This window comes from Lissotriton helveticus, chromosome 2_2 (genome assembly GCF_964261635.1).
Source record: "Lissotriton helveticus chromosome 2_2, aLisHel1.1, whole genome shotgun sequence".
Taxonomy (NCBI): Eukaryota; Metazoa; Chordata; class Amphibia; order Caudata; family Salamandridae; genus Lissotriton; species Lissotriton helveticus.
In genome coordinates this window covers 213,682,628-213,970,985 of record NC_136060.1, presented here as the reverse complement: position 1 = coordinate 213,970,985, position 288,358 = coordinate 213,682,628, and the positions used below count along the sequence as shown (strand labels likewise).

Sequence of the window (288,358 nt, the reverse complement as noted above, 5' to 3'; positions counted from 1 at the left end):
TTTTCCTAAGGACCAATCAGCTCACAGGCCGTCAGAGACTCAGGAGCCAATCAGAATACAGCTTGTGACGTAGGTCACCCAATCCCAGCGCGGCTCTGTGACGTACACAGCAGCTGCGGTTTCTCGTTTCTCACTCCTGGCGCTTACCCCTCCTTCACAAAATCTTTTCACAGCGCCATTTTAAGAACACTTTTCAGTGTAAATTAATTCTTAACAATGACTTATAAAGACAACATCTGTTCGTTTCACTAATTAGGATAGTTTACACACATTCAAGTATCCACACTTCGGAATAGACGGCGTTATTCACACTAAGGATAATATTCAATTGTCAGTAGAGTAACCTTACCCCACCCTTCAAGCAAGTATAATTATGAACTCGCTTTGCTCTGAACCCACCGCGAAGTGAAAGTTCTAAGAGTTCCACTTGAACATAAAATACAACTCAAACTCGCACTTTTACACGGAAAATTCCCTGAATTCAAACACACATGAAATCCGTACAGGACTCTCACCTGTTTATAGAAATCATGCACCGTTAGCAAAATAACGACGTTATCCGTACAGGGCTCTCACCTGTTTATAGATATGAAACATGTACCCGTACAGGACTCTAACCTGTTTATAGATAATCATGCACCGACGTTAAATTTTACCCTTCACTCAAGCTCGGATATAACTAATACTCTCATCACAGTGAGTTTTATGGAAGGCGCTTTGTCCCTATTCTCATGCTGCTTTGATTTCTTAGAAAATCCTCACTATACAAGAATCAGACCTAGCCCTAAAACTGTGCTGCTCGGCGACAACACTATGGTACACGGCGATACCTCTTGTGATACTCGGCGATATCACTACAAACGAACAGATGGCTTGCGTGACTAATTTCTCGCCACACAATCTATACCGGTATAGCTTACAGATAGGCACGAAAAACGAACTTAACAAGTGTTAAAACATCAATCCTATTTGCATACCATGACGCAATCCTTAGCAACCAACATGTTACCTTGGTTACTCCTTAGCAACCATCAATTTCTGCTACCAGATAATTGATCCAGCGGGCTATAGAAAATATATCATAAACTACGCTACCCAATTTCATAACCTATAAACAAAATTCTATACTAAACATGGACCCATTTATGAACCTGATATATTTTGGGCCTACTGAATCAGGTGGTCAGAATAAATCTATATACACATTATTTACAAACTATAAACATATTTATACATTTGCAGAAAGAATATTGTCATTAGAATAAAACCCAACCATTTAAACGACCACCATAGGCGACGTGATCTAGCTAAAGGTAACCTATACTTCTAAATAACCAAGACCAGCTTGTTTGTCAAAAGTAAGATTTTATTTTCTAGATTATGGTATATAAGTTGTAAGTTTTATAAATGAAATTTATTTGCAATAAAGCAAGCATGATAGTAAGAAATATGGAAAAATACAATTTAAGCAATTGAATCAATTTAAAGAAATTATATAAAGTTTAGCATTTCTAAAACCTATTTCCCTAACTGAGCTAAATAGACAGAAATTAAAGTAAAGTTCTTTGAGGATTCTTACGTGCTCCACGCAAAGTCCAGCAGCACATCACCCTCATCGGAAAGTCAGAAAGCAGCAGCCAGCCCAACCCTAAGGGCATGACTTTTTATACCTTTCTACGCTAACTAAACTAGCAAAGGAAAGTTTTCAGAAATACTCGACGTCCCATTGGCTGAGAGTGACAAGTGACATGTCACCCGATTCTTAAAAAGTTCCACAAAATCATGTCTTACAAAGACCATTGTCTCTTCCATGTGAAGCCAGAGGCTTCCTGCGATTGCAACTTTGTTTTAAGTCATCCTCGCAGCTTCCATAGTCTTACAGTGCAACTTCCGCGGATGCCAAGTTAAGGACTGACAAAAAGTTCACTTTCGACCTTGGCCATGTCCGACAGAATGATGTCAGCTCATCAGTTTTTGCTTTGTGAATACAGCTTCAATAAACGTTTTAATTCAGAATGGGCGTCTCGTGACTTTCTGCAGAATTATAGTTCAGCTTTTATTTTGCGGCTCAAATAGCTAGGCCTCAAAAGCAAGCAACTTATGATTTCTAGTATAAAACAAACACAAGAAAAGTATTAATGTAAGAAATAAAGTATATTCTGTATCCACCCCATGGTTTACTAAATAATTAGCCCACCCGATTAATCAAAATGTTACCTAGCCATTGCAAACAAATAAAGCAGCGTTTATATTTACCAGTCTCCGTTTTTCTATGAGACCCATATGCACCTAGAATAGTAGAAATGACATCACACAGACAAGGAAAAGCAAAACAAGCACATGCTTATTTTAAATATGCAGCAGTTAGTAATGACAAAAACGAAAACAATAAATTATTTTATTATTTTGCACGAACAAAAAGATGCAACATTTATGCACGTTTATGAGCACACATGTTAGTCCCCCCACGTGTAAAGTTTAATCTAGGTTGTATTAGCACGACATATCACAAATCATTAATAATTTTATTCATGTTATGGAAATGTGACTTTGCGAGTTTAAACAAAATTTTGTTTTCTATCTCGCTCCATCAGTTGTCTCGGGCAGAAATCTTACCTTATGAACAAACTGGCTTTAGGAAGAGGGATGGTACCCTTGATAATTTGACCGCACTTCAAGTTTTAACGGAGAAATATGTTAAGGTTCGTGGAGGGCGAGTTTATGGCGCCTTTATCGATTTCTCCACAGCTTTTGATAAAGTGGATAGATCAGTACTGTGGGGAAAGCTATTCGATTTGGGGATGCCATCCTCCCTCATTAGATTGGTTTGTGCTTTGCATACGGATACTTGGTGTAGAGTGTTATTGGGGGGGAAAGAGGTCTGTCTAAAATTATTGCTACATCCAATGAGTTAAAGCAAGGTTGCCTGTTAGCTCCTTTATTGTTCTCCCTGTATGTAGCCGATTTACCCCAGGCTCTCTCTGCAAGTACCGGTATTGCTCCGAATTTGGGGGGTTCCCCAATTATATGTCTTATGTATGCTGATGACATTTTGATTCTTAATTTAACGCCTGAAGGGTTGAATAATCGACTGCATGCTTACACAAATATGCAGGAAAGCATCATTTGACAATAAATATAGCAAAAAGCAAAGTGAATGTGTCTATCGGGCAGGAAAAATCCCAAATATGTGAACTTTCATTGGACCGTGGGGGGCCAAAAATTGGAAACAGTAAAATCTTATACTTTCCTTGGCAAAATTGTTATGAGCAACTTAAGTGAAAAAGCTCACATAGCTAATAACATCCGGAAAGCTATTGTCCAAGGAAAAAGCTTGGTGTCCCTTTATAAAGCCACAGGCAGAAGACACCTATCGATATAACTGGAGGTATTTAGAGCAAAAATTCCTGCTTCCTTACTTTATGGGATGGAATTAATTGATATAAAAAGTTGGAGTTTTTTAAACTCCTCTGAAGGTAAAATCCTACGTAGCCTCTTTACTATCAATACAGCCAGTTCAACAGCAGCTTTAAGACAGGAACTTGGTCTACGTAGCAGTTGGGTTCAAGGTTTAGCGGGGAGTGTTCGCTGGGCTTCTAGCCTGGCTAAGGGTGAACCCGGCACGTTAAGATATCTTATTAAAACTGAGCGGCTGGGGAACCTTAATGATTACTCCTTGATTCTAAAAAACTTTAGATATGCTGTGAACCATTTACATTTAGATGAAGAAGTTTTATTCTCTTTATCATCATATCAGTTGAAATCCATTCTGAAGTCAGCATCTTGGGAATTAGGGTTTAGATTAGACAGAGAGTTTCGTATTCAGAATAGAGGCACCACTCCAGTCATTGATTCCTGTGTGATTAGGAAAGCGCAACCTTATGTCCATTGGAATATTCCACATGGAGTTAGGCGTATGGTGCTTCTATTAAGGCAGGATTTACTCCCTCTGAAATCACTCTTATCAAGATGGTATGGTTCATCAGCTACATGTGATTTTTGCAATATGAATAATCAGGATTAGACTCTTGTCATCTTTGTCTGCCCAGCTCTAATGTCGCACAGGCGCAAGTGGTTAAGACCGATTTGCCTCCAATTGAATATTTTATCTGCTACTGCTTTCATTGCGGCCATGAATAATCCCCCCTATGAATTGTTTTGTTTTAAACTGTTTAATTTTTTTTAAATGTTTCTTGAATTTGTATTAGGCGAATGTTTTGATGTTTAGTTTTATCATGTATATTTTTATATTTTTTTCCCCGATGTATATATAATTTTCCTTAATGAAGATTTTTTTTTTTTTGGAATGTATTATTTTGTCTTCTATGTGGATCTCATGTGAGACCCGTAATCATATAATAAATAAACTTGAAACTTTAATAGGTGTCTCCATTGGCAGTGCCTTTCTACTGTGTGATATACCCTACAATTATAAGGAGTGAGTAAACCTCTTTCTTGTGTTTTGCATTGACCAAGCAAAATGTCCCAGTTACTTCCTCTCTTTGTACCTTCTCAGTGTTTGGAGCTCATGTATCTGTGCAGCTTGATCCCAAGTCCTGGGTATATTCGAATGGACTCTCACACTTGCTGGGGATGGAATTCACAGTGGAACATGAACCAGGGACTGCCCATGCCAATGCAGAAAGACTTCTAGGTGTTTCCACTTAGCTGATGGGATCTACCAGGGTGTAGGTTAGTTACCACTCACAATTTCTTTTTTTGGGGGGGGGGGGAGCTGTGTGAGAAAGTCATCTTTTTTGACCTAATCACTCATTTTTTTACTGACACTGGTGGTAACTGACTCCGACTGAGCCCTGGACTGTACTTACCAGACCCAGGGTCAGTGCTCTAATTATACGATATATGGTAATTATGTTAATTACAATTGGTACTGAGAGTCTAGCAGTAAGTCCCTAGTATATAAAAGGGCAAGTAGGTTTTGATGTGAAGTAGCCTGTATGCACTTAAGTATGCACTATTGTGATGCCTGCTGTAATTTGAAATGCATCCCTGACTTTCATTGTACCTCTACATTCAAATGATATGCAAATTCGACTTTGAAATTAAAGGTACTCTCTAAGTCTCAAATAACCAATTTTTACATATAAGTCATCCCAATGCTCTCCCTTAGGTGCCCGATGGGTAAGGTGCCTCGTAACTTTAAGAAGGGACATTATAAAAGATGTTTTATATGGCCTGGGGAGGGAATAACTGACATGTTCGCTTTTTCTCCATTGTAGCCAATGGCTCCATAAGCTAACTTGGGAATACTTTATTAAGGTATAACTATTGAAAAAAAAGGAACTAAAATGTATTTGAATGTATCAATGATAGTTAGAATAAGTCCTACAACTTGGTACTGTTAGATGTATTATAACTATCATGGAAAATAAGTTCTACATCTTTCTTTTCTGTAAGGCATAATCCAGCTTTCCAGCAAGCTTTCTCTGAATGGTCAACCTCTGCCAGGCTAAGCCAGGCTGTCTTAATGATGTGGGAAGTGGCCTGACAAGAGACAAATGATTTCCTGTGGGAGAAAAACTGCACGCTACAGAGCAAAAGGCAGGATGGGGTGGAGTAGCCAAGCTTGTCATCAAAGAGGTATTAACCTATCATTCCTTCATTGCTGGTCTGTTGGTTTGGGAGAGAGTAGAACTCCCTCCACTGACCCATCTTATACATTTCAGGAGAGGAGGTATGTCACTGGCTCATTCTCCTCCTTTATTCCCTCATCTGTGTCCATCATGTCTGCCATGTCTTGGTGGGGTTTCAACCTATTGACATGCAGGACCCTGTGGGGGTTCCTGGGATTATTCAGGTAAGTAACATCACCTTTCTTCTCTAGGAATTAGATAGGGCCCAGTCCACATGTGCTAGAGGGCCCTGAGAACTCCAGGCTCCAACATCCACACCAGTTGACCTGGACTGTACTCAGGTAGCCTTTTGGTAATACTAGTGAAATGTGAGCTCCTGGCTGCCTTCCAGTTTCCTGTTTGCATTGTACATGTACTGGTCCGTGCAAAATCTCAGGCCTAGTACAAAATCCAGCACATTGCCCTTGGCCTCCCTAAGAGGCTTTTCCCTAGAGTCGCCAGACACAAACGCCCTCTTACAGAGTTACACAGCAACAATTCAAAAGGGCTAAAGCCAACCCCCTTTTGTGGGACCTCCCTGTAGCCAAACAGGTGTTAGAGGAGAATTTCCCATCTCCTACTGAGTTTGTCAGACAGCCCAATGATCATGCCTTTCAGGGTCGTATTGAACCTTTCCACCAAACACATAGCTTGGGGATGATATGGGGTGGTAAACTTGCAGGTAACACCACATTCTTCCCACATCGCCTTCAGATAGCTAGAAATGTGTGCCTCTATCTGAAACCAGCTCTTTTAGGAAACCCACTCTGGTGAACATGCCATGTAGGGCCTGTTAGAAATGGGGGTCACTAGTTGGCAATGAGTTTTACCTTCGTCTAACTAGGGAACCTTCTTCCTAGACATGGTAAGGGGGATGCTTTTCTAAAATAACTCCTATTCACCACCTTGGTAGCATGGCACAAGCAGACAAGCTTATCTCAGAGGCAGTGTGTAAAGCATGTGTGCACAGTGAAAACACTACAAATGGACACCACACCAGTTTAGAAAATAAGCAATTCCTTATCTAAACCAAAGAAGCCCAAATATGACAAAAATCCAACATACAACACTGTAAAAATAGTTACTTTGCAAGATAACTTTTAAATTGCAGAAATAGCTGAAAAACAGAGTTCTTCCGAATCAGTAGCTCCATCCGGAGCTACCATGATGCTGAAAACAACAGAGTCTAACAGTTCCAGCCGTCTACATCAGTACAGGCCAGCTTCAGCGTTGACGGAACAGTACCTTTTCTTGTTGTGGCCGACACGTTGGTGCAAGTGAGTCAGGGCAACAATTGCGGTGGGGTTGCAAAAATAGAAGCGGTACAGGGTGCAGTGCCCTCATGATGCAGTGCAGGCAGCGGCTCGGTATCGATCTTCCAGATGGCGTCGGTGAGACCAACGTTTACGGTGCGAAGTAAGACAGTGCTCGAAGCAATGTACTGGCAGGTTGTGGTGCAGGCAACAGAGCTTGTCTATGTTTGGGTCGAGCAGCAACGGTGTTTGTGACGTTCAGGCAGAAAGAGATGATGCGGTGCGGAGTGAGGTGCCCAGAGGACGTTGCGCAAGCAGCACCTCTGTGATGATTGTCCAGACATCATCGGTGAGACCAAGAATGTGGTACGAAGTGCGGAGATGCCTTCTGCGGGGCCTTTCAGGACACAGACAACTGCAATGGACTTTGTGACAGAGTGGGTTGTTCTTTTCTTCTGCGGCAACTGAAACCAGTGGTTCCAGAGACAGTGCCCCGAAAGATGGTGAGGTCTTTGCTGTTCTTGAGACCCCTTGAACATGGGGAAAGCCCCACTTACAATCCCTTGGAGATACTTTCTTAAGCAGGAAACACAGACAGTTCCTCTCCTTGGCAGAAACAGCTACTGTAGGCTAACCCCAGACAGCACACAGCAAAGGGACAGTACTCCTCCTCCAGTTTCTTAAAGCTCTTCTCCTTGGTAGTGGTTCCTCTTGAAGTCCAAAAGTGATCTTAAAGTCTGGGGCCTGGGCCCCACCTTTTATAGTTCAAAATCTTCTGTTCTCTGGTGGCAGAGAAGCTCTTTGCCCAGCCAAAACCAGTTCTGTCCTCTCTGGTGCAGCTTCCTGGCAGGTAGTGGAGACAGTATTGTCCAAAGCAGGCCAGGCCCATTCAGGTGTAAAAGAAATCTCCCCCCTACTCTGAATGCAACCCAGGTCTATTCAGAGCAGCCATGATTACCCATGGAGAGGCAGGACATACCTGAACCCCCCCAAGTGGCTGTCTGAACAGAATGCACATCAGCAGCCCCTGTCACTCCAAAGCCAGACAGTCAATACACAAACCTAGCAGAGGCACACAGGATGACTAAGCAAGAAAATACTTACTTTCTTTCGATGGCCCCTTCCTTGAGTATTCTGGCCTCAGTGTAGAGAACTCCATCGTCCTAGTAATCTCTATGTAATCCACTGTCATCCACCTAACCGGCTATAGGGCGATCTGCCTCTGGCTCACAAGGGTGGGATACTCTGCCCTGACAAACTCCTCTCTGGAGGGTCCGCTGGCTCCTGTCAGTTCTGCCAAATCTGACAGATCTTGCAGTAATTGAATCCCTACCTCAGAGGTCAGATCCTAGGCCATATTCATTCTGCATGTCTACAGATCGTTGTACTGGCTCACAAGACCCATTGCCCTTTCCCTTTTCATTGGAAACTTGTCCAGAATTTCCCTTCTGGGTAGCCTGGGAGCACATACACAATGAGGGAGTTCCAGCATCTTTGCATGCTGCATTCACTCAACCCCTGACCAGTCAGTCATACACTTTAATATCATTTCCCAGTAGACACTCTACTGGGAGTGCAGAAGACGCAACTACCTTCCTAGGGCCTGTCATACTTCCCATTGTAAACTCACGATTGCCGTGGAATAGAATTTGGCTCTGCTGTCTGCATAGGTTACCTGGAGATACATACTAGTAAAGATCAGCTCTGGAAAAACCAGTTTATCTGTGATCATAGTCATACTGGTTCCTGTATCTCACAGAGCCTCAAACTTAATGTTAGGCCTCTGCCTGTACCTATCCATGCTAGGAGGCAAGGGGGCCTGGGTTGCAATTTCCACCCAACCCAGGAACAGTGACAATTCCTTGGGACTAACCACCAGTAAGGGGCTTCTTTGTGTAGACACCATCTCTTCTTTTATGTCCTGGCTGATGGCAGTCATAACATGTTTCTGCCTTCTAAAGGTAAAGGAACTTTCATGCATTTGCAGGGCCAAAGGACTTCCCCTGACACCCCTCCCCTTGAAAGTGGATTGGCTCGGGCTCTGTCCCCGTGCAGTTTTATATGGATCTTGTGAGGGCTCCTTTGCTTTTTCAGCATTTTTTCATTGGGCTTTCCACTAGGAGGGGACCTGTCATCCAATCTCCTGATCACCTTCCCGGAGTTGATTAGAAACCTGGGTTTTCACCCACTCATCAGCTGTCTAATCACCTGGTACTAGACAGTTTAGAGTCCACTAGGTATTGGTGTAACATCTCTTGGAAAAAATGAGTCAGGATGTGCTATTTAGGAATTAAATTGTGCAATCCCTCATAAATAGTCATCTCGGTACCTTAATTCCAGCCATCTACTACCTTCAATAAGATTTTTACAAAGTCCAACCATGACTGTGTGTGTACCTTCTGGGGGTCCCTGAACCTCTCCCGGTACAGCTCCATGGTCATACCAAATTTCCTGACCAACATCTCTCCATATGTGTGGTAGGATTCTCCCTCATCCTCTACTAGGGTCAGAAGCCTATCCCTCCCAGCTACTGGGATCAACTCACACAGGCATGAACCCCAGCATTTGGAGTGGACCCTCTGCTACCTAAGAGCCCTGTTAAATGGAGTCAGCCATTTGTTTGTGTCATCCCCCTCTTTATACTTGGGCATTCTCCACTTGGGAAGCCTGGAGCCAAACTCACCACCGAGACATCTCAGCATCTTCCTCATTGTCGTGGCCATCATTTCTTATTTATTTTGACCTACTCCCACTTCTCTCTAGCTAGGTCATACTTACTCTCATCCAGAGCTATGGGAGCTAACTGAGCCTCCAGCTGTCTCACTGCAAGGGACAGCCTGAGTTTTCTGTGGGGGAGCTGATCCAGCGGCCTATAGAAAATATATCATAAACAACGCTACCCAATTTCATAACCTATAAACAAAATTCTATACTAAATATGGACCCATTTATAAACCTGATATATTTTGGGCCTACTGAATCAGGTGGTCAGATTAAATCTATATACACATTATCTATACACTATATACATTTTATACATCTACGAAAGGAATATTGTCATTAGAATAAAACCTAACCATTTAAACGACCACCATTGGCGACGTAATCTAGCTAATAGTAACCTACACTTCTGAATAACCAAGACCAGCTTGTTTGTCAAAAGTAAGATTTTATTTACTAAATTATGGTATATAAGTTGATAGTTTTATAAATGAATTTTATTTGTAATAAAGCAAGCATGATTGTAAAGAAATATGAGAAAATACAATATAAGCAAGTAAATCAAATTTAAAGTGAATATATAAAGTTTAGCATTTCTAAAACCTAATTCCCTAACTGAGCTAAATAGATAGAATTAAAAGTAAAGTTCTTTGAGGATTCTTACGTGCTCCACGCAAAGTCCAACAGCACATCACCCTCATCGGAAAGTCAGAAAGCAGCAGCCAGCCCATCCCTAAGGGCTTGACTTTTTATACCTTTCTACGCTAACTAAACTAGCAAAGGAAAGTTTTCAGAAATCTTCGACGTCCCATTGGCTGAGAGTGACAAGTGACATGTCACCCACTTTTCAAAAAGTTCCATTAAATCACGTTTCATAAAGACCATTGTCTCTTCCACGTGAAACCAGAAGCTTCCTGAGTTTGCAACAAATGTATTAAGTCATTCTCGCAGCGTCCATTGACTTTCAATTGACTTCCGCGGATGCCAAGTTAAGGACTGACAAAATGTTCTTTTTCGACCTTGGCCATGTCCGACAGAATGATGACAGCACATTAGTTTTTGCTTTGTGAACGCAGCTTTTGACGAATAATTTATTTCAGAATGGGCGTCTCGTGACTTTTGCAGAATTACAAGTCAGCTCTTTTCTGTGACTCAAGTGACTAGGCCCAAAAGCAGGCAACTTATGATTTCTAGTATAAAACAAACACAAGAAAAGTATTAATGTAAGAAATAATGTAGATTCTGTATCCACCCCAGGATTTACTAATTAATTAACCCACCCGATTAATCAAAATGTTACCTAGCCATTGCAAACAAATAAAGCAGCGTTTATATCTACCAGTCTCCGTTATTCCATGAGACTCATATGCACCTAGAATAGTAGAAATGACATCACACAGACAAGGAAAAGCAAAACAAGCACATGCTTCTTTTAAGTTTGCAGCAGTTAGTAATGACAAAAACGAAAACAATAAATTATTTTATTATTTTGCACGAACAAAAAGATGCAACAATTATGCACGTTTATGAGCACACATGTTAGTCCCCCCATGTGTAAAGTTTAATCTAAGTTGTATTAGCACGACATATCACAAATCATTAATATTATTATTCATGTTATGGAAATGTGACTTTGCGAGTTTAAACAAAATTTTGTTTTCAATCTCGCTCCATCAACTCCCTCATCTGGTGATTAACAAATCACCACACCAGCACTCAAAATTTTGATAATTTAAATTTCTAAGAAATCGATTCAAATTCATTTGTATCAGTAAACCTAAAAGTCTGTTTCTGCATAATCTTTGGAATTAACATAACGCTCTCTATGTAACTCCTGTAATTCGATCTCTCTTTCTTCTTCTTTTCTGAGTTTATAGATTCTTTTCTTTTCTTTCAACTGTTTCTTTCTTTTATGTAACAAACAACCTATTTTGGTCAAAATAAAAATGAATACTATTATAATCAAAGGTGCCAGAATCTTGCCAAGAATTGAACTTCCGATATTATGAAACCAGTTTTTAATTGCTTGAAACCTTTTTGAAAGTTTCCCAGTAAAATCATCTTCTTCTAAAGGAATTATCTCTGAATGCATTTGTGTAATATTCTTAATATACATTTCAATATTCTTACTTTCATCAGGTATATATGTACAACAATGTTGTACATGTAAAATGCCACAGACTCCTCCCTCTTTTGCTAGGAGTATGTCTAAAGCAAGGCGGTCTTGAATTACCATAGATCTAATTGCAATAACTTCAACATTCACTAATTGAAATCCATCAGCTGTGTCAGTTGATAATCTATCAACTATAGTGGACAATTTTCTGATTCTCCCTGCATTTAGGGTTATACCAACAAAAGGTATTACAGCTTGAAAAATATCTCCCAGAACTTCAGTAAAAGTTTCTCTTTTAGCTCTATTTACATAATTATGAATTTTAAACAATCCTTCTGAATCTCTGTCAACATGAAACACTTTAGGAAAAACAATTCCCACATAACAAGTTCCATACCAGTGGTCTGGAAGGTTGTAGTAGGCTTTGTCACCACAAACAAAATAAATCCCAGGAAAGATAGGATCTTTTCCACCTTTGAATCCCCAACCTCCCAAAATCTGATAAGTATCTTCACAGTTACTTGCACCTACAAAGTAATTATCAAAAAGTGTGTTATCTCTTCTAATGCAAAGCTTTCCACTAACAGGTTTGTCTATGTGAATTGCAATATTTTCAAGCATTTTGCCATTTAATTTCTCATCCTCTTTTTGCCAGAAAGCTGACTTAGTCTGCTTGACTAATTCATTCCTCTTATAAATTGCTCTTCTCTCCTCAACCATATTCAAAAATTTCTTTCCTTCAGCACTTAATTTACATGTTAGATTATTCTTGTAAGCATACTCGTAAGTGAGTTCATTAGTAACAAGGAAAAATTCTCTCATTTGTTTTGCTTTCTTATGCTTGTTTAAAACATTATCAATCTTAATATTTGCAAAAATTTCATCATAATTTGAATAGTAATATTCTAAACGTCCAGTTTGATAAAATAAACTAGTTAATACACTACATGTTACAGCATAAGTGAGAGGAAGCATATTATATGTTACTCCCTCAGAAACAGAAGCAGGTAACTTAACGCAGACATAGCAGTCTTTTGCATCCATTACCTTAACATATTCACTCAATAGCTTTGTGAATGTATTACTTGAAAAATCACCAATTGATTTATCTTGATGAATGTTAGGCTGATGATCAATAACTTTTGTAGACGCACTATGTTTAGTTTGACTAACCAGAGCTTTGCTAGTTATGTTAACTTTGTGTAATTCTCTATTCATCTCCAAAGGGATAATTACAGCTAGAACCAACCAGAGCAGAACTAAAATGAGCAGACATACCAGAGTCATCTTACAGCATCTTTTAAAAACAGAACACTTTGAAGTGCTCTCCTTAACATAAGGCATTCTTGGTTAATTTTAGCCTCAAAAATTAAAAACAAATTTTAAAATTTATATACACCCCCCTTTTAAAATTTCTTTTTTTTTTTTTTTTTTTTTTTTTTTAAAACCCTAAACAAGATTTCTTCGACCTTGTGTCATACATAAGTTTTCTTCAACTAAACAGTTTTTCTTCGACCTTGTGTCAACTAACAAATTTTCTTCAGCCTTTTGCCAATTTAATATTTTTGTACTTCAATCATTGTCACTAATTTCTTGGATTTCGTTTTCTTCTTCACTACTATCATATATGTCAATAACAGGTGGAATTACTAAGTAAGTCCACTCAGGAGACTTGTATTTTTGGTTTGGTCTTATTATTCTCTTTCCTTTTCTCGATATCACTTCAATTTTTCTTCCAACTCCAACTTCTTTTCCAGGACTCTTTTGACTACTGATTTCTTCAACTTGTTCTTTTGGCTTTTTGATCAATCTGACTCTCAATCTTCCACCTGGCCAGTAGTCTGCTTTTCTCACGTACTTCTTCTTTGGTTCAGAATTATTTGATTCTGACTTCCAAGTCCTTTTCTTTCTGTTTTCACTTTCACCTTCCACGTCACTTTCTTCAGTTTCGTAGTCTGAAATTTCAATTGACTCAGGAACTTCTCTATTCGGCAATTTCACTCCTTCAGGAACTTCACTTTGTCTTCCATCACTGGTACTCGGTAATTCGTTTTCCTCCTCTTCCTCAATTACCTCTAACTTCCCAGATTTCGGATATTTGTTCCTTACTTCAGAGTTTGTTCTCTGCCTTTCGATACTCTCCTGGTCTGAAACTTCTTTTTGTTCTGCTTCTTTGTCTTCAATGGAGACAACCGAATCCTCAGTTATCTTTCCTTTTAACAGATTCTCTTCACCTTCAGAATCTATTTCAATTATTTCCAAGTCTTTTCTTGTCAGATTTCCATTCACTGGCACATTCACTGGCACAGTTTCCAGATGTCGACTTTCTTGTCGATCTTCAGAATCTGGAATTATTTCACCTTCTGTTTTGCCTTCTGCCTCAGAATCAGAATCGTCTGTGGTATCACTTTCAACATCAGAACTTTCAGGAGTTGGTACTGGAATAGTATGACTAGGATGAATCCAACGTTTTAATCCTCTGCACTTTACAGCATTAGTAGTGATCAAGATTATCTGCCTAGGTTTCTGCCATCTAGGAGCTAGACAATTCCTTCTCCGATGCACTTTTGTTCTGACCCAATCGCCAGGTCTCAGATCATGTGTCAAAACCTTTTCATTTGATTGAGCTTCAGTTCCCACCTGATTAGACACAGAAGTTACCATATCAGATAACCTTTTACAGTAATCCAAAATTGCACTGTCATTTATGCTCAACAGTTTACCTACAGGTACAAAAGCTTGCCTCATAACTCTTCCCATTAAAATTTCATGAGGACTCAAACCTGTCTTTTTATCTGGTGTACTTCTTAATGACATCAAAACAAGTGGAAGAGCATCAGTCCACTTTATACCTGTTTCAAGACACATTTTTCCAATTCTGTTTTTAATTGTTCCATTTATTTGTTCAACTACTCCTGATGCCTCTGGTCTGTATGCACAGTGTATTTTCTGCTCAATGCTCAAAGCTTCGGAAATTAATTTCATCAGTTTGTTATCAAAATGGCTTCCTCCATCACTCTCAATAGTGACTGGAAAACCGTACCTTGGGATGATTTCTCTTAGCATTAGTTTTGCCACTGTAATTGAATCACAATGTCGTGTAGGGAAAGCCTCTACCCATCTTGAGAATAAGCATACAATTACAAGTACATATTTCAAACAATTGTGTAAGGGCATTTCAATGAAATCCATTTGTAACCTGGTAAAGGGACCACCTTCTCGACCAATTATTCCTGTCCCCACCACTGATTTTCTGTTTGGATTCATTTGTTGGCATGACAAACACCTTTGACAAAAAGATTCAGCAATAGTTCTAAATTTGGTATTGAACCATGTTTCTCTGAAAAGTCTAACCATAGAATCTCTTCCTAGATGTGCTGGACCATGATATAATCTGGCCATGTCAGCAATCAAACAATTTGGTAAGACTACTCTGCCATCTTTGTAAACCCACACTCCATCTTCTTCACGTGGTCTACAATCTGATCTTAACCATAAGTCTTTTTCATCATCTTCTGCTTCATCTTGTAAATCTCTAATCTCATGCCATGTTTCTACAACAGTTGTTAGCATTAATGAATTTGAATCAGTTTCTTTACTCCTCTCCCGATTGTATGAATAATTTTTCCTTGCGCAGTATTTAGCTGTTTCATCTGCGAAGGCATTTCCCTTGGAAATATAATCAGTTCCTCTAGTGTGCGTTGCACATTTAACAATGGCGATTTCTTTTGGCAATTGTATTGCTTCAATTAATCTCCTAATGAAAACTGCATTTTTAATTGGTGATCCTGCTGATGTCATGTATCCTCTCTGTGACCAGAGTTGTCCATAATCATGCACAACTCCGTACCCATACTGACTATCAGTAATGATGGTAACTCTTATATCCTTTGATATTTCACATGCACGAATTAAAGCAATCAATTCAGCCACTTGTGCTGAACGAACTCCTTCAAGACATGATGCTTCTTCAATATCTACGACTGTACAAACTGAATATGAAGCTTTTAAGACACCTCCTTCGGATCTTAAGCATGACCCATCTACGAAGTAGACAAAATCCGATTCAGACAAAGGTCTGTCTTTGATGTCTTTTCTTGGTTTAGTGCAGAATTCCATGACATCTAAACATTCATGTTCTGTTTCAATGTCATCAACAATTTCAGAATCAGGCAGTAATGTAGAAGGATTCAGATTTAAACATCTTGAAATCGAAACATTATCTGCTCCCAGTATGATTTTCTCATACTTTGTCAATCTGCTACTTGTTAGATGTTGAGTCTTACCTCTTGTCAGTAATATTTCAACTGAATGAGGCACAAAAACTTTTACAGGAAATCCCATAATGATCCCCTCACTTTGTTCGAGGCTGATACTTGTAGCTGCAACTGCTTTCAAACAACCTGGTAATGCTTTTGCAATTGGATCAAGAACTGCAGAGAAGTATGCAATAGGTTTCTTTAAATTTCCGTGTCTCTGAATTAACACAGATAATGCACATCCTTCTCTCTCACTGCAATACAGTTCAAAATCTTTTTCATAATTTGGCATACCTAAAGCAGGAGCTTGGCATAAGCTCTTTTTCAGGTTCTCAAAAGATTCCATCTCAGCAGCATTGAGAATAATTGGATCTTTTACATCTGACTTTGTCAGTCTTTGTAGTGGTTTTGCAATTACTGAAAATCCACTTATCCATTGTCGACAGTAACCAACCATTCCCAAGAACATTCTGACCTGTCTTTGTGTTCTTGGTGGTAACATTGCTTGAATCATTTTTATTCTCTCTATTGTTACTTGTCTTTTTCCCTTTGCAATTCTGTGACCAAGATATTTTACTTCTTGTTTGCAAAACTGTAGTTTTGCTGGGGACACTTTATGTCCTTCTTCTGCAAGGCGATTTAACAGAATTATTGTGTCTGTTACACAGTTTTCTCTTGTCTTTGCAGCTATTAACAAATCATCAATATACTGCACTAGCGTAGACCTACCAGGTAAGTCTAGGTCTTCTAATGATCTTTTTAACAATTCGTTAAAGATTGAAGGACTTTCTGTATAGCCCTGAGGGATTCTTGACCATCCGAGGGTCTTACCTTGGAATCTGAAAGCAAATATTTCATAACTGTCTGGATGTAAGGGAACAGTAAAGAATGCATTGCAAAGGTCAATGACTGTATACCATTCAGCATCATGTGGAATCTGAAATAGAATTACTGCTGGATTTGGAACCACAGGACAACATGGAACGACAATTTGATTAACCTTTCTCAAATCTTGTACGATTCTAAATGTTCCGTTAGACTTTTTAACTCCCATAATTGGTGAATTACAAGAGCTACTCTCCATTTCTTTTAATACACCTTGCTTAATTAATTTTTCAATTATAGGTGTAATACCTTCAATTGTTTCTGTTTTCATCTTATATTGTGGAGTGTTTGGAAATTCTATTCCCTGTTTCAATGTAATTTTTACTGGATCTACGTTTTTCATCAGACCCATCTCATTTCCAGTAAAATCCCATATTTCAGATTTCACTGTTCCTTTGAGTTCTTCAGGTAAATCTTTTTCTTCAAATGCAGGAAACAATTTTGTTTCTTCTGCTTCCATCATCATCATTGTCATTCTGTATAAACCATCTTCCTCCATTGTTTGTAACTCAACTCCATCAGGAGAACAATATATTCTACAATTCATTTTACATAGGATGTCTCTGCCCAATAGATTTACTGGACTACTATTACAAACCACAAATCTGTGTTTATCTCTGTAGTTTCCAATTTCAACTGGTACTGGATCAGTTAAGTCAGTTTTAATTTGCTGATTACTTACTCCGACAACTTGGATGGTATCCCCAGAGAGAGGTAGGTTTTCAATTTCCACTGATCTAACAGTAGAACGGGTAGCACCAGTGTCCACTAGAAAAGTGATGTCTACATCATTAACTTTCCCGTTTACAAAAGGACCAGACTGGTCAACCTCAAGAGTGGCTCCAACGACACACTCTTCCTCCTCTCTCGGGCACCGTCAGCAATAATCATCAGAATCGCTGTCTTGACTTTCTGCTAATAAGAATTGTTGTGAAGCATTTTGCATTTGAACCCTTTGTTGCTTTTGCTGTTTTTGTGGTTTTATTACCTGTTCACTTCCCTGAAATCCCACGTTTGGATTATATTTTTGAACTCCCCCACAATTCGGAAAAGGTGGTTGTGGCAATTGGTCTTGACGATTATTCACCTGTTGTTGTTGCTGTTGCTGTAACTGTCGCTGAATATTAAATTCGTTTAACCCCTGTTGCATCTGTAGCTGTCGCTGCAGGTCAACACCATTCTGCATCTGTGGATTTAATAAGGGATTCTTTAAGTTTTTAGGAGGATGAGGACACTTGTCTCTCCAATGTCCAATTTCGCCACAATTAAAACAAGGTAATCTTTGCTTTAACTCCTCAATCTTTGGGCTAAATTTCTTTGGGAAATTATTACCTTTAAACTTTCCTTGTATCTGGTTTGTATTTCCAGTTTGAACAAAATTAGTGTTCTTATTTCCCATGCTGGCAATCTGTTGCTCAGCCACCTTTACCTGAGCCCACATGGCTTTCTCCTTCAGCTTCTTCTGTTTTACTTCTATTTCATCACTGCAATACTTTGCTTTTCTTAGAATATCATCTACAGATAGTGATTGCCATCCGACAATACTATTTCTGATCATTTCTCCAATTTCAGGTTTTAGTCCATAAACAAATCTATAGACAAAATGGCTCATGTCTTTTTCATCTAATTTTTCATAACCACTGTATTGTTTAAAGATTAACAGTAGTCTTTCATAAAAAGAATGAACTGATTCTTTTGTTTCCTGTTCTGTTCTTTCTATTTTAACCCAATCGACTTCTTTGGGTGGAATTTTGTTTTTCATCCAAACAATTACTTTCTCATAAAAATCCATTACAAGCGGATTAGGAGCACCTGTTTCTTTGATTCGCTCAGGTTCTGTTTTTGGCCAACTAATCGATATTTTACATTCTGTCCAAAGATCAGATGGAACGACAATGTCAAAAAATCCATCTAAATCAATCCACAGAACTTTTGACACTTTGATAAATCTATCGACTTGCCTGTACCACTCAACTGGTTTTTCCCTCAATTTTGGAAAGTCATTTGTAAATAACAGAATGTCCTGTCTCGACCAAGGGACATGAACATATCCTCCACCTGCAATTTCTCTCATTGGAAATTGTTTTGACAATTTTTCCAATCTTTCATCTTCCTTCTTTTTCGTCCATTTTACTCTCCATTTGTTCAGTTCTCCTAGCTTTTTGATATAGACAATCAAATCTTTAATGTGAACTATTCTTCCCATTGAGTTTAAACTCTCAATGTCACTTTCTGAAAAGTCTAATCTGTAATGCTTTGCAAAATTCTTTTGTTTACTCACATCGATTTCAAGTTCTGCTGCTAGATCCTCTAGTTGATCATATTTGTTTTTCGTTTTCCACTGTATGCTTTTACAAATGAACAGTAGTTCATCATCTCGATAGTAATTTAAACTATCTGGACCAATTGTTCCAATTATTAATTCTTCGATATTCGCTTTTAATTTGGCCACATCAAGTTTTGGTGTGGTTACCCTGACTTCAGGACTCCCTATATCTGATATAGCACCCATTGGTGTTTTTGGAGATAAATCCTCATTAAAGGTTAAATCAGGCATTCTCGATTTAGAAGTGTTTATTTCAGATAAATCTGAATAAAATTTTTCAGCAGCCTTTTGAATTTCTGTATTTAAAGGAATAGTTAATCCAGCCTTGTTTGTTTCTCTTTGATCAAATACGGGCTGAACAGGACCAATTGTTACTGGAACTGTCACGGCTTCCATGCCTTTTGTCATTCTTTTTATTAATTCTTCTTTTGATCTTATATATTCATTATAATCAACATCTTCAACATTTCTTGCCTCTCTTGTATAATCTTTTGGAGGTTCTCTTGCTCTTGGAGCCATTGTAAAATGTCTACCTTCATTTCGAGCATTCTCGAATTCTGGTCTTCTAGGAGTTTCAATGATTTCACAATTATTTGGATAAAGTTTAGGAGCTTCATTAATTGGAGGTGCACTCGGTGAAGTTTCAGTAGAAACCACCGGAGTCGACCATGATCTAGGAGGTCTCAAAGGCTGATTCTTTCTAGCAGTTGTATATATTTCTTCCATAACTGCATCCTCAGATTCACTTTCCATAGATTTCCCTGTAGGAGAACCCATTACCATTTCATGAATTAAATACAATCCTTCACTCATGTTTCCCTGTCTCCACATTCGCAATCTATCTTCATGAGTTTCTCTTTTCCAAGATGGATTTTTAGAAGGTCTTTTAATTCCACTAGCTTCTCTTTGTAACTGATACATCTCGTCTTCCCACTCAACTAAAGCTTCAAATTGAGTTGGTCTCGGTTTTGGAACAAGAGCATTCATTTTCTCTCGTAAATTTCTTAAAACCTTTACATTAAATGAACCATCATCAGGCCAAGTTAAAACACCGTCGTTCTTAGTATATCGTTTCCAACTATCGAACCATAAGACAGTATGATATCCATATTCACCTTCCATATACGCTGCAGGTGTTTTATACTTATGAAGTAGTTTACCACCTCGCGTTTCGATTTTCTTGTCAGGTGAAAATAAATTCTTAAACTTCTGAAATAATGTTGGCTTTTTCTCAACATGTTTAAAATGATAACTCATTTTTAAGAGTTAAATCTAATTCACAAAATCGTTCGTAAAATATTTCCGGGATGTTCCGTAAAACAACCAATCCGTGCGCGAAACACACCAACAAGCCAATGACAGTTGAGCTACGTCACTTTTCTGCTCAACCAATAAATTTAGAGTTTTTCTGAAGGACCAATCAGCTCACAGGCCGTCAGAGACTCAAGAGCCAATCAGAATATAGCTTGTGACGTAGGTCACCCAATCCCAGCGCGGCTCTGTGACGTACACAGCAGCTGCGGTTTCTCTTTTCTCACTCCTGGCGCTTACCCCTCCTTCACAAAATCTTTTCACAGCGCCATTTTAAGAACACTTTTCAGTGTAAATTAATTCTTAACAATGACTATAAAGACAACATCTGTTCGTTTCACTATTTAGGATAGTTTACATACATTCAAGTATCCACACTTCGGAATAGACGGCGCTATTCACACTAAGGATAATATTCAATTGTCAGTAGAGTAACCTTACCCCACCCTTCTAACACGTATAATTATGAACTCGCTTTGCTCTGAACCCACCGCGAAGTGAAAGTTCTAAGAGTTCCACTTGAACATAAAATACAATTCAAACTCGCACTTTCACACTGAAATTTCCCTAATTTCAAACACACATGAAATCCGTACAGGACTCTCACCTGTTTATAGAAATCATGCACCGTTAGCAAAATAACGACGTTATCCGTACAGGGCTCTCACCTGTTTATAGATATGAAACATGTACCCGTACAGGACTTTAACCTGTTTATAGATATTCATGCACCGACGCTATTTTACCCTTCACTCAAGCTCGGATATAACTAATACTTTTATCACAGTGAGTTTTATGGAAGGCGCTTTGTCCCTATTCTCATGCTGCTTTAATTTCTTAGAAAACCCTCACTATACAAGATTCAGACCTAGCCCTAAAACTGTGCTGCTCGGCGACAACACTATGGTACACGGCGATACCTCTTGTGATACTCGGCGATATCACTACAAACAGAACAGATGGCTTGCGTGACTAATTTCTCGCCACACAATCTATACCGGTATAGCTTACAGATAGCACGAAAAACGAACTTAACATGTGTTAAAACATCGATCCTATTTCCATACCATAACACTTTAGTAACCCTTAGCAACCAACATATTACCTTGGTTACCCTTAGCAACCATCAATTTCTGCTACCAGAGAATTGATCCAGCGGCCTATAGAAAATATATCATAAACAACGCTACCCAATTTCATAACCTATAAACAAAATTCTATACTAAATATGGACCCATTTATAAACCTGATATATTTTGGGCCTACTGAATCAGGTGGTCAGATTAAATCTATATACACATTATCTATACACTATATACATTTTATACATCTACGAAAGGAATATTGTCATTAGAATAAAACCTAACCATTTAAACGACCACCATTGGCGACGTAATCTAGCTAATAGTAACCTACACTTCTGAATAACCAAGACCAGCTTGTTTGTCAAAAGTAAGATTTTATTTACTAAATTATGGTATATAAGTTGATAGTTTTATAAATGAATTTTATTTGTAATAAAGCAAGCATGATTGTAAAGAAATATGAGAAAATACAATATAAGCAAGTAAATCAAATTTAAAGTGAATATATAAAGTTTAGCATTTCTAAAACCTAATTCCCTAACTGAGCTAAATAGATAGAATTAAAAGTAAAGTTCTTTGAGGATTCTTACGTGCTCCACGCAAAGTCCAACAGCACATCACCCTCATCGGAAAGTCAGAAAGCAGCAGCCAGCCCATCCCTAAGGGCTTGACTTTTTATACCTTTCTACGCTAACTAAACTAGCAAAGGAAAGTTTTCAGAAATCTTCGACGTCCCATTGGCTGAGAGTGACAAGTGACATGTCACCCACTTTTCAAAAAGTTCCATTAAATCACGTTTCATAAAGACCATTGTCTCTTCCACGTGAAACCAGAAGCTTCCTGAGTTTGCAACAAATGTATTAAGTCATTCTCGCAGCGTCCATTGACTTTCAATTGACTTCCGCGGATGCCAAGTTAAGGACTGACAAAATGTTCTTTTTCGACCTTGGCCATGTCCGACAGAATGATGACAGCACATTAGTTTTTGCTTTGTGAACGCAGCTTTTGACGAATAATTTATTTCAGAATGGGCGTCTCGTGACTTTTGCAGAATTACAAGTCAGCTCTTTTCTGTGACTCAAGTGACTAGGCCCAAAAGCAGGCAACTTATGATTTCTAGTATAAAACAAACACAAGAAAAGTATTAATGTAAGAAATAATGTAGATTCTGTATCCACCCCAGGATTTACTAATTAATTAACCCACCCGATTAATCAAAATGTTACCTAGCCATTGCAAACAAATAAAGCAGCGTTTATATCTACCAGTCTCCGTTATTCCATGAGACTCATATGCACCTAGAATAGTAGAAATGACATCACACAGACAAGGAAAAGCAAAACAAGCACATGCTTCTTTTAAGTTTGCAGCAGTTAGTAATGACAAAAACGAAAACAATAAATTATTTTATTATTTTGCACGAACAAAAAGATGCAACAATTATGCACGTTTATGAGCACACATGTTAGTCCCCCCATGTGTAAAGTTTAATCTAAGTTGTATTAGCACGACATATCACAAATCATTAATATTATTATTCATGTTATGGAAATGTGACTTTGCGAGTTTAAACAAAATTTTGTTTTCAATCTCGCTCCATCAGAGCCTCTATTCCTTTCCCTAGCTGGAAGCTCCTTGGTATCCCTAGTTTTGGGTCACAAGATATTTGGCAACACAGAGATAGAACAATTTAGAAAAAAACTATTTTAGTCAAATTTCCACAAATTCCAAAAACAATTTGTGACCTAAGTCAATTGAGAAGATTTTTAAAGATCTTTACTGGATTATGTATAGTGTAGTCAAACAGAGGTACTTTTCCCACAGCTGCCACCAAACATTGGAAAGTGGTTTATTAGGAGTCGTAAGTAGTGTCATGTGTGTGAGTTAGGCCTGGTAGGAATTAGTGCTACATGAAATGTAAGCAGTTCGTTCCTAAAGTTACCTTCCCATTGTCACGCTGACTTTTGACACACATTTGCATTTATGACACTTAGGTTAAGTTTCTAAGAAACACCAACCTTGTTCACACAGAAGAACTTTGTGAGAGCACTATCATACTACCTTGGCATTATGTGCAAGGTCTTCACATGTGTGATACAAATGTATTTATTATTATGTCCATATGGCAAAGCAGCTATCAAAGGAATACAAAAAATAGGTAGTATGATCAGAATAATGGCCCTTTTCTATATATGTATTTTTGTTTCCAAATATAATCAGAGGAGACACTACTGCTGAATTTGAGGGGCCCCTGCATGCTGATGTTTTAGCCTAGCAGCTGACTGATATCTCTGTGAGGGATATCCAGTTCATGACCAAGACAGGGTCTTCCATTCTTACCAATCAGGTAAAGGAATTGGATCATCCAGAAGCTGGATTCTTGCAGACCATACATTCACACCCTTGACATATAGGTTAGGGTTTGCATCATAGGAGTACTCTAGAATGTTATAATTACCGTATATGTATGCATATCTAAGCTGTCTCAACAAGATGGTGGAACTCTTTGTTTTATTCACTGTTTTGACACTCATTATAACTTTTGTCTGCTTCTGTCCATTATTCACTGCAACAAATATATTCTATACAAGCATTGCTGTGGTTCATTAAATATTGAAAAACATCTATTCATGTATTCTTTGTATATTTCTCTGAGTGAAACATAGCATGATTCATGAGGATACAGGGTTGTCATGTTCAGTAGTTGCCAGAATGGTTTATTCTCTGCCTAAGCTTAGGCGGGCTAATAGTGTCACTGTGAGCTAGCTGGTCCAAGCTACAACATATTCTATGGGGGTTCATGGAATCAGTCTCACACCATCCTAAGTTTATGTTGTCCTCAAATGTGCAGTTCCTACTGATTAGTGGAAACTGCAGACCAGTAGGGACCTACGACTAGTAATAAGGGCACAAACACAATAAAAGGCTCAGTCAAAGTCTCAAATGATTTCCTTGCTCAAACCTTGGTAGCTGGCAATGAACAGGCAAGCTTAACTTAGGAGACAGGTGTGTAAAGCATTTAAATAGGATATATTTGTAGGAACACATAGACAATTTTACCTTTGCACTTGGTCATGTTTCTGGAGCTTTTTCTCTCAACATCAAGCGAGACTCCTTGTCAGGCCAGGTTTCAAGTCAATGACAGTGGCTTGGTTCAGTATGAGGCTCAGGTGGATTTATTCTAACTAATATTTTGATACTTAGAAGTATATTTCCAGCTTTTTACTTCAAATAGTTATACTTTAATCAAGCAATCCTATGATAGCCTATAAAGCCATGGACTACAATTGAGAAAAACGAATTTCACGGTTGTTCCCTGACCAGGGCATGTAAAACACATGTTATATTGTCGCTGCCTATAGTTGCAAGGTTCCCTACCCATGGGGCACCTAGGAGAGATCTTTGGGATGGCTTATATATAAAAAAAAAGTTTGGTACTTTGGAAGTACCTTTAATTGCAAAGTCAAATTTGCATATACTTTTAATGTAAAAGCAGGGCTACCTTTAAAATAACATCAGGATGCACAGTAGTGCACACTTAAGTGCATTAGGTCTACTGGGCCTCTAACCCTATTATATAATATGGACTTACTCCGAGGCTGTCAGTGACAAATGCAATTAAACTTAATTACCAAATACATTATAATCAGGGCACTGGCCCTGGGTCTGGTAAGCAGAGCCCAGGGCTCAGTCACAGTCAGTTACCACCAGTATGTATCGATCAAAAATTGAGGGTGATCAGGGCAAATAGGATAACTTTCTCACAGCCTCAAAGCTTTTTCTACCCTGATCTTTAACCTGTTCTGTATACTGGTCTTTTAATTGTAAATATCTGCAAATTGCATGCAGATTGCTATGAATGCTAAAGTGGACCAAAATGTTCACTGCTGGATGGATCTTTACAAAACATTACATTCTGAAATTTAGCCAAATAAACACGTTTTTCAAATTCCAAACAAGTTCAATAAATGAAGTCAAAGTAACAAGCATTCCAAAACAACTTTCAATCGAAAGTGATACTTTACCAGAACTACAGAGTTGTGATCCCCACTGTTCTAAACATATCAGGGACCTCAAAAGGTGGGAAAAAAAGCATGGGACAAATTGTGAAGAAAATAATAAAAAAGTGCAATTGCATTAAGTACATGATACACATGCAATAGATGTTGTCTAGGTTGGTAAAAATAAAATAATACGGAGAGTCATGTAGAGTCAAACAATTATGCTAGACAGAAATAGGAAGGGTATTGGTATAATGAATGACAAGGTCCAAATTACAGCGTAACTCCTAAAATAATTTATGTGCAGGTATTTTTAAAAGTGTGAACAGGAAGGAATGGAATGAGTGGACCAGTCTGGCTTCTTTTGGAATGTCTATGCCAGATCCTTGTGCATTTTGTGAAAACGAGGAGACAGCAAAGCTTTCTTTTTAAAGCAAAAACTGCTGAGCCAGAATGCTAAGCAATGGTTTCCTGAGATGAGTTTTTGAGAAAGGTGCGGTGCATTGAATTGCTTTTGGCATACACATTTCATTTACAAGTGAGGCATGCTATTTTTAAGCTATGGCATACATAAAGACAGATCAGTATGATGTCCTACACGACATCCATGATGCATTGTCTTTTAGAACATTCAGCTGCTGGTTTGATCATCAAACTTCTAAATTGACCCACATCACTCTACACCTGAGAAACCTCCCCTGGCTCCCCATCCAAAAAAGATGCCTGAACTTCCAACAACCATGCAGAAACCTTCGCTCTGCCTCCCTCATCATAGCATAGACACTGCATCCCCCGTAGCCACAGCAGAGGTCGCTCCTTCTCCCACCTCGCCGCCAAATCCTGGAATGCCTTCCCTCTCCAGCTCTGAACTTCACCCGCGCTGATAGACTTCAGTAAGAGACTCAAGACCTGACTTTTCAACTATGCCCAGTAGCCCAGTGCCTGGATACTCAAACGGGTGATAAGCTGGGCTATACAAGTACTGATTAATTGATTGAGTACCGGATTCTAACTGCCCCATGCAGCTTAGCATTTCACCTTTGTTTTCCTTCAACATTAGACTTATCTGCAGCACTGACAACAGTGCGCTATCTTCCCTGTACATGCAGTCAGTAACTTCGCCTCTCTGATTTCGTCACTTTCTTTGTCAAACTCTGATTCACACAATGCTTCCCCCTCTTATGCATCCACCTACATGGCATCTCCTTTTATTTATTTTGCTTTCTAGTTATGGTTTCTCAGCATGCATATTTATATTGGACATCATAATAAACTTTTGCCTGGCCCCACACACTGGTATATACAGAAGAGCACCACCAATCACTGTGTCCAAGTCATCATCAGTGCCTCCCCTCCACATGTATTCCTTCATCCATGGGACATTTCCCCAGAGCTTAATTTGTAAATAATGAAGTGCAGGTGCTAAAATATTTGTTGGAGGCAACACCTCCTTTTCTCTGGCTCCACCCACTCCCTCCACTGGCTCCACCCACTTACTATTTTAGCTCCACCTACATCTTCAACTGGCACTGCTAAAAGGGACCCTACTCCGCCGTCACATTCGGTATGGTTGGCACTTTACCTTCAGGCAATCTCAGGAATCTTCTAGCGAGGTGAGGTGGCCTCCCTCGAAAGGGGGAAAACTCACTTACCCAGAGAGGAAAAGCAGGCGTCAAGGGCACTTTTCAGGCAGCATGTAAGCCAGGCCTGTGTTGTTTAATGGTAAGAAGAGTGAAACAACTGCAAGCTAACCCACTCACGAGCCTATCCCAGAGATGCTGTGCTGGCAGGGATTCTTTGTTGAGCTTCCTGCAACAGCTGTGCGTTGTAGCTACTACTGGTGTAGAGAGGGATAACTGTACATCTATTGTCGGGCGTAAGCACCTGTGCAGACTTATTTAACACATCAAACTTACACATTTGAAAAATAAACTTCAATGTAATGATATTTGGGAGTAGGAATCCAAGGCCTAATGTATTATAGATAATTTGGACTAGAGTTTTGTTGCAGGCCACAGTAGAGCAATATTATTTCTATGCAGCAAAATAGAGCACCTTTTCACCACAACCTTGTTGTCAGTCCTAAAAATTACAAACATCGCTCAAAGTTGTTGAACAATCACAGATGTGTAATGACCTGTTTGGGAGCATAATAGCAGAGTACTCAGTATTCTTTCTCTCCCTTACTCCCTTCTATTTTTCTCTCTTACCCCCACCCCCGTCTACTTCTAACTCTGATTGTCTTTACGTTCGCTCTACCTGCTATCCCTCCTTCAACACCCTGTCTTTCTATATAACTTTCCTTCTCTCCTCACCCATCTCTTGCTATGTCATCTCTCTCTCTTGTTATCTGACCTCACGGCTCACCCCTCTTTACCTCGGTCTCTCTCTGCTGCCTACCCTTTCCTCCCTACCCTCTTCGAAGTTCCCTCATGAGTACATATCAGCCGGAAGACAATTTCCTACTGGGAACATGGCTACGTGCAATATAATCACTCACTGTCCTTGGTGGATATGTTTTTGGGAAGAGGTTGGATTGGAATCTTAGTTATACACTTCAGTGATTACAATTTAGACAGTGAAACTGTCTAACTGGCGCTGCTGAAAATGATGAAGGTAATTTGTTACAAATGAAACACACTGGTGGTGGTCAGGCATGAGAAGGGTGTGGAAAGGGACCAGTAAGTATGCGGCCTTAGGAAGAGTGGGAAAGAAATTAAACAGAGAAGATGGTCTTTTGAGGATATGCATGGTCCCAGAGAGTACTAGCACACAGCAACATTATGGTAGAAGAATTCTCTTTGGATGGTGTGCATTTGTCTTTCATGGCAAATGAGCGTATCTGCTGAATTTAAGAGAAACTGTGGTAAGCATCTAGGGGAAAAACCTGTGGTGCTAGAAGGATCCGTGATGGTGGATGATTTTATGTTGTGATGGGGCAGGAAAACACCCAATTGTGGTTTCCTGGTTGTCTAACTATTGTGAAGGTCTAACCAGCCCAGCAGGTGTGAGGGGAGCAAACAAATAAGACACTTCAGAAGGTGCAGGGGCAAGAGATTGAAAGGTATGAAAACTGTGTGTGGCCTGGTATAGGTGGATACATGGATGAAGTGGGAGTAGTGCTGATAGATGGTATAAGTTGCAGTTGGGGGAGGTTTGCAACACCACGAGTGTCAAGAGTTAATAATAAGAGCATTAATAAGAGCACAATTTGTGTAAGTGAAGTAGGGTATTTTGTTGTTGTGTTGGAGTTATTGTGTTACATTGCATACAGCAGACATCTACTAATAAGGCAGTCTTTACTCTTTATGTTATTTATTGATTTTGGTAATTTTCTGCTTCTCGTACGGTGCCTGGGCGTTCATCAGGATGTGCCTAAAGAGGAAGTTACCTGTTTGTCAATGACAGGCAGTAGTCTCTCTAAAATCACAGCAAGACTTAATCTGTCTTCCAATAAAAGACATCTTTCAGCTAGTGTTAAAGGTGTCACCTTGGGGGAAACAGGGGTCTAGTATAATTGCAAGTTGCAATTTGCCACGTGTGGTAACTTGTAACTGCACATATCAGAGGCAGGGCTAGGATTTGTGGGGATTTATTGTGACATCCGCATCGCCAGGCTACATTCCAGCCGGTAAAACGTAGAGCAGTTTATCGAGGAAGTATGCAAAGAAAATCCCAGGACCTGCAGATTTTGCCTGCACTAAATACCAAAATCGGAATGTAATGTAGTGCCCCAGTTTATGGGCAAAACTAGGCTATCATTGTTGCGCAAAATAAAATCCGACACACCTCTGTGTGTAATATATTTTGAGAATTATCGAGCAGGACATTGAGGCACACCCAACAATGGGCCTCTCGGTGTTGTGTTACAATAAATGAAATCTTCAGTGGCACTGCAGTGAGGAGTCTCTCACAGAAGTGCTCAAGACTGCAGCTGTATCGGGCATAGCGACGTGCTCAAGTGCCTCTCAAACGGAGTTAAAGATGTCTCGCCGCCAAGCTTTTGGGCCAGTGAGACCAAACTCCTCTTTAATAAAATTCTTTTGGAGCGCATGCCATGTGCTCGAGTCATTTATTTCAGTCAAGATTTATTTGTGACGCAGCACTCCTCAGAAGTTCGGATGGCTGACAAAGTGTTATTTTACAGGACTGACCGACCATTATCAGTAAATAATTTTAGAAACTCGTGGACGCATACATAATTGTTTTTGTACCCTGCTATTGGGGCGCCTGTAACTAAGTACTGTTCAACGAGCGCCTCAGAAAGGCGAGTGTTGCGCACGTTTACGAATGAACAGAAACAGCAGTGCAAATGTGCAATGTACCCTCAAATGAATTCCATCAAAAGGGAAGTTTTAAATGTTCACTGTTTCTGGTGCTGTATAACAACGAATATTCACAAAGGAAAACGGTGAGCTAAATAGCGGTGCTTGGGGAAGAAAACAAAGCTGGTTAGGTAAATGCCCTTCAATTATTACCCCTGTGTCTACTATTTGTCATGCTCTGGTAATTTAGCTGCGACATAAAAACTGTAAGGCCTTTATTCCCTGAAATCCCTTTCAGCGAGGATGGTGCTTCCAGAGTGGCTGTGATATGTTCACTGTCCCAAACCTTTCCTCGTAGGAATCTCACATTTTGCGTGCAAGGGTTAATTATGGGTGAGACTTCAGCTAACCCTTTATGTTCGGAGGGGGGAGTGAAACACTTACAAAGGCTGTCGCTGTAGTGCGTTTCAGAACTTTTTTCAAACTCCAGGCTCTTTTACCTTTGAGGATAAATATCTTCACCTCCTAAAACCGGACGACCGTAGGTCACCACGAGTCATCCTCGAGGACGTCAATGAAGTCAGCCCGATCCGACAGATGACGACGTTGGGCAGGCAGCCTCTGCAGGCATCGCTGCTTCGATCAGCCAGTAGTAAAATCACTCAGTACTGTGACTATCTGTGAAATAAATCTGCGCAGCCCCTGCCCTCTTCAGAAGAACCAAAATCCAGCCCGCCCAGATAAATCAGTGTCTGTGTGTCCCGCGGCCCGCCCACCGGCAAGTGAACAGTCAACTCAACACTGCACTGAACTAAGGGCCACAGCCCGGGGCAACATATATGTTAATTTATGAATCTTCTCTTGGCCTCCGGCAGCCTCACTGCCTCAGAGCAGGCTAAGCAGTTTGATTTACACTCAGAAGACGTTAACACGCTGCGGCTGTACAGAGTACAGCAGTACGGTAAATTTTAAAAGACAATAATGTGTGACGTGAGCAGCAGATGCATAGACCCGGCCCTGATAATTAAGTGCCGGTGCTTAGCACTGGCACAAATTAAGCACTGCATTTCCCCTCTACAAGGTGATTGCGATATGTGTCTCCATTTCATCCCCTATCTAACTTCGTGACTATGTGGCCCGGCAAAGGTGCTACATTCTCATTGATCACATTTGAGCTCATGCATGATATTCTTCTTGCTCTACAGGGCCGGACTGGCCGTAGCGGGCACCGGCCGTTTCCCCCGTGGGCCGCTAGGGTGGGGGACACATTTGGGCCCCTGGGGTCGTTTTTGTTGCCAGGGTCGGAAATATCTACCCCCTGTAACAAAGTCAGACGAAACCGGCCCTGACAAACTGCTCGGCTGCAATCCCCTCTCCCCAGGGGGTGCCAGCCGAGCAGTCTGCTAGGGCCGGTTTTGGTTCCCAGTCTGGCCTTGTTACGTCTCAGTTGACCAAAGTACCTTATTGATGTCTCCATATAAAGGAAAGCAGAAACTATTTAAGGCGCTTTGAATTTGTCAGGAGTGGGCAGCATCTCTCTTCTATTACAGAAATACTTTTCTCTAGCCCCTTATAGGGGTGTGAAAGTGTACATTAGCATGCATCACATTTTCCTTCCTCTATCTTGATGCCATCTAGATTATTCTTTATTCAAGCAGGGTGGTATCCCTTACATGAGGCACACATTTTCAGTTTTGTATGTGTAGTGTCATATATGATGTTGATGGTTTTACTTAGATCTCCTGGGATGAATCATAAATCATTCTTGACTGGCGCCATCTTGCGACCTTGGAGGCAAGTCTAAATGTATTTGGTGCAAACAACTTTTTGGGCCATATTATGAAAGAAGGTTTCTGAAAGTGGCAATATGTAACAACATTTTTATTTTTGCTGTGTTAGTGATGTGTTCTGTTTTAATTTCCAGCACTCACTTTATGTAACATCACCCCAGGTTATTTGATGTGCCCAAAACTGGGCCTGGTGAAGTCAGCCCTTACATTACAATACATGTTAAAGACTATTTTGACTCTCTACTCCCCATTCCTCTATCGTATTTAACTCTCTCCCTTTTCCCACCCTGCCACACAAAATTCCCAGACTCCCCACATTCCTCTATCTTACCAGGCAATCCCTTTTGTAATTTTTGCTTGAAGGACAAAGAATTGCGGATTTGCCTTCTTAAAAATATTGTTGTCCATTTCAAGATGGTTACCCACATGTGCAGAAGTGCATACATGCTTGTTGGATGACTTTCGTTTTTTTCTTCTATTCACATGTATTATTAAAACGCTTTTCATCATGGATGCATATGAATCCACCATGGCTTTTTTCAGTGTGATTTTTAAAAAGTATAATATAATTATTTCAAAGATGGCCACTGTGGTTGCGCATGTGATAAAGGCAGCCACATTTGGAAGGCATTTAAAAAAAAACATTTAAGGTTTTTAAAGATGGCTACAGTAGATGTCCACACATTCACAGTGGCCATCTATGATTACCAAATACAAAGACTGAGATCAATAGAATGTCCCACAGTTCATAAATTTTTTTCAGCTGCAGGATTGTGGTTTTGGAAACATAATAAAGATCGTGTTCAAAAGACCTCTGCGTCCACCACAGTGAGGAGCAAGAGGGAGCAACAAAAAGGCCAGATATTGCAAAGTAGGAACATACAGAACGGGCAGTGATGGCTAGTATGCAGAGAGTTTTTTCTCTACTTAAATATTTATCAATAATGCTTCCATTTTGAAAACAGAAACATCTTAATGAGAAATTGTAGGAAACAGCCTCTCTGTACAGTGTATTAAAATAAAGTAAACTACATAGAGAGTGCAAGAAATCCTAAAAGGCTGGTAGAGGTAAAAGTAGATAATACTAACTCTCTATTTGTGGCAGTGTGGGGGGGGCACTTAGTCTTATCAGATGGTAGTGTTAAGCATGTGTTGTACTCACAGAGGCAATAAACGAGACCCACACTCAAGAATAAATCCGAGAACAATTTGAAAAAATTGTGTACATTTTTGTATAGTTTTTAAGACCAGTTCTAAGGTAGGTACTTTCAGAGTTATGATTTTTCAAAGTTCGGAAAATATATTACGTCTGTGCTTAATTATGCACCATGGGAAACAATGGAGAACAAGTAGGAAAATGCATAGAAATTCAGACAATACTTTCACAAAATTCACCTTCTCATTTTAGGTTGATGTAGGGACCAGGTCCAAAGTTCCAGTAGGAGAAGTTTGGGAATATCATGGAATGGCCAGGAGAAGAGGTGCTGAGGTGTTTAAAGCTGATGTGCAAAGATGAAGGGGTCCACTTTAAAAAGCACTGCACGGATGGACTTACAGGTAAGTCCGGTGGGCCTCCTCAGAGGGAGAAGTTCGCAAGCACTTGGGTACCATGGGGATAGGTTGGTTAGTTGGTGCTGGGGCTATCGGGCTGGGTGCAGAGCAAACAGGTCAGCCAGGAGTCGTGTGTCATAAGTTCCTCACGGTCAGGCGCAGGCAACTTGGAGAGGCGATCTTGGGACAGTTGGGCCACTCTGGAAGTGGTCTTGGGTGCCTCAATATCCCTCGATCGGTGCTTGCTTCTTGTGTTTCCAAAGTCAGGAGTGGACTCTCCTTGTTGGTGTTTTCTGTTGGGGGTCTGGTACACCGGGTATTGTTACGCCGCAGTTCCTGTAGGTCCTGGTGCCTCCAAACTTGGTTGAGAGGCAGAACTGACTCTCTGGTGATCTTATATCTTTACTTACCCTTTAAAGTGTCTATGCCCTCTAGTGACCACTTCCTATGGGAAGAGGAACTGCCATCGCCCTGATAGGAGGTTTTCTCACCATTTCAAGATGGTGGAATTTCAGGAGAGTGTTTCACCTCACCTGCCCTGCTCTAGGGGTGGTGTAGGCTAAATGGGGATCCTCCTCCTAATCAATTTGATTTGCCCACCATTCCTGTCACCAAAAGTGGAGCAGGAAAGGGGCCCTGGGCTCCCCACTATCAGGAAGTTCCTGATTTGGATTCCAAAGGCGGCATTGCCTTTAAAACTTCCCACCCAGGAAGGACATTCTGTCCTGGAGGAGGTGTCATGCACCTCCACCCAGAGCATGTTTTATCTCAGTTCTGTGAGAGCACTGGATCTCACCCCATGAAGTCAGAAACATGTCTGTTATTGGCAGGCTGGTGAAAACATGTCAGGAACCACATCAGTGCTTGGTAGGTTTAGAGGGAACCCTCTAAAAGGGTCTCCTTTGTGAATTTATTAATAAAGCCAACACTGGCATCAGTGAGGATTTATTAAGACACAAACAGGTCTATTAGGATGGTTGGTGGATGGCTGCCGCTGGGCTGGCGGTGGCAACCGCCGGACCAGAAATGGACATCCGCCCACGATCGCAACCCGGAAAACCGCTGGTCCCATTAGCATGGCGGTGAAGACCGTGGCGGAGAGATTTTTCGCCCGCCACTTTTCCACTGGTAGAAGTCTGCACATCTGCCTAGCGGACGGAACTGGACTGCTAGAATGGTGCTGGTGCAGGGACAGGCTCCGTCGGTGGTAGCCAGCCTTTCCGCGGCAGTGGGACTGCCATGGAAAGGCATGCAGAGAATGTCTCTGGGGGACCATTGTGAGCTCCCAATGTGTTGGGGGAGTGTGTGGGAGCACTGCGGGGTACCCCCCTACATGTCCCTGTACCAGGTGGCAGGGACTGTGCAGTGCCTGCCAAGCAGTGCAGTGATATGCATGACATGCTCCTTTACACATCGCAATGGTGATGCTGGTAGCAGCAACCGCTGCAATGTAATGCCTGCTATTGTACCGCCATGGTCCGATTTCGACTGCTGAGCATACTAATCGGACCAGCGCTTATCCTAATAGAACCTAAAGTTTGGTACCAAACACCTTAGAAATCATTGAAGATATAATAGAGCTAAGAAACTTGTGTTGACAAGTATCCAACTCGGATCACTGACAGAACATCGACAACAGTAATATCGACCTACAGAAATATCGGGACATAAATATCGTTGTCAAAAATATTGACCTGTTATCTTCATAATGGAAAGTACAAAAATATCGGAAAAAAATGTTGTTAAAAATATTGAAGTACAAAATATATTTTTTATATGTATTATAAATATTGTAAAATGAATTAAATAATACATTTTTACTTAAAAAAATATTTAGATTTATTTGTAAATTATAACAATTATAAGTAATAAATGTAATTTAAAAATAAATTAAACATACATATATAAAAAGTAATAAATATAGTTACTTAGAAATAATTAATAAATAATATTTGACTTAATTATAAAATGTTAGAAATATAATAAAAAATAAAGATACATTCATATACACATACACCTGTCACACAAACATTAAAAAAATTATAATATAACTTAAAATATTAAAATATGTAATATTTTTTAAATCAACAGTTTACACTACATTTAGTGCAACAGTAAGAAGAGTGTTGGATAGCGGAGGTAAATTATTTACTATTCCCACTCCAGCCAGTGCAACAGTAGGGAAAGTGTTGGATAGCAGAGGGTAAAAAATTACTATTCCCACTCCAGTGAGTGCAACAGTAGGGAAAGTGTTGGATAGCAGAGGGTAAAAAATTACTATTCCCACTCCAGCGAGTGCAACAGTAGGGAAAGCGTTGGAAAGTGGAAGAGAATAATTTGCTATCCCCACTCCGGCGAGTGCAACAGTAGGAAGTGCTGGATAGCAGAGGGGAATAATTTATCATTCCCACTCCAATGAGTGCAGCAGTAGAGAAAGCTTTGGATAGCAGAAAGTAAAAAATTACTATTCCCACTCCATTAAGTGCAACAGTAGAGAAAGTGTTGGATAGCGGAGGGGAATAATTTACTATTCCCACTCCAACAAGTGCAACAGTAGGGAAAGTGTTGGATAGGAGAGAGGCAAAAATTACTATTACCACTCCATCAAGTGCAACAGTAGGGAAAGTGTTGGATAGCAAGGGGTATAAATTAGTATCCCCACAGAACACAATTCAAATTTAATAACAAAAAAATATCAACTACAATACAAAATATAATAAATAACCCAAAAACAAAACATATATAAAAATATAAAAACTAACAAAACATATACAAATATTTTAATGTAGCGAAAATATAAAATTTACAACACACATTTAAAGTAAACAAAAAAGTGTACTCCATAATTAACACAGCTATCACTTAAACAAATATTATTTAATTTTAAAACACATTTAAACATGTAAAAATGTATGTATAAACCAAATATTACAGCTTTTCAACCTAAATCCACAAACAAAATAAAAACTAAACAATTATCAAAAATATTTATCACTTACTAAATGATTATTAATGACCAAGTAATGACTAATTAATTTAAAATCAAGTACACCAACACACCAACACACACACCTAAACATATTTACATATTTTCCATAACTAATTTTAAATTAATACATTAATATTAATTAACAACAAATCATGAATTGATTTTAAAAAACTACTTCCCACTATTTACCACTATAAAACCCACAACTCATACATCAAAATGATTACACAATCGGCATTTTTACATATTAAATCAGTAATTAGCATTAATTAACAAATAATTATCTAAATATAAATAAATTACCTTCCACCATATTCCCCTATAATTGCCACCACCAATTTCTTAAAACACAATTAACATAATCAATTAATTAATAACAATTAACAAGCATTTATAAATAATTATTAATACTTTAATTCACACAATTAACACTATAAACTTAAATTATTAAATATTATATTAGCAATATTAATACATGTATGAAAATTAAATTATATTCCAACATACTCTCCTATCAACCTACAATACGCTGCTGAAATAATAACAGAATTAACATAATTACCAATTAATTGATCGTAATTAACAACCAATAATAAATTAATTCCCACAATTTACACTATAAAATATAAAATAAATAGATATTAATTATTAACAAATATTAATACATTATTTATAATTAAATTGCTTCCCACTCTATTCCTCTATAAACCCACTACCCACGCCTAAATAAATTACCCAATATATTTACCAATTAACTACTCAATACAAATTAACATCCACTTATTATTTAATTTATTATAAATTAATTCCCACAAGTAAAAATATAAAATCAAAAATAAATACATTCTAATAAGTAAATATTAATATTCAATTTATAATAATTAAATTACGCCCCACCCTACTCCCCTATAAACCCACAACCCGCTACGGAACTAAAACGCAAAATTTAATTAAAATAAAATGAATTGCTTCTAAAAATATAACACATATATTAAAATACAAATGCAATAGGTAGACAAAAAATAGAGCACATACATTTAACATAAAAAACTAAAATACATAACACAAACTAAAAAAACAATATTTTTTACAACTGTATTTCTGCAAACGATAGTAACAACATCGATATTATAGAAAACAATATTTCTTATCTGAAACTCGACATTCTTGACAACACTATTCTTGCAGTCGATATTTATGTATCTCAATATTTTTCACTTGATATTAGTGCAAATCGATATTTCCTACTCGATATTCTGACTCTTCACCATCCAGTCATTGTACTCTTTATGGCTTACGTGTGCACTTACAAAATCTCAGAATCGACTGGACAATGTGGGGGCATACCTGTTCAGGCTGATATGCCCACCCTTATTATATAGTGCTAAAGGGGCTAAATGCCTGCCGTAAGGGTGACTTACCTATATCCCATGAAGTGTATGGGAGGCATTGCACACAGGGTTGTATGCCATGTCGACTCTTCGGGTTTCTCTGCACCAAGGCACACAGCCTGCAATGGCTGAATGCAGAGCCTTGGTGAGGCATCCCAGGGGTGGCACAACCAGTGCTGTAGCCCTAGAGGACTCGCTTCAGTACCCATGCCCTAGGTACCAGGGGTACCACTTACTAGGGACTTACAAGGGTGATGTTGTTTGGGATGGAGATATGGCACTGGAAACATGGTTAGTGGGGACCCAGTGCACTTACAATTCTAAATTACATCAGACATCAGGCAAAATGTGAGGGCTAACCATGTCAAAACAAGCACTTTCCTGCAAAGTATCGTTTGAAAAAGAGAGAGAAACACAGTACACTGAATTATAAGCAGAAGGAGTCCATTGATTCACACACCTCTAGGAAGTTGGCAAATAACATGATTTCTTTATATTTTTTACACTAAAACCTAATGCTGAATATTTAAATAAAGGATTCTCCCATGTTACAAAACCCATTATTACCTAGGTCCTCAAGGTCTGTACATGTGCATACCTGTCAAGTGATTGAATATCTTCTGTGGTATCTTCATAGTTTTAATTTTTGTAAATTGTTTAGCCAACAGAACTTTGCATTGTGAATTTGCATTTCTGTGTCTTTACCGTTCCAAGTACAAAACGAGAAATCCCCACATATAAAGTGCTGTAGTTAAAAAATCTAGGACTTGCTAGAAGGTCACCCACTGCATGTGATCATTTCCCACCCTGCTGTAAATAATATTTATGCAGGGTATTCTCAATACATTAAGCTGACATATATGAAGGCTAATAAGGTATGCAGATTGCATTTCAGTTCCTTTTGCCCAAGTATTTCCCCTAGAGTAGTATTTTGTGAATTGGGTAATTTTCCTGCCTCACTGCATATGCCACAATTTTCACTCAAATTAAACTACTCTCTCTAAATTTTACAAGACATCAACAATCCAGCAGCAAGACAGTGCAGATGACTACTGAATTAAAATATTTCTGTATTTATCTCTCCACCAGGATATAGCTGCTGCTGTGGGCCAATATGAGATAGTTGTGGTACTTATGTCGGGACTATGATGCACACGAAGCTAATGGCTACATGGAAACATGTCAATAGACCCAAATCAGACAGCGGACTCCCGATGTTTTATTCCAAAAATGGCTTTATTTAGCTGTCGCCCATCAAAAATTGCCCTCTGCTTCAATAGAAGTCAAAGATGGAAAATACATTCCCTCGATGTCCTTATCATAATCTCCCACTTCCAAGTTCTAAAATGTTGGTATGTAGGTACATGGGTTTTAAAAGTGGAGGAAAAGGAAAGTGATAGGATGTTATGACAAGGAGGGGTTAAGGTTAGAAAAGTGGATTGTGCTTAACTCATGACTTACAATTAGGACATTGGAGCACAAAAAGACTTAAGAAAGCCTCGGATGTTGGACACACTTCTGATACCTGTGAGTTCCCTGTGGATTTTTGAAGTGCTCACTATAGCAGTTAGTGCTGGGTTGGCGTTTCAGTGATCTGGTGGAATGTTATAGGGCTTTATGAAGTTGTTTCATCCTACTGTAGAATGTGATGATGTTGGTTAAAGTAACAGCAATTGTCCAGTGAGCTGGGGCCATTACAGCGTGCTGCTGCGCACTCGTTGTATCTACAATACATTTACATCCAGTTTTACTTATATTTGTAGTCATCTTAGTACACATATTGTGGCGACATGTTGTCAGGAGACTGCTGAACCCAAAAACCTGCCTTGCAGCATCACTCTCTTCATTCCGTGGTTGATTTCCTTTACGTCCAGATTCCAGCACAACTCTAAACAAGAAGACCATTGGTGAGTCCAGCCTTCCGAAACACACAGGGTACCATCTTCAGTAATTAAAGGAGGAAGGTGGAAAAAGGAAGTCCCCATGGAAAAAGGAAGTCCCCAGGTCAGTGCACATGTGCATGAATTTTATGCAGCAGCACAGGCACACTGCATCTCAAGCCCAGTGGTCGACGCAGTATGTGACACCCAATTTGGAGGAACATTTGAGGCTAGTACTGCACGGCCCTCCAGCGTCTTAAGCTCTATACCACTTCAAGGGGCATGCCGGATGTCAATTGGATATGGTGAGCTGTTGACTAGTGGGGAGTGGCTTTATTTGAAGTGCGAGTTGTCATCTGTGTTTTCTCCGACAAAACACAGTGATACGCACAACTTTAGTTAATTTGAGTTTACAGCAGCTGCTGGGGGCACTGATTCAGCGAGGTGATGCACACACCATTCAAGTCAGCCTGGAAAGTGTTTTTTCCAACCGTTTTATTCAAAGCAGCTGTTGAGGCATGGTCTCAGCGTGGCCATGCACACCATTGCGAAGGGAAGCAGAGGTATCAAGTTCTTAGCATAATGTTTCTACTGGCACAGGACTGGCCACCCATGTTTTTTTTTTAAAGTGTCTATCTACTTTCATTCTAGGTAATATGCTGTGATGTACACACTACAATTAGTCAGCTTGTGTATAAACCTACATTTGTGAATCATCATCATCACTGGTACTCAGAAAAAAGTTGGAGCTTTAATTTTACGATGAGAAATACTATTAGTGTGAAATAAAGTCCTTCTTAAAGGTGGAATAGGTAGAAAAGGAAATCAGGAGACACTCAGAAGTCACTCAGTTCATTGTAAAATCTTCACTTAAAACATACAGTTCTTCGACAACTATAATAGAATTGTCCTAGGCAATGTCCAAATACTATAAGTTGAGACAAATTTCAATATGCAATCTATCATTCAACCGCCTCCTTACGTTGCATGGAAGAACTGGTTTGATTTGTTTGTTACATATTTAGGGGCAATTGGGGCATCAACGCTCCCTCCATCAACTCCTTGTGTTTGCTTTGTTTGGGTTATATGATTATACAACGCTAACAAGTACCACGCATGGCATTACCACGCGAATTTTACTTCGCAAGTGGCTTTACCACGCAGCATTTTAGAATGCAGGATTATACAACGCAAAAAAAGCGTTATGAAACATCTAACGCCCCATAATGATAGTGATAGTCAAAAATGCAGAACAAAGCAAAAGATCGATGTATAAAACAATCAAAAACAACAGATTACCTTACATTTAAAAAGGCATTTAACTTAAAGTGTGCTTAAATAATACTTTTTTGTTTAAAGATTAGTTTTCTTACCTGACACCTGCATGCCTTTCACCAGCAGCCCTTACTTCCACCAACCACGGAAACAAGCGTCCAAACACGTCTAGCAAAATTAAAAAAAGACTTCTATAATGACGTACACTACACGCCACGTCGTTGGGGAGGCTCTTTCCTTGAATGACAGAGGCACTGAAGAGCGTTTTGTATGTAAGTTTTCTTCTTTTTTTTCAAACCCGCTTGTTTTTTTGTTTTTTTGGGGGGAGGAAGACCCCCCCCCCCCAGCTACAAAGCCCCCTTTTTTTATTGGACCTTTAACTCACATTCCTTTACTACGTATTTCGTAGTAAAGGAATGCGTGGTAAAGGTTATAGTGGTAACCACGCATGCATTGTAAAGCATGCGTGGTTAGTCCATTCGTGGAAACGTCCGCGTTGTAGAGACTGTTTCACCTTTGTTATCCTTAAGTAGGCAGGGTATGCCCAGACATGGGTTCCTTGCTCACTTTGCCACTGGATTCAAGCTAGCCTGGCTGATAAGGGGTATTACCATGAAACCGGTCCCAGGATGCTTGTTTTTGGTCCAGGGAAGACCTGGGTTGACAGTTCAGGCTTGACTGTTGCAATGAGGAAAAGTGTCAAGACTGATTTACATATGGCTATGTCTGAACTGGGGTGGCGAAGTGAGCTAAAGAACGATGATGGATTCAACCCTGATCTAATAGTGACTTGAGTGAGTGTCTGAATAGTTTTAGTGCTTTGTTCATCATCTCTTTGGGTTTGCATCTCAATATAGAGCAGAAAAAAAGAAGTTTATTTTGCTCCATTCACTGGGGTTTGAAAGTAGGTCAGTGTTTAAACACATACTATCACTAGTGAGATTTAAAGGAGAGGAGGATGTAGAAAAGTATTGTAGTCAACAGACATAAGTTTTTCAAGAGAGAACAACGGTAAGGGAAGACGTGGATGCCTTTGTGTCAGCCCTCAGAAAGTTGAGGGTGGACTGTCAGTTTGAGGGTTTAACTGAACGACTGGTCAGAGATCAATATGATTGTAAATACTCAGACAAAACAATCCAACAGAAGTTATTGTCAAGGGGCAATCCTTCACTAGAAGAAAAAATTCACACAGCAAAGAGTATTGAACAGTCCAAAGCGTCAATAAAGAAACTAATGGGTAAGTCCGCTGAGACTATTGAGACGTTTATGGTTAAGGAGCTTAATCTAACACGTTTACATGAGTAGAGTACAGACCTTTTTTCAAGCAAGCCAACATTTGTTTTAGATGTGGTAATGCCACTCAGGCCAGAGGTAACCAAGAATACCCTGCAAATAGTGTCACATTCAGGCTTTGTGGAAAAGTAAGGCATTTTGCCAAAGCATGTCAAAATGGCAAATGTGTTGGGGGAAATGTTCAATGAAACAGAGCTAGTGTGAATAATACTGCCATTGCAAATGTGTCTAAAACTATATGATGATGTAGAAAATGTCTAGAAGTTTCAAGACCGTTTTAGGGATATGGTAGTGGGTGTCTCTTCAAGTGTTGATCCCTATGTTTAGGTCGGAATAGGAGACAAAAAGATACATTTCCTGCTGGACTCAGGCACCAGGATAACTATGATTGCTCAGGAGCTGTTCGAAGAGTGGCAGGTCGTTGGAACTCCCAGAAAGTGTGCATGTGTCTTTTAATTGTTGCAAGATAGAGCTGGCAAGATTTTCCGAAGACATTTCAGAATTCAAAGGCCTGAAAGTTTATGTCGCCATCAAGGGACTGCCAATTCTGGAGTGGTGTCCCCAAGGCTTATTTCAAATGGCCCTTGGCCAGGAACCAAGGAACACGTTTCACTGAAATCATCCTCAGATGGTTTCCCTCTTTATTTAGTGATCAGTTAGGAATGATTAAGGGCTTCTCTCACCAGATAAAGGTAAAAGATGGTGCTATGCCAGTCAAACACAGACTGAGAAGTGTACCTTTTAGAGTCAGAAATAGACTGGCAAGAGCTGAATGAGTTGTCTGCCAAGGGAATAATTGAGACAATTGAATCTTCTCTATGGCTTTCGCCTTGGTCATAGCAAGGAAACAAAATGGGGTTTTGCAAGTCTTTGTGGACTTAAGCAGCCTGAATAAACATATTTGGGTCAATTCCGATCCACTACTTAGAATATCTGAACTGTTGCCATCAGGTTATGTTGGATCATCATCGAAACACCTTATGGCATTGGTGTCCCCCATTGGAACTTATCAGAACTTCAGGATGCCGTTTGGGCTGGCCTGTCAAAGAATCATGTGGTAAATGGTAAAAGGTGTTGAAGGAGTTGCAGTGTTCCAGGTTGAAATGCTGATATATGGGGCAACTGTGGAATAAAATGATAACACATTAAGGCAGATCTGACAAGAGAAGAATGTTGTGCTGAAGAGTGAGAAGTGTACATTTCTAAAAGAAAAGGTGGAGTATTTGAGACATATAGTATAGGAACATGGAGTTGAGCTTATACCAGGGTCGGCAAAAGCCATTGTAGAACCCTCCACACCAGTTGATAAGGTTGGTCTAAAATCCTTCATTGACCTATGTGAAGTTTATTGTAGATTTGTACCAGACTATGCATCAAAAGTGAAGCCTCCGACTAATATGCTGAAAAAGAATGTTCCTTTTGAATTGGAGAAAGGGTGCAGGGTGTGTTGAAATGGATCAATTCCTGATTGGTTGGGTCCAAAATGTAAAAAACCTTTTGACCCCAGCGTCAAGTGAACAATTATTGTGAATGCTGGCAGTTTTGGGCTTGGGATGGTTCTCATCCAAACCAAGAATGGATTGAGAAACACATTTAGTTATGCCTTGAGGTTGTTAAGGGGTACTGAAATTAATTTCTCTGTGATTGAGAAAGAACTTTTCAGCTTAGCGTTGGCTGATCAGGAAGTTCCATCCTTATATCTGGGGCAATCATTTTGAATTCTAGTCTCTATTCTTTCAGGTGACAAAATCAAAGAGCATACTCCACATATTGCTAGGTTATCCACTAAGCTATTACAATATAATTTTATAGTTTCATGTTTACCTGACAACAAGACTAGCAGGACAAACTACCTATCCATATTTCCAATTGTTGAAACTGATATAGGTATGATTGAGGATAAAAAGAAGATAGCTGTTTTATTGAGTCCATTGATGTGAAAAGCATGTGTGCTAGGAGTGAGGTGGATTGTCAGAGAGAGTTATCCAGAGATGAGTTACTGATACATGTGATGTGGTTTGTGAGAATTTGGTGGCTGTAGGAAAGCAGGATCCGCTTTTATGGTTACCCCAACTTTTTGGCTGGTGTTATGCTGTTTCTGACTAGTCTAACTGGGATCCTGCTAATCAGGGCCCGAATCTCTGTGCTGTCTCCCTTAAATTGTTATGGTAAGTACCTAGGTAAATGCCAGATTGGTTACTGGGGTACCCTTGTTAGTCCCTAGTATATGGTACTAAGGTACCCAGGGCATAGTTACACCAGAGATCCCCATAGGCAGAAGCAGGTTTTATGCCACCTATGGGAGACCATTGAAACTGTCATTACCAGACTGCCAATGCACCCGGTGTAAGCTGGTGCTAACATCACTTACGACAGATACAGGTTCCCTATATCTAGGGACAGCAAGCCTTTACAATCCTGAAGGCAGGTTGCTAAGTTCTAAGTGTGAGGGTGCCCATGCATGAGCAGAACACCGCTACAGCCTTCGAGTCCATTCTCCTGAGTTGTAAGTGAGACAGCCATCTAATATATAGAGGGTCCCGCTTTGCTTTGGCTGCACTAACTGAGGCTCACCTGCTGCTTTTTTCCTGTCCGGGGGGCCCCAATGCTTGTCTTTGCTCCCGCCGGCCTGCATCTGCCAAACGGTCCAAGGGGACCGCAACAACCATCATCCCCCTTGTGGTGCACGGCCACCTACGTCATCTGTCTGCGCCAGGAAGCACTTCAAAAGCTTCCGACAGAGTCACTAGGACAGCAAAAAGAAAACTGGGGGCGTCCGTAAAAAAATCTAAGCTTGTGAAGGACTCTCAAGCAATTGATTGTGTAAATATAGCTCATAATGTAAATATGTTTCCACCAAAAAGTAGCTCTGTTAGTACACAAACTGACCCTGTTCTATTGCCTTACGCTTCAAGAGACACTAACACAAAGGGTGTTATGACTGAAACTGATGCTGCCTCTAATGAATCAGTTTTAGGTGTAGTGCTAACCCACGTCCAAGATCTGCTTGACAAAAACTTTGCCCAACTTTGGGATGAACTGAATCAATTGGACACTGACATAAAAAAATCTTAGAATATAATATGGTGGGTAGTAAAGTAAATGGACCAGAAAGGGAAGACTCAAGAAGGAAGGTGGATAGATGTCAACCCGCAGCTTATAATGGTAAAGCAAAGGGAGGCAATACGACCAACTCTACCTGTAATAGTATGGGAGATAGGTTTCAGGAGGCACCCAATGGCTCGAAATTTCCAGGCACAAAAAACAGTTGCACAACACGATCAGATGTAGGAAGGATCTCAAGTGTCCTGACCCCAAACCCAAGAGACAACCTAATTAATGATCCTTTGAATCCTAACATAGATATGAGTTTACCACCAGCTTCATGTCCCAAACCCTAATTCTGGCTGATGTTCGACGATTAGGGTTGACCAGAGTGAAAATTGGGATGACCAATGGAATAAAACCATGGATTGGCTGACAAAACGTAAAAGGTTCCATCATTCTGATACTCAGGAGATATTAATGGTCCCTAGAGTAGGTTGGTTAGGCCATTTTTCTAAGTATATGAAAGGTGACGGTATAGTTGTTAATTTCCATAGGCCACAGATGGTTCGCTATCTTTTAAATCACTGTGAGACAACCCATACCCCAATACTAGTATTTGTGACCTTCCTTTGGGGTATTTTTATAAACTGCAGTTTGGGCCTTTAAATAATAGGCCTACCTTAGTAACAATGTTAAATAGGTTTCAAGCATTGTCAGACTTGGATGCTCAAGACTGACAACTACTTATACCCCAACCAGCTAGGGCATTTCTAGTTGATTTATAGGCCTCTATACTTATGCCCTCTGCAAGTGACTATAAAGTAAAAGCGATTGCTGATAAAGCGGAAGCAGGAATTGTCTCTAGTAACTAACAAAAGGATGTAAGAAAACCACACTCGAATAATAGTTACCAGAACCAAATATGTACCTCTAAAGATAGGAAGAAGGCCACAATACACGATAGTGCTATTGACTTATCTTCACTCTTGTCTGAGGAGAATGGGCTGAATGTGGAGCCAGTCTACCTAATTCAGAACTATGGGAGGGATACCAGAAATAACAATCTAATCCACAACTTTGTAAATCTCTGTGAGGAAATGCCAAGAAAGAGAAATGAAGCAGAGGAAGTAGTTAACGAACAATATAAGGAAGAATGTCGAACAGAGATAAAACTGACTTCCTGGAATATTGCAGGGCTTAAAAGAAACCTGGGTGATGTAGTATGGCAGGAATATATCAGGCAAAGACATATAATCTTGCTACAAGATCCCACATAAAGTAGGTTTCAAAACCTTTAAAATAGATGCCATTCCTTCAGCTAGAGGGAGACCCTCAGGAGACCTTGCTATTTGGGTAAAAGTCACCTTAGGTATTGACATAAAGCTGGTAGAAACCCCAATGCAGGATATTTTGGGAATAACATTTCTTACACCTGAAAAAAAGAAAGTCTACATAATAAACATATACTGTAGACCAAATTCTGCATTAAGGAATCTGAGGTTATTGAACATTTAGATCAATTTTTAACCTTAGTTAAGCCAAGGGCTTTGATAATTCTGGGTGGCGATTTCAATCGCAAATTTTAACCTGTGGTTGGATTGGAAAATATCTTTGAAGAAGAAGATATGGCTAACAATATCCCCTTACTGGAAAGTACACCGGTACTATCCCGTACATCTGCTGTTACACAGCTAATAAGATTGGTTTCGGGGCATGGTTCACTGCCTTCTGACAGTCCAAATGCTCCCACATTTGGTAGGGTCAACTCGAACAGCTGTATAGACTATATACTAGTTTCTATTGCATTGTGGGCAGCGGTCATGACCTAGTAGTTGATGATAGATCTGAGAGTGATCACTATCCCCTATGTTTGACACTTGCTGCTCACCTCTTTCAGTTACCTGCTTTGAGTGTTAGAAATACTAATAGCAGTGCTATAGAGCCATTATTAAGCAACAATCGCTGAGCCTTAAAATGTCCCTCGATAGGGTGAAATGAATCAGCTATCAAGCAGATCTATGATATTTTTGTAAAGATGGTTTCTCCGTATGCAGATCTACCTGTCACAGAGATTCTACTTGTGGAAATTCATAATAGATTTGTAAAAGTTCTGACACCTATGCTAAGTAGGATTCCAGAGAAGTAAAAATGGGATAACAGAAGCGAGTAAGTTGGATAGCCCATGGTATAATAAAGAATGCCGTGAGGCAAAAAAGGAGCTAATTTTGGCATCTAGAGCCAAAAATATAGTAGCATTAAGGGACAAAAGGACTCAATATAAGAGACTACTAACCCAAATTAGAAAAGAATGGGACGACAATATTTGGACTGAATTACTTATTGCAGCTAAAGCAAAAGACCAATCGGGCTTTTGGCGCTTGTTACCTAAAGGTAACAAGAAGGGGAGATGTAGTAAAGGAATATGTGATGTTTTTCCACAAACAAATACCCAGCATTCCATCACTGCGCAATTATTACACCACAAATACAATCACCCTGCAAATTATCACAACGCAAACTTTTACAATGACTATGCCTTTACAACGCATGCCACTACAATGCAAATTCAATGGATTCACGGCGCATGCGCGAAGGATCAGTGCCTTTGGAGACGCCGAACGAGACGAGGATACTTCTGTCATCAGGAGTCAAGCACACAATTCAAACAATTCTTCAAAAACACGGTTGGGACGTCCTTCAACAGAGCCCCGGTGCTGTCTTAACACAGGAGTCAAGCACACAATTCAAACAATTCTTCAAAAACACGGTTGGGACGTCCTTCAACAGAGCCCCGGTGCTGTCTTAACACAGGCCACTTCCCCGGACCTCGTCTGTGCCCACTTGCTCGACCCTAAAGTGGAGAACAACTCTGTCTCCGACCCTGGGAGTCCGCTCAGACCGAGCGAGTGTGACCACGCCATTTCGAAAGCAGAGCACTACCGGCTGCGCCTATACTTTCTACACCCCTTAAGTGGCCTTGCAGACCAGTAGGATATTTCCTTTGGCCCTGATGAGAGTCCCTCCACTGTATAGGACTCGAAACGCGTAGGCCCCTGCACAAAGTGTTGCTCCCCTTAAATTCAAAAATCCAAAAAGTAACAACCTGTATGTGTTAATTTGAGTATATACAGTGTGTTCCATCATTTAAGCTGATTGCGATTAATTTCCTAGTGTATATATATATATGTGGTATATTACAGATGCTTATTGTTTGAGCAACCTTTGTCCTTTTTCTTCCCACCTTCACGTTTTTTTCCCCCTGGCAATTTTTTTCCTTCTTGTATTCTTTTGTTTTGTGTACATATGGATGTTTGATTTTGCATGATTGTGATATGGATGACTAGTCGAATGAGTTTTGTATGAAATAATGGTGTAGTATTGTATATAAAATGAAAAATTTCTTGTAAAAAATTATTTTCGAATTGAATGAATAAATCGCTATTTGTTAGCAACATCTCAGGTTGAAATGAGTTTTTCTACCTTATAGAGTAAAGTTTACTGTTCAATCTACATATCAGTTTAGGCATGTCTTTTTGGTTTAATGTGTATAAGTGCTCAGCCTAACTGATTAAGAGCCAACTCTTCGTTGTTTATACATACTACAATGCAAAAGCATGCATGTTAAAGGTATACTCATTGTAAAAGTTTTAAATGTAAGTGATAGTAACATACCCTACCCTACCCTACACCCTAATGTAGTACCCCTGCACAACCCACCCTCGACACACTGTCCTTTTCCTACATTTACACTACCCAGCACGACCCCCCAACACTACCATAAACCACTTTTCTTCCCTACACAAACACTACAACACTGCCTTAATACACTACCCCTGCACGACCCTACACTACACAAACACAACATCACTACCCTACACTACACAAACACTACAACACTACCCTAAACCCTAAAACACTACCCCCAGCATGACCCTACTCTACACAAACACTACAACACTACCCTAAACCCTAAAACACTACCCCCAGCATGACCCTACACTACACAAACACTACAACACTACCCTAAACCCTAAAACACTAACCCAGCATGACCCTACACTACACAAACACTACAAAACTACCCTAAACCCTAAAACATTACCCCCAGCATGACCCTACACTACAGAAACACTACCCTAAACCCTAAAACACTACCCCTGCATGACTCTACACTACACAAACACTACAATACTACCCTAAACCCTATAACACTACCCCCAGCACGACTCTACACTGCACAACCACACTACACTACACTACAAAATCAATACCCCAGCACGACCCCCCACCCCTAAAAAATTAACCCAAACCCCCTTACCTCTCTCTTGTCATGGTTCCACTCTCCTCCTGGTTCCATCTTCATGAATTCAGTTTTTTTTCACAACGCGAGTGCATTTACCATACATGCCTTTACAACGTAATTCGTTAGGCATGCGTAGTAAATGCACACGCGTTGTGAAAAAATGCGGAGTGATGGTATGCGGGGTCAAAGACCTCGCGGAGTAATGGTATGCGGACTCAAAGTCCATGGAAAAAAAGATTCGGAATGAACGTAGATTACCGTAGTAAAGACCTTTTCTTAGATGCAAATATTTGGGTAGAAAATTTTTCCCGCCTCTATTCTACATCTATGAATGACATTGATTACAGCCCTCAAGACTATGAAACAACTTTAAGTAGTGCCCCATTATCATTTAGTTTGGAAGAAACAATGGCAGCAATAGATGCGGTAAAACCAGGGAAGCGGTACAAAAGGAGGTAGTGATGGACGGAGCATCTGAACCAATCAAACACTCACACCCAGTTAAAACATCTGGGTTTAATCCATCACCATTCTATAGCCCACTCTGCCACCCCAGTTCAGACATGGCCATATGTAAATCAGTCTGACCCTGTGCCTCATGGGAACAGTCCAGCCCGAACTGCCAAGCCATGTCTTCCCTGGACCGGAAACAAGCTTCCTAGGACCGGTTTCTGGCATTTCAGCCATCTTCAGCCAGGCTTGCTTGAATCCAGTGGCAAAGTGAGCAAGGGACTCACGTCTGAGCATACCCTGCCAACTTATGGCGAACAAAGCGGTACAAAAGGGGGTGGTGATGGACGGAGCATCTGAACCAATCAAACACTCACACCCAGTCAAAATATCTGGGTTTAAACCATCACCGTTCTTTAGCCCACTCTGCCACCCCAGTTCAGACATGGCCATATGCAAATCAGTCTGACCCTGTGCCTCATGGGAGCAGTCCAGCCCGAACTGCCAAGCCATGCCTTCCCTAGACCGTGCTCTCCACACCACTGGAGTCAAGCTATCCTGGCTGATGACGGCTGATAGCCAGAAACCGGTCCTCGGATGCTTGATTCCGGTCCAGGGAAGAAATGGCTTGGCAGTTCGGGCTGGACTGTTCCCATGAGGCACAGGGTCAAGGCTGATTTGCATATGGCCATGTCTGAACTGGGGTGGTGTGGAGTGCAAAAAAAAGATGGACTTAGGCCCAGATCTCTGTACTGGGGTGAATGTATGACATTGTGCTGCATTCTCTCCATCAACTGTTGTTTTTGTAAAACCAGAGAAGGCACCTGGTCCCGACAAGATACCAAGAGACTTATGGAGACATGACAAAGAAGTTTGGGGCCCTTATATTAATTTTCTGTGTAACTTGGTCACCACAGGTGCACCCATATCGGAAACATGGAAAGGGGCTGAGATCACAACTATTTTTAAAAAGGGTAATCGCCATGACCGTTTCCACTATCAACCAATTAGTTTAATAGATGTTTTAGAGAAGATATATGCACAGCAATTTTTAAAAAAATTGACCGATTGGAATGAGGAGTTTAGTATTTTATCACAATATCAGGCGAGCTTTAGAGCCAACACTTGTACAATTGACCAGGTCTTTAGATTTCTTTACATAAGCTAGAAATACACAATATTTAAGAAGGGTCATTTGTACATCGCCTTTGTGGATCTAAAGGCAGCTTTTGACCTCATCCCTAGAAATCACCTCTGGAAATTCTTAAACGATCAAGGGGTACCAGGGGAAATCCTCTTGCTACTATTTAAGAGGGCATGAAGATAACTTTGCAAGGGTTAGAAGGGGTCCAATGGGCGTACTTACTGATCCTATCCGGGTAAACAGGGGCATAAGGCAGGGATGTGTGCTGGCCCCCACCCTATTTGCAATATATATTAATGATATCCCTCAATACCTTTTGGGCTGCAAACACGATTCTCCCAAATTAGGGGAATGCCTGTACCAGCACTCTTATTTGCCGATGATACGATTTTAATCTCCCAAACCCCTAAAGGCCTGCAAAGTTTAATAAATTCCTTTGGGATATATTGCGAAGCAAAGGACCTGGAAATAAATTCTAGTAAAACTAAATACATGGCAGTCAACCCACACAAATCTTTAAAAAAAATGTAACTGTCAATAAACAGAATATTTAATATGTGCATGATTTTAACTATTTAGGTACTACCCTGGGCACTAAAATGACTTGGAGACCACAGTTATAGAAAAGTAAAACTATATTACTCCAAAACTCTCTCCCAATAATAAGAATGAAAGGAGTCTGTCTAAAGGAGCATTGTCTGCCCTTGAGGTATATAAATATAGGGCACAATCGGCATCCTTATACGGGGCAGAACTGTGGGCCCCCTTGACGAATGATACTTTTAAGGTGGGTTCTGATTCGTCCACCACTAACACCAATTGCAATGAACCTAAACTTTCACTGTACAGATGATTAGGCAAACCTACAGCCATTATTGTTCTGGGTCCGCCTGTGGTCTACAGATGAACTCACCCACTATAGAGAAGGGCTTGAGGAAATCCTAAGGCTAAAAAATGGTGCTGGGTTGCCTTGGTTGAAGCGCGTCCATGACTGGTTTTACAAACTAAGACTTAAGCATTTTTGGGAGAACCCTTCTGGATTGTCCATGGCTTTAAAAAAGCTCTTGAAGCAAACTTTTTGGTCCATTACTCAAGATACTTTGTCCCATTGTTCAAACTTAGGAACATTAACAACACAGTTCCTCTTAATGAAACCAAATTGGAACTTTGAGACATTCTTGGACAAAATACAACCACAGTTAGCTAAATCTCCATATCTGAAATTTCGGTACGGTGTTTTACAGATAAATACAAACACAGTAAAATGGGTCCATAGGCATGGGGATGTGGGAAGATGCGTCTTTTGTGACACAGGTGCAAAAGAAAATGAATTGCACTTACTATTCTTCTGTCCTGCTTATATACAATACAGGAGGAAACGGATCAAACCTACTTGCCGTCTATTGGGTATTAGATCCTGCCATGAGGCAGAAAGAATATTGACATCAGATAGGCTTTTAGTGTTAGCAGGTACCTGTTTGGTGTAAGCTTAATAAGAAAAATGGAAGTCTTGAAATGCTAGGCAGTTATGCTTGAAATATAACGGGTTTGCTCACGCACTTTAGGACATAAATGAAACCTACATTTTGTTGTATACTAGTTTTGTACTATATTATGGAAAAAGTGTCTCTTTATACACTATATTAGATGCATGCCTTTAATTGTAAAGTATGAACCTCATGTTTTAGATGCCTGCAACTTAATACTCCTCAATGCATTTTAAACAAAATTGTTAAACTGTGAGATTTTATATATATTTATTTTTTTAATGTGCAAGAAAGATCTAGTACTGGGATGCTAATTCTCAAGAAGTGTGCACAGGTCTGGCGGCACCCTGTTTTTTTTAGCATGTTATGACATGATATGATGATTTCTATTGTAATGTACTTTTATTAATTGTAAACCTTTTATGGTCTTTTTGAAGCCAAGTAATGATCATTCATTAATTTATATAGAGGGGCACCGCATCATTATGTGAGGGTCATCGTGAAACTGCCTGTAACGAACCCTGTCATGTTTGAAAGGCTCTCAGTGCTCCTGGTACCAGTCTTCTTAACCCAGACAGCACAACATGGCTCCTGCCGACCAGAGAGACGATTTTGCCCTCCTGCTGCTGAGCCAAGCTCAAGCAGGGGAAGGCAGAACAATAGGTATCCTGTCACAGGGAGGTGTGACCACCTCCCAAACAGGGTTTAGTTTAACAGGGGCTGGGTGGGATTGCTTGCCAGCACCACTCAGTCTGCTTGAAGAGCACATTTGGTGCCCTCCTTGCATAGTCCTGTTCAAATCAGCCCAGGGAGCCATTGGCTCCAGCTCCGGCAAGAAACTGGACAAAGGACATGGGAATATCCTCCGAACTGTTCAACCCCTCTCCTGGGAGGCAACCCTGAATCGTCCCAACCCTTTCCTTAGGGTACTTAAGGGCTTACAACAGGGTGGGTCCCTAGATTTGGCGTGGGACACAATAAAATTCCGACATCACTTCAACTTTGACAGTCTGGGTACTCTGGATTTTGCTGGAGTTCACTCTGGGCATCAAGGCTGCAACCAGGAAGACTCCTGCTGCTCCTGAGTTGCGTGTCCATTTAGATATTGTATTTAGATTTCCCAATTCATGTCCTTATATAGGTACAATTCACATTGCCCTTATTTAGTCATAGAAATGCAGTCCTTATTTAGGCATTTCTCATGCTCACCAAATACAGGCATGGTCAACTACATCCAATCCTCTTCGTCACAACAAGTTCTTGGAAAACCAGACTCTTAAACCTTTAATACTTCCCTTGCTTGATATTGATTTCTCAAAGAACTCATTTATTATGCATGAACATCTATTTCTTAGGGGTTTATTCATGATGTTCTTATGCCCAACTTTTACGTCAATACTGGCATTCCTAAACACCTTCAAGGTATAAATATGCCTTCACTTGCTATGGCAAGGCACGGTGCGGTTCGACTACGTAATTGCGCGACGCGGCTCGCCATAGCAAGTCCCGAAGGAAGTCAAGTCCCCACCTGACGCACTGACCAGATGCTGTCATCCTCCTCACCGAGAATCCAGCTCTAGTGTTTCTGACTCCCCTTGCGGAGTGTTAGAGATTGAGTCCTGGGAAAGAGATACCAACCTCTCTCATTCTAATGTATGGAACTTAGAGAAACTTTTGGGAACTCTTGGCATAACTAAACCAGACTAAGACAGCACCTACTTCTTCCCTCGTACTTCAATTAGGTTAGGTACACTGGGGTAGGATTATTTAAGAACACCAGATGAGTATTTTAGCCTGTATTATTTATGTATTTATTTTAATGAATATAAGGCATAGCTACAAGACATGCTATTACAGTATTATTTTATCATACTGCTAATGCTGTACATTTTATACTTTCCATTCTGTCTTACGATTCTAGAATTTAAAAAAAAAACCTTCTTATTGAAACGCCCGTCTCTCTACTTCTATATATATATATATCCTCACCACATCACTTGCATATTGGGCCTGCTTCTTTGGTGAGCTGTTTGAGGTCCTCTTGTGACTTCAGTGCCTCTGGCTTGATGGTCCTATTGAGGCTCACCTTTGAATTCTTTGGGCTCCCCTGATTGCTCTGGCCTGCCCTAACTCACCAACTTGCTGGTCCCGACAGTGTACCTTCATCGCTGTCTACGTTGTTTGCTGTTGCCCAGGCTTGTGGGTGCTCCACCGACAGACTATGACCCCTCAACTCTTGACATCCGACGTGGGACAGCTTGTGAATGGCTCCTGGTGTTCTACAGTGTTGTCTGGACCACATAGCTGCAGCTCCAAGGTCTATTCTCCTACAGCACCCGACATCAGTAGGCATTCATCTTCCATGCTTCCTGGTGACTTCCAAGTAGCATAGATTCTGTCTCCTCTGCTTTCAGGCACATCTTGACTTGAATCCACCTTTATGTTCCACCGGACACATTCTATTTCTCCAGCAGTGGCATCTTCCTGATGTCCTCCATTAGGTTCAAAGGTGGTTTCCGACACCACTTCACACTTATGCACCCGGTTCCCCTGGGACAGGTATCCTGCTTCCTAAGGTATCAATGGGTGGGGTGGCTCTCCAACCTTCTGTCTTCCATGGGGTTTCCTCACGGTCCACTGAGAAGGGTCCTTTTTCTTTAAAATTGCAACAGCGATTTACTCCTTCATTTGTACGGAGAACGCTGTTGTGTTCCTACACTGCATACAACCTCCATGGGGCTCCTAGATACTAACCTTGGGTGGTTCTTTGGGTCCCCGACACATCTACGTCCTCTGAGTATTGTCTTGACTTGAGTCGTAGTTCGCAGACCACTATTTAAGTATATGGTTTGGTCTCCCCCACCACTGTATATTCCGAGCTACTTACCTGTTTCCATTAGAAAGTATTGTGTATATCTCTTGCTTGGAGATATTTGTATTTATTAGTGAGTGTCTTATATTTTTATAAATACACTGTAGGGTTCTTTTTCATTTCACCCATACCTAAAACTTTATGTTCAGGTAAAACAATCTGCTTTACACTCCTTCTGGACTAAGCCTGAAGGCTGCTCTCCACAGCTACCACTTAGAGAGCTTTCTGAAGTTATCTAACAACACTAAAATCTCCATAAGGGTTGTCTGGATCAGTGCAAGGTGGCCACCTACATAAGTGTCCATCATATACTGAGCCAGCCTCTCAAGGAGAAAAATGTTCCTCATCAGTTTCAACCCTTTGTTAAAGTTTCTTTGGAAATGTCTGTTGAAGGTGGTATCCTGATGTGTGGAGGTGAATTGTTACTTCCTGAAAGTTTAAGAATAAGAGTAATTTGTGGTGCCCATACAGGACTTTTGGATACGACTTTGACAAAATGTAGAATGCTTGGTGATTTCTGGTGGCCCCTTGTGGATAAAGGAGACGATGGATTTGTTGGTGATTGTGTGGTGTGTATGTGCAGCAGTGCAGGAAAGTGGTTGAAAGCTGACTCCACCCATGCAACCGATACAATACCCTACTAGACCATGGAAAAAGAGGTCATTGACTTGGTTGGTCCATTTAACTCTCTGTCCCCTGCATCCAGATTTGCTGTTGTGTCCATTGACTCCTATTCAAAGTGGCCTGAAGTCCGATTCATATACGAACCCACTCACAAAAGTATGATAGCTTTTTTAAAAGATGTGTTTCTAAGAGAGAGTTTTCCATTGTCCATTGTTTCTGACAATGGAGTACAGTTTGTCAGTCAAGAATTTCAAAAATTCCTTCAACAAGGGGGAATTGAGCATCTTAAAAGCTCATTGTATCAGCAACGGATGAATGGGCGTGTGGACATGTAAATAGAATCCTGGGCAATGGTGTTCACTGGGCCATTAACAGCAAGTGTGGGGTACAAAATGCTGAGTGCTCAATGCTTTAGTTCTATTGTATTACTCCACATGCTTATGCAAAGGTGTCTCCTTTTTAGTTGTTTTAGGGGGAGAAAACTATCATCTAAGATCTATCCTGGACAGATGTGAAAGTGGGTGAAAGTGAATGTTATTGAAGATGTCCAAGAACTTGCCAGACACAATGTTGCTAAAGCACAAGCCAATTAAAACATATGTTTTGATTCTAGAAAAAAAGTTGATCAACAGCAGGTTAAAGTTGGACATGTGGTGCTAATAAAAGTGCCTGTTCAAAAAAAGAAGAGTAACATGAACTATACTGAAACAATGGTAGTAGAGAAGGTCTATGTGAATTTTATCAGGGTGAATAACCAAAATTGCCAGAGTGATTAAGATCAGTAATTGTCCTGGGGTCAGTGTCGAAGACAACACTGTGAGGTTGGACAACCATATACATATTTCTGAACAAAGGAATGAAGCTCTCAGCACAGATGTCAGTGTTGACAGGGTACCGACAGAGATCCTCAGAGCAAACAACAGTGAACAGTTCCACTGAGGTATCGCTGGAGTAATCACATTGATGATTTCCTTGATGGTCTTGATTAATGAATTATTTGTTTAGTCTCACAATGATTATTTCTACTTTGCTCATGGTTTAATGATTACACGTTTTGCGGAAAATAAATATGGCCATGATTAGTGATCATATGTTTTTTTTGTGAAGTTTAAGGTGTATTTCTAGCGAAATCTATAATTATAGGATATGTTTTTTTAATGTACTAAAAGCTTGATAGTGTCTATCATTTTTTAGTGTTTACTAACCTGTTTAATAGTTTATGTTGTATGACATATTAGAGGGAGAGGATACTGTAGTAGTTAGTGCTGGATTGGTGTTTCAGTCATCTGGTGGTAAGTTATGGGGCTTTATGAGGTCATATCATTCCACTGTAGAATGTCATGATGTTTGTTGAAGTAACAGCAGTTGTCGTGTGAGCTGTGGCTGTTACAATGCTCTGCTGTACAGTCACTGTATCTACAATAAACTTACATCTGATTTACTCATATTTATGGTCAACTAACTATATTCACCCTGTGAGGGAAAGGAAGAAACTAGGGGCCAGATGTAGGTGGCCAAATACCGGTCGGTAACGGCCGATTTCGGGGGTTACCGACCGGTATTTGGAGTTTCAGATGTAGGGGGCCTTAAAAATGACCGAATCGGTAAATTTACCGAATTGGTAAATTTACAGAATCGGTAAATTTACAGATTCTGTAAATTACCGAATCGGTAATTTGAGATGTAGGTGACACTGAAAACAGTGCCACAGGGCCTTAAGGCTTCGCTATTTACCACCAACTATTAGTTGGTGGTAAATAAGAATACCTGTGTATATGCAAATCTGTGCATGTACACCTGTGCTATGTGACACACATACATGCCCTTAGGGCCTTGAGGCCCATAGGAATCAATGGCAATTACCAAATCGGTAAATACCGATACGGTAAAATTACCGAATAGTCAATGGTGGCAGGGTGTAACTTTGACACCCTGTAGCACCCCTGATTCAGGCTTGTGTTCCATGTGACACACATACATGCTCTTAGGTAAATTTACAGAATTGGTAAATTTACCGATTCTGTAAATTACCGAATCGGTAATTTGAGATGTAGGTAACACTGAAAACAGTGCCACAGGGCCTTAAGGATTTGTTATTTACCACCAACTATTAGTTGGTGGTAAATAACAAATACCTGTGTATATGCAAATATGTGCATGTACACCTGTGACATGTGACACACATACATGCCCTTAGGGCCTTGAGGCCCATAGGAATCAATGTCAATTACCAAATCGGTAAATACCGATACGGTAAAATTACCAAATAATCAATGGTGGCAGGGTGTCACTTTGACACCCTGTAGCACCCCTGATTCAGGCTTGTGTTCAATGTGACACACATACATGCCCTTAGGTAAATTTACAAAATCTGTAAATTTACCGATTCTGTAAATTACCGAATCGGTAATTTGAGATGTAGGTGGCACTGAAAACAGTGCCACAGGGCCATAAGTATTTGTTATTTACCACCAACTATTAGTTGGTGGTAAATAACGAATACCTGTGTATCTGCAAATCTGTGCATGTACACCTGTGCCAGGTGTACATGCACAGACAGGGCATGTATGTGTGAGAGTGCTGTGAGCTGACTACTGGTCTGTGGCTCTGGGGTATGCAGTCATTTTCTTTATTTGGTGGATTCTTACATGCTTCTTATTAAACTCTCATAATCAAATTCATAACACAGGATGAGCTGGGTCAGCTGAACGGTAAATGTGAGACAGTGTTTTAACCACCAGTGGTAGTCAATAAGAGCAACAAGATCTGTGCATACTTGGTCTCAGAGTTATGATCTGTTTTCTGTTTTGCACCTTCCTTATACTTCAGTTTCATGTCCCTTCCAGTCCAGCCTTAGATTCTTTTTCACACCACTAAAGCTTTTTGAATTGGATGTAGAACCAGAAGGCTCCAAGGTCTATTCTCCTACAACACGCGACATCGGGAGGCATTGATCTTCCATGCTTCCTGGTGACTTCCAAGTAGCATAGACTCTGTCCCCTCTGCTTACAGGCACATCTTGACTTGAATCCACCTTTATGTTCCACCGGACACGTTCTCTTTCTCCAGTAGTGGCATCTTCCTGATGTCCTCCATTGGATTCGAAGGTGGTTTCTGACACCACTTCACACAAGGCTAATGATGAAAACAGAACTGTTGCCATGGTGCTAGTGTGTATTTTGTTCCCAGGCCAGCTTCTGAAACCAGAGAATGATCTGGCTTTGGGCTGTGAAAGGCAACCTTCAGGTCGCTATACCTCAGATTTCTATCTAGAACTTAATGCTGCACTGGTAAGCTCTCATAGCACTCCAGTCTGTCTTGAAAGCAACGAAGAAAGTTCACATCACTGATGCTCCTGATTCTTGCATTAACAGAGAAATATTCATATATAGGCCAAACACTAAAAGGCGAACTGAGAGAGCTGCCACCCAGACTCTTAGAGACTTATTGACAAAGGTAAACGTTTGGTGTAAGTTTACTATGTTTCTGCTATTTACAAACTCCCAGTGTAGTTTTATGTGTAGTATATTTATGACTGCAGAGGGCTCCACACATAAAAGATAGGGCAGTCTCAGCAGTTGTAAAGATACTGTGCGTAAAACTACACTCAGAATTTGTAAATAGCAAATACATTGTAAACTTAGACCAAAAGTGTAAGTTTACATTTATGAATAACTCCCTGCATGTTGACCGGGGTCTGTCTGTAATATACCCCACAGAGGGCAGCGCATCAAATGACAGTTCCAGAGGCCTCTGATGACTCGTATCATAGTCAAAGTGATAGTGGGGGTTAAGAGTACTATCATGGTCAGCTCACTACTACAGATTCATTTTATTGAAATACTTACTGCTTCCCTTTCTACCTGGGGCAGCTTCACTAAATAGATTCTATAGATGTTCTTATTGTGGAACAACCTGAAGAACTGAAGACAAACCTAGCTGTTTGTGTTGTTGTTTGCCTTTCTGTAAGGCAGAGGTCTTCAAACTTTTTTGGTCAGAGCCCCCCCCCCCCCTGAGCAAAATGTTTTGAGGTCGGGCCCCCCTCCAAAACTTTACGGCACGGATTGGGAGAGCAGGACGGACATGGCTGCGTGCAGAAGGCGTATTTTTTCTATAGTTCATAAACCACACTAAATTTGAGACTTATAAAACAACAAATGCATCAAACAAAAATATGTATTGTCCCATAAACTGCTCCCCACAATTGGGTTTGTTTGTGACCCCCTCAAACCCTTAGTCCCCAATGCAACTATACCTACTGTACTAATGATAACTGCAGTCTTGAGTAGCAGGATATCAACTCTGCATCTTTCCCCTCGTCCCCATCATTCCTGACCATCACTCCAATCTTGAAATAGGCTCTTTGTCCTGTTTGAAAAAAAGAGCTCCTCTGTTGTATCCCTTTCTTCTGCAAGGGTGCCCTCGGTTGTAATGTTAGAAAGGAAAATAATCTCCCATGCCCCTTTTTTAAATGTAGACAATAATAACAGTGATGCAGTGGCCCCTCAAACCCCTGGGCCCCAGCCCTGCTGCATCTGCTTCATTAATGATAACCAACAGTGGCCCCTTACACACCTGGCAGCAGTACCTGCTGCACTGATGAACGGCCCTTTAAAAAAAAGGAAAAAGGCCACTTATATTGTCCCCTTCTTCGGGGTATCACTCTGAAGAAGCTGTCTCTGGCCATTTGTAAACATAAACATTAGTCCCCATACAGTGCTCTCTATTCTGGGCCAACTATTTGACAACATCCATGAATCTCACTCCTTTCCTCTTTCTCCTGGACCATTACTCTGAGGCCCCAGGGGTCAAGAGGATTAGGGCTCTGCATCTGAATGCAACCCAGCTGGCCTTCTACCTGCCTCCCCATGGACATAGCTATCACAATAAAAACTGTCCCTGAACAGTTAATGCTGACTTTGAGGTGCCTCTGCCTGAAAGTGAAGGGTGTGGTGGCAGTGCAGAAAGTTAGAGAAGAAACCAGCCTTAATTGATTGAGTCACTTAAAGCCAGGGTCACCAGAATTATGAGTTTCTGCAGCCGCAGCGTTTTCCACATAATTATGAGTGTGCCGCATCTGCTACATAATCCATCATGTTCTGCAAAATCTGCAGAATTTAGCCCAAAAAATTGATTCCAGCTCAAATGGAAGAAAAGTTACTTAAAACGTGACACAGTGTTCAGGAGCAGTGGAGCCTTTTGCAAAGATTGACTGGTAATCTTGTAGCTGCTTATTATGTATTGGGGTGTTAAACTGGTACTAACGAGGTGAAATATTGCTCCTAATAGCATAACCATGAGTTAAAATGTCAAAATAATGAAGTAATGCCAACCAAAAAATGTGCTGCATTGTGCCACATAATTTATCTTTTCTTGCTGCATAATTTATTAAACCATGCCACATAATGTGGTCCTCTCCTGCTGAATGATTCCAGTAGCTCTGCTTAAAGCTTCATGGTGGGAAATATTTATTCTGTTTGAGATGTCATGTTGAGGTGTTATCAGCTGAGTTCTGGAATAACGGAGACACATACAAATGTCTGCATTGAATATAGTCTGATTACTCATTACTAAAAACTATATTTTGTAAAAACGTGTTTTATCTCAAACACTGCATCAATTTGCAGCACCCTAGCTTAGACTATGTGAAGAATATGACGCTTTACAACGCACATGTTACAAGACGTGTCATTACAACACATTTTTTACATTACAAATCCATTACAGCGCATGTTGTTACAACGCATAATCCATTACAACGCAATTACTATTCTAACTCCGCTGTGGCGTTAATTTGGGGAATGCGTTGTAATGGATTGTGCGATGTAATGACATGCGTTGTAAAGGATTTTGTGATGTAGAAAATGCATTGTAATGACACACGTTGTAACACGTGCGTTGTAAACAATGTTTCCTCTATGTGAAATACTATTTTAAAATACTGACATACATATTTACAGAGGTTCCTGCCACAGACTGTGACCTCATAGCACTATAAACAGGGCCAGTGAAATTATGTGGCAGGAGAAGGCCATATTATACAGCAGGGTTACCAACATTTTGCAGCAAGCAAAGGCGAATTATGCTAAATAATGCTGAACATTTTGTGATAACTGCAAACACAACAATGATGGACAGAATGTGGATCAATGTCACACATTCACCCCAGTCCAAAGATCTGGGCCCAAATCCATCGTTTTTCCACTCCACACCACCCTGGGTTAGACAATGGCGATATGCAAATCAGCGCTGACCCTGTGCCCAATGGGAACAGTCCAGTCCGAACTACAAAAGCCATGTCCTTCCCAATTTTCACCCCGAGTGGGCTGGGTATGCTCAGACGTGAGTCCCAGGCTCTCCACACCACTGGAGTCAAGCTATCCAGGCTGATGAAGGCTGATAGCCAGAAACCGGTCCTTGGATGCATGATTCCGGTCTGGGAAAGACATGGCTTGGTAGTTCGGACTGGACTGTTCCCATGAGGCACAGGGTCAGAGCTGATTTGCATATAGCCAGTGTCTAACCCAGGGTAGTGTGGAGTGCAAAAAAACAATGGATTTAGGCCCAGATCCTTGTACTGGGGTGAATGTATGACATTGTTCTACATTCTGTCCATCAACTGTGTTTTTTGCAATTTTCACCCCGAGTGGGCTGGGTATGCTCAGACGTGAGTCCCAGGCTCTCCACACCACTGGAGTCAAGCTATCCAGGCTGATGTAGGCTGATAGCCATAAACCGGTCCTTGGATGCATGATTCCGGTCTGGGAAAGACATGGCTTGGTAGTTCGGACTGGACTGTTCCCATGAGGCACAGGGTCAGAGCTGATTTGCATATAGCCAGTGTCTAACCCAGGGTGGTGTGGAGTGCAAAAAAACGATGGATTTAGGCCCAGATCCTTGTACTGGGGTGAATGTATGACATTGTTCTACATTCTGTCCATCAACTGTGTTTTTTGCAATTTTCACCCCGAGTGGGCTGGGTATGCTCAGACGTGAGTCCCAGGCTCTCCACACCACTGGAGTCAAGCTATCCAGGCTGATGAAGGCTGATAGCCAGAAACCGGTCCTTGGATGCATGATTCCGGTCTGGGAAAGACATGGCTTGGTAGTTCGGACTGGACTGTTCCCATGAGGCACAGGGTCAGAGCTGATTTGCATATAGCCAGTGTCTAACCCAGGGTGGTGTGGAGTGCAAAAAAACGATGGATTTAGGCCCAGATCCTTGTACTGGGGTGAATGTATGACATTGTTCTACATTCTGTCCATCAACTGTGTTTTTTGCAATTTTCACCCCGAGTGGGCTGGGTATGCTCAGACGTGAGTCCCAGGCTCTCCACACCACTGGAGTCAAGCTATCCAGGCTGATGAAGGCTGATAGCCATAAACCGGTCCTTGGATGCATGATTCCGGTCTGGGAAAGACATGGCTTGGTAGTTCGGACTGGACTGTTCCCATGAGGCACAGGGTCAGAGCTGATTTGCATATAGCCAGTGTCTAACCCAGGGTGGTGTGGAGTGCAAAAAAACGATGGATTTAGGCCCAGATCCTTGTACTGGGGTGAATGTATGACATTGTTCTACATTCTGTCCATCAACTGTGTTTTTTGCAATTTTCACCCCGAGTGGGCTGGGTATGCTCAGACGTGAGTCCCAGGCTCTCCACACCACTGGAGTCAAGCTATCCAGGCTGATGAAGGCTGATAGCCAGAAACCGGTCCTTGAATGCATGATTCCGGTCTGGGAAAGACATGGCTTGGTAGTTCGGACTGGACTGTTCCCATGAGGCACAGGGTCAGAGCTGATTTGCATATAGCCAGTGTCTAACCCAGGGTGGTGTGGAGTGCAAAAAAACGAGGATTTAGGCCCAGATCCTTGTACTGGGTTGAATGTATGACATTGTTCTACATTCTGTCCATCAACTGTGTTTTTTGCAATTTTCACCCCGAGTGGGCTGGGTATGCTCAGACGTGAGTCCCAGGCTCTCCACACCACTGGAGTCAAGCTATCCAGGCTGATGAAGGCTGATAGCCAGAAACCGGTCCTTGGATGCATGATTCCGGGCTGGGAAAGACATGGCTTGGTAGTTCGGACTGGACTGTTCCCATGAGGCACAGGGTCAGAGCTGATTTGCATATAGCCAGTGTCTAACCCAGGGTGGTGTGGAGTGCAAAAAAACGATGGATTTAGGCCCAGATCCTTGTACTGGGGTGAATGTATGACATTGTTCTACATTCTGTCCATCAACTGTGTTTTTTGCAATTTTCACCCCGAGTGGGCTGGGTATGCTCAGACGTGAGTCCCAGGCTCTCCACACCACTGGAGTCAAGCTATCCAGGCTGATGAAGGCTGATAGCCAGAAACCGGTCCTTGGATGCATGATTCCGGTCTGGGAAAGACATGGCTTGGTAGTTCGGACTGGACTGTTCCCATGAGGCACAGGGTCAGAGCTGATTTGCATATAGCCAGTGTCTAACCCAGGGTGGTGTGGAGTGCAAAAAAACGATGGATTTAGGCCCAGATCCTTGTACTGGGGTGAATGTATGACATTGTTCTACATTCTGTCCATCAACTGTGTTTTTTGCAATTTTCACCCCGAGTGGGCTGGGTATGCTCAGACGTGAGTCCCAGGCTCTCCACACCACTGGAGTCAAGCTATCCAGGCTGATGAAGGCTGATAGCCAGAAACCGGTCCTTGGATGCATGATTCCGGTCTGGGAAAGACATGGCTTGGTAGTTCGGACTGGACTGTTCCCATGAGGCACAGGGTCAGAGCTGATTTGCATATAGCCAGTGTCTAACCCAGGGTGGTGTGGAGTGCAAAAAAACGATGGATTTAGGCCCAGATCCTTGTACTGGGGTGAATGTATGACATTGTTCTACATTCTGTCCATCAACTGTGTTTTTTGCAATTTTCACCCCGAGTGGGCTGGGTATGCTCAGACGTGAGTCCCAGGCTCTCCACACCACTGGAGTCAAGCTATCCAGGCTGATGAAGGCTGATAGCCAGAAACCGGTCCTTGGATGCATGATTCCGGTCTGGGAAAGACATGGCTTGGTAGTTCGGACTGGACTGTTCCCATGAGGCACAGGGTCAGAGCTGATTTGCATATAGCCAGTGTCTAACCCAGGGTGGTGTGGAGTGCAAAAAAACGATGGATTTAGGCCCAGATCCTTGTACTGGGGTGAATGTATGACATTGTTCTACATTCTGTCCATCAACTGTGTTTTTTGCAATTTTCACCCCGAGTGGGCTGGGTATGCTCAGACGTGAGTCCCAGGCTCTCCACACCACTGGAGTCAAGCTATCCAGGCTGATGAAGGCTGATAGCCATAAACCGGTCCTTGGATGCATGATTCCGGTCTGGGAAAGACATGGCTTGGTAGTTCGGACTGGACTGTTCCCATGAGGCACAGGGTCAGAGCTGATTTGCATATAGCCAGTGTCTAACCCAGGGTGGTGTGGAGTGCAAAAAAACGATGGATTTAGGCCCAGATCCTTGTACTGGGGTGAATGTATGACATTGTTCTACATTCTGTCCATCAACTGTGTTTTTTGCAATTTTCACCCCGAGTGGGCTGGGTATGCTCAGACGTGAGTCCCAGGCTCTCCACACCACTGGAGTCAAGCTATCCAGGCTGATGAAGGCTGATAGCCAGAAACCGGTCCTTGGATGCATGATTCCGGTCTGGGAAAGACATGGCTTGGTAGTTCGGACTGGACTGTTCCCATGAGACACAGGGTCAGAGCTGATTTGCATGTAGCCAGTGTCTAACCCAGGGTGGTGTGGAGTGCAAAAAAACGATGGATTTAGGCCCAGATCCTTGTACTGGGGTGAATGTATGACATTGTTCTACATTCTGTCCATCAACTGTGTTTTTTGCAATTTTCACCCCGAGTGGGCTGGGTATGCTCAGACGTGAGTCCCAGGCTCTCCACACCACTGGAGTCAAGCTATCCAGGCTGCTGAAGGCTGATAGCCATAAACCGGTCCTTGGATGCATGATTCCGGTCTGGGAAAGACATGGCTTGGTAGTTCGGACTGGACTGTTCCCATGAGGCACAGGGTCAGAGCTGATTTGCATATAGCCAGTGTCTAACCCAGGGTGGTGTGGAGTGCAAAAAAACGATGGATTTAGGCCCAGATCCTTGTACTGGGGTGAATGTATGACATTGTTCTACATTCTGTCCATCAACTGTGTTTTTTGCAATTTTCACCCCGAGTGGGCTGGGTATGCTCAGACGTGAGTCCCAGGCTCTCCACACCACTGGAGTCAAGCTATCCAGGCTGATGAAGGCTGATAGCCAGAAACCGGTCCTTGGATTCATGATTCCGGTCTGGGAAAGACATGGCTTGGTAGTTCGGACTGGACTGTTCCCATGAGGCACAGGGTCAGAGCTGATTTGCATATAGCCAGTGTCTAACCCAGGGTGGTGTGGAGTGCAAAAAAACGATGGATTTAGGCCCAGATCCTTGTACTGGGGTGAATGTATGACATTGTTCTACATTCTGTCCATCAACTGTGTTTTTTGCAATTTTCACCCCGAGTGGGCTGGGTATGCTCAGACGTGAGTCCCAGGCTCTACACACCTCTGGAGTCAAGCTATCCGGGCTGATGAAGGCTGATAGCCAGAAACCGGTCCTTGGATGCATGATTCCGGTCTGGGAAAGACATGGCTTGGTAGTTCGGACTGGACTGTTCCCATGAGGCACAGGGTCAGAGCTGATTTGCATATAGCCAGTGTCTAACCCAGGGTGGTGTGGAGTGCAAAAAAACGATGGATTTAGGCCCAGATCCTTGTACTGGGGTGAATGTATGACATTGTTCTACATTCTGTCCATCAACTGTGTTTTTTGCAATTTTCACCCCGAGTGGGCTGGGTATGCTCAGACGTGAGTCCCAGGCTCTCCACACCACTGGAGTCAAGCTATCCAGGCTGATGAAGGCTGATAGCCAGAAACCGGTCCTTGGATGCATGATTCCGGTCTGGGAAAGACATGGCTTGGTAGTTCGGACTGGACTGTTCCCATGAGGCACAGGGTCAGAGCTGATTTGCATATAGCCAGTGTCTAACCCAGGGTGGTGTGGAGTGCAAAAAAACGATGGATTTAGGCCCAGATCCTTGTACTGGGGTGAATGTATGACATTGTTCTACATTCTGTCCATCAACTGTGTTTTTTGCAATTTTCACCCCGAGTGGGCTGGGTATGCTCAGACGTGAGTCCCAGGCTCTCCACACCACTGGAGTCAAGCTATCCAGGCTGATGAAGGCTGATAGCCAGAAACCGGTCCTTGGATGCATGATTCCGGTCTGGGAAAGACATGGCTTGGTAGTTCGGACTGGACTGTTCCCATGAGGCACAGGGTCAGAGCTGATTTGCATATAGCCAGTGTCTAACCCAGGGTGGTGTGGAGTGCAAAAAAACGATGGATTTAGGCCCAGATCCTTGTACTGGGGTGAATGTATGACATTGTTCTACATTCTGTCCATCAACTGTGTTTTTTGCAATTTTCACCCCGAGTGGGCTGGGTATGCTCAGACGTGAGTCCCAGGCTCTCCACACCACTGGAGTCAAGCTATCCAGGCTGATGAAGGCTGATAGCCATAAACCGGTCCTTGGATGCATGATTCCGGTCTGGGAAAGACATGGCTTGGTAGTTCGGACTGGACTGTTCCCATGAGGCACAGGGTCAGAGCTGATTTGCATATAGCCAGTGTCTAACCCAGGGTGGTGTGGAGTGCAAAAAAACGATGGATTTAGGCCCAGATCCTTGTACTGGGGTGAATGTATGACATTGTTCTACATTCTGTCCATCAACTGTGTTTTTTGCAATTTTCACCCCGAGTGGGCTGGGTATGCTCAGACGTGAGTCCCAGGCTCTCCACACCACTGGAGTCAAGCTATCCAGGCTGATGAAGGCTGATAGCCAGAAACCGGTCCTTGAATGCATGATTCCGGTCTGGGAAAGACATGGCTTGGTAGTTCGGACTGGACTGTTCCCATGAGGCACAGGGTCAGAGCTGATTTGCATATAGCCAGTGTCTAACCCAGGGTGGTGTGGAGTGCAAAAAAACGAGGATTTAGGCCCAGATCCTTGTACTGGGTTGAATGTATGACATTGTTCTACATTCTGTCCATCAACTGTGTTTTTTGCAATTTTCACCCCGAGTGGGCTGGGTATGCTCAGACGTGAGTCCCAGGCTCTCCACACCACTGGAGTCAAGCTATCCAGGCTGATGAAGGCTGATAGCCAGAAACCGGTCCTTGGATGCATGATTCCGGGCTGGGAAAGACATGGCTTGGTAGTTCGGACTGGACTGTTCCCATGAGGCACAGGGTCAGAGCTGATTTGCATATAGCCAGTGTCTAACCCAGGGTGGTGTGGAGTGCAAAAAAACGATGGATTTAGGCCCAGATCCTTGTACTGGGGTGAATGTATGACATTGTTCTACATTCTGTCCATCAACTGTGTTTTTTGCAATTTTCACCCCGAGTGGGCTGGGTATGCTCAGACGTGAGTCCCAGGCTCTCCACACCACTGGAGTCAAGCTATCCAGGCTGATGAAGGCTGATAGCCAGAAACCGGTCCTTGGATGCATGATTCCGGTCTGGGAAAGACATGGCTTGGTAGTTCGGACTGGACTGTTCCCATGAGGCACAGGGTCAGAGCTGATTTGCATATAGCCAGTGTCTAACCCAGGGTGGTGTGGAGTGCAAAAAAACGATGGATTTAGGCCCAGATCCTTGTACTGGGGTGAATGTATGACATTGTTCTACATTCTGTCCATCAACTGTGTTTTTTGCAATTTTCACCCCGAGTGGGCTGGGTATGCTCAGACGTGAGTCCCAGGCTCTCCACACCACTGGAGTCAAGCTATCCAGGCTGATGAAGGCTGATAGCCAGAAACCGGTCCTTGGATGCATGATTCCGGTCTGGGAAAGACATGGCTTGGTAGTTCGGACTGGACTGTTCCCATGAGGCACAGGGTCAGAGCTGATTTGCATATAGCCAGTGTCTAACCCAGGGTGGTGTGGAGTGCAAAAAAACGATGGATTTAGGCCCAGATCCTTGTACTGGGGTGAATGTATGACATTGTTCTACATTCTGTCCATCAACTGTGTTTTTTGCAATTTTCACCCCGAGTGGGCTGGGTATGCTCAGACGTGAGTCCCAGGCTCTCCACACCACTGGAGTCAAGCTATCCAGGCTGATGAAGGCTGATAGCCAGAAACCGGTCCTTGGATGCATGATTCCGGTCTGGGAAAGACATGGCTTGGTAGTTCGGACTGGACTGTTCCCATGAGGCACAGGGTCAGAGCTGATTTGCATATAGCCAGTGTCTAACCCAGGGTGGTGTGGAGTGCAAAAAAACGATGGATTTAGGCCCAGATCCTTGTACTGGGGTGAATGTATGACATTGTTCTACATTCTGTCCATCAACTGTGTTTTTTGCAATTTTCACCCCGAGTGGGCTGGGTATGCTCAGACGTGAGTCCCAGGCTCTCCACACCACTGGAGTCAAGCTATCCAGGCTGATGAAGGCTGATAGCCATAAACCGGTCCTTGGATGCATGATTCCGGTCTGGGAAAGACATGGCTTGGTAGTTCGGACTGGACTGTTCCCATGAGGCACAGGGTCAGAGCTGATTTGCATATAGCCAGTGTCTAACCCAGGGTGGTGTGGAGTGCAAAAAAACGATGGATTTAGGCCCAGATCCTTGTACTGGGGTGAATGTATGACATTGTTCTACATTCTGTCCATCAACTGTGTTTTTTGCAATTTTCACCCCGAGTGGGCTGGGTATGCTCAGACGTGAGTCCCAGGCTCTCCACACCACTGGAGTCAAGCTATCCAGGCTGATGAAGGCTGATAGCCAGAAACCGGTCCTTGGATGCATGATTCCGGTCTGGGAAAGACATGGCTTGGTAGTTCGGACTGGACTGTTCCCATGAGACACAGGGTCAGAGCTGATTTGCATGTAGCCAGTGTCTAACCCAGGGTGGTGTGGAGTGCAAAAAAACGATGGATTTAGGCCCAGATCCTTGTACTGGGGTGAATGTATGACATTGTTCTACATTCTGTCCATCAACTGTGTTTTTTGCAATTTTCACCCCGAGTGGGCTGGGTATGCTCAGACGTGAGTCCCAGGCTCTCCACACCACTGGAGTCAAGCTATCCAGGCTGCTGAAGGCTGATAGCCATAAACCGGTCCTTGGATGCATGATTCCGGTCTGGGAAAGACATGGCTTGGTAGTTCGGACTGGACTGTTCCCATGAGGCACAGGGTCAGAGCTGATTTGCATATAGCCAGTGTCTAACCCAGGGTGGTGTGGAGTGCAAAAAAACGATGGATTTAGGCCCAGATCCTTGTACTGGGGTGAATGTATGACATTGTTCTACATTCTGTCCATCAACTGTGTTTTTTGCAATTTTCACCCCGAGTGGGCTGGGTATGCTCAGACGTGAGTCCCAGGCTCTCCACACCACTGGAGTCAAGCTATCCAGGCTGATGAAGGCTGATAGCCAGAAACCGGTCCTTGGATTCATGATTCCGGTCTGGGAAAGACATGGCTTGGTAGTTCGGACTGGACTGTTCCCATGAGGCACAGGGTCAGAGCTGATTTGCATATAGCCAGTGTCTAACCCAGGGTGGTGTGGAGTGCAAAAAAACGATGGATTTAGGCCCAGATCCTTGTACTGGGGTGAATGTATGACATTGTTCTACATTCTGTCCATCAACTGTGTTTTTTGCAATTTTCACCCCGAGTGGGCTGGGTATGCTCAGACGTGAGTCCCAGGCTCTACACACCTCTGGAGTCAAGCTATCCGGGCTGATGAAGGCTGATAGCCAGAAACCGGTCCTTGGATGCATGATTCCGGTCTGGGAAAGACATGGCTTGGTAGTTCGGACTGGACTGTTCCCATGAGGCACAGGGTCAGAGCTGATTTGCATATAGCCAGTGTCTAACCCAGGGTGGTGTGGAGTGCAAAAAAACGATGGATTTAGGCCCAGATCCTTGTACTGGGGTGAATGTATGACATTGTTCTACATTCTGTCCATCAACTGTGTTTTTTGCAATTTTCACCCCGAGTGGGCTGGGTATGCTCAGACGTGAGTCCCAGGCTCTCCACACCACTGGAGTCAAGCTATCCAGGCTGATGAAGGCTGATAGCCAGAAACCGGTCCTTGGATGCATGATTCCGGTCTGGGAAAGACATGGCTTGGTAGTTCGGACTGGACTGTTCCCATGAGGCACAGGGTCAGAGCTGATTTGCATATAGCCAGTGTCTAACCCAGGGTGGTGTGGAGTGCAAAAAAACGATGGATTTACGCCCAGATCCTTGTACTGGGGTGAATGTATGACATTGTTCTACATTCTGTCCATCAACTGTGTTTTTTGCAATTTTCACCCCGAGTGGGCTGGGTATGCTCAGACGTGAGTCCCAGGCTCTCCACACCACTGGAGTCAAGCTATCCAGGCTGATGAAGGCTGATAGCCAGAAACCGGTCCTTGGATGCATGATTCCGGTCTGGGAAAGACATGGCTTGGTAGTTCGGACTGGACTGTTCCCATGAGGCACAGGGTCAGAGCTGATTTGCATATAGCCAGTGTCTAACCCAGGGTGGTGTGGAGTGCAAAAAAACGATGGATTTAGGCCCAGATCCTTGTACTGGGGTGAATGTATGACATTGTTCTACATTCTGTCCATCAACTGTGTTTTTTGCAATTTTCACCCCGAGTGGGCTGGGTATGCTCAGACGTGAGTCCCAGGCTCTCCACACCACTGGAGTCAAGCTATCCAGGCTGATGAAGGCTGATAGCCAGAAACCGGTCCTTGGATGCATGATTCCGGTCTGGGAAAGACATGGCTTGGTAGTTCGGACTGGACTGTTCCCATGAGGCACAGGGTCAGAGCTGATTTGCATATAGCCAGTGTCTAACCCAGGGTGGTGTGGAGTGCAAAAAAACGATGGATTTAGGCCCAGATCCTTGTACTGGGGTGAATGTATGACATTGTTCTACATTCTGTCCATCAACTGTGATTTTTGCAATTTTCACCCCGAGTGGGCTGGGTATGCTCAGACGTGAGTCCCAGGCTCTCCACACCACTGGAGTCAAGCTATCCAGGCTGATGAAGGCTGATAGCCAGAAACCGGTCCTTGGATGCATGATTCCGGTCTGGGAAAGACATGGCTTGGTAGTTCGGACTGGACTGTTCCCATGAGGCACAGGGTCAGAGCTGATTTGCATATAGCCAGTGTCTAACCCAGGGTGGTGTGGAGTGCAAAAAAACGATGGATTTAGGCCCAGATCCTTGTACTGGGGTGAATGTATGACATTGTTCTACATTCTGTCCATCAACTGTGTTTTTTGCAATTTTCACCCCGAGTGGGCTGGGTATGCTCAGACGTGAGTCCCAGGCTCTCCACACCACTGGAGTCAAGCTATCCAGGCTGATGAAGGCTGATAGCCAGAAACCGGTCCTTGAATGCATGATTCCGGTCTGGGAAAGACATGGCTTGGTAGTTCGGACTGGACTGTTCCCATGAGGCACAGGGTCAGAGCTGATTTGCATATAGCCAGTGTCTAACCCAGGGTGGTGTGGAGTGCAAAAAAACGATGGATTTAGGCCCAGATCCTTGTACTGGGGTGAATGTATGACATTGTTCTACATTCTGTCCATCAACTGTGTTTTTTGCAATTTTCACCCCGAGTGGGCTGGGTATGCTCAGACGTGAGTCCCAGGCTCTCCACACCACTGGAGTCAAGCTATCCAGGCTGATGAAGGCTGATAGCCATAAACCGGTCCTTGGATGCATGATTCCGGTCTGGGAAAGACATGGCTTGGTAGTTCGGACTGGACTGTTCCCATGAGGCACAGGGTCAGAGCTGATTTGCATATAGCCAGTGTCTAACCCAGGGTGGTGTGGAGTGCAAAAAAACGATGGATTTAGGCCCAGATCCTTGTACTGGGGTGAATGTATGACATTGTTCTACATTCTGTCCATCAACTGTGTTTTTTGCAATTTTCACCCCGAGTGGGCTGGGTATGCTCAGACGTGAGTCCCAGGCTCTCCACACCACTGGAGTCAAGCTATCCAGGCTGATGAAGGCTGATAGCCAGAAACCGGTCCTTGGATGCATGATTCCGGTCTGGGAAAGACATGGCTTGGTAGTTCGGACTGGACTGTTCCCATGAGGCACAGGGTCAGAGCTGATTTGCATATAGCCAGTGTCTAACCCAGGGTGGTGTGGAGTGCAAAAAAACGATGGATTTAGGCCCAGATCCTTGTACTGGGGTGAATGTATGACATTGTTCTACATTCTGTCCATCAACTGTGTTTTTTGCAATTTTCACCCCAAGTGGGCTGGGTATGCTCAGATGTGAGTCCCAGGCTCTCCACACCACTGGAGTCAAGCTATCCAGGCTGCTGAAGGCTGATAGCCATAAACCGGTCCTTGGATGCATGATTCCGGTCTGGGAAAGACATGGCTTGGTAGTTCGGACTGGACTGTTCCCATGAGGCACAGGGTCAGAGCTGATTTGCATATAGCCAGTGTCTAACCCAGGGTGGTGTGGAGTGCAAAAAAACGATGGATTTAGGCCCAGATCCTTGTACTGGGGTGAATGTATGACATTGTTCTACATTCTGTCCATCAACTGTGTTTTTTGCAATTTTCACCCCGAGTGGGCTGGGTATGCTCAGACGTGAGTCCCAGGCTCTCCACACCACTGGAGTCAAGCTATCCAGGCTGATGAAGGCTGATAGCCAGAAACCGGTCCTTGGATTCATGATTCCGGTCTGGGAAAGACATGGCTTGGTAGTTCGGACTGGACTGTTCCCATGAGGCACAGGGTCAGAGCTGATTTGCATATAGCCAGTGTCTAACCCAGGGTGGTGTGGAGTGCAAAAAAACGATGGATTTAGGCCCAGATCCTTGTACTGGGGTGAATGTATGACATTGTTCTACATTCTGTCCATCAACTGTGTTTTTTGCAATTTTCACCCCGAGTGGGCTGGGTATGCTCAGACATGAGTCCCAGGCTCTACACACCTCTGGAGTCAAGCTATCCGGGCTGATGAAGGCTGATAGCCAGAAACCGGTCCTTGGATGCATGATTCCGGTCTGGGAAAGACATGGCTTGGTAGTTCGGACTGCACTGTTCCCATGAGGCACAGGGTCAGAGCTGATTTGCATATAGCCAGTGTCTAACCCAGGGTGGTGTGGAGTGCAAAAAAACGATGGATTTAGGCCCAGATCCTTGTACTGGGGTGAATGTATGACATTGTTCTACATTCTGTCCATCAACTGTGTTTTTTGCAATTTTCACCCCGAGTGGGCTGGGTATGCTCAGACGTGAGTCCCAGGCTCTCCACACCACTGGAGTCAAGCTATTCAGGCTGATGAAGGCTGATAGCCAGAAACCGGTCCTTGGATGCATGATTCCGGTCTGGGAAAGACATGGCTTGGTAGTTCGGACTGGACTGTTCCCATGAGGCACAGGGTCAGAGCTGATTTGCATATAGCCAGTGTCTAACCCAGGGTGGTGTGGAGTGCAAAAAAACGATGGATTTACGCCCAGATCCTTGTACTGGGGTGAATGTATGACATTGTTCTACATTCTGTCCATCAACTGTGTTTTTTGCAATTTTCACCCCGAGTGGGCTGGGTATGCTCAGACGTGAGTCCCAGGCTCTCCACACCACTGGAGTCAAGCTATCCAGGCTGATGAAGGCTGATAGCCAGAAACCGGTCCTTGGATTCATGATTCCGGTCTGGGAAAGACATGGCTTGGTAGTTCGGACTGGACTGTTCCCATGAGGCACAGGGTCAGAGCTGATTTGCATATAGCCAGTGTCTAACCCAGGGTGGTGTGGAGTGCAAAAAAACGATGGATTTAGGCCCAGATCCTTGTACTGGGGTGAATGTATGACATTGTTCTACATTCTGTCCATCAACTGTGTTTTTTGCAATTTTCACCCCGAGTGGGCTGGGTATGCTCAGACATGAGTCCCAGGCTCTACACACCTCTGGAGTCAAGCTATCCGGGCTGATGAAGGCTGATAGCCAGAAACCGGTCCTTGGATGCATGATTCCGGTCTGGGAAAGACATGGCTTGGTAGTTCGGACTGCACTGTTCCCATGAGGCACAGGGTCAGAGCTGATTTGCATATAGCCAGTGTCTAACCCAGGGTGGTGTGGAGTGCAAAAAAACGATGGATTTAGGCCCAGATCCTTGTACTGGGGTGAATGTATGACATTGTTCTACATTCTGTCCATCAACTGTGTTTTTTGCAATTTTCACCCCGAGTGGGCTGGGTATGCTCAGACGTGAGTCCCAGGCTCTCCACACCACTGGAGTCAAGCTATTCAGGCTGATGAAGGCTGATAGCCAGAAACCGGTCCTTGGATGCATGATTCCGGTCTGGGAAAGACATGGCTTGGTAGTTCGGACTGGACTGTTCCCATGAGGCACAGGGTCAGAGCTGATTTGCATATAGCCAGTGTCTAACCCAGGGTGGTGTGGAGTGCAAAAAAACGATGGATTTACGCCCAGATCCTTGTACTGGGGTGAATGTATGACATTGTTCTACATTCTGTCCATCAACTGTGTTTTTTGCAATTTTCACCCCGAGTGGGCTGGGTATGCTCAGACGTGAGTCCCAGGCTCTCCACACCACTGGAGTCAAGCTATCCAGGCTGATGAAGGCTGATAGCCAGAAACCGGTCCTTGGATGCATGATTCCGGTCTGGGAAAGACATGGCTTGGTAGTTCGGACTGGACTGTTCCCATGAGGCACAGGGTCAGAGCTGATTTGCATATAGCCAGTGTCTAACCCAGGGTGGTGTGGAGTGCAAAAAAACGATGGATTTAGGCCCAGATCCTTGTACTGGGGTGAATGTATGACATTGTTCTACATTCTGTCCATCAACTGTGTTTTTTGGAATTTTCACCCGAGTGGGCTGGGTATGCTCAGACGTGAGTCCCAGGCTCTCCACACCACTGGAGTCAAGCTATCCAGGCTGATGAAGGCTGATAGCCAGAAACCGGTCCTTGGATGCATGATTCCGGTCTGGGAAAGACATGGCTTGGTAGTTCGGACTGGATTGTTCCCATGAGGCACAGGGTCAGAGCTGATTTGCATATAGCCAGTGTCTAACCCAGGGTGGTGTGGAGTGCAAAAAAACGATGGATTTAGGCCCAGATCCTTGTACTGGGGTGAATGTATGACATTGTTCTACATTCTGTCCATCAACTGTGTTTTTTGCAATTTTCACCCCGAGTGGGCTGGGTATGCTCAGACGTGAGTCCCAGGCTCTACACACCTCTGGAGTCAAGCTATCCGGGCTGATGAAGGCTGATAGGCAGAAACCGGTCCTTGGATGCATGATTCCGGTCTGGGAAAGACATGGCTTGGTAGTTCGGACTGCACTGTTCCCATGAGGCACAGGGTCAGAGCTGATTTGCATATAGCCAGTGTCTAACCCAGGGTGGTGTGGAGTGCAAAAAAACGATGGATTTAGGCCCAGATCCTTGTACTGGGGTGAATGTATGACATTGTTCTACATTCTGTCCATCAACTGTGTTTTTTGCAATTTTCACCCCGAGTGGGCTGGGTATGCTCAGACGTGAGTCCCAGGCTCTCCACACCACTGGAGTCAAGCTATTCAGGCTGATGAAGGCTGATAGCCAGAAACCGGTCCTTGGATGCATGATTCCGGTCTGGGAAAGACATGGCTTGGTAGTTCGGACTGGACTGTTCCCATGAGGCACAGGGTCAGAGCTGATTTGCATATAGCCAGTGTCTAACCCAGGGTGGTGTGGAGTGCAAAAAAACGATGGATTTACGCCCAGATCCTTGTACTGGGGTGAATGTATGACATTGTTCTACATTCTGTCCATCAACTGTGTTTTTTGCAATTTTCACCCCGAGTGGGCTGGGTATGCTCAGACGTGAGTCCCAGGCTCTCCACACCACTGGAGTCAAGCTATCCAGGCTGATGAAGGCTGATAGCCAGAAACCGGTCCTTGGATGCATGATTCCGGTCTGGGAAAGACATGGCTTGGTAGTTCGGACTGGACTGTTCCCATGAGGCACAGTGTCAGAGCTGATTTGCATATAGCCAGTGTCTATCCCAGGGTGGTGTGGAGTGCAAAAAAACGATGGATTTAGGCCCAGATCCTTGTACTGGGGTGAATGTATGACATTGTTCTACATTCTGTCCATCAACTGTGTTTTTTGGAATTTTCACCCGAGTGGGCTGGGTATGCTCAGACGTGAGTCCCAGGCTCTCCACACCACTGGAGTCAAGCTATCCAGGCTGATGAAGGCTGATAGCCAGAAACCGGTCCTTGGATGCATGATTCCGGTCTGGCAAAGACATGGCTTGGTAGTTCGGACTGGACTGTTCCCATGAGGCACAGGGTCAGAGCTGATTTGCATATAGCCAGTGTCTAACCCAGGGTGGTGTGGAGTGCAAAAAAACGATGGATTTAGGCCCAGATCCTTGTACTGGGGTGAATGTATGACATTGTTCTACATTCTGTCCATCAACTGTGTTTTTTGCAATTTTCACCCCGAGTGGGCTGGGTATGCTCAGACGTGAGTCCCAGGCTCTCCACACCACTGGAGTCAAGCTATCCAGGCTGATGAAGGCTGATAGCCAGAAACCGGTCCTTGGATGCATGATTCCGGTCTGGGAAAGACATGGCTTGGTAGTTCGGACTGGACTGTTCCCATGAGGCACAGGGTCAGAGCTGATTTGCATATAGCCAGTGTCTAACCCAGGGTGGTGTGGAGTGCAAAAAAACGATGGATTTAGGCCCAGATCCTTGTACTGGGGTGAATGTATGACATTGTTCTACATTCTGTCCATCAACTGTGTTTTTTGCAATTTTCACCCCGAGTGGGCTGGGTATGCTCAGACGTGAGTCCCAGGCTCTCCACACCACTGGAGTCAAGCTATCCAGGCTGATGAAGGCTGATAGCCAGAAACCGGTCCTTGGATGCATGATTCCGGTCTGGGAAAGACATGGCTTGGTAGTTCGGACTGGACTGTTCCCATGAGGCACAGGGTCAGAGCTGATTTGCATATAGCCAGTGTCTAACCCAGGGTGGTGTGGAGTGCAAAAAAACGATGGATTTAGGCCCAGATCCTTGTACTGGGGTGAATGTATGACATTGTTCTACATTCTGTCCATCAACTGTGTTTTTTGCAATTTTCACCCCGAGTGGGCTGGGTATGCTCAGACGTGAGTCCCAGGCTCTCCACACCACTGGAGTCAAGCTATCCAGGCTGATGAAGGCTGATAGCCAGAAACCGGTCCTTGGATGCATGATTCCGGTCTGGGAAAGACATGGCTTGGTAGTTCGGACTGGACTGTTCCCATGAGGCACAGGGTCAGAGCTGATTTGAATATAGCCAGTGTCTAACCCAGGGTGGTGTGGAGTGCAAAAAAACGATGGATTTAGGCCCAGATCCTTGTACTGGGGTGAATGTATGACATTGTTCTACATTCTGTCCATCAACTGTGTTTTTTGCAATTTTCACCCCGAGTGGGCTGGGTATGCTCAGACGTGAGTCCCAGGCTCTCCACACCACTGGACTCAAGCTATCCAGGCTGATGAAGGCTGATAGCCAGAAACCGGTCCTTGGATGCATGATTCCGGTCTGGGAAAGACATGGCTTGGTAGTTCGGACTGGACTGTTCCCATGAGGCACAGGGTCAGAGCTGATTTGCATATAGCCAGTGTCTAACCCAGGGTGGTGTGGAGTGCAAAAAAACGATGGATTTAGGCCCAGATCCTTGTACTGGGGTGAATGTATGACATTGTTCTACATTCTGACCATCAACTGTGTTTTTTGCAATTTTCACCCCGAGTGGGCTGGGTATGCTCAGACGTGAGTCCCAGGCTCTCCACACCACTGGAGTCAAGCTATCCAGGCTGATGAAGGCTGATAGCCAGAAACCGGTCCTTGGATGCATGATTCCGGTCTGGGAAAGACATGGCTTGGTAGTTCGGACTGGACTGTTCCCATGAGGCACAGGGTCAGAGCTGATTTGCATATAGCCAGTGTCTAACCCAGGGTGGTGTGGAGTGCAAAAAAACGATGGATTTAGGCCCAGATCCTTGTACTGGGGTGAATGTATGACATTGTTCTACATTCTGTCCATCAACTGTGTTTTTTGCAATTTTCACCCCGAGTGGGCTGGGTATGCTCAGACGTGAGTCCCAGGCTCTCCACACCACTGGAGTCAAGCTATCCAGGCTGATGAAGGCTGATAGCCAGAAACCGGTCCTTGGATGCATGATTCCGGTCTGGGAAAGACATGGCTTGGTAGTTCGGACTAGACTGTTCCCATGAGGCACAGGGTCAGAGCTGATTTGCATATAGCCAGTGTCTAACCCAGGGTGGTGTGGAGTTCAAAAAAACGATGGATTTAGGCCCAGATCCTTGTACTGGGGTGAATGTATGACATTGTTCTACATTCTGTCCATCAACTGTGTTTTTTGAACATTTTGTGATGGCATTACTGAATTATTTTGCTGTTTTTACACTTGTTAACACTGTGCTGGCATATTTCTCTTCAAAAGTACCAGTTTAATTCTCACATATAGCAATAATGCACTTAAATTACTGTGAATACACAAAACGAAGACGGTGATTTTAGCAATATCTTTGAGCCTGCAAGCACACTCAGTGACCTCTGACCCCAAGGCACCCTGATCAGTTTTGACTTCACGGGCACTGAGTAAATGACGACAGCCTGGAAATGCAGCTTCCAGGCCATCTTCATTTACATGTGTTTGCAGAGGCATTTGCGCCCCCCCTGGGAACCCATCCATGCCCCCCCAGGGGGGCGCGCCCCACAGTTTGAAGACCTCTGCTGTAAGGTATGCTGTGACTATGGTAGGGGTGGTGGTGAAGGCGGCTGCAGGCTTCTGGGGTTTCGAACATATGGTAGCTGGCGTATGCCGACGACATTGCCCTTGTGACTCCCGATTTGGATACTGCTATAAGCTAAAGTGAAGAAGAAGTGGCTAGATATGGGATACTCTCGGGGTATGCCCTTAATCCCAGCAAAACACAAATAGTGGGCAACGACAACTCAACAATTAAGATCCTAGAGTAGTTAGAAATGCAACTTGTTTAGGGATCAATATAGCAGCAAACATTGACAACATTGTTAAAGATAATATTGATCCCTTAATAGCTGAGGCTAAACAGGATTTGTCGAGACCACATAACCTCCATCTGCCTAATATTGGCAGTTGTAACATTATTAAATGTTATTTTTCCCCAAGTTCTTATATGTTTAGCAGGCAATCCTGCTGGATTTCACAGCAGAAAACTGAAGATCTGTTTTCTCGATTCATTTGGGCATACTCTAAGCAAAGAAGGGCTTATAAATTCCTCTCTCTAACGCGAAAAAAGGGGCTCTACCAGCCATAAGACTCTACTCCTGGGCTACCACATTAATATACAACTTAGTTCTGATACAAGAAGCACCAAAAAATAGGGCATTTGAAGAAGTACCGACCTCCCTGGAACTTATAATCGGGGCAGAAATGTGGGGATGGGCTTAGCAATTTCTAAATAACAAGCATTACAAGAAAGTTTGCTTTAAAACACTACAAGGTGGGTTCAAAATTTGGAAATCAGTTTGAAGACTGATAGGCATGGGTCGACTCAATTACTACACACCACTCTGCAATAACGCTAATCTGCCTTACATTTTTAGGGGCCCAAAACTTAAAAGGTGGACCAAGAAAAATACGTATTATGCTGTTCCTGATTAGTCAAAACAGAGTCCGTTGAAGGGATCTAAGGTTACTTGGCCATGAATGGTACAGAGGTGGGAATCCATTTTATTAGAATATAGGGCCCTCAAACACCAAGATGGGTGTCGTGCTTCATCATCAGATTGCTCCTTGTCCGGTCGGTGCTGCAATACCGACGGGCTTCGAATGAGGAGCACTTTGGCAGAGATCTTTTTTCCAAAAGCGGTTTGGTGCCGTGGGGGTGAGGGTCCTAGTGAGTGAAGATGAGTGAATGTGTTGGATAAGTGAATTAAAACAGGATTGGGAGTACCAGCAACAACAATGTTAATCAGTGGGTCTCCTACCCTGAGTACAAAAACAAAAGGCACATTGCTCAAGGGTTATTTCACTTTTGGATGCTACAAGCATTTCTATGGAGCCCATGGCACTAATTTTGCTAGATTCATAAAAAGCCTTTTACAAGGTCTCCTGGACTTTTTTTATGGGAGACCCTGTCAAGAGTGGGGTTTGGAGAGGAGGTATTGCAGGCTATTAAAATGCTTTACTTCTACCCTAGAGCAAGGCTATTTTTAACGGAGGGCTCACAGAACTCTTTAAAATAATAAGAGGCATCCAACAGGGATGTCCAAGCTCACCATTGTTATTTGCTATCTATTTTGACCCTTTCCTTCAACAACTGAAAAATAATAAGGATATTAGACCCATTGTAACGCATGTCTGTGAAACTAAAGTCTTGGCGTATGCTGACGACATTGCCCTTGTGACTCCCGATTCAGATACTGCTATAAGCGAAATAGAAGAAGAAACAGCTAGATATGGGAACCTCTTGGGGTATGCCCTTAATCTCAGCAAACCACAAATACTTGGCAACGACAACTCAACGATTAAGATCCTAGAGAAGTTAGAAATGCAACTTATTTAGGGATCGATATAGCAGCAAACATAGACAACATTGTTAAAGATAATATTGATCCCTTAATAGGTGAGGCTAAACAGGATTTGGCGAGACTACATAACCTCCATCTGTCTATTATTGGCAGATGTAATATTATTAAAATGTTATTTTTCCCCAAGCTCTTATACTTTTTGCAGGCAATCCTAATGGATTTCACAGGAGAAAATTGAAGATCTGTTTTCGGGATTCAATTGGGCATATGCTAGGCCAAGAAGGGCTCACACATTTCTCTCTCTACCTCAGAAAAATGGGGGGGACTGGCTCTACCAAACATAAGACTCTACTTCAGGGCTTCCGCATTATTATACTGCTTAGTTCTGATACAAGACATGCCAAAACATAGGGCATTTGAAGAAGTACCGAACCCCTGGAACTGATAATTAGGGCTTAAATGTGGGGATGGGCTTAGCGATTTCTAAATGACAACCATTACAAGAAAGTTTGGTTTAAAACACTAAAAGGGGGGTCCAGAATCTGGAAATCAGTTTGAAGACTGAAAGGCGTGGGTCGACTAAATTACTACACACCACTCTGCAATAACCCTAATCTGCGTTAAATTTTTCGAGGACCAAAACTTAAAAGGTGGAGCAAAGCTAGGCTGACTAAACATAGAGCTTTTTTCTCCCCTATTGGCCCAGTCTCTTTCAAAAATCCTAAAGAATGGTTTGAGTTAGATCGAAAGGATTTTTACATATATCTCCATATAAGGGACTTTGTAAATAAGAAAGGTGGTGGATCGATAGGATTTGCTAACAACTGCATAATTGATAAATTGAGAGAGAAAAGAAATCTATCTATACAAGTATTTTGCAATCTCTTTAACTCATTAACGAAATATCATATGGATGATCAGGCATTAAGATGGAAAATGGAAATTGTGACCTCAGAACACCTATTCTTTCACTCACTCAAACTGGCACAGAATATCTTAATTCCCACCCGGTTACAGGCACAATACTACAAAACATGTTTCTCATTATATTATACTCCAAAAAGAATTGCCAAATGGTGGACGGGGAAAGGAACCTTTTGCCCCAGGTGTGCACTATATCAGGCAGACTTGTGACACGCTTATCAAATTAAAACAAGAAATCCCCAACATTTTTAAGGAGGCCCTAGGAGTAGGTTGCTTCCTCCCTCCGTCATTGATAGGGCCCGGGTAGCCCAAAGCATGCAGGGGTTAAATGGGGAATAATTAGTGTTTATTGGTATTGCAATTTTCTGTCTATGTATTGCATTGGTATGGTCAGACCCTAATCCCCCCAGGTTTCAACAATGGCTGTCTTGTCTTTTAGCAAATTAGAACTTGGAAAAAGCTATCTATGAAAGGAGGGGATTACAGTCATGAATTAAATGCCCAAAAATCTGGGCAGCTCTGACCAGATGGATTGAGAGAAATGGGTAATCTATAAAGAGTACATCAATTAAGTCTCCAAATCCAGAAGAACAGAGCAAGGCCAACTCTCCTGGGGTGGGCCCTTAAGGGTTTATAAGCAGGGTGTAAAAGGAGGAAAAGAATTGCATAATTGTGTGGTATGTGTTTTCTTTTTTTCTCTCTCTTTTTGACGATGAATTTCAATTGTCTGTACACTGTCTTATAATGTGCAATAAAAAAATGTAAATAAAAAAGGCATCTGGCAATTGGGAAAAAAACGATAATCTGGTTATGTTACTACAAAGAATTCTATATGCCTCCCCATGCCGGCCAGTGCTCAAATTTCTACAAAAGGGGGTTACCCACTATCTTCTCTGGTACCAATATGTTAGGCAAAAAAATTGAATATGCGTTAGCAGTCCATGGCCTCTCAACAAGAGGGACATAAATCTTCCCCGGGTACAGCTCTAGACCAATTATGACAACGTTTCTTAGTCTGTAGAGTCTAGTAGCTGAACTGAATATACAGTTTGCGTGCTAAGCGGGGAGTGATTTCCTCTATGGTAGGCTCATAACATGGAAATTGTTTTACATCAAGAAAACATGTTGTTAAAGAACCTTTATTGGTTGCAATTATGTGGGAAATAGCACATTTCCAATATATTTATTTTAACCTTGTTTTCGCAATTATACACATCTCTTTGGGAGAAACCCAAACATTCACCAGCCTCAGTTTTCCCAGTAGCAATCTTACTGAGTTCAGCCATGGATTTTATGAACACATACAGGGGACATACAGGGGACATAAGATCTTTAAGGTTCAATATTATGAGCCTAACTCTACTGTTGGCCACAATTGATGCTTATATAAAAGCATTCTATATTTAGCTTTGTAAGAAACACATCTTTAAACCAAATCTAAGCATAGTGGAATCATCAAAGTACTTACAGGTAGTTCTAAAAGCCATCTAATAAACTCACTTAACTTACTTTCTCGTACTTATTCTAATACACAGCTTAGTTTGGTTAATGTTTGCGTACTCGCAAATCCCCAAATTTCACAGTCATTCAAAGCTGCACTTGGAGCATTTGTGATATAGATTTCTAGGGCAGGTGCTACACTCCTGGAGAGGAATTTTGTGGAGGAACATGCCTGCATTGGTGAAAGACATAAACATTACACTGGGGGCGGGGGCAGACACACTACACTGCAATGATGACATATTAGCAAGTTTGATGTAACCCTTGTGAAGAATAGAGAGAGATTCAGGGACAGCCACAAGATCTCTAAATGGTGGATTTATTAGATTATGCCAGCAAGGCACTGAATGGCTGGGTGTGGGACAGCAAGTAGGAAGCACTGCGATCACCACCACACGTGAGAGGAACAGCTAAACAAGTAACAACATTTAGATGGCATCTTTGAAATTCACTAGATGTGCCGTTGTAGACTGTGAATGAGCTTTGAGCTCCTGATGAGAACCCCAAGATGTGAGGGGGTTTGAAACCCATAGACCTTCATTTTCTGGCCATAAGAATTGTGAATCATTCTGATTGGTTTATTCATTGTGTATAATTTGTGTAAAGTGTTTTCTATGGCTTGTACAACATTGAGTCTTTGAAAAATGGTAGTGTTCGCTTGAAAGGATAGTGTGAATGTGAGAGCTGGATGATGTGGTGAGTGACAAAAGGGTTGAATATGAATGTTTGGAGTTGTATGAAGACAGTGGAATGGGCGATTAAAGGTGAAGAATGTTAGTAGAGTATATAAAAAACTTGGAGTGTGACAGTGTTGGTATGTGCGTGTGTTTTGAAGATATTTGACTTTTTTGTGATGAGACAAATGAAATAAAAGAAACTTTTGATGAACTCAGATGGAAAAAGAGGTCTATGGTATATGTTGTTTAAGGTCAATATGTACCCTTGGAAATAAATGAGAGTCAATAGGCATCAGTACTGGCAGTTCTGCTGTTCTTTGTTCAATTGAGGCTTGGCCTTACTGTTTAGAGCCCAAACCCAGTTTTGGCTTGTAAAAGTGGCATTTCTAAAATAGGCATCTCAAGTCCAATTTTACCAGCATTCCAAAGATATAAAAAATTACAGAGCTTCAACTTTCCTAAAATGTACTAAGGGATTCCAAATATAAACCTATGAGAGGGGTTGGCCTCACCGTACTGAAAAACACAATTTGAGTGTTTTTCACAACCAGGACTTGGAACTTGCATGTCCTATCTTTTATTTACACAGCACCCTGCACTATGGGCTACATAGCGCCTACCTTAGGGGTGACTTACATTTAATACAAGGGGAGTTTAAGGCATGGCAAACTATTTTAAATAACTCAAAGAGACGGGACTGTGGGTGTTATAAGGTCCAGCATACACAAAGGTATGCAGTTCCTAAGAATGGAAGAAATAGGGGACAACAGGTCTGGGTCGTCCTCAGTCCAGAATTATAGAAGGAATAAGGGATTCCCCCTATTGGAATTAGGGCCCTCACACACCCGGCTGGGTGTCATGCATTATCATAGGGCATGTTTCTTATCTGGTAGGTGCTGCAATACCTGACAGGCTCCCTATGAGGTTCTCATGCCAGAGATCATTTAGTCCAAAGGGTTGTTGAGTGCCGTGTGGGTATAGGGCCTTTGGTTGTAGATGGATGTGGTGCAAATGAGTTGTCTAAGTGGTGGATAAAAATTGGATATGGACGTTCTCCAGAGAAATATTTTAATCAGCGAGACCGCCAACCCAAATAAAATAAAGGTGGCGCACTGCTGAAATGATGTTCAGGGTTAGTGCAAAATGAAGTGGTCAACATGTTTCTTGCCTGAATAGTCTTAAGATCTAGTGGCAATTCTCCAGGACTAAAATATTAAAAAGCTTTCTAAACAGTGGTTGGTTGTCTGGTAATGTGACTCTGATTAACCAAATCTAAAACCTACAGTGTGGTACCTGAAGTTGGATGACCGACCCCATTTGGGTTGGCAGCAATCACCAACAGCTCTCAGCATGGAGGACTCTGGGACGTACCTAGTGTTGCTTGCTTCAAGGCAAGTGCACCGTCAGACCTACACACTCTATGCTGGAATCTGGGCAGTACCAAGTCCAGCAGAGAGTGGGTAGGTCTGGTTAGATAAGGTGTCACCAATGTTATGCATGAATTCTGTAACCCCACCATGACGAGAATAATTTGGGCATGTAAAAACTGTGTTACTGGTTCAGAGGAGATGAAGCCCTACTCAAGAAGCAACCACAATTCTTGTCAGGGTGAAACACAAGCAAACCCAAAATTAGCATGTGCCTAACCAATTTGCAGCATGGCACAAAAGCAGTAAGGCTTAACTTAGTGTCAAACTGTAAAGATTTCATGTAGCACTTCAAACAGTAATAAAGAGAAAAACAGGGGAAATGTCCCATACCAGTTTTAGAAAAATGTAGTAAAATATAATAAATTATTTGACAAAAAAGGAAAAAAATCCAATCAGTAGAACAAGTTGAAAGATTCAAGTTAAGTATAGTGCCAAAGCACAAAGCATCACTTGCAGTTATCTGATAGTGCCAGACTGGGTGAAAGTCACATGTTTAGGCTGACTTTGACAGAACGCAAGTCAGATACAGGGAGCAGTTTAGTCCAGCTGAACAAGTTACCTTGTGAAGTTCAGCATGAAGAGTTCCATTCACGGAGGAGGGGGCCGCAAGAGCTAGGAGAGTGTTGCTGATAGTCATCACTGTAGCACAAAGAGCAGGCAAGGCCTTGCAGACAGTCGTCGATGTAGTGTGAAGAGCAGGCCAGTCTTTGGGGATGTTCATCACTGCAGTGTGAAGATCCTGTTGCAAAATCATTGCTGAAGAATCGTGTTGGCGATCACTGCTGGCTGTCGATGCTGTTGCACGAAGTTGGCGGTTGATGCTGGTGGTCACTGTAGAGCAAAGAGTCGGGTTCACCAGAGTTTTGCATTGCTGGTTGGAATGGGCAGCAAAATCTTGGTGCGGACTGGCCCATTCTCGACCAAGAAGAACCTAAAACTAGGGGTGGGCGGCAAATTCCGTTCCGCTCGTGGAATTTGCTAAATTCGGCATTTTCGCGTTCTGCGCGGAACGCAAAAATGTCAAAACTTCCACGATCTGCGGCGGAATGGAATTGTAATGCAACGGTGGCATCTTCTTCTTGGATAAATATGCAGGGCAGGATTCTTTCTGGCACAGTGCTCCCATCCCACAAATTAAACCTCAACAGGAAGCACTTACAGATATAAATAAAGCAGGTGCCCGAGTTGCTGCTCAAATTCAGTACCTCATTAATCAGCCCAAAAAAATTGTGAGCTTTGTCGAGGCTGGGCAGGTGTGCTTTCTCCCCATATTTACCGTCGAAAATTAGCTGTGATGCTTGATGGAGGCTTTTGAATCCTTGACTTTCACGACCGCAATCCCCGTTCAGTGCCTGTGACCAGGAGCTTCTTTCTCCTCATCTGCTAGTCTGATCAGTCTCTGACCTTTTATAAACACAAGAGGCCTGTGAACTCGCATAGAAGCCCGCCCGTTTGGCCCCGCCACACACACTAGCAGTGTGCACTGTCTTCCCGCCCTTTACCCACTAGGATGGACAGCTCACTCAAGGGATCCTGGCACCCTTCAGCGCGATGGCAATGTTACACACACATGGTCACTGGAGACAACTTTTCTGGCCCTTTACGCAGCTGTAGTATAGGAAAAGCACTATACATTTACCCAACGAAGTAGCACTTACTGATTAGCCAGTAGGAAGTACTCCAGTTGAGTAGAGGTATCACACAAAACGGTTGCGTCTTCTTGGATAAATATGCAGAGCAGGATTCATTCTGGCATGATGTTCCTGTCACAAAAAGTAAACCTCAACAGGAAGCACTTACAGTCAGGTGCCCGAGCTAAAGCTCACATTCAGTAACTCATTAATCAGCCCGAACAAATCGTGAGCTTTGTTGAGGCTGGGCAGGTGTGCTTTCTCCCCATATCTACCGTCGAAAATTAGCTGTGATGCTTGATGGAAGCCTTTTCATCCTTGACTTTCACGAGCGCAATCCCCGTGCAGTTCCTGTGACCAGGAGCTTCTTTCTTCTCATCTGCTGCTCTGATCGGTCTCTGACCTTTTATAAACACAAAAGGCATGTGAACTCACATAGAAGCCCACCCGTTTGGCCCCACCTCACACACTAGCAGTGTGCACCGCCTTCCCGCCCTTTACCCACTAGGATGGACAGCTCACTCAAGGGACCCTGGCACCCTTCGGCGCGATGGCAAAGTTACACACACATGGTCACTGGAGACAACTCTTCTGGCCCTTTACGCAGCTGTAGTGTAGGAAAAGCACTATACATTTACCCAACGAGGTAGCACTTACTGATTAGCCAGTAGTAAGTACTCCAACTGAGTAGAGGTATCGCACAAAACGGATGCGTCTTCTTGGATAAATATGCAGGGCAGGATTCATTCTGGCACGATGCTCCTGTCACAAAAATTAAACCTCAACAGGAAGCACTTACAGTCAGGTGCCCGAGCTGAAGCTCAAATTCAGTAACTCATTAATCAGCCCAAAATAATTGTGAGCTTTGTCGAGGCTAGGCAGGTGTGGTTTCTCCCAATATCTACCATCGAAAATTAGCTGTGATGCTTGATGGAGGCCTGTGCATCCTTGACTTTCAAAAGCACAATCCCCGTGCAGTTCCTGTGACCAGGAGCTTCTTTCTCCTCATCTGCTGCTCTGACTTTTTATAAACACAAGAGGCATGTGAACTCGCATAGAAGACTGCCCATTTGGCCCCGCTCCACACGCTAGCAGTGTGCACCGTCTTCCTGCACTTTACCCACTATGATGGACAGTTCACTCAAGGGACCCCGGCGCCTTTCGGCGCGATGGCAGTGTTACACACACATGGTCACTGGAGACGACTCTTCTAGCCCTTTACGCAGCTGTAGTGTAGGAAAAGTACTATGAACTCTCAAAGAAGCCCGCCCCCGCAAATATCCGTGAACACGGGAAATTCCACATGTTTGCAGAATTTTTTTGCCGTTTCGTGGAAGTTTGCGAAAGGCAATTTCGCAAATTCCGCCCACCCCTACCTAAAACTTTAGTATTTATCGTTTCGTTCAAGGTGGAGATCAACTGATGCCACATAAAGAGTCCAGGACCCGGGAGACACCTCTTGGGGATCAGGAACCCACTTTAGTAGAGACCAGCAGGACTCAAGCAGGTCCAGTTCCAGCAGGTCAGCTGTGCAGTTGCATAGAGGCCTCTGGATCTTGTCTTGGTATGTCCTTGTAGCTCAGAACGGAAAGTCAGTTAGCTGACTCTTGGAGTCACATTAGCCTGGGATTAAGGGCGCAGGTCCAGTCTTCTTTCTCAGCAAGGCCTCAAGCAGCACTGCAGCAAGGTGTCCTTTTTCTGTAGTAACCCCAGGTCTAGGAATGCACTGAAGAGACAGTTTTAGGGTGCACTATTTTTACTTGGTGCCAGCTTTGAAATAGAAGAGTGTTCTACCCCTAGAGGTTTTTGGTTTTTTCTGTCTCCATGACCTGGCACCAGCTTGTAAACTGGGATGGCATGGTGAGCAAAAGAATGATAGATTTAACCCAGATCTCTTGACTGGGTGTGAATGTTTTGATTTGATCTGCATTTCATCCTTCTATTGTATATCTTTTGCTTCCTTGCATTAAGTGCGCCGGGTATGCCCAGACGTGGGTGCGGGAATCACTGTGCCATTGGATTCAGGCTATCCTGGCTGATGAGGGGTGAAACCTCAAAACTGGTCCTAGGATGCTTGTTTCCGGTCCAGAGAGAATCTGGCTTGGCAGTTTGGTCTGGACTGTCCCCATGAAGCACAGGGTCAAGACTGATTTGCATATGGCCAGGTCTAAACCAGGGTGCCATGGTGAGCAAAAGAATTAAGGATTTAACCCAGATCTCTTGACTGGGGGTGAATGTTTGGATGTGCTCTGCATTCCGTCCATCTATTGTGTGTCTTTTGCTTCCTCGCCCTAAGTGTGCCGGCTATGCTCAGAAGTGGGTCCTGGACTCACTGTGCAACTATAATCAAGCTATCCTGGCTGATGAGGGGTGAAACCCCATAACTGGTCCTTTGATGGTTGTTTCTGGTCCAGGGAGGACCTGGCTTGGCATTTCGGGCTGGACTATTCCCATGAGGCACAGGGTCAAGTCTGATTTGCATATGGCCAGGTCTAAACTGGGGTGGCATGGTGAGCAACAGAATGACTGATTTAACCCAGATCTCTTGACTGTGAGTGAATGTTTTAATTTGTTTGCATTTCGTCCATCTATTATGTGTCTTTTACTTCCTTGCCCTAAGTCCGCCGGGTATGCCCAGACGTGGGTTCCGGCTCACTGTGCCACTGGAATCAAGCTATCCTGGCTGATGAGGGGTTAAACCTGGAAACCAGTCCTAGGATGCTTGTTTCTGGTTAAGGGAGTACCTGGCTTGGCAGCTCGGGCTGGACTGTTCCCATGAGGCAGAGGGTCAAGACTGATTTGCATATGGCCAGGTCTAAACTGGGGTGGCATGGTGAGCAAAAGACTAATGGATTTAACCCAGATCTCTTGTCTGGGGGTGAATGTTTTTATTTGTTCTGAATTCCGTCCATCTAGTGTGTGTCTTTGGCTTCCTCACCCTAAGTGCACCGGGTATGTCCAGCCATGAGTCCCGGGCTCACTGTGCCCCTGGAATCAAGCTATCTCGGCTCATGAGGTGTGAAACCCGGACACCGGTTCTAGGATTCTTATTTTCAGTCCAGGAAGGATTTGGCTTGGCAGTTCGGGCTGGACTGTTCCCATTAGGCACAGGGTCAAGACTGATTTGCATATGGCCAGGTCTAAACTGGGGTGTCACGGTGAGCAAAAGAATTATTGATTTAACCCAGAGTTCTTGACTGGGGGTGAATGTTTTGATTCGTTCTGCATACCGTCCATCTATTGTATGTCTTTTGCTTCCTCACCCTAAGTGCACTGTGTATGCCAAGGCGTGGGCCACCGGGTCACTGTGCTACTGAAATCAAGCTATAATGGCTGATGCGGGGTGAAACCCAAAAACCGGTCCTAGGATGCATGTTTCCGGTCCAAGGAGGACCTGGCTTGGCAGTTCAGGCTGGACTGTTCCCATGAGGCACAGGGTCAAGACAGATTGCATATGGCCAGGTCTAAACCGGGGTGGCATGGTGAGCAAAAGAATGATGGATTAAACCCAGATCTCTTGACTGGGGGTGAATGTTTCCATTTGTTCTGCATTCCGTCCATCTATTGTGTGTCTTTTACTTCCTCACCCTAAGTGTGTCCGGTATGCCCAGACGTGGGTCCCAGGCTCACTGTGCAACTTCGATAAAGCTATCCCGGCTGATGAGGGGTGAAACCCCGAAACCGGTCCTAGTATGCTTGTTTCTGGTCCAGAGAGGACCTGGCTCGGCAGTTCGGGCTGGACTAATCCCATGAGGCACAGGGTCAAGACTGATTTGCAAATGACCAGGTCTGAACTGGGGTGGCATGGTCAGAAAAAGAATGACGGATTTAACCCAGATCTCTTGATTGGGGGTGAATGTTTTTTTTTGTTTTGCATTCCGTCCATCTATTGTGTGTCTTTTGCTTTCTCAGTCTAATTGCGCCGGGTATGCCCAGAAATTGGGAGCCGGGCTCACTGTACCACTTGAATCAAGCTATCTTGGCTGATAAGGGGTAAAACCCCAAAACCGGTCCTAGAATGCTTGTTTCTAGTGCAGAAAGGATCTGGCTTGGCAGTTCAGGCTGGACTGTTCCCATGAGGCTCAGGGTCAAGACTGATTTGCATATCAGCAGTTCTAAACTAGGTTGGCATGGTAAGCAAAAGAATGATGGATTTCACCCAGATGTCTTGACTGGGGGTGAATGTTTTGATTTGTTCTGCATTCCGTCCATCTATTGTATGTCTTTTACTTCCCAATGTGTTTGGGGCACAATAGGCTGGTGTAAAACCCTTTGTGAGTGTGCTGAGGCATGGTGTTTGTGATGTGCCAATCATTCTAACACCTATTCCTCATTTGTCTCACAGTTAGGGAGATACACAAAGATCAACTGCCAGTAACACCTAATCATGTGATGCAGGATATAGGCTGGAGGCGCCAAATGGTTGGGAAAAGAAAATTCCAACTTTTCAGTATTGTGACTTAAATTTAATTTTGGCATTAAAGAGGGTTTACAATCACAATCCTTTAGACATCAAACTCACCATTCATCTCTGCTCCCAATCGAAAGTAATCACTACATCAGTACCTGTACAACTTATTAAATACACTGCACTGCTCTATGGGCTGTTTAGATCTCACCAGAGGGGTGAACTATGTCTTTTAAAAAAGAGGCTTTAGGCCTGGCAAAAGGTTTATTTTGCCAGGTAGAAGTGGCAGTATAAAATTGAGAACATAGGCTACAATGGCATGGCTGAGACATGTATAAAGGGTTACTTAGGTGGGAGTCACAGTGGGTGCTTCAGGCCCATGAGTGACATTTCAGTACAGGCCCCTGGTAAAGTACCAATTTACTAGAGTGGTCAAGGTAAATTAAACGTGCCATTTTGGTGTAAGCCAATTTTACCATGTTTAATTGAAGGAGCACAAAAAATGTTGCACTTGTTAGCAGTGATAAATTGTGCAGAGTTGTAAAAGCCAACAACAATGGGTTGAGAAACAGGAGGTGAAGGCAAAAAATTGGGGGATGACCATGCAGAGAGGGCCATGTCCAATGGGACGTATTAGATTCAAACCTGCTATATGTGTTTTTCAAACATTCTTTAGAGTAAATATGCATCTGTACTTAGATATTAGGAATCAATGTCATGCAGTAACTTTTTGCGCCTTTACAGGGAGAAATTGGGCCAGAAGAGAACATACACTCTTCTAGCCCTTTACGCAGCTGTAGTGTAGGAAAAGTACTATGAACTCTCAAAGAAGCCCGACCCCGCAAATATCCGTGAACACGGGAAATTCCACATGTTTGCAGAATTTTTTTGCCGTTTCGTGGAAGTTTGTGAAAGGCAATTTCGCAAATTCCGCCCACCCCTACCTAAAACTTTAGTATTTATCGTTTCGTTCAAGGTGGAGATCAACTGATGCCACATAAAGAGTCCAGGACCCGGGAGACACCTCTTGGGGATCAGGAACCCACTTTAGTAGAGACCAGCAGGACTCAAGCAGGTCCAGTTCCAGCAGGTCAGCTGTGCAGTTGCATAGAGGCCTCTGGATCTTGTCTTGGTATGTCCTTGTAGCTCAGAACGGAAAGTCAGTTAGCTGACTCTTGGAGTCACATTAGCCTGGGATTAAGGGTGCAGGTCCAGTCTTCTTTCTCAGCAAGGCCTCAAGCAGCACTGCAGCAAGGTGTCCTTTTTCTGTAGTAACCCCAGGTCTAGGAATGCACTGAAGAGACAGTTTTAGGGTGCACTATTTTTACTTGGTGCCAGCTTTGAAATAGAAGAGTGTTCTACCCCTAGAGGTTTTTGGTTTTTTCTGTCTCCATGACCTGGCACCAGCTTGTAAACTGGGATGGCATGGTGAGCAAAAGAATGATAGATTTAACCCAGATCTCTTGACTGGGTGTGAATGTTTTGATTTGATCTGCATTTCATCCTTCTATTGTATATCTTTTGCTTCCTTGCATTAAGTGCGCCGGGTATGCCCAGACGTGGGTGCGGGAATCATTGTGCCATTGGATTCAGGCTATCCTGGCTGATGAGGGGTGAAACCTCAAAACTGGTCCTAGGATGCTTGTTTCCGGTCCAGAGAGAATCTGGCTTGGCAGTTTGGTCTGGACTGTCCCCATGAAGCACAGGGTCAAGACTGATTTGCATATGGCCAGGTCTAAACCAGGGTGCCATGGTGAGCAAAAGAATTAAGGATTTAACCCAGATCTCTTGACTGGGGGTGAATGTTTGGATGTGCTCTGCATTCCGTCCATCTATTGTGTGTCTTTTGCTTCCTCGCCCTAAGTGTGCCGGCTATGCTCAGAAGTGGGTCCTGGGCTCACTGTGCAACTATAATCAAGCTATCCTGGCTGATGAGGGGTGAAACCCCATAACTGGTCCTTTGATGGTTGTTTCTGGTCCAGGGAGGACCTGGCTTGGCATTTCGGGCTGGACTATTCCCATGAGGCACAGGGTCAAGTCTGATTTGCATATGGCCAGGTCTAAACTGGGGTGGCACGGTGAGCAACAGAATGACTGATTTAACCCAGATCTCTTGACTGTGAGTGAATGTTTTAATTTGTTTGCATTTCGTCCATCTATTATGTGTCTTTTACTTCCTTGCCCTAAGTCCGCCGGGTATGCCCAGACGTGGGTTCCGGCTCACTGTGCCACTGGAATCAAGCTATCCTGGCTGATGAGGGGTTAAACCTGGAAACCAGTCCTAGGATGCTTGTTTCTGGTTAAGGGAGTACCTGGCTTGGCAGCTCGGGCTGGACTGTTCCCATGAGGCAGAGGGTCAAGACTGATTTGCATATGGCCAGGTCTAAACTGGGGTGGCATGGTGAGCAAAAGACTAATGGATTTAACCCAGATCTCTTGTCTGGGGGTGAATGTTTTTATTTGTTCTGAATTCCGTCCATCTAGTGTGTGTCTTTGGCTTCCTCACCCTAAGTGCACCGGGTATGTCCAGCCATGAGTCCCGGGCTCACTGTGCCCCTGGAATCAAGCTATCTCGGCTCATGAGGTGTGAAACCCGGACACCGGTTCTAGGATTCTTATTTTCAGTCCAGGAAGGATTTGGCTTGGCAGTTCGGGCTGGACTGTTCCCATTAGGCACAGGGTCAAGACTGATTTGCATATGGCCAGGTCTAAACTGGGGTGTCACGGTGAGCAAAAGAATTATTGATTTAACCCAGAGTTCTTGACTGGGGGTGAATGTTTTGATTCGTTCTGCATACCGTCCATCTATTGTATGTCTTTTGCTTCCTCACCCTAAGTGCACTGTGTATGCCAAGGCGTGGGCCACCGGGTCACTGTGCTACTGAAATCAAGCTATAATGGCTGATGCGGGGTGAAACCCAAAAACCGGTCCTAGGATGCATGTTTAGGGTCCAAGGAGGACCTGGCTTGGCAGTTCAGGCTGGACTGTTCCCATGAGGCACAGGGTCAAGACAGATTGCATATGGCCAGGTCTAAACCGGGGTGGCATGGTGAGCAAAAGAATGATGGATTAAACCCAGATCTCTTGACTGGGCGTGAATGTTTCCATTTGTTCTGCATTCCGTCCATCTATTGTGTGTCTTTTACTTCCTCACCCTAAGTGTGTCCGGTATGCCCAGACGTGGGTCCCAGGCTCACTGTGCAACTTCGATAAAGCTATCCCGGCTGATGAGGGGTGAAACCCCGAAACCGGTCCTAGTATGCTTGTTTCTGGTCCAGAGAGGACCTGGCTCGGCAGTTCGGGCTGGACTAATCCCATGAGGCACAGGGTCAAGACTGATTTGCAAATGACCAGGTCTGAACTGGGGTGGCATGGTCAGAAAAAGAATGATGGATTTAACCCAGATCTCTTGATTGGGGGTGAATGCTTTTTTTTGTTTTGCATTCCGTCCATCTATTGTGTGTCTTTTGCTTTCTCAGTCTAATTGCGCCGGGTATGCCCAGAAATTGGGAGCCGGGCTCACTGTACCACTTGAATCAAGCTATCTTGGCTGATAAGGGGTAAAACCCCAAAACCGGTCCTAGAATGCTTGTTTCTAGTGCAGAAAGGATCTGGCTTGGCAGTTCAGGCTGGACTGTTCCCATGAGGCTCAGGGTCAAGACTGATTTGCATATCAGCAGTTCTAAACTAGGTTGGCATGGTAAGCAAAAGAATGATGGATTTCACCCAGATGTCTTGACTGGGGGTGAATGTTTTGATTTGTTCTGCATTCCGTCCATCTATTGTATGTCTTTTACTTCCCAATGTGTTTGGGGCACAATAGGCTGGTGTAAAACCCTTTGTGAGTGTGCTGAGGCATGGTGTTTGTGATGTGCCAATCATTCTAACACCTATTCCTCATTTTTCTCACAGTTAGGGAGATACACAAAGATCAACTGCCAGTAACACCTAATCATGTGATGCAGGATATAGGCTGGAGGCGCCAAATGGTTGGGAAAAGGAAATTCCAACTTTTCAGTATTGTGACTTAAATTTAATTTTGGCATTAAAGAGGGTTTACAATCACAATCCTTTAGACATCAAACTCACCATTCATCTCTGCTCCCAATCGAAAGTAATCACTACATCAGTACCTGTACAACTTATTAAATACACTGCACTGCTCTATGGGCTGTTTAGATCTCACCAGAGGGGTGAACTATGTCTTTTAAAAAAGAGGCTTTAGGCCTGGCAAAAGGTTTATTTTGCCAGGTAGAAGTGTTAGTATAAAATTGAGAACATAGGCTACAATGGCATGGCTGAGACATGTATAAAGGGTTACTTAGGTGGGAGTCACAGTGGGTGCTTCAGGCCCATGAGTGACATTTCAGTACAGGCCCCTGGTAAAGTACCAATTTACTAGAGTGGTCAAGGTAAATTAAACGTGCCATTTTGGTGTAAGCCAATTTTACCATGTTTAATTGAAGGAGCACAAAAAATGTTGCACTTGTTAGCAGTGATAAATTGTGCAGAGTTGTAAAAGCCAACAACAATGGGTTGAGAAACAGGAGGTGAAGGCAAAAAATTGGGGGATGACCATGCAGAGAGGGCCATGTCCAATGGGACGTATTAGATTCAAACCTGCTATATGTGTTTTTCAAACATTCTTTAGAGTAAATATGCAGCTGTACTTAGATATTAGGAATCAATGTCATGCAGTAACTTGTTGCGCCTTTACAGGGAGAAATTGGGCCAGAAGAGAACATTCAGCAGTGCTATTTCCTACAAAGATCGGTCTGCTTCTGCTCTCATTACTGTATTGCTGTCAAACAGTGTTAGAAATGGGTGTATCTAATTGGCAGATTTGTACCCTGTCCAAGTAGGGACCCTTCCTTCTAGTCAAAGTAAGATGATTACACTTCTAAAATAACTCCTGCTTCCGGTTCACCCCTTGGTAGCTTGGCACAAGCAGTCAGGCTTTTCTCAAAGGCAATATGGAAAGCATTTGCATATAGCACACCGAAATATAGTGGAAAATCCACAAAAGGACACCACATCAGTTTTAGAAAAATAGCCAATATATGTCTGTGTAAAAAAAGACCAAAACTATAAAAAAAAATATCCAACATATAGTCTTTAAGATACTAATATTGCAAAAATAAACTTAGGGCACAGTTCCTTGAAGTTGATAACTCCATCCAGGGCTATCACGGCGTCATGAACAAACAAATCCAACAGTTCAATCTGATGCGAGGTTGCAGGCCAGCTACGGTGTCGGGAAGACCTGTAAACACTTCTTTGAAAATATGGTGCCTCATTGACCTTGTGATGAGCTCTGACTGGAGGTCGGTGCAGGAGTCGTCAGGACCTTGAAGTCGCACGCATTGCAGATTGAACTCTGTGAAGTTGAAGTCAGGCAGGCTGGCATCGGCAGGTGTCGGGCTGTGGTGTGAAGTGGAGAGGTGTGCGGTGCCCTCAGGACATGGTGCAAGCAGTGGGATCAATGTTGCCATGGAGCAACAACATCAGGGAGGCCAGGCAGTGATGTGAAGTTAGGCAGAGTGAAGTGCAGTGCCCTCATGTGAAGGTGCAAGCAGTATCTCGGTTGAGGTAGCAGGGGGTAGGTAGTGGTGAGACCAGGATTGTTGCTCAAAGTGCGGTAGTGTTCTCTGTGGTGCCAACAGGTCACAGTGCCAGTAGCGACACCATTGATGGCATTGGGTTGCCTTTTCCTCTGTGGCAGCTAAAACACACAATTCCAGATGCAGGTACCCAGAGGATGGTAAAGTCTTCAGTGTGCCCTTGTAGGAACTTTAACAGCAAGATTCAAGAAAGCCCAGTCCAGTCCTTTCTTTGCCCAAGATAGAAGCAGCAACTGCAGGCCATCCCAACAATGCAAAAATAGTTAAGGGGCAGTACTTGTCCGGGCAACTCGTCCAGATGTTCTTCTTGGCAGGGCCCTTAGTCCAAAAGTGTTCTAAAGTACTGGGGCAGGGCCCCAATATTTATACTACTTTTCCCTTTGAAGTTTTAGGCAGATAGTCTCTTTGGCTCAGTAAAAACCAGTTATGTCCTCCCTGGTTCAGCTTCACTACAGAAGGTGGATACACCATTGTGGAATGCAGATGCAGCCTATTCAAGTGCTAGTAGCAACTCCTCCCACCATTCTAGTCCAGGATGACTTATCAGCATATGCAGGGCACACCTCGGGTCCCTTTGTGTGGGTGTCTGAAATGGAGAAACCAGGCCCTGTAAGTCTAAAACCAGACAGTGAATCCACAAACAGGCAGAGGCACACAGGATGGTTAAGCAAGGATATACCCACTGTCTAAAAGTGGCATTTCCAAACACACAATTTAAAAAACACCTTTACTAAAAGGTGTGCTATAAAATTCTGAGTTCAGAGAGCCTAAACTTAAACTCTCCAGCTGTTCCCAATTGAAAGTTACACTTGTAAAATGTTACAAGGCAGCTCCAATGATAGTGTGTGGGAAAGCTTGTTCTTCCAAGAGTGAAAAAATTAAATGCACTATCAGGACATGTAAAACACACTACTACATGTCTGAACTTTCTCATACACTCTACCCTGTCCTGAGGGGTACTTTGGGACTTGCTGAGAGGTGCCTTACATGTAGTAAGAGGGAAGGTTAGGGCGTGGCAGGTGGGCGCACTTGCGAGGTCAACATAACAGTTAAAACTGCACGCAGACACTGCAGTGGCAGGTCTGAGACAAATTTGAAAGGCTACTTGTGGGGGTGGAACAACCGGTGTTGCAGGCCCACTAGTAACAGGCCCTGGGCACACACAGTCCACTGTACTAGGGACCTACTAGTAAATAAAATATGCCAATCATGGAAAAACAATGATAACACAATTTACAGTAGGAGTGCTTGCACTTTAGCACTGAATAGCATTGAAAAAGTGTTCAGAGCCTCTTAACTAGCAAACATGAAGTCCAACAGTTCAGCAACAGGGGGTCAGAAATCAAAAAGACAGGGCGAACACACCAAAAGGTGCCAGGTCTAATAAATAGACAGTCTTATAAGATGCACAGCCTCACATCATAGTGCAAAGGAGAGTTTGTGATGCCTAGCATAGAGTCTGAACTGGAAACATAATCTTCTAGTACAATTTCCTATGCCTAGACAAGCTCAGAAGGATGTGTGCTGCTCTGAGAAAATGCCACCTTTCAGTGCAAAACACCTTTTGCACTGGATAGTAAATCCCCTTTCGAAATTGTGCATTGCTCTGCATCAATTTAAATTGCTTTACGCCGATGCAAAGTTTTGGAAAACTTGGCCCAAAATGAGCACTGAAAGTACTAATTTAAGTGGGGTAATTTCTACTGTGTTTTGATGACTTGTGCTTTTAATAATTGAAGAGCAGTAGCAGTGGAACATTAACACCTTAGGCAGTGGTAAAGGTTATTTGTCACTGAAACACAGCACAATTACGTAACAAAAGCAAAACAAAAATTGAACAAAAGCATAACTGAGTACAAATGAATGATACAATTATAACAAATGTGATACAGCAACCACAGTAAAACGCAACATCACAATGCAACACAACAGCAAAAAAAAGAAAATGAATATATCACACAAGAATTATATCAACAAATATTATGGTAACACTTTGCCACATCCACAAATTGGCTTTCATACCAAATGCTAAAAGGTTTTTACACAGAGTACTTACTGCATTACTTAATACCAAAGCATGTATTGGCACCAGTTAAACATGTAATTTGATGTTGCTCTGTTAGGAAATATGTACACGTATTTTTAAACTACACACAAACAACACTTTTTTTGCACTTAGCATACGTTATCTATACTTACAAATGTAAACTACTTTTTCTAAATATTATAACCTTCACTTCTAGGTGACTTTTTCTCCCAATGCTTAATTTGTGCCACCTATCCTACACATGGACAAAAATAATATAAAGGAAAACAATTGTTTTACTACGAAAGACTTCTTATAGGAACTATGCAGTGAGCAAACTGTGAATGCAAGACTCATTGGAAACAGCAGAGGCTGACTGAAGATTAATGACTTCTTTCAGAGGGTTCAAGCTTTCCACATCCACTGGGTTCACTGCGGTGATGTAATTATGTTTGCAACAACAACCGTTTTGTCATTCAGCCATCCTGTGGCATGTTTCCATGATACCTTTCCTCTGATTAAACCTTTAAATTCGCTCCCAGCATCACAGACTGCAACTGCAAAATGGGAATGTTTAATAAGAACAACGCCATTTTAGCATTCAGCGGACAGAGCATAATAACTGAGAGGTAAACTTTCCTAATCAAGTATTTTAGTAGAACTGCTTATTTGTAATAACGACTTATGTTCAACATGAAAACAGGGATTTAGAGTACTTACTATTCTATTAAAGTAGATTTTTGTTCTTTAAATTCGGGGCAGGTCTCATCAAAAGGGAGTACTAACTATAGTGGTGGCTTGAATCATCATCCTTTTAATTAGTTTGCGTTTTGGTGGCATGCCCAGATCGACGTGATTTATACATGAGTCTTAAAAGACTGTTTAATGACAATCCACATCCCCGGTAGAAATTTATAAGAATAAAGAAAGACTGAGTGCCTAATACTCAGGTACCTTCATTGATTCACAAAAAAATCGTCACATACCTTATTTTTGAGAGAGTCAATCAAAGTTATCAATATATCCATGCCCCTCATTTATCAATTTTATTATAAATTGTTGTAAAGTTATCTTTAAATTCGAAATACTCTGGTGCAATAGCAGCTGTCCTTAAGGGCGGAAGGCCACAACCCACACATTATGGCCATAAAAAGTGTCTGTCAGGCTGAGTAAAGGACAGTCTGACAGACACTCTTTATTTTCAGGTAAGGCAGCCAGTAGCCACACATATTGCTAAAAGTGCAGGCTAATGGCAGCCTGAGCTAAAATGTGTGGGGCTGAAGATGTCACAGTTCCTGTGGATGTGATCTTCTTATCTCAGAAAAGGTCCTCGAGGCCCTACCTCTCGTGATGAGGGGGAACGTCCATGATTGCCTCATCCCTGGGCACTTCAGTTATAAGCCCTGAAGCACCCGGAACTGAGTGTAAATCACTGACACTGTGTAATAGAGTGGGTGCTGTCAGAAGTTTCATTCACCCCCCCCCCCACTCTGGGACGAGGTCAGGACTGCTGCCCCCCCTCACCAATGAGGGGAGACAGCAGTCCTCTTGGCACCTCCAAGGCTTCCCTCCAGAGAGCTGTAGCAGGTAACTGTTGTACGTTTTTTTGACTGGTACTGTATGTATGTGTATTTGTGGGTGAATGTTGTGAATGGGTGTATGTATGTCTAGATGTTAATGTATCGGTGCAAATGATTGTACATGTGTGTGTGGATCCCCTCCCATCTATAAGTTGTACATACCAGCCGCCACAGCTTTTGTTTTTTCTATGTCATGTCCTGTGTGCTACCTTCTAATGCCCTAATCACAAGCATAGATGCTGTTTAGCAGACCAAGCAACGTGTCATCAGGTCCTTTATCAGAAAATCGGTAGAAAAAGCTATACAAGTGGTTTCATGTTGGTCTTCGTATATTAACAATTCCATACCTTGTAAATAATATCAATTAAACACATTTTTTTTCTCGTCATGTTTCTCACTTATTGTGAGAGAATTAAAATAGTAAACCAGAAGGGAAGTACGCTGAGGTCCATATTTACTAAATTTTACCACAAGTGTTCGCTCGACACCAAAAAGTACTGCATGTTATAAAGTGCATTGATTGTGCTGCTATTGGTTCTAATGGAGAACCACAGTTGGACTGGCAGAGCACCTTTATTCCCACTCCTAAGGGTCCAGGACTGGGGTGGCACCACTTGGGAGTTAGGACACAGCAGCCAGAATCCAGGTGCAGGAAGATGTTTGGAACCTTTTTGGTCCCTGAGGCTCTGATCATGAGGCCAGCCAAACATCCCCTGGACTCACTTTGATGGTCCTGGGTTCAAGTTGCAAGTCCAGTTCTCCTTCCTGGTGTAGCAGTGCAGCAGAGCAGTCCCTCTTGTAGGCAGGGAAGCAGGGCAGCAGGCAAGGTTGGCAAAGCGTCTTGCAGCACAGTAGCAGGGCAGCAGAGTAGTCCTTCTTCTGAGTCTTTGCAGGTCTAGAAAGTGATGTGAAGAGTGACTCTGATGGTCCTTTTTTTATACCTGGTGCTTGCTAACTTTGAAGTGAGAGTAACTTTTGGAGTCCTTCCTCTAGAGAACTGAAGTTACTTATGTGAAGTTATTTTTTGTGAGAGCAGGACACACCCTATTGAAGAGCAAGTGGGGCTGCGCACAGTTTCACCCCATCATACCTTCGATGGCTCATACCGATCCCCTAATCCCTCTAATGTTGAACTAGCAGGGAGGAATGAACACAGGTCAACTGACACTCACACCTAGTCATGTGACCTAGAAACAAGCAGCAGGAACCGAATAGTTAGGATAGAAAAATGCCAGTTTTCAAAAAGTGGCATTTTCAAAATTGTGACTTTAAATTCGACTTCACAATTAAAGAGGATTTTAAATTACAATTCCTCAGACACCAAGCATGGCTTTCCTACCAGCTCCCAATCAAATATAATAGTATAAACCAGTGTTATGCAATGGGAGTGATGGAACCGATAGAAGTGATAAATGAATTTGTGAGTTTTTCACTCTAAATTACATGTCCACCTCTTTATTTACAATGCAATGTGCCCTATGGGCTGTTTTAGGGACTATGAATAGGGTGACCTGTATACAGGGCCTGGCCATACTGGCATCGGGCATTTCCCTGGGAGGCAGGAAGGGTGGGGGCTGATTTTGTTGAAGTGGGGGCCATTTTTAGGTCTCGCCTAGTGATGCAGCGTGAATGAGCTGCCGTTGCTTTGCGAAGCATGCAGTATACACTATAGTGTGGAACCTTCGTGGGGGCTCCGTCCACTCTCGAGCCCATCTTCTTCATTGGCTTAGGTTCTAAATGCTGCCTTCCGATTGTTTTTGAGCTTGTTAGTCCCTCCCCATAACAATCATTTGTCATTTGTTTCCTTCCATGGCTACTGGCCCCTTCACAGCACAGACTCCTTTCTTCCTGTGCCTTCTCACCGCCTCCCCCAACTCCCCTCACCCACACGCATTGTTTCAGCTGGTGTCATGTTTCTAAAGTGTAAAAGGTCATAGCCCTTGACGATACTGCGCCTCCTAGGCATCGTACTGTGTTGTTTTAAAAGCATGCTGTTTTAAAAGCATGCAATTCAGCCACAGATTTCAGCTGGTGTCATGTTTCTAAAGTATAAAAGGTTACAGCCCCTGACGATCGTGGGCCTTCTAGGCATCGTACTGTGATTCCCTGCTGTCTTGAGATATGACCTCCTCTTTCGGTTGAAGAAGCTCCCGTCCCTTATGCCAGTTGATAACAATGCTAATCACGCGTCCCAATTTAATTTTTGGGAAAAAAATGTGAATGTGTGCCAATATAGCGACAACTGAAGGGCCTGATTTTATATTAAAAACAGAGCTTTGGGCTACACCATTTCTAGCTGAAAGGCAATATTTCTGTCCATGTGTTCCCATACCTGGCATGTCACACAGTTTGGTGCCTATTTTCCCTCCATGTTAAAGAACAGTAGCTGTTTCAGCACCCAGGCTAATGTGCTGCATATCTAAATACATATAAGTTTCCAAAGGCGAGACCGATTGCATTGCAAATGCTTGTTGTTACTGGGGGCCAGTTTTGAAGTGGTGATGCTATATCGGCCGACAGTAAGAAAACATTTGTCAATCAGGGAGACATTGGGCTCCTAGCCCAGCCCAGCCTCTATATAATGAAAAGGAAGTTTAAGGCTTGGCAAAGGAATGATTTGCCTAGTCGTATTGGCAGTTTAAAAATGCTGGCAGTCTGCAATAAAATGAAAGGCCTGAGACATATTTTTAAGAGCTGCTTAAGTGGGTGGCACAATACGTGCTGCAGGCCCACTAGTAACATTTACGTTAACAGTCCCTGGGTATATGACATATTGCTTTACTACGGCCATATAAGTAAATTAAATATGCCAATCACGTGCAATCAAATTTTACCAAGATTTAGGGAGTGAGCACAGGCACTTTAGCACTAGTTAGCAAGCGTACATTTCACAGAGTCCTAAGGATAACAAAAAATAATTTAAAAAAATGAAAGGAGTGAGGGCAAAAGGTTTGGGGGAAGATCACTCTAACGCTGTTAGTTCTAACAAGTTAGCCTAATCTGTCAAATTTGTAGTTAAGTGAGTGTATTGGATTTTCTTTTTGGGTGGGAAAATGAAACTGTTCTGCTCTGCACAGATTCTGGATAGAACATCCTAAGTTTTACTAGTTATTCTGGCTTTGATTGTGTAAGCGTGCTGCTCTCTGAGCGTTTGTCTTTGACATATGCTTTTTTCCCATTTTTTACTAGTGAAACTATTTTATTAGATTCATAGGAGTGTCATTTGAAGGAGAGAAGAGTAAGTTCAGCCCTGTTTGTCACTATGGCCATAAGGAAACCTCCAAGAATGGTGATCTTTAGTAGTAGGGTCAAAGTACATACGTGGTTATACTGGTGAGTTAAAGTATGAAGATCTGTCTCCAAACCTTATGTCTCTATGTACTGAGTCTCTTAAATTGTGCCATAATAAAGATGAATTTTCCACGCCAGATTGCCCTAACGGCATCCTAAACCATAGCCTCAGAGTCTTCCTGAATAACATACTCATCCTCAAGGCACTTAGTACTTTTTCATTGGAGAATGGTGTGATGAGGCAGAGAGAGATGTTGACCCCAGAACCCTGTAGCTTTTTTTTGGCCCCAAATCTAAGTGTATGGGACATGGACAGAAAAATAAATCTGTCCTATTTCTAGTTTAGTACTAGTGATATGAGGACATTGATCCCTCAGAGGTAGTTGATCCATTATTTTGCTCAATGAACATGCGAGAAATATGTATACTCACTTTGTCTCATGTTGTACGCTCCACATATCACATAGGCACACAGTGAATTTGGTTTTAAGAATTTTAAAAAAGCCTTTCATAAGACCCTGAGATGACAGTATGCCATTCCAAACCATGTTTTAATCTCATGTCACAATTATTCCCCCATGCACACTCTGTCAGTTGTGAGAGAAAGTCCATTGAAAAGGCATCCTGTCCCATGTTTGGAGAGTAGGCCATAACATTTCTCCAATGTACTCCTTCCTATTGTCCTCCCCCAAATACACATCTACCTCCCTTGTCTCTGATTATATCTTCTATTTTGAAAGTAAAATCCCTGTGTATGAACATGCACAACCCATTATACTTTGAGTGAATTGAAGATTATAGGGCTGTTAGGAACCTCTTCATTACATTTGTTTCATTTTGACATTGAACATAACAAAAGATTGTGTATTGATGGTTAAGGAATGAAACGATAAACTGTATGACCTAAACAAGAACAAAACATCAACAAATGTAAAAGTAAATTCCCTTGTTTGTGGTGTGCCACACACATATATAGGTTTGAATTGAAGTTGAGATTTGTGAACTGTATAATGTATTGATATGGTTGCAAAGGACATTTTCTCTATAACCTTGTCAATTGCTTCAGTTCATTCTTCATTATATATTTATTTGAATCATTAATTCCAACTTGGTTTCCAAGTACACAGTCTTTGATCTTATTGAGTGTACAGCTATTCACAAAGAATCCACTTTGGAGCTCAAGTCATGTTTTAGGGTGTGTAGTCCTTTGCCTAGCCCAGTCTTCAGTTCTTTCATCCCGAGAAGGGAGCTAAAAAAAGCACTGTGCGGGAGGTTCGCTTTTTAAAGGGCCATATTGTCTTCCTGAGCTGGACGTTCACCATAATATGCATCGACTAATGAGTAAGTAAATTCTGTATGTTTTTCTGGGAGGTTTACTTTAGTGGCATTTGTGCATATGACTATGACTACTGATCAGGCCTGTGTTTGTATCTAGCTAACTTTATAGCAAGAGGTCAGCTCATGTGTCACCCCTCATACATTTGTGACTTGTGTGAGGCTGCTTGCTTCAAACCGTTGTCACTCATTTGAGAATGCTTCTGTGGCACTCTGCCCTCATCCACTAAAACTACCCTGGTGACCTGTGGAGCTTGTGAGTGGTTCTCATCTAAGGACACATTTTGTACTGTAATGTCATTCATTTGGTCCAAATCCCCTCCATGTGGCACTAGTTCTGCAAAAAGCAAATAAGACACACAGTGTTCTTAGGTTCAGTAGCTTAAGCACAGAGGTTACAGCAGGTCCTGTACTTCCAGACTCGGCATGCAGCTGGTGAAGGATATAATAACCTCATCACTCCTGTTATCGACTATATGTATTGTGTTCTACTGTCAAATGCAGTCCCCACACAGGGCACTCGCCATCTCAGCAGGACAGACCGTCTCCCATTATCATTTGGACAGCCTTATTTGCTCTTAAGCAGGGGGTGGTCTGGGTTCAACATTCACTTCTGAAAGTATTCCAAAGATACAGTGAGCCTGGCTGTACTTCACGTTCCCCCTGGTTCACCTCCAAACAGCCCAACCTCATTCCTCCACAGAGGCCCTCAAGCCTCCTCCATAACAAAACTCGGGCTGTAGGTACTTTCTGTCTGGTTCAGGAACGAGGGGGCACACCTCCTCTCGATTTATCTCACTGAACCATCAATCAGATCACTATGGCCCCAATCCAATATGCGGGCTGCGTCTCCCCCTGCCACCAAAACACCAGTGTGGGGGCAACATTGCAAGCATACAAGCAGTCTCTACAACATTGGGGATGGACTCCACTCCATCGAGTACTCCAGGAGTGCCTCAACTAGCAAGACGATGGGGGAAACAAGATCGGGATATGTCCACTGAGGCTGACATCCTAAGTCAGTCCTCCAACCAGTTATTCTTTAAATATTTTAACCTAGATGATGTGGGATAACATTCTCATGTTTTGAATCATTTTTTATGCTGGTTGTTAAGGCAAACTCCTCCAACAGCTATTTGATGGCAACCAAATTAAGCCAGATTTCCCTTTTTACAACATTACTAGCATGTTGAAAAGGCCCACTAAAGGTGATTAGATATCACTCACTACGCTTTCCTAAATTGGTCACTAATTTAGTAAAACTCTCATATGTTGGGTGGATAATCACAAATTGATTGTAGCGGAATTACTTTTGATTAGTGGTGTACTGACTGTGAAGTGCTATAGCCCACAACTGAGAATCATTGTTTTTTAAATTGCATTCAGGTAAATAAAGGGATTGGCTATTGGTACTTTATCGAAATATGAGGCATCTTAGTGTAATTGAGCTTCATGAGTTAGCTTGACTATTTCTATATATTGAAGAGACGTTCACTAGTAAGTTTAGGTCCTGTCAAAGCACCCAGAGCGGGGGATCCCTCTAGAGCTCGCAAAAGGGAATTCCCATTCTTAGGACCTTGCTTTGGACTGCAAGAGAAGTGCTTCTATGCAGTCCAATGCTTTTTTTTATGGTGAAAATAATATCACCATGCTTACTGACATCATCATATGTGAAACTGAAAGCAGCTGGAGCTAAAAGCTCTGAGTTCTTTCAGTTTGATCAGTGCTCAGGTGTCAATTACAACGATTACTGAACATAGAGTGAATAACCGGTGATAACCGGTCCAGCAATAGTGATGCACGCTGGTTGTCCTCCCACATTCCATGATGCTCAACCAAGATAGTTGTACACAGCACTTACTCTGGAGGAACCCCCAGGGGAATGGGGGAATGGTACTGTTAGACCTGGCATCTTTTGTGGGTTTTCTCCTGCCTTTTTTGTATCTGACCTCCTGTTTTTGACTGTGTGCTGCATTTAGTTTTTGCTGGTTTTAGGTCTCTGGGCACTTTGCCACTGCTGACCTGTGCTAAAGTGCAAGTGTTCACTGTGTAAATTGTCTTGGTCATTCGTTTATCCATGATAGGTATATTTGATTTACTGTCAAATCTCTAGTAGAGTGAACTGAGTGTGCCCAGGGCCTGTAATTGAAATGATACTCGTGGGTCTGCAGCACTGAGTATGCCACCCACATGAGTAGCCTTGCAACAATGTCTCACACCAGCCACTGCATTGTCTGTGTGCAGTTCTGAATTGACATGTTGAGCTGGCAAGTGCAACCACTGGCCCGGCCCAAACCTTCACTTTTACTACATGTAAGGCGGATCACTGACATAATATAGAATGCCAAAATATCGACCTACCAAAATATCGAGGTAAAAATATAGAATACCAAAATATCGACCTCCTATCTCCAAACAGGTATGTACAAAAATATTGAATCAAAAATATCGATGTAAAAAATATAGTTAGTCGAAATATCGACTTTTTTAAATGCTTTAAATTAATTAAAATAATACATATAATTAACTTAAACATACTTAAAAAACGTAAATAACCTTAAAATTAATAAATAATTAATGTAAGTAAAAAATTGATTTGTTAATACATATATATATTCACTGAAAAAACCATAGGTTATAGACCATATATAGTTAGGAATTAGCATTTACAAAACCTTGAAAATTCACTGAAAAAACCATAGGTTATAGACCATATATCGTTAGGAATTAGCATTTAAAAAACCTTATTTTACTCACACAAAACCATTGAAATTCCATATATAGTTAGTTGCACTAACTATATATCGCGCACCCGCAATCCACTGCTGATGATGTCACATATTACATCATTCATGACATGGTCAGTGACATCACTGATGACATCACTGATGACATCATCCATTGACTGTGTGCTTCTGTAAAGTTTAAATATGTTTTACATATTGAAGAATGAGTAGATGTATAAGTGTCTGGATGAAGGATTTAGGTGCGTGACTGACTGTATGAGTGAGTGATTAAATGTGTCTCACTGAGTGCATGGGTTAGTGACTAAACTGTCTTAATTTGTGCATCATTATGTCTGTTGTTCTGTAAACTGCTGCATGTGTTGATCAGTAGCTATATGAGTAACTATATGGGTTATTGATTGATTGTCCAAGTATTTGTATGGGAGACTGAGTGTGTGTGTGGCTGGCTGGGAGATGTGTGACTCTGTGCAGATCAATGTGTACTTGTATCAATGATTGTATAAGAGAGTAAGTATGTGTTAGTATATGTTTGAAAATGTAAGGTACTCTATGTTTAAATGGAAAATGGAAAAAATAGAAAATGGAAGTGTGATTGATTCTTTACAGGACTGACTAGGTGTGTGAGTAACTCCATGGATGAGTGGCAGAGTGTGAGTGTCTGTATAGGTGTATGAGTGCATATGATAGTGTTGTAAAGATGAGTGATTGTATGTATGAATGATTGTATGGGTGAATGAGTGAATGTGTGTGTAGACGTAGGAATCAGTGAGTGCGTATGTAGTAACTAGTATTGGTGTGTCAATGGTTTCAAAAATTATACTCTGTATTTAACACTGGGTGTAACAGAGGTTATATTAAAGTGTGAGGAGATGCATTGTATTGTCACATGAATGATATCATCAGTGATGTGGTCATTGATGTCAAATGAGATGTCATCAGTGATGTCATCAGTGATGTCATTTGAGATGTCATCAGTGATGTCATCAGTGATGTCACTGACCATGTCATGAATGATGTAATATGTGACATCATCAGCAGTGGATTGCGGGTGCGCGATATATAGTTAGTGCAACTAACTATATATGGAATTTCAATGGTTTTGTGTGAGTAAAATAAGGTTTTTTTAAATGCTAATTCCTAACGATATATGGTCTATAACCTATGGTTTTTTCAGTGAATTTTCAAGGTTTTGTAAATGCTAATTCCTAACTATATATGGTCTATAACCTATGGTTTTTTCAGTGAATTTCAATGGTTTTTTAATAGCAAATATCATAAGCTGTCGAATGTCAAGTACGTGGTAAGTAAAAACATTTTCGTGTTTATGCACACTGATCTGCTTTGAATGCTGCCCCCCCCCCTCATTTCTATTAGGAGTACTCTCTCTTTGCAGATAGTGAAGGGTAGTTAACGCAGGCCTTTGCCCCCGTTGTAATCCGTCGTGCCTGCTTCTCTCTCCATTTGATTGATTGTTCTCTTTGGTTCATTCTCTATTTACAAACAAGCACAGAGTCGCAATACTCTGTTTAGTCTTTGCAGATAGCGAAAAATCGTGTAAAAAAACAAAAGGAATCAAGCAAAATCAGTAGGCCACTAATGGGATCTCTTTTTGACCTCGCTAAAATAGAAACATTAAGAACAACCCCTCATGACAAATACGAAACTAGTGAGATGAACTGAACTCCACACCATGATGGCTGCAATACAGCTCGGCTCCGCCACCCACCCCGCCCAAAATAACGATAAAGAGCGGCTGCCATGATTGCTCGCGGAATGGCCACGACGGAGCTACGAAATGGTGGTGCTCTCATGCTAACGCCAGCTTCAGTCTGAAACATCCAGAAACACTGTAGACTACCAATTCGATCAGTTCCGGTAGCGCCCCAATGTAACCCGGTAGAGAAGAACTAGCCCTCCCCTCTTTGACTGATGGTTCTTGTTGCCTGTCCCTTCTGTTGTCATTTAACAGAACTATTTAGCCTGCTGAAAGGGGTTGTGTTCCGACCGCTGGTTGGTGGAGACATTTTGACTATATTCTGGACCTGCGTTGTCGCGTAATGCGTCATATTACGCGCCGCGTTAGCGCATCCGGAAGTCATCCGGGGCGCGACGCGCAGCGCGTAATGTAAGCATAACAGGTCATGTGACTTGTTAATAAAACTTTTCATTGGTTCATTTTACTTTTCTTATTTTAATGATGAAAGGCTTGGTCATATGACCTAAAAATTACGCTTTTTATTACTTCCGAACATTATTTTTTCTTAAATATATGTTATAATGTTCCAGGCTAATGTACTTTCCCGGAAAATTTACAACTGTCCTGCAAGTAAAATATATTCTTTTTTCGAGAAAAATTGCGTTTCTTCGTCCCATGACGGAGCCGTTGAGCAAAAGAGGGTCGACCTGCTGTCTTAGTCGCCGATACGCCTGAATATGAGATTCTTATCGATCACTTTATGTTGCAGGAGTAGAAAACACAACAGCCCTTGACCATTTATCTTTACTGCGTTCCTGCGTATTATACCTTTTACCCTTCATGTAATTGGTCTGCTTTATTTCACTTGCCTTTTAATGATTCTAAAACAGTGACTATTATTAAAAACTTTACCAATGTATATACTACTACCATGTTTTCTTTTAAAAACCTTTATTGTGAAAATTTCATTATACAAATACGAGCCTATAACCACGTGGGCCGGCCACGGAGCAAACTGTAATCGTATATGATGAGTAGACATTTACACTGTAGAGGAACGTAACGGGCGGGCCATTAGGTTGCAAGAACTAAGGTGTCTAACAGTTGCGGAATCGGTGGACGTACATTTTATAATTAAAATACGACAGGGCCAGTTACAATAAAATTATCTAGATATACATTTGCGGGCAAGTACCATGCGCGACGTTAATTCGAACTTTCAATAGTACAGTAATCAATAACACATCAGAACTTAATATCAATAGGGATGTCGAAATACTCAATCAATTCTCGTCCCCGCCCGCCATGTGCTTCAAAACTGCATACGTATCTCGTGATTTCAAGGTTCTGCAACCAGTACACAACAAGGAGTTACGAGTCCCATTTATTCCGGCGCCATTTTGGGCGAGGACGGGCAGGTCCAGGATATAGTCAAAATGTCTGTACCAACCATCGACTATGATGATGTTCATATGCTGTATTTATAGAGTAACACTCATCTGTCCACATGAAATTAATTTGCCACAATCTAAACATGTCATTTTAATCTTTCCAAAGTTCTTCTAAATATTTGGGACCGTTTCCCTTGCCTCTGATGCTGTCAGTGCCACTTCTTTGATGAATGTACTGGCAGGTCGGGGGTTCTCCTCCAAATCTCTCTTTTATGCAGCACTATAATTAATTGGTGCCACCTCTCCATATGACGATGCATGGTATAGTTACCATAACTATATTTTTTTTCGGTTCCTCTGGAGAGTACATCGTGGCAGATGAAGCGTATAACGTACCGGGCATTTACCTTTTTTTGCATGTAGAGGAAAGGAAAAAAAAATCGAGCGTCCGAGTTCTAAGGTGTCCCAGGGCCATTTTAGTGGACCAGGCCCAAATCCAAAGAACAGGCCGCCATTTTGAGAGTCCTGTTGCAGCCGCCTGTCGCTGTAGCATCAAGAGCGGCCAAAACTCAGCTGAATGGCAACTGAAACGGTAAAGGGGCGCCCCACTACAGCAGACGAGCCTCCACCTAGGAAGGCCCGTTCACGCCGCCCCCCCCCCCCTTCGGGCACCCCACGCCGTTATTCGGAGCAGTATTGTAGGATGACCACACCAGTGCAGCAACTTGCTAGACACCACCTCGGTGGTAACCGAATCTCAGCGCCTTGTGGTGTCTTCTATTCAGAAAACATTGTTGTGCTGCCTTCGACCTATTCGCCGCAAGTGCGCACGCAACTCAGCTGCATAGCTTGCTAGACACCACCTCGGTGCTAACCGAATCTCAGCGCCTTGTGGTGTCTTCTATTCCAAAAATATTGTTGCGCTGCCTTTGGCCCCATTCGCACATCGGTCCGCTACTGCCGCCATCTCACAGGCCAACGGGGCGCCCCACGCCGACTTTCAGCATTGTAGGATAGCCACACCAGTGCACCTTACTAGACACCACCTCGGTGCCATCCGGATCTTGGAATATCAGCGCCTTGTGGTGTCTTCTATTCAGAAAATATTGTTGCGCTGCCTTTGGCCCCATTCGCACATCGGTCCGCTACTGACGCCATCTCACAGGCTAATGGGCGCCCCACGCCGAGTTCAGCATTGTAGGATGGCCACACCAGTACAGCAACTTGCTAGACATCACCTCGGTGCCATCCGGATCTTGGCATCTCAGCGCCTTGTGGTGTCTTCTAGTCAGAAAATATTGTTGCGCTGCCTTTGGCCCCATTCGCACATCGGTCCGCTACTGACACCATCTCACAGGCCAACAGGGCGCCCCACGCCGACTTTCAGCATTGTAGGATAGCCACACCAGTGCACCTTACTAGACACCACCTCGGTGCCATCCGGATCTTGGAATCTCAGCGCCTTGTGGTGTCTTCTATTCAGAAAATATTGTTGCGCTGCCTTTGGCCCCATTCGCACATCGGTCCGCTACTGACGCCATCTCACAGGCTAATGGGGCGCCCCACGCCGAGTTTCAGCATTGTAGGATGGCCACACCAGTACAGCAACTTGCTAGACATCACCTCGGTGCCATCCGGATCTTGGCATCTCAGCACCTTGTGGTGTCTTCTAGTCAGAAAATATTGTTGCGCTGCCTTTGGCCCCATTCGCACATCGGTCCGCTACTGACACCATCTCACAGGCCAACAGGGCGCCCCACGCCGACTTTTACCATTGTAGGATGGCCACACCAGTGCCACAACTTGCTAGACACCACCTCGGTGCCATCCGGATCTTGGCATCTCAGCGCCTTGTGGTGTCTTCTATTCCGAAAATATTGTTGTGCTGCCTTTGGCCCCATTCGCACATCGGTCCGCTACTGACGCCATCTCACAGGCCAACGGGGCGCCCCACGCCGACTTTCAACATTGTAGGATGGCCACACCAGTGCGGCAACTTACTAGACACCACCTCGGTGCCATCCGGATCTTGGCGCGTTGTGCTGCCTTCGGCCTATTCGCACATCGGTCCGCTACTGACGCGAACTCAGAGGCCAACGGGGCGCCCCACGCCGACTTTCAGCATTGTAGGATGGCCACACCAGTGCTGCAACTTGCTGGACACCACCTCGGTGCCATCCGGATCTTGGTGCGTTGTGTTGCCTTCGGCCTATTCGCACATCGGTCCGCTACTGACGCCGCCTCACGTGCCAACGGATTTTCTACGCTTTTTATACCCTATGCCGCATAACAGGTCATGTGACTTGTTTATAAAACTTTTCATTGGTTCATTTTACTTTTGGTTTCCTAATGATGGTAGGCTTGATCATATGACCTAAAAATAACACTTTTCATTGGATGAAAACTTTTTTTTTTCCCAAACGATGAAAGCCCCACCTTGTTTCTGGATGTTTCACACTGAAGCTGGCGTCACCATGAAAGCACCACCATCTCGTGGCTCCGTCGTGGTCATTCCGCGAGCAATCATGGCAGCCGCTCCCCACCAGAAGCCTGCAGGAGTCGGGGGCCCCAAAAACTTTTGTTGAATCCTCAAGGCGGAGGGGACGCTTTCGAGAATGGGGTCCAAGACCTAGCAGACAAGCGTCCGATTTGCAAGGTGTCCCAGGGCCATTTCAGTGGACCAGGCCCAAAAAGAAAAGAGCCTGCCGCCATTTTGAGAGTCCTGTGGCAGCCGCCTATCGCTGCACCGCAAGAGTGGGCGCAACTCAGCTGAATTGCGGCTTTTGACACAGTGGACCAAAAGCGGACGGAATGGCAACTGAAACGGTAAAGGGGCGCCCCACTACAACAGACGAGACTCCACCTGGAGAGGCCCGTTCCCGCCGCCTCCTCCCCCCCCCCCGGGGCGCCCCACGCCGTTCTTCGGAGCAGCATTGTAGGATACCAAAACCAGTGCGGCAACTTACTGGACATCACCTTGGTGCCATCGTTCTGCTGCCTTGGAACTATTCGCACAACAGTTTGCTATTGATGACCCACCCCCCGCGACGCCCCACGCCGGATGCCGAAATCAGTGCGGCACCCAGGCAACATCACCTGGGTGCCGTCCAGAAATCTGGACGTTGTGCTGCGTTGGGACTATTCGCACAGCCGACCGCTACTTCGTTGTTTTTCCCTAAAAATGTTTATATGTTTTTACTGTTTTTGTTTTGTTGTATATATTTATAAGTTATTAAAGTTTTATAATCTTACTACTGTGTTGGAGTGCTATATATTTTTAATGTGACACATAATTGTAAAAACTTTGATGTACAAAGAGTCATCCCTGGAATCTTCCGCTTCAGGCTCGGTCCCCTCCCCAATCACAATACAGGATGGTTTTCAGATAGTAGGAACGCGTGTGCTGTGACGCATCTCATCGAGTGTGGGCCTTGATCTACTATAACTCCTTTGAAGAGGGGTGATTCTTTACAGCTGGGGCCATAAACTACATCTGCAGGGCTAGCTGATAGCCTAGGACCGGCCTGGACAATTGAACACAGAGGAAAAGGAGTGTCAGAGGGTGCGGTAGTGAATAGGGCGAAAGGGAGGTGTCGGGCGGGCACAGAGTGTGATTCTCAGGGAAGAGCAGCGCAGATGGGGGGAGGTTTATTGCCCATGCATAAGACAGAGAGCGGGGGTGAGCAGTGCCTGGGGAAGATGCTTGCGAGGGTGGGGAGCCATGCTACGAATCGACAGCGTGCAGAGAGTGGGTCTGGTCAAGGCATCTAAAATGGCTGCCGTGCACAACAAAAGTGTGGCATTTGAAAAAAGGCAAGATGGCGCAGACAATGTTTTTCAACACTTCCTGATTTCCTTCGAATCGAATGTTAACAGACGTTGGGGCATATTACCAAAGTTAAGCGATATTTATCTCTAACGATGCTTAGCAACAAATTTTTTACCGCTAAGCATCGTCAGAAATTATCGCAGATAAACCTTGCTATTATCAAGGTTTATCGCAAATGCCATAAAAAACGACCGCAATGCATTAATATCGCTGAAAACTCACCGATAGCTAATGCTCTTAGCCATGTTATCCACCTCCCATTGGATAACATGGCTAAGAACTGCTCAGGGCAGGTGGTAGCTTTTGGAGATATTCGTGCTTAGCGCGAATATCTCCAAAAGTTGGTAATAGGAGATAGCGATGTTAGCGACTGTTTCCAGTCGCTAACATCTTGGCATGCCCACTTTGCATGTCATTAGTGATAAATATCACTGACATGCAAAGTGGGGCCCAAGATGGTCACTATCTCCTACTAGCGGTCGCTAACTGGTGTTAGCAACAGCTAGGTAATACAGAGATAATTTTATCTCCGCGAAGCGGAGCGCTGTTACAGATATATATCTTTTTTTGAACGTTAATTTCTCAAAATCCACTGAAGCACATATATTGAGACCTAGCAAAGGCACATCGAGCTACCAGTCCCTACAATTTTGCCAAGTTTCGTGCAAATCCATTCAGCCGTTCGATTATTATTATTATTTTTTTTTTTTGCCCCGCGGGGCCCTTTTAAAACCTCCACATCAAACCTAGGGGGTCAGGGAGGATCTACTATGCCCCCTTATGGTCATTTGCCCCTTCGTTTTTGGCCTCCTCTTGTCTCTCGATCCTACCAAGAGACAAGATGGCGGCCGCTACGGACTGTTTGGAATGTTTAAAGACGCCGGAGAACCAATCAGCTTCGCAAAGCTCCGTTACGCGAAAAGTACGCGAAGCGGAGCGCTGTTACAGATATATATCTTTTTTTGAACGTTAATTTCTCAAAATCCACTGGAGCACATATATTGAGACCTAGCAAAGGCACATCGGGCTACCAGTCCCTACAATTTTGCCAAGTTTCGTGCAAATCCATTCAGCTGTTCGATTATTATTATTTATTTATTTTTTGCCCCGCGGGGCCCTTTTAAAACCTCCACATCAAACCTAGAGGGTCAGGGAGGATCTACTATGCCCCCTTATGGTCATTTGCCCCTTCGCTTTGGCCTCCTCTTGTCTATCGATCCTACCGAGAGACAAGATGGCGGCCGCTACGGACTGTTTGGAATGTTTACAGACGCCGGAGAACCAATCAGCTTCGCTTCACAAAGCTCCGTAACGCGTAAAGTCCGCGAACCGGAGCGCTGCCTGGTCCGCTGTTACAGATATATATCTTTTTTTGAACGTTAATTTCTCAAAATCCGCTGGAGCACATATATTGAGACCTAGCAAAGGCACATCGGGCTATCAGTCCCTACAATTTTGCCAAGTTTCGTGCAAATCCATTCAGCCGTTCGGGCTAAAAGTGAGGCCAACCGCCCTATGGAAAACTCAATGTTAAAAACACGTTTTGGGACCCCCCTTTTTTCTCGGCCCCCCTTTGACGAACCCCCCCCCAAATTTTCAGGGGCTGCTCAGAAACAAAATGTTCCATTTTCCTGAAAATTTCAGCCACTTCCATCCACAAACGCCAAAGTTACTAGACATAGAATTTTCAAAAATCCCATAGAGAAAAAATCCTAACTATATATACCTACTGGCGACCGCCAGTAGGTAATATATATATATATATATATATATATATATATATATATATATATATATATATATATATATACGTAATTTTAATAAAAAATGTAAAATATTGTTACCGTAGGATAGCGGAAAGTGTAACATTTACTATTACCACTCCAGTGAGTGCAACAGTAGGGAAAGGGTTGGATAGTGTAGGGGTAAAAAATACTATTCCCACTCCAGAGAGTGCCACAGTAGGGAAAGAAGCGCTGGATAGCGTAGAGGTAAAAATGACTATTCCCACTCCAGAGAGGGCAACAGTAGGGAAAGCGTTGGATAGCGTAGGGGTAAAAATTACTATTCCCACTCCAGAGAGTGCAACAGTTGGGAAAGCGTTGGATAGCGTAGGGGCATAAATTACTATTCCAACTCCAGAGAGTGCAACAGTAGGGAAAGCGTTGGATAGCGTAGGGGTAAAAATTATTATTCCAACTCCAGAGAGTGCAACAGTAGGGAAAACGCTGGATAGCGTAGGGGTAAAAATTACTATTCCAACTCCAGAGAGTGCAACAGTAGGGAAAGCGCTGGATAGCGTAGGGGTAAAAATTACTATTCCCACTCCAGAAAGTGGAACAGTAGGGAAAGGGTTGGATAGTGTAGGGGTAAAAAGTACTATTCCCACTCCAGAGAGTGCAACAGTAGGGAAGTGTTGGATAGCGTAGGGGTAAAAATTACTATTCCCACTCCAGAGAGTGCAACAGTAGGGAAAGTAAATACTTCATATATAAATATAAATAAAATAAATATTAATAACAATTACAATTTAATTAAACTAATTAACACTTTTATATAATATATTAATTAATCAATTAAAAATACAAATAAAAATTAATTAATAAAAATATTGACCTACTAATACAAATTATTTAACAATAAATTAATAAACAATTAAAAAATAATTAACAATTAGATTTAAAAAATAGAATGACTTACAATTAAATTACTCCCCACCCTATTCCCCTATAAACCCACAACCCACTACAGAAAATAAATAAATACAAGTAACATAATTATCAATTAATAAACTAATTCAAATTAATTACCCATTATATTTTAATGAATTACCAATTAATAATTAATTAACAATTAATTCAAAATAAATACAAATAGATAAATTAACATATTTAAATATTTATAATTAAATTACTTCCCATCCTATTCCCCTATAAACCCACAACCTGCTACAGAAAATAAATTGCTAAAATTAACATATTTATCAATTAATCAATTAATTAAAATTAATTGCCAATTATATTTTAATTAATTACTAATTAATAATTAATTAACAATTAATTAAAAATAAACACCAATAAATAAATTAACATATTTAATTAATTATAATTAAATTACTCCCCACCCTATTCCCCTATAAACCCACAACCCGCTACAGAAAATAACTTACTAAAATTAACATAATTATCAATTAATCAATTAATTAAAATTAATTACCAATTATATTTTAATTAATTACCAATAAATAAATTAACATATTTAATTAATTATAATTAAATTACTTCCCACCCTATTCCCCTATAAACCCACAACCCGCTACAGAATTATATTACGCAAAAATTAAATACCATAAAAATAATTTATTAATATACATAATATAATAAATATACGCTTTTCAAACATATACTAACATAAACAAACACTTTAAAAATTGATATTAACTTACTTACCTCAAATTCGATATTTTTGTAGTCTATATTCTGTCCATTCTATATTTTTGTAGTCTATATTCTGTCCATTCGATATTATCTCCATTCTATATTTTTTTATTCGATATTAATGCTATCCTGTTCGATATTTTTGTAGTCTATATTCTGTCCAGTCGGTATTGTGTCTATTTTATATTTTGTAATCGATATTAATGCATATCGATATTAAAAACTCTATTTTTTGACTCTATACCATGTAAGGCACCCCTAAGATAGGCCAAAGGTGCCCCATGGGCAGTGTGCACTGTATTTAAAAGGTAGGACATGTGCTTGTGTGTTTTACATGTCCTGATAGTAAAATACTGCTAATTAAATATTTCACTATTACAAGCACTAACTCTCCCATAGGTTATCATTTGAGCTGCCTTGTAACCTCTTACAAGTGTAACATCCAATCTGATAGAGATAGAGTTGGAGTTTCAGATCCCCGAACTCACAATTTAAAAATATCTCTTTTAGTGAAGTTGGTTATTTGCGTGTTTAGAAACTGGGCATTTTCTTGCTTTACCATTTTGTGCCTGTGCCTGCCTGTGCAATCCACGTCTGAGGGAGAGTGAGAGTTGGGTTGTTTGTCCCTTCACTCTAGACAGTCACACAAAGTCAGCTGAAGTGTGCCCTGCAAATCCTGATGGCCGATGACCAGACTTCTTGAGCTAGAGAGGTAGGGAGAGTTGTCACTGACTCCTGGATATGACTGTATCTGTCCTCGCACAAAGCTGTCTCCACCTGCCCGTAGTGTGTCTGGAGCCAGGTCAGGGAAAGGCCAGGACTTGCGCAATACAAAGACTGTCCTTTGAAGTTTGCCTTCTTCAAAGGCAGACATTGGTATAAATACTGAAGCTGTGACATTATAACTTCAGAAGTCTTCTGGATTAAGAGGACATTCTGCCAGAAAAAAGGGCTGGATGCTGTAGGTGGAACTGATACTCTTCTTGTTGCTTTGTTGTGTTGGCCTGCTGCTTCTGTCCTGAGAGTGAAAGGACTTGAGCTTGCTTTCCACATCCTGCTTTCCAGGAGTCTCCAAGGGCTTGTGTGCTTTCCTTCTGTTACAAAGTCTCAGGCCATCAACAACTTCACCAACCAATACCTAGGCTCTTCTGCTGAGAGCCGTGACTTGCCGAGTAGTGTCAAATCCAGTTCCTGGACCCTTGTAACTAGAATCTGGTAACCTAAGAATAAAATCCACACATCGACTCCCAGCTCCTGATGTGCAGCTGAAAGTTCACTTCAACCCGAATCCCGAGCATGGTGTCACTGACGTCCATGGTGCACGCTCTGACTTCGACAAAGGCCCTGCTCTGCGGCTGAAGAAATAAATGCATCACCTGATTCATACCTGTGAAATTAGCACAGTGCCTGTTTCACTGATGCCATATGAACAGGGAGCGTAAGGAACCGAGACAGAGATTGAAGCATCACCTCCCCTAACTGTAAGGAATTGACTCATCACCTCTCCTGACAGTAAGGAACTAATGCATCATTTCCCCTGCCCTGCAGTAAGAATCCACCACGTCACCTCCCCTGGCAGTAAGGAACCGCTGCATCACCTCTTCTGGAAGCAAGGAACCAACACATTGCTTTGCTTTTCTGGTGCCTCTCCAACCCTGCGCCTGTTTTGTCTTTGATTTTGACACATCCCAGGAACAAAACTGTCAAGGCTATCCAATAACATTTTAGTATCCGTGTTGTCCTAGTCATCTAAATGAAAATTAAGTTCACCTAGACAGCACCCTTGGTAAATCACTGGAAACTAAATGCACATTCAGAGAAGGTCCTTCAATTGACGGTCATTTCTAAAGTAGAACAAGATATGAGAGGCGGTGATTTAGAATTAAAACTGACTCAAAGAGAGGCAATGCTGATTGTAAAATTCGAATCAGCAGTTGATGAACTAAACGAAATATCAGAGATCTATAAGTTGGGTTAATAATATGTTCTTACTATAAAAACAGTCCAGACAAATCCATGCGGCAACACATGCCACCCTCAGGGAGCGCTATCATGATGCATCCCGACTGAATGTACACAACACAGCAACTAGACCACACCCGCAGAGACATTAGTAATACGAAAGATGATAGTTTTGGACTGGGCACTTTTCGATACCATTATAAACCTGTGCGACATAATGCGAATCCTTGCAGTCTCAGCTAATGTAATGTGGCTTGGTCATTTGAACGATTGAGAGAAGCACAAACAGTAAATAGTTCTCTTATTTAAGAAGCTAAAGAACTACGTGGTTACAAAATTGCTCACTGAATTAGCTCATTGATAAGAAATGATATGGACTTTATTTCCCAGGATTCAGGACGCTTAGCGCCTCGCCAACATTGTAAAAGCACTTCCGCTTCAGGGCTAATCCGGAAGCGAACACCCGTGGTGCCAAGAAAATTCAAAACACTAAGGAGGACCAAGTGGTTCAAGTGCCCTAGCCAAAAATGTATGTTTTGAGGATCGACGGAGAAACGGCAAATAAACTGCAGACTCCGCACGTTGAGAAGTAAGCACTGCCCTGTTGCAAGATTTAAGGCATGACTAAGGGTCCTTTCGTCTCTCCGTTTTAGAAAGGATAAAACGAAGACTATAAGCGGTGTTCCACCACCAGCCTGCAATTCAAAAGTATGTTCAGGTCCTTTTTAATGTTCGCAATTTCACTCGGTAGTACGCACACATTTAGCTTCCATTTCTTATTACAGGGAGGATTCTCCAGCCTGATACGACCTGGGCAGGCTATACATGAAAGCGGTCCACGACTGCCTTAAAAGTAAGAAACCTTTAGGGTCTGCTCCATCAAAATAATAACAAGTTCAGATATTTTTGTTTTTACTTATGGGGTGCCATGTTGTTGTTACAGAGAAAGAATTATGTTGCCAGCAGAAACATAGATCGGCTGATCTAGTTATGAAATTGAGGTAAGCTTGTGGTCTTCCTTGGTGGTAGGACAGATGAGAGGGGCCATTCTGGTTAAAAAAATTATAGAGTTTTGTTTCTTTTTTGCAGCTTGTCGATTCTGAGGAGTATCCCGCTATTGCCGTTTGGGTGTTCGAAACGCGTCGACCTGTTTGTCACTAATTGAGTGTTTACATCTGTGCAAATTGTTTTCAATCCTCGCTGAGTCCCACGTTATTCAATCTATACGTGAGACCGCTGGCTGAGGTCGTCAAGCAGTGGGGCATGACTATGGTCTCATATGCCGACGATACTCAGCTAGCGGTTACTATCAGTGGGGATGCGGAGCGGGATGCCCCTAGGTTTCAGAGTGGACTGCGGGCAGTGGCCAGTTGGATGACTGCCAACTGTCTCCAACTTAACGCAAAGTAGACTGAAATCATGATTGTCGTAAGAGAGCGGATCTCTGGGGGGACAGGTGGTGGCCTTCTGAACTGGGGCCGTCTCCGACTCCGGTGTCTGAACTCAGAAACCTGGGAGTCTGGCTGGACCGTATCCTCAACTTTGCTGGCCACACAAAGAGAACTGCGGCCTGCTGCTTTGGTGTTCTTCGGGGCCTAAGACCTGTTCTCAAATTCTTTGATGCCCCGACCAGGCAGCTGGTGATTCAGGTGACGGTGATGTCCCGGCTTGACTATGCCAGCTTTCTCCTGGTGGGGGCCAACCAGGCAGAAATCACCCGCTTGCAGCGCGTCCAAAATGCTGCAGCCAGAGCGATAGTTGGCCTGCCCAGGTTTTGTCCCGTCTCTAACACCTTACGATCCTTGCACTGGCTGCCGGTCAAGATGAGAATCCATTTCAAGGTCCTGTGTCTGGCCTTCAAAATCCTGAAAGGTTCTGCCCCCCAGATCCTCACCAACCTCCTATCTTTTTATGTTCCGACACGCTCTCTCAGATCCTTGGGCCAGGCTCTCGCTGTGGTCCCCCGGTTCAAGCTTTGCCGAGCTGGGGGCCGATCTTTTCGAGTGAGAGCTGCGGCCATCTGGAACTCCCTTCCGGTAGAGATCCGTTTGTTGGAGGACCTCCTGTTGTTTCGTAAGGCCATTAAAACTTTTCTATTTTAATTTTCGCCCCGTAGCTGTTCCTCTTTCCCGTCTTTGCTCTTAGCGGTGTTGTGTTCTACCTTGTCTTGCGCCAGGACGCTCCTTTGCTGGAGCAGCTGCGCGCATTATAAGTGCCCATAGCATAGCATATTGTGTTTTTGAAACTAATTCACCTTTGGTCTTGTGTTTAAAATTGTTTGTGTTATCTGTAGAGTGTCTGTATGTTCTAGTGAGTATGGTAGTGAGCCTGCTGGAATGAGTGTGTTAAGATTGTAGAGCTGCAAAAAATTGAAGCAGTGTGAAAAAAGTTGTGGATATATGTTGACATGTGGTTTTCTGAAAATTTTTGTATAATGATGAATTTTAATGATTTTCAATAATCCATAGAAATGACTATGTAGATAAATAAACTTTGATTGATTCAAACAGAGACAAAAGGTCTTGTGGTCACATTGTTTTACTTCAATGTGGTACATATGAAAGGAAAAGTGTTCATCAGTATTGACATTTTGCTGTTCTTTGGTTAGTTGGAGCTCAGCCTTACTGATTTTGAGTCCAAACCCTCGTTGTTCAATCAATCATTCAATCAATCATATCATTTGTAAAGCGCACTACTCACCCGTAAGGGTCTCAAGGGGCTGGGGTGGGGAATGCTGCTACTGCTCGAAAAGCCAGGTCTTGAGGGGTTTTCTGAAGGTCAGCAGGTCTTGGGTCTGCCGTAGGTGGATGGGGAGGGTGTTCCAGGTCTTGGCGGCGAGGTGGGAGAACGATCTGCTACCTGAGGTTGCTCTTCGGAAGCGGGGGACCGTAGCGAAGGCGAGGTCGGCGAAGGGGAACTGGCGGGTGGGGGTGTAGAAGCTGAGTCGCCTGTTGAGGTACATTGGTCCGGTGTTGTGGAGTGCCTTGTGAGCGTGGGAGAGGAGCTTGAAGGTTATCCTCCTGTTGACCGGGAGCCAGTGCAGGTCTCTCAGGTGGGGTGTGATGTGGCTGCGGCGGGGGATGTCGAGGATCAGGCGTGCAGAGGCGTTCTGGATGCGTTGGAGCCGTCTCAGGAGTTTGGCCGAGGCTTTTGCGTAGAGGGCGTTTCCATAGTCCAACCTGCTGCTGACAAGGGCCTGGGTGACTGTTCTTCTTGTTTCAGTGGGGATCCACTTGTAGATCATATGGAGCATGAGGAGGGTGTTGAAGCAGGAGGAGGAGACGGCATTGACCTGTTTAGTCATGGAGAGGGTGGAGTCGAGGATGACCCCTAGGTTGCATGCGTGGTCGGTGGGTGTTGGAGCGCTTCCCGGGCGGTCGGCCACCAGGAGTCTTCCCAGGCCGAAGGGTTGGATCCGAGGATGAGGACCTCCGTCTTCTCAGAGTTCAGCTTCAGTCGGCTGTTCCTCATCCATTCAGCAACGGCCTTCATTCCTTTGTGAAGGTTGGTTTTGGCGGTGTGGGGGTCCTTGGTGAGGGAGAGTATCAGCTGGGTGTCATCGGTGTAGGAGAGGATGTTGAGGTCGTGCCGATGGGCGACTTGGGTGAGCGGTGCCATGTAGATGTTAAACAGGGTTGGGCTGAGGGATGAGCCCTGGGGTACGCCACAGATGATCTTGGAGGCTTCGGAGTGGAAGGGGGGAAGGCGGACGCTCTGTGTTCTGCCGGAGAGGAAGGAGGTGGTCCAGTCCAGGGCCTTCTCTTGGATCCCAGCATTGTGGAGGCGTGTTCATAGTGTGTGGTGACAGACCATGTCAAAGGCGGCTGACAGGTCCAGGAGGATGAGGGCCGCCGTTTTCCGTTGTCCAGCAGGGACTTATGTCATCAGTGGCGGCGATGAGGGAGTCTCGGTGCTGTAGTTGCAGCGGAACCCGGACTGGGAAGGGTCCAGGATGTTGTTCTCCTAGAGGTAGCGGGTGTTCGTTGACGGTCTTCTCGATGACCTTTGCTGGGAACGGAAGCAGGGAGATGGGCCGGAAGTTCTTGAGGTCCTTGGGGTCCGCCTTGGGTTTCTTGAGTAAGGCGTTGATCTCGGCGTGCTTCCAGCTCTCCGGGAAGGTTGCTGTTTCAAAGGAGGTGTTGATGACTTTTGGAGATGGGGTTCGTTGGGTGTGCTGGCCTTGTTGATGATGTGGTGTGGGCATGGATCTGACGGAGATCCGGAGTGGATGGTGTTCATGATCTTGATGGTATCATCGTAGTTGATGTTGGTCCAGTAGAGCAGGCGGTTGGTGCGGATGGTGGTCGTGGGGGCGGAGGTCTCAGTGGTTGTCGGGGCGGTCGTGGCGTTGAAACTGTTGTGGATGTCTGTGATCTTGCGGTGGAAGACGGTGGCCAGCGAGTCGCACAGGTCTTGCGAGGGTGTGACGTCGTTGGTGTTGGAGCTGCGGTTGGAGAGTTCCTTCACGATGTTGAAGGGCTCTTTGCTGTTGTGCACGTTATTGTCTAGGCAGTCTTTGAAGGAGGCCCTTTTGGCGGATCTGATGAGGTGACGGTGTCTGCGGGTGGCATTCTTGTGGGCGGCGTGGCTGTCCGGTGTTCGTTCACGGAGACAGATCTTCTCCAGCTTTCGGTAGGTTTGCTTGGAGGCCGAAGGTCTTCAGTAAACCAGCTGGCTTTCTTGTTGGTATGATTGTTGAAGGGTTTCTTGATCGGGGCGAGGGTGTTGGCGCAGTAGTTGATCCACTGGTCTGTATGGACGGCGGGTGGGCTCTGGGCGAGGGTGGTGGTTAGCTGGTCTTTGGTGACTTTGCTCCAGCAGCAGTGAGGGATCTGTTGGGTGCGGTGATGCGTGGTGGGATTCTTGAAGGTGAAGTGGATGCAGCGGTGGTCGGTCCAGTGGAGTTCGGTGGTATGGTTGAAGGAGACATGGGTGCTTGCGGAGAAGATGGGGTCAAGCGTGTGAGCGGTGAATTGGGTGGGTGTTGTGACGAGTTGTCTGAGTCCGAGGTTGGCTAGGTTGTCGATCAGGGTGGTGGAGTCGGTGTCGTCATTGTTCTCGAGGTGGAAGTTCAGGTCCCCGAGGAGGATGTAGTCCATGGAGGCGAGGGCGTGTGTGCTGACGAAGTCGGCGATGGAGTCGCTGAACTGTGATCGGCCGACTCAGGCACCCTTGCACCATGGTGTAAGGATGCATGCGTCATGGGGAAATGTTTTTCAAACAATCAATTGAGGTGATTTCCTCTTCCAATGTATGCTGTAGAATGCAGCATGCATTAAAAAAGGACAGGTTATGTCACATAGGGTGACTTTAATTGTTCTTGTAAATATCACTTAGAAGGCTGCTCCACCGGTGTGTCATGCAAAGTGATCCACTGGTGGCTCAAGGGGCTTGTAAATCTGCCCCAATGTCTGGGATATGAGATTCCAGAAATGCAAGCAATTATTATTTATGCTTAAGCATTTGGCTGCCCCTTGGCCCCTCTTTCTGTGCTGGGAGTAGATTGGATATTCAGCCCCACACCAGGGAGGAAGAAAGGCTACAAGATCCCATGAAAGGCAATACATAAAAAGGATTGGGTTAGAGGGATAGCTTTTTCTGACTTTGTGCCGCCTCCAATACTTCCAGGCCAAACAGTCTTTCTGCCCTGTGGGAGACCAAAGACTCAATGTTACACCCATCCCCTTTGATAAATGAGAACAAATTTGAATTTTTTAGTGCATCATTTTGACATACAGGATAGCAGACAAGCGATAAATGTGACATTCTGCTTCCACAGGGCAGTCAAACAATCTATGCTTCAATTGATGTGTCAAACACCCAATTTTTCCAAATACTTAAGTGATGGATATTTCAGGCAGCACCATCCAATGACAGCAGTTTTGACACTCTGTTTTCCCTCATGTCTCCTGTAAAATGGCAGCCCCCCTTTCTGAATACACCTGATACAAGTGATAGTAAAAGGCGAAATCTATAACCATGAGAAAATTATATTGCTACTATCTTGACTTGACTTGGTCATTGTTTTAACTGGTTGCTATCCGGTACAATATGTCCACTAACATATGTGACATACTATTTTAATTGGTAAAAGTGTTGGAATGCTGGAAAGTAGAACATTTGCTTTTGATTGCAGTGCCCGGTCATCACCCATATGCCCCAGCAGCTGCGGACTGCTCCAACAGCCAGGGCGCGGTAGGACAGGGCCAGACCCTGTGATTACGTTGAGCATGTTCTGTCTGGGAGGCAGCCTAAGGTTTCTGGCTGGTGCCATCCATCTCTCTGGGTGCTCCACCGTTAATGATCCTTCTGCAGGTTCATCTACGGAAACCTTCTTAAAAAGTTTACTTCCCCAGATAGTCAAGTTTGATTGTCTTCTGGGTGCTCTGCCAGGGCCGATACCAGCTGGGCTCACCTCACTAAACCATCCAATCGGTAGCAGCAACGGGCAGTATGTACAAATAGCAGGGATTTAATCAATGCAAGCCTATGACCCGCACTGGGAATTCCTTGTTTATGGGAAAGAATTGCAATCCCCAATCCCTATCATGAATGGGGTTCAGCGGGTGACCCACACCTGTCAGCAAAGGGTAAACACACACTCACCTGTTCAGTGTAGCGCATGTGCAGTCCCTGACATCTAAGTGCATCACAGACCTGGTATTGCTCGATCTCATGTTGCTGAATGCAACTTGTCCCTCTAAGAAGTTGGATGCCGACAACTTTTGGTCGCGTAACTATTTAGCATGAAGGAGTCTAGTTCATTATCAGAATGAACCAGACAAATCTCTCCACCAACTAAGCACGGCCATACACCAACACCCACAGAATTGAGAAAGAACTATCAATCTGTCAATCCTTTCTGTGTTCAGGCTCTGCAAGGTTTCTCGTGTTGAGTCAAATTCCACTCCTGTTGGTGCCCTTCTGCCAATTCCTTCAAGTTTCAGATTTGCAATCATTCTACCCCTGGAACCCAAAGACTGTGGCTTCCCAGAAGTTGATTGGCGAGGTAATAATGCTGCCAGATCAGTACCGAAACCACAAAGGTATCTGATCGTCTTTAAACCTACGACTTTCGTTCTTCATTATTGAAAACATTCTTGGCAAATGCTTTTGCTTTGGTTCGTCTTACGCCGGTCCAAAGATTTCACCTCTAGCTGCACAATAATAATTCCCCCAGGAGCATTTCATGCTGATACAACAGCGCTGGGACACCCTTGGGTAGCTACGCGCTCTACAAATCCAAAATCAAAATCAAATCAAATCAATACAAATGCCCCCAACCATCCCTCTTAATCATGGCCCCAGTTCCAAACTCCAACAAAATAAAACCGGAGTCTGTCTTATTTCATCATTCCTCACTGAAGTATTCAGGCGACGGGCCTGCTTTGAACACTCACATTTTTTCAAAGTAAACAGTTCGGATCCCCAGGACACTCAGTCAGAGCATTAAGGGGGCACCAAGAGGTAGGGGCTGAGTTAGGCAGTAGCTCACCTTGCGGCAGACAGCTAGCTTGATATCATGTTCCAACTACAAGCTTTTTAATTGCAGCAACTTTAATATACACTATTGGAGCTGGAATTACCATGGCTGCTGGCACTAGACTTGCCATCCAATAGAGCCTTGTTAAACAATTTATAGTGTACTCATTTCAATTACAGGGCCTTGAAAGAGTCCTGCATTGTTATTTTCAAAACTGGACAACTTACACATCTACTTCATTCCCTGGATATGGTTGCCGTTTCTCAGGCTCCCTCTCTGAATCGTTACCCATGGTCACCATGGCATGCACAGAAAGTACCATTGAAAGTTGAGAGGATAGACATCTGAATGTATCATGACAGTCACTCAGATGTGCGATCAACCTTACTTTATCTAGAGTCACCAAAATGGCTGGGTGAGCCCAGATTCGTCTTGGTCTAATAAATGCATGCATCCCGGGAGGTCACCGCTCAACAGCATGTATTAGCTCTAGAATTACTGAAGTTATCCAAGTAAGAGTTGGAGCGATCAAAGGAGCCCTAACTGATTTAATGAGCCATTCACAGTTTCACTGTTCTGGCCGATGTGTACTTACACTTGCGTGGCTTAATCTTTGATACAAGCATATGCTAGTGGCAGGATCAACTTGACAGCCCCATCTGCTGGATCAGGTCATTGGGTGTGTTTCCCCGACTGACCTTTGCAACCCTCTGGAAACTGCTGGGAAAGCCCACCCTCCACCATCAGGCCCGTCCGACTCCACTGAAGGGAGAGGTGGCAGCAGCGATACCCAACGGAAAGGTAATTTTGTGCCGCCGTGGAAAATGTTATGGTTGAAGCGGGGCAGGCCCTTGAGTCCAACAGTCCTCGACTGGGTGGAAGCGCTTTGCTTAAAAAAACAGCAGAGGCTGGCCAAGCAGTCAAACCCTAACTGGACCAAGCATGCGCAACCGATCTGAGTACTCAGTGCTGGCCAGGCTCTCCCCTGGCAGGCCACCATGTGTGGGAATGCCGGCTTCACATCCCTGCCCACTCCTGGCGAAGGCAGTATTAGAAGAAAGGCCCTTCAGGAAGGGCTGAGAGGCAGGGGTGAACCTGATCCACTGGGGGTCTGACAGGTGGGCCCAGGACCTCGTGCCCCTGCTTCAGAATAGCCAGACCTCAAGGGGATCTGATTTGTCCTCTCCCTAGTGAAAATGCTCCCCTTTCTTGAAATTGGAGGTGATGGAAGGTGCAAACACGCCTGACCTCTAGAAGCCCTGACTAGGTTCAGGGAAGCAAATGAGCCCTTATTGTTTTTTCTGGAGTGGCCCAGCCATAAAGTAGTGCCTTTGGAAAGCATTACCCGCGACCAGATGGCCAAGGTGCTCAGCGCGACCAGATGGCTGCGATCTATTGACGGTCATCTGGTCACGCTATGCCTTAACAAAAGGGCTTTTGCTTGTTCTTTGAGGGAGCAGGGGCTCTGCCGCCTGTGGGCTCAGAGCCCCATCTGAGCCTCAAGCATGGGGCTGTGAGAGGGGCCCGACAGGTCTCAGACCCGGGTCTCAAAGGCATATTAACACACAGGTAAAGTGGGGAGGCATCCCCGGGCCTGGTGGAGCCGAGACCCAGGACCTTCGCCATGGGGCAGGCTGGAGGTCAGAGCCCAGGGTAGGAGAGTCAGCCCTGGTGCCCAGTTGGACTCTGGGAATGGTCAGAGCTCCTAGGCCCAGATGCCCAGGAAAGGCCTCCCAGGCCCACAGGACCCCGTCCTGGGTGCTTTGCTATGCGGTGATCTAGAGGACAGAGCCCAGGATGGTGTGTACCCACCCTAGGGCCAGCAGGGAACCCAGTCACAGAACCTGAACCCGGCAAAGCAGGGGAAGCCTGTCGGGGTCCGTGGAACCCTATTCCAGGTGATCTGGCATGCAGGGGGCCTGAGGTTGGAGCCAAGGATGGAGTTGGGCCAGTTCTGGGCCATCTGGTCACTGGTTGAGAACCGCCAGACCCCATGGGGGTTCGGAGTACCCTGTCCCTATTAATCCAGAGGAAGGCTACCCCCTTTCTTTTAATCCATGTGCACTGAGTGAGTTAGGGTACCTAAGGCGTGAATGCACCTGGCCTCTTGGAGCCCTGGCTTGGCTCGGGAAGCAAATGAGCCCCCATAGTGATTTCAAGAATGGCTTGGCCCTCTGGTAGTGCAATTGGAAATCATTACGCATGACCATTTGGCTGGATATGAAGTATGGCCATCTGGTTGCGGTGTGCCTTAATAAAGGGGGCTTCCACTTGTCTTTGGAAGGGACACAGGCTCTGCGGCACTTGGGCTCAGAACCCCACCTGCACCACCGGCAGGGAGCTGCATAGGGGCCCTGATAGGCCTCTGACCCATATGCAGGTAAAGTGGGGGAGGCCTTCCTGGTCACGGTGGACTCCCAACCCAGGACCTTGGCTGAGAACAGAGCCCAGGGCAGAATAGTCCACTCCGGTCGGAGCTCCAGGGCTATGATGTGCATGGACAGCCTCCCCAGTACCACGTGACCTGCACTTTGCCACTCGGTAGTCCTCAGGGTGGAGCCCACGATAGGGGGCAAACACCCCGGTGCCTGCCAGGGCCTCTCAGAGCATCTGAACCCCAGCCAAGCAGGGACCAGATGGACCACAGTCTTTGGCCCTTGGCAGTGTGCCAGGCTGGAGGACAGAGTTGAGGGCAAGGGTATCCATCCTGGGTCCTAGTAGGGCCTGGTCAGAGCTCCTGGGCCCACAGGAACCTGTCCCAGGAACTTTACCATGCAGTGGGCTGGAAGGCAGAGGACAGGATGTGGGACCCCCACCCAGGGGCCTGCCGGGACCCCGTCGGAGCTTCTGAACCAGGCCAATCAGGGGAAGCTCCCCTGCCCAATGTACGTGTTTCCTGGGCAGGTTCTAAGGGAACAAAAATGGGAAAGCAAGTGTTTTTATCAATCGGGCCAAGGAAAATTATAAAAACCTTTTTTTTTTACAATTTATATTCTCTTAGAATTTGGACCCAAGCTCAGCCAGCACCCAGGGAAATCTAGCCAACCTAGGACTATCCAGGGTGGGCTGCCTTGCGTGGTTCTCACCACCTTTTATTACCCAGAACCCCTTGCAAACCTCAAACGTTTACTATAAAAAAGCACGTTTTACGCCCCTTTCTGTGATGAAAAGTTCTGGAATCTGCATTGAGCCACAAACTTACTTCCACCCGGCAGGCCCCCAGGTCTCCTGATACAAATAGCTGGGGAAGCTCTTCCCCTGCACCTGAGGCTGACAAATAAACAAAAAATTAAAGCCCACAGACAGCAGTGGGATTTCCTGAACCTGTGCAGAGGACTTAACAGTTGCATAAGCATGGCACTCGCTTTATAAAGGCATGTTGTATTGGCTTAACCAATGTGTATTTACATTTTCCTGCTCCTGCCATATATCAATGTCAGAAAAAATGACAAAGAACTTGGGGTAAGCTACCCCATGTACTATATAGGTAGTGATGGCTCCTCCGCAATGGCGGAGGAGCGTCGCCCCACTGGCTGGCTCAGAGCCAGTAGGTAAAAAATAAATCGATGTTCTATCATCGTTTTATTTTTCATTTGCTAGCTCTGAGCCAACACGTGCAGGGAGGGGCAGGGACGTGGCATGGGTGAGGGCGAAGGAAGTCTGTGTGCACTTCTAAGTGCTAATGTGTGTTTGGCCGTCCGTCTAAACTTTCTCCAACCTGGCTTCATCGAACAGCTGGACTGGAGTACCCCACAGACTCCCTGTCCTGAGCAGAGCATCTTTTCAGCCCACTCAGGCCAATCCCCAGCTTCTCTCATAGCTTGACACCACCACAGGGATTGCACAGGGAGTCTGTTTTATGGGCCGCTAGGACAAGGAAATGCAAAGGAGCGGCGATGTGGGGAGTGCCGGCAGCTTAATGTAAGTTCTTTAAAAAAATATTATTAACATCCCCTGTGCTCACCCTCCAGCGTTCCCTCCACCCGCCCACCACCCTTTGTTTGTGGCAGCTGCCACTATGCAGAAGGGCACAAGTGTCCATATACATTGATAAAAGTAAAAACATTTATATTATTATGCATGTTTATTGCTATTGAGTGCAGTAAAATATCGACGAGCAGCCACAATTTTTGTGGTGATTAGTCACTCGCGTAAACATAATTAATTCGCAACTCATGCCAGCTTCAAATACACTTGCCACGTATTTCGAGTCATAAAGAAGAGTTAATAACATCAGATCACAGCAGAACAGGTAAACAAAATTTGTTTCCTCACAATTTGTGACAAGCTCCCCCAAGAAACATTATTTCCCTTTAAAATGAAGATCAAATCGATCAATAGAAAAATATATCAAACCTGACACCTCCTCTTATTCTTCCCCTTTGCCTATCTCTCTTCTCCATACAAAAATCCAGATAATTGTAAACAGATGGGCTAAGCTAAATGTAGAAAAGACGTGAATGAAAAGCACAAGCCCAAATGCACATTTGAAAGTCAAATCATTTCTCGCAGGAATAAGCTCCAATGGTTTGGCCTCATATGAGAGCATGTGATGCTCTGTAGGCTAGTTCAGGATCTTTGTCTTTTCTAATTAATCAAAACTTTTATGTGTTGAAAAGGTTATACCAGCCATAATGTTGGCTGCAGAGTAATTTATGGGAATGGGCACATCTGCTTTGCAGAAAATAATATGTCGTGCCATGAAGCATAATCCTGCGTAATTCCAAATGACTGATGCAGGTTTTAGGAACATTAGAATGAAATTATACATCTGCACACTGTTTTTCCCCTAAAGCACTTGACTATGCTAGTTTAAACGGACTATGTGCATGCTTTATTTGCTTTACGTAACTTAAAAACTTAAAAGCATGATTAACTTAAAGTAGTATTATTAAATATTGTATATATATAAACCGATAAATATAACAGAAACACATTTGAAAAGCATTGTGTATAGTAATAAATTACATTCACAATGACATTACACAATAAAATAATGAATGTGTTGTAAATGAAAGCACTTCATCTTAACTGTATCAAACAAAATATTACCGCTCTCCAATACTATGTCGGCTATCCTATTATTCTAATTAAATGCACCACTGAATATCTTAGCTGCTTATACTTATACCATTATATTGATAATTATACCGAGAGCTGACTTACATTTTTGTCCATTTATTGTAAAGGTTTGATTAATGATTTGCTAAAGCACTTGTCAGACTGCCAGGCACATTTAAGGACTTGCTTCTGGATCTCGACCCCAGAACATGTATGGGTCTTTATAAAGATGTTGTTTCAGATCCTGAGAGAATGGAAGGACTGCTTTCTCATTTCTCAATTTGTTTTCATTTATTTTTTTAAATGTTCAGGTTTGATAGCTAATTAATATGAACCTAAATCTAATTTAAGCTATTATTTCGAGTTATGCTGCATTTAATCACACTAACGTCTTTACTGTTAGCTGTTTTAAGCATATTTAACAATATGTCAATATTTGTGTGTGTGTATATATATATATTCACTGAAAAAACCATAGGTTATAGATTATATATAGTTAGGAATTAGCATTTACAAAACCTTGAAAATTCACTGAAAAAACCATAGGTTATAGACCATATATAGTTAGGAATTAGCATTTAAAAAACCTTATTTTACTCACACAAAACCATTGAAATTCCATATATAGTTAGTTGCACTAACTATATATCGCGCACCCGCAATCCACTGCTGATGATGTCACATATTACATCATTCATGACATGGTCAGTGACATCACTGATGACATCTCATTTGACATCAATGGTCACATCATTGATGATATCATTAATGTGACAATACAATGCATCTCCTCACACTTTAATATAACCTCTGTTACAACCCAGTGTTAAATACAGAGTATAATTTTTGAAACCATTGACACACCAATACTAGTTACTACATACGCACTCACTGATTCCTACGTCTACACACACATTCACTCATTCACCCATACAATCATTCATACATACAATCACTCATCTTTACAACACTATCATATGCACTCATACACCTATACAGACACTCACACTCTGCCACTCATCCATGGAGTTACTCACACACCTAGTCAGTCCTGTAAACAATCAATCACACTTCCATTTTCTAATCTACACAGTTAAACATAGAGTACCTTACATTTTCAAACATATACTAACACATACTTACTCTCTTATAGAATCACTGATACAAGTACACATTGATCTGCACAGAGTCACACACCTCCCAGCCAGCCATACACACACTCAGTCTCCCATACAAATACTTGTGCAACCAATCAATAACCCATATAGCTACTTATATAGCTACTGATCAACACATGCAGCAGCTTGCACAACAACAGACATACTGATGCACACTTTCAGACAGTTTAGTCACTAACCCGTGCATTTAGTAAGACGCATTTAATCACTCACTCATACAGTCAATCACGCACCTACTAAAACCTTCATTCAGACACTTATACATCCACTCATTCTTCAATATGTAAAACATATTTAAACTTTACAGAAACACATAATCACTGGATGTTGTCATCAGTGATGTCATTTGAGATGTCATCAGTGATGTCATCAGTGATGTCACTGACCATGTCATGAATGATGTAATATGTGACATCATCAGCAGTGGATTGCGGGTGCGCGATATATAGTTAGTGCAACTAACTATATATGGAATTTCAATGGTTTTGTGTGAGTAAAATAAGGTTTTTTAAATGCTAATTCCTAACTATATATGGTCTATAACCTATGGTTTTTTCAGTGAATTTTCAAGGTTTTGTAAATGCTAATTCCTAACTATATATAATCTATAACCTATGGTTTTTTCAGTGAATTTCAATGGTTTTTTAATAGCAAATATCTGTAGCTGTAAAATGTATTCTTCTTTAAATCCCAAAATATATTTTATATGTTTATTAATAACTTTATTTTTAAAAAAAAAATTTTCTTCGTTCCCACTTCGCGAATCGGGAAGCTTCCCGTTAGCTGACCTTGATGCCGCGAAATAGACCGCGAGCCAGTAAACGTTTCTTTACTGCAACTGCCGCGTTAAAAAACAACATCGTGACGCCTCCCGTCCGCATGACGTTTCGCGTTGTTGCGTGATACGTCATATGACGTACTACGTTAGCGAACTGGTACGCTTACCGAGTCGCAAAGCACAGGTTTCTGGAAGCAAACCGGAAGGCCCTGCAAAGCGTGTAACATAAACACAGCAGGTCATGTGACTTGGTAATAACACTTTTCATTGGTTCATTTCACTTTTGGTTTCCTAATGATGTAAGACTAGGTCATATAATCTAAAATGAACACTTTTCATTGGTTGAGAACTATTGTTTTTCCCAAATGATGAAAATCCCTCTTTCTTTCCTCACTCTGACTTTCATCATTGTGAGAGAAAGACCCTTTGTTACCAGTGAGCAATGGCTTCTTTAGTAGCTTCAGCTGGTGCTTCCCCACCACCTCCACCACATCCAAGGAAGAGTGGACCGATGTGTGAATGTGTTCACTGTATGCAACAACTTTGACACTTACAGAAGCCTCACCTTCTCCATGCCTCCTACACAGTTCTACATGTACATCATAAATGCAAACAGAACAGAATTAATTATACATGTTAAATGGTTTATTTTTGCTGTTCTCAGAATGTATCAAATTTCACTAAAAACAGTGACTTGAAGGTATTCATCATATAACAGCGGGGAAAAAAAAACACAATCAAAATGATTGTGTTTAAAAAACCCATACAACATAACAAATCAGAATTCAGAACTCCTTAAAGTTAACTTACTTTCCATGACGGCCAAAGATGTCCTATGAACAGCTTACACTCTGTTGTGCTGTTATTACTTTCAACCCGCCACTTTCTGAAAGAAAACCTCCATCGTTTTCAAAAACATGTTACATACAATAAATGACTTCTTGCTCTCTACCACAAGTTTCCACAAGGCCAAATCTTGTCAAAGCCATTTATAACTCTTGGATTTCTTGTAAGCCAATCCCGTCTTTTCGCATTTCCGCAACTTTCAGAATTAAAATGTTGAAGATCATTTACACAATCCTGGACTAGTAATATCTTCCCCTTCTTGCTCAATCATGTTCTACATTTCCTATCACACTGATACTGCTTACTATGAAGCAGACTTACACTACCTTTATGACTAGTACAATTATTTAATTCTCTACATCACTTTTAATCACAAAGCAATGTAAAACAGTAGACAGCATTGCAGACTTACATTCCCTCTACTCCATGTTTTGATTGGCTGCTTCAATTAGCTTATAAAAAGAAATAGTTTTTCTGAACTCATTCAAAGTGCACGTATTTCTCAATGACGTCCAGTGTTATGGTAAAAAGTTATGTCTCTGTACTACACTTATCCTCAAGGCCAAATAGTGTAGGAGCCATGAGAACTTCTTGAAATTCCTCAGAGCACATCCCGAGATTCTTTCCCTAAAATTTTGGTTTTAAAAACACCAGGTAAGAGTTTTTAAGGTCATATGGCAATTTTTTTTTGAAAATTAAAACAGAATCATTGCAGAATGACCAGCCATTTCTACACTTTAAATAAGCTGTATAATGTCCTGATGTTATTGAAGGACCATCATGATATATAATTGCTACAGTTACAAAAGTCCTTCCTGATATTGACAACTGTGAAGCCACAAAATTTTTAATTAAAGTTGTCAATTTTGTTCCATCAGGCCTACATCGTTGGAACATTAAAATGACATACTGGCCATATGTTCGTATAAATAATGTGGACATCATTTCAGATTTACATTGGCTACACTCCATATTGTGATCAGCTGCTTTTACTAGCTTATTAAAAGAGACTGATTTACTGTCTGGCAAAGTTAAATATATAAATCTTTCTGAGTCTACACTAGTAGTACTTGATACCCTACAGTTCTCGCAGTCATGCTGCCATTGATAAGAAAGCCCAAACAGGTGATCTACATCTACACCTTCATCATGCAATACATCAAGCATATACATTAAAAACTCCTGACAATCTTGCTGACTATTTTGAGAGAATTGTGTTTGGCCTGAACATCTGTCTAACAGATTTCGAATTTCAGACACACTTTCTATGTTTGTTCTATCAGTGCTACATTTCTCTAACACAGAATTTAACAAACTGCAAAATCTTTGATCAGAATTGACCACAATCTCTTCTTTTACATTTTCTAGAGAAAACAAAACATTAACCACTACATTAGCATAGCAGTTGACACCAGAACTGTTTTCAAATTGAAAACCAACAACATCTTCAACAGAATCCTTTTTGTTTCTGCTTATAATTTCAGGTTCATCGACTTTTCGTCTTTTTGCTACAACCTCCCCAGTATTGGTCACATTTCTTCGTTTCCGGCCTACCACACGTTTCTCAAACAAAGGATACTGAGGCAAATGTGGCGCATACTCTCTTCTCAACCTATTGTATTCCTTAACACAATCTAGATCCGCACAAATGTTTGTGACATCACACTCAATCAAGTACAATCCCGATAAAGTCCTAAATCGTGACAATGCCACATATGCCATACCCTCCTTGAACACAGAACTGCCAATATTCACCAATGCACAGTCTACACTTAAACCTTGCGATTTATGGATTGTCACCGCATATGCCAAGCAAACAGGAAACTGCTTACGACGAACATATAAGTCTTTTACAAGCAAAAATCTAGCTGAACAACGAGCAATTAGCTGTACTTCCTCAATGCCATCAAATTTAATTTTTAAAAATTCAATTCCATCTCTATTTCTGTATTTCACAAAATCAACAACATTACCCATTGATCCATTTACCAGACCTCTTTCAACATGTAAATTCCTTCTTAAAATTATACGGCAGTTCAAGCACACATTCAGAGTCTTTTCAAAACCCGCAGTTTTAGATATACTCTTCTCTAATGAATCCAATTTTGTTTTCAGATTCTCAGACAAAATAATTGTTGATCCCATATGCTCTACTCTGTCAATAGCTTCCAATTTCACAATCTCTTGCTTTTCTAAATGCAACATTTTGTAGTTGAATTTGGCACATTCTGCAAGAGTTGGCATCAAACATATTCCAGATTTTTTCTCAGTAACTTTCTGAAAAATATTCTCAGGCACAACATCTTCGTCTGGATATAAATTTGTCAGTAATCGTGCATGTAAAGCTTCTTTCCCATGCTCGGTCACTTTTCCAATTCTAACATCTTGTAGAATAGTCTTGTAAACTTCATCCTTTGCCTGACGCATATTTTCATGCAGTTCAGCATAATTGAAGTTTAACCATATATTGACGTTGCCATTACTCCCTAAGCACTTCCTGGTATCTTCATGCGTGAGCATTTTGAACACAGGTTGCCCTTTCACTGGTGTCAGCTGCAGAAGATCTCCGAAAACAATGATGTGTTTGCCACCAAATAACACATCATACTCTGTTTTGAGAACTTCTTGCATTCTCAAATGCACAAAGGCAAGCATGACATTGGAAACCATGCTTACTTCGTCAATGATAAGAAGTTTCATTTTCCTCCAGACTTTTGAAACTTCAAAACAAGCATCTCCAGATAGCTTGTGATATTCTAATTTGTTGTCATGCTCCACTGGCAGCATCAGTAAACGATGTAAAGTAATCCCTTTAATGTTATGTGCTGCCAGTCCAGTTGGAGCGGTGACAACACAAGACAGCGATGACTCTGTCCTTTCCTGCAAATAACATGAAATTGCTTTAATAAGGAAACTTTTTCCAGTTCCCGCTTCTCCACTCACGTACAGTTGGACAGGCTTCAACGACGTACATGAGCACTCTTTCTTGTCATGACTTAATCCATGATCAATTTGCATGGTAAGTTCGTCATATATTTTCCTCTGCTCAACATTGAGTTGTCTTTCCAACTCTTGTAAGTTAACCGCATCCTCCTGAGCATGTGCCATGGCTCTTTCCACTTCATTCATAGCAGTGGCAGCTTCATTTTCGATAAGAGGTCCTCCTAGTGGATCCTGACTCAATGAAGCAGAACTCTGACTGTCCTGAGAACTGTCTCTGGCAATCTCGGCTGCAATCGTTGCTTCCTGCTCAATTTCCACATTCAACATTTCTACATATTTGGGAAAAGCAGGACATTCTATGGTCTCCTTAGCAGCATTGAATGAGTCTTCGTAACAAAGGAAATCTCCAAGCAGTTCCTCTTCTGCACGCCAAGGCTTAAAAAATTGCAAAAGTGCTAAATAGAAAAACTCCTTTTTTTCAGGAGATTCGCCACTCAATTTTCGATGGTTTATCAAGTGGCATTTTCTTTGCTTGACCAGACATCCCTCACTTCCTATTACAGCATACACTCCTTTCTCAGTATCTTCTTTGATGTTCCTCTTGAATATGTAATTTTGCAGAACCTCATACAGACAAACATTCTCGAGGTGACTGCTTCGATTTGGATAATATGTATCCAACATGTTGCTCTTCAAAATGTCGGTACTGTTTGGCTCCTTTTCCGCCAAATACTCAATTTCCCGCACAGGTTTCAGAACTCGATTACGCGTTGCAGCAAGACCAACACTCGCCCAAACGATACTCCTGGACTTGGCATAGAGACTTGCTGAAGACAACCGGTCAGAACATTCGTAAGCTCCGATTTCTCGATGCGACAACATCTTCAGACTGAAACTGTACAACTTCTTGCTGAGGCTCTTTTCATGGGAAATGTCCTCCCACATATCCTTCAATTCTGTCTTCTCTTTTTTGGTGATGTAAGATGTCACATACCGAGCCACAGCCATACAGTTATCAGCCACAAACTGTATATCCATGTTAGCATTCCACATGGACAAAATCACCGGGTTGTAGTCGTTAATGTACTTAGACTCTTCGTTCCTCTTCAAATTGTATGTGTTTTTAGGTGATTTCTTCATCACATTATGTCGCAGCGAAGACATCAAACTGTTCACTCTTCCTTTAGAAATCACCGATCGTGGAAAGCCGAAACGACATTTGGTGTAGAACTTGTCTTTGTTCCGGAATTTACGACGACAGTACTTTCCACATCGATGGCTTTGGAAACGTAGAACTTTTTCTCTTAGGCTTTTTTTCTCCTTTGCGTTTGGAACAGCACACGTAGAATACTGTTCTATGAAACTCATCACTGAGTCGTCTGCATCCGTTCCAAATTTAGGTGCATCCTTGATCCACAGCAACATATGTATATGAGGAGCACCTCTTGCTTGGTACTCCTTCCTCCAGAAGAAATCCAACACCTCTCCAAGAGGTGGATTCTTCTTATTCATGATGAAAGACATCATACCTTCAAATCTATGATTGAAGTACCTACATACATTGACTGGATCCAAAGAGCACAGTTCTCCGGGTGTCTTGAATTCGATGTTTTCTACGTTAGCATTTGCCTCTCGTAGAAATTCAAGTAAGTCTTCCCAGCCATACTCAGCACAGCTCAAAGTGAGGAACCATGTGGGAGTTCCTAAGTTCCTCAGCATACATTTTAAATCACCATGACGACGGTACCAGTACTCATTAGTACCACGCTGACACGCCATGAGATTAATCAGGTGAGAATCCAAAATACTGTCTTGGACATTGACTTTATCCATAAAGTCACTTGCCGAGATGTTTTGCATGTGTATACCACTTTTCAAGATGTGGTTCACTGCATATGACAGTCCAGACAGATCGCTTTCAAACAGGAGATGAAACAAATAAGGAATGCATTGTCGAAACCTAGGATCTCCTGCATACAATCGCAAAGTCCGGTATTCAGAAGCATGAATTTGATGAGGTCGCTCATCATATCTTCCTCCCTGACCTGTTGGAAAAAGCTGTGGGAAACACCGAGCTTCCAAACTTTCCTCCCAAACACTAATGGGACTCCCTTTCGCTTGTTTCATTTGAAACAACTCAATAGCATTCCCCATGACTTCCTTGGAATGCAAAGGATGAACACTATAATGTTCATATATTTCTTCACTAGTACAGGGTTCTACTTTCTCAATTTGACCAGCACACAAATCGCTATCCTCTTCCTCACTTACTTCCTCTTCTGCAACATATACATTTTTATAGTATTTATTATTTTTTTTCAAATACAATGTTGCCCTTTTGACTTTCCTAACATCTACTAAATCTTGCCATATTTTCTTATTCTTTGTTGGAACCCCATTAACTAAGATAACAAGAGGTTCCTCTTCCACTTTTTCTACTCCAATTGTGTTAATGTTTTTCTTCAAATCTAGAGGCAAATAAACAACTCTTCCCTTTAATCCTCTCTGTAAATCTGATGGAGGCAATTTCCCTGTCTTTGGCTCCATTCTTACAATAGCCTGAAAGGGATGGATACTTTGAATCAAAATAGATTCATAAGTATTTAAATCCTTCAATTCAGAAGGAATCTCAACCAATTCCAGATTATTATGAACTGCTCTAGCAGGCATCTGGTTTTGATTTAATTTGTTACAACAATAAGTACACACACGTTGATCCAATCCCAAATCAAAACAATTTTCTACCATCAAGTATGTTGTAAAATCCTTCCATTCACTATTATTTTCCCTTTCACTTTTTCCATATAAATCCACTAACTTAGTCTGATTCTTATAATAAGTGCGTCGACAACACACACAAGTGAAATTTGGCCTCTCACTTGATTTCACCTCAAATGTCGCAATTTCCCTCTGGAAATTATCTGTACTGGAAACCTGTACACTATCTTCCACATTACTCTCTTCTTCTTGGTCAATTTCAACATTCTCCTCTTTACTTCCAAAGTAACAAAACTCAATTTCTTCACATATATTCTTCACATCTATTTCAGAACCATGCAAAAGAGCAGCGCATAATTGTTTAAGCATAATTGCTGGACTCTTAGCATAATACAACATTCTAACTAATTTCCTCACTTTATTATGATGCACTGCTAGCATCCTGAAATGATGAAAAACACTCTGGCATACTCTCCTGGAAAGACAAGCCAGTGAATGACCATGCAAACCTATCACTTCTCTCACTCTGCAAGGATCTAATTCTTGCAAGAACTTCATTTTCTGCTTCAAACTTTTCTTATTAAATGACCGTATAAAATCACAAAGCAAATTGATGGAATCCTGTCGTACACTGCAAATACTACTACACTTCCAGGTGTACACAGGACCCTTAGGACGTCTCCCTAAAACCTCATTACCTAACACCTCTTCTATCTCTGTTCTCACAACTTTTTCTTTTTCAACTGGACAACCATCTTTCACTTCATAAGCTCGACCACTGGTGTCAACTGCATGCACCAAATCATTATCCTGGAAATAACTCTCCTCATTAAAAAATGCCTCAGAGCTTGAACTATGCATCCATTCTCCAGAAAAAACTTCACAAAAATTACTACGATTAACTATTCTCTTCCATCTACTATTTCTTTTGAAATCATAAATTACCTTGTTTAGCTTCCTAATTCTATTGATTGTCAAAATAAATAACTTACGTTTAATTTCAAATGCCTGATCAATAACTTTCTCAACTATTTTTTTTCTCTTATAAAAAACCACTTTCTGTTGACCTTTCTTAATATTTTTTAACAAATTCCCAATTATCCTGTTGCGGAACATTCGTTTACGAATATCCGTAAACTGTTGTTTCCTTCTACTTTCATGCATAGAGTTATCTCTTACTCTAGCAGTAACATTTCTCATTGGCCTTTCCTTACCATTTGAATTGTTTATCCTTTTCTGGACTGAAACATTTTCTGTAGTAATATTTTTTTTACTACACATATTTCTTATGACTGTTTTTGGACTCTTACCCGGTGCTTTCTTCGTGACTTGACAAATCTTTTTGTTAGAGGACTGCTGCATTATTCCATGGTCCTGCTGTCTTTGACGTTTTGCAGCCTTTCTCACTCTTTCTTTGCTAGGCATCCTAAAATCTTGAAATAATCTGCAGTTGAATCTGTGGTAAAATATAATAAAAAATTTTATTAACCACTATTACCCAACAGTAAATTAATAACAGTCATCAAAAACTTAACACACTACTTAAGTATATAATATACTGAAGCCTATCTCCAATTTTTCACTGAACAGGACTCATCTCTTCTTAACCTTGGATAAACCTCACCTACTCTGTGTCCCCTGCACATAAATAAATGTAAAGGGGCAGATTTATATTAACTAGCACATCCTCAGGGATGCACCAGTTAACGTGCACCGCTGCTCTGCCACCCACGGTGTGCCGCATTTACAATCAGATAGGACAAAGCTACATCAAAACCCTGCGCCTGCTTGAAGCAGGCATAGATCTTGACGCAGGTAGGCTGAAAGCTAAAGCAACAACTAAGTGTCGTGTGCAGAAGTTACAAAAAAGGAAAAATGGCGTTTAAACCAGTAATGAGACCATGCTAACGTAACACAGAGTAAAAATATCCAGGATCTACATCAGTTTGGGGTTCACGAACCTGGCAGGTACAAGGCACTGAGGCTTTCCACCGTGCATGTCTCATCCCAAATCATATGTTGTTTGTGAATGAAACAATTTCCCAGACCAAATGCTTTGGATTGGCTACTTCTAAAAAATTAAACACCCCTACTATCCCGGAGTTAGAGGAATATGATGGTTGGAGTAATTTTACTCGTTGTCCATTAAAGATTTACAGGCCCTACTCCGTAATTCTTCCTTTAACATTTCCAGTATAAATCCAAAAGGTTGACTGCTTTGACAACGTGCCTTATCCACGGTTTAATAACGCTGCCTTTTCCTTTATATAAGTTTTCAAATTGTATGAAATATATACCAATAGGTCGTTATTAACCTTTAAGTAGTGGTTTTCTTCATGAGGTCTGGTCGCTTCCATACACATACAGATTTTCAAAGATGATCAAGAACTTTATCTGAATGGAGAGGAATGCACTGAGACGCCAGATCATTCACTAATGTGTAGGCACATACAGTTTCACGGTTCATGCAACAAACACCGACCAAATATGGCTTGCGTGTTGCAAGGCACACCAGTTCCTGCTATCATCCCCACGTTCAAGTTCTTGGAAAATGGTAGTTATTTGATGCTCAATAATGAAGATTGTTCTGGGTTAATTAAAAGTATTCATTTTATCGTAACAGTAAATGAACGGGTTATTTGCTGCAGAAATGTTCTATTTCCTCCCACACATGAACATAGGGAGTTTTCAATCTGGCCACAAATACCAACCTTGGGAGCACATTTCAACGGCATGGCAAGAATAAGAGCTCTTTTATCTCAGACAGAGGTGGCCTTGAGTTCGACCCGTGAAACTTTCGTGCTTCACATAGCGAACACCCGTACAGAGGTGCAGACCCTTTTAAATACAGATTCGCCTTTTCATTTCAGCAAGATGGTTCGGACTATCTCTAACGCGTCCTCCACAAAGGGCCTGGCGCACTTTTTTAAAGTTGTTACCAGTGGTCTCGTGACTTCATTTGAGAAAATCTTTGGAGTCATCCCTGCTTTCTTTCATTCTATTTTTTCCACTCTGCTTCGTGGATTCCCATTTTTACTTGCATTACTAGCGGACGCTCTTGTGCTTTTTTACATTTTTAAATATGGATGTCCCTCCTGTGCAAGCTCCCGCCCTGCAGCTGCTGACACTGTTCCGCAATCGCATGCTAGAATATTATGGCACAATGCCGTTGGCGATATTAAGCACGGCATATGGATTATCTTTTCGATTCTCCTACTTCACCTGTGTCCATCCTGTATTTCACTGCCTGACCTGTGATTTCGATTGGGCCATTGATTTGTGTCTCTGCGGACCGGTTTCTCCTGACGTCAACTTTAATCAGCTGATGACTCCTATCATTACTCACGGATTGGTTTGTCCTGGCGAAAGGATTATGGCTGTGGCATTGATGCATGGACTAATTGGTCCCTGGAATTTACTGGCGGCAGCACAGTCTTTCTTGGAACAGAGCTTTCTTGAAAACCCACCGAGCTGTCCTCTGATGTTGATAGAGGATCCGGTGCTGGGAGAGCACTTATGTTCTTTTCTGCTTTTAAATTGGATGGCTGAACTCTTTTCGGATGAAGACGGTGACTTCCTATTGGAGGCTGTTGCAGCTTATTTTGCATACACAGTTATGTCATAGACCTTTTTCATGTTTGATATGCTGAGTACTAGCATTTCATTGACAATTCATTGACTTATTTGTCAAGTTTTTATTATTTAGCTTGCCTATTGGCTTAAGACTCGATAAAGTACTTGGCTGTTTTATTTTTCTTTACCATTAATTTTTCCTAGTTTTTAATGTTTTACCTTGCGGACCGTCCACATATAAAGTTGCAATCTGCTCTCATGAGATGACACTTCTATTATCTTATTCAGTTCGTTTCCGGATCATGGGGAGGTGTCATCTAGGTCCTGGATATCTTTACACCGTGTTAAGTTAGCATGGACTCATTACCAGTTTAAACGCCATTTTTTCCTTTTTTGCAACTTCTGCACACGACACTTAGTTGTTGCTTTAGCTTTCAACCTAATAGTTCATCGTGATTTACATGAGAATAATATGTTATTGCTCCACTATCTGCTTTGCTTCTTAAACTATATCTGTACAGCGAGTGCTGAAGTTTCAAGAACAACACGATACAGAATTGTTATGAGGTCTGATCTCCACGACTTCATACTCATAACATAAGTGCAGCTTCTCCCAATTCTGGGCATGAGGCGGGTTTTATATTGCTTTGCCGAACACACATACACAACACTTGATGCGGTTCACATGAACAGAGAGCTGGTGTATGCTGATGTGATTCCTTCAAATCTAAGACACTAAAGTATCGGCACGCCCTAAACCCACACAAAGAGACCTTCTTAGCAAATAATATATTATGTGTATTAGGGAGGGTGACATATAAGCAGCCGTGGGCCGTGGAGGGAGTTACGGTGGGGCAGGGAGGCAGGGAGGGGGAGGGGCAGGGTGGAGCCCTCTCCACCCTGCTCTCCCCCTCCCCGCCTCCCTGCCCCACCGTAACTCCCTCCACGGCCCGCGGCTGCTTATAAGTGTTACTAACTCTTATTCATTTACAGCATGTTAACATACTGTCACCATTCGCTTTTTATGTACTACTGACTATGCTGGTAATTTTGCTACTGATAATATGTGTACTTGTATAATCTAAGATACTACGCCTGAGAAGACGGCATTAGTAAATAAACATTTCAAATACACATGTCTTCTTCTTAACTCCATGTTCTGGTTTCTAAGAAATATATAACGACCGACTGTTCATGAGTTCCACGTATCCTGAGGTACTATAAGTTCATATTCTGGATTGTCTAAACATTGAGAGTTTGTTATATCCAATGTGACACTGTACCTAGCTTGCTAAGGGGTTTTGATTACTAAGGTGAGTTTTGGGACACCCTAATTTGCCGAGGTTCCAATCCTCTGTCCACAGTTCTGTGTGAGAACAGAAACCCTGCGACAGGGGCACCCCTCAGCCTTACTGGAGCTTCATCACACTTACGATACAACTCCAGCAATGCGCCAACTTTACGGCACAAATACGTCACGCATCTGTGCTGTTTTTGCCCCATGATGCGCCGCATTGTAAATACAGCACACCATAGGTGACGGAACAGCGGCACAGAATGACTAACACATCCCTGGTGATGCGCCAGTCATCATAAATCTATCCCTATGCTTCTTATCTTGTTAGAGATGAACCGCCATATGTATCATCAAAGTTTTTTGCATTTCCTAAATAGCGATTTTTAAGGAATAAATAGCGATTCTTTACCATTCCTAGTTTGCGATGACCTATTTGCTAATTACAAATTACCCATTCATTTCCATGCAGCAGGAGGCCCATAAGAATGAAGGTGCAATTTGCGATTAGCAATTACCTCATCGCAAATTACGAATTTTTCCGACGGTGCAGGGGTGTCTCAAGAACACCCTACTGCACCCCTGAAAAAGAAATTTGGGGTCATATGGCGCACATAAATTTTGAAAACATTCCTTTACCTCAAAAACGATTTTCAACTCATAATTTGAAAACACTGCACATGGGGAAATAACTTAAAATGTCCTTAAGACACATAAAAGCATTTTTTGATTGCCTTTGCAGCATGTTTCAGTCACCTTTAACATGCCTATGTAACGGAAACATTCAAAATCTAAATTTGCCATGCACAGGTGGAAGCATATTTACAAGCAATTTGCTCCACAGACAAACTTCTTACATTGAAATGGGAAAAATAACATCAGAGACTCTCAATTACCTTATAAAGAAGCAGACACCATTATATCCTTCTCATCAATATTAAAACTATTACTTTTTCTCAAAAACGATTTACAAGTCATAATTTGAAAACACTCCACAGCTCCTATGCACATAAAAGCCCTGTCAGTACTAATACTTCACATTTTCTCCAATTACAATTTCTCAAAGAAACAAAATCTATTTGTGAAACACTTGAGACAAAGCAACATTTGAAAAACACAACTTTCTTCATAATTTTCTCCTTAAAGCACACTATTTTCTATCTAAATTAAAGAAATCTTTTCTCACCTTAGCAAATACTTTGAGTTTCAAAACAGTCTCAGAAACACACCAATTTGTCTTCAGCAGAGCAAAAGGTATGCACTCCAGAGTCTGCAGCTATCAAAAGCACAGAAATGCTGTAATTCCTCACACATATCTCTCATGTCACCCAATCAAAACTCTTCCCTCACTTTTTTTCAAAGCAAAACCCTTCCCCCCTCTGCCCCCTCTCTGCTTTTTCTGCATAGCAACCACCTCTTGCAAGACCTCTCACACAACAATGTTGCAATTGAACTCTGAACTCTCAGTGCACCTGCATATCCAGAGCATTCTTTCATTTAATGATTTTTTCTTCGCCACTCAAAATACATCTTTCAACGAACTCATCCATGCACACTAACTTTCTGTTTTCAGCAATCAAAATCCACCAATCACTCTTACTGCTTCATTAACACAGAAACTCCTCAGTTTTTTTCATTTTACACTCTCATTTTTTCAACTGCCATTTCATTGCCACACTTCATCTGACTGCAGCAGAACCTTCTCTCACCATGTTTTCTGTCTGGATTGTTGGACATAGTTACATCTATTGGGCTCAAAGGTACGCTGAAAACAGGAATTTACCTAACCTCAATTTACAAGATGTGGAAATTAAGTGGTTTGGCCACAGAGGATTAAAATGTCACCAATTGATACCATTGGTGAAAACCTTTATGCATTTGCCAAAACCTGACCTGTTAATTGTGCACTGTGGAGGTAATGATTTGGGCACTTTGACTGGGGTAGGTCTGGAAATGCTTTTAAAGGACACCTTTGAGCAATTGATGGCACTTTTTCCTCAGACTGCCTTGGTATATTCAAATATATGCCAAAGACAGAAATGGAGGTGGTCGAACCAATTTTGTCCACAAATTGAGAAATCGAGGAAGCATGTAAACAAATCTGTTTCAGCTTACATGAGAGACCATGGAATGGGCTCCCTGTACAACAATAACTTGCGTTACTACATGCAAGATATCTACAGAGGAGATGGAGTTCACTTCTCAGATGAGGGCAAGAGAGTTTTCACTCTGAATTTAAGAATGTGCATTGGTACCTACTTATAAGTACCTAAATGTACCATAAACCCAAAAGCTCTTCTCAGAGCTACCCTACATCTGATCACTCACAATTATTATTTTACTCTAACTTTTTTCACTAATTTTCAAGAAAGTACGCTCCCCAGAACGTTTCCCGGTTCGCGAACCGGGCGCACTCCACGCAAAAAAACAAAAAAAACGGTATATTTTTTTTTTGCCCTGCGAGACCCTTTCAAAGCCTCCACATCAAACCTAGGGGGTCAGGGACGATCTACTATGCCCCCTTATGGTCATTTGCCCCTTCGCTTTGGCCTCCTCTTGTCTCTCGATCCTACCGAGAGACAAGATGGCGGCCGCTACGGACTGTTTGGAATGTTTACAGACGCCGAAAAACCAATCAGCTTCGCAAACCTCCGTAACGCGAAAAGTACGCGAAGCGGAGCGCTGTTACAGATATATATCTTTTTTTGAACGTTAATTTCTCAAAACTGGAGCACATATATTGAGACCTAGCAAAGGCACATCGGGCTACCAGTCCCTACAATTTTGCCAAGTTTCATGCAAATCCATTCAGCCGTTCGATTATTATTATTTTATTTTTTTTTGCCCCGCGGGGCCCTTTTAAAACCTCCACATCAAACCTAGGGGGTCAGCGACAATGTACTATGCCCCCTTATGGTCATTTGCCCCTTCGCTTTGGCCTCCTCTTGTCTCTCGATCCTACCGAGAGACAAGATGGCCGCCGCTACGGACTGTTTGGAATGTTGACAGACGCCGGAGAACCAATCAGCTTCGCTTCACAAAGCTCCGTTGCGCGAAAAGTACGCGTCCTGGAACGCTGCCCGGTCCGCTGTTACAGATATATATCTTTTTTTAAACGTTAATTTCTCAAAATCCACTGGAGCACATATATTGAGACCTACAAAAGGCACATCGGGCTACCAGTCCCTACAATTTTGCCAAGTTTCGTGCAAATCCATTCAGCCGTTCGGGCTAAAAGTGAGGCCAACCGCCCTATGGAAATTAACATGGGAAAAACGCGTTTTGGGACCCCCCTTTTTTCTCGGCCCCCCCTTGACGAACCCCCCCAAAATTTTCAGGGGCTGCTCAGAAACAAAATGTTCCATTTTCCAGAAAATTTCAGCCAATTCCGTCCACAAACGCCAAAGTTATTAGACATAGAATTTTCAAAAATCCCATAGAGAAAAAATCCTAACTATATATACCTACTGGCGACCGCCAGTAGGTAATATATATATTCACTGAAAAAACCATAGGTTATAGACCATATATAGTTAGGAATTAGCATTTACAAAACCTTGAAAATTCACTGAAAAAACCATAGGTTATAGACCATATATAGTTAGGAATTAGCATTTACAAAACCTTGAAAATTCACTGAAAAAACCATAGGTTATAGACCATATATAGTTAGGAATTAGCATTTATAAAACCTTATTTTACTGACACAAAACCATTGAAATTCGCATATATAGTTAGTTGCACTAACTATATATTTCGCGCACCCGCAATCCACTGCTGATGATGTCACATATTACATCATTCATGACATGGTCAGTGACATCACTGATGACATCACTGATGACATCTCAAATGACATCACTGATGACATCACTGATGACATCTCATTTGACATGACTGATTACATCACTGATCACATCATTCATGTGATAATACGAGGAACTTCTTCAGACTCTAATATAACCTTATATACACTCAGTGTAAACAGACACTCACAGAGTGTCACTCATCCATGGAGTTACTCACACACCTAGTCAGTCATGCAAAGAATCAATCACACCTCCATTTCCTCAACTATACAGTTATACACACCTTACTTATTCAAACAGATACTAACACATATTTACTCTCTTATAAAATCCCTGATACAATTTCAGAATGATCCATACAGCCACTCACACATTCACTGGCTCTTATGCACAGTTATTTATATATGTCAACTCTCACATATACTGTGTTTTACATATGCTCTTACTTTGACATGTAGCACTGAGATATCATTCACTCACCAATACGCTCATGCACACAGTCAACCGCCCATACAGCTGTTTCCACATGCACTTTTGAACCCATACATCTAGTAAATCAACTGCTCACACATCTATGCACAGAGTCATACACCTCCCAACCACCCACACACACACTAAGTCTCCCATACAAATACTTGGGCAACCAATCAATAACCCATATAGTTACTCATATAGCTACTGATCAACACATGCAGCAGTTTACAAAACAACAGACATAATGATGCACAAATTAAGACAGTTTAGTCACTAACCCATGCACTCAGTGAGACACATTTAATCACTCACTCATACAGTCAGTCATGCACCTACTAAATCCTTCATCCAGACACTTATACATCCACTCATTCTTCAATATGTAAGACATATTTAAACTTTACAGAAACATACAGGCACTGGATGTTGATATCAGTGATGTCATCAGTGATGTCATTTGAGATGTCATCAGTGATGTCATCAGTGATGTCACTGACCATGTCATGAATGATGTAATATGTGACATCATCAGCAGTGGATTGCGGGTGCGCGAAATATATAGTTAGTGCAACTAACTATATATGCGAATTTCAATGGTTTTGTGTCAGTAAAATAAGGTTTTATAAATGCTAATTCCTAACTATATATGGTCTATAACCTATGGTTTTTTCAGTGAATTTTCAAGGTTTTGTAAATGCTAATTCCTAACTATATATGGTCTATAACCTATGGTTTTTTCAGTGAATTTTCAAGGTTTTGTAGATGCTAATTCCTAACTATATATGGTCTATAACCTATGGTTTTTTAATAGCAAATATTAAAAGCTGTTAAATGTATTCTTTTTTTAAAGGAAAAATATATTTTATATGTATTTAATATAATTTTTTTATGTATATATATATATATTTTTTTTTTTTCGCTACCGGTCTGCGCACCGGGTAGCTTCCCGTTAGCTCAATTTGGTGCCGCGACCCGGTCCGGGAACCGGTAAACGTTCCGTTAGCGCAACTGCCGCGTTAGAAAACAACATCGTGACGCGTCACGTAAGCGCGACGTATCGCGTTGCGCGTAATGCGTCTTATGATGCGCCGCGTTAGCGCACCCGGAAGTGCTCCGGAGCGCGTACCGAGGCGCGAAACGCAGCTCCCCGGAAGCGATCCGGGGCGCGGCGCGGAGCGCGTAACGTAAGCGTAACAGGTCATGTGACTTGTTAATAAAACTTTTTATTGGTTCATTTCACTTTTGGTTTCCTAATGATGTAAGGCTAGGTCATGTGACCTAAAAATAACACTTTTCATTGGTTTAGAACATTTTTTTTCCCAAATGATGAAAGCCCCCACCTTTTTTCTCACTCTGACTTTCAACTTTGTGAGAGGAAGACCTATTTTCATTATTAAGAGATGGCTTCAATAGTAGCTGCAGCTCGTGCACCCCCACCACCACCACCACCTCCTAGGAAGGAAGGACCACCTACCCAGTTCCTTCCCAACCGTGAGGAAGAGGAGGAAGAAGAGGAAGAGGAGGTACATGAGAGAGTATTCTTGCCTGAACAGCCCCGGAAATCCCACCACAAGGACAGTTTCATTTGGCAATTTTATACATTCCCAGAAAGCCAAAAAAAAGTCAATGCCCGTTATGTCACATGCCTGATCTGCAAAGAAGTTCTGTCCCGAGGCACAGATAAAAAATATAGCTACGGGAACTATACTATGCATCGCCACATGCAAAGGTGGCATCCAATAAATTACAGCGTGGCTAAGGTGCGTGACCTCCGTGAAAACCCACGAACTCCTGTGCCCACCACCTCAACACAGGAAAGCTTTTCGGGACCAGAGGCGAGGGAGACGGTCCCCAATATCCAGAGCAATTTTCAACACATCAAGCTAGTGTGTATTTATTGTGGGGGACTACTTTGCCACGGGGAGATGAGTGTGATTTTAATGAACAGAGCATTTGAAAATCACAAGTGCTCAAAACGCCCCAAAAAGTGTTTTTTTTTTTGCTCCTTTTGAGCCCTTTCTAATGCCTGTTTTCCGTTGTTCCCCCCAAAAAAACCAAAAAAACATAACATTTTTCAAAAAATACAAAAAAAAATTTCAGAAAAATAAAAAAATATATAAAACAACAAAAACATAAAAAAAAGTTCTTTTCAGAACTACCTCCCATTTTTAAAAAATTACAATTTTTTTTAGCACTCTTCACTTCATTTTTCTCATAGGTGCGCTTCCCGGTACGCGCACCGGTGAGCGCCCCGTTAGCGCAACACAAAAAAAAAGAAAAAAAAAAAAACAAGAGAAGGAGAGCATAAGAGAAAGAGAAAGAGAGAGTAATGTTAAGAGACAGACAGCAAGAGCGAGCAACACAGATGTACTGTTTAATACATAGTAAAACAGTGTAAAAGATATGACAAAGTGTAAGAGAGAAAATGTAAAAAATATAAGGCTGTGAAACAAAGAAAGAGAGAAGAAGAATACTAAAGCAGAGGCACATGAAGAATGTGAGTGTCTGTAAAGACTAAAAGGAAAGAGAAAAAATGATGTACAAATAAAAGGTAATAACGGAACCAGATTTAAATAACACTGGTAAAGGAGAGAGAGGAAAAAGTAGTGTGCATAAATAAAGAGGGATGGAATAAGATGGATAACATCGAATAAAGTTAAAACATGTGGATTGACAGAGAAAAAAACTAAAAGAAGAAAAGAAGAAGTAACAGAAAGGGAATAATTGAAGCAGCAAAGAAATGTAAATAACGTAATGTGCTTGAACTTCAGGGAGAAAGCATAATGAACAAGTAGTGAAAGAGTGAAGAGACAGAGACAATTACAGTAAGATAGACGGACTGAGTGAACAGGAATGAAGAACTGTGAGAACAGAGGTACTGAGAAAAGGAGTGGAAGGAGTGCAGTAAGTAAATCACCCACACAACACAACAGCTACCCTACCTCAAAGCACTCTAAAATATTATTTTACTGTTTCTCTTTGTTTTCCCCTTGTTACGCTCCCCGGTGCGCTACCCATAGTAAAAGTAAAGAGGGGTGATAGAGGGAGAAATATTGAATTAGGATAACACATGGTGAGTGACAAAGAGAGAGGACAAAGAGAGTAAAAGGAACAGTACCTGAATGGGCTTGAGTACAACAGCAAAAAAAGATAAGTAATGCAGTGTGTGTGACTTACAGGGAGTTAGTGGGTGTAGGTCGGAGTGTGGGTGTGTAAGGTGTGCCTGTGGGTGTGGTTGTGTGGAGTGTTTTGGTGTGGGTAGAGATGAGGGTGTGTGAAATATGTGTGTGAAGTGTATGAGTGTGGGGTGTATATGTGTTCAATGTATGTGTGTGTATGGAATGTGTGTGTGTTTTTGAGGAGTGTGTGTGGGAGGTTTTTTTTGTGTGTATGATGTGTAGGTGTGGTGTGTGTGTGGGGTGTATGTTACAGGTGTGTGTATGTGTTGGGAGAGGGATGAGGTATATATGTAGGAGTAAGGCAAATAATTAAGAAAAAGAGAATGAGTAAATAAGCAAAGGAAGGGAACACAGGGTAAGTGAAGTAAAGAATAGGGATCAAAAGAAGTTGAATATGAGAGGGTAAATAATGGAAGGGGAGTAAACATGGAGAATAAAAATAAGTGAGAGAAGCAGAGTGAAAACACAGGAGTGAGGTAGATTGAGAAAATGTTAGTGACCTTAAAGCAAAGGGTGATAACAAACGACATTTTTTTAGTCATACTTACCATATAATAAATGTAACTTTATTTTTTTTTACTACAGTTGGTATCTGTGAATGAGAGAAAAAAAATATAAGTTATAATTAGTAAAATATGTATTTTAAATTAAAATATACCAATGAAGAGCTAAAAACATCATAACACTCTATTTAGAAATATAGTGAGTGAAGAACACAGAAAGGGAAATAAACTAAGTTAGAAGGACAAAAAAAGGGAAAAAGAAATAGAAGGAGAGCAAATTACAATGAGTAAGGCATATAGATTCACTAAGAAAAAGAGAGAGAAGTACAGAGAAATGAACTGAAGGTAAGAAAGATACTAAAACAATGTGAGTTAGCAAAACTAAATCAGGAAACACAAGTAAGTAAAAAGATAATGACTGAGACAGAAAACAGTCTAATTAATGATGCATCTAGAAGAATGAGGAATAGAAGATAACTGAGAGTAAGTGAAGAACAGTCATAGAGTGAAAGGATGAAGGGAGCCAGAATAATATACAACAATTGAAGGAAATGGACTAAGGAAGTTATAAGGTAGACACACTAAGAGAAAAACAGAGTGAGGTGGAGTACAATGAGTGAGAAAAGAAAAAAAGTAAGTGAGCAAAAAAAAGGAAAGAGAGGAGAACATGACTAAAACAGAGCTACTGAGAAAAAGTAATTTGATGATGAAAGTAAAGAGAAGGACAATGAAAAAAAGGAAATGATGGATAGTAACGGAACCAGAGTAAAAGAAATGGGATGAAGAACGACGAGAGAGGAGCAGTGAAGTTGTTGTAAAAGAAGTGATAGAAGGTATATAAACACAAGTGAAAATAATACAAGTAGAGTGAGGCACTGAGTACAGAGAAGTAGTGAACAAAAAATAGAGAGAAGAGGTCAAAAGTAAGAAGCAAACAAAGATAAGCGAGGGAGAGTGGATGTCAGAGAATGGGAATACAATTTAATTTACACAATCCAAACTATAGAATAATTTCTACAACATGTTACATAGTTTATTTTTGCTGTTCTCAGAATATATTGAATTTCACTTAAAGCAGTGAGTTCAAATTACTCATCATATGACAGCGGAAAAAAAAAACACAATCTAAAAGATTGTGTTTTAAAAAAAAACTTACATACTGACAAACGACAAATGTACGCTAATCTTTGATTTACTTACTTTTCCTTGAGGCCAAATAGTATATCATGGAGGTCCTTTTCTCGTTACATAGTATTTTGCTGTTCACTTAGAAATCCATTTCATCGACTTTCTACAAGAAAAACTCCAAGAACATCTTAAATATTTTCAAAAATTTAATATACTCCTTTTTTTCAGTCATTACTCTTTACTCATTCTTGCACCTTTCCATTTGGCCAAATAGTGTCAGATGTATGAGTATATATGAGTACTCCTCCCGTCTTCATAGGCCAATTACCTTTACCTAAATTTTGGCTGTAAAAACACTAGGTATGAATTTATAAAGCCAAAAGGCAAACGTTGTTTGAAAGTCAAATTATTGTCGTTACATTGGGTCCAACCTTTAGAAGTTTTTATATAGCATGTGTAATGCCCTGATGTTGTAGAAGGACCGTCATGAAAAATAATAGCTACAGTTGCAAAGGTTCTTCCTGATATCGATAACTGAGAAGTTGTCAATTTAGTTCCATCAGGTCTACATCGTTGGAACATTAAAATAACATAGTGACCATAATTTTGTAGAAATAATGTGGACAGCATTGCAGACTTACATTGGGTACACACCATATTGTGATCCGCTGCTTTAACTAGATTATTGAAAGACACTGATTTGCAGTCTGGTAAAGTTAAATATATAAATCTTTCAGAGTCTATTCTAGTAGTACTTGATGAAGCACAGTTATCACAGTCATGTTGCCATTGATAAGAAAGGCCAAATAGATTTTTTATATCTACTCCTTCATCTTGTAATACATCAAACATATACATTAAAAATTCCTGACAATCCTGCTGAATATTCTGTGAAAATTGATTTTGACCTGAACATATATCTAGAAGATTTCTAATTTCTGAAACACTTTCTATTTTAGCTCTATCACTACTACATTTCTCTAACACAGAATTCAATAAACAGCACAATGTTTGTTCCCGATTTTCAACAATCTCTCTTTGTAAATTTTGAAGAAAAAAAACAACATTAACTACTACATTAGCATAGCAGTTGACACCAGAACTGTTTTCAAACTGAAATCCAACAACATCTTCAACAGAATCCTTTTTGTTTCTCTTTACAATTACACTTTTATCTACTTTATGCCTTTTTGCTGATACCTCCCTGCAATTACTCTCATTTCTTCTTTTTCGGCCTACCACACGTTTTTCAATCAGAGGATATTGAGGCAAATGTGGAGCATACTCGCTTCTTAACCTATTGTATTCTTTTACACAATCTAAATCTGCACAAATCTTTGTTTCATCACACTCAATCAAGTACAATCCTGCTAAAGTTCTGACTTGTGATAATGCCACATATGCCATACCCTCTTTAAACACAGAACTTCCAATGTTCACCAAAGCGCTATCTACACTTAAACCTTGAGACTTATGAATTGTCACCGCATATGCCAAACAAATAGGAAACTGTTTTCGGCGAACATATAAGTCTTTCACGAGCAAAAATCTAGCTGAACAACGACAAATTTGTTCTATTTCATCAATGTCATCAAATTTAATTTTTAAAATTTCAATTCCATCTCTATTTTTGTAATTCAGAAAACCAACATTGCTCCATTTACTAGACCTCTTTTAACATTTAAATTCCTTCTTAAAATGACACGACAATTCAAACACACATTCAGAGTCTTTTCAAAACCAGCAGTTTTAGATATAGTCTTCTCTAATGAATCCAATTTTGATTTCAAATTTTCAGACAAAATATTTGTTGCTCCCATATGCTCTATTTTATCAATAGCTTCCAGTTTCACTATCTCTTCATTTTCTAACTGTAACATTTTGTTGTTGAACATGGAACATTCTTTCAGAGTTGGCATCAAACATATCCCAGATTTCTTCTTGTTAATTTTCTTAAAAATGTTCTCTGGAAGAATGTTTTCATTTGGGTACAAATTTGAAATTAATCGTGCATGTAAAGCTTCTTTCCCTTGCTGACTTACTTTTCCGATCCTTACATCTTGTAGAATATTTTTATAATCTTCATCATTTGCCTGCCGCATATTTTGAAGCAGTTCTGCATATTTAAAGTTTAACCATATATTAACATTTCCGATGCTCCCTAAGCACTTCCTGGTATCTTCATGTGTGAGCATTTTGAACACAGGTTGTCCTTTCACTGGAGTCAACTGCAGAAGATCTCCAAAAACAATAATATGTTTTCCACCAAATAAGACATCATAGTCTGTTCTAAGAATTCTTGCATTCTCAAATGCACAAAAGCAAGCATGATATTTGACACCATGCTTACTTCATCAATGATAAGAAGTTTATTTTCTTCAGGACTCTCGAAACTTCGGAACACGCATCTCCTGATAGCTTGTGATACTCCAATTTATTATCATGCTCCACTGGCAGCATCAGTAAACGATGTAAAGTAATCCCTTTAATGTTATGTGCTGCCAGCCCAGTTGGAGCAGTAACAACACAAGACAGCGGTGATTCAGTCCTTTTCTGCAGATAAGTTGCAATGGCTTTAATAGGAAAACTTTTTCCAGTTCCCGCTTCTCCACTCACGTACAGTTGGACAGGCTTAAATGATGTACATGAGCACTCTTTTTTCTCATGACTGAATCCATGTTCAATCTGTTCTGTGACTTCGTCATATATCTGTTTCTGCTCAAGGTTTAGTTGTTTCACCAAATCTTCTAAGTTAACTTCATCATCTTGACCTTGTTCCATAGCTCTTTCCACCTCATCCATGGCAGTAGCAGCTTCATTTTGGATAATTTGTCCTCCTAGTGGATCCTGACTCAATGAAGCAGAACTCTGACTGCCTTGAGAACTGTCTCTCGCAATCTCTGCAGCAATTGTGGCTTCTTGCTCTATTTCTTCATTCAACATTTGCAGATAATTTGGAAAAACAGGACATTCTATGGTATCCTTCGTTGCATTAAAGGAGTCTTCATAACAGAGAAAATCTCCAAGAAGGTCCTCTTCTTCACGCCATGGTTTAAACAGTTGCGAAAGAGCCAAATAATAAAATTCTCTTTTATCTGGATTATCACAACTCAATTTGCGATGATTAATCAAATGACCTTTTTTCTGTTTCACTAGACATCCTTCACATCCGATGACTCCATATATTCCATTATTGATATCTTCTCTGATGTTCCTCTTATAAATATATCTCTGCAGAACTTCATAGAGACAAGCGTTCTCAAGGTGATGACTTCTATTTGGATAGTATGTATCCAACATGTTTGTCTTCAAAATATCTATACTTTCTGGTTCTTTCTCCGCCAAATACTCTATCTCTTGTACAGATTTCAAAACTCGATTTTGTGTTGCAGCAAGACCTAGACTCACCCAAATGATGGTTCTAGATTTGGCATAGAGACTTGCTGACGACAATCGATCAGAACATTCATACTCTCCAATTTCTCGATGCGACAACATCTTCAGACTGTAACTGTATAATTTCTTGCTTAGACTCTTTTCATGTGAAATGTCCTCCCACATTTCCTTTAGTTCTGTCTTTTCTTTTTTTGTGATGTAAGACGTCACATATCGAGCCACAGCAATAGAGTTGTCAGCAACGAATTGAATATCCATGTTAGCATTCCACATGGACAAAATCACTGGGTTGTAGTCGTTGATGTACTTGGACTCTTCGTCTTTTTTTAAATTGTATGTATTATTTGGTGATTTCCTCGTCACAGTATGTCGCAGAGAAGACATCAAATTATTTACTCTTCCTTTAGAAATCACTGGTCGTGGAAAGCTGAAACGACATTTTGTGTAGAACTTGTCCTTGTTTCTGAATTTTCGGCGACAGTACTTTCCACAACGATGGGATTGAAAGCGTAAAACTTGTTGCCTTAAACTGTTTTCTTCCGTAGTTTTCGGAACAGCACATGTTGAATACTCTTCAATGAAACTCATCACTGTCTCATCCGAATCTGTTCCAAATTTGAGTGCATCTTTAATCCACAACAACATATGTATGTGAGGAGCACCTCTCGCTTGATACTCCTTTTTCCAAAAGAAATCCAAAACCTCTCCAAGGGGAGGATTTTTTTTGTTGGTAATAAAAGACATCATAGCTTCAAATCTATGATTAAAATGTCTGCATACATTCACTGGATCCAAAGAACACAGTTCTCCAGGTGTTTTGAATTCTATATTTTGTATATTAGCATTGGCCTCTCGTAGAAATTGAAGTAAGTCCTCCCATGCATACTCGGCACAGCTAAGAGTGAGGAACCATGTAGGAGTTCCTAAGTTTCTTAGCATACATTTCAATTCCCCATGGCGACAGTACCAATACTCATTTGTACCACGCTGACATGCCATGAGATTGATTAGATGAGATTCTAAAATATTATCTTGCAGATTCACTTTCTCCATGAAGTCCCTCGCCGAAACATTTTGTAGATGTGCTCCACTTTTCAGAATATGGTTTACTGCATGAGAAAGCCCAGACAAGTCACTTTCATACAGTAGATGAAACAAATAGGGAATGCATTGACAAAACCTTGCATCTTCAGCATATAATCTTACAGTTCGATATTCAGATGCAGGAATTTGAAGTGGTCGATCGTCATATCGTCCACCTCGACCTGTTGGAAATAGCTGTAGAAAACAACGAGCTTCCAAACTTTCTTCCCATACACTAATGGGACTTCCTTTTGCTGTTCTCATTTGAAACAAGTCAATTGCATTCCCCATTACTTCTTTGGAATGTAAAGGATGAACAGTATAATGTTCATATATTTCTTCACTTCTAGATACATCAACTTTTTCAATTTGGCCGCCTGAACAATCACTGTCTTCATCTGTAGCTGTTTCCTCTGCTGCAACACATACATCTTTGTAGTACTCATTGTTTTTGACTAAATACAACGTTGCCTTTTTGACTTTCCTAACATCCACTAAATCTTGCCAGATTTTTTTACTCTTTGTTGGAACCCCATAAACTAGAATAACTAAAGGTTCCTCTTCTACTTTTTCCAAACCAATTGTATCAATATTTTTTTTCAAATCTAGGGGCAAATAAACAACTCTTCCCTTTAATTCTCTCTGCAAATCTGTAGGAGGCAATTTCCCTATCTTAGGCTCCATGCGAACAATTGCCTGAAAAGGATGGACACATTGAATCAAAATAGACTCATATGTATTTAAATCTATTAATTCACGGGGAATGTCTATCAACTCCAGATTATTATGAACAGCTCTAGCAGGCATTCTGTTTTGATTTAATTTGTCATAACAATATTTACAAATACGCTGATCAGAACTCAAATCAAAAGAATTCTCCACCCACAAATAAGTTGCTAAATCTTTCCACTCATAGTTATCCATCTTTTCACTTTTTGCATATAAATCAACTAACCTAGTCTGAATCTTATAATGAGTCCGTCGACAACACACACAAGTAAAATTCGGCCTTTCACTTGATTTCACCTTAAACCTGGTAATTTCCTTCTCAAACCTTTCTGTATTTAAAATCTGTACATTGTCTTCCACATTACCTTGAATTGCTGTCTCAATTTCTACACTGTCCTCTTGCTCACGAAAATAACAAATCTCAAAGTCTTCACAAATCTTCTTCACATCCTATTCTGTTCCATGCAAAAGAGCACTGTTTAATTGTTTAAGCTTAAGTGCTGGACTTTTTGCATAATACAACATTCTCACTAATTTCCTCATTTTGGTATGATGCACTGCTAACATCCTAAAATGATGAAAAAAACTCTGACAGACTTTTCTAGAAAGACAAGCCAGTGAATGGCCTTGCAAACCTGTGATTCCTCTCACTCTGCAAGGATCTAAGTCTTGCAACAACTTCATTTTCTGCTTTAGACTTTTCTTACTATATGTACGTAAGAAATTACAAAACAAATCAATTGGTTCCTGTCGCACACTACAAATACTACTACACTTCCAAGTGTACACTGGACCCTTAGTACGTCTCCCTAAAACTCCATCAGATAACAGCTCTTCTGGTTCTCTAGGCACAAGTTTATCTTTTTCAATCGGACAACCATCTTTCACTTCATACGCTCGACCACAGGTGTCAACTGCATGCACTAAATCATTCTCCTGGAAGTAACTCTCCTCATTAAAAAATGGCTCACAACTTGAACTGTGCATCCATTCTCCAGAAAAAACTTTACAAAAATTAGTCCGATTAATTACTCTTTTCCATCTACTGTTTGATTTGAAAACATCAATTGTCTTGTTAAGTGTCCTAATTCTATTGATTATTAAAATAAATAATTTTTTCTTAACTTCAAAAGCCTAATCAACAATCTTCTCTACACTTTTCTTTTTCTCATAAAAAGCAGCTCTCTGTTTACCTTTCCTAATGTTTTTTAACAAATTTAAAACCACCCTATTGCGAAACATTCGTCTACGAATGTCTCTAAACTGATTCTGCCTTCTATTCCTATACATATTATTCTCTCCTGCTCCAGTTTTAGGATTCTTTCAATTTCTCTCCTTCCTTTTAAATTTTACTCTCTCATTTTCTTTTTCTACATAGTGTCCATTATTTTTTCTGGATGTACATATGTTGCGTAAAAAAGACTTAGTTGTCTTACCAGGAGCTTTGTTCCTGTTATTTTAAGTAGCTTTTGTGGAAGAATGCTGTAATACCGTTGCTGTTTTTGATTTTTCCCGGTTGCGTTCTTTCTTTGTCCTTTCCTTTGTGGGCATCTTTGCTTTTTCTTCAAATAACGATTTCAATCTGTGTTAAAGAAAAACAGTACCACATTATAGACCACTATTACCAAACAACAAAGCAATGACAAAAAGCAAACGATCAATACAGGGTTTCAGATCAGGTGAGGATTCTCCAGTGGTGCACAAAAGGTGAGGAGTGTATTGAAAAATATTGTGGAAGACAGCTCTGTCCACAACTACAAAGAAGATCAGACCTATGTCTAACTCCACTGCACTCTTATACACAGGCTTCACCACCTATGCTTCCCAAGAAAATATTGAGTTATATAGTTATATAAAATTGTATTTTATAAAATTGTGAAGCTCCATGAGAAAGCGTTTGCCTCAGTCTTATTCCTGTTGTGAGGCACGTGCAAGATTTTGCCTCAGTCTTATCCCTGCTGTGAGGCAGATGATTGTAAAAAGGTTCTGTGCTGTGTTTCCTAAATGTGATGTCAAAAACGATTTTGGAGAAAATGATTGGTTTTTACATTTTTGATTAGATTTGATTAGAGGTTTAAAAAGTGATGCATCTACCTACATGCATCAATTTTTAAATATGCAGCAAAAAGGTACTTGTTTGGGTTTTCCTGGGGAGCGTAGTTGGTGAAGCTTGTGTCTAAGAGTGCAGTGGACTAGGCTTCATGAAGCATATACCTGTCTGCATTCTTAGACGCAGGTGTCAATTTGACTCTTTACAGTGATGTTAGCTGTGTTTTAAATCAGTGTAGGAATCATCTTGAGTTTGTTTGCATAGAGGAATTGTATTTTGTAAAATTGTGAAGCTCCATGTGAAAGCGTTTGCCTCAGTCTTATCCCTGTTGTGAGGCAGATGATTGTAAATATGATCTGTGCTGTGTTTCCTAAATTTGATATCAAAAACGATTTTGGGGAAAATAAATGTATTTTACATTTTTGAGTATAATGTGGCACAAAGGTTTAAACAATGACGCATACATGCGTCACTTTATAAATATGGGGAAAAAAGGTACATGTTTGGGTTTTCCTGGTGAGCCTAGGTGGTGAGGATTGTATCTAAGTGTGCAGTGGACTAGGCTTCATGAAGCATATCCCTGTCTGCATTCTTAGAGACAGGTGTCAATTTGACTCTTTACAATGATGTTACCTGTGTTTTAAATCAGTGTAGGAAGCATATTGAGTTTGTTTACATAGAGGAATTGTATTTTGTAAAATTGTGAATCTCCATGAGAAAGCGTTTGCCTCACTCTTATTCCTGTTGTGAGACAAGTGCAAGATTTTGCCTCAAAACACCTGTGTCTAAGAATGCAGCAGAGATAGGCTTCATAAAGTCTAATCCACTGTACTCTTAGACACAAGCCTCACCACCTACGCTCCCCAAGAAAACCCAAACATGTACCTTTTTGCACCATATTTAAAAAGTGAGACATGTAATTAGATGCGTCACGTCTTAAACCTCTGTGCCACAATATACTCAAATATGTAAAAAACATTCATTTCCCCAAAATCGTTTTTGACATCACATTTAGGAAACACAGCACAGATCCTATGTACAACCATCTGCCTCACAGCAGGGATAAGACTAAGGCAAAAGCTTTCACATGAAGCTTCACAATTTTACAAATTACAATTCCTCTATGCAAACAAACTCAATATGCTTCCTACACTGAGTTAACACATGTAACATCATTGTAAAGAGTCAAATTCACACCTGTGTCTAACAGTGCAGTCAGGGATAGGCTTCATGAAGTCTAGTCCACTACGCTCTTAGACACAAGCCTCACCACCTACGCTCCCCAAGAAAGCCCAAACATGTACTTTTTTGCACCATATTTAAAAAGAGACACATGTAATTAGATGCGTCACGTTTTAAACCTCTGCGCCACAATATACTTAAATATGTAAAAAACATTCATTTCCCCACAATCGTTTTTAACATCACATTTAGGAAACACAGCACAGATCCTATGTACAACCATCTGCCTCACAGCAAGGATAATACTAAGGCAAAAGCTTTCACATGAAGCTTCACAATTTTACAAATTACAATTCCTCTATGCAAACAAACTCAATATGCTTCCTACACTGAGTTAACACATGTAACATCATTGTTAAGAGTCAAATTCACACCTGTGTCTAACAGTGCAGTCAGGGATAGGCTTCATGAAGCCTAGTCCACTGCACTCTTAGACACAAGCCTCACCACCTACGCTCCCCAGGAAAGCCCAAACATGTACCTTTTTGCACCATATTTAAAAAGAGACACATGTAATTAGATGCGTCACGTTTTAAACCTCTGTGCCACAATATACTCAAATATGTAAAAAACATTCATTTCCCCAAAATCGTTTTTGACATCACATTTAGGAAACACAGCACAGATCCTATGTACAACCATCTGCCTCACAGCAGGGATAAGACTAAGGCAAAAGCTTTCACATGAAGCTTCACAATTTTACAAATTACAATTCCTCTATGCAAACAAACTCAATATGCTTCCTACACTGAGCTAACACATGTAACAACATTGTAAAGAGTCAAATTCACACCTGTGTCTAACAGTGCAGTCAGGTATAGGCTTCATGAAGTCTAGTCCACTACACTCTTAGACACAAGCCTCACCACCTACGCTCCCCAAGAAAGCCCAAACATGTACTTTTTTGCACCATATTTAAAAAGAGACACATGTAATTAGATGCGTCACGTTTTAAACCTCTGCGCCACAATATACTCAAATATGTAAAAAACATTCATTTCCCCAAAATCGTTTTTGACTTCACATTTAGGAAACACAGCACAGATCCTATGTATAACCATCTGCCTCACAGCAGGGATAAGACTAAGGCAAAAGCTTTCACATGAAGCTTCACAATTTTACAAATTACAATTCCTCTATGCAAACAAACTCAATATGCTTCCTACACTGAGTTAACACATGTAACATCATTGTAAAGAGTCAAATGCACACCTGTGTCTAACAGTGCAGTCAGGGATAGGCTTCATGAAGCCTAGTCCACTGCACTCTTAGACACAAGCCTCACCACCTACGCTCCCCAGGAAAGCCCAAACATGTACCTTTTTGCACCATATTTAAAAAGAGACACATGTAATTAGATGTGTCACGTTTTAAACCTCTGTGCCACAATATACTCAAATATGTAAAAAACATTCATTTCCCCAAAATCGTTTTTGACATCACATTTAGGAAACACAGCACAGATCCTATGTACAACCATCTGCCTCACAGCAGGGATAAGACTAAGGCAAAAGCTTTCACATGAAGCTTCACAATTTTACAAATTACAATTCCTCTATGCAAACAAACTCAATATGCTTCCTACACTGAGTTAACACATGTAACATCATTGTAAAGAGTCAAATTCACACCTGTGTCTAACAGTGCAGTCAGGGATAGGCTTCATGAAGTCTAGTCCACTACACTCTTAGACACAAGCCTCACCACCTACGCTCCCCAAGAAAGCCCAAACATGTACTTTTTTGCACCATATTTAAAAAGAGACACATGTAATTAGATGCGTCACATTTTAAACCTCTGCGCCACAATATACTCAAATATGTAAAAAACATTCATTTCCCCAAAATCGTTTTTAACATCACATTTAGGAAACACAGCACAGATCCTATGTACAACCATCTGCCTCACAGCAAGGATAATACTAAGGCAAAAGCTTTCACATGAAGCTTCACAATTTTACAAATTACAATTCCTCTATGCAAACAAACTCAATATGCTTCCTACACTGAGTTAACACATGTAACATCATTGTAAAGAGTCAAATTCACACCTGTGTCTAACAGTGCAGTCAGGGATAGGCTTCATGAAACCTAGTCCACTGCACTCTTAGACACAAGCCTCACCACCTACGCTCCCCAGGAAAGCCCAAACATGTACCTTTTTGCACCATATTTAAAAAGAGACACATGTAATTAGATGCGTCACGTTTTAAACCTCTGCGCCACAATATACTCAAATATGTAAAAAGCATTCATTTCCCCAAAATCGTTTTTGAAATCACATTTAGGAAACACAGCACAGATCCTATGTACAACCATCTGCCTCACAGCAGGGATAAGACTAAGGAAAAAGCTTTCACATGAAGCTTCACAATTTTACAAATTACAATTCCTCTATGCAAACAAACTCAATATGCTTCCTACACTGAGTTAACACATGTAACATCATTGTAAAGAGTCAAATTCACACCTGTGTCTAACAGTGCAGTCAGGGATAGGCTTCATAAAGCCTAGTCCACTGCACTCTTAGACACAAGCCTCACCACCTACGCTCCCCAAGAAAGCCCAAACATGTACCTTTTTGCACCATATTTAAAAAGAGACACATGTAATTAGATGCGTCACGTTTTAAACCTCTGCGCCACAATATACTCAAATATGTAAAAAACATTCATTTCCCCTAAATCGTTTTTAGCATCACATTTAGGAAACACAGCACAGATCCTATGTATAACCATCTGCCTCACAGCAGGGATAAGACTAAGGCAAAAGCTTTCACATGAAGCTTCACAATTTTACAAATTACAATTCCTCTATGCAAACAAACTCAATATGCTTCCTACACTGAGTTAACACATGTAACATCATTGTAAAGAGTCAAATTCACACATGTGTCTAACAGTGCAGTCAGGGATAGGCTTCAAAAAGCCTAGTCCACTGCACTCTTAGACACAAGCCTCACCACCTACGCTCCCCAAGAAAGCCCAAACATGTACCTTTTTGCACCATATTTAAAAAGAGACACATGTAATTAGATGCGTCACGTTTTAAACCTCTGCGCCACAATATACTCAAATATGTAAAAAACATTCATTTCCCCAAAATCGTTTTTGACATCACATTTAGGAAACACAGCACAGATCCTATGTTCAACCATCTGCCTCACAGCAGGGATAAGACTAAGGCAAAAGCTTTCACATGAAGCTTCACAATTTTACAAATTACAATTCCTCTATGCAAAGAAACTCAATATGTTTCTTACACTGAGTTAACACAGCTAACATCATTCTAAAGAGTCAAATGTATTTCTATTAAACATGCACACATTTTTTATTCTTTTTAAAAAATGTAAAAACTATTTTTTCCCCCCAAAATCGTTTTTTACATCACATTTACAAAACACAGCACAAGTCCTACATAGAAGCATTCCATGTCACGGCTAAAAATTCACAATTTTACAAAATACAATTACTCTATGCAGTAAAAACTTTTTACCAAGCATTATCAAAAAGCATGACACAAAGCTACATGTAAAGACCACAATTTTCTTCCAAATCTTCTCCATAGAGTATACAAGTCTCTATGTATAGTAAATGAATCATAACTCACCTTTACAAATGCTTTAGGACATTCACAACAGTGTCAGATACACACACCAATATTTCTTTAGAAGAGCAAAAGGTATGTTCTCCAACCACTGCAAACCATAAAGGCACAGAAAACCTCTAATTCTACACAGATATCCCTTTTTGTTAACCATTTAAAACTCTTCCCTCTCTATATTCAAACCAACACCCTTCCCCCCATCAGCTCTTTCTACCTGTTACCATAGTAACTCTCTCCTAACTGAGCTGCCAGGGTTAAAAGTTTATTCTACAATGTTGCAAATCACCTCTGCAAGGATGTTTGACCTGCAAATACACCAGCTTATCTGGTGTAAGGTTTCTTTAAATAACTTTTTTCTAACCATTCAAATTACTTCTTACACAGAACACAACCATGCACCCTAACTTTCAATTTGCACCTATCTCATTCTACCAATCATTGCTTGTGATTCAAGAGCACTGAAACTCCACAGGTTTTTTTTGCAAACTCCTATTATTCCAACTGCCATTTCTTTTCCACACTTCATCTAACTGCACCAGAATCTCCTCTGACCATGAATTCTGTCTGGATTATTGGACATAGTTATATCCACTGGGCTCAAAGGTATGCTAGTAACAGAAATTTACACAACCTTGATTTATCAAACGTGAACATAAAATGGATTGGCCACAGAGAATTAAAATGTCACCAATTGCATTTTTTTACAACGCAATACTTTTACAACGCAATACCTTTACAACGTAAGTATTGGTAAGTATATAATATTTTTTTTAATGTAATTAATTAAATTTAATATCATTTATTTTAATTTAATATTATTTATATTTTATTTGTACCCTGTATGCTTGTATTGGTAATTATATAATATTTTTTTTAATGTAATTAATTAAAATTAATATAATTTATTTTAATTTAATATTATTTTTAATTTATTTTTACCCTGTATCCAAGTACCCCAAAACCCAAACCTGGCCCTGAACCCTAAAAATACCCCTTTACCCAAAAACCCAAACTTAGCCCTGAACCCTAAAAATACCCCTTTACCCAAAAACCCCAAACTGACCCTGAACCCTAAAAATACCCCTTTACCCAAAAACCCAAAACTGACCCTGAACCCTAAAAATACCCCTTTACCCAAAAACCCAAAACTGACCCTGAACCCTAAAAATACCCCTTTACCCAAAAACCCAAAACTGACCCTGAACCCTAAAAATACGCCATTACCCAAAAACGCAAAACTGACCCTGAACCCTAAAAATACCCCTTTACCCAAAAACCCAAAACTGACCCTGAACCCTAAAAATACCCCTTTACCCAAAAACCCAAAACTGACCCTGAACCCTAAAAATACCCCTTTACCCAAAAATCCAAAATTGACCCTGAACCCTAAAAATACCCCTTCACCCAAAAACCCAAAACTGACCCTGAACCCTAAAAATACCCCTTTACCCAAAAACCCAAAACTGACCCTGAACCCTAAAAATACCCCTTTACCCAAAAACCCAAACCTTGCCCTGAACCCTAAAAATACCCCTTTACCCAAAAACCCAAACTTATAACATTTTTACTATAATAATATACTTACCAATACTTACGTTGTAAAGGTATTGCGTTGTAAACGTATTGCGTTGTAAAAAAAAATGCGTTGTAATGGTAGTTCGTTGTAATGGTTCCTGCATTGTAAAAGTTGCGTTGTAAAAGTAGTCCGTTGTAAAAGTTTCGTTGTAATGGTAACATACCCTATGGAATGGGTTCAATATACAACAACAACTTGCGTTACAACATGCAAGATATTTACAGAGAAGATGGTGTGCACTTCTCAGATGAAGGGAATAGAATATTCCTCCTGAATTTAAGACTGTGCATTGGTACCTACTTGTAGGTACCTAAATCAGCCACAGAACCCAAATGCCCTTTTCAGGGCTACCCTATCTCTGATCACTCCAAATGATTACCTTTTTCTAACTTTTTTCACTATTTTTCACCAAGTACGCTCCCCGGTACGCTTCCCGGTGCGCGTACCGGGCGCTCCCCCCGCGAAAATTTATAAATATAATTTTTTTTTGTCCTATATGGGCCTCCTAAGACCCCCTCAGAAAACCTAGAGGGTCAGGGAGTGCCAACCGTGCCCCCTTATACCCATTCCCAACGTTGTTTGTCCGCCATTTTCTGACTCAAATCTACCGAAACACAAAATGGAGCACTCCCGTAGCGCTGCCGGTACGCGTACCGGGGCGCGCACCGGGAAGCGATCCAAAAAAAATAATAAAAGATAATTTACATAGAAACCACTGGAGACACTTTCACCAAATATAGAATAGGCAATACTACATACCAGTCCCTACCATTTTCCCAAATTTGGTGGAATTCCATTCAGCCATTTGGCCTGTAGCCCTGTCTAAATATCCTGAGGTAAATTACATAACAAAAACACATCTGAAGTGTTAGAATTGACAACCAATTAAAATGTTACTTTCATTTTCTATTTTTTTTCCTGACATTTGATTGGTTATGTACATGAATATAAATGAAAAATGAGAGGGAAACACAGCCATTTTGACTACTACTTCCTGAAGTGCATTTGAAAAGGATTTTCACTGAGAACTTCAACTGCTTTCTCAAAGGTAAGTTGTTATTTTGGAAAGTGAAGTATGTTGTGCACTTTAAGGTAATTTGGAAAACATTTTCTGATAGTTATATACTATCCCTCTGTAATAGTTATAGATTGAGATAGGCTTCTCTGTTATAGTTATGGATGGAGTTAGGCTTGTCTTGTATAATTATGAATTTACTTAGGCTTTATCACATACACTTTTTTATATTTCTACTTCCAGCCTGATACCATACACTGCCCAAACATAACTTCACTGTAAAAAAAAAATCAAAACTACCTGTCTGAATTTAAACCCAACAGTGCCCTATCTCTACTGATATATTTATTTTTTATGCAATTTACAGCAAGAAAATGGAAGGAGAACAGAATATTTGATGAGAATGATGACTTTGATTTTATGGATGAGTCACTGGACCATGAATTAGTTCAGTTTGTGGAAGCAATAGAATCACAGAATGAAAATGAGGACATTCCAGACAATATATTGTTAGAAGTTTTATTAAATTTTGAAAAAGAATCAGAAAAATAAATTTATATTTAATAATCAAAAATTATTCGAGACATTATTCATTATTATATGTAATTCATAAACTATTACCAAATTGATTATAATATAAAGTCAGACTTATAGTATACTGTGCAACGTATTTGTGTTACATAGTAATTTTGCTCATACTTACTTCCTTTATCCCACTATTTTATCTCCAATGTGTATTTGACATCTCTTTTTCATCTCCTGCCTCCATGTTGTTTCTGCTTCCCTGACAGACTATGGTATAGATTCCATATACATACCACACTAACTTCTATAACAACATGCAAATTATCTACAGAGGAAACGGTGTACATTGAATTTAAGACTCTGCATTGGTACCTACATGTTGGTACTTAAATCACCCACACAACACAACAACTCTATTCAGAGATACCCTACCTCTAAGCACTTTAAATTATTATTTTAGTGTTTCACTGAGTTTTCCCCATGTGTGGGGGTGGGGGAGGTGTGTGTGGGGGATGTGCGGGGGGTGTCTGTGAGGTGTGTATGTGTGTGTCTGTGTGTCTAGGGGGGTGAGGTGTATAGGTGTGTGGGGTATGTGGGTGTGGGTGGGGATGTGGGTGTGTAAGGTGTGTGTGTGGGTGTGGGTGTGTGGGGTGTTTGAGTGTAGGTGGGAGTGTGGGTGTGTGAGGTGTGTGGGGTGTGTGAGGGTGTGGGAGGTATGTGTTTAGGATGTATATGTATGTATGAGATGTGTGGATGTGTCTGTGAATTCTCTCTGTGTGTGTTGGGGGGGCGATGTGTGTGTGGGATGTGTGTGGTGTGTCTGTGAGATATTTGTGTGTATGTGCATGTGTGTGTGTGTGTGGTGGAAGGGGGGTGAGGTGTGTGTTTGAGTGTGGGTGTGTGGGATGTGGGTGTAGCTGTGGATGTGTAAGGTGTCGATGTGGGGATGTGTGGTGTTTGACTGTGGGTGGAAGTGTGCATGTGTGAAGTGTGTGTGGGGAGTGTGTGGGTGTGTGAGTGTGGGGTTGTGTGCATGTGGGTGTGTGTGGGACACACTTGTAGGTACCTAAAACAGCCACAGAACCCAAAAGCTCTTTTCAGAGCTACCCTACATGTAATCACTCAAAATGATTATTTTACACTATTATTTTCACTATTTTTCACCTAAGTACGCTCTCTCGTACGCTCCCCTTTTATGGCTCCCACATCAAACCTAGGGGGTCAGGGGGGGGTCTACCCTGCCCCCTTTTGCTCATTTCCCCCTTTGATTTTTGCCACCTCTTGTATCTCAATCCTACCGAGACACAAGATGGCGGCCGCTGCTGACTGTTTCGAATGTTTACAGACACCCGAGAACCAATCAGCTTGGCGTGCGCAAGTCGCGTGGCGCGCCCGGAGCGCTCCCCGGTACGCGTACCGGGGCGCGCTTACAGATATATACATTTTTTTAAACCTAAATTACTCAAAATCCACTGGAGCACATATCTTGAGACATAGCAAAGGCACATCGGGCTAGCAGTCCCTACAATTTTGCCAAGTTTGGTGAAAATCCATTCAGCCGTTCGAGCTAAAACTGCGACAGACCGCCCTATGGAAATTAACATGGGGAAAACACGTTTTGGGACCCCCTTTTATCTCAGCCCCCGCTTGACGAATCCCCCCCAAACTTTCAGGGAAGGAGCGAAGAGCCGCGAGGCAAAGTTGCTGAAATATTCAGCCTGATTGCTCAACCGGCGCCAAAGTTATTCCAAATAGAATGTTGCGATTTCCCTATGGAAATCGATCCTAACTATATATACCTACTGGCGACCGCCAGTAGGTAATATATATATATACATATATATATATTTGTATATATATATATATTCACTGAAAAAAACCATAGGTTATAGACCATATATAGTTAGGAATTAGCATTTACAAAACCTTGAAAATTCACTGAAAAAACCATAGGTTATAGACCATATATAGTTAGGAATTAGCATTTAAAAAACCTTATTTTACTCACACAAAACCATTGAAATTCCATATATAGTTAGTTGCACTAACTATATATCGCGCACCCGCAATCCACTGCTGATCATGTCACATATTACATCATTCATGACATGGTCAGTGACATCACTGATGACATCACTGATGACATCTCAAATGACATCACTGATGACATCTCAAATGACATCACTGATGACATCATCTAGTGTCTGTGTGTTTTTGTAAAGTTTAAATATGTTTTACATATTAAAGAATGAGTGGATGTATAAGTGTCTGGATGAAGGATTTAGTAGGTGCGTGACTGACTGTATGAGTGAGTGATTAAATGTGTCTCACTGAATGCATGGGTTAGTGACTAAACTGTCTTAATTTGTGCATCATTATGTCTGTTGTTCTGTAAACTGCTGCATGTGTTGATCATTAGCTATACGAGAGGCTATATGTGTTATTAATTGGTTGCCCAAGTATTTCTATGGGAGATTGAGTTTGTGTAGGGGTGGCTGGAAGGTGTGTGACTCTATGCATAGATGTGTGAGCAGTTTATTCACTAGGTGTATGAGTTCAAGAGTGCATGTGGAAACAGCTACATGGGCAGTTGACTGTGTGCATGAGTGTATTGATGAGTGAATGGATATCTCAATGCTACATGTCATAGTAAGTACATATGTAAAACACAGTACATGTGAGAGTTGGCATATATAAATAACTGTGCATGAGAGCCACTGAATGAGTGAGTGGTTGTATCGATCATTGTGAACTTGTATCAGGGATTGTATAAGAGAGTAAATATGTGTTAGTATATGTTTCAATAAGTAAGGTGTGTTTAACTGTATAGTTGAAGAAATGGAGGTGAGATTGTTTCTTTGCATGACTGACTGGGTGTGTGAGTAACTCCATGGATGAGTGGCAGTGTGTGAGTGTCTGTATACACTGAGTGTATCTAAGGTTATATTAGAGTCTGAAGAGGTTTATCGTATTAGCACAAGAATGATGTCAAATGAGATGTCATCAGTGATGTCATCAGTGATGTCATTTGAGATGTCATCAGTGATGTCATCAGTGATGTCACTGACCATGTCATGAATGATGTAATATGTGACATGATCAGCAGTGGATTGCGGGTGCGCGATATATAGTTAGTGCAACTAACTATATATGGAATTTCAATGGTTTTGTGTGAGTAAAATAAGGTTTTGTAATCCGTCGTGCCTGCTTCTCTCTCCATTTGATTGATTGTTATCCAAGTATTTACTGTTTTAGAATTAGTTCTCTTTGGTTCATTCTCTATTTACAAACAAACACAGAGTCGCAATACTCTGTTTAGTCTTTGCAGATAACGAAAAATCGTGTAAAAAAAAAGAAAAGGAATCGAGCAAAATCAGTAGGCCACTAATGGGATCTCTTTTTGACCTCGCTAAAATAGAAACATTAGGAACAACCCCTCATGACAAATACAAAACTAGTGAGATGAACTGAACTCCACACAATGATGGCTGCAAAACAGCTCGGCTCCGCCACCCACCCCGCCCAAAATAACGATAAAGAACGGCTGCCATGATTGGTTGCGGAATGACCACGACGGAGCTACGAAATGGTGCTGCTCTCATGCTAACCCCAGCTTCAGTCTGAAACATCCAGAAACACTGTAGACTACCAATTCGATCAGTTCCGGTAGCGCCCCAATGTAACCCGGTAGAGAAGAACTAGCCCTCCTCTCTTTGACTGATGGTTCTTGTTGCCTGTCCCTTCTGTTGTCATTTAACAGAACTATTTAGCCTGCTGAAAGGGGTTGTGTTCCGACCGCTGGTTGGTGGAGACATTTTGACTATATTCTGTACCTGCGTTGTCGCGTAATGCGTCATATGACGCGCCGCGTTAGCGCATCCGGAAGTCATCCGGGGCGCGCAGCGCGTAACGTAAGCATAACAAGTCATGTGACTTGTTAATAAAACTTTTCATTGGTTCATTTTACTTTTCTTATTGTAATGATGAAAGGCTTGGTCATATGACCTAAAAATTACGCTTTTCATTACTTCCGAACATTATTTTTTCTTAAATATATGTTATAATGTTCCAGGCTAATGTACTTTCCCGGAAATTTTACAACTGTCCTGCAAGTAAAATATATTCTTTTTTCGAGAAAAAGAGCGTTTCTTCGTCCCATGACGGAGCCGTTGAGCAAAAGAGGGTCGACCTGCTGTCTTAGTCGCCGATACGCCTGAATATGAGATTCTTATCGATCACTTTATGTTGCAGGAATAGAAAACACAACAACCCTTGACCATTTATCTTTACTGCGTTCCTTCGTATTATACCTTTTACCCTTCATGTAATTGGTCTGCTTTATTTCACTTGCCTTTTAATGATTCTAAAACAGTCACTATTATTAAAAACTTTACCAATGTATATACTACTACCATGTTTTCTTTTAAAAACCTTTATTGTGAAAATTTCATTATACAAATACGAGCCTATAACCACGTGGGCCTGCCACAGAGCAAACTGTAATCGTATATGATGAATAGACATTTACACTGTAGAGGAACGTAACGGGCGGGCCATTAGGTTGCAAGAACTAAGGTGTCTAACAGTTACGGAATCGGTGGACGTACATTTTATAATTAAAATACGACAGGGCCAGTTACAATAAAATTATCTAGATATACATTTGCGGGCAAGTACCATGGGTGACGTTAATTCGAACTTTCAACAGTACAGTAATCAATAACACATCAGAACTTAATATCAATAGGGATGTCGAAATATTCAATCAATTCTCGTCCCCGCCCGCCATGTGCTTCAAAACTGCATACGTATCTCGTGATTTCAAGGTTCTGCAACCAGTACACAACAAGGAGTTACGAGCCCCATTTATTCCGGCGCCATTTTGGGCGAGGACGGGCAGGTCCAGGATATAGTCAAAATGTCTCTACCAACCATCGACTATGATGATGTTCATATGCTGTATTTATTAGAGTAACACTCATCTGTCCACATGAAATTAATTTGCCACAATCTAAACATGTCATTTTAATCTTTCCAAAGTTCTTCTAAATATTTGGGACCGTTTCCCTTGCCTCTGAAGCTCTCAGTGCCACTTCTTTGATGAATGTACTAGCAGGTCAGGGGTTCTCCTCCAAATCTCTCTTTTATGCAGCACTATAATTAATTGGTGCCACCTCTCCATATGACGATGCATGGTATAGTTACCACAACTATATTTTATTTCGGTTCCTCTGGAGAGTTCATCGTGGCAGATGAAGCGTGTAACGTACCGGGCATTTACCTTTTTTTGCATGTACAGGAAAGGAAAAAAAAATCGAGCGTCCGAGTTCTAAGGTGTCCCAGGGCCATTTTAGTGGACCAGGCCCAAATCCAAAGAACAGGCCGCCATTTTGAGAGTCCTCTTGCAGCCGCCTGTCGCTGTAGCATCAAGAGCAGCCGAAACTCAGCTGAATGGCAACTGAAACGGTAAAGGGGCGCCCCACTACAGCAGACGAGCCTCCACCTAGGAAGGCCCATTCACGCCGGCTCCCCCCCCCTTCGGGCACCCCACGCCGTTATTCGGAGCAGTATTGTAGGATGGCCACACCAGTGCGGCAACTTGCTAGACATCACCTCGGTGGTAACCGAATCTCAACGCCTTGTGGTGTCTCCTATTCAGAAAACATTGTTATGCTGCCTTCGACCTATTCGCCGCAAGTGCGCACACAACTCAACTGCATAGCTTGCTAGACACCACCTCGGTGCCATCCGGATCTTGGAATGTCACCACCTTTTGGTGTCTTCTCTTCAGAAAATATTGTTGCGCTGCCTTTGGCCCCATTCGCACATCAGTCCGCTACTGACGCCATCTCACAGGCTAATGGGGCGCCCCACGCCGACTTTCAGCATTGTAGAATAACCACACCAGTACAGCAACTTGCTAGACATCACCTCGGTGCCATCCGGATCTCGGCGCCCCACTGCAGATGAAGTGCCTCTCAACTATGAAACCACCACGGTGACATCCGGATCTTGGCGCGTTGTGCTGCCTTCGGCCTATTCGCACATCGGTCCGCTACTGACGCCATCTCACAGGCTAATGGGGCGACCCACGCCGAGTTTCAGCATTGTAGGATGACCACACCAGTACAGCAACTTGCTAGACATCACCTCGGTGCCATCCGGATCTCGGCGCCCCACTGCAGATGAAGTGCCTCTCAACTATGAAACCACCACGGTGACATCCGGATCTTGGCGCGTTGTGCTGCCTTCGGCCTATTCGCACATCGGTCCGCTACTGACGCCATCTCACAGGCTAATGGGGCGACCCACGCCGAGTTTCAGCATTGTAGGATGACCACACCAGTACAGCAACTTGCTAGACATCACATCAGTGCCATCCGAATCTTGGCATCTCAACGCCTAGTGGTATCTTCCATACAAAAAATATTGTTACGCTGCCTTTGGCCCCATTCGCACATCAGTCCGCAACTTAGACATCACCTCGGTGCCATCCGGATCTTGGCATCTCAGCGCCTTGTGGTGTCAGTCAGAAAATATTGTTGCGCTGCCTTTGGCCCCATTCGCACATCGGTCCGCTACTGACGCCATCTCACAGGCCAACGGGGCGCCCCACGCCGACTTTCAACATTGTAGGATGGCCACAGAAGTGCGACAACTTACTAGACACCACCTCGGTGCCATCCGGATCTTGGCGCGTTGTGCTGCCTTCGGCCTATTCGCACATCGGTCCGCTACTGACGCAAACTCACAGGCCAACGGGGCGCCCCACGCCGACTTTCAGCATTGTAGGATGGCCACACCAGTGCTGCAACTTGCTGGACACCACCTCGGTGCCATCCGGATCTTGGCGCGTTGTATTGCCTTCGGCCTATTCGCACATCGGTCCGCTACTGACGCCGCCTCACGTGCCAACGTATTTTCTCCGCATTTTATACCCTATGCCGCATAACAGGTCATGTGACTTGTTTATAAAACTTTTCATTGGTTCATTTTACTTTTGGTTTCCTAATGATGGAAGGCTTGATCATATGACCTAAAAACAACACTTTTCATTGGATGAAAACTTTTTTTTTCCCCCAAACGATGAAAGCCCCACCTTGTTTCTGGATGTTTCAGACTAAACTGGCGTCAGCATGAGAGCACCACCATCTCGTAGCTCCGTCGTGGTCATTCCGCGAGCAATCATGGCAGCCGCTCCCCACCAGAAGCCTGCAGGAGTCGGGGCCCCCAAAACTTTTGATGAATTCTCAAGGCGGAGGGGACGCTTTCGAGAATGGGGTCCAAGACCTAGCAGACAAGCGTCCGATTTCCAAGGTGTCCCAGGGCCATTTCAGTGGACCACGCCCAAAAAGGAAAGAGCCTGCCGCCATTTTGAGAGTCCTGTGGCAGCCGCCTATCGCTGCACCGCAAGAGTGGGCGCAACTCAGCTGAATGGCGGATTTTGACACAGTGGACCAAAAGCGGACGGAATGGCAACTGAAACGGTAAAGGGGCGCCCCACTAAAACAGATGAGACTCCACCTGGAGAGGCCCGTTCACGCCGCCTCCCCCGGGGCGCCCCACGCCGTTATTCGGAGCAGCATTGTAGGATACCAAAACCAGTGCGGCAACTTACTGGACATCACCTTGGTGCCATCGTTCTGCTGCCTTGGAACTATTCGCACAACAGTTTGCTACTGATGACCCACCCCCCGCGACGCCCCACGCCGTTATTTGCTGGGTGGCAACTTACTAGACATCACTTTCATGTCATCTAGATTTCGGCGCGTTCTGCTGCCTTGGAACTATTCGCACAACAGTTTGCTACTGATGACCCACCCCCCGCGACGCCCCACGCCGGAAATCTGGACATTGTGCTGCGTTGGGACTATTCGCACAGCCGACCGCTACTTCGTTGTTTTTCCCTAAAAATGTTTATATGTTATTACTATTTTTGTTTTCTTGTATATATTTATAAATTATTAAAGTTTTATAATCTTACTACTTTGTCGGAGTGCTATATATTTTTAATGTGACACATAATTGTAAAAACTTTGATGTACAAAGAGTCATCCCTGGAATCTTCCGCTTCACGCTCGGTCCCCTCCCCAATCACAATACAGGATGGTTTTCAGATAATAGCAACGCTTCTGCTGTGACGGATCTCATCGAGTGTGGGCCTTGATCTACTATAACTCCTTTGAAGAGGGGTGCTTCTTTACAGCTGTGGCCATAAACTACATCTGCAGGGCTAGCTGATAGCCTAGGACCGGCCTGGACAATCGGACACAGAGGAAAAGGAGTGTCAGAGGGTGCGGTAGTGAATAGGGCGAAAGGGAGGTGTCGGGCGGGCACAGGGTGTGATTCTCAGGGAAGAGCAGCGCAGATGGGGGGAGGTTTATTACCCATGCATAAGACAGAGAGCGGGGGTGACCACTGCCTGGGTGAGATGCTTGCGAGGGTGGGGAGCCATGCTAAGGATCGACAGCATGCACAGAGTGGGTCTGGTCAAGGCATCTAAAATGGCTGCCGTGCACGACAAAAGTGTGGCATTTGAAAAAAGACAAGATGGCGCACACAATGTTTTTCAACAATTCCTGATTTCCTTCGAATCGAACGTTAACAGACGTTGGGGCATATTACCAAAGTTAAGCGATATTTATCCCTAACGATGCATTGCAAAGTTTTTTTACCGTCAGAAATTATCGCAGATAAACCTTGCTATTATCAAGGTTTATCGCAAATACGATAAAAAACGACCGCAATGCATTAATATCGCTGAAAACTCAGCGATATTCATGCATTACCGAGCTAATGCTCTTAGCCATGTTATCCACCTCCCATTGGATAACATGGCTAAGAATTGCTCAGGGCAGCTGTTACTTTTTGGAGATATTCGCGCTTATCTCGAATATTTCCAAAAGTTGATAATAGGAGATAGCGATGTTAGCGACTGTTTCCAGTCGCTAACATCTTGGCATGCCCACTTTGCATGTCATTAGTGATAAATATCACTCACATGCAAAGTGGGACCCAAGATGGTCGCTATCTCCTACTAGCCGTCGCTAACTGGTGTTAGCAACAGCTAGGTAATACAGATATAATTTTATCTCCGCGAAGCGTAGCGCTGTTACAGATATATATCTTGTTTTTGAACGTTAATTTCTCAAAATGCACTGAAGCACATATATTGAGACATAGCAAAGGCACATCGGGCTACCAGTCCCTAGGAGATAGCGATGTTAGCGACTGTTTCCAGTCGCTAACATCTTGGCATGCCCACTTTGCATGTCATTAGTGATAAATATCACTCACATGCAAAGTGGGACCCAAGATGGTCGCTATCTCCTACTAGCCGTCGCTAACTGGTGTTAGCAACAGCTAGGTAATACAGATATAATTTTATCTCCGCGAAGCGGAGCGCTGTTACAGATATATATCTTGTTTTTGAACGTTAATTTCTCAAAATGCACTGAAGCACATATATTGAGACATAGCAAAGGCACATCGGGCTACCAGTCCCTAATATTTTACCAAGTTTGGTGCAAATCCATTCAGCCGTTCGATTATTATTATAATTTTTTTTTTTTGCCCCGCGGGGCCCTTTTAAAACCTCCACATCAAACCTAGGGGGTCAGCGAGGATCTACTATGCCCCCTTATGGTCATTTGCCCCTTCGCTTTGGCCTCCTCTTGTCTCTCGATCCTACCGAGAGACAAGATGGCGGCCGCTACGTACTGTTTGGAATGTTTACAGACACCGGAGAGCCAATCAGCTTCGCTTCGCAAAGCTCCGTAACGCGAAAAGTACGCGAAGCGGTGCGCTGTTACAGATATATATCTTTTTTTGAACGTTAATTTCTCAAAATCCACTGAAGCACATATATTGAGACCTAGCAAAGGCACATCGGGCTACCAGTCCCTACAATTTTGCCAAGTTTCGTGCAAATCCATTCAGCCGTTCGATTATTATTATTATTTTTTTTTTTTGCCCCGCGGGGCCCTTTTAAAACCTCCACATCAAACCTAGGGGGTCAGCGAGGATCTACTATTCCCCCTTATGGTCATTTGCCCCTTCGCTTTGGCCTCCTCTTGTCTCTCGATCCTACCGAGAGACAAGATGGCGGCCGCTACGGACTGTTTGGAATGTTGACAGACGCCAGAGAACCAATCAGCTTCGCTTCACAAAGCTCCGTTGCGCGAAAAGTACGCGTCCTGGGCCGCTGCCCGGTCCGCTGTTACAGATATATATCTTTTTTTAAACGTTAATTTCTCAAAATCCACTGGAGCACATATATTGAGACCTACAAAAGGCACATCGGGCTACCAGTCCCTACAATTTTGCCAAGTTTCGTGCAAATCCATTCAGCCGTTCGGGCTAAAAGTGAGGCCAACCGCCCTATGGAAAACTCAATGTTAAAAACACGTTTTGGGACCCCCCTTTTTTCTCTGCCCCCACTGGACGAACCCCCCCCAAATTTTCAAGGGCTGCTCAGAAACACGATGTGCCATTTTCCTGAAAATTTCAGCCAATTCCGTCCACAAACGCCAAAGTTATTAGACATAGAATTTTCAAAAAACCCATAGAGAAAAAATCCTAACTATATATACCTACTGGCGACCGCCAGTAGGTAATATTCACATATATGTATATATATATATATTACCTACTGGCGGTCGCCAGTAGGTAGTTATAGTAAGGACCTAGCTACCATAGGAAATCCGCAACGTTCTATTGGGAATAACTCTGGCGCCGGTTGACGAATTTGCGTGTAATTTTCAAAAATTTTGCCCAGCTCCGCTCCGCTCCTTCCCTGAAAGTTTCGGGGGGATTCGTGCAGTGGGGGCTGAGAAAAAAGGGGGGGTCCCAAAGCGTGTTATCCCCATGTTAATTTACATAGGACGTTCTGACACGTCTACAGCCCTAACCGCTGAACGGAATTACTGGAAACTTTGCAAAATTGTAGGGGCTGGTACGCAGATGTGCCTTTGCTATATTTGGTGAAAATTGCTCCAGTGGTTTTTTTGAAAATTAACTTCAAAAACACATATATATCTATAGGCGCGCTCCGAGCGCTCACCGGTATGCGTACCGGGGAGCGCACTCGGCGCGCTACGGGAGTGCACGAGCGGAAAGCTGATTGGCTGTCGAATGTCTGTCAACATTCTAAACAGTCCGGAGAGTCCGCCATCTTGTGTCTCGGTAGAATCTAGACACAAGAGGTTAAAAACAAGGGGGAAATGATTAAAAGAGGGCAGAGTAGACACCCCTTGACCCCATAGGTTTTTTGAGGGGGGCCTAGAAGGACTCTGAAGGGCAACAAAACTTGTTGTTTTTTTTTTAAATTTCGCGGGGTGAGCGTTGGGTGCGTTCCCAGGTGCGCTCTCCGGTACGCGCACCCAGAGCGTACCACAGGGAAAAATATTGAAAGAAAATAGTGTAAAATAAGAATTTGGAGTGCTTAGAGGTAGGGTAGCTCTAAAAAGAGCTGTTGTGTTATGTGGGTGATTTAAGTACCTACAAGTAGGTACCGATGTAGAGTCTAAAATTCACTTCAATACAATCACTTCGCTACTACTTCATAAATTAGAAATAAAAATTAATAATATGTCAACTAATTTTTAATTTGTAAATATTAATGTATTGTTCAGAATTTTCATAATTTAATAGAACTTGTAGCATGTCCTCATTTGGAATTTCCTCTTCAATCATATGATCAGGAATTTCCTCATTATAAGTGTGCCATGATGATTGTTGGAATTCTATTGTATCCAAACATTCAATTAATTCTTCGTCAAGAGATTCATCTAAAAAATTATTTATGTTATCTCCTCCTTGTGATAAAATGGTGCTGTCGATATCCGTGACATTTTCAATTTCAATTAATGTAGTTGAAATTTCAAAAGAAATTTGCTTGGTTTCCTCATTCTGATTCATTTTAATTTCAAATTTCTTGCTCTGAATTGCAAAAAAAAGTAATCACTTTCATTTACTGTTTTTAGTAATACATAATATAAAAGTAGCTTAATCAAGTATTTAGTTCTTTAAAATTAATTGGGTAGTGTATAGTATCAGGCAGGAACTAGAAATATAAAGCACAGCATGTGACGAAGCCTATCTTAATTCATAATTATAACAGGACTGCAAATAACTAAAAGAAAACATTTTCAAAATTATCTTAAAGTGTACAACATAGTTCCCCTTACAAATTAACAACTCACCTTTTTGAAAGTAGAAGAGTTAGTACTGTGTAATTCAAAGTCCAGCAATTGAGCACCCAAAATTCCTCTTAAAAGTACCTCAGACAGGAGTATCACAAAATGGCCGTGTTTTCCTCTCATTTAAGATATATACATAACCAATCATACTTCATCACACACAAATTCAAAACGAAAGTAATATTTTTATTGGTTCTAAATTTCAATACTTTCAAATGTGTTTTCCCCATGCAATTTTCCATAGGACATTTAGACACGGCTACAGCCCGAATGGATGAATGGAATTACACCAAAGTTGGCAAAATGATAGGTACTGGTATGTAGTGGGGCCTTTTCCATATTTGTTTAAAATTGCTCCAGTGGTTTTTATGAAAAGCAACTTTAAAAAAACATATATATCAATAGGTGCGCTCCGAGCGCTCACCGGTACGTGTACCGGGTAGCGCACCCGGCGCGCTACGGGAGTGCGCGAGCGGAAAGCTGTTTGGCTGTCAGGTGTCTGCCAACATTTCTAATAGTCCGGAGAGTCCGCCATCTTGTGTCTCGGTAAAATCGAGACACCTGAGGTGAAAAAAAAGGGGGAAATGATTAAAAGGGGGCAGGGTAGACACCCCCTGACCCCTTAGGTTTTTTGAGGGAGGCTTAGAAGGACTCTGAAGGGCAAAACAACTATTTTTTTATAAATTTTCGCAGGGTAAGCGTTGGTGCGTACTCATATGCGCTCTCCGGTACGAGCACCCTGAGCGCACCACGGGGAAAAACAGTGTAAAAAATTACAGTAAAAAAAAATATAGAGTGCTTAAAGGTAGGCTAGCTCTGAAAAGAGCTGTTGTGTTATGTGAGTGTTTTATGTACCTACAAGTAGGTACCAATGCAGAGTCTCAAATTCAAGAGGAAGACTCTATTCCCCTCATCTGTAAAATGTACACCATCTCTCCTGTAGATGCCTTGCATGTTGTAACGCAAGTTGTTGTGGTAAATGGAACCCATACCATAGTCTCTGAGGAAAGCAGAAACAGATTTATTTACATGTTTCCTTGCTTTCTCAATCTGTGGACAAAATTGGTTGGACCAGTTCCATTTTTGCCTTTGGCATATATTAGAAAATACCAAGGCAGTATTTGGAAAAAGTGACATCAATTGCCCACAGATGTCCTTTAAAAGCATTTCCAGACCTACCCCAGTCAAAGTGCCTAGGTCATTTCCACCACAGTGCACAATTATAAGGTCAGGGTGTGGAAGATGCATAAAGGATTTTATCAATGGTATCAATTGGTGACTTCTTAATCCTCTCTGTCCAATCCACACAATGTCCACATTTGGTAAATCAAGGTTGTAAATACCTCTGTTGCTTGCACATATTTCACTCCAAAAGACATAGCTATGACCCACAAACCAGACGTTTGGCATCTTGAAGGTAGATGTGCTTCTAGTCAGATGAGTTGTGGAAATGAAATGGCAGTTTGAAAGTAGGAATTATTGGTGCTTTCTTAAAAATCTCCACTGAAAATTAGGGTGCATGCTTTTTTTTTTAAAGAAGTCATTTCAATGGTTGAGAAAAAGTCATTTAAGGAAACATTGCACTTGATTAGCTAGTACATTGTTTGGTCAAACACCCTTGGTGGATTCTTTTGCAACATAGTATGATGAACTTCTGAACTGTGTGCTGGGTTAGGAGGGAGTTACCATGGTAACAGGGTGAATGAGCACTGGGGGGATGGGTGAATGTTATGTGAGTTTCAAAGTCTTCAAATGTACAACCAATTAAAATGTGCAGTTTGGTTTTGAATTTGTGTGGGAAGAATTTTGATTGGTTATGTACAAGAATACGGGTCTGAAATGAGAGGGAATCTGTGTCATTATTCTGAGGCTCCAGTGAAAGAAGCATTATTCAGAGATTCTACTGAAGAAACTCTGTTGTGTGTGACTGACAGTGTTCTACATCTTTTAAAGCCTTTTTAAAGGTGAGTAATGATTCTTTTAATAAAGATAGAGTGCTCTATGCACTATGGGGAAGATTAAGAAGCATATTGTGCTTCTTTATTCTTGCATTTTGTGTCATTTTTTTATAATGCTGTTAAAAAATGTAATAGTGTATATTGGAAATGTATTTTGAAAATGAGTTAAGTTTCTGCTTTGTTTTTGTAGTGGTCATTTAAATGAGCTTTGCTTTGTGTCAAAAACAATTTAGTATGCAAAGTATTTTCTGGAAAAAAGTCTGCTTTTTAAATTTTGGAGAAGCAATACACTGACTTTCTGTTTGAAATAAGAGAAAGCATTATAACATTTTTCAATAATGTCACCTGTGCTTTGTAACAGTTTGCCTCAATTAGCTTAAAGAGTATTCTTTGCTTGTGTCTCACTTTACTCTGTGCCTGTGTGTAATCTGATACATGATTAATTTAATGAAGATATACTGCTGTATCCAGTAGAGGGAAGATTAGGAAGCATATTGATAATCTACCTAAGATGGAATGATTAAATTGCAATATTATGCTTAGTTGATGTCTTTAAAATATGGAAGTATATGTTTTTTAAAGACATGGTAGATTACATGTAACATTCTGGTCATGTGCCTAAGATCACACTAATGGATGAATCAAGCTTCAGTCACAGTGTGATCTTAGGCACATGACCAGGATGTTACATGTAATGAGAAATTAATGTTATGTCTTGCTTATATATAGGTGTCCTGTTTTTGGTCTGAAGAGACAGTGAAATTATATGAGCAGAAACACACATACTGCTTGCAGAGACAGACATGGTTGATTATATGTAACATCATGGTCATGTGCCTAGGATCACACTGTGAGTGAAGCTTGATTTTAAATGGATATGGGTGAATAATATGCTTACTTGATGTCTTTAAAAATATGGAAGTACATGTTTTTTAGAGACATGGTTGATTACATGTTACATCCTGGTCATGTGCCTAAGATCACACTGATGGGTGAATCAAGCTTCAGTCACAGTGTGATCTTAGGCACATAACCAGGATGTTACATGTAATGATATATTAATGTTATGTCTTGCTTATATATAGGTGGCCTGTTTTTGGCCTGTAAAGACAGTGAAATAATGTGAGCAGAGACACACATAATGCTTGTAGAGACAGACATGGTAGATTATATGTAACATCCTGGTCATGTGCCTAATATCACACTGTGAGTCAAGCTAGATTTTAAATTGATCTGGGTGAATGATGTGATTAGTTGATGTCTTTAAAAATATGGAAGAACATGTTTTTTGAAGACATGGTAGATTACATGTTACATACTGGTCATGTGCCTAAGATCACACTGATGGGTGAATCAAGCTTCACTCACAGTGTGATCTTAGGCACATGACCAGGATGTTACATGTAATGATACATTAATGTTATGTCTTGCTTATATATAGGTGGCCTGTTTTTGGCCTGTAGAGACAGTGAAATAATATAAGCAGAAACACATATACTGGTTGTAAAGATAGACATGGTAGATTATATGTAACATGCGGGTCATGTGCCTAAGATCACACTGTGAGTCAAGCTTGATTTTTAATGGATCTGGGTGAATAACATGCTCAGTTGATGTCTTTAAAAATATGAAAGTACATGTTTTTTAAAGACATGGTAGATTACTTGTAACATCCTGGTCATGTGCCTAAGATCACACTGATGGTTGAATCAAGCTTCACTCACAGTGTGATCTTAGGCACATGATCAGGATGTTACATGTAATGAGAAATTTATGTTATGTCTTGCTTATAAATAGGTGGCCTGTTTTTGGCCTGTAGAGACAGTGAAATAATATGAGCATAAACACACATACTGTTTGCAGAAACAGACATGGTAGATTACATGTAACATTCTGGTCATGTGCCTAAGATCACACTGTGAGTCAAGCTTGATTCACCCATCAGTGTGATCTTAGGCACATGACCAGGATGTAACAAGTAATCTACCATGTCTTTAAAAAACATGTACTTCCATATTTTTAAAGACATCAACTGAGGATATTATTCACCCATATCCATTTAAAATCAAACTTGACTCACAGTGTGATCTTAGGCACATGACCAGGATGTTACATATAATCTACCATGTCTGTCTCTGCAAGCAGTATGTGTTTCTCTGCTCATATTATTTCATTTTCTCTACAGGCCAAAAACAGGCCACCTATATATAAGCAAGACATAACATTAATTTCTCATTACATGTAACATCTTGGACATGTCCCTAAGATCACACTGTGAGTGAAGCTTGATTCACCCATCAGTGTGATCTTAGGCACATGCCCAGGATGTTTCATGTAATCTACCATGTCTTTTAAAAACATGTACTTTCATATTTTTAAAGACATCAACTGAGCATGTTATTCACCCAGATCCATTAAAAATCAAGCTTGACTCACAGTGTGATCTTAGGCACATGACCAGGATGTTACATATAATCTACCATGTCTGTTGTGCAAGCAGTATGTGTCTCTCTGCTCATATTATTTCACTGTCTCTACAGGCCAAAAACAGGCCACCTACATATAAGCAAGAGATAACATTAATTTCTCATGACATGCAACATCCTGGTCATGTGTCTAAAATCACACTGTGAGTGAAGCTTGATTCACTCATCTTGATGTGAAGCTTGATTCACCCATCAGTGTGATCTTGGCTGCCTTAATTTTCAGGCTAGGTCAGGCACCGCCCCTAAATTTATATGCTCTGCCATCGTGCCTTACCTCCCAGGCAGAGAACTACGCTCCTCTCACATGGCCCTCTTAGTCACCCCCCGTTTTAAAAAACAGAGGGCTGGTGGAGCGAGGTTCGCTGTCCTGGCCCCAGCGTTCTGGAATTCTCTCCCTGTTGAAGGACTGGACTTTTAACAGTACCAGCGGTGCCAGGGAACAACACCTATAACCTTCATGGGATACCTGTTTCGGCGCACAAATTACAGAGACACGGGATACTTCCTTCGGCGTCAAAGATCAGCGTTTATTACTGCAGGGAGGCAAAAGTCACAAGAAGTACAACAGTGTGTAGGTTCTGAGAGTCTGCTTCAAATTTGTATATGTAGGTTGCTCTCTTTTATACAGAATGTTGCCATTGCATAACATGTGGACAAAAGATTACAATCCGGTTCCCACAGTAGACTTCAAAAGGGTCGCTTTCATGTGTTCAGAATCCCGGAACATCTTTATAAATAGCCATGCCGGTTCCCAACTGTAAAAGTACATCTTCCCACCATTAGGCACACCCATTAGAGTTGTAAATGACCAAGAAGGAGAGACAAGAGCAGCTGCAAGGAAGTCAGACACGTGTAGAGAAAAGAGTGTGGGGGTAATATCGGAAACATGATCGCGAGATCAAAAGAGTTGGATCCATTGCCTGTAAGGCTGTCACAATAGACCGGTACAACCAGATTACCCTCAAGCTGTGCCATCTGCCTTTGCTGTGTCATTCCTCCGGCCATAAAGACGCATGAAAGGAATATGCGTCTTCCGCAAGGCTTGGGAACTAGAGGGTCAAGGGGCGAACAGTTACCTGCTCGCTGACTACGTGAGGGCAAGAAACAAAATGGATGCCGTATCTAAAATGGAACCCGAGGGTTCAGATGAAGAACACGTAATATTAGACGAACCCTGGCAGGTAGTGTAGCGAAAATTCGCACACTTGCCGAACTCGTCATTTGCGGTTCGTAGATACCAAACTCGTCTATATTCGGTAATGCCCAGAACATCGTAATAATTTTTACGGAACCTCAGACGGTCCTTTTGCCCTCATGTAGGCAAGCACTAGTCGGAATCATAATCGATTTCGATACTCATCAGATCATCCAGATGTTGTTGATACATTATTCTATCCTTCAATGCCTCCTTGGTGACAACGGGCTGTCTTATACACGTCGTAGCACAAAGGCCACATAAGGCAGGACCACATTGCACACAAAGACAACATGAGAACAGAAACGTCACAACAATCCCTGTGATCATCAGAATCTTCCAACCCCAAGTCGATATCAGACCCCAAAACCATCCCAGAAGCGTCCAATTTCCTTCGTCCACGTGTATGGACTCCGAAATTTTGTGCAACTTAGAGATGGCTTGATAAACCGTTGGAGCGTTATCAGGTATGAATATGCAGCAGCTCGAATGAATGATCGGTGGCGAGCTTTTAAGCTGCCTCTCACCTACTGATAAGCTGTACTCAGCTTCACTTAGTTCCTTATATGCTCGCACCTCTTCCTCTGGGATGAGCGATGCGTCAAAAATATCTCTATCTAAGTCTGCAATAGCTCTCGCCAGAGTCTTGTGGTACGGGCCAGGACCAGAGTTTGCTGAGCGTGGTTCTCGATGGGGGTAGGAATCTAGTGCGCTACGGAACATGGTTTGTAATGCTCGAGCTGACCCTTGTGCACTATAAGGCAGAACTAAGTACGGAATACCCTTATCCATGGTATGTGGCATTAATCCACACACCCAACAGTTGGTAGTGTTTACCACTAACTGATGCTGATGCAGGAGTTGAATAAAAGAGTTGTTTCTGAATTCCGCACGTCTGATTTGTTCGTGTTGAGGCAGAGGATAAAAGGAATGTGGAGAAACAGTAGAAACGACATATTGATCATGAGATGGAAGAGTAGGTGTAGTAGAAGACAATAAGAACTGAGACCCATAATATATTCCTCCTACCAATAGCATAGATATGGTGAGAAACAGTATGATTATTGTGAGAAAAACCATTTTGTATGACATATTTTCTGCAATGTAGATCTTGGCGCCAACATTTCTTCTCTTTTCGACAGCTCAGACAATGATGATTCCATCCCCTAACGACCGTCCGCGACGTTCTTGACGCACTTCGTTCTGAGTAGCGGTTATCAATTCCCAGGAGTTCCCAGAAATTGATAATAGAAACCAACCTTGTGTCGATAGCTGCTAAACAGAAGGAAGTACCCGCACGGCCTTACGGTCAACCTGGATGGTAGGTTCTAACTAAATAATGTTCTTGGCTGTACGAAAAAAGAAAAAGAAAAAGATACACAATATATAATGTCCACTGTTTTCAGAGCAATGTAGAACCTATAAACAAAAAAATCTTTTTATTTGTGGCTTGTTCGTGGACGAAGAAAATATCGGCTACTTCCAGGGTGAGTCTGATCTTCAAACAATGGATTGGACGGCAAAGGAGTGTTCAATTGTTCAGGCAATTGTTCGACAGTCAAATTTTCCAAGGTTGACGTGGAGGAAATTGTTTGAGAGGAGTCAGCAACAGTGTCAGATACAAGCCGAGCTTCGCTGAATGGAACGAAACGTGGTGGAGTGTCGGTCTCAGATGAAGAAAGACCTCTTCTCATCCAGGTGTCCGACGGCAGAGGAAGCGGGACTCTTTTGGTGTGGGTAGCGTGTACCCAGTTCCGGCGTCCGTGTAGTCGAACCGCCGTCCTCGTAGCCAGCTGTACCTGAAACGGGCCCACAAATCTTGGTTCAAGGTTTCGTTTTCGTCCGTAGTTTCTGACGAGGATCCAGTCTCCTGGTTGGAGCCGATGACCAGGACCCTCTGTTTGTGACGGCAGAGCCTCAAAGACCTGTTGGTGAATCAAACTCAATTTAGCAGTCAGATCATAGAGATAATCGATCAACATAGGGTATTCAATTCTATCGAATTCCTTAGGTCTTGGGACTCCCCATACATTAGCAGGACGGCCGAACACAATCTCATATGGGCTGAGCCCTACTCGAGAGTGTACAGTTGCCCTGGTCGACAGGAGAGCTAGAGGCAAAGCGTCGGGCCATGATAAACCAGTTGTTGCCTGAATTTTAGCCAATTTCAGTTTTAGAGTGCCATTATATCCTTCCACCAGTCCTGCTGATTGTGGATGGTTTGCACTATGGAATTTTTGTACTATCCCTAAACCGCGACACACACTCTTCATCACACTCCCAACAAACTCACTTCCGTTGTCCGACCATACGACCCGAGGCATTCCGTAGCGGGGAAAATACTCTTTGAGCAAAATTTTTGCCGTGGATAAAGCCGTATTATCCTTAAGGGGGTAGGCCTCAATCCACCTAGAAAATGCACACACCACAACCAATACATACTTCAAATTATTACATCTCTCCATGTGGATAAAGTCCAACTGGATAACTTCGAAAGGGTACGTAGGAGGGGCAAAATGGCCAGGTGGAGTGGGGGTGCCCTTACCAGGATTGTGCATCAAACACACCATACAATTTTTGACCACTCTCTCGGCACACTTAGTAATCCCATCATTCTTCCATACATGAGACAACAACTTGCATATGCCTTTAGTGTTGATGTGTGCCATACCATGAGCCATTGTAACAACAGCGAGCACATACGCATCCGGTAACATCCATCTCTGCTTCTCTGATAAATCAACCCAACATCCATTCTCATCCAATCTTCCCGTGCTCTCTCTCCATTTAGTCCTTTCCGTCTCAGTGGCTTCATTCTGTATTCCTTTCACACTTTCAAATGTGTCTTCACACATACCAGTCTCTGTTGGCCATCTCACTGAGCTCGTAACATACATTCTGTTCGTCAAATCTTTAGCCGTTTCTTTAGCCGTTTCATCTGCAAACGCAAACGCATTTCCACGACCCACATCATCTGTTACTTTCTGATGTGCGCTACATTTGACTATGGCCACTTGTTTAGGCAATGTGAGTGCATCTAAAAGATCATTTACAAGCTGACCATGTTGAATCTTCGTGCCATGCGACGTAAGGAATCCTCTCTCTCTCCACAATCGTCCAAAACTATGTGCCACACCAAACGCGTACTGGCTATCTGTAAACACATTCACCCGTATCTTTAGACAACACACACGCTCTCGTCAAAGCGATTAACTCGGCAGCCTGAGCCGAATTCTGACTTAGTCTTTCGCTTTCCACAATCGTTCTCAATGTAACTACAGCATACGCAGTCGTCACATCACCGTTCGGCAACTTGAAACAAGAACCATCCACATACAAAGTACCATCGGGATCTGTCAATGGAGTATCTTTTAGGTCAATACGACCCTTAGTTTCCTCTTCAGTTCTGAGATAGCAGTCATGTACTGCTTCACCACTTGATTCTGTGTCGATCGGCAGCAATGTTGCTGGATTCAACACATTACATCGTTTTATCCGTATGTGACTGGCCAGCAACGTCAACTCATATCCAGACAATCTTGCGCTCGTCAGATGTTGAGTTTTCGTTCGATTCAATAGAGTGTCAACTGCATGCGGAACCATTACCGTGAGCATATTATTCATGACTAAACCTGCGGACTGTCGAATGGACGCCGCAGCTGCCGCTGTTGCCCTTAAACAACTTGGCAAGGCTCTTGCTACTGGGTCTAAAGTCGAAGAAAAATAGGCACATGGGCGTTGCTTACCACCAAAAGGTTGTGTCAGGACACTCAACGCACAACCATCCCTCTCGTGAACGTATAGTGTAAACGGCTTACTGTAGTCAGGAGTGCCCAACACAGGAGCCGAACATAACGCATTACGCAATTCAGAAAAACTTTTCTGACACTCTTCAGTCCAAGGCAATGGGGATGAAACATCCTTGCATGTAAGGGCTATCAATGGTTTCGCCAACAATGAAAAATTTGGAATCCATTGTCTGCAATAGGACGTAATACCTAAAAAGGCACGAACATCTCTCTGGGTTTTTGGCACAGTCATTCGGGAAATCGCTGCAATTCTCTCTGGGGTCAACCTTCTTCCTTCTTTTGACAATAAGTGACCTAGATAGGTTACTTCTTGACAACAATACTGTAGCTTTGAAGGCGATACCTTGTGGTGTAAGTTATGTAGATAATGTAACAATGATACTGTAGCCGTTTTGCAAATAGCTTCTGTATCAGCTGCCACTAAAAGATCGTCAACGTATTGAATCAAAGCTGCACCTATAGGTACTACAAAGGCATCAAGTTGACCTTTAAGTGCTTGGCTGTAGATTGACGGACTCTCACAGTAGCCCTGTGGAGCGCGTTTTAGCCTAAAACTGCGACCACCTAATGAGAATCCGAATAGGTCTCTGCTTTCCTCTGCAATCGGGATGCTAAAGAAAGCATTCTTCAGATCGATCACTGTGAACCAGGAGGCAGATGCCGGAATCATTGTTAGTAAAGCCGTAATGTCAGGAACCACAGGAAATTGTGGAACCACTATTTTGTTCACCTCTCTTAAATCTATTACAAAACGATACACAGGAGGTTTAGTTGGGTCAGTTCGTTTCAGAATTGGCAATACAGGGCTATTACACACATTTCCACGAGTTTCTTCAACAACACCTTTTCCAATGAGATCATGAACGATTGCTAACAGCGCTCGTTCGCCCTCAAGAGAAATACGATATTGAGGTAAACGCGGTAATCGCGCATTTGGTTTCAATTGAATCACATAGGGTGGAATCTCTAACAGGCCTACATCATTAGGACCTGTGGCCCATAAGGACGCAGGGAGGGAACTCAATTCCGGTGGGAATTTATCGACCGACAAATACATGGGAGAGATCACTCTCCGTCCCAACGTAAGCTCCACTCCTTCGGGGGAACAATACAATGTTGCATATAATCGTTTCAACAAATCCAGCCCCAAAAGATTTTCACTACAACCTGTAGATAGAATCAGTGGAGCCGTTAGCTCACGAGGTCCAATCATAAGAGGCAAAGGATTAGAGACTGGGTTACTAACAGGGGCGCCAGAGAATCCAATGGAAACGTTCGTTAAGCCAGACAAAGGTGCGCCAGGGAGTTTCGAATGCATGATGGAACTTTTTGTCGCACCAGTGTCTAACAGAAAAGGCTCAACTACACCCGATGTAGCCACTGCAACGTAAGGCCCACTCTGATCAACCGGAACTGACACTACTCCCTCTCTTTGTCGTTGGCTGTCCTAGTAATGGTCATTTACAACAGTCTCATGCTCTACGTAATAATCATCCACATTATACTGTGCAGATCGAACTGACCCCGCATTTCGCTGGTCAAAATAATTATTCGCATCCGGTTGATTTTGATGACGATCAATCTGATTGTGGGATGAATCACGACCTCTACCACGTGGTGCCTGTTGAGGACCACCACCACGGTTTCCACGTGTCGACACACCATTCAGACGGTCCCGTAAGGCAAGACAATCATATTTTAGATGTCCCTCTTTCCTACAATATGCGCACTGATTATATCCAAGTGAAGATCTATAATCAAAGTTGTCAGAGCGCGGCTGCATCCTATCGGGCTGTGCTCGTGGTCGATACTGCTGTTGTGAATCATTTTGGTTTGATCGTGGAGGGTATGCTTGCTGCAACAAAACCTTCGTTTTGAGTTCTTTCGTTTTCTTTTCTACACGATCACTTTCTTCCTTTTCCCTATTCTCATAATACTGGGCCGTTGCTAGTATTTGCGCAGGGGTTGAAACTGCCCACGCACTCTCTGAATTCTTCAGTTTGTTGCTTAGTTCAGGCAGCAAATTCGATACGAACTTGTCAACGAATAACCGCTGGCCTCCCTCAGCGCCCATGTCCTGGCCGCTGTGGTCGACAAACGCTTCCTCAAACCTTGTAAAGAAATCCGAGACACTCTCGTCTTTCTTTTGCTTACAAGCTGATAACTTATCCCAGTTCACCTTCATCGCTGGCATGAGAGTTTTCATGAGCGTAATTATTTTCTGAGGCAAATCCAAGATCAACTGGTCAGGTTTAGCCCCACCAACTTGTAATGCATCAGCTGCTAGCAGTGCAGCCCAATCACCCCCTAATTCAACTGCGTGATTGGCTTGACGAATTTTAGCCCAAACTGGTTGCGGTACAACATTGCCAAACAACATGTCGATGTCTGCAAGGTTCATAATAGAAGCTTCCACCAGTTGTGATAACTCCTTATAATAACCAGCCGGATTTTTACGCGGATCGGGCAAGGATTGCTTCACTTGCAAAACTTCCGATCGTTTCCATGGAAGATGTATCCATACCCTTCGAAAATGCGGTAGAACCACAGGGTTAGCTTGCGGATCACCAGGCACCCACAGTGGCGGAACCTCTCTCATAGGATACTGACCAGGAACCGCTTTCCAATTCTCAGTGGTATCATCTGATGACACCCGAGAATGTGCTGTGGATCTGAACGCTAATAAACGTTCCACGGCACGTCGTACATCGTCTCCTATAATCATACCGTTCGAAAAGTGACTCTGAAGTTCAATTATGTCGGATGGTACATTATCTACATCATCATTATACCATTCTTCCCTCAAAAAGTTACACATCTCTTCAAACACGAATCTCTGCGTAGGCTCATTAAACTGAGAAAACGTGTCGAAGACCACACGAGGAGTGTAGTTAGCAGAATGTTTTATCCACTTATGTGCCATGGTTACTAATGTCTCTTTCTCCCTACCACTAGGGATCTGACTCCGTCTCTGAGGAGTTTCAGATGAATCAGACGAAAATAATGGACCAGAAAGAGGTGAATAAAGGGTTGCAACAGAGTTAGGAACACGCTTACGAACAGAAGGAGAAAGAAAAACAGGGGCAACAACACTGGAGGTGAAGGAAGGCATAGTAGGAACTGACAAGATAGTCGGAGTAGCAGAAACAACAGTCTGCGAAGGTACAGGTACAGGAGCAGTAGGAACAAGGACAGGAGGTGGAACAAACGTAGTGTTAACAACGGGCTGACCCGCAGCCGCTGGAGCAACAAGGGGTACAACAGGAGGAGCTACAGGAGCAGCTACAGGAGCAGTAGCACCCTGTACATAAGGAGGTGGTGATTTCATCAAATAGGACAGCAAGGAATCCTCCTTAAAATCTTCTTCTTTCTTTTCTAGATTATTCGGTAAAACTGGGTAACATTTATCTATTTTCATATGATGCAATCTAGTAGAGATTTCCATTTCCTTTTCTTCTTTGTCCTGTTTACATTCTCGGATAGTTTGCATTATCGGAACGAACCCTTGCTTTTGATCCTTTTTAAGTTGTTTGATTTCTTTCTGCTTGGCCTCTTTACGCCATATCCGAAAGGAGTCAAACATAGCTGGCCTAGCTTTCTTTAAAAATAATTTAGCCTCAAGATTGTCTAAAATCGAAAGTTCAAAAGTTCCATGTGGTGGCCATCTAAGGTCACCGTCTTTCTTTGTATAGCGGACCCAGTAATCATTATATATTATAGGACCCACCCCATGTCGACTATAAAGATCATGTATCGGAGTTCCAACTGGAGGTATCGGACACGAGTCCTCCAACCGGGAATCCATTGCGCAACATTGGAAAATACGAAACAAACCACTATGGCTAGGCATCGTGCACACTAACCTAGCATCAAACTTCAAGGATTACCGAAGCAATAAAACCTCGTGTAAATCAAAACCCTCGGTTTTTGGCAATTGCAACTGTCAAATAATACTAAGAACCAATACTAAGAACCACAAATGCAATGGAACCATGCAATACAACAAAGCCTTAAGGCTATCACAAAGCTCGGAGAGCTAAACACAAAGCCTGAGGAGGCTATTACAAAGCTCAGTGAGCTATTACAACAAAGCCGTAAAGGCTACAACAAAGCTTTCGAGAAGCTAGAACAACTACTAAGGACTGGGAGCGACCCACAAATACTTAACTCAGAACTTCAATGGCGTCACCAGGAAGGCCCGTCTATCGTCTCGCTTGTACGTAAGGTCTGCGCCGGGCGTCGAAGACAGGTCGACAGTCAGGGCATCGGTCCGTCGCAGCCGTCAGGAGGCGGGAATCTTCGCAGGGAAAAACTTCGGGCCACTTATTTCGACAACAGGGTCGATGAAGCGGGGTGCACCTTCCCTTGGAGATTTCACACGAAGTTCCTCACGATCATCAGGCTTTGGACCGGTACCGCTGAAGTCGCCCCACGTTGGGCGCCAACTGAAGGACTGGACTTTTAACAGTACCAGCGGTGCCAGGGAACAACACCTATAACCTTCATGGGATACCTGTTTCGGCGCACAAATTACAGAGACACGGGATACTTCCTTCGGCGTCAAAGATCAGCGTTTATTACTGCAGGGAGGCAAAAGTCACAAGAAGTACAACAGTGTGTAGGTTCTGAGAGTCTGCTTCAAATTTGCATATGTAGGTTGCTCTCTTTTATACAGAATGTTGCCATTGCATAACATGTGGACAAAAGATTACAATCCGGTTCCCACAGTAGACTTCAAAAGGGTCGCTTTCATGTGTTCAGAATCCCGGAACATCTTTATAAATAGCCATGCCGGTTCCCAACTGTAAAAGTACATCTTCCCACCATTAGGCACACCCATTAGAGTTGTAAATGACCAAGAAGGAGAGACAAGAGCAGCTGCAAGGAAGTCAGACACGTGTAGAGAAAAGAGTGTGGGGGTAATATCGGAAACATGATCGCGAGATCAAAAGAGTTGGATCCATTGCCTGTAAGGCTGTCACAATAGACCGGTACAACCAGATTACCCTCAAGCTGTGCCATCTGCCTTTGCTGTGTCATTCCTCCGGCCATAAAGACGCATGAAAGGAATATGCGTCTTCCGCAAGGCTTGGGAACTAGAGGGTCAAGGGGCGAACAGTTACCTGCTCGCTGACTACGTGAGGGCAAGAAACAAAATGGATGCCGTATCTAAAATGGAACCCGAGGGTTCAGATGAAGAACACGTAATATTAGACGAACCCTGGCAGGTAGTGTAGCGAAAATTCGCACACTTGCCGAACTCGTCATTTGCGGTTCGTAGATACCAAACTCGTCTATATTCGGTAATGCCCAGAACATCGTAATAATTTTTACGGAACCTCACTGTTACCCTCCGCACTACGCCCTCTTACACTCAGTTCCGGAGGGAACTCAAAACCCTCTTATTTGTGCAAGCTTACTCTGTCTAATCCCATCCAACTGCTGCCGCCCACTGCAACTTAAATAGCGCCATGAAACCGCTGGGTGAAAGTGCGCTGTACAAATGTTTTTAAATTCAAATTCAAATAACCAGGATGTTACATGTAATCTACCATGTCTTTAAAAAACATGTACTTCCATATTTTTAAAGACATCAACTGAGCATATTATTCACCCAGATCCATTTAAAATCAAGCTTGACTAACAGTGTGATCTTAGGCACATGACCAGGATGTTACATATAATCTACCATGTCTGTCTCTGCAAGCAGTATGTGTGCCTCTGCTCATATTATTTCATTGTCTCTACAGGCCAAAAACAAGCCACCTATATATAAGCAAGACATAACATTAATTAGTAAATCCTTTTTGACACAAAGCAAAGCATATATAATGTAAATCAACCTTTTGTTGTAAACTAGTGTTTATATCGTTTACTTATTGTAATTGCTATGTAATATGTTTGTAGTGGTCTATAAAATGTTATTTTTTCTTTACCACAGATTATAATCATCTATACAAAGAAAAAACAAATATGCCATCCAAACAAAGACGTGAAAAGAAGTATAAAAAAGAATTAAGGTCTAAGGAAAAAAAAATACAAGAGTCAACCAAAATAAAATCTTCAGAGAAAAAAAAAATGCTCCTGGTAAGCAAACTAAACATTTTCTCAGGACTAATTTTTGTGATGTTTTTTCTGGTGAATGGAAGCATAGTTCAAGTTGTGAGCCATTTTTTAATGAAGAAAGTTACTTTCAGGATAATGATTTGGGACATGCAGTTGACACCAGTGGTCGAGAATATGAGGTGAAGGACGGTTGTCCGGTTGAAAAAGAAGAGATTGTGCCTAGAAATACAGAAGAGGTGTTAGCTGATGAAGTTTTAGGGAGATGTCGTAAGGCTCCAGTGTATAATTGGAATTGTAGTAGTATTTGTAGTGTGCGACAGGATTCAATTGATTTGTTTCGGAGTTTCTTACGGACATATACTAAGAAAAGTGTCAAACAAAAAATGTAAATTTTACAGAGTTAGATCCTTGTAGAGTGAGAGAAAAAACAGGTTTGCAAGGGCATTCACTGGCTTGTCTTTCAAGAAAAGTATGTCTGAGTGTTTTTCACCATTTTAGGATGTTAGCAGTGCATCATAATAAATTGAGGAGATTAGTGAGAAGGTTGTATTATGCAAAAAGTCCAGCACTTAAACTAAAACAGTTAAAACAGTGCTCTTTTGCATGGAACTGAATTAGATGTGAAAAAAAATTGTGATGAAATTGAGTTTTGTTAATTTGGTGAAAAAGCGAGCAGTGCAGAAATTGATACAGTAATAGAAGGTAATGTAGAAGAGAATGTAGAGATTATAAGTACAGAAAAATTTGAACATGAAATTACAAAGTTTAAGGTCAATTCAAGTGAAAGGCCTAATTTTACTTGTGTGTGTTGTCGACAAACTCATTATAAGCAGCAGACTAGATTAGTTGATTTATATGTCAAAAGCGAAAAGATAAATAATAATGAGTGGAAGGATTTTGCAACTTACTTGTTGGTAGAAAATTGGTTTGATTTGGGATCTGATCAACGTATCTGTAAATATTGTTATAATAAATTAAATGAAAACAGAATGCCTGCTAGAGCTGTTCATAATAATCTGGAGTTGGTAAACATTCCTTCTGAATTGATGGATTTAAATACATAAGAGTTGTTTATTTGCCTCTAGATTTTAAGAAAAATATTGATACAATTGGTTTTGAAAAAGTAGAAGAGGAATCTCTGGTTATTCTAGTTAATGGTGTTCCGACAAAGAGTAAGAAAATATGGCAAGAATTAGTGGATGTTAGGAAAGTCAAAAAGGCAACAATGTATCTGGTAAAAAATAATCAGTACTATAAAAATGTATATGTGGGAGAAGAGGAAACAACTGTACAAGATGACACTGATTTCTCAGCTGAGCAAATTGAAAAAGTTGATGTCTCTAGAAGTGAAGAAATTTATGAACATTATAGTGTTCATCCATTGCATTCCAAAGAAGTAATGGGGAATGCTATTGACTTGTTTCAAATGAAAAAAGCCAAAGGAAGTCCCATTAGTGTATGGGAAGAAAGTTTGGAAGCTCGTTGTTTTCCACAGTTATTTCTAACAGGTGAAGGTGGACGATATGAAGACCGGCCTGTTCAAATTCCTGCAACTGAATACCGGACTTCAAGATTATGTGCAGAAGATCCAAGGTTTCGTCAATGCATTCCATATTTGTTCCATCTACTGTTTGAGAGTGACTTGTCTGGACTTTCTTATGCAGTAAACCATATACTGAAAGTGGAAAACATCTACAATATGTTTTGGCAAGGGATTTTATGGAGAAAGTGAAACTGCAAGACAGTCTTTTGGAATCTCAGCTAATTAATCTCATGGCATGTCAGCGTGGTACTAACGAGTATTGGTACCATCGTCATGGGGAATTGAAATGTATGCTAAGAAACTAAGGAACTCCTACATGGTTCTTCTCTCTTAGCTGGGTTGAGTATGCTTGGGAAGACTTACTTGAATTTCCACGAGAGGCAAATAAAAACATTGAAAATATTGATTACAAGACACCTGGAGAACTGTGCTCTTTGGATCCAGTTAATGTATGCAGATATTTCAATCATAGGTTTGAAGCTATGATGTCTTTTATTACAAACAAACAAAATTCTCCGCTTGGAGAGGTGTTGGATTTCTTTTGGAGAAAGGAGTATCAAGCAAGAGGTGCTCCTCACAAACATATGCTGCTATGGATTAAAGATGCACCAAAATTTGGAACAGATTCAGATGAGAAAGTGATGAGTTTCATTGAGCAGTATTCTACATGTGCTGTTCCGAAAAGTATAGAAGAAAACAATTTAGGACTACAAGTTTTACGCTTTCAAACCCATCGTTGTGGGAAATACTGTCGTCGAAAATACAAATCCAAGGACAAGTTCTACACAAAATGTTGTTTTGCATTTCCACGTCCAGTAACATCGAAAGGAAGAGTGAACAATTTTATGTCTTCTCTGCGACATACTGTGACAAGAAAATCACCCAAAAATACATACAACCTAAGAAGAAATGAGGAATCAAAATACATAAATGACTACAACTCAGTCATTTTGTCCATGTGGAATGCTAACATGGATATTCAATATGTTGCTGATAACTCTATTGCTGTGGCTTGATATGTGATGTCTTATATCACAAAATCAGAAAAGACGGAACTGAAGGAAATGTGGGAGGAAATTTCACATGAAAAGAGTCTAAGCAAGAAATTATACAGTTACAGTCTGAAGATGTTGTTGCATCGAGAAATTGGAGCATATGAATGTTCTGATCGGTTATCATCAGCAAGTCTATATGCCAAATCTAGAACCATATTTGGCGGAGAAAGAACCAGACAGTACAGATATTTTGAAGACAAACATGTTGGATACATACTATCCAAATAGAAGTATTCATCTTGAGAATGTTTGTCTCTATGAAGTTCTGCAAACCTATACTTTTAAGTGGAACATCACAGAAGACATCAATAAAGGTGTATATGCTGTACGCGCAGCGGACGGGCGCAGCGGGCGCGCCGTTTGCGCGCCGAAGGCGCGCCTAAGGCAAGCCCGTCTGCGCCCGTCCGCGACCGGCCGGGACCAGGGGCCACGGACCCTGCCCGACCGGTGTCATATACCTCTGCTCAATTATCTGCGCTTATGGTTCCTATTCCTGTCCCTCCCTCTCTAGTCTCACGTCTTGATTTACTTGGTGTTTCTGCGCCTCCGCGTCCATCTTCACCCCCCTCTTCTTCTCCCCCCACCTTTTCCCCGGCGGTTCATCAGGCAACCCCCTCTCTCGCACTGCCACTCCCCGTAGCTTCTGCTCTACTGCTAAACACCCGGTCAGCAGTTAAGCATCAAATTGAACTTTTCAACCTCCTATCCACAGATTGTCCCGACTATCTTTTTCTCACGGAGACCTGGTTCTCTTCTGATTCACTCCCCGACCTTTTAGCTATCCTTCCCGACACACACTATGCCCTCCGTATGGACCGCCCGGCCAGTAAAACCGGTGGCGGAGTGGCAATGATTATTCGATCCTCGCTGAAATTTCAGCTTCTCGATCACTCTCCAATACCCAACGTGGATTTCCTGGTCGCCCGGTCCACTAATCTTATCGACCCCCTCACTTTTGTCCTTGTCTATCGGCCCCCTCTGTCCATGCCTCAATTTGTTCCCCTACTTCAAGACATCTTGGCCACTTTGGCAGTGAACAACTCGTCAGTTGTCCTACTAGGGGACTTTAACTACTGGCCTGACGATCCTAGAGAAAGTCCAGCTTCTAAAGACTTCTCGGCGACTCTCCAGTCTCTAAATTTCATTCCTCACATTTTTTCCCCCACCCACGTTAAGGGTCATACCCTGGACCAAATTTGGTCCCTGCGTCGCCCCCTTTCCGTTCTTTCCACCCTTCCTTGTCTCTGGTCGGATCACTTTTTAATTTCCTTTAATATTCCCCTTCCCTCTTATACAAAAGCCCCTCTCTCCAAAAATCTGACAGCACGCTGTTGGAACCAGACAGATCTCTCTCTTCTCTCCTCCTCTCTGGCTTCCACAGTACCCGACATGACGGATCTCCCTCTTGAAGGCCAAGCCGATGCTGTTCGTGACTGGCTCTCCTCCTCCTGTGACCTCGTCGCCCCTCTTAAAAACATCAAATCTGTGCGGCCCTATGAGGCCCACAGATGGTTCACTAGTGAACTCAAAGAGCTCAAACTCAATCTTAGCCGATCGGAGCGCCACTGGAGGCGTAATTACTGTCCCCTTCTTCGAACTAAATATAAATCACTGCTAAACAGTTACAAAAAAGCCATTATCTCGGCGAAAACAGACTACTTTTTTGAAAAAGTTGCCCGGTCTTCTAATAAATCTCGAGAGATCTTTTCACTTGTAAAGCAACTTGCCACATCTGATCGTACTAATGTTAGTTTCGCCCCATCCCTATCGTTTTGTCTTTCACTCAACAATTACTTTATCGATAAGATCACCATTATTAAAGCCAACATCCCCGCAGTCTCTCAAACCCAGATCATCCCCCCTCTCCCCCTCCCCCGCCTCTTATGCTAGACCACTTCCCCCCTATCTCTGCAGCACAATTTTCCGCTCTGCTTGTCAAGATCAAGTCGGGCTCACCAACTGACTGCGCTCCGGCTCGAATCCTTCAAACCCTCTTTTCTCACTCTCCTGGACCCCCTCTTACACTTCTTAACTCGTCCCTGGCCCTTGGATCTGTCCCCTCCTCTTTTAAATCCACCACCGTTCTCCCCATAATAAAAAAACCTGGCTCGGACCCTTCCTCACCTTCCAACTTCAGGCCCATCTCCCTCCTTCCCTATTTGGGGAAAATTGTGGAAAGCCATGTTACTTCCTGCCTATCCTCACATATTGAGAAGCATGGCTTATTGGCTTCCCACCAAGCGGGATTTCGCCCGGGTCACTCTACCGAGACTGTTGTCACCGCTGTCTTGGACGAGCTTAAGGGAAGGGCCGACTCCAATCTCCCCCAGGCGTTGGTGCTCCTCGACTTGTCGGCTGCGTTTGACACGGTTGACCATGCCATTCTTCTCGACCGTGTCAGCGCAACCAGCATCAGGGGGGTAGCACTCTCCTGGCTGAAGTCCTTCCTCCAGGACAGGTCCCAGGCAGTCCGGCTTGCCGGTTTCTCCGCTCCCTCCCGCCCTCTTGTGTGTGGGGTTCCCCAAGGTTCCTCCCTTTCCCCTCTTCTTTTTAATCTTTATATCTACCCTCTTATTTTCTCCCTCCGTGAGCTGGGGGTCTCCGTGTACAACTACGCTGACGACCTCCAGCTCATCTTTGATCTCTCTACTCCTGACTCCTCTTCCTTTTTTAGTTCCACTTTAGTCTTTATTTCGGACTGGATGATCACGAACCACCTCAAATTAAATCCTGACAAGACGGAGCTTGTCCTCACTGGTGGTCCCTCTAATCCCTGGTCCCCAACTTTCTGGCCCCTTTCTCTTGGTACCCCCCCTCTTCCAGTCCCCTCAGCTCGCACTCTAGGCATTAAGGTCAGCAATGACCTCTCCATGCATTCCCAAGTTAGCTCCATAATTTCATCTTGTTTTTTATCCCTCCGTCTTATTCGCAAAATCTCCCGTTTCTTTTCTACAGATTCCCTCAAATCCATCATTACAGCCCTCATCACCTCCCGTCTCGATTACGGGAACGCCCTCTATTCCGGTATTCCCGCCTTCGAAATGCGCCGGCTTCAGGCCATCCAAAATCAGGCCGCCCGGCTCATTTTTCACCTCCCCAAATTCTCCCATATCACGCCCGTTCTTAAGTCCCTTCACTGGCTTCCTGTACGCTTTTGCACTTCCTTTAAATTAGCTTGCTTAGCCTTTTTAGCCTACACTCATTCCGCCCCTCTTTTTCTCGTTTCTTTGATCACTCCCTATACTCCTTCTCGCACTCTTCGTTCATCTTCTCAACTCTTTCTTCAAGTCCCCCGCTACCGTAAAGCCCGTATCGGTGGCACCCGTTTCTCGGTTTTGGCCCCCCAGTTTTGGAACAGCCTCCCATTATCCATCCGATCGATCCCTACTTACCCTACTTTCCGAAAGGCTTTAAAAACTTTTCTCTTTCTTCAGGCCTTCCCCGGTTAGTCCCTCCGGTTGCAGTGCAGAATCCGTTTCCCCCCCCCAGCGCCAGGAAGCCGCTTGGCCACAGTGCGCTTAATCAAGTTTCTTTTCATTTCATTTCAATTGGAAGTGAAGGCTGTCTAGTGAAACAAAGAAAAGGCCATTTGATTAATCATCGAAAATTGAGTTGTGAATCTCCAGACAAAAGGGAATTTTATTACTTAGCTCTTTTGCAACTCTTTAAGCCTTAGCGAAGAGAAGAGGAACTACTTGGAGATTTTCAAACTTATGAAGATTTGTTCAATGCAACCAAGGATACCATAGAATGTCCTGTTTTTTCAAATTATCTGCAAATGTTAAACGAGGAAATACAGCAAGAAGCTACAATTGCAGCAGAGATTGCTAGAGACAGTTCTCAAGACAGTCAGAGTTCTGTTTCATTGAGTCAGGATCCACTTGGTGGACCAATTATACAAAATGAAGCTGCCACTGCCATGGATGAAGTGGAAAGAGCCATGGAACAAGTTCAGGAGGATGTAGTTAACTTAGAAGATTTGGAAAAAGAACTAAACGTTGAGCAGAGGCAAATATATGACGAAGTCACAGAACACATTGAGCATGGTTTATCTCATGAGAAAAAAGAGTGCTCGTGTACATCATTTATACCTGTTCGATCTGTACGTGAGTGGAGAAGCAGGAACTGGAAAAAGTTTCCTGGTAAAACAGAACAGAAAAGAACAGAGTCATCGTTCTCTTGTGTTGTTACCGTTCCAACTGGGTTGGCAGCACACAACATTAAAGGGATTACTTTACATCGCTTATTGATGCTGCCAGTAGAGCATGATAATAAATGACAATACCACAAGCTATCTGGAGAAGCCTGTTGGGAAGTTTCAAGAGTCCTAAAGAAAATTAAACTTCTTATCATTGATGAAATAAGCATGGTATCAAATGTAATGCTTGCTTTTGTGCATTTAAGAATGCAAGAAATTCTTAAAACAGAGTATGATGTGTTATTTGGAGGCAAACACATCATCGTTTTTGGAGATCTACTGCAACTAACTCCAGTGAAAGGACACCCAGTGTTTAAAATGCTTAAACATGAAGATACTAGGAAGTGCCTAGGAAGCATTGGAAATGTTAACATATGGTTAAATTTCAAATATGCATAACTGCTTCAAAATATGCGACAGGCAAAGGATGAAGATTACAAAAATATTCTACAACATATAAGAATTGGAAAACTAACTGAACATGGCAAAGAAGTTTTACATGGACGATTAATTTCAAATTTGTTTCCAAATGAAAATATTCTCCCAGAGAATATTTTTATGAGAATTCCTGAAAACAAATCTGTTATATGCTTGATGCCAACTCTGAAAAAATGTTCAATCTTCAACAACAAAATGTTGAAAAATCAAGAGATTCTGAAACTGGAAGCAATTGATAAAATAGAACATGAAGGAGCAACTATTATTTTGTCTGAAAAGTTGAAATCAAAATTGGATTCTTTAGAGAAGACAATATCTAAAACTGCTGGTTTGGAAAAGACTCTGTATGCATCTTTAAATTGTCGTACAATTTTATGACGTAATTTACATGTGGAAAGAGGTTTAGTAAATGGAGCAATGGGTCATGTTGTTGATTTTGTGAATTACCGAAATAGAGATGAAATTGAATTTATAAAAATTAAATTTGATGGTATTGAAGAAGTACAACAAATCAGTCATTGTTCTGCCCGATTTTTGCTTGTGAAAGATTTATATGTTATGTTATGTTATGTTATGTTATGTTATGTTAAAATGGAACTTTTATAGCGCAACGGCTACTCCAAAGGAGTGTCCCGGCGCTTTGAGCTCCTGACCACAGAAAAAGAGCTGAAAAAACATAACAGTAAAAGTGAAAGAACAGGGGCCTAGAAGATGGGACAGATTATCCAGCGAATAGCCAAGTTTTTAAGTCTTTCCTGAAGGCAAGCAGGTTTGCGGTGTTTCGCAAGGACACCGGTAGAGTATTCCATAGCTGAGGGGCAAGGAATCTGAAGGACCGGCCGCCTAGCCGAGCCCTTTTGACGCGTGGCACCCGAGCAAGAGCCAAGGCTTCTGACCTGAGGGATCGTGAAGGTCGATAGAAGTCCAGCCTCCTCTGAAGATATTTGGCACCATTACCATGCAAGGCCTTATGGGCAAGCGTCATGGCCTTGAACAGTATCCTCTTCCGCACCGGAAGCCAGTGAAGGGATACAAGGAGATTAGAGGCACTGGTGCGACGGTGTAGGCCAAAGATTGCACGCGCAGCAGCGTTCTGGGTGACCTGCAAGCGCTGGAGGAGATATTCAGGCAGACCCAGATATAGGACATTTGCATAGTCCAATCTGGACCCTATGAGTGCCTGAACAGTGATCCTCCGATGTTCCACCGAGAGAAGGGGAAAGAACTTGCGTAGCATTTTAAGGATCCCAAAGCATGTTCCCGTAAGAGTAGAAACCTGGGATTTGAGCGAGAGCTCGTTGTCAATTTTAACTCCCAGGTTCTTAGCCCACTTAGAGGACTGAGCGGGAGGGAACATGTCAACAGGCCACCATCCCTGCCAATCTGGTTCCGATGGGCATCCGAAGAATAGTATTTCGGATTTGTCCGAGTTGCACTTAAGGCTGTTGTGTGAAAACCAGCTAAAAACAGCCCCAAGGCACTCACGGATCCTTTCTCCATCGAACTCTTCGCTCTTACAACAGGTGAAAAGGAGCTGGGTGTCGTCAGCATAAGAGACGATCCGGGCCCCGTAGGACTCCGCCAATGTCGCCAGAGGGGTCATAAAGATGTTAAATAGAGTAGGGCTCAATACAGAGCCCTGAGGCACTCCGACTCCCAATGGCGGCATCTCGGCGGACCCAGGTGGGACCCAGACCGTCTGCCGGCGGTCGGCCAGAAAGGAACAGAACCAGTTGAGCACCGTCCCCCCTAGTCCGATGTCATGAAGTCTAGTGAGGAGATCCTCATGGGGGACGGTGTCAAACGCCGCCGACAGGTCTAACATGACTAACATCACCCTGCCTCCCGTGTCCAGCACCTCCTTAACGATCTCCGAGACTTCCAGGAGCGCCGTCTCGGTGCTTAGGTTGGAGCGAAAGCCCGATTGGGATTCATGAAGTAATTCATTAGACTCCAGGAAGTTGGAGAGCACGCAGTGCACGTGCTTCTCCAGGATCTTAGTCAGTGCTGGAAGGAGCAAGATTGGCCTATAATTGGAAGGCGCCTCTGGGTCAAGATTGGGCTTCTTGATCAGGGGGATGACCATGGCTTGCTTCCAGGCCTGGGGCAGGCAACCCTGACTCAGGGATAGATTAAGAATAGGATTAGCTATGGGGTTGATGACGTCTGCCATTTTCGCTAGGAATTTTGCTGGGCACGGATCAAACGGTGAGCCCGATTTAAGGTTCCTCATCAAAGCTAAGGAAGTAGCAGCCGGAAGGAAAGGGAAGTCTAGCAAAGCTAGGCCTGGGGGAGATAAAGAGACTGTCTCAGTCGGCACCGCAGACAAGTCATCTGGAGATCTCGACGGAAAAGAGTCCTGAATTTGCTTGATTTTGGTGGTGAAGAAGTTGGCAATAGTATAAGCCCAGGTCTCCACCGGGGCATCCTGAGTAGAGATTGACCGGGGGCTGGTGAATTCACGCACGATTGAAAAAAATCTCCTTACAAGAGCTAGCTGCGCCTTCAATCCTCTTGGCGTAATAACATTTCTTGCCCTGAAGAACTAGATCATGGTATGACTTCATCATGATTCTATACCGTTGTTTAGCCTCAGGCTCATACTGGGCTCTCCAAGCCCGCTCAGCAACTTTGCATTGCCTACGGGCGTGGGCTAATTCCTCCGTAAACCAGGGGGCAGAGACCCGTGGGGCAGCGGACCTGGGTGGCTGTAAGGGAGCGAGCTCATTTAATCTGGCAAGAAGCCAGGATTGCAGGCTCTCCAGATCTTTCTCCAGGTCGCCCATACAGGGCACAGGGTGATCAACCCAAGCATGCATTAGCATATCTGGGGTCACCCGATGGAGTGCCCTATAGCTGCTGCCCTGCTGCCTCGTGGCCCTGGCCGGAGAAGCCTCGGTGGATGGTATTTCAAAATGGGCAAGATAATGATCAGACCAAACGACTGGCAGAAGTGTTACAGCCATGATCGGTGTGGTGGAAAAAACCTGATCAAGTGTGTGACCTTTGTCGTGAGTCGGACCAGAGAGATAGGGGGAGAGACCTAGGGTAGAGGCGATATCCAGCAATTTTATGGCGTCCTGGTCATTGTGGTCGTCCATATGGAAATTGAAGTCTCCCGCCAGTAGGCACCGTTCCGATCTAAGGACAAGGACCGACATGGCCTGCTGGAGATCATCAAGAAAGGATCCCACTGGACCCGGAGGTCTATAAACAATCATACCCTTCAGCGCTTGTTGCGGCGTTAGGGAGATGGTAAAGGCTAGAGAGTCAGCCCCTGCAATGTTGTGAGTATGCGTGACCGTGCACGGAAGAGATTTTTTCACAACCAAGGCAACTCCTCCTCCCCTGCCCTTGTCCCTGTCCTGTCGATGGATGGTATAGTCAGAGGGAATGGCTGCCACAATATCCGGGTGGGAGGAATCATTAAGCCATGTCTCAGTGAGCATCAAACAGGTGGGACTGGTCGTCGAGAGGAGATCAAAAATCTCTTGAGTGTGTCGGTGCAACGACCTCGTATTAAGGAGTAAACAAAGGTGTTTTATGCTACACTCCTTAACAGGGATAGGGGAAGGGAGGGAGCGAACAGGGTGCCAATAGCAGGCAGGGCACTTATGTTTACCCCTATATCGGCCAGGATAAACTAAGTGACACGACGTATTCCAGTTGCACAACGAATAGAGCTCTTGAGCGGAGTATGAAAGCATAGTGGCCAGAGGTACCTGCCACGCCCAACGCCTCCGGGACGCTGACGGGCGCAGACGGGCAGGACTCTGGCGCGACTCAGGCGCAGGTCCGGCGCGTCCGCTGACCGCGTCCGCTGCGCGGAGGGAAAGGGGAGCTTTATATAGCGCTGCTAGAGCGCGAGGGCGGAGAGTCCTACCCCCAAGATGGCGACCGAAATGCGATCCCTGCCCTCGGCGTCAACACTCAGCCGAGGGCGGTCTAAAACCCCAAACAAGGGTGAGGGAGCAGGCGAAGCGCTTACAAGCGCTGGGAAGTCAAAGGCAGGCAGCTGGGCGCTTATAACACAAGCGCGATCTTAGGCTGCACAGTAATTAAAATACAGTTTGCAAACACGAACAAAACACACTCGTTTTAAAAAAGCCCAAGAATGGAGAGAAGACCTCCCGGCTTCCGCCTCAGGAGGGAAAAGGGTAAGGTAGCAGTTGGTAATCACCAGCAGAATAGCAGTATTCCCTTTTATAGCGCTGCTAGAGCGCGAGGGCGGAGAGTCCTACCCCCAAGATGGCGACCGAAATGCGATCCCTGCCCTCGGCGTCAACACTCAGCCGAGGGCGGTCTAAAACCCCAAACAAGGGTGAGGGAGCAGGCGAAGCGCTTACAAGCGCTGGGAAGTCAAAGGCAGGCAGCTGGGCGCTTATAACACAAGCGCGATCTTAGGCTGCACAGTAATTAAAATACAGTTTGCAAACACGAACAAAACACACTCGTTTTAAAAAAGCCCAAGAATGGAGAGAAGACCTCCCGGCTTCCGCCTCAGGAGGGAAAAGGGTAAGGTAGCAGTTGGTAATCACCAGCAGAATAGCAGTATTCCCTTTTATAGCGCTGCTAGAGCGCGAGGGCGGAGAGTCCTACCCCCAAGATGGCGACCGAAATGCGATCCCTGCCCTCGGCGTCAACACTCAGCCGAGGGCGGTCTAAAACCCCAAACAAGGGTGAGGGAGCAGGCGAAGCGCTTACAAGCGCTGGGAAGTCAAAGGCAGGCAGCTGGGCGCTTATAACACAAGCGCGATCTTAGGCTGCACAGTAATTAAAATACAGTTTGCAAACACGAACAAAACACACTCGTTTTAAAAAAGCCCAAGAATGGAGAGAAGACCTCCCGGCTTCCGCCTCAGGAGGGAAAAGGGTAAGGTAGCAGTTGGTAATGTCTGCCGAAAACAGTTTCCTGTTTCTTTGGCATATGCAGTGACTATTCATACATCTCAAGGTTTGTGTGTAGATAGTGCTTTGGTGAATATTGGAAGTGCTGTGTTCAAGGAGGGTATGGCATATGTTGCTTTTTCTCGAGTCAGAACTTTATCAGGATTGTACTTGATTGATTTTGGTGAGACAAAGATTAATGCAGATCTAAATTGTGTAAAAGATTAGAATAGGTTAAGAAGAGAGTATGCTCCAAATTTACCTCAATATCCTCTATTTGAAAAGCGTGTGGGAGGCCGAAAAAGAAGAAATAAGAAAAATTGTAGTGAAGTTGTAGCAAAAAGAAAAAAGGTAGATGAATCAGTAATTGTAAGCAGAAACGAAATGGATTCAGTTAAAGATGTTGTTGGATTTCAGTTTGAAAATAGTTCTGGTGTCAACTGCTATGCTAATGTAGTGGTTAATGTTGTTTTTTTTCTCCAAAGTGTACAAGAACAGATGGCTGAAAATCGTGATCAAACATATTGTTCTTTATTAAATTCTGTATTAGAGAAATGTAGCAGTGATAGAACAAAAATGCAAAGTGTTTCTGAAATTCGAAATGTTTTAGACATATGTTCTGGTCTAAATCAATTTTCACAGAATATTCAGCAAGATTGTCAGGAATTTCTAATGTATATGCTTGTTGTTTTGCAAGATGAAGGTGTAGATGTAGAAAATCTTTTTGGCCTTTCTTATAAATGGCAACATGACTGCGACAATTGCTCCTTTTCAAGTAGTACTACAATAGACACTGAAAGGTTTATATATTTGACTTTACCAGACTGCAAATCAGTGTCGTTTAATAATCTAGTTAGACAAGCAAATCAAAGCATGGTCTGTACTCAATGTAAATCAGCAATGCTATCAACATTATTTATACAAAGATATGGACACTATGTTATGTTAATGCTCCAACGATGTAGACCTGATGGAACTAAATTGACAACATTGATTAAACATTTTGTGGCTTCTCAATTATCAATTTCAGGAAGAACCTTTACAACTGCAGCAATTATTTACCATGATGGTCTTCAACAACATCAGGACATTACACAGCTTATTAAAAAATGTCATAAAGGATGAAAACACTGTAATGATACTCAATTGACTTTCAAACAACGTTTGCCTTCTGACTTACAAAATTCTTACCTAGTGTACTTACAAAATTCATACCTAGTGTTCTTACAACCGAAATTTTAGGGAAGGTAATTGGCCTATGAAGATTGCAGCAGTTAATATAGCTTAGTTTGCTGTTCAAAATTACTTTCCGAGTGAGAGTGATGAAGATAATTAAAAACATGTAGTTCTCATAGAGATAGTATATGTATATCACATAGTGTGTGCTGTGAGTATTATAGAAAATATTAATAAAAAGTAACTTAGAGGAGGAAATAAAACTAACGTTTCATAATGTAAAAGATGTTGGAGCTTTTCTTTCAGAAATTCGGGTAAATGAGAGATTAAGAAAACTCTGGACTCAGGACTTTCCATATACTATTTGGCCTCGTGGAAAAGTAGATGGATCATAAGTGAGTTTAGATATGTTTTTTCTAAATTTTACGTTATTTATTAAAATATTGTATGGGTTTTTTAAACACAATCATTTTGATTGTGTTTTTTTTGCCCGCTGTTATATGATGAGTAGTATTGAAGTCACTGTTTTAAGTGAAATTCAATATATTCAGAGAACAGCAAAAATAAACCATATAACATGTTGTACAAATTACTTTGTATTTTCTATTATTAAATATATATTATTCTCCCCTTCTCTTATGCTCACTCACCTATTTCCACCCTCTATCACTCCTCTTAACTCACCCTCACTGGGCTTTTTTCACTCTCCCTCACCTCCCTTCCCTTATTCCACTTTCCTCACTTATTTTCATTCTCCACTCCTTCACAGCCCTTTGCCTCTCTCCCATCCACCACTTTCCAGCTGTAAGTCACTCTACTTCACTCCCCTTTCCTTTTGTTTCCTTTCTTTGTTCCCTCAATAATTCCCCTTCTCTCACTCACCTTATTACACTTCACTCACTCCTTCTCTCACTTCCTCTGTCCTTTCACATCCTCACTCCCCTTCCCTCACTCCCTCTCTCTTAGCCTCAGTCTCTCGATCCTCTCACTCTCTCACTCCTCTTCTGTCAGGCTTACTCTGTAAAACTCACCCAAACTCCCTTTCTTACCTTTCTTTGCTTTCTCACTCAGTTCCTTTCTGCCACTCTTTCCTTCACAACCTCTATGTTCTCACTCCTTCACTTCCCTTGTCACAAGCTCACTTGCTTTTATCCTCTCTTTATTTTCCCTTTTTCATCAACCTCACTGCCCTTTACTCACCCTCCCTCACCCTTGTTCCCTTACTCCAGTTCCTTCAGTTATCCTCATTCATCATCTTTAAATACCCTTCCTCTTTCTCTCCTCACGCACTCACCTTTTCCCAGTCCCTTTTTGGTCACTTTTCTTCCTTTCTTCCCTTCCTTTGCTCCGTCAGTCATTCTCCTTACTTTACTCACCTTACTGCCGTTTACTCACTCTTTCTCTCACTCCCTCTGTTCCCTTATATTCTCACTTGTCTTCCCTCACTCCCTCTCTGTTACCCTCAGTCCCATTATCTCCTCACTGTCTTACAACCCTACATTCACCCTCACTCACCCTCCATGCCTCATTGTCATTAATCCACGTTATTCACTCCTGCTTCTCTGTCACTCACTCCCCTTTCTTTACTCCCCTTTCTTCCTTTAGTTTTCCTAATGCACATTCCTTTAGTATCTTACTCACCTTCAGTTCATTTCTCTCTCCTGCTCTTGTTCACTGTCACTGAAACTATCCATGTCATTATCCTTTTAGTAATTTGCTCTCTCTCTATTTCTTTTTAACTCTCTCTGACCTTCACCATTCCTTTGTTTTCCTTTCTGAGTCCTTCACTTCTACTTTATCTCTTACTAACTTTTTATGACTTTTAATCTCCTACTTTGTCTCTTGTATTGTAAAATATATATTATAAATATTCTAACTTATTTTTTATTTTTACTCTCTTTCACAGATATTACATTTAATGAAAATATGTAATTAAGTTTACATTACTTATAAGGTAAGTTTGATGTACAAAATTTACTTTCCCTATACTCTTTTCCTTAAACTCACTACTCTTCTCTGATGCTCCCACACCCCTGTTCCCTTATTGCACTTGCCTCACTTATTCTGAATCCCCACCTTTACTTCCTTTTTCCTCACTGCACTCTCACACTCACCTTCTTTCAGACCTTCTCCTTTACTTTCCTTCCTCTCTCTTCCCTTTCTTTACTCCTTTACTCTTTTCCCTTCCCTTTCTCTCCTTACTCTACTTCACTAACTTCTTCTCTTACTCCCTTTGTCCTCTTACTTCTACACTCCCCTTCCCTCATTCTCTCTCTGTTAGCCTCATTCTCTCCGTCCTCTTAGTCTCCCACTCCTCTTCTGTCACGCTCACTCTCTATAACTTAGGCATACTCTAACTCTCACCTTCTTTTAGACCTTCTCCTTTACTTTCCTTCCTCTCTCTTCCCTATCTTCACTCCTTTACTCTTTACCCTTCCCTTACTCTACTTACTCCACTTCACTAACTCCTTCTCTTACTCCCTCTGTCCTCTTACTTCTACACTCCTCTTCCCTCATTCTCTCTCTGTTAGCTTCATTCTCTCCATTCCCTTAGTCTCTCACTCCTCTTCTATCATGTTCTCTCCCTATAACTCAGCCATACTCCCACACTCACCTTCTTTCAGACCTTCTCCTTTAATTTACTTCCTCTCTCTTCCCTTCTTTTGCTCCTTCACACTTTTCCCTTCCCTTACTCTCTTTACTCCACTTCACTAACTCCTTCTCTTACTCCCTCTGTCCGGTTAGTTCTACACTTTCCTTCTCTCATTCTCTCTGTTAGCCTCATTATCGCCATTCCCTTAGTCTCTCAATCCTTTTCTGTCACGCTCACTCCCTATAACTCAGCCATACTCCCACACTCACCTTCTTTCAAACCTTCTCCTTTACTTTCCTTCCTCTCTCTTCCCTTACTTTACTTAATTCTTTACTCTTTTCCTTTCACTTACTCTCCTTAATCCACTTCACTAACTCCTTCCCTCTGTCCTCTTACTTCTACACTCCCCTTCCCTCATTCTCTCTCTGTTAGCCTCATTCTCTCCGTCCCCTTAGTCTCTCACACCTCTTCTGTCACGCTCACTCCCTATAACTGAGCTACACTCCCACACTCACCTTCTTTCAAACCTTCTCCTTTACTTTCCTTCCTGTCTCTTGCCTTCTTTCGCTCCTTCACTCTTTTCCCTTCCCTTACTCTCCTTACTCCACTTCACTAACTCCTTCTTTTACTCCCTCTGTCCTCTTACTTCTACACTTCTCTACCCTCATTCTCTCTCTGTTAGCCTCATTCTCTCCATCCCCTTAGTCTTTCACACCTCTTCTGTCACGCTCACTCCGTATAACTCAGCCATACTCCCACACTCACCTTTTTTCAAACCTTCTCCTTTACTTTCCTTCCTGCCTCTTCCCTTCTTTTGCTCCTTCACTCTTTTCTCTTCCATTACTCTCCTCACTCCACTTCACTAACTCCTTCTCTTACTCCCTCTGTCCTCTTACTTCTATACTCCCCTTCCCTCATTCTCTCTCTGTTAGTCTCATTCTCTCCGTCCCCTCACTCTGTCACTCCTCTTCTGTCACGCTCACTCCCTATAACTTAGGCATACTCCCACACTCACCTTCTTTCAAACCTTCTCCTTTACTTTCTTTCCTGTCTCTTCCCTTCTTTCGCTCCTTCACTCTTTTCCCTTCCCTTACTCTCCTTACTCCACTTCACTAACTCCTTCTCTTACTACCTCTGCCTCTTACTTCTACACTCCCCTTCCCTCATTCTCTCTCTGTTAGCCTCATTCTCTCCGTCCCCTTAGTCTCTCATTCCTCTTCTGTCACGCTCACTCCCTATAACTCAGCCATACTCTCACACTCACCTTCTTTCAGACCTTCTCCTTTACTTTACTTCCTGTCTCCTCCCTTCTTTTGCTCCTTCACTCTTTTCTCTTCCCTTACTCTCCTTACTCCACTTCACTAACTCCTTCTCTTACTCCCTCCGTCCTCTTACTTCTACACTCCCCTTCCCTCATTCTCTCTCTGTTAGTCTCATTCTCTCCGTCCCCTTAGTCTGTCACTCCTCTTCTGTCACGCTCACTCCCTATAAGTTAGGCATACTCCCACACTCACCTTCTTTCAAACCTTTTCCTTTACTTTCCTTCCTGTCTCTTCCCTTCTTTCGTTCATTCACTCTTTTCCCTTCCCTTACTCTCCTTACTCCACTTCACTAACTCCTTCTCTTACTACCTCTGCCTCTTACTTCTACACTCCCCTTCCCTCATTCTCTCTCTGTTAGCCTCATTCTCTCCGTCCCCTTAGTCTCTCATTCCTCTTCTGTCACGCTCACTCCCTATAACTCAGCCATACTCTCACACTCACCTTCTTTCAGACCTTCTCCTTTACTTTACTTCCTCTCTCTTCCCATCGTGCGCTCCTTCACTCTTTTCCCTTCCCTTACTCTCCTTACTCCAATTCACTAACTCCTTCTCTTACTCCTTCTGTCCTCTTACTTCTACACTCCCCTTCCCTCATTCTCTCTCTGTTAGCCTCATTCTCTCCGTCCCCTCAGTCTCTCACTCCTCTTCTGTTACGCTTACTCCCTATAACTCAGTCACACTCCCTCACTTATCTTTCTTTCCTCCCTCACTCAGTCCTCTACTCTCACTTTTTCCTTCACTTTCTCTGTCTCCTCACTCCCTCACTCCCCTTGTCTCACGCTCACTTGCCTTTATCCAGTCTCTATCACCACTCTTTTCCCAACATCACTGCTCTTTTCTTACCCTTCCACACCCCCGTTCCTTTACTCCATTTTCTTCACTTATCCTCATTCCCCTTGTTCACTCCCCTTCTCCTCACTCACCTCCCACACTCACCTTCTTTCAGTCCCCCTCCTTCACTTCCCTTCCCCTCTCGTCCCTTTCTTTGCTTCCTCACTCATTTTCCTTTCCTCTCTCACTGCACTCCACTTCACTTACTCCTTTTGAATTTGTTAAGAATACAGCTCTTTTTTGAGAATTGGAGGTAGTTTTAAAAAGAACTTTTTTTTCTTCTTTTTTAGGTTTTTTTCTGAACAAAAACAAAAACAGGGAATGCCAAACTGCTCAACAGGAGCAAAAAAAAGGGGAAAAATTAGGGCTGGGGAGGGCAGCGATGTTCTTCCCTTTTGCGTGCAATGAGCTTGATGCTCTGCTCAAAGTAGCAAAGCAGTTCATCGCATTGCTTACACTTGATAGTAATGTCACTGGAAACCGGCTGAATGTTCGGTATCATCTCCAATTCTACTGCACGTCCTCTCCCTGATGTTGTGGCTTCTCCAGTGGATGTTGAGGCACCATCCCTTGGAGGATTACATGCCAGGTCTCTGACACTCTCCCGGGCATAGTTCTGGGGATGCCTCCGTTGGACATGGCGAATCATTGTGTAGTTGCCAAAACTGTACTTTCTTCTAGGGTCTCCCCATGAAAGCACAGTTTTGCAGATTTTGCACTCCACCTTTGGAGCATTAACCTTTTTTAATCCAGCATGTATGGAAAAAAACTTCCATATAAAGTGCTCCTTGATCTTGGGCTGAGGAGGCTCTTCCTGGATGAAGTCATCTGAGTCCTCACTGCTGCTGGGTGGTCTGGCAGCCATTTTTTTCACTAAATAGAAGAACAGAAAGGAACAGGTCTTGCTGTCTCCAAAGTGAAAGAAGAAGTGAAGGAAATGGGTGGGGTTTTCATTAGTTGTAAAAAAAACTGTTAACAACCAATGAAATGAGTTATTTTAAGGTCACATGACTTGACGCGCTTACGCTGCGCGCACCGAAGCGCTTCTGGGAGCGCTTACGCAGCACGAACGTAGGCGCTTCCGGGGGCGCTTACGCGGCATGCCTAAATGACGTTTACTTTTTTTTTCGCACGCGGAAATAGCGCTCTCGCTGTGCTCTCGTGTGAGCTTACAGGTGCGCGCACCATGAGCGCTCCAAGACAAAATGATAAAAAAAAAAGTACATGAAAAATACATAGTAAAAAATTTTGGGCAAAAAAAAATAATAATTAAAAGTTATAAAAAACAGCTAATAAAAAAAAACATTAAAATTCGTAGGTTACAAACTCAATATACAAAGGAATTAGCTTTTAAAATACCTTTGAAATTCACTGAAAAAACCATAGGTTTCACAATTGTTATAGTTAGGAATTAGCATGTAAAAAACCTTTGAAATTCACTGAAAAAACCATAGGTTTCACATTTGTTATAGTTAGGAATTAGCATTACAAAACCTTTGAAATTCACTGAAAAAACATAGGTTTCACACCAGTTATAGTTAGCTGAACATTTTACTCATACAAAACCATTAAAATTCCCACATTATAGTTAGTTGGACTCGCTATAACTCGCGCTCCCACAATCCATATATATATATATATATATATATATATATATATATATATATATATATTCACTGAAAAAACCATAGGTTTGACACCAGTTATAGTTAGCTGGAAATTTTACTGATATAAAACCAATGAAATTCCCACGTTATAGTTAGTTGGACTCACTATAACTTGCGCGTGTAATGCACTGCTGATGACGTCACATATTACATCACTCATGACATCACTGATGACACCATCCAGTGAATGTGTGTCTTTCTGAAAAATAAATATGTGTTATATATGTATATATTATTGAATATCTTAGTGAATACATATATTACTGAGTAATGCTTAAATATTTAAATATATGTATTAGTGTTTCACTTTGTGTATAAGTGGCTGCATGGGTTGATGAGTAGGTGCATGTGTATGTATATAGGTTATTAGATGTTTTTCTTAGTATCAGTATGAGTGTTTGCATGGTTTGGTGGGGGTATTACTTACTACATAGATGCAAGAATGACTGAGTCTCTGTTTGTATGTGTTTTGAAGACAGCATATGTGCACGACTGTATGGGTGGATTAGTGTGCATATGTCTGTGTTAGTGAGTGAATGACTGTCTTATTAGTGTCTTTATCAGTAACTACATATGTTTTAATGTAGTATATGTGAATATTGATGTATATAAGTGACTATATGTGAGAGTGAGGGATTGTAAGAGTTCCTGTTTAAATTAGTATGTGTTTCTATAAGTGATTTTTTAAGAGAGTAAGTATGTGTAAGTTTCCTTAGAAGTAAAGTGGTAGTGTGTGTATAGCTGTTTATGCAAATAAATGGATGTTCAATAGTTTATTTGCATGTGTGAGTATGTGTGTGAATAACTTTTGGATGACTGTCGGTGTGTAACAGGATGTGTACGTGTATCACTACATATGATTAGTGAATATATGTATGACTGACTATATAGAACTGTTGGTGAATTAGTGCATGTGTATATAGATGGTGGAATTATTGAATTGGTTGTTGTAACTGGTATGGGTATCTCCATTTTTTTGAACATTTTAGTTTCTATTTTTGAATATGCGTTTCAAGGGTTAGATTACAGTGAAAGGAGGTCTGTCACTGTGTCACAAGGATGGTGTCATCAGTGATGTCATGAGTGATGTAATATGTGACGTCATCAGCAGTGCATTACACGCGCAAGTTATAGTGAGTCCAACTAACTATAACGTGGGAATTTCATTGGTTTTATATCAGTAAAATTTCCAGCTAACTATAACTGGTGTCAAACCTATGGTTTTTTCAGTGAATTTCATAGGTTTTGTAAATGCTACTTCCTAACTATAACGTGTGTAAAACCTATGGTTTTTTCAGTGAATTTCATTGGTTTTTAAAATGCTAATTCAGAAATATCTCGTGTATACAACCTATACTTTTGTCAATAAAGTTCTGGCAATATTTTTTTCAGAAACAAGCCGTTTTCTTTACTGTTCAAGTTGCATAGAGACTCCTTGTAAAGCGATACAGAATTAGAAAGTCTGTACCTTGCCTTTTTTTCAAAGCATTAAAATTTGCCTGTAAATAAAAATAGCCTTTCTAAACTTTCGTGCGTAACCGAATGTACACACCTTGGTATTTTAAAAAAAAAATATAAAAGGTTTTATACTTTAACAATTGTATGCTTGAATCGAGCTCAGAAGATATATTAAATCCGGATGTGTTTGGATTTACTCCTTTTCACGTTTTGAAACTTCGCTGAATTAGACCGCTACTTCCAAATGGCGTACGTGACCAGATACTGTCACCGCGTACACATGGCCAAATACTATGAGTTAAGTAGTTTTTTTCTGAAATTTCTTAATCTTAATCTTATCTATTCTTTTGTGAACCTTTACAGTAAAAATGTGTAACATGCTTTATACCACCAAACATTAACTAAATTTCTACCTGATGTTATCACTATACCAAACACAAATTTCATTTATAGATTTGTAGACCCTCAGTCACATGATATTTGTAAACAAGAAAGTTTCATATCTTTACAGTATTAATCTTCCTACAGCAAGTGATTCTACTGAAATTTGGGTTCCAAAAATAGCAGATAGGAGTTAGTTAAGGCAAAAGGCAAACGTTTCTTAAAAGTCAATTGGGTATCATTGCAAAGCGTCCAGCCACTTCCAAACTTCAAATAAGCTGTATAATGTCCTGATGATGTGGAAGGCCCTTCATGAAAAATAATGGCTACAGTTACAAATGTTCGTCTAGAAATATATACTTGAGTAGCCACATAATTTTAAATTAAAGTTGACAATTTACTCCCATCAGCTCTGCATCGTTGAAACATTAATATTACATATTGTCCATATCTATGGATAAATAAAGTTGATAACATTTCAGACTTACATTGAGAACAGACCATGTTCTGATGCGCATCTTTAACTAGTTTATTAAAAGACACTTCTTTACAGTCTGGTAATGTTAAATATATAAATCTTTCACTGTGTATATCAGTACTACTTGAAAATGAGCAATTATCACAGTTATGTTCCCATTTATAAGAAAGGCCATAAAGATTATCAATATCTACACCTTCATCTTCCAAAACTGTAAACATATACATAATAAATTCCTGACAATCTTGCTGAATATTCTGTGAAAATTGATTTACTCCTGCACATATGTCTAAAACATTCCTTAGTTCTGAAACACTTCCTACTTCACTTTCACCACTACTACATTTTTCAAATATAGAATTTAAGGAATAGCAAAATGTTTGCTCCTGATTTTCTACAATCTGTTCCCTAACATTTTTTAGAAAAAAAACAACATTAACTACTACATTTGCATAACAGTTGACACCAGACCTGTTTTCAAACTTAAATCCAACAATCTCTTCAATACTAACCGTTTTCTTATGCCTACCAACAGCAGCTACATCTTTTTTTCGTCGTTTCTCAACTACTTCAGCACATTTCTCCTCATTTTTCCTTTTCTGACCAACCATACGCCTTTCAATTAAAGGATATTGAGGTAAACTTGGAGCATATTCTCTTCTTAACCTATTATACTCCTTCACACAATTTAAATCTGCACTAATCTTTGTCTCATCATAATCAATTAAATAAAGTCCACATAAAGTTCTAACTCGCGATAAAGCAACATATGCCATACCCTCTTTGAATACAGTGCTTCCAATATTTACCAAAGCACAATCTACACTTAAACCTTGAGATTTGTGAATAGTCACTGCATATGCCAAACAAATTGGAAATTGCTTCCGACGGACATATAAGTCTTTCACAAGCAAAAAACGATTTGAACAGCGACTAATTTGCTGAACTTCCTCAATTCCATCAAATTTTATTCTTAAAAATTCAATCTCATCTCTATTTGTATAATTAACAAAACCAACAACATTACCCATTGCTCCATTTACCAATCCTCTTTCTACATGTAAATTTCTTCTTAAAATTTTCCGACAATTTAAACATACATACAGATTTTTCTCTAAACCAGCAGTTTTAGATATACTTTTTTGAAGAGAATCCAATTTTAACTTCAACTTTTCAGACAAAACAATAGTACTACCTTCATGCTCTATTCTATCTTTAGCTTCCAGTTTCCTAATTTGTTGATTTTCTAAATTCAACATTTTCTCATTAAAAACTGAACATTCTTTCACAGTTGGCATCAAGCATATCACTGATTTATCTGCTACCTCTTTACTATATATTTTCTCAGGTACATTATCTTCATTAGGAAACAGCTTGGAAAGTAATCGTGTTCGTAGAGTGTGTTTCGCATCTTCAGTTAGTTTTCCAATCCTGATATCTTGAAGAATATTTCCATATTTAGTATCCTTTGCCTGTCGCATATTTTGAATCAGTTCAGTATATTTGAAATGTGACCATATATTAACATTTCCAATACTGCCCAGGCACTTTCTAGTCTCCTCATGCGTAACAGTTTCAAATACAGGTTGTCCTTTCACTGGAGTTAGTTGGAGTAGATCTCCAAAAACTATGACATGTTTACCTCCAAATAACACATCATACTCTGTCTTAAGTATCTGTTGCATTCTTAAATGCACAAAAGCAAGCATTAAATTAGATACCATGCTTACTTCATCAATAATAAGAAGTTTCATTTTTTTAAGCACTCTAGAAACTTCAAAACAAGCTTCTCCAGATAGCTTGTGATATTGTAATTTATTTTCATGTTCAACTGGCAGCATCACTAAACGATGTAAAGTAATACCTTTAATATTATGTGCTGCCAATCCAGTTGGAGCAGTAACAACACACGACAGTGTTGACTGAGTTCTTTGCTGTAAATATGTAGTAATTCCTTTAATTAGGAAACTTTTACCAGTTCCAGCTTCTCCACTTACATATAATCAAATAGGTTCAAATGACATACATGAGCAATCTTTTCTCTCATGACGAAAGCCATGCTCAATGTGCTCTGTCACTTCATCATATATCTGTCTTTGCTCAATATTAAATTGCTTCTTTAATTCTTCTAAGTTGATTACTTCCTCTTGACCTTGCTGCATTGCTCTTTCCACCTCATCCATGGCAGTGGCTGCTTCATTTTGGATAATTGGTTGTCCCAGTGGATCTTGACTTAATGAAACCGAACTTTGACTATCTTGTGAACTATCTCTAGCAATCTCCGCTGCAATTGTCACTTCTTGCTCTATTTCATCATTCAACATTTGCAGATAATTACTAAAAACAGTACATTCAATACTACTTTTAGATGCGTTGAATGAATCTTCATAACTATCAAAGTCCCCAAGTAGTTCCTCTTCTCTACGCCATGGTTTAAAGAGTTGCAAAAGAGCAAAATAGTAAAATTCTCTTTTGTCAGCTGTTTCGCAACTCAGTTTCCGATGATTAATCAAGTGTCCTTTTCTTTGCTTCACCAGACATCCTTCTTGTCCAATTACAGCATATACACCTTTATCAATGTTCTCTGTAACATTCCTTTTAAAAGTGTAGTTTTGAAGTATTTCATACAGACAAATGTTTTCTAGAAGAGTACTTCTATTTGGATAGTATGTATCCAACATATTTGTTTTCAGAATGTCTGTACTGTTTGGTTCTTTCTGGGCAAAATATTCAATTTCTTGCACAGGTTTTAGAACACGGTTTCGTGTTTCTGCAAGACCCAAACTCACCCAGAGAATAGTCCTTGATTTAGCATAAAGACTTGCTGATGATAATCAGTCACAACATTCATATGCTCCAATTTCTCGATGAGACAACATCTTCAAACTGTACGTATACAATTTCTTGCTTAGGCTCTTTTCATGAGAAATGTCTGCCCACATCTCCTTCAGTTCCGTCTTTTCAGATTTTGTGATGTAAGACGTTACATATCGAGCCACAGCAATAGAGTTGTCTGCAACATATTGTATGTCCATGTTAGCATTCCACATGGACAAAATGGCTGGGTTATAGTCATTTATATATTTGGATTCTTCACCTCTTCTTAAATTGTACGTATTTTTAGGTGACCTTCTTCTGATGTTATGTCGCAAAGATGACATCAAATTGTTGACTCTTCCTTTTGAAAGTACCGGTCGTGCAAATCCAAAACGACATTTGGTGTAGAATTTACTCTTTGATTTGAATTTTCGCCGACAATATTTTCCACAACGATGACTTTGAAAGCGTAACACTTTTCCTCTTAAGTCCTTATCAGTTGTACTATTAGGTATGTCACAAGTGGCATACTGTTCAATAAAAGACAGTACAGTCTCATCCGAGTCTCTTCCAAATTTAGGAGCATCCTTGATCCATAACAGCATATGAATATGAGGAGCACCTCTTGCTTGGTATTCTTTTCTCCAAAAGAAATCCAGTACTTCACCAAGAGGCGGATTTTTCTTGTTTGTAAGAAAAGACATCATAGCTTCAAATCTATGATTAAAATATCTGCAAACATTAACCGGATCAAACGAACACAGTTCTCCAGGTGTCTTGTAGTTTATATTTTCTATGTTTGCATTCGCCTCCTGAAGAAATTCAAGTAAATCTTCCCAAGCATACTCTGCACAGCTTAGAGTTGGTGCTCCTAAGTTTCTAAGCATGCACTTCAAATCTCCATGACGACGGTACCAATACTCATTAGTACCACGCTGACAAGCCATTAAATTAATTAGGTGTGAATCCAAAACACTATCTTTCTGTTGCACTTTATCCATAAATTCCTTTGCTGAAATATTATGCAGATGAACTCCACTTTTTAAGATATGATTTACTGCATAAGAGAGACCAGATAAGTCACTCTCAAACAGAAGATGAAACAAATATGGAATGCATTGGCGAAACCTCGGATCTTCTGCATATAATCTTGTTGTCCGGTATTCAGATGCAGGAATCTGCATAGGTCGATCATCATATCGTGTACCTTCACCTGTAGGGAATAACTGTGGGAAACAACGACCTTCCAAACTTTCTTCCCACACACTAATAGGATTTCCTTTCGCCTTTTTCATCTGAAATAACTCAATAGCATTCCCTATTGCTTCTTTGGAATGCAGTGGATGAACACTGTAATGTTCATAAATTTCTTCACTTCTGGATAGGTCAACTTTTTCAATTTGTCCAATAGACAAATCACTCTCCTCTTCTTCACTTACATCTTCTTCTTCTACGTATACATCTTTATAGTACTTATTGTTTTGAACTAAATACAACGTTGCCTTTTTGACTTTTCTAACATCCACTAAATCTTGCCAGATTTTCTTACTCTTTGTAGGTACACCATTAACTAGAATAACTAGAGGTTCCTCTTCTACATTTTCAACACCAAATGTTTCCATATTTTTTTTTTAAATCAAGTGGCAAATATACAACTCTACCCTTTAATCCTCTTTGTAAATCTGAAGGATTTAATTTACCAGTCTTAGGCTCCATACGAACAATAGCCTGAAAAGGATGTACACATTGGATGAGAATAGTCTCATAAGTATTTAAATCCATCAATTCTGATGGAATATTTATCAACTCTAGATTATTATGAACAGCTCTAGCAGGCATTTTATTTTCATTTAATTTATTATAACAATATTTACAAATACGTTGCTCAAAACCCAAATCAAAATAGTTTTCCACCAACAAATAAGTTGCAAAATCTTTCCATTGACCAATACTTTCATCTTCACTTTTTAAATATAAATCAACTAACCTAGTTTGACTTTTGTAATGAATGCGTCGACAACAGACACAAGAAAAATTTGGTTTCTCACCTGCAATTACCTTAAACTTTATTATTTCCTGTTCAAAATTTTCAATATTAACATGTCCAACATTTTCTAACACATTTCCTTCTATAATTATATCAGTTTCTGCATTACCTTCCTCTGGACCAAAATAACTTACCTCAATTTCTGCACAAATCTTCTTAACATCTAATTCACATCCATACAAAAGAGCACTATTTAACTGTTTAAGTTTAAGTGCTGGACTTTTTGCATAATACAACTTTCTCACCAATTTTCTCATTTTAGTATGATGCACTGCTAACATCCTGAAGTGATGAAACACACTCTGGCATATGTTTTTAGAAAGACAAGCCAGAGAATGACCTTGCAGGCCTATTTTTTCTCGCACTCTGCAATGATCTAATTCTTGCAACATAACAATTTTTTTTCTAAGACTTTCTTTAGTGTACTTACGTAAGAAATTGCGAAAGAAATCAATTGAATCCTGTCGTACACTACAAATGCTACTACAATTCCAACTGTAAACAGGAACATTAGCACGTCCCCCTGAAGCTTCTCCAGCCATCACCTCTTCTGCATTTCTAACCACAATTTTCTCTTTCTCAATTACACATCCCTCCTTCACCTCGTATCCTCGACCACTGGTGTCAACTGCATGCAACAAATCGTTACTTTGAAAGTAACTCTCTTCATTAAAAAATGGTTCAGACGTTGAAGTATGCATCCACTTCCCAGAAAACACTTTACAAAAATTACTCCTATTTATGTGTCTCTTCCATTTACTTTTAACTTTTAAAACTCGTATTGCCTTATTTAGCGTATTTATTCTATTAAGTACTAAAATAAATAATTTTCTTTTTGTCTCAAACGCGCGCTCAACAATACCCTCTATATATTGTTTCTTCTTAAGAAAAGCAGATCTTCTTTTACAAACTTTCTCCTTTTGTAATAAATTCGAAACTACTCTGTTGTAAAACATACGCTTCCTGATTTGGCTAAATTGATTCATCCGAGTTTTACTGTACAGATTTTCCTGTCTCCTGATTCCAGAAACATTTTTATCTTTGGTTCCATGTCTCCTTCTCGATACTGGTATACTTTATTCCTTGTGCACTTCAATACTAACATTTTTCCTTCCACATATTGCTCTCAAAAACTTTTTGGTTTACTTACCAGGAGCACTCTTCTTTTTATCCGTCCTATGTTCTTTTGATACTTCTTCAATTCCTTTCTTCTTCAAATAGTAAGTCCGTTTATAGAGCTTTCTTTTTTCAGTTCTGGTCGGCATCTTAATTTAAGATTTTGATGAAATTCTCAATCTGTAAAACACAAACATAACAAATATTATAGTTGACTACTAGCATATAATGTACAAATTTAAACCACAGATTCATTTTCTAAGTAGAATAAAGAAAATAACAGAAAGTCTCTGAACAGAGTAGGAAATCCTGTAGTGAATGTTGGTTCTTAATTTTATCACACTCCATATCTGTTTTAACATGATAGACAGTTTTTAATTCTAATTTTTAAAGCATACAAACAGTACACTTTTTTCAAGAACTATGGGTCATCGTAGATGTTTTAATCTTTTTTACTACAATCTCTTTTACACTTCATGAGAACATGTCTTATCACTCTCCTAAGGCACATCAACGACGAATAGGACAAGAAAACTGTCTTCAAGAATGCTTTACTATCAAAAAATAATTTATTTATTTAAATCTTCATAATTTTGTAGAACTTCCACCATTATATCATCAGGGACTTCTTCAAGTCCAAAGTCCTCATCTCCTTCTACCATCTCTAAGTAAGCGGAGTCTAAAGACATGTCCATAAAATAATGTTTTTCATCTATTTCCTCTTCAAAGACTGCGTCTAAAATTTCCTCCATCACTTCGTTAATGATTTCAAAATGAATTTGTTTCTCTTCTGAGGAATTCTGCATAACTAGACTCAGTTTATTCTTCTGTATCCTTTTAAAAAAATATAGAGACTAAATTATATCTTTTTTCATAAATGTATAACTTAAAAGTACCTTTACTAATTTTTAAACTACATATATTTTTATAATTTCTAACTTATTAACTCTATATATTTTAAGATACCACGTTCCTCTTGTTTTGAAAAGAAATTGGCAATATACCCCTAAACATTAACACTGATCTTTTTTTTCCATTAAATAATTACTGTTGTTAAAAGACATTTTACTGTAAAATTTCTTTTTAGATTTTCTAGATATCACAAATATTGATAATCTGTAGAATTAATTTTTAGAGACCCATTTTTTCAGTTCACCAGTACAAAGAGCTATGTAAACTATATGCACTCTGAAGAGAAGGCTCACACTATACAAACCATAGCATTCACTTAACAGATTACTACTTCCCACAGAGACAGTTCCTTTTATGTTTCAACAGCATACTCACCATGTAAAAGTCATAGCATATACAAAATGTCATACTAAGCATGAAGAACAACCTCATAATAAACCTCTGCATGAATATGTAAAACAATGCCTATACATAGTATAATCACAGATATGCAGGAAAGATACCCATCACACCTAGAACCATATCATAATACCTCTTTGTAAATAAAGGAGAAAAACTGCCAAACATAATGCAACAAGATTTCAAAAATCATGAGCACTTCACAAGATTTAAGTAATGGAAACATGAAAGAATTATACTCCAATGATCCGTAAATCTGAATTCCATCAAAAAGAACACATGCACCAAGCCCATTAAAAGATAATTTCAACTGTCAGTGGAGAATATCTCAAAATACATATCTAGTATAAGCAGATACAACCCATGTGAATAATTCAAGATAAAATCATATTCCAAAATGAAATTTTACAAACATTTAAAAAAATCTTCTTCATTATTTTCATGTGCACCCAAAAAAATTGCCTATGCAAAAATACCAACTCACCTGAAAAAAAGAATATAATTCCTCAAATTCTGTAATTCAGAAGGCAGGTTGTTGCTTTTCAGCACTAAACACTGTAAAAAAGAAAATAATAAAATTTAATTAACTTATTACAGACTTATTTCTTACACAACATAGAGCCATTATAGCAAAGAACAAGCATAAAAGATAAATTCCCCAAGATTCTATGTCAGGACCGGAGGCTTCGGATTATGCTTTTCTCTCTTCGCTGTTTATTAACACAAAAACACATAGCAGCCAGAAAAGCATCAAACTTGGAAAAATTTTCTCTTATATCCCAAACACAGGGATATTTAGCAAAAAACGAGCTAACAACATCCTCTTAGAACTACAATATCCATCAGTCCAACATGCGGTAGTCCTTCTATAGTGTCCACAATCCTAGGTAGGGCGTCCATCTTGTGAACTCCTCCTCTTTCTTCGCTGCTTCGCAGCCAGTTAAGTGCTATTTTTTTTGCTCTCTCTCACTTTATTGTGTTTGGATGATTATTTGCGATTTATTCCGTTTTTACTGCCATTAGTATTGGTTTTCTGTGTTTAGCGGACTCTGTGCGTGTTTGTTTTCAAACAATGTAAGTTTTTCTCCACAGAGCCCCTTATCGCGGGGACGCTTTCGCCCCTTACGCGATGTTCCCGCTTGTACTGCGGTGTGTATTCTACCGCTAGAGGGCGCCGTGACGTCTCGTTCGCCCAAGCGCGGTTCAGTCTCGCTGACAGGAGCCGCGCTGGGGAGAAGGAGCCGCGCCGGAGCCCTGCCTGCCGCCTAACCCTGACGCCCTTGCTGGGTTGTATTGCCCCGTATTTTAGACGCCCCGCTGGGGTCTGTATTAGCGGTTTACACCGCGTTGACGCCTGTGGGCTGGTTAAAGCATCGACTGCTTCTGTGTTTGTTTACTTCCAGCGCGCTGGGAGGCGGCGTGTACCCGGTCTCTGTGAGAGGGTCAGCGCGCTGAGGAGGTTGGTGCTGCCTCCGTGATTGCCAGGTTCCACCGGCTTTAAACACTGCTAGCCTCCGGTTAGCCCATATTTGGCCCAGTGTGCGCCACCATACCCTCAGTTTTTTCACCCCTTTTTGCTGCATTCATTATACCTGTCATTATGTCTGAGGGATACTATGTGGAGGAAGAGGAATCTCATCAATACCTCCAGGATGATGAGTTTTATGCGGCTGTGGAGGTAGACGGGGGCAAACGACCAGTCATCAACCTCAAAGACTTCAACGGCTGGTTGGTCTACAATCATTTCAAGATGGAGGGCATCCATCTTCTGAGGGACATACTGCTCCAGAACGACTGGATGGTCCGGCTGGACCTCAAGGATGCGTATTTGGTGGTTCCCATCCATCCGCCTCACCGCCGCTTCCTCCAGTTTCTCTGGAAAGACGAGGTTTTCGAGTTCACTGCCCTTCCATTCGGGCTTTCCTCGGCCCCTTGGTGTTTCACCAAGTTGCTTCATCCTGCAGTGGAAGTCCTGCGGAGTCAGGGGATTCGGTTGATCGTGTATCTGGACGACATTCTGCTGATGGCCCAGAACCCGTCCAAGTTACTACTTCATCTCTCCCAGACAATCTCCCTGTTGCAGGGTCTGGGGTTCATAATCAACAAGGACAAGTCTGTCTTCACTCCCGCCCAGAGCATAGTGTTCTTGGGGTTTGTCGTGGATTCTCTGCAAGCATCGCTCAGTCTTCCATCCAGGAAGATGGCCAAGATCAAGCACGAATTGCGGCAGACGGTCTCCAAGTCGCACACCTCGCTCCGGCAGATTGCCAGAGTGGTGGGACTTCTCTCGTCTTCCATTCAGGCGATTTTTCCGGGCCCTCTTCATTATCGGGCCCTTCAACGTCTCAAGGCGCATCACCTGCGCAAAGGGCTGTCCTACGACAGCCGGGTACCTCTGTCAGTGGAGGTGAAGGAAGAAATGGGTTGGTGGCTCACCCATATGGAGGCGTGGAACGGTCGAGCGATCTTCGGGTCTGTACCGGACTTGGTGATAGAATCCGACGCCAGCAGATCCGGCTGGGGCGCCCGCTGTGGGGATTTCTCCACAGGCGGCGCTTGGTCGTCCGACGAGCAAAGACTTCACATCAACTGCCTGGAACTTCTGGCAGGATCTTTTGCCGTCCGTTGCTGGACCAGGGATTCCGCGAAGTCTTGTGTTCTCCTGAGAATGGACAACGTCTCAGCGGTTCGGTATGTGAACCACTTAGGAGGCCCGCGCTCTCGAGCGCTAGCAGATCTGGCGAAGGACTTTTGGGACTATTGTCTGTCCCGTCAGATCTCGGTAACGGCGGAGTACCTTCCGGGACAGAACAACCAAGTAGCGGATTGGCACTCGCGTTACCTGCGAGACTCCAGCCTGTGGAAGCTGGATGTTCAGGTGTTTCAATGGCTGGCGAAGAGATGGGGGCCTTTTTCAGTGGACCTGTTTGCGTCCCGACTGGACTTCCAGCTACCGAGATTTTTCAGCTGGAGGCCGGACCCTCTGGCGGAAGCAACGGATGCGTTCCTCCAGGATTGGAGTCAGGAACTGCCGTATGCCTTTCCGCCTTTTTCCATGATAGTGCGGGCGGCGGCCCAACTCCGCCGTCAAATGGCGGAAGTGGTGATGGTGACGCCCATGTGGAGATCGCAAGTTTGGTTTCCAGTTCTTCTGGAACTTTCTTGGGATTCTCCAATCCTACTCCCCCTGCTCCCTCGTCTTCTCCTCAATCCGGACGGGAACCCTCATCACCTCCTCTCGCAGGGTTCTCTCCGCCTCATGGCATGGAGGCTTTCCGGAGACGTTGGTCGCTCCCAGGCCTTTCGGAGTCGGCTGAACACCTTTTATCCAAAGCCTGGGCAGGGAGTACCGCAAAGAGGTATAGATCGGCTTGGACCAGGTGGGTTCGTTGGTGTCTTCGACGGGACTTGGATCCCATGGTCGCAGGCGTCGTTCCCATCCTGAATTTCCTGGCAGAATTGGCGACCGCCGGTTTAGCCTACCGGACAATCAACACGATACGGTCGGCGATCTCAGCGGCTCATGAAAAGTTGGATGGAGTTGCGGTCGGTGAACATCCACTTGTCTGTAGACTCCTTAGAGGAGTGCGGCTTTCTCTACCTCCGGAGCCGCGGTATTCTGTCCTTTGGGACGTCAATGTGGTGTTGAACCTTTTTCTTTCTTGGCAACCTAACAAGTACCTTTCTTTAAAAGAATTATCAGCCAAGCTGGCTATGCTCCTTTGTTTGGTGTCGTGCCGCAGGGTCTCTGATGTGCGCGCTTTGGATGTCTCGGCGAGAGTGTTTTCCCCTGATGGGGTTACCTTTACCGTAGGCCGCCGCACAAAGTCCGCTACAAGGACTATCTCTTATCCGGCCTTTGCGGACGTACCCAAGTTGTGTGTAGTGCAGTGTCTGCGGACGTATGAGGATGTTACGGTGGAACTTCACCCGCCGGGCGAACGACAGCTCCTGATTGCGCTAAGGAAGCCGCACAAGGCTGTATCTTCCCCCACTATAGCCCGCTGGGTGCGGTGGGTCTTACAGGAAGCTGGTATCGATACTAAAAAATTCGGAGCTCATTCAGCTAGAGGAGCCATGGCCTCAAAAGCATTTGCCCTGGGGGCCCGTTTAGAGGACCTGATGCGAGCTGCGGATTGGTCCTCGGATTCCACCTTCAAAAGGTTTTATTTCAAACCGGTGGTGGATATTGCAAGTATGGTGATCAATAAGCTTTGAACAAGCATAATCCGAAGCCTCCGGTCCTGACATAGAATCGAAATTTGCCTAGGTTAGTGACGGTAAGTTTCAATTCTATTAAGGACACGGAGGCGAGGATTATCCCACCCATACCTCCTGCGGAGATCCCCCCCGTACTGATGTAAGTAAGCCTTTTTTTGCTGAATTTGAGTCACTGAGGAACTGTTCTCTGTTGCTTCTATTTCAATGACGGTTGATAGTTCAGTTTATGCTTTGCCTTCGGATTTTGGCGGGTCTGGCAACGCTCACACTGTTGTGTTTTTCCCGCCAGGTAACGATGGTGCAAAGCAGGACCGTTAAGACTTTGGCGTGACTCGCGCGAAGAAAGAGGAGGAGTTCACAAGATGGACGCCCTACCTAGGATTATGGACACTATAGAAGGACTACCGCATGTTGGACTGATGGATATTGTAGTTCTAAGAGGATGTTGTTAGCTCGTTTTTTGCTAAATATCCCTGTGTTTGGGATATAAGAGAAAATTTTTCCAAGTTTGATGCTTTTCTGGCTGCTATGTGTTTTTGTGTTAATAAACAGCGAAGAGAGAAAAGCATAATCCTCGCCTCCGTGTCCTTAATAGAATTGAAACTTACCGTCACTAACCTAGGCAAATTTCGATTCTCTATCATTACAATAAGATACAAAATGTCTCATTTATGAAACCATTGCGCCACAGATATATCACTTTTTCCCATGTTAAAACTCATGCACCAGCGACACAAGGCCTTCATAACTAAAAGCCCATGTGGCGGAGAACAAGTGCATAGACAGAAAATACAGGGTCAACCATGGGCATATGCAAGCAGTACACCTGCACAGGACCACCAAACCCCAGGAGCCACCATATTAATATATATCCTTAATATAATAATTCCCTAAGGATCCATACATATTTGCGTAGCGGACCATGGCAGGAATTTGGCGTGCTCTGCCTCTGTTCCACTTCCAAACACCTTGATCCACCCCCCTCTTCAGTGGGCTGCACGGTCCGCCCCGCCCAAACCCCCTGTTACAGAGCCCCCTACCTACGCTCCCTGCCCAGGGCTGCCATGACCCTATACCCGCCCCTGGAAAATGTATAAGACACAGCAACAGTAAAAATCAAAGAATAGGCAACATGCAGAAAAACTGCACAGTAGATAAAGAAACGATATGTTTAAGATAACCCCATTGAAAAACATGTAGTAATTTTTTTAATCTGCCATGCATCTAGCCCTCCACGACCGCTTTGGAAACTCCTGCTCTAAACCTTTACATTTCATTTTTAAAACAAACGCACGTTTTTTTTCAAAGCTGCATATTAAACGCCTAAACATGTATTTAGTCGTCCACATGCAGGCACTTTCAATTACATGACTTATTTAAGTGGAATCCCTGTAATGTTGCATATCTTTCCAAAAATACACCAGTGCCTATTATTATAACGATTTTTTTTCATTCTTCATCAGTGATATTATTTTTTACATATAATGAAAATCACTATGACTTTTTAAACGACAAAGCTTACGCGGTAAAAATCACTCTGCATTTGCTTCCCTTTAAGAATGTAGTTTATCTACCCCACGCATGTGAACCTTGATATTTCCATCTGGCAGCAAATTCCGGCCTTGAATCACAAGACATGAACAACAGCCTTATTGTCACAAAAAGAAGTTAGCGTAGCATATGTTCGCGAACATATCTTTCACTTAGCTAATATTCACAGACAACACCATTCCTTATAAAAGAGTGGCCTTCCTTTACAATGTACTGAGGTGACTCCCTTAATTTCAAACGCATCCTCCACTTCAAGACAGGCTATTTTTTTTATAACTACTAAGCAATGGTTTAGTGACCGGACTGCCAAAAATTATATCAAGTCATTCTGCTACTCTTCACTCCATGCTCTGCGACCTATTTCTGTGGACTTCCTGTTGAACTGCCAGTGCTGCGACGTTTGTGTTCCCATCTTGTTTATTTCAAAATGGATGTCCCTCCTGTCTTCGCAAACAAGCCGGAACACTTAGAACTATTTCGCCAGAAGATGCTTGACTACTACGGCATCTTAGCACTCTCGACTCTGAATACTTCATATCGATTATCATTTTGATATTCCTATTTCACCTGTGTGCAGCCTGTATTTCATTGCCTGAGCTGTGATTTCATGTGGGCCCTGGACTTATGTCTCTGCAACTTGGTACCTCCTGAAGTGAATTACAATCATCTCATGAATCCGTTAATTGATCATGAACAGTTTTGTTGCAACGGAGGGATTATGGCCTTTGCAGCGATACAAGGAGTTCTGGGTCATTGGGATATATTCGCAGCGGCGCAAGATTTCCTGACAGACAGCTACATTGAAAACCCACTGAGCTGTCCTCTGATGGTACTAGAGGCTCCGGTAATAACAGATCATGAATGCTGCTTTCCTCTTTTCAATTGGATGGCTGACATGTTTTCGGATCATAACAGTGACTTCTTGTTAGAAGCAGTTGCTGCCTACTTTGCCTATACAATCCTGGGTTGACTTTTATGCAAGCCATTGACGTCCACATTTCGTTATTCCTCCCTATCTTTTTCATGTTTTCTTGGATATTTTCTTAACATGAACAGACCTATTGGCTTTACTAACAGTGGACATTATGATTTCCTACTGGTTACATTTTGATCTTTTATGTGGACTAAATTTTTTTTCTTCACCTACTCGATTTTGAACTTTATTTTTTATTAAAGTCTAATCTCAACAATTCTATTGTATATCTTATCTTATGTTATTTCAAACGTACTCGAACCAAAACTCGCTAATATATGCTATATGTGCCCTAATTAATGTGTAAATATAGAATGAGATTTTTATAACTGTAAACGCAATTTCGCAATTGAACTGCTTAATTCCGCCTCAGACACCTCTGATCATTTAATTTTCCATAAACTAAAATATTTTGATTACATACATGCACCTCTCGCCATTTTGTCGGTTTTGGCGCGTTTTTTTTCCCTTACACAATAGCATAACAGAAACGTGATAGTGCTTCGCATGCAGTGAGCTCATTGAAAAGACATATTGTCTAACCACTAGCATTTTCATGTATCGTTCCTACACTGAAAGGCCAGAGACCTTCTTCCATTTATTAAAATATAATATACTTCCTCATAAGAGTGTATAATTAATTTTGCACAACCATATTCATTTTTCATCAACTATACCGTTTGTATTCTATGTACTACTGACTATACCGATTACTTTGTTTTTTGCAATGTCTCTACTCGTATTAGATTAGAAACTTGCCTTGAAAACAGTGCATTTCTGAATAAACATTTCAAATATACACGTTCTCTCTTTTAATCCATAATCTCAACTAAAATGATTGTATACTGAAACAGTATTCATGTGTTCCACGTAACTTCAGCTATACTAACCTAATATTTTCTTTTGTCGACCTGATTTACTCATACTAGAACCCACAGGCCTATAACAGCCCGTGAACCCTTTCTTAGTAGGTCGCGCACCATGCAGACAGTTGTACCTCTGTAAAAAAATAATGTATTACTCTTCTCAACCACCGTCGCAGTTCCGCTTCACTCAGTGTTAATCACTGCTCCCACGCTTCTACAGACCAGACGCTATGTCGTATTTCACTCCTTATCGCGCTTTAATCTCCACAATAACAAACACTTCTCCGCCAGCCACCAGAGAACAGAGTGCAGATGCAGAGGCACTAAGTAGTGAAATACAACATACCCTCTGCTCTATGGAAGCAACCGAGCGGTAATTCTGAAAGAAAACATTCACTAGCGCTTCAAAAAAGCATTTCAATTATATAAATAGTTTTTTGAAAACGTCCCAACTACTTTGATGCGACTATCTGTGTGTGCCTCCACAGCAAAGTTCCTCAGCCCGGACAGAAGGCAGACACAGACAGACACACACACAATAAGATAACACAGGGCAACGGAGACGGAAAACAGAAGGCAGATGAAGATGCAGTCAAACAGCAGGAGTGAGAGAGATATTTTTATACTCCGTTTGGTACCTCAATTTACGAACACATTTACTGCACAAATCTGTGTACAACCTCATGGTCAGAACTTTTCATTTTATTTTACTCGACCACCTCTCCCTCTCACCCCACCAGTACAAGCCGCGGCCACAAACTACAATGTAATTTTGTCGTCTGTCAGAAAGTTTAAGAATTCATTAAGCATTACCACTTTTTCAAGACGGTATCACATGTAATGTACCAACTTTTCATTTTATTTTACTCGACCACCTGCCCTTCTCACCCTACGCCCACCAATGCAGGCCGCGGCCACAAACCGAACTATAATTTTGTCGTCTGACAGAAACTTTAAGAATTCATTAAACATTACCACTTTTTCAAGACGGTATCACATGTAATATACCAACTTTTCATTTTATTTCACTCAACCACCTGCCCCTCTCACCCTACACCCACCAATGCAGGCCGCGTCCAGAAACCGCACTCTAATTTTGTCGTGTGACAGAAAGTTTACGAATTCATTAACCATTAGCATTTTACTTTTCATTTTATTTTACTCGACCACCTCCCCATTTAATTTTCCATAAACTAAAATATTTTGATTACATACATGCACCTCTCGCCATTTTGTCGGTTTTGGCGCGTTTTTTTTCCCTTACACAATAGCATAACAGAAACGTGATAGTGCTTCGCATGCAGAGAGCTGATTGATAAAGACATAATGTCTAACCACTAGCATTTTCATGTATCGTTCCTAAACTGAAATGCCAGAGACCTTCTTCCATTTATTAAAATATAATATACTTCCTCATAAGAGTGTATAATTAATTTTGCAAAACCATATTCATTTTTCATCAACTATACCGTTTGTATTCTATGTACTACTGACTATACCGATTACTTTGTTTTTTGCAATGTCTCTACTCGTATTAGATTAGAAACTTGCCTTGAAAACAGTGCATTTCTGAATAAACATTTCAAATATACACGTTCTCTCTTTTAATCCATAATCTCAACTAAAATGATTGTATACTGAAACAGTATTCATGTGTTCCACGTAACTTCAGCTATACTAACTTAATATTTTCTTTTGTCGACCTGATTTACTCATACTAGAACCCACAGGCCTATAACAGCCCGTGAACCCTTTCTTAGTAGGTCGCGCACCATGCAGACAGTTGTACCTCTGTAAAAAAATAATTTATTACTCTTCTCAACCACCGTCGCAGTTCCGCTTCACTCAGTGTTAATCACTGCTCCCACGCTTCTACAGACCAGACGCTATGTCGTATTTCACTCCTTATCACGCTTTAATCTCCGCAATAACAAACACTTCTCCGACAGCCACCAGAGAACAGAGTGCAGATGCAGAGGCACTAAGTAGTGAAATACAACATACCCTCTGCTCTATGGAAGCAACCGAGCGGTAATTCTGAAAGAAAACATTCACTAGCGCTTCAAAAAAGCCTTTCAATTATATAAATAGTTTTTTGAAAACGTTCCAACTACATTGATGCGACTATCTGTGTGTGCCTCCACAGCAAAGTTCCTCAACCCGGACTGAAGGCAGACACAGACAGACACACACACAATAAGATAACACAGGGCAAAGGAGACGGAAAACAGAAGGCAGATGAAGATGCAGTCAAACAGCAGGAGTGAGAGATATATTTTTATACTCCGTTTGGTACCTCAATTTACGAACACATTTACTGCACAAATCTGTGTACAACCTCATGGTCAGAACTTTTCATTTTATTTTACTCGACCACCTCCCCCTCTCACCCCACCAGTACAAGCCGCGGCCACAAACTACAATGTAATTTTGTCGTCTGACAGAAACTTCAAGAATTCATTAAACATTACCACTTTTTCAAGACGGTATCACATGTAATATACCAACTTTTCATTTTTTTTCACTCAACCACCTGCCCCTCTCACCCTACACCCACCAATGCAGGCCGCGTCCAGAAACCGCACTCTAATTTTGTCGTGTGACAGAAAGTTTACGAATTCATTAACCATTAGCATTTTACTTTTCATTTTATTTTACTCGATCACCTCCCCCTCTCACCCCACCAGTGCAAGCCACGGCCACAAACTGCAATGTAATTTTGTCGTCTGTCAGAAAGTTTAAGAATTCATTAAGCATTACCACTTTTTCAAGACGGTATCACATGTAATGTACCATTTCTCTCTCTATCTGCATTATCTGTCTCTCTGCTAATATCATTTTTTCACTTCATAAACAACTTCTCTCATTATATATAAAGGCTTCAAAATCACACAAATAATGACTTTTTATATTAAACATATTTTATACTTCATATTTCACATTTAAATAAAAAATAGTTTTAGAAATACAACACATTATGACAGCCAAAAATGAGTTTAGTTTCAAACTATGAGGAAAATCAATCATTGTTTGTGAGTAAACCATATTTTACGGTACATGACAAAACAAACAGTTACAGACTTACCTTTACCAATGCTTTGTACGATGTACAACAGTGACAGTCACAAAATAGATATTCGTTTGACGGAAGTCTCAATTATGCTGCTATCACTGCAACCAAAATTCAATGGCACAGATATCCAGTCAATACAGACTCATATATGTCTCTTCAGCCAATCATATTTCCTCCCGCAAAATTTTGTATTCAAATTTACATTTCAGTTGGTTGTCCCTCACAATATTTTCAATGTCACATAAAAGTCACCCATCTCCCACTGCCATCTCTGACTGTTTCCATGGTAACACCTCATTCTGCACCTGGCTGAAGGCACAGGTCAAAAGTTCATATCTCAACGATCTACAGCAAACTAACAACACTGTTTTCCCTCCAGAAACACCTGCCTATCCACAGCTCTGTTACATGTCATTTTTTTCACACCCAATACTACTTTTTCTTTTACATAACATTAACATGCAACGTAGTCTTCAATCTTCACGTATTAGAATCAACCAATCATTTTTCGTTTTTCAACCACAGCAAGCTTCATCCATTTTTTTATCCTGACTTTCAGCTTCTAACTGCCATTCCACTTCCAGAACCCATCGGAGTACGAGTGCATCTGCCTTGAAAATGAAGGTTTGGCTTTTAGGACACAGCTATATTCACTGGAGTGGAAAATATGCAGCAAGCAGACGAATTTCCAACCTTGATTTACCAAATGTGCAGATAACGTGGATTGGGCAAAGAGGATTAAGATGTCACCAATTAATACCATTGGTGAAATCTTTTATGCATCTCCCAGAACCAGACCTTATAATTGTGCACTGTGGTGGGAACGATCTAGGCACATTGACTGGGGTAGGTCTGGAAATGCTTCTAAAAGACACCTTTCGACAATTAATGACACTTTTTCCTCGAACTGCCTTGGTATATTCCAATATATGCCAAAGACAGAAATGGAATTGGTCCAATCAACATTGTGCACAAATTGAGAAAGCAAGGAGACATGTTAATAAATCTGTTTCTGCTTTCCTCAGAGATTATAGCATGGGTTCTATTTACCACAACAACTTGCGTTACCACATGCAAGACATCTATAGGATAGATGGTGTTCATTTCACGGATGAGGGAAACAGAATCTTCCTTCGCAACATCAGACTCTGCATCGGTACTTACTTATAAATGCAGAAAAAACTCAATTAACACAAGGGCTCTTTTCAGAGCCACCTTATATCAAAGCACTCAAACTTCTGATGTATCTCCATTTTCAGACTCTTGTAAATAGGTATGCGCGCCCGGGTGCGCGCACCCTGCAACTTTTTAAAAAAATATATATATATATTTTCGCGTTTAAGGGCCTTACTGCACACCCTGAGAGAACCTACGCAGCAAAACAATCTCTACCTTCTCCCCTTTCCATGTTCCAACGCTTTGAAATGACAATATATTTACTCGCAGTGACAAAATGGCGGTCAACACTTCCTGATTTCCTTCGAATCGAACGTTAACAGACGTCACGCAGCAAAAAAAAAATTCCGCTCGCGCGCAGCCGCTTGAGTGCGCGCACCCGTGCGCGCTTATAGATATATAATTGACTTTAAGTTTAATTTTCTCAGCAACTACTGAACAGATTTACACCATTCCAAAAAAAGCGTAATCTGCGAGCCGGACTCTACAGTTTTGCCAAATTTCTTATAAATCCATCCAGCCGTTCGACCTGTAGCCGTGTCTAAACGTCCTATGGAAAATAACATGGAGAAAACACGTTTTGGGACCCCCCTTTTATCTCAGCCCCCACTTCACCAATCCCCCAGAGCCCCGCCGAAATTAATTGCCACACAACTTCCTCCTCTGAAAGATAGTACGCACTCACAGGATCTTTATATTTCTCTGTTACTTTATTTTCCCAGCAGTGTCCAGTGTTAAAAAATACCGAGGCGTTTCGTTACACACAGGTAACTTGCTCACGGTTGATATTCTCTGACATTCAAACCCTCCTATAAGGAATAGTGCACCAAACATGTGATTACTCGCATCACTTCCTGTCGTGTTACAAAGGTTTGTGGATGTTGTAGTTGTTAAAACTATGTGTTTACTTTATTACAATATAAATCAGGCGGCAGGCATCTTTCAATTATATTATTGCTCGAAATCGCATTTTATCATGCTGATTTTAACCCTAAAGCCTTTTCGTTTTGGCTCTTGAATGACATTGGGAAACCGGACTCGTTACTTTATGCTGCTTTTTGTTATTCATCCCTAAACTTTATTGTTCCGTCATTCTTACTAGGATGCCGACCTACGAAACTGTGTTTATTCATTACCATACCAAGATCCCTCCTATTATTTGTTCATACAGGACTCGGTATTTTCTACGCGACTGACTCAGGTTTATTGGTCTCATTATGTATTCATATATTTGTTACCTGTTTAATAGTCGGAGCTCCGTTTTTGATTTTAGATCCTGCCGAGTTATCTATCTCACCTGGTTTCATCAATATGAATATACCTGATCTGTCCTGATTATTTGACTTGATCAGCTACAGCCATTGCTTTGCACATATTTATATTAAGCCCTCCAGTGGGATATGTTAGGGTTTAATTGTATCCATCTTATTATTATGACCACACTAATGTATCGGTGTTCTCACACCCGTTCTTACTGTAACTGTCTGGTTACTTTAACCTAGTTGATTTTCATGCCCAAATCAAGTCCTCCAGTGGGCTTATTAAATCAAAGGCCGATCACACCAATTTTCTTTTTTTTTCCGACAATTATGTTGCTACATTTCACTGTCAAATCTAACTTTCAAATTAAATTACCCACCCTTCAAACATCTCAATTTTCTAACCCCAATAACGTTTGAACCATAAAAAAGAAAAGAACCTCTCTAGCTTTTCACAGTGACAACAAAACAGTACAGTACTATCCAATTCAAGTCCACATTTTTTTCAAAGATGAACATATAGTTGCTCCCTTTGGTTCAGACCCACGGGGATAAAGTCCTAAAATTCAATATTTGTCTGGATTCCCTGCACCTTAAAGTTCTCTCTCTGTCTCCACCCCTTACATGTGGGATTATGGTTTCCAGAGCGTAAAAACGCATACATTTTCAATCACCTTCATGCATGGCTTCCATGTGTTTAGCAACTGTGTTGCTCCTGTCTCTATTTACAGTTACTCTGAAGTGCTCCAATATCCTTTTTTTCAATTCACCCCTTGTGCTTCCTATGTATTTTAAAGAACATGGGCACTCAATCATGTGTACTTCAATTTGGCTCTTGCATGTTATCAGCTCCTTGATTTGCCACAATTTGTTTTTGGGTAACATCACTTCTGTTTTATTAGTGGCTATCTGGCAAACTTTACAATTGTGGAATTTATTAAAGCCCTTAGTTTTTAGCCACTGTGTTCCCTTCCTTTTTTCTTGATCCTGATGGTGGCTATGTACCAAACTATCACTCAAGTTTTTGACCCGTCAGAACGTGATGTTTATCTCTAGTGTATCTTCTCTTCTCTTTTCATTGGCTTTTTCCCAGCATTTCTTGATGATTCCTTCCTAGTAACCACGCTGTTTGAATCTGTTTGCCATTTTTTTACACTTTGCCTTCCATCTCGATCATATCCATCAGCATCTGATTATGATGTTCGAATTGGATATCTCTTTCTTTTAAAAAGAAGGCACATGCCATTAGGCCAATGTGGTTTTCAATGTTGGTATAAAGCGATGTTACGTCCATCGTTACTAACATGTAAGATGGTTGCCATGGTAATTCCTGAAGGTGTGTCAAGAGGTCAGTTGTGTCCCGCAGATATGAACTTAAATTCAACACAAAGGGCATAACAAAAAAGTAAATATAATTGGCCACTGGCTCCATAAGGGATCCTTTAGCTAACACAATTGGTTTCCCTGGTGGTTTTAGTGGGTTTTTGTGCCCCTTTGGTAGGAAATATATAGTTGCGGTAATGGGATGTTCTGTCATTAGAAACTTTCGCTCATCATCATCAATCAGATTTTGTTGTTGCCACTCCCAAAATTTTGCATCCAATTTTTTATAGTATCCTTTGTTCCTTAATTGTAAATGTGCCTCTGATATATACTCTCTTGTGTTTAAGATGGCGATGATTTCGCATTTGTCGGCCATTTTGACCGTTATCGATTTGTCTTCCATTAGATTTTTCAAGGCTAGTCTTTCTTCTTTCTTCAGATTATCTCGATACCTCATTCCTTTGATTTTATAGATGTCCTGTACCACATCAAACATCATAATCAGATGCTGATGGATATGATCGAGATGAGTTTCGCACAAAATGTATTTCTCTTCGGAGATGAAATCTATCAACAGATAAAAGGATGCGCAATGGGGTTCTCCTTTAGTCCAGGATATGTGTGTCTCACTATGGAATGGTGGGAACAACAAGTAGTGTGGCATCCCAACAACGACAACTACAAATTTGTCAATAAAGTAACAAAGTGGTTAGGATACATAGATGATCTTTTGATAGTATGGGATGGAACAGTGCAGGAATTTCAAGTGTATTTTAAGATCTTAAACTCAGCTGATGCCAACACAATTTCCTTGACACAGAGATTTACATTCATAACAACAAATTGGAAACCACAATACATAGAAAAAAGACGTCTACCAACGCTACCTTACATGCGGATAGTTTCCACAGAACCACAGTGAAGGATAACATCCCATATGGAGAATTCCTGGGGCTACGACAAATCTGTTCAGAAGAACAAGAATGGGAGACAAATAGTAAAAAAAAGGCAGACAGATTCAAACAGCGCGTTCACGAGGATGGAATCATCAAGAAATGCTGGGAAAAAGCCAATAAAAAGAGAAGAGAAGATACCCTGGAGATAAAAAACCAAGGGCTGAAAAATTCCAACACCTCACAATTGAAGGAAACAACAGTGAGACTCATCTTGAATCATTCAAGTGAATCCAAACAGACAGTAGGAATACTCAGGAGAAATTGGAAACACTTACAATTTGATCCAACGGTGAGCAAAATAGTGGGCATTCACCTAAACATCACGTTCCGACGGGCCAAAAACTTGAGAGATAGTTTGGTACATAGCTACCATCAGGATCAAGAAAAACGAAAGGGAACACAGTGGCTAAAAACTAAGGGCTTTATTAAATGCCACAATTGTAAAGTTTGCCAGATAGCCACTAATAAAACAGAAGTGATGTTACCCAAAAACAAATTGTGGCAAATCAAGGAGCTGATAACATGCAAGAGCCAATTTGTTGTATACGTGATTGAGTACCCATGTTCTTAAAAATACATAGGGAGCGCAAAGTGTGAATTGAAAAAAAGGATATTGGAGCATGTCCGAGCAACTGTAAATAGAGACAGGAGCAACGCAAATGCTAAACACCTGGAAGCCAGGCATAAAGGTGATTGAAACGGATGCATTTTTACGCTCTGGAAACCATAATCTCACATGTAAGGGGCGGAGACAGAGGGAGAACTTTAAGGTGCAGGATATCCTGACAAATATTGAATTTTAGGACTTTATCCCCGTGGGGTCTGAACCAAAGCAAGGAACTATACGTTCATCTTTGAACAAAATGTGGACTTGAATTGGATAGTACTGTACTGTTTTGTTGCCACGGTGAAAATCTAGAGAGGTTCTTTTCTTTTTTATGGTTCAATGGTTATGTGGGTTAGAAAATTGAGGTGTTTGAAGGGTGGTCAATTTAATGTGAAAGTTGGATTTGACAGTAAAAAGTAGCAACATAATTGTCGGAAAAAAGTTAAAAAAAATTGGTGTGATCGGCCTTTGATTTAATAAGCCCACTGGAGGGCTTGATTTGGGCATAAAAATCAACTAGGTTAAAGTAACCGGACAGTTACAGTAGGAACGGGTGTGAGAGCACCGAAAACTTAGTGTGGTCATAATAATAAGATGGATGCAATTAAACCCTAACATAGCCCACTGCAGGGCTTAATATAAATATGGGCAAAGCGTTGGCTGTAGCTGATCGAGTCATATAATCAGGACAGATCAGGTATATTCCTATTGATGAAACCAGGTGAGATAGATAACTCGGCAGGATCTAAAATCAAAAACAGAGCTCTGACTATTAAACAGGTAAAAAATATATGAATACATAATGGAGCCAATAAACCTGAGTCAGCCGCGTAGAAAACACTGAGTCCTGTATAAACAAATATTAGGAAGGATCTTAGTATGGTAATGAATAAACACAGTTTCATAGGTTGGCATCCTAGTAAGAATGACGGAACAATAAAGTTCAGGGTTGAATAACAAAAAACAACATAAAGTAACGAGTCCGGTTTCACAATGCTATTCAAGAGCCAAAACTAGAAGGCTTTAGGTTAAAATCATCATGATAAAATGCAATTTCGAGCAATAATATAATTGAAAGATGCCTGCCGCCTGATTTATATTGTAATAAAGTAAACGCATAGTTTTAACAACTACAACATCCACAAACCTTTGTAACACAACAGGAAGTGATGCGAGTAATCACATGTTTGGTGCACTATTCCTTATAGGAGGGTTTGAATGTCACAGAATATCAACCGTGAGCAAGTTACCTGTGTGTAACGAAACGCCTCGGTATTTTTTAACACTGGACACTGCTGGGAAAATAAAGTAACAGAGAAATATAAAGATCCTGTGAGTGCGTACTATCTTTCAGAGGAGGAAGTTGTGTGGCAATTAATTTTGGCGGGGCTCTGCCGTGTAGTACCGCACCGGGACGAAAATTACCAGGAGTCGACAAGTGTGAGCCAAGCTGTGGAAATATATATATACATATAGATATATATATATATATATTTTTTTTTTCACTGAAAAAAACATAGGTTTCAGGGACGTTATAGTTAGTTGGACATTTCACTCGTATAAAACCTGAGAAATGTGTCCGTTATAGTTAGTTGAGCTAACTATAACTCGAACCCCAGCAATGCACTGCTGATGACATCACATATTGCAGCACTCTTGCCATGATCAGTGACATCGCTGATGAAATCACTGATGAAATCTCAAATGACATCACTGATGAGATCATCCAGTTAATGAGTGTTTCTAAAGAGTTTAAATATGTTTTATACATATATATGCCAAGGTGTATTAAAAAATGAGTGGGTACATGAGTATCTGAATGGATGAATTAATAGGTGCATGTCTGACTGTATAATGGAGTGATTAAACGTGTCTTACTAATATATGGGTCACTGACTAATCTGTATGAAGGTCTGTATCAGTCTGTCAGTTGGTATGTAAGTGGCTGCTTGGGTTGGTGAGTAATTACATGAGTCATATATCTTTTTTTAATTGGTTGTCTGAGTACCTGAATGGGTGTGTCAGAGTCTGTGTGGGTGGGCAGGGTATGTGTGTGAATCCCTGCATGGATGTGTGAGTGGGGATTCACTGGGTGTACGGGTTCAAGAGTGCATCTGTGAGGGGCTATATGGCTGGGTGAGTGTGTGTAACTGTGTTGGTGAGTGAATGGATGTCTCAGTGGTACATCTGTGAGTAACTACATATGTGAAAGGCAATATATGTGAGTGTTGGAGTATATAAATGGTTATATGTGAGAGTAGGTGATTGTGAGAGTAGCTGTATGGATGAGTGTGTCCTTGTGTCAGTGATAGTATAAGAGAGTAGGTATGTGTTAATATCTGTATAAGTAAGTGAGGTGGTGTGTGTATAACTGTGTAGGTGAGTAAATAGGGAGAGTGATTGATTATGGGCGTTATTGACTAGCTGTGTGAGTAACTCTATGGGTGAGTGGTAATGCGTGAGTGTCTGTATGGGTGTATGAGTATCGAGTACATATGATAGTAGCTGTATTGATGAGTGGCTGTATTTATGAGTGACTGTATGGATGAGGGAGTAGATGTGTGTGTGTGTAGACCTATAAATCAGTGAGTGGGTATGTAGTAACTGGTATTGGTGTGTCTATGGTTTTGAGAATGGCAGTTTGTATTTTAGAGTGGGTGTATCAAAGGTTATATTAAGGTGTGAGGTGGTGCATCAGATTATCATGTGGATGCTCTCATCAATGATGTCATCATTGATGTCATTTGAGATGTCATGAGTGATATCATCAGTGATGTCACAAACCCTGTAATGTGTGATGTAATTTGTTACGAGCTAAGCGAATCACATCTAATGCTAAAACGGGAGATGAACGCATTAAAGAAATGGGTATTAGATTTCAGGAAAGAGTCTACCCTCAAGATGTCATTGAACAAGCGGAAAACCGAGTATCCGCGATTTCCCGAGAAGAAGCACTCACAAGAACTATGAAAACCAAGGAGACCAGGATGGTACTAGTATCAAAATACTCTACGCTTAGTACCAAATATAAGAAAATCATCTTAAAACATTGGCCAATCCTTAAATCTGAACCCAAATTCAAAGATCTGTTCAAAACGCCACCCATTTTCGCTTACACAGGCAACAACAACATTAAAGAAATACTATCTCAGGAATCACCGGAACCAAGCGAAAGTAAAGGCACTCGCCCTTGCATGAGTTGCAACAATTGCAACAATGTAATCAAAGGTAACTCCATCATTCATCCCATGAAGGGCCACAATATCAAATTAAAGGTCAATGCTACGTGCGATTCATCTTACTTGATATATCTGTTAAAATGTCCATGTGGGAAAATTTACATTGGTAAGACAGAAAGGAAAATAAAAGTTCGACTAAATGAACATAAATCTAACATAAGAACCAGAAATGAGAAATTATACATTGCTGTACATTTCTTTGAGCATAAACATAACATCGCTCAACTGAAATATCTGGTACTGGAGATCATCGAAAAACGTGAGGGTAAGGACAATAATAAAGCGTTATTGCAACGTGAAATATACTGGATTTATCGACTTCAAGCCATGAAACCCTTCGGGCTCAATGATAGGACTGAATTTAGTTGCTTCATTTAACCCCTGTTCATAGTGGCCTTCTGATGCTTATTAGACTTTTTTGGTGTTGCCAATATTGATACTAAGTCACATTTCTTGTATTGTTTTTTTAATACCTGTCACGAGGTGCTCGAAACTTTATTGTATCACGCATTCATCCTGCACATTTTTTTCCTTTCCAACATGGCTGACGGTTTTTAGTCCAGTTTTTATGTTTACCACCCACGTGAGCCCTACTGAGCCTATCACGTCAGCTCGCTAATCTCACAGTCACATGACTTATATGTTGCGGTAACCAGCTCACAATTCACCCGCCTGTACGAGGTCCTGAAACTGACCACGATCGAGAATTGATTTACCAAGTAAGTTGGTCCTCGAACCGGTATATCACCGGTTCTCGAAATATTGGCGATGCGCCATGGCTGCGCGAGCGCCTGACATTAACATGATGTTTCAATTTTCCCTACAGCACTCTAGCTGTTTAATCTTCGGACATTCAGTTATGTAAGTCCGTTCACTTTACCGATCGTTACCCCACTGCATTACGCACTCGTTTCGCTTTTTTAAAGTTTTTTCACCTTTGGTCACCTCCTTCACGATAACACTCGACCCGCGAGCATGTGTTCACAACACAGAATGTTTTTCATTAATTTAAAATTGATGATAATGTTGACATGTTGATCATCATATGTTAGTTATGGCTATATCTTGTTCTGTTTTGACTTATAGAGCTCCTAGATAAAGGGCTTGGTAGCCCGAAATGCATCGGAGCATTCAAAGAATGTCATGGATATAATACCTTGTATAAATACTTTAAAATGATTCAAAACTTGAAAACGATATGACGGAAATATCACATACAAGTTAAACTGTAATGAATAAATGATACTATCCACACAGACTTGAGAGGAGTCTGTTGTTAAGAACCTAAGGTGTGCCCAAACCAGGGATGCATTCATAATCCATGTGTGCACACATTTTTCATCATGTAAAATGTGACGTCATCAGCAGTGCATTGCGGGGGCGCGAGTTATAGTAAGCTCAACTAACTATAAAGGCCAAAGTTCTCTGATTTTGTGCATGTGATATGTCTAACTAACTTTAACGCCCCTGCAACCTATGTTTTTTTTTATGAATTTCAAATGTTTTTTAAATGCTAATTACTAACTATAACGTCCCTGAAATCTATTGTTTTTCAGTGAATTTGTAAGGTTTTTCGAAATGCTAATTTCTAACTATTCCTACAGAGTTATGACATGTGCAGAAAGAGGAAGAAAATCAGAGAAAGAAGCAAGAGAAATGCAGAAAGATGCAACAGAAGTCCAGAAAGACGACGAAATGTGCAGAAAGAGGCAAGAGATATGCAGAAATAACCAACAGAGGTGCAGAAATAGGCAAGAGAGGTGCAAAAATAGGTAGGAAAGGTGCAGAAATTTAACAAGGGTGCAAAAAGAAGCAAGAGAGGTACAGAAAGAGGGAAGGGGTATAGAAAGAGGCAAGAGGGATGTAGACATTTGCAAAAGAGGGGCAGGAAAGAAGCAAGAGCAGTGTAGAAAGAACCAACAGAGATGCAAAAAGAGGCAAGAGGGGTGCAGAAAAAAGTAGGAGAGGTGCACAAAGACGCAAGACAAGTACAAAAGAGGCAGGATGGGTACAGAAAGAAGGAAGAGAAGTGCAAAAAGAAGCAACAGAGGTGCTGAAAGAGGCGCAAATGGTGTAGAAAGAGCAAGAGAAGTGCAGAAACAAGCAACAGAGGTACAGAAAGAGGCAAGAAAGGTACAGAAACAGGCAGGAAAGGTGCAGAAAGAGGAAACAGGGATACAGAAAAACACAAGATAGGTGCAGAAACAAGCAAGAGAGGTACAGAAAATGGTAAAAAAAGGCAGGAAGAGGCAAGAGGGATGGAAAAAGGAAAGAAGGGTGCAGAAAGAAGCTGGAGAGGTGCAAAAAGAAGCAAGAGAAGTAAAGAACGAAGGAAGACGAGTGCAGAACGAGACAGCAAGGGTGCAGAAAGAGACAACAGGGCTGCAGAAAGAAGCAAGAGAGGTGCAGAACGAGAAAAGAGATGCAAAATTAGGCAAGAGGGGAGCAGAAAGAGGCCAGTGAGGTACAGAAAGAGGCAACAGATGTGCAGAGAGACACAAGAGAACTGCAGAAACATGCAAGAGAATTACAGAAAGAGACAAGAGAATTGCTAAAAGAAGCAACAGCGGTGTGGAAAGAAGTAAGAGAAGTATATAAAGAGCCAAGTGAGGTACAGAAAGAGGCAAGAGAGGTGCAGAAATAAGCAGGTGATGTGCAAAAAGAGGGAACTGGGGTGCTGAAAGACGCAAGAGAAGTAGAGAAACAGGCAGGAAAGGTGCAGAAAGAGACAAGAAGTGTGCAGAAACAGGCAGGAAAGGTGCAGAAAGAGGGAACAGGCGTGCAGAAAGAATAAACCGAGGTGTAGAAAGAGAAAAAAGGGGTGCAAAAATAGGCTAGAGGGGTGCAGCAAGAAGCCAGTAAGGTGAAGAAAGAGGCAACAGAGGTGCGGAAAGAAGCAAGAGAGGTGTTGAAATAAGCAAGAGAAGTACAGAAAGAGGTAAGAGAATTGCTGAAAGAAGCAACAGAGGTGTGGAAAGAAGCAAGAGAAGTTCTTCATGAGATCAGTCACCTGGGAACGAGTCTGAGGCAGCGCACATTTTTCAGTTTCTATGGGTGTGTCATAAAGGTGACATTCTCATCCAATCCTTACCTCTCTGCAGAGATCACGTGTCAATTGTAATTACCATTCATTCATTCACGACATGCAAAGCTGCCAAAGGAAAATAAAGTGAGGTGTTTGTGTGATAGAGGATGATGAAGTGCAGATGTAAAGTAGAAGCTTAAAAGACAGCAATGGAGAGGAAAGTGATATGAAGGGAAGAATGAGCTACATTACTCATTTATCTATTACAAGATACAAATCAATGCTAACAAGCATTTGTAAAGCCAATGGGTCTTTCTTGTTTTAGGTTCATACACAAATTGTTATGATGATGAATGTGGTTGAAAAGAAAACAAAAACATGACTGAATCTGAGGACACGCTGTGTCAAACAGTCGCTTTTGATTACGTTTTATGCCACGCCCACAATTACCAATGCCACCCTTCTTGAAATAATTTGCACATGCTTACAATACAACACAATCCATACTTCTTAGGCACTACCCCTTTCAGAGACTTACCAAGTCCACTTAAAGTACTACACTGAGGACATTATATTGCTGCCTGCTCAATGTATCCTTAGGGCTACCTGGGGAGTCTGGTAATCTGTACAGGCAATTGCCAGGGGGAGAGTCGGTCCTGGGGAGCATACCGTCCTATCACTGTCAGGCCATCTCTTGCTGTCTCTGATGGGAGCGGGGGGGGCACTGTAAACAGCCCCACGTGGTATCTTTGTGGTGGGGGAGAGGACAAGGGTAGATGCAGCTTTGGAGCACTCTGTTGACATGATTCCTCCTCTCCTTTTACAGTGCAGGGCAGAGACATCAGACAAGCCACAGGGGGTGGAGCCAGCATTGTAGAGGGAAGGCCCAGCCCTATTCAGGTCCCAGGTGCAACTCCACCCTCCCATCTAGATGCAGATCTTTCTATTCACCACGGGCTGCCCCAGCCTGTCTCCTGGAATCCCCAGCCCTGTCACTCACAAACCCAGACAAGGAATACACAACTCAGCAGAGGCAGGCTCAAATCGTTAGGCAAGCAAATAAATGCTTTCTAAAAGTGGTATTTGCAAACATGTACTAAATTAGTCTGAGTTCAGGCATACTAAATTCGAATTTCTACCATGTTCCCTGAGTCAGTTAGAATTATAAGCATGTAATAATCGAATTGCCCATTCTGGCCTATGAGAACAGGTAGCCTTCAATAGTGAAAAACAAAAATGGCTGTAATTCACTTTTAGAACATGCTACACACATCAGAGCATGTTCTACCTTATACCTACAATGCACCCTGCCCTTGGGCCTGCCTACCATAGGGGTGTCTAATATGAAGCAAAGGGGAGGTTTTGGGACTGGCAAGTGGGTGCACTTGGCTAAGTCGACATGGCAGTGCTAGACTGCACATAGGCCCTGCAATGGCAGGCCTGAGACACACTTTACAAGCTGCTTCTGTGGGTGCACAACCAGTTCCTCCGCCCACCAGCATCATTTGATTTACAAGCCCTGAGCACACAAGGGGAACTGTACTAGGGGATGACAGGTAAATCAAATACCCAATCATGGAGTAACCAATCAGTACATTAATTTAACATAGGGAGCACTTGCACTGTGGCACTGATTAGCAGTGGCACAGTGCCCAAAGCATAAATCCAGCAAAAACATATCAAAACAGGGGAGGCAATTCATCAAAATGGAAGGGAGACTCACGCCAATGATGCCAGGTCTAACAGGAGCGGAGAGTCAAGAGAGCGGCTGCTCCCTCCAGAAGCTAGACGGGGACTCTCAAGACAGGAGCTGACCGGAGCGGGCCACTAGTTTTGAAAATTTTGCGAAAATTGTTCAACCGGAGCCAAAGATATTGAGAAAACAACAAACACTTTTCTTATGGAAACTAGGTCCTAACTATAACTGGGGGTGGGCGGAATTTGCGTAATTGCGTTACGCAAATCTCTGCAAAACGGTGAAAAATCTCCGCGAACACACGGAATTGCTTGTTCGCGATGCTTTTTTACTGTTCACAATCGCTGTTAGCGTGCTCGGGGGAAATATCTCGCGAACATGCATTTGAGAACGTGAACAAGTCGCGGAACAAATAATTTGGGGCAATTTTGCGTTCTCCACATAACGCGGAATTACCCAAATTCCGCAATTTACCTCCCAGGCCTAACTATAACTACCTACTGGCGACCGCCAGTAGGTGATATATATATATTTATTACCTATTGTGGGTCGTCAGTAGGTAATTATAGTTAGGACCTTCTTTATATTGAAAAAGCCTTTTTTCTTTTGGCAATATCTTTGGCGCCGTTTGACAAATCTTCGCCAAACTTTCAAATCTAATGACCCGCTCACTTCAGCTGCTGTTATAAAACGTTTCAGAAAAGGGGGTGGTGATGAACGGAGTGTCTGAATTAAGCAGACCACTCTTACCCAGTCCAAAGATCAGGGCTTGATCCATCACCGTTATTTATCTCACTGCCCCATCCCAGCTCAGAACCTGGCTATATGCAAATTAGTCTGTCCCTGGCCCAGTGCATCATGGGAACAGGGCAGACCAAACTACCAAGCCAATTCTTCACCAGAAAGGAGACAAGCTACCGGGGACCGGTTTCTGGCATTTCAGCCTCTTCGGCCCGGCTTGCTTGAATCCTGATGGAGCAGTGAGAAAGGGACTCATGTCTGAGTATACCCTGCCACACCTATAGTGGCCAAAAACGATTCAGAAAAGGGGGTGGTGATGAACAGAGTGTCTGAATTAAGCAGACCACTCTTACCCAGTCCAAAGATCAGGGCTTGATCCATCACCGTTATTTATCTCACTGCCCCATCCCAGCTCAGAACCTGGCTATATGCAAATTAGTCTGTCCCTGGCCCAGTGCATCATGGGAACAGGGCAGACCAAACTACCAAGCCAATTCTTCACCAGAAAGGAGACAAGCTACCGGGGACCGGTTTCTGGCATTTCAGCCTCTTCGGCCCGGCTTGCTTGAATCCTGATGGAGCAGTGAGAAAGGGACTCATGTCTGAGTATACCCTGCCACACCTATAGTGGCCAAAAACGATTCAGAAAAGGGGGTGGTGATGAACAGAGTGTCTGAATTAAGCAGACCACTCTTACCCAGTCCAAAGATCAGGGCTTGATCCATCATCGTTATTTATCTCACTGCCCCATCCCAGCTCAGAACCTGGCTATATGCAAATTAGTCTGTCCCTGGCCCAGTGCATCATGGGAACAGGGCAGAACAAACTACCAAGCCAATTCTTCACCAGAAAGGAGACAAGCTACCGGGGACCGGTTTCTGGCATTTCAGCCTCTTCGGCCCGGCTTGCTTGAATCCTGATGGAGCAGTGAGAAAGGGACTCATGTCTGAGTATACCCTGCCACACCTATAGTGGCCAAAAACGATACAGAAAAGGGGGTGGTGATGAACAGAGTGTCTGAATTAAGCAGACCACTCTTACCCAGTCCAAAGATCAGGGCTTGATCCATCACCGTTATTTATCTCACTGCCCCATCCCAGCTCAGAACCTGGCTATATGCAAATTAGTCTGTCCCTGGCCCAGTGCATCATGGGAACAGGGCAGACCAAACTACCAAGCCAATTCTTCACCAGAAAGGAGACAAGCTACCGGGGACCGGTTTCTGGCATTTCAGCCTCTTCGGCCCGGCTTGCTTGAATCCTGATGGAGCAGTGAGAAAGGGACTCATGTCTGAGTATACCCTGCCACACCTATAGTGGCCAAAAACGATTCAGAAAAGGGGGTGGTGATGAACAGAGTGTCTGAATTAAGCAGACCACTCTTACCCAGTCCAAAGATCAGGGCTTGATCCATCACCGTTATTTATCTCACTGCCCCATCCCAGCTCAGAACCTGGCTATATGCAAATTAGTCTGTCCCTGGCCCAGTGCATCATGGGAACAGGGCAGACCAAACTACCAAGCCAATTCTTCACCAGAAAGGAGACAAGCTACCGGGGACCGGTTTCTGGCATTTCAGCCTCTTCGTCCCGGCTTGCTTGAATCCTTGATGGAGCAGTGAGAAAGGGACTCATGTCTGAGTATACCCTGCCACACCTATAGTGGCCAAAAACGAATCAGAAAAGGGGGTGGTGATGAACAGAGTGTCTGAATTAAGCAGACCACTCTTACCCAGTCCAAAGATCAGGGCTTGATCCATCACCGTTATTTATCTCACTGCCCCATCCCAGCTCAGAACCTGGCTATATGCAAATTAGTCTGTCCCTGGCCCAGTGCATCATGGGAACAGGGACTGGGTGAGAGTACTCTGCTTAATTCAGAGACTCTGTCCATCACCACCCCTTGTTGTAAATATTTTTGTCCACCCTAAGCGTGGAAGGGTATACTCAGATGTGAGTCCCTTGCTCATTGCACCATCAGGATTCAAGCAAGCCGGGCCGAAGACGGCTGAAATGCCAGAAACCGGTCCCCGGAAGCTTGTTTCCTTCCCAGTGTAAGAATTGGCTTTTGTAGTCTGGTCTGCCCTGTTCCCATGATGCACTGGGCCAGGGACAGACTAATTTGCATACAGCCAGGTTCTGAAACTGGGATGGTGCAATGAGCTAAAAAACGGTGTTGGATCTAGCCCTGATCTCTTGACTGGGTGAGAGTACTCTGCTTAATTCAGAGACTCTGTCCATCACCACCCCTTGTTGTAAATATTTTTGTCCACCCTAAGCGTGGAAGGGTATACTCAGATGTGAGTCCCTTGCTCATTGCACCATCAGGATTCAAGCAAGCCGGGCCGAAGACGGCTGAAATGCCAGAAACCGGTCCCCGGAAGCTTGTTTCCTTCCCAGTGTAAGAATTGGCTTTTGTAGTCTGGTCTGCCCTGTTCCCATGATGCACTGGGCCAGGGACAGACTAATTTGCATACAGCCAGGTTCTGAAACTGGGATGGTGCAATGAGCTAAAAAACGGTGTTGGATCTAGCCCTGATCTCTTGACTGGGTGAGAGTACTCTGCTTAATTCAGAGACTCTGTCCATCACCACCCCTTGTTGTAAATATTTTTGTCCACCCTAAGCGTGGAAGGGTATACTCAGATGTGAGTCCCTTGCTCATTGCACCATCAGGATTCAAGCAAGCCGGGCCGAAGACGGCTGAAATGCCAGAAACCGGTCCCCGGAAGCTTGTTTCCTTCCCAGTGTAAGAATTGGCTTTTGTAGTCTGGTCTGCCCTGTTCCCATGATGCACTGGGCCAGGGACAGACTAATTTGCATACAGCCAGGTTCTGAAACTGGGATGGTGCAATGAGCTAAAAAACGGTGTTGGATCTAGCCCTGATCTCATGACTGGGTGAGAGTACTCTGCTTAATTCAGAGACTCTGTCCATCACCACCCCTTGTTGTAAATATTTTTGTCCACCCTAAGCGTGGAAGGGTATACTCAGATGTGAGTCCCTTGCTCATTGCACCATCAGGATTCAAGCAAGCCGGGCCGAAGACGGCTGAAATGCCAGAAACCGACCCCCGGAAGCTTGTTTCCCTCCCAGTGTAAGAATTGGCTTTTGTAGTCTGGTCTGCCCTGTTCCCATGATGCACTGGGCCAGGGACAGACTAATTTGCATACAGCCAGGTTCTGAAACTGGGATGGTGCAATGAGCTAAAAAACGGTGTTGGATCTAGCCCTGATCTCTTGACTGGGTGAGAGTACTCTGCTTAATTCAGAGACTCTGTCCATCACCACCCCTTGTTGTAAATATTTTTGTCCACCCTAAGCGTGGAAGGGTATACTCAGATGTGAGTCCCTTGCTCATTGCACCATCAGGATTCAAGCAAGCCGGGCCGAAGACGGCTGAAATGCCAGAAACCGGTCCCCGGAAGCTTGTTTCCTTCCCAGTGTAAGAATTGGCTTTTGTAGTCTGGTCTGCCCTGTTCCCATGATGCACTGGGCCAGGGACAGACTAATTTGCATACAGCCAGGTTCTGAAACTGGGATGGTGCAATGAGCTAAAAAACGGTGTTGGATCTAGCCCTGATCTCTTGACTGGGTGAGAGTACTCTGCTTAATTCAGAGACTCTGTCCATCACCACCCCTTGTTGTAAATATTTTTGTCCACCCTAAGCGTGGAAGGGTATACTCAGATGTGAGTCCCTTGCTCATTGCACCATCAGGATTCAAGCAAGCCGGGCCGAAGACGGCTGAAATGCCAGAAACCGGTCCCCGGAAGCTTGTTTCCTTCCCAGTGTAAGAATTGGCTTTTGTAGTCTGGTCTGCCCTGTTCCCATGATGCACTGGGCCAGGGACAGACTAATTTGCATACAGCCAGGTTCTGAAACTGGGATGGTGCAATGAGCTAAAAAACGGTGTTGGATCTAGCCCTGATCTCTTGACTGGGTGAGAGTACTCTGCTTAATTCAGAGACTCTGTCCATCACCACCCCTTGTTGTAAATGTTATAAAACGTTTGGCGTGATTCACCCCCCCGGGCTGTTAATGATATGTGGGGTGCCACGTGGGCCCCCCGCAGCCACAAGGACTGCCACCTCCCCAGGGTTTATAAAAAAATGAAAGTGTCAGGGGGCTGGACCCCCTCACACAGCTCAGGGGATCCCCACCTACCCAGGGACATTTTTTTAAATGTACTGTGGGGGGCTTAAGCTCCCCCACACCTCCCTTGTGCACACTTCAGCTAAATGCAAGGGCCTGTTGCGGACCTCCAGGGACCAACACCTCACTGGGGCTACTTACAACATGGGAGGGGGACCATGGGACACCCCTCATGGAGCCCTCCATGGCCCTGGGGACATCCACCCCCCAGGACAGGCACCAGCAATGTCCCGGAGTGCCCACCCCAGGGAGATTACAGTTTACTATCGCAAGATTGGAGCACTGCTCCGGCCATGCCATGGAAAACTTCTGCTTCGCATCCATGAAGCAAATAAGAATTGCTTTGGGCAAAGGGAGCTGCAAACTTTTTATAGAGCTAGTGAGATTGAAGTTTATAATCACATTAAAATTGATAGAGTTAGAAATAATATTAAAACATGTAAGTTAAATTTAAAAAGTGTATAGTGTAGTACATTGAACTTGTGCTTTTGTTTTGTGAATTTGCAATGGGTTGGCAAATCTGGAAAATATTTAAAAATAATATATGTATCTAAAATATATAACTTTGACTTTTGGGTTATAGGGTGGCTCTAACAAGAGCTGTTGTGTTTATTATGACTTCATTGCATCTACATTTAAGTCCGGATGTACAGCTTAAGGTTGTTGAGAAACACTCTGTTCCCTTTATTTGTGAAGTGAGCTCCATCACTTCTGTAGAAGTCATGCATATCAAAATGTAGATTGTTGTTATAGATGGAGCCCATCCTATGGATTCTGAGGTAAGCAGAAACAGCTTTACTAACATTCTATGCCTAGCCTCTCAATCTGTGGACAGCATTGATTTGACCACTTCAATTTCTGTCTTTGGCTTATATTAGAGTATACAAAGACAGTGTGAGGAAAAAGCGACATCAGATGTGAAAAGGTATCCTTCATTATCATTTCCATGTCTACCTCAGTCAATGTGCAATTTACACCAAAGTTCACAATCATGAGGTCAGGGGGTTGGAGATGGAAAAAGGTTTTAACCAAAGGCAGCAATTAGTGCCACTTTAATCTTCTCTGTGCAAACCATTTTAATAGCCACATTTTGCAAACATAGGTCTTTGTCTATACCTCTGTGTTCAGCATATCTTTTTCCCCAGAAAACATAGTTGTGTCCTACAATATATATACTGTTAGCATTTTGAAGGGATGAGTGGAATGCATAAAAAAACTTCTGTAGCTGAGTATGTCAGTTGGTACAATGAGAGATAGCTAAAATGAAGGTTAAGATGCTGTTTTTGAACAAGCAGATAACTGATTGGCTGTTCATAAACATTGTGTACTCAAAATAGTATGATCTTACTTTGTAAAAAATGCATCTTTCTAATTGGTTATAGTAAAAACGTTGAAAGGTACAGTAACAGGATAAGTTAGTATTTGCAATACTCAATCACACCTGCTATTTGCATTTGTAAGCTAGGGTGCTGAATTTGAAAATATGGTGAACTTGTGACCTGCAAGTGCAGTTGAATGTTGCAGAAACTGTTACTATGGAAACAAGGATTAAGCAGAATGGGGGAAGAGTTAAAGCTTAACTGTGGTTTTAAAATATGAAATGCTAACTTATGTATAAGTGATATGCTAATAAAGTAAGTTTTCCCAAATCAGTAGTATGTTTAGAAGTAGTCTGATGTTAAGAAATAGTACTAGTATTGTTGGAAATAGGTTTTTGAACTCTGAAGGGTTCTCAGCTCCATCACAACGCATCAAGCGGCACCGCGAAGGAGTAGCAATCCAGTAAATTAGAGAACCAGTTTGGGTACTTTTAGAAGAGTCTAGTACAGGGTTAATATGTCTAAGCAATATAAATGGGTTTCAGAATTTGAAATAATGAAGGAAGCATTTTGATGTGTTAGTTACATTCAGTTGTGTGTAGAAAGAGAGGAAAAGTTTGCCATTACTGGTTTTACCTTGTTGAGAGTGGTGCATCACATTTATTGTGTGAAAAAGAAAATCTTTCATATTTCATATTCTGCAATTCTATTCGAGAGGTAAGTTACAAATGTGTAAGATGTACTATGTATTGTGTAGTAGCGCTTTAGTCTTTGTAGTGACATTTTTAAAGCAATATTTATAAAGTTTGCAGTCTATTAAAGAAGTGGGATTTTTGAAATATGTCACCAAATATATGAAAGTGTATTGTAGTTTGTTTTATTGTACAGAAATGAAGATTGAAATAATTTGTGCATAGTAATGTGTAATGGGAAAGACACAGATACTTGCATGCATACGTTTAGAAATATGGTTAGACTTATATAACTGATATGGGAAGGATTGCTGATTTAAATTTGGGATGGCCCAACATTCTGAGCAAAAAAGTATGTCTCTGCTTGTACATGTATTCTCACATGTTATTCATCTGAAGATGCTAGAAGAGTGAAATAGAGGTATACTTCTATTTGTGTGTTTCTTTTATGTATGGTGCCACTAGCAAAAGGCACAGACACATGCTGCACGCTTTCAAGAACATGGTGAGACTTAGAACAGTAACATGGGAAGGATTGCTATTTTAAATTTGGTAGATCCAACAATATGTGAAGTCAGTGAAAAATGAAGGTGCAGCAGAAAAGTAAGCTGTATGACATGTTGGCAGAAGTTTTAGTTATTAAGGTACTTTGTATAGGCCGTATAAATGTCTGTATTATCTTGAAATGGAAAGTGCAGTGTGTCAAGTTTTAAGGTGTGCATGGTCTTGCGAGTAAGGTATGTCTATACTTGTACATGTATTCTCACATGTTATGCATCTGAAAATGCTATATATCTGAATCCCAGGCATACAACTATTTGTATATTTTTTTATGTATAATGATAGTAGCAAAAGGCACAGACACATGCTTTCAGGAACATGGTAGGACTTACAACACTAAGGGCCAGATGTAGGTAAATCTCATTTACCGATTCTTAAATACCGAATTTTACCGATTCGGTATTCATGAATCGGTAAATGAGATGTAGGAAAAAATTCGGTATTTATTACCGAATCGGTAAAATTTGGAATCGGGCTTTCGGAATTTACCGAATCTGTATTTACCGAATCGGTATTTACCGAATCGGTATTTCCCATTCATTATAGAAATGAATGGGAAATACCGATTCGGTAAATACCGATTCGGTAAATACCGATTCGGTAAATTCCGAATCGGAAAGCACGCAAAAGTGAAACTTAAGAAAACAGCCAATCAGGTGCTACCACACTCCCCCTCCCTACCAGGAAGTGGCTACACAGGCAGCTGCAACTAATTAGAAGCTTCTGGAGAGGCAGTTGGAGCAGAGAGATTGGGAGCAGCAGCAGAAAGAGTTTGTGCAGTTTAAAACCTGTAAAATGGCAACCAGCAAAGACACAGAGCAGACAGAGAGGAAGAGAAAGCTGAAATTCAGCAGCATGGAGCTACAGGTCCTTGTGGAGGAGGTGGTGAAGGTGCACCACAAACTGTTTGGCAGGCAGTCCCTCACTGTGGCAGAATTTGCCAAAAGGAAGATTTGGCTAGATATCCTCGACAAAGTGAATGCTGTGGGATTGACCACCAGAGTCACAGAGGATTTGAAAAAGAGGTTCTATGACCTGAGGAGCCTCACAAAAAAAAATTTGCAGACCACCACAAACAGGCATCGTAAACTGGTGGAGGAAAGAACACAGCAACCCCCCCTCACTGACCTGGAGGGGATGGTGGCCTCAACCTTAGAGCCAGAAAGCGTCTCCGGACTGGGAGAAGTGGACAGCTCAGCCAAAGCTGCAAGTAGAAAAGGTAAGATGCATGCACAGCAATCCCCCTCACACCCTCATCCTTACCTCACCCCTTGAAGCTAAGTGGCCCCAGTCCCGGTGTGCCAGCACCAAACAGTAACAATGCATCATGGTACATGTAGTCAGTTAATGAAAGACCATGTCATACAGCACAGCAACCACCAAGTTAGGCACATGATTGCAGACATAATGAGGGCAGGCAACATGTACATTGTGCAATTTGAAAAGATTTAATTGTAGTGGCTGTGAGACATTTGCGCTTAGCTGATATACGCTCATTTGTCCACAGGTCACACATCCAGAAGGCAGTCACAGGAGACTGAAGGCACGGCACCCGAGAGGGATGAAAGTCAGGAGCCAGGTCCCAGTGCATCACAGGACACAGGTGTACCGAGTAGCCAGCCACCTTCCCCCTGAAATCACTCAAGATTTGCAGGCATCCCCACAACGTTCACAGTCCCCTCTGTTAATGCCTTCACCAGATATGCCAACATCACTGGATGTTGAAACACCTGCAGCACAACCAAGCAGGAGGCATGTCGTTCCCCCACTGATAGAAATGGAGACAGCTGCCGGTGGAATGGTGGTGAAAGACACACAGACCTTGCCTGGAGATGATATCTCTGCCACACTGCATTCCAGCGCAGAGGTTGTCCGTAGTAGCACACAGACCTTGCCTGGAGATGATATCTCTGCCACACTGCATTCCAGCGCAGAGGTTGTCCGTAGTAGCACAAGACGCCACAGAGTCCAAGGAAGGAGTGTAGGTGCACGTGGGGAGGGGTCCAGTGTGTTCCAAGGCCTTGAGGGGAGCATGGTAAAGATCCAGAAGATGCAAGGAAAGGGCATCATGGCCTGTCAATGCTAAATGCACAACCTGAATAGAAATATGGAAGAAATTGGAAAGGGCATCAGGGAACTGGTGGAACATGGCTACAGGGATACATGAAATGACACAATCGGTGCAGGTACTGTGCACCAAACTGGACACAGAAATGGCATCAAGGCGCAGGGAGGAGCAGTGTGCACAGCAACACCACAGCCACATCCCTGCTATGCAGGCGAATCATAAACAGTCAGGAGGTGTTGACGCAAAATAGCAATGAGGTGACAAGGGGCATAGCCGGAATGACCGGTGCTCTTGAGGCGCTAATAAATGCTCAAACAGCACAAACTGCTGCTATTGATGTGCCAGAGAGTGAAGGGAGCACAAGTAGGAGCAGCACGGCAAGCCCCGTTGTTGTAGAGACAAGGAGGAGCAGCAGGTGACAAGGTGAGGCTACAGGCCAAACGCCCAGCGAACACAGTGAGCCACATACATCTGGCAGTGCTAAGCGTGGACGCAGATGAACAGTTAATATTATGGGGTAGTTACCCTGGACATACACTTTTGAAAGTTCAAAGTTTGTGTTGCACATTTGTGCCTTGAATACTGCGTAGTGACAACATTAAACTACGTTGGGTGCATATTCCACCTGTCTGTGTCTCTTTACTTACTTAAAAAAAGTTGCGTGTGATCTCTTCCCGTCTGTGTCTGCCATCTGTTGGTGTTGCATGTTCAGCTGTGTGTGGCTCAGGCAGTGCTTGGTCATCATCACGGTCCTCAAAATCTGATAATTCCACTTCAGTGCCCTTCTTAATTGCAAGGTTGTGCAACATTGCACAGGCTGCAATCATTTTGCAGCAGGTCACTGGTGTGTACTGGCGTGCCCCTCCACTTTTGTGCAGGCACCGAAACCTGCTCTTCCACACTCCAAAGGTTCGCTTCACAATGTTCCGGGTCGATTTGTGTGCCCTGTTGTACCTCCTCTGGCTGGGTGTTGAAGGGTTGAGGTAGGGGGTGAGGATGAAGGACCGAAGGGCATATGCACTGTCTCCTATTTGTAAGAATAGAAAGCCATTACTCACATGCACATATCCACATACAGCTGCAATATGTATCTAGGGAGATTCACACAGTGTATTACCTAGCAAGTAGCCTTCGCCAAATTCCCCCGCTGTCAGCCGTGAGTAGATGCCACTGTTCTGAAAGATGTAGGAGTCGTGGGTACTCGCGGAAACTTGGCAACTATGTCCGTGATGATAAATTAGGAATCACAGATTACCTGTACATTTATGGTGTGTGTGGATTTCCTGTTTCTATAAATGTACTCTGTGGCAGCAGGTGGGCATATTGGGATGTGGGTACCATCAATGCAGCCAATGACATTTGGAAAATGCGCCATCTGATAAAAGTCAGTCTTGGTCCTGACCAGTTCAGCGTGCGTTGCAGGGAAGCTGATGTATAAATGCATTCTCTGCAACATGGCGTCCAGAAATTTTCTGAAAAAGCGTGACAGGCTGCTCTGGGTCACCCCACCTACCACAGCAACCACACTCTGGTAACTCCCAGACGCAAGCAGGTGTAGGCTTCAAAGCACCTGAACGTGGGGTGGAATAGCGTGTGCCCTTGGGGTAGTGTGCTCCAACAGTGGTTGGAGGTCCCTGATGAGGTCCACAATTGGGTCTGGGTCCAACCTGTACCTCTGGAGTATCTCTGCCTCTGTGAGCATGAACAAGGTGATCCTCTGTCTGTAGACCTGCTCCTGTCTCTGCCATTCCCTCTCTCCTTCCTCCTGTAGCCATAGCCGTCTCGCAATGACATAGAATGCCACCATTGTGAAAAAAGTATTGCATTTTGGGTCCTTTTTTATAGGCTGCATCTGGTTACCACCTGAGTTCAATCCATGGTAAATACAGACTCTTAAATACCGATTTTCAAGCAAATTCGGTATTTAAGACCTTACCTACATCTCAATATTCAATTTTACCACTTCTTATTAACCGATTCGGTATATTTACCGATTTGGTAAATTTACCGAATCGGTAAAATTACCGATTCGGTATATTTTCCGATTCGGAATGATTACCGATTCGGTAACTTTACCGATTCGGTAAATTTTCCGATTCGGAATGTTTACCGATTCGGTAACTTTATCGATTTGGTAAATTTACCGATTCGGACGATTTTCTGTCCCCTACATCCCAAATGCTCAATACCGGTCGGAAACTGCCGAAATTCAGTATTTTCGGCCGTTTCCGACCGGTATTGGGCTACCTACATCTGGCCCTAAGATGGGAAGGATTGCTGTTTTAAATTTGGTAGCACTGACATTCTGAGTAGTCGCTGAAAAATGAAAGTGTAGCAGAAAAATGAGGTTTGATACATGTTGGCAGAGGGATTAGTGAGTAGGGTAGTTTTTATGAACCAGTGGAAAGGTATACTTGAAGTAGGGTGTATAAATGTAGATCTCTGTATGCACCCAGTCAAGTTTAAAGGTATGTGTGCTCTTGTGACTGAGGTATGGTTCTATTTGTACATGTATTCTCAAAGGTGTTATGCATCTGAATATGGTAGATGTTTGGAACACAGGTATACAACTATTTGTATATTTCTTTTTTGCACAACTTCACTAGGAAAAGGCACAGACACATGCATGCATGCTTTCAGGAATATGGTGAGACTTATAACAGTGACATTGGGAAGACACAGACATACATATGCATGTGTTCAGAAATATAGTTAGACTTATAAAAGTGACATGGGAAGGATTGTTGATTTAAATTTAGTATGTCTAACTTTGTGAGCAACTAGTGAAAAATTAAGCTGCAGCAGAAAACTGAATTTAAAGATGTGGTGGCAGAGGAATTAGTGATTAGGACAATTTGTATGAGTCTCTGGAAAGGTGCACTTGAAGTATGCCATATAAATGTTGGTGTTTGATTGAAATGGAAAAAGCTGTCTGTCAAGTGTTAAGGTCTCTGTGGCATTGTGATTGAGGTATGTCTACTTGTACATGTATTCTCTCATGTGTTATGCATCCGAAGACGCTAGATGTCTAAAACACAGGTATACAACTATTTGTATGTTTCTCTTATATATATATGATGCCACTAGCAAAAGGCATCGGCACATGCATTCATGCTTTCGGGAATATGGTGAGACTTACAACAGTGATATGGGAAGGATCGGTGCTTTACATTTCTGGAGTTCTCTTGGTTCTTTCTGTACTTGTCTTGCCTCTTTGTGCACCTCCATTGTTTTTTTGTGCAGTTCTGTTGGCTCTTTTTGCATTTCTGTTGCTTTTATCTGCACTCCGCTTGCCGCTTTCTATACCGTTCTTTCTTCTTTCTCTACCTCTGTTGCCTGTTTGTGCACCTCTTGTGCCTCTTTCTGCAATCCTTTTGTCTCTTTCTGCACCTCTATATCCTACTTCTGCATCCTCCCTTACCTTTTTTGGTACCTCTCTTGCCAATGTATTTACCTGTTTGGGTCTTTCTGCATGTCTCGTGTTACTTTCTGCACCTCTCTTACCTTTTTTGTACCTCTTCGGCTCTCTCTGCTCTTCTCTTGGCTTTTTTTCTGCACCTTTGTTGCTTTTTTTGCACTCCTCTTGCCTCTTTCTGCACCCTTCTTACCTCTTGCTGCATCTCTGTTGTCTGTTTGTGCACCTCTCTTGCCTCTTTTTGCATCCCTTTTGCCCCTTTCTGCACCTCTTTTGACACTTTCTGTACTTCTCTTGCCTATTTATTCCCTTTTTGTTGCCTCTTTCTGCACTTCTCTTGCTTCTTTTTGTACATCTTTTGCCTCTTTTTGCATCATTTGTAGTTTTTCCTACACCTGATTTGCTTGTTTCTGCAGTTTACATGATTTTTTCTGTAGTTATTGTGCTTCTTTGTACATGTCTTTTGCCTGTTTGTACACTCCCCTTACCTCTTTCTGTACCTCTCTTGCCAATTTCTATACGCCTCTTGCTTCTTCCTGCATGTCTCTGGTCCATTTTTACAACCCTCTTGCTTTTTCTGGTTCTCAGTTGCTTCTTTCTGCACTCTTCCTGCCTCTTTTTCCACCCTTGTTTCCTTTTTTTACCTCCCTCACCTCTTTCTGCACCTCTTTTGCCAAATTCTCTTGCTTCTTTTGGTATGTGGCTTTTCTTTTCCTGAACGTCTCCTGACTTTTTGCAGCTCTTTTCCTCTTTGTGCACCTCTCTTTTCTTTTTCTACACCTCTGTTGCTTCTTTATGCATTCCTCTTGTCTCTTTCTGCACTCTTCTTGCTTATTTCTGCTCCACTGGTGCCTGTTTGTGTACCTCTATTGGTTATTTCTGCAATACTCTTGCCTCTTTCCGCCCCTCTCTTGCCACTTTCTGCAGGTCTTTTGCCTCTTTCTGCACTTTTCTTGTCTCTCTCTACAGCACTCTTGCTTCTTTCTGTACCTTTCTTGCTTCTTTCTGCACCTCTGTTAGTTGTTTTTGGCACATCACTTTCATCTTTCTGCAGCTCATTTGTCTCTTTCTGCACTGTTCTTCCTTTTTTCTATACCTCTATTGCTTCTATCTGCCTTTTCCTGTACATCTCTTGCTTCTTTCTATACCTCCATTACCTCTTTCTATAACTCTCTTGTCCTTTTCTGCACTTGTATTGCCTCTTTCTGCTGTTTTCTTGCCTCTTTCTGCACTTGTGCCTCTTTCTGTAATTCTCTTGCCTCTTTTCGAATTTCTCTTGCTTCTTTCTACACCTCCATTACCTCTTTCTGTATCTCTCTTGCCCTTTTCTGTTTCTCTCTTGCTTCTTTTTGTACGTCTCTTCTCCCTTTTATTTTACATCTCTTGCCTTTACTGCACCTTTGTAGCTTCTTTGTGCACTTCTCTTGTAAGTATGGGTGAAATTTGCGAATTCCCGTTCCGCGAAATCTGCGAATTTGTGCGAACTTGCGATTTTGTTTTATTTTGGCGTGTTCGCTGGGTTTTTTTTCAGCGCGGCTACCGCAAACTTACCCCTGCGGTCGTTTTTGGCCGCGATCATCTGGTTCGCGGGAGGAAAACAACTCGGAAAATTCAGAATCAAGGTAAGTCAACGCAGCGCGCGCGAGATTGTATTTTTGAAGCGTGAATTGTAATAGATTTCTCAAGTGGCCTAAGTTCTGTCTGGATGAGTCTAGACTGAGTGAGTTGGATGGAATTCTTGTCGAACAGTCAGCAAGGCTATCTGTAACTTGTGATGAGGCGGCAGGGTCAGCAGAGGTAGAAGATATCTATACTGCCACCATGGATCAGATTGGCAAGTTGTTTACGGTCCCAGCCAAGAAGAGTCTGGCAACTACCAAACCACCTCAGGACTGGTTTGATAGTAATTGTAGAAGAAGGAAAACCGATTTAATTTCTGCCATCAAATATTCTAATTCAGTATCTGTACGTTCGGGCAGATTGTCCTATAGAAAGGCAATTACAGCCGCTAAAAGGGCTTGGGAAGAGTCCCATTGGGAAAATCTCAGAGATGCAAGCCAAAACAAGGATGGTAATTTGTTTTGGTCACTAGTCAGAAAATCGACTGGTTGCAATTCGAACCAAATTCCAAATCACATCACGGACAGTGAATGGTTTGAACATTTTTTTAAACTCTACGGTGGGAATGAACTGCCCGGAGTCCCTGGGCATTTGAGCGGTGCTCTGGATGATGGTTCCCGGCGGCTCGCACCCACTAGAGTTAATAATAAAGAGGTTCTTGCTGCAATAGCCAAAATAGTATCTGCCAAAGCCCCAGGACAGGACGGTGTGCCAGGCGACCTTTTCAAAGCTAATCCTGATGGTTGGGCAACGTATTTTGCTACCCTAATAAACGCATTGCTGGCAGGCCCACCGGTCCCTAATTCCTGGAAGGCGGCCGAGGTGATTCCTATCTACAAGAAGGGTCCTAGGGAGAATCCTGCCAACTATCGTCCAATTAGTCTAATAGACGGTGGACAGAAATTGGTGGTCAGGGTTCTCCTTGAGAGGATCCTCTCGTGGGCAGAGGAGCATAAGATCATTTCCCTTATCAGGCAGGCTTTAGGGCATGCACAGGTACAACTGACCAAGCGTTTAGGTTGTTACTCCTTCACTGGAAGGTGGTTACCATTGGCAAAGGCGGTCTTTATTTGGCATTTATTGACTTAAAGACCGCCTTTGACCTGGTTCCCCGAGACCGCCTGTGGACTATATTGGAGGAGATGGGGATTCCCCCACCAATCTTAAACCTTTTGGCACGCATGCATGATGGTACCTATGCCCATATTAGATGGGGCTCCCAAGGGCAAAAAACCGATAGGATTCCTGTGAACCGAGGGGTACGCCAGGGGTGCATGTTAGCCCCAACACTTTTTTCTTTGTTTGTGAATGGTGTGGTCTCTTTTCTGCTTGAAATAAACGCAGATGCTCCGGTCCTGGCGGGCGATAAAGTGCCCACCTTACTTTTCGCTGATGACACACTGTTGGTCTTGAAAACCCCTGTGGGCCTGCAAAAGTTGCTGAACCGCTTCTGTTTGTTTTGTGAACTTAGGGCCTTGTCATTAACACCTCGAAAACTAAGCTCCTCTATTTCAATCCTAGTAAGTGCTCCAGGTCCACCCTCTTTCTTGATGGAGAACCATTGGAGCGTGTAAAAGAATTTGACTACCTGGGAATTAGAATTTCACAAAGTGGCAGCCCCATATTGATAAAATGCTTCTGAATCATAATAGGGTGGCTGGTGCTTTGGGGCGAGAACATCGTATGTCCACCTCTAAGCCCGTTGCCCCTGCTCTGGATATATATGCTACAAAAGCTGTGGGCAGTGCCCTCTAAGGTGCAGAGTTGTGGGGTTTCGATTGCATTAGCGGTCTTACCACTTCCGAGAATAAGTTTCTTAGAGAGCTGGTATCCCTTCCAATGGGCACCCCCATCAAACCATTGCTGAGTGATCTGGGTCGCCGCTCCATCCGGGATCTAGCCAGGCTACGACCCCTTTTATATTGGGCTAGGCTTAGGCGGACCCCAGAGCTCTCTAAGTATCTAGATGGTTTGAAAGAGGTCATGAATCTTAATGGCTCCCATAAAATCATCTGGATCCGTAACATTAAGAAGCTTCTGAATGACGCTGGCTTGCCAATCTAAGCCTTAAATTAAGCGATTTTACTGGAACTGGGTGGACGAGCAAGATCTAAGGGACCTAAATCAAGGAAGGCTGACCGAAGAGTTTAAACAGCACAAACACAAGCCTCGTTTGGTGCCTTACTTGGATTTTATCAAAAAACCAAGGGATAGATCCCTAATCATTCAGTTCAGGCTGGGAAACCTACCCTTACACGATTACACCTGTAAGTGGAAGCCCCCGTACCAAACCCCACCTGACTGCCCAATTTGTGAAGGCATCACTGAAAGTATCACTCACGTCTTTTTTGCATGCCCAGCTTATGTAAAACCGAGACAGAAATGGCTAAAACCCGCGTGTTTATTGCTCGGAACCAGGAATCATTCCGTAGCACTTAGAATACTCAAGGCTGACACTAGTACAAGCTTAGTGTGTGGGGTTGCCAAATTTCTGAGCTGGGTTTGGATAATTAGAGCAAAAGCTATGAGATGACTCAGTTTTAATTAATTTTTAATATTCACAAAGCTGCTAATGTTTAATATGCCTCTTAAATTATTTATTGTAACATGAATGTTTTTACTGTAACCAACTTTGCAAAATGTAAGATTTATGAATTGCGGTTTTCTTTTGAATTTTGTATGTGCTTTTATGATATCTTGTATATCGAAATAAAGCTTTGATGATGATGATAAACTTCAAAAGTTTTCAGTATATCTGGTACAGAATCATATTTATTATAAGAATATAAATGTTGATTAACAGGCAATATGCTTTGAAGATGAAACAGAAGTTTCAAGTGGCCAATAAGAAAAAAGTGGACAAGTCCAAGAGTGAAGAGATTTATGAACCTTATACTATACATTCTATACATCCTCTACATTCAAAAGAAATGAAAGGAAACAGTATTGAATTATTTTAATTGAAGGAAGCAAAGGGAACTCCCATATGTGTATGGAAAAAGGTTTAGAAACTTGTTGCTTACCACAGCTATTCCTCACTGGAGAAGGTGGACGATTTGGTGAGAGAGTTGTATTGATTCCAACTTCAGAATATCGCTCATATGAGGTGGTCTTTGTATGCCCGCCAACATCTGGGGTGTCCCAAGACCCAAGCACTTCTCAAAGACAGAGTACCCCCTGCTTGTAGACTATCTGTTCAAGTTAACTAAAGATCTCCGTTCTATCTACCAACAGATTCACGCCACCCTGAAACCAGTGCCAGGGGCCTCGGGCATAAGCTACAGCCTGCAGACTTCATTCTTGTAAAGCACTTTACTGGAGCCGAGGTAGAAGGGGCCCCTGCTTGTCCTGCTCACCACCCAAACAGCAGTCCCACTTCCGTATGACCGATGGGCCCTCAAAGGCATTGCTGACAGGAAGGAGAGCGGGTGCCATGCTTCGTTCCCTTCTATGATGCTCGATTGAGGTGGGCCCAGATGCTAGCGGACCAGTCCAGGAGTTAGGGAAGGACTCGAGCTTCAGGCGTAGGGGCCTTGCCTAAGGTGCCTTATTAGATTAGAGTGAGCTACACTGGTGCACTGCCCTGAACACTGGACAGGATCATTGAGGGTAGTTGCCCAGGAGGGAGGGTGCCCTATCCTGAAAGAAGAGGATTTATTTTTTCAGCAAGGGCTGCGATCGCGCAGCTCCGCGTGGGAGTGCTTCATAGCACCGTGGTTGATGAACAATAGGAGTCTACCGGCGAGGCTCTAAACGGAGTTTGGTTGACTTGTGCCCCTCTGGTCTGTTGTATTTTTGTGGCTTCAATTCCTAAGGTTTTTCTATGTACCCATTTGGCCGTGCAGTCAAGAAGGAGGAACAGCCCCTGGCGGCCCCTCCATTACAGCAGAGTGGTCCTGTGTGGTCTTGTTGGTCTAGTGGGAGTAGGGTAATAGTGGTAGTGGTCCTTCTCATAGTACCAATTACACTGTTTAGGGTGGTGTGGTATTTAGTAGAACAGCATCCTTTGCACACTTTAAAAGGGACTACCCTGGATCCACCTGAGCACCTATTTGTTACACTTTCTCCGCATAAAGAGAGACACAGATAGACTTATACCAAGAACGCTTTCCTGCAGATGCTTCATCCGGTACACAGTACCACTAATGCCACAAATTGTTGGGTGAGTGTGTAACTCCCCTCTGTTATGCACAAGGATGATTTACAGGTGTCATTGCCCCTGTCATACTTGGGTAGCTGTGAGGCATGGTTCCAATTGCTTTCTATGGTATACATGCACTATCATGCTAACGCTATGAAAATGGTACAGTCTGATTACAAAGCAGTATTGGAGTACATAGTGGTACACCATGGATATACACCTGGGGCAGATGGCAAGGAAGGTGCCCTATGTCCAGAAGCTTGCATGAACATTTTCAAAGCTAATGAGAATGTCACTTGGTTACGGTTACAAAATGAAATACTAGATTTCCAAGGATATAATGTTACTGAATACTTCAAATGTTTATGGGAACACAATATTACTGAAGACAAAGCCATGCCTGTCCCTGTGATCAATGCAACATCCAGTTTCGGTGTTAAAGGCTCAGGGAATGTTTCTGTAGGACAGAGTGGTTATAACTACACATACCGATTGAACACTACTAGTAGCCTACCTTTGCTTACACCTTTGAATGTAATCTTCATCTGTGGGAACAGGCTTATACATGGCTTCCCAGGGGATGGTCTCGCCGGTGTTATGTCTCTTTCCTCTTACCTCCCGTTTACATTGCACCATCTAATTATCACAAGGATCATAGACTACGGCATAGAGATCTCTATATGCATCGAGTTAAGAGCGTTGTTAATCCAGACGATTCTGATCAGGCAGATACTTCCCTGCAGCAATTTACTGACATAATGAAGGGCATTCTGCTGTTCTGGGGGTCCCGTGTTTAATAGGTGTAATATTTGTTGCCTTGCCAGAGTAGTTGAGGGCCTTATTAATACTACTGCAGGTATACTGACTAATATTACAGTTGAGCTTCAGGCTACGTGGCTCATTGCTCTTCAAAATCGGATGGTTTCAGACGTCATTCTGGCTGATAGGGGTGGGGGTTGCCACATCATCGGCAGCAGCTGCTGTGTGTACATTCCTGATAGCGCCCCTTCTGTATACTCTGCACAACAGAAAAAACACAGACTTGCTTCAGATATCCATCAGGATAATGGTTCATGGTCCCTCACAGGGTGGCTCTAGAGTCTGCTGACATCTTGGGGTTGGAAGATATTACTTGTCCTAGTAGCAATCACAGGTGTCATCTTTATATGTTGCCTATGTATAAATTGCCTTCCAGCATGTTGCACCTATTGTGTGAGCTAGCTCACCCCTACACCTAGATTGTCAGGAGGTGATAACAAGGTCTCTACTACGATGATACAGGATATCCAGGATATGATGCTCATACATGAGGGCATTTTCAAGTACTAAGTGGATTTTCATACTAAGTGTGTTGCTTTATTAACATGAGTGACAATGCATTTTTTTTCTCCCCACTTAGAATTGTAAAGACCCCACCGGATAGCCTCAATAAAGCATTTAGCCACCCCTGCTAAAAGGAGAGTCTGTTAGGTATGAAATTCCCAGTATTTTGTAATCCCTACTAGGCTGCTTCGACTGTGCCTGAACTAGGCCTCATTACTCATATTGCTTGCCTCAGCAGAACACTGTATTTCGTTATTATTTTCTCTTCTGTTCAAGGTTGTTTCTTGACTTACTACTGAATAGGCCTTTCTGTCCTCGCATACCTATCCGAGTGTATACTTCTGCTCCCACGTTAGGAGACGCTGAGGTTCAGCACAGTAACCTTGAGTTGCCGTTAGTATGTACCCATCTGGCAGGTGGTAGCTCATCTCTCTGTGCCCTCTTGGTTCATGTTCAGCCCAGGCCGGTAACTTTCTACTGTGGACGTGGTTGGAGGCTGTTGGGAAGATTCATTACGTGTTGTAGACCATTGGGGGGTCAGTCCCTCGGCAGACATCTTAGGGTGCAGGTCAGATTGGACTCCTCTGCAGAGTATTGCTAATACATTTATGTTTGTATTCTCTACTGTCTGACTGCCTCTTCATTCTTGGGAAGGCATAGCAGATGGTTGTAAGTAGCCTGGGTGGCCCCTAAGGGCCATTTCCTTCACTACCTGTTTGTGTATTGACAGTCTGGTTTTGGAGTGACAGGAGCTGGGGATGTGCATTCACTGTAGAAAGCCACTGGGAGGGTTAAAGTGTGCCTGGCCATTCCTGGATGTCTGAGAGCTGAGCTGAATAGGGCTCGGCTGCATTTAGAGTAGTGGGAGGATATTTCTATGCAACTGAATTTGGCCTGTCTTCCTTGCACAAGGCTGACACCACCCCCTGTGGTCATACTGCACCAGTGAGGACAGAACTGGTTTGGACTATGCTCAAAGACCCTTGCACAAAGAGAACAAATACATTTTGGGGTATAAGTATTAGATCTAAAAACACCAGAATGTTAGGCTACTTCTGGAATCAAGAAGAACCTTTGCCAAGGAGAAGAGCTAAAGAAACTGTAGGAGTGGTACTGCCCCTATGCTGTCTGGTGTTGCCCTTTATTAACTCTTTCTGCCAAGAAAAGAACAAGGACTTTGCTGTGTGCTGTGTCCCCCTGCTTGAAGAAGATCTCCAAGGGGTTGAGAAGAGCTTGTCTCCAGTTTTGAAGTCTCAGGGACACAAAGACTTCACCCCAGCTCCCCTGGACATCCTTTCTGGGAGTTCTGACCTGCCAAATGGTGCCTGTCACTGTGTTGGACCTCTGGAGGTTGTTCCTGCAGCTTGGAGCTGGAAAAGCAATGCAACCACAAGAAAATCGATGCCTCGCTCTTCTTGCAGCTGGTTTATTTGACACAGGACCACTGTAAGAGAAGAATATCCATGCATTGCAACGCCACTGGCAAAACCGATGCAGCGCCTGTCGCTGCTGCAATAACCGATGCATCGAGGGATCACGGCTGAAGAAACTTGCACAGTACCGCTTGATGCCACAGCATCCGGAATTTCCATGCATCGTACCTGTGCGGTAAGTTTTCCCGACACATTACCCGCTGACCAGAATCATCTTTGAGTCAAAACATCACTTCCCACTACAGACTGGACACAATGCATCTCTTTTCCTGCCTGCATCAGAACTGTCATATTGCCTCGCCATGGTCTCATTTCTATGTGCTCTCAACGCTTCCCATCTCTGCAGCTGTTTGGCCTTGTGAATTTTGTCGCAACTACAGGTACTTTTACAGAAAACACTCATCCGTCGTTTTCTATGGACCCAGTTGCTTAAAACCTTTTTAAAGGCATATTCTTAATACTTGTATGTTGGATTTTTGTTGTTTGGACTTGTTGAGTTTAGAAAAAGATACTTCATTTTTCTAAACTGGTGTGGTGTCCATTTGTGGTGTTATTACTGTATTACTGTGTGTTTTGAGTACAGATACTTTACACATTGCCTTTGGGATAGGCCTGCCTGCTAGTGCCAAGCTACAAAGGGGGTGTGAAGGGGTTATCTACAGTGTGTATCCCCCTTACCCTGATTAGAAGCAAGGGTCCCTATTTGGACAAAGGTACCTACCTCTGCCAACTAGAGACCCCCAGTTCTAACAACAGAAAATGCCAACGTTCTGAAACTATGATTGAAAAAGAAACTAGAGCCCCCCCATTTCTAACACCCCCCCTTAACAATGCTGTTTTGTTTTGCCGCCCGATTATCCTTCCTACCTCTCGGTGACCTAGCTCTACTCCCCTTCCCAGGTACCAAGTTAATAGAGGCCACAGTGCAGCTGTGCCAAAGGTGCACCAAATGCTAGCCAGTCTGTACCCATCTGCACTTGTCTTCGTCCGGACCGCACCCAGCATCATAACCCTGGATCTTCACCCATCCACAGCTACTCCAGCACTGCAATGTCAGCCTGAAACCTGGATCCCACGATGACAACTGCAGCCACGCACCTCTACGCTCAATGGTAGGACCTTTCTCCTGATGCCACTGCCCTTCTCCTGTGACATCAGAAGTACCACTCATGGGCGCTAACCCACCACCCCTGAGCCAGGAAACCCTCAAATACATCCTGATCAACTCCTGTTTGCTCCACACACATACCACTGAGATGGGGACACATCACCTCTTTCAACCCAACATTATTTTCCTCACCGAGACCTGGCTAAACCCCCCATAGGCACCTGACATCGCCGCCGCCACACCGAATCAATACAGGATCATACACCAGGTCTTCATCAACAAACAGGAGGTGGAATAGCCTTTGTTCACAATCAATCCCTCCACTGCACAGCCACCACTGACAACACCCTGCCCATCATGGAACACCACAACATCCAACTCAGCACAGATGCAAGAACACCATCAGAGGAACCCTTGCATACAGACCATCAGGTCCACACTCCATTTATTGCGAGTCCATCTTCGACTTCATCACCCCTCTGGACATTAACTCCAAGAATTATATTTTACTCTGAGACCTCAACTTTCACATCCATGACCCCAACGATGCCAACACAGCCAACCTACTTAAGAGCATGAGCAACCTCGGTCTCACCCAATGCTCATCGCCAAACACACTCTGGACCCAATCTTCACATCCAGCAACAGAATCAGGTATAGCCTCACCTCTAAAATCACTTAGTCAGATCACTCAATCATCTGATTCTTCATCACAGCCACCCTGACACCTCCACCAACAAGACCAGTGCCTCCCACAGCAACAGAGTATACCATCACCCGATCTCAAAATCTTTGGAACACTTTAACAGACTTCTTTCACAGCAAAATCTCCAAAATCCAGAAACACTTCAACACCCAACAACCCATCCCCAGCATCCACAGTCTCCTCAACCTCACCAACTCCCGCTCAAACCCAACTATTACAACCTGGGACAAATTCATCATGCAGATCACCTCCACCATCATGAGCTCCATCCACTTAGCAGCCCCCAGGGACCCCTGCTCCCACCACACGTTTAACCTGGGAAACAACACCCTCAGCAAAGATCACACCACCATTTCAAACACCTCCAAACCCACTGCAATCCAAAGGAAGGGAAACATGCGGAAATTAAACATCTCCTCAAAAAACATCTGCAGACCCAGAAGCGCTCAAAAACTACTAGCCCATCTCCCTGCTCCCTTTTCCTGCTAAAGTTCAGGAACAAGTAATAAATCACGAACTCTCCAGCCACCTACAGAACAACAACCTCCGGGACCATTTCCAATCCATGTTCCTCTTATATCACAGCACAGAACTGCCCTAATCACTGCCACGAATGACATCACGCCTCTTCTAGACCAGGGGGTAGCCTTACCCTCTTTGACCTCTCTGCAGTCTTCAGCACCATATCCCACTACGCCCTCTTAACCAGTCTCAAATGGATCTCATCCTTCCTCCCTGGAAGAACTCAGAGGGACCGCTTTCCACCTTACACCTCGGACCCAAAGGACATCATATATGCCATCCCCTGAGGGAACTCATTACGCCCAACCCTGTTCATCACCTATCTGGCCCCTCTAACCATCTGGTCAGGACCTATGGTATGAATATCATATCATACCCTGAAAACGCTCAGTTCATCCTCCCCCTATCTGCACACGCTGCAAACACCAAGGCCAACTTCCACCTGTGCATGACCAGAATCGTCAGCTGGATTTAAAACCACTGCCTCAAATTGAACACAGACAAAACAGTGTTACTCGTCTTGAGGAGAAACACATCCATGTGGGATGACCCCTGGTGGCCAACAGAGCTGGGAACCTCACCCACATCCACACCCACAGAACATGCCAGGAACATAGGAGCCATACTAGACACCAAACTCATCATGAAAAAAACCGAGAAACGCAGTATCCTCAGCCTGCTTCCTCACTCTCTGCATGCTCCAGAAAATCTTCGCCCCTCACCTCAGAGCACTTCACTGGCTTCCTGTCCACAAAATATGCTGTTCAAAATGCTAATCCGTGCCTACAGGGCCCTGAACAACCAAGGAGAATCCTATCTCAACCACAGGTTGAACTTCCACCAACCCCTTAGACAACTGCATTCCACCTCCTTTCCTTTGCCCACACTCCTGGCGTTCTCTGAATCAGGAACATTGGCAGCTCCTACTCCTACCTGGTGGCCAAAACATGGAACGGCCTTCCCCTTCACCTCCAGACCATCCTCACCCTGCAGGAATTTGGAAAAGGTCTGTAAACCTTGCTGTTCAACTAACTACAGCAAGCAGCAGCAACCGGCAGCGCTTGGATACCTCCATGGGTGATAAGCGGTTTTGGTACAAATTATTTGCTGATGTAATACTACAAACACTTGTGTAATTAAAATACCACTTGTTCACAACAAAATAGCGCAGTATATATAAAAAATGGATATGAACATTTTGTATGCATGACATCTGTTTGTTTTCTAAATCAAACAACCCAGGCAGCCTATTGTTCTTTACTTTGCATCAAGGTGCTATTTAGAAACCTTATTATCGGAAGGGTGGTGATTGCTATATATAGTGAGAAGCATCTTCCCTATAGATTGACATGCCAGTGAATGATTCAATGAAATGTCATGCTGTGCATTGCACAACTTATTACTTGATAATAAGTGTGTGGCCACCAACTGATTTTCTTGATCGTGACCACTTTATCATAGATTACAGAGCTTCTCTCTCTTTAACCAGAACAACAAGCACCTACAGGTATCACCTTCCTCTGAACGAGCTTCAGGGAGTTTGGTGTGGAAGTTTGTTCTGAGGCTGACAAGGCTGTGAACAGGGTGAGGTGTTATAGAAGACAAGATGGCCACATCATATACGCACTATAGCATCTAGTGCTCCCAGTCATTCGAGGATAATATAAAAATAGCTTTACATAGGTAATACTAGTCACAGTATTTTGTGCTTTTTGACCTCCAAATATGGCAGGAAAGTTTAAGTATAAATGTTCTCTCTGTTTTATTCCACACAATTGGACATATCATTTAGGGCCATATGTAGGTAATTTTTGATTTGCGATTCTCAAATTGCGATTTTTAGAGAATCGCAATCAGAGAATCGCAAAACGAAATGTAGGCAGGATTAGCAATTTTTTTTGCAAATCTCAATTATTCTTTATTTGCGAATCGCAAATTGAGATTCGCAAATGCGAAATACCTTCTCATTCATTCCTATTGCCTAGAAGGCCCAAAGGAATGAATGGGAAGACATTCTCAATTTGCGATTCTCAATTAGAGAATCGCAAATTGAGAATGCAATTTCAAGGTTGCAAGGGTGTCAATTGGACACCCTGTTGCACTCCTGAAATTAACGTGTGTGCACATGTGGCCCACATACATGCCTTAAGGGCATATATGTGACCCACATGGCACTTTGAACAATGTCAAAAAGTGGATTTTTCAAAGAAATCGCAATTTACCACAAACCTGAAATTGGTGGTATTTTGCGATTCCTTAAGTCACAATTTGCACAACTTGGGTGCTTCCTACATTGCATTTAAGGGATCGCAATTTGCAATTCCTTAAATACAATCGCAAAATAAGGAATTGCAAATTTTGCGATTCCTTATTTTGCATGTGGCTTTTTGTGTGCTACATAGCACACTGCCCAAATTGCGATCGCAAACGCTGAAATTCTGCGAATTTCAGCATTTGAGATCGCAATTGGCTATCTACATATGGTCCTTAATGAAGACAGGTTTTAGCTACACTGTGCCTCTGGTTCTCCTATTTCCTTCTTCCTGAAAATTCAAATTGACCAGAAAATGTATGTTCCAACAACTTGCAGTCTGTGCACAAACAGCAGTGAAAGGTTAATGGATCTATGTGCAAGTTTGCTTGAGTACCACAAATTATGGTATTGGTAGACTTGGCCCTTTCTGAAGGGTCATTCCTCAAACTTTTTGCCTTCAAACTCCTGTTTTCTGAACCCATTTGTGTTGGTGTTTAGGACTCTGTGCTCTTTACCACTACTAATCAATGCTAAAGTGTATGTGCTTACTCCTTAAATCATAGTGGAATTGGCTTACACCCAATTGACCAATTCAATTTACTTCTAAGTCCCTTTTAAAGTGTAACACAATATGCCCAGGGCCTGTAAATTAAATGTTACTAGTTGGCCTGCAGCACTAATTGGCCACCCACAAAAGTAGCCCTTTAAGTATGTCTCAGGTGCAGTGTTCGAACCGCTGTGTTGATCTGGCAAAATAAGCCCTTTGTCAGGCCCTACCTTCCTTTTGAACCCATATGAGTTATCCCTAGGGTAGCCACTAAACAGCCTAGAGGAAAGTCTGAAGTCTATTTAAAAAGTTGGACATCTACTTTTAGGTTTTTCATCTTCTGGTAGTGAAACACCATTTAATTTGTTTTTCACTTATTGAAAAACCTATCTCTCTCATTAAAAAAACATTAGAATTACCTTATTACACTTAATAAGATGTACCTTTTATTTGGTGGTAGACAGGTACAGTTTGGTGTCCAAGAACACTCAATTAAAAAGTCCTCTTTTATGGTAAAGTCAAATTTTTAATCACAATTCTGAAAAGGCAACATTTAGAAAGTAAGCATTTTCTTGTCCTAACTAGTTGGTACTTTCAATCTGTCTCTGATTCATGTGACAGAGTGAAGCTGACAATTGGACTAGGTGTATTCCTCCTAGAAAGCTACACACAATACTGTGCTTAGGTGTACTGTTGTGAACCATTTTAGGACACTATTGTAAATCTCCCTTATATAGGTATAAATCACCATATCCTTATATAGGCATAGAAATCATACCCTTATTTAGACCTAGCTCTTGCAGTCCAAATACGGCATGGCTACTTCCACTAGTTCCAAAAATCCACAACGATTTCTTGGAAAAACTCGGCTTCAGCAGTTAGGGACTTCCCCTTGCTCGAATACTGACTTGTCCAAGAACTCATGGTGTTTTCAAAGAACTGAGAGTCTTTTATGACGTTATTATGTCCACTTTTACGTCAAACTTGGCAACTTCAAGGTATAAATATGCCCACACTTGCTATAGCAAACAAACAGTGGTTTGGAGCAGTTTGACTATCTACTTGCCCGACGCGCCCTGCTACTGCAAGTGCCGAAGGAGGCCGACCCTCCAGCAGACACACTGAGAGAGACGCTGTCTTTTCTCCTGCCGAGAAATCCAGCTCCAGTGTTTCCAAGCTACCCTTTCCGGTTGTTGGGAAATCAAGTCCTGAGCCTGACCTTCTTCATTCCATTGGATGGCCATTATAGGAACACTTCTAACACTTGAATAGGCTGTATCCTACCTCCACACAAAGGGCTGCATCCCCCCTGTAGTTAGTCTGGAGCCAGGGCAGGTGAGGCAGGAAACCTGTGCACTTCAAAAGGAAATTGCAAAAAACGTCTCCCACTTCAAAGGACTACCCAGGTATAAATATCTAACCTTGGAGATCAACTCTCCAGCACACCCACTGCACCTGTGGAGACCCTGCCAGGAAGAAGGGCTACTCTGCTTTTGAATGGACTGCTACTCTGCTGGACTGCTGCCCTGCTGGATTAGTGCCTTGCCTGACTGCTACCTTGCTGGACTGATGCTTTGCTGTCCTACTATCCTCCTGCCTGAGTCAGAGGGATTGCACCTTAACCTGAATCCAGAACTCCCAGAGTGATTCCAAGGGCTAGTCATATAACCTCCTGTTCACAGGCACGATGACATATTAGGCTCACGACCACCCGACTAGCACCCAGACCCAGTTGGAACGAATCCCTTACTCTCAAGTGGTACCACTCTGGTCCTGGGCCCTTGGTGTGGTCGCAGAGAGTCTGATTTGTGACTGCAAATGGACCCATTGGTGTCAAAACCTTGCTGCTCGCATAGCCAGCGAATACAAAGTTCCAAGAACCTTACTCTTCACGCTACAGCATGAGCAACTCATGGAGAGTACCACAGTGAAGCTCTGGCCTGCCCACTTGTGATCTTACTGATACAGCAGCGACCATCCACAGCTCTAGGCCTGCTGTTTGTACCACATTGACGAATGTCCATGACAATTCTTTGCTCGTCATGACCTCCTCCACCTCGAACGGGACTCTTTGCAGTGGATTGAAAAGGTAACATTCCAGTGGGACTAAACTGTGGTTGGCCTAAACATGTGACTTTCTCCCAGCTTTGCTCAATCAGATAGCCACAAGTGTAGCTTTGGGATTTTGGTGCTATGTTCACGTACATTTTGAAATTGCATATCTTATTGGAATTTTCTCTATTTTCCTACATTGGTTTAGATGTTTTTGTGTTGTGTTTTCACTCTATTACTATTTGAAGTGCTGCATAAATTCTTTACACGTTGCCTCTAAGCTAGACCTGACTGCCCTTTGCCAAGCTACCAGATGGTCAAGCACCATTAATTCGTTGGTTTACGCTTGTGTATTAGTAGCCAGTAGAGTTCCCAAAGGTACGCTGTGATCTGGGCTCAGCATGAGAGGCTGAATACTAGTCTGCCTACTGCATTTTGGATAGTCTCATGAGTGGGTTGGTAATGCCTGTGGACTGGGTATTTCCATAGTTGAGTCTGCTGGTGATGAGAGCTTGGGTGGTAATTTTCCTGGTCTTATCTGGTCTCCTCTTCAAGATTTTATTCAGCATCCCTAGTGTGTTGCAACAAGCAGTGACCACTGTGTTGACTTAGAGGCGTTCTCCTACTCACTCCCAGAGAAACAAATGATTAGACACCCCAGAACACAACACTCCCAGATCTCTCAGGACTCGTGGTAACAAGACACACCTTTTCACTCACACTATTGTATTTGTCCCCAATAAGATCTGACAGAGTCACGAAACAGTTTAAAATATTTATTGTAACTATCGTATCCTAACATGCAGTACACGTGCCACAATAAGCAGGAAAATGCATAGTACAAATAAAGTCAGCATAGCAGCTAGTCCATATATCATGCAGGGAGATGTCATCATAGAAAGACAATGGGGACAAGACAATAGTGCCTAACCTCCCTTCCCTTGCTAAGAAGAAGTATTATTATATGATAGATGATTTCTGGGCTTTTTCAGCAGACCCCATACCTTAGCCTATAGATGGTAGATCTACATTATAGGTCCCTCTCCAAGTGTCTATCACCTATTTGTGTACCCCACTAAAACCCAAGTGCATTGTCCAAAAAACAGCTGCATCAGTATGTATTGTTTAAGGGATAAGGTCTGACCAGGACAAAATACCAAGGGGCACTGTTGTTCGACCTTGCACATTGTGTTCAGTCAAAATCCCAGGAACATACAGAGAGTGAACCCAGTGATGAGTTCTCATGTGAAAGCAATCATTTAAATATTGCAAAAATAAAAACATGAGGTAACTTGCACAAAGGTAGCTGGCAAGCTGCGACATGCTCTGCTAACTTAGTGAAAAACGACAATGTCCTAATGGGCCACGTGACAGAGTTAAGAGCCACGTGGGACTCATCAAATAAGATCTTGTGTTTCAGAGGCGTTAGGGTGCATGTTGACTGGGTTCCTGCACTGCGGAATGAGGAGATTCATTTAAGGGCGAGTTTCTGGTTGCATGCTCCATGGCGCTATTGAATTACGATGGGATTGGAGAATGTGTTCATTGGTCTAGAAGGATGAGGGCTGCAAGTTTCCCCCTTGTTGAGAATCATACAGATGACATCTATTGCTGTTATAAGGGCAATTTCAATTCTGTTGTTGGGTCGGGATTCGGATTGTGTGGTATTGAGAATCTGGTGTTTGGCGAGGTGGTCGGAGAGGCACCCATTTATGGATTATTCTAGAATTCCGGCTGGTTAGGGAAGGAGGCAAATATTAAATAAACATGCAAAGATGCTGGAGCAGTAGTGCAGGCTAGTGTCTGGACCAAACCAATGTATATAACAGCATAAACCTGAGTTAACTGTTGCCTCAAAACTCTCATCAACTTTTCTTAGTTTGATAGATCTGTCAGGCTCACTAAGATTAAAAATACAATTTCATCCTGTACTTTGAGTTGCTTCTCTGTCAACACTTTACTGTGTATTAATGTAATTTTTCTGCTAGATTAGCACCCCATTAGTTCCCAAAATCTGTTTTGTAATAACTTGTCTTGTAGATGGAACTGTTTATTCATCATTACCCAAAAAAACAGGATTACTATATTTGGCTTCACAAAACCTACATGAATGTGATATTTTAACAGTTTAAGGCTGATGTGATGGGTGTTTTCAGACTTACCTACGTGTTTGGTTTATTATTGATGCATCTAATTATGAGTATCATAAAACAACAGCTCTTCCAGATGTCCTTTAGGGATTACCCTTCTTTAATAGTAATTCAGGATGGGTGATTGACACTTGAGAACATTGTTGAGGCTGTGTAAATCCAGCCTCAAGAGGATACGTTCATTTAGTGTGGATGAACAAGACTGAGGGGAAAGATTAAATTTGTTTTCTGGCCAACCATGAACCCCTCCTATTGACATAAAATGGCTAAGCTCTGTATTCATGACATTTAAAAGGAAAGAAATCAGTTTTCTCAGCATTCAAGTGTGAAACACAGAACAGCTGTTTAGAATATGAGGTAGAATGTCCTGCTATTCTTTTGACCAGTCTAGTTTTATATTTAAAGTTCAGATTAGGCAAATCCCTGGGAGTAATAGGAATGATTTAATGATTGGTAACAAAAGGAAACCTTCCATTATGTGAGCATAGACTGGATAGAAATTGAGACTGGTGCTATTTCATACATTTTGTGATATGTTAAGACCGTGTTTTGTGCAAGCATATTTTACCACTGTATTATTAAAGCAGATCTGTAAGGGTGGTAATGTGTAACCAGAATGCTTGTGGGTATTTGTTGTGAAGTATTTAGTAGTGGAGGTGATATTGTTTTTGGGTGCTGTTATTCTATTGTGCAGCATTATTTTGAAGTGTTTTGTTTTGCCGTGGTGTCTGTTGCGATCACAATTTGATTGTTTTAATAATTGTGTTGTCCCTGTTATTTGGTAATGAATGTAATGTTTCAATTACATCAAATGGCAGTTTTTTCACATGGACACTTCAGCTTACAAAAGAAGAACTTCACCTACTTAGTCTGCCAGGAGTCCATATTGCTTCTTGTCATATCCAACCGTAAATGTAGCAGCTGGGTGCAATTCAAACAGTTGGCAGCATCAAAATCCCCAATATGCCAATGATACACAACTGTACTTGAAAGTCTCATCTGTTCCTCTGTTTTAGACATCGAATTCCTCATACACTTCCTGCATATCACTCAGATATTGATGTCGAGCACCTGTCTGAAACTCAACCTAATTAAGACAGAATTGCAAAAAAGAACAACCCACCTGGCTCAATGACATGAACCTTGACATTTTCAAACTCAAACATTCACCGAATTCCAGACGACTTGGATTCACCCTGATAAAAATGTCACCGTCAAGGAAAACATTGGCAAAAAATATAGACATAAATAATCAAGATGAATGAATGACTTAGGTCATTTTCCAAGGTCTCTTGAAAATTTTTGATGAAGACCATCAGCCACACTGTCACCGCAGCGGTATATCTTGGTTCTCCGCTTATTTGATTACGATGATCTAATTATCAAGTCTTGGCACCTGGGCATCCTATTCTCCATGTGTTCATAGTCCTCCACCAGAATGGAGACTGTCTGGTATGTAATCAAAAAGAATCCACCATATAGTGTTTGGAAGTGTTCCTCAATGCGGTGTGGAGCACTTAGTGTTTTTAAAATATCCCTCACACACCAAAAGGACCCTTGGTGTCATGCTTCATCATAGGGGTCTTCGCACCCCTTTACGGGATGTGGCGTGCTGCGACCTACGACTACGTGGGAGCACTTAGAGTTAATGACTATGTATGGTGCATGTGAGGGTATTTTTATATATTAATGTGAGTGAGTGGTGGGATGAGTGAAAGATTAAAAAGGACCTGGCTCATTGGACTAACAAAAAATCTTTATTTTGGTCCCCGGCCTGGTACTATTAAAAAAAGTGAAGTGTGAGGTGTTTATGTTGTGATTATGTACATCACCCCATGTGTGCGTCGACATGTTTCGGAGATCAACTCCTTCTTCAGGACAGGGTGCACAACTTCCCCACCTTACTCACGTTTCACTATGTAAAAGCAATAATTGATATTTACAAAAAGTGAACAAAATATGTGTTTGGCTTATAGGCTATAATGTACCTACAGCGGTATATCTCAAGTATAATGGAAATTGCATTACTTGTCTCAGTAGTATAGCTAACTTCATGAGCCTCTGGAACGTCTGGGGTTAAAATGCCAATCTGCAAAGGACTCAATAGGAGTCGTTACCGATGTGTCCCCATACGCGGCTCCGATTCCAGCAGGTCTGGTTGGCAGGTACTCAATACGAATCCCACACAGCAGGTTTACAAGCTGCATTGAATACCATCTATTGACCTATTAGGGTGAGGGAATCCACATACCTTACATACCATATACACAGTTCCTGAATATTCGAGACTGTTAGATCATCTGGTCCTGAAGAAAGCCAACCAATCTGCACACATTTGATGTTAATACCGCCACAACCTTACAATACACTGATCTATCGGACACATCACCCAACAATCAGTGCCTTGGGACGCAAATCACCCGACCGATATCAACACAGGACCTGCCATTCAGAGCAAAACAAATAATTACTGAAGGAACGAAAGATATATACAAACAACTGGAAGAGGAACCTTCCAACTAACCAATCTACATGTAAGCAGTCCCATTGAGAAAAAACACCAACTCTCATCACCATCAGGAAAGGAATTCGAAAAGCTCATGGCCCAGACAGATAGGATAGCTACAGACATGCTATTAGAAACATGAAGAATACCCAACTGCTCTCAGAAAGTTATCTCTCCAAAATTATCCAGAGTCAACAATCGGCACACAGTCTCCACAATAAGCTCAACACAACCTCACTGCCTCTTTCCAATAGGATTTACCATTCACGTATCTTTCTTAGATATCTGTAGGACACTGAAACCCAAAACCTACTACCTTCTTACGATATGACTTCCACCTTCCCCGATAAAACAAGAGAGCAGAAGATTCAGGTTGTCCCAAATATCGTCAACAGAATAACACATACAAATCACAGAGAACCAAATTCTAATAACCTGAAAGAAATAACCCTAAGCCCAGAGAGGCCCAATTCCAACTCTGACCTAGAAAACCCTAAAAGAAGATCTCATGCCTACTTATCAACTGCCGGTTAGCAATGAAACGTGCCCCAGACGTTTCCGACCTAATCATGAATCAAGATACTGACATGGATATCCTATCTGAATCATCCTCTCCATGGCTAGACCTGCTGGTGCCTCCTATCTGTAACATTGTAAGACAAGATAGGCTAAACAAAATGGGAGGAGTGGCCTGTATCCACAGATTAAATATCACCATCTCTAGAATTCTTCCACACCCTATAGACTTATGTGAATACCTGAGGCTCACAGAACGATTCACTGACAACCAAGTGTACAAACTAGACGCATTCTATCAGCCCACAGGCAAAAACCTAACTTTCATAGACCATCTAATGGAAATTATCACACCTAACTCAGAACCTCACTCCAATTATATTTTCCTAGGACACTTCAATGGAATGACATCAAAGATAATCAGGTCAACATTCTTTAAGAATTCCTAGCTGACCACTCACTAGTACAAGCATGTGCCCTACCAACCCACTTCAAAGAAGCTAGATTAGAATGGATCATCTCCAAAAAAATACAATCCAAGCAATCTAAATCGTTCCTTGTGATTAACCTCATCACCACTACATCACCTTCCAAATACCAGCCAAAAAAAAGAAAAAAATCTCGCAACCTATTAAACCCAAACATTGGGTGAGAGGCACTAGAGATCTGAACTTGGGGATTCTAACAATACAAGGCGAGAAAGAACTTCAAACCCCTTCTGAAGTTACAGACATCAGCGAGTTTACAGTCCACTACAATCATCCGACTTTGCCCCCTTAAAACGTAAAAGAATACAGATCAAATATAAAAGTCCACGGTTCAACAGATCTCTTAATGAAGAAAGACTCAGATTCAGAATAACAGAAGGAAAATGTAGACAAACTCTGTCATCCCCCCACCTAAAACAACTAAGAATGACCAGAAAAACCTACAATAAAAGAATACTCAAATCAAAAAAACAAATATTTAGAAATGATCTTGAAAACACAAAGAACAGACTGAGGAAACTCTTTGATCAACTAAAAGATCAATTGAACAAATTAGCCAAATCTTCCCTATTAACATTTAAATAAAATCTGAACTGCAAAGATTTCACATTCTTTTCTGGTAAAGCCAGCTCATTGGAGTGAGAACTCAAGAATAACGCTGAAAAAGCCTCAAACCTAAGGCGTGAACAAGGGAGGAACCCTACCCGACCGACACAAGTAATGCCCAAAAATAATGCCCGTTGGTCAACCTTCAAACTATATGATCATCATGACATTACCAAAATATTACTACCGCTGGAACCAAATAATCATTACAATGACCCTCTGCCATCAAAATGCTGGCCCTCCTGCAACCACATGGTCATCCCCTACTGGACTAAGATAATTAATGAATTGCTTGTCCAAGGATCAATTCCGGACCACCTAAAAACAGTCCAGGTTATCCCTCTACCAAAAGAAACCTACGGAGAACCCATCAGACCCTCACAACTTTCGTCCGGTAACAACCATTCCGCTACTAGCAAAAGTACTAGAAAAATGTGCGCACAATCAATTAAGTCAACACATTACTGAATTTGAACTACTAAATGACTACCAATCAGGGTTCAGACCAAACCACAGTATGGAAACAGCAATCCTACACATAGTATATGATGCTCTGCTAGCCCTTGACCGTAATGAAACCTGTCTCCTGATCCTTCTGGAACTATCGTCTGCATTTGACACAGTAAACCATCCCAAATTATTAGAATGCCTGGAAAATAGGATGGGCTTATTGGGAACTATACTAAAATAACTATACTCCTTCACAAAGAACAGATCACAAAGATTCCTGGTAGACAATAAGCTATGCCCGCCATCTCTGATTCAAATTGGGGTTCCACAAGGATCAACTCTAGCCCCTTCACTATTTAACCTATACATTGAACCATTAATTGAAGTACTGCATAAGGCTAACATTTACTTTCACATGTATGCTGACAACACCCAGCTGTATATGAAGATATAATCTCCGTATGAGATCAACACTATGAACCAAGCACTCAGGAAAAACATTGAATGGCTAGCTGACAATCATCTTAAGCTCAACTCACAAAACAACTGAATTCCTTCCGATCTCTCCTCCTAAAAGTTCAGCCAAGATTAAAGAATGGACCAAGAAGATCACAGCACTAAACGGTACCCCGACTATAGTTGACTCAACCAAATCCCTTGGTATCACACTGGATAAAGATCTAAAC

The 288,358-nt window shown here is 42.2% G+C and overlaps 1 pseudogene; it reads right to left on the bottom strand.

The window, feature by feature from the left end:
• Positions 1 to 127,419: 127,419 nt before the first annotated feature.
• LOC144822024 (18S ribosomal RNA) lies at positions 127,420 to 129,253 on the bottom strand (annotated as a pseudogene).
• Between the last annotated feature and the right edge of the window lie 159,105 nt (positions 129,254 to 288,358).